The sequence below is a fragment of the Canis lupus genome, chromosome 33 (genome assembly GCF_003254725.2).
Source record: "Canis lupus dingo isolate Sandy chromosome 33, ASM325472v2, whole genome shotgun sequence".
Classification (NCBI taxonomy): Eukaryota; Metazoa; Chordata; class Mammalia; order Carnivora; family Canidae; genus Canis; species Canis lupus.
In genome coordinates this window covers 1,737,628-2,025,985 of record NC_064275.1, presented here as the reverse complement: position 1 = coordinate 2,025,985, position 288,358 = coordinate 1,737,628, and the positions used below count along the sequence as shown (strand labels likewise).

At 42.2% G+C, this 288,358-nt stretch overlaps 4 protein-coding genes, 1 long non-coding RNA gene and 1 pseudogene across 65 annotated transcripts; 3 read left to right on the top strand and 3 right to left on the bottom strand.

The window, feature by feature from the left end:
• Positions 1-18,229: 18,229 nt before the first annotated feature.
• Positions 18,230-36,920, bottom strand: LOC112640891 (uncharacterized). 2 transcript variants are annotated; one of them, XR_003124323.3, is made up of 3 exons: positions 36,764-36,920; positions 30,624-30,743; positions 18,230-22,786 (listed from the first exon to the last, which is right to left on the bottom strand). It is a non-coding gene; the product is annotated as an uncharacterized LOC112640891 (long non-coding RNA). The 2 variants fall into 2 exon arrangements; XR_007408040.1 differs by lacking the exon at positions 36,764-36,920 and adding an exon at positions 36,344-36,665.
• A 26,967-nt stretch (positions 36,921-63,887) lies between these two features.
• Positions 63,888-118,927, bottom strand: NSUN3 (NOP2/Sun RNA methyltransferase 3). Of its 3 annotated transcripts, none has more exons than XM_025417669.3 (6): positions 118,776-118,927; positions 117,821-117,930; positions 108,212-108,555; positions 97,918-98,072; positions 97,047-97,168; positions 63,888-67,430 (listed from the first exon to the last, which is right to left on the bottom strand). In XM_025417669.3, exons 1-6 carry the CDS (start codon positions 118,785-118,787, stop codon positions 67,169-67,171), a joined length of 1,005 nt encoding a protein of 334 aa, XP_025273454.1. In that variant the 5' UTR covers positions 118,788-118,927; the 3' UTR covers positions 63,888-67,168. The 3 variants fall into 3 exon arrangements, with proteins under 3 accessions (XP_025273454.1, XP_025273468.1, XP_025273459.1); XM_025417674.3 differs by lacking the exon at positions 63,888-67,430 and adding an exon at positions 91,066-91,495; XM_025417683.3 differs by lacking the exons at positions 117,821-117,930; positions 118,776-118,927 and adding an exon at positions 108,878-109,041.
• Positions 91,626-92,094, top strand: LOC112641504 (ubiquitin-conjugating enzyme E2 N-like; annotated as a pseudogene).
• An 11,194-nt stretch (positions 118,928-130,121) lies between the features above and the next one.
• ARL13B (ADP ribosylation factor like GTPase 13B) lies at positions 130,122-194,428 on the bottom strand. Of its 7 annotated transcripts, none has more exons than XM_025417704.3 (10): positions 194,093-194,428; positions 179,769-179,839; positions 176,404-176,653; positions 152,632-152,737; positions 151,611-151,813; positions 146,870-146,984; positions 143,707-143,932; positions 141,204-141,320; positions 140,157-140,225; positions 130,122-132,237 (listed from the first exon to the last, which is right to left on the bottom strand). In XM_025417704.3, exons 1-10 carry the CDS (start codon positions 194,149-194,151, stop codon positions 132,161-132,163), a joined length of 1,293 nt encoding a protein of 430 aa, XP_025273489.1. In that variant the 5' UTR covers positions 194,152-194,428; the 3' UTR covers positions 130,122-132,160. The 7 variants fall into 7 exon arrangements, with proteins under 7 accessions (XP_025273489.1, XP_025273496.1, XP_048961494.1 ...); XM_025417711.3 differs by having other exon boundaries at positions 194,368-194,409; XM_049105537.1 differs by lacking the exon at positions 194,093-194,428 and adding an exon at positions 193,914-193,935.
• Positions 156,442-169,514, top strand: STX19 (syntaxin 19). 3 transcript variants are annotated; one of them, XM_025417731.3, is made up of 3 exons: positions 157,151-157,488; positions 162,546-162,726; positions 165,297-169,514. In XM_025417731.3, exon 3 carries the CDS (start codon positions 165,422-165,424, stop codon positions 166,304-166,306), a length of 885 nt encoding a protein of 294 aa, XP_025273516.1. In that variant the 5' UTR covers positions 157,151-157,488; positions 162,546-162,726; positions 165,297-165,421; the 3' UTR covers positions 166,307-169,514. The 3 variants fall into 3 exon arrangements, with proteins under 3 accessions (XP_025273521.1, XP_025273516.1, XP_025273509.1); XM_025417736.3 differs by lacking the exons at positions 157,151-157,488; positions 162,546-162,726 and adding an exon at positions 156,442-156,588; XM_025417724.3 differs by lacking the exon at positions 162,546-162,726 and having other exon boundaries at positions 157,152-157,488.
• A 6,883-nt stretch (positions 194,429-201,311) lies between the features above and the next one.
• PROS1 (protein S) lies at positions 201,312-264,912 on the top strand. 50 transcript variants are annotated; one of them, XR_007407946.1, is made up of 19 exons: positions 201,314-201,489; positions 221,700-221,857; positions 224,785-224,809; positions 233,232-233,318; positions 235,325-235,447; positions 235,548-235,679; positions 238,929-239,054; positions 242,224-242,345; positions 245,143-245,258; positions 248,104-248,293; positions 253,509-253,676; positions 254,946-255,114; positions 258,944-259,092; positions 259,462-259,508; positions 259,558-259,575; positions 259,652-259,699; positions 259,816-260,016; positions 260,076-260,783; positions 261,630-261,769. XR_007407946.1 is itself a non-coding variant. In XM_049105346.1 (19 exons), the coding sequence occupies exons 1-19, from the start codon at positions 201,414-201,416 to the stop codon at positions 264,587-264,589; spliced, it is 2,217 nt and encodes a 738-aa protein (XP_048961303.1). In that variant the 5' UTR covers positions 201,330-201,413; the 3' UTR covers positions 264,590-264,912. The 50 variants fall into 50 exon arrangements, 33 of the variants coding, with proteins under 33 accessions (XP_048961322.1, XP_048961325.1, XP_048961324.1 ...); XR_007407947.1 differs by lacking the exon at positions 259,558-259,575 and adding an exon at positions 259,595-259,632 and having other exon boundaries at positions 259,462-259,518; positions 259,691-259,718; positions 259,844-260,016; XM_049105346.1 differs by lacking the exon at positions 260,076-260,783 and adding an exon at positions 264,429-264,912 and having other exon boundaries at positions 201,330-201,489; positions 259,816-259,891; positions 261,630-261,855.
• The last annotated feature ends 23,446 nt before the right edge of the window (positions 264,913-288,358 follow it).

Sequence of the window (288,358 nt, the reverse complement as noted above, 5' to 3'; positions counted from 1 at the left end):
GGGGGGAAGGCGTGTGCAAAAAGGAGGAGGGTTTTTTTTTTAAGATTTATTTATTCAAAAAAAAAAAAAAAAAAAAAAAAAAAAAAAAAAGATTTATTTATTCATTAGAGACAGAGAGAGAGAGAGAGAGAGAGGCAGAGACGCAGGCAGAGGGAGGAGCAGGCTCCACGCAGGGAGCCCGACGCGGGACTTGATCCCGGGACTCCAGGATCACGCGCTGGACCCAAAGGCAGGCGCCAAACTGCTGAGTCACCCGGGGATCCCCAGGAGAAGGGTTTTTATAGATGATAAGGACATCAGCGATGAGGAGGACGGCGGGGCCTGTCTCGGGGCCTGCTTAGAAGAGGGTTCTGGAATGACCGACAGGGCTACCGAGGCGGTGGGTCCAGCCCACAGACTTTGCACCGGGCTGACCTCAGGCAGGCTGTGACGTGGCCAGATTTTATTAATTTTTAGGTTTTATTTATTTATTCATGAGAGATACAGAGAGAGGCAGAGACGCAGGCAGAGGGAGGAGCAGGCTCCATGCACCGGGAGCCCGACGTGGGCCTCGATCCCGCGTCTCCAGGGTCAGGCCCCGGGCCGAAGGCAGGGACCAAATCCGCTGAGCCACTCAGGGATCCCCAGATTTTCATTTTTAAATGGTTAAGTTGTTAGTGTGAATCACGAGTCGTGATGGCGGTGAGAGCTGGGAGACAAACCACCGAGTAGATCCTGGAGTCGAGGCGGCGAGACGGACACAGACGGAGGGAGGCGGCGAGAGGCGAGCCCCCCGCTGGACGGGTGGGACGCGGGGCTGGCGGAGAGGAGACCGCAGGTAAGATTACTCCGCGGGAGGGACGAGGCCGGCGGGGCTCGGCGGGGCTCCCGACCAGGGCGGGGTATACAGCTCGAAGGCCGACGTCCCGGGGCCCTCCGGCCGGCGGCAAAGTCTCATTGTTCCGAGGCACGCACGCGCCCGGGCCTCAGGCGGCCAGAACCCCACGTGCACGCGCGTCCTTGCCCCGCTGGGCCCCACCGCCCCGCGTCTGCTGCCTCCGCACCCACTCGGGGCGGCGTCTGCACCTGCCCCGGCAGCAGGCCCGTCAGGCGCGCCCGGCCGCCGAGCCTCCCTCTGCAGGAGGCCCGCGGCACCCCGCGGCACCCCGCGGCACCCCAGGCCGCGCACTGCGCCCCCCGCGTTAGAGCGAACGCTGGGAGGTGACGGGCGCGTAGCTCTCCGTGCGTGTCTCCAGCGGCGCCTGGAACATAGCGGGGCCTCCGCGGTTGGTTCGCTTGTTTTGAACCTAAGAACACTGTAGCCTCATGTGCAAGCCGAAGAAATAAGACGGGGAGACCCAAGTACCCTTAGTAATCTCCCCCAGTAGCAACGTCTGGAAAAACTCTAATAACACAACGAGGGTGCCGACATTACAGCAGTCAAGACACAAAACGTTTCTGTCACCACAGAGATTCTTCATGGCCTCTGATAGTGGCTCACACTCCCTCCACGGGAAAGCTGCCCCGGGCCCTGGGGCGCTCAGCGGTTGAGCCTGTGTCCTCGGCTCAGGTCGTGATCCTGGGGTCGCAGGATCGAGTCCCACACCGAGCTCCCTGCGAGGAGCCTGCTTCGCCCTCTGCCTGTGTCTCTGCCTCTCTCTGTGTCTCTCACGTATAGATAAATAAAGTTAAAAAAAAAAAAGACCAACAAAGGAAAGTTGCTCCAAATATCACTATCAAACGAGGCCCATGAGAAGTAACTTTGAAAGACTGGAGAAGATCTAGAAGAATTCTATACTCAAATTGTCTCACAATTAATATAATTTTTTACATCAATTTAAAGAAACTTAAATGTGACAAATGGAAGCTGTGCTTTAAAGAAAAATGAGACAAAAATTGCTAATCAGCACAGCTAATTAGATATGGGCCGGAATCAAAAGATTGGCAAATCATTTCTACTTAAAGTGTATTTATTTAGGTTAAAAGAGAATTGAAGATGTACACACTTCTGTTAAGATTATTATTATTCCACAAAATCTTGCCATTTGCAACAACACGGATGGAGCTAAAGGGTATCATGCAGAGGGAAATAAGTCAGTCAGGGGAAGACAAATACCATATGATCTCACCTGTATATGGCATTTAAGAAACAAAACAGATGAACATGGGGAAGGAACAAAAAATAAAAAGATGAAAATTAAGAGGGAGGCAAACCATAAGAGACGCTGAACTCAAGGGAACAAATGGAGAGGAGGGGGAGTGGGGGGGTGAGGGGAGGGATATCGGGGTAACAGGCACGAGGGAGGGCACTTGGTGTCATGAGTTCTGGGTGTTGTATGCAACTGATGCATCACTGACTTCTACCTCTGAAACTAATTGTTTAAAAAAGAGGATTTATTCCATATTTTATAAAACTTTCTTATTAAGCCACTACTGATCCCAACCATCCTGAATAAAAGGCCTTCTGCCCAAGTCCATCAGTGTGGTCAAGTCTTTCAACTCTCAAAATGGGGCTCAAACTTAGTTCAAGGGAACCGCTGGGCACAATCACCCTCTTCTCCTGCTTTGCTTTTCTTCGGTTCAGGCTTTCCTCTCTTCCCAAGTTTTGGTCTCCTCTTCCAATTGCAAGACAAAGATGTCCATGAATATGATTTAAGATACTGAGATGAGATGCTGAGGAGGAGGAGGGAAGGTCCACATCCTTAACCAGCAGCAACCCACAGACGCTTACGTAAAAAGAACAAAAATGAAGCAAGGGGATGTGTAGGGGAAGGTGGCGATCAGAAAATGGGTTCAGGATGGAAGATACTACGTTTTAAGGCTTGTCCGCCTTCTATCCATCCTACCGGGAGCCAAACTTGGTCATGTGACTCCCTGCTGGGCTCCCCATTACCTAAAGACAATGCTTGAAGCCTTCATGTGACCTCTTGACACTCTGTTCCCATCCCTGGTCGTTTCTCTAGTTATATCACCTGAGACTACCTGATATCTCCTGCCATGTACTCCTCTCTCCAGAAACCCCACCTGACACCTTCCTACATACTCACTAAGCTGTGTTTTGGTGCTATTTCTTCTACCTGACTGCCTCCTCGTACGGCACTCGGTCCCCTTACTTCCTCTGGCTAGAGCCTGATTCTTTTTTTTTTTTTTTTTTTTTTTTTTTTAGAATTTTATTTATTTATTCATGAGAGACACAGAGAGAGAGAGGCAGAGACCCAGGCAGAGGGAGAAGCAGGCTCCATTCAGGGAGCCCGAGGTGGGACTCGATCCCGGGACTCCAGGATCACACCCTGGGCCAAAGGCAGGCTCTAAACCGCTGAGCCACCCAGGGATCCCCTAGAGCCTGATTCTTACTCACTTAATAATTACTCACTTCGCTCATGACTTCTTCCACTAAGCTTTCCTGGGAGTCTCCTCTGACAATTCTGAGTTAGATGACTTGAGCCTATTAATCCATATTCTTTTTATCCAACCCACAGAAACCCAATTCAAGGGAGCTTTGGAGAACAAAGAAAATCTGTGCCACTCAAAAAGAAATTATAGGAAGAGCATCCCACAGAAAGAGATTTTACTGTGTCCATTTCACTGTGAAAAATCTGCACTGCTACTCTTAATACACGCTGTTAAAATCTGCTTATGTTTCTCCCTTCTGTAGCTCAGGTTCCCCCAATGCCAAATGTAATGTCCGGTGTGGTCAGTTCAATACATGTTGGCATGCTGGTTTAATAACGGCAATCATTACATTTTGGTGGAAAATTCAGAGAAGTGATATCTGGAGGGAATATTCTATATACAGGCGATCTTGTTTATCAATATAGATAAAGGACTTTATGGGGGCACCTGACTGGCTCAGTCGGTAGAGCACATGACTCTTGATCTCAGGCTTGTGAGTTCAAGTCCCATGCTGGGTGTAGAGATTACATAAAAAAAAAAAAAAAAGAATCTTTTTTTCAAAAAGAACTTGATGGATAATTTCAGAGTGAAGGAAAAAAGTATTAAAAATATCTTTGAGGACAGATGGCGATTCTAGGGTTACATTTGAACCTGAGAGAAAAACACAGACACCTTTCCATTGGGATGGGAGGAAAGGTGGTAAAGTCAGTGATGATGAAAGTGAGATCACAACTGGGGAGAGGAGCTGGAAGGGCTCAAGCCTGCTGGCTACTCCTTTCCCTCACAGGTAGTAGCTGACGCCATATGCTTCAGAGAGAGAAGACAGCGGTATTTGGAACTGGGGAAGGAGAACTGACAGAAGTAGTAACTTCCTGGAAAAACTTCTCAGGAAAATGGGAAAAGTTTCTTTCGAGGGAGGAGGAAAAGTAAAGTGAGGGATAATTTAATACCTCCTTTACCACAGGCCCCAGGCCTCACACAACAACCTGGAAATTCCATGAGTGTCCATGTGTCACTTTACCTGCTGAGTTGGCTCTTCCTAAAAGCAGTCTCTTCTATTCACCTCTATGCTTATTCCTATATTTTCAGCTACCTTTAACCTCCTTTCCCTCTTCCTGGGAATATGCTCAAGTCTTACCCTAAAAAGAACTTTATAGGGGCACCTGTGTGGTTCAGTGGTTGAGCGTCTGCCTTCGGTTCAGGGCGTGATCCTCGGGTCCTGGGATTGAGTCCTGCATCGGGCTCCCTGCATGGAGCCTGCTTCTCCCTCTGCCTGTGTCTCTGCCTCTCTGTCTCTCATGAACAAATAAGATCTTTAAAAAAAAAATCAAAACTTTTTTGTTTCCATATAACTACAATCTTTTCTCCTTCTCATCCCCAGAACTTCTGAAGAGTAGTAATTATTCCTTCTCTCCTTTTACTTACTTTCCATTCACTCTCTCCCCCACTGCTCTCTGGTTTTGGCTGCGGTATTACTGAAACAGCTTTGACAAGGGTCACTATCATCTGGTTACAAGGAACCGTAGCCTTTTTTTTTTTTTTTAAGAACCGTAGCCTTTTTTAATCTTCCTTCTTTCTGGCATTTCTGCCCTCCTTTGAAACATTCTCATCTTCTGGCTCTGGGCATAGCAATCAGAATCTCCATACAAAATAAAACATGAAAAAAAAAAAAAAAAAACAACAAAATAAAACATGATAGCGACACAATTCAAAAACCGTGGCCTGCATCCAGGCCATGCGCTTTCCTCCCCGTGTGGTGTTGGAGACGTTATTCGGCTTTTCCATGTCTCGGTTTCTGCAGCTATGAAACAGATATACTCACTTAGCAGCGATGTCTTCAGAACTGAGTCATGTAACACTTGAGAACTATCAAATGCCAGCTACATACCCGGTACTCTCTTGAGTGCCGGGGGTACACGAGTGGAAAAGGAAAAAGACAAAAACCCCTGCATTATCCAGCTGGGAAGGGAAACAATACATAATAAATATAGTAAATACGTATATGGCATAGTACGTTAGAGGATGATGGCGATGATACAGGAAATTTAAAATTAGGGACGGGGATTAGAAGAGTCTCAATGGTGAAATGGACCGCAATTTTAAACAGCAAGGCCAAGATAAGCCTTATTGAGGAAATGACATCAGGGACGCCTGGGTGGCTCAGCGGTTGAGTGTCTGCCTTTGGCTCAGGTCGTGACCCCGGGGTCCCGGGATCGAGTCCCACATCGGGCTCCCCGCAGGAGAGCCCTTCCTGTGTCTCTGCTCTCTCTGTGTCTCTCATGAATAAATAAATAAAATATTTTTTTAAAAGAGAGAGAGAAAATGACATCTGAACACAAATTTGGAGGCAAGAGAATTTATCATGTAGAAATTTGAGAAATAAGTGTTCAAGGCAGAAGAAATAGACTGTGTAAAATCAGCCAGAGATGAGTTCAGAGAGGTAAGGAAGAGTGGAGTGTGCTCTGGGAGGTCATTACGAGGAGGCTGGCCTTTACTGTGAGTGAAATGAAAGCCTGTGCGGGGTGCCGAGTGAGAGGCGACATCCCCTGTAAGTGGGAGAACAGGCCCACTGTGGCTGAGGAGCAGAGGACACTACCTGAGCCAGGGTCCAGGGAGCTATTAACTCGATCCTGGTGAAAGACAACGGTTGTACATATCAGAAAGGTGATGGCAAGTTGGGCAACAGTGGTAAGAAATGATTAGACTGCCAGGCAACTCTTGAACGTGGAAGCTCAAGCATTTTCTAGTTTGGTTGGCCGTAAGAGGAACAGGAAAGACATGCATCATCCCAAGGTTGGGGGGGCTGGAGCAACCAAAATTAAAGTTTGCATTTTCTGTAACGGAAAAGAGGGAATAAATGTCATATTGCAGAACTCCTATATCAAAATACTCCACTGGGCTTCTAAGATGATGCACTGATCCCCCTCCTCATCTCATGGGGTTGGAGCATCCTTGAAGTAACTTCATACACAGAATATTATTCGTTTTGATCTTTGGAGTCTTTATTTAGAAGAGCAGAGAAGGTACCATCCCCCATGCAACAGACGAGATGACCAAGGCTCAAGAGTCAAGACACTAACCTGAGGCCCCGGTGAGGTTGCACACAAGCCCTGGGGCTTTGTCTCTATCTGCTGACCATTAGGCCGCTTAGGGCTTTCTGAGAATTGGGGCAGTGCAGGATAGCTTCAGGACCGTGCAGCCCAAATCCTTCCACGTCATACCTGAAGAAACAAATTCAAGAATCTAAGCAAGCTACTTGAGTCGCCCTGATTCTACTTTTGAAACCTCCGAGAGATTCCTAAGGACTAGATGGAGACTCCACTTCGGATGCTGAATGACTAATGTCCTACGTCTTTCAATCAGAAAGATGCCCAGTGGTCCAGGAAGGAAACCTGAAGACACTAACGTCCTAGGAGCCAAAGGACGAAAGCGTCTGGGGCAGGACAGTGTACTTCACCAAACGCTGCTAAGCAGAAAGGATGAGGCCTGAGAAGTGGCCACTGGCTTTAGCAACATGACAATCACTGGGGACACCTAGACGAGAGCAGCTTCAGGGTACCGACGGGTTGAAGCAGAAGCCTGACTGGAGAGGCTAAACATGAAGAAAAGAGAAAACTTGAAAGCAGCCAGAAGTCTACTACAAGTTGGAACATTGGAAAATGAAATCAAAAGAAGATATTTTTCCTCTCTTTTGTTTATTTTTTTACTTATTTCATTTAAATTCAATTAGTTAACGTATCATGTATCATTAGTTTCAGATGTAGAGTTCAGCAACTCATCCGTTGCACCTAACCCCCGGCTCTCCTCGCATCACATACCTTCTGAGTGCCTATCACTCAGGTTCCTCACGACGTCCCCCCCCTCCAGCAACTCTTAGGTTGTTTTCTAGCCTTAAGAGTCTCTTATCATTGGTCTCCCTCTCCAAAATCATCTTATTTTATTTTTCCTTCCTTTCCTCTATGATCCTCTGTTTTGTTTCTTAAATTCCACATATCAGATAAAGGGCTGGCATCCAAGATCTATAAAGACCTTCTCAAACTCAACACCCAAGAAAAAAAGTAATCCAGGCAAGAAATGGGCAGAAGGCATGAACAGACATTTCTCCACAGAAGACATACACGTAGCCGACAAGCACATGAGAAAATGCTCCGCATCCCTGGCCATCAGGGAAATACAAATCAAAACCGCCAGGAGATCCCACCTTACGCTGGTGAGAATGGGGAAAATGAACAAGTCGGGAAACAACGTTGAGGAAGATGCAGAGAAAGAACTCTTCACTGTCGGTGGGAGCGAGGCCGGGGCAGCCGCTCTGGAGCACGTTGTGGAGGTTCCTGGGAGAGCAGGGGATTTGTGGGCTAAGGGGAGCAGCTCAGCAGAAAGGGAAAAAATGCCGGGGATGTAGGAGCTACAGGTAAAAACCATGGGGTTAACGCCCTCAAGTCTGCAAAAGAGATGAAATCCTGTGCCCCAGGGGAGAGACTGACGTTAGAAACGGGAAGAACGTGGGGTACAGAGACGGGAGGCTGCTGGGCCGGTAGATGAGAGCGGGGCGAAGCTCCTGGGGTGCTTGCGAGTACCCTGGAGGCAGGAACGGCCCGAGGAAGGTGGGGGGAAGGGAGAGGGGCGGGAGGGGAGGGGAGAGCCCGAGTGGGGAGCAACGAACTAGGCCGAGGCGGCGTGAAGATGCCTTCGCGTGCGGGTCCAGGCCCGAGCGCCCGCAGCCCAGGCGGGGGCCCTGGGGGTCAGCAAGCGGTGGCCGCCCCCCGCGTCATGCACAGGCCCCGACCCCTGCCCGAGGCCTCGGAGGACCTGCGCTGACCTGCAAACTTCTGGACACGGGCTCAGGCGGATCCTCGCGCTCCTCGCCCTCGCCCGGCGCTCCACAGGCGCTCCAGGCCCGCCTCCTGCGCCTGCCCTGGCTGCCTGCGCCCGGGGGCGGGGGCGGGGGCGGGGGCGGGGGCGGGGCCGGGCCGCGGGAGGCCGCTCCCGAGGCCCAGGCTTCCTTCGCGGCCCAGGTCGGGGCGGCCTCCCCTACCGCGCCCGTGGGCCGCTCTCGGCAGCCGCCGCCCCACCAGCCGCTCCCCCAGCCCCGGGGCGACCCACGGCGCGACACAGCCCAGGCCCCTGGGGCCCCGCAGCCCCGCCGCGCCCACACCCCGACTCCCAGCCGAGCGTGGGACCCAGGAAATTCAACAAAAACCCCCTACCCCTGGACGAGCAGAGCTGGACTGATTCCGTTTTGTGCTGCACCCGCCACCTCCCCTATGACCCCCACATGACCTGCTCATTGCTTAAGGCGCTGCCCCCCCCCCCGCCCCCAGGCGAGCCGCTGGGCACACCCTGATCGGAAATCGGCTCATAACGACGTAACCCTGCCTTGTGCCCGCCAAGCCTGCGCGGGTTCTGACCGAAGGAATAGGCCAGCTCAAGGGGATCCTATAGGGAAGGGGTAATTCAATCGGCCGCCTGCGTGTGGACCCACGGGACTGCGCAACTTTCTGCGTATCCCACGGGCCACTGGCCCCTCCAGAGCTGCCACGCCTCGTCGTCTGGGGTCGAGTCCCCGCTCCGCTGGGTCGGTGCACTTGGACCAAGCCCGCGCTTGTAATAGACCCTCGTGCGTCTGCATCGGCGTCGGCTCCTCGGCGGTTTCTCGGATACACCGAGCGCCAGCACCGCCCCCGCCCAGGTCCGCGCCCCCGGGCAGCCGGGCCACGTCGCGCCCCGGGGCCCCTCCTTCTACTCCCTTGCCAGAGGCGCCTCGGGCTCAGCCGCGGTCGCGGAACCTGCAGAACGTTCTCCGGGGCCGCAGGAGGCCGGCGCCTCGGTCACCCCTCGGTCACCCCTCGGTCACCTCTCGGTCACCGCGCAGCCCGCGGGGCCACGGGGCGCCTGCGCGGCGGCTCCTCCAGGCCGCGGCGGGGCCTCAGCTCCCGGAACACTGCGGTCAGCGGGGCAGCGCGGGGCGCCCGGGGCCGGCCCCCGCCCCCCAAGCCGGGTGCCCCCCTCCCCGAAGCCCGGTGTCCCCCAAGCTCGGTACCGCCCATCCCCCTCCCCCAGCGTGGCGGGCTCTGTCTGCATCCACGCGCCTGGAATCTTCATTCCTGGTTTCCCGGCTTCTTTCTGTGTGTGTGTGTTTGTTCCAGATATTTGCAAACAAAAGGCAGCAGGTAGATGGAAAAAGCTATAGTCCTGTCAACGATAAACATTCACGTCCCCAGGGCGCCCCGGGGGGCTCCGCGGTTGAGCGTCCGCCTTCGCTCAGGGTCGCGGATCGAGTCCCGCGTCGGGCTCCCCGCACCGAGTCTGCTTCTGCTTCTCCCTCTGCCTCTGTCTCTGCTTCTGTGTGTCCCTCAGGAATGAATGAATGAATGAATGAATGAATGAATGAATGAATGAAATCTTTTAAAACAAACATTCGAGTCCTAACTCCGCTTCTTGACCTTGAGCAAAAACTCTAAAATCTCTGTTCCTCAGTTTTCCTGAAGGTATTGAAGAAATAGTATATTCTTTGCCTCACATGGTTGTCATAATAAAATACACACCAAAAAAAAAAAAAAAAAAGCCACCACCACCTTCGCGGGGCATCCCGCAGCTCCTCCTCCGGGACTGCCCCCCCCCCCCCCCCCCGCCCACGCCAGAGGGAGCTGCGGGATGCGCCCCCAGCCCGCTCACACCCTCCCTGGGCGTCTTTCCCTGTGGCCGGGTAGAAGCAGAAAGCCCCGTCGGTCCCATTCCACTGCAAATTAGAAGTGTAAGTGGCATTCTTGGCATCTTCAGGCTAGAATGGAACCTTTGGGAGGCTCCTAAGACTAGGTCTCTACATTGAGGTGAGATCACACCCAAACTATCTCGGAAATATAAATTTATCAGCTTATAAAGACCTCGAGAGAACCAACTCTAAATCCTCGCCTTCAAGAGGGTATCTTAGGGCTTAACGGTTAAATTTAAATTCCTCGCTCTCAGTCTCAGGTTCGCTTGTGCACACTTGGGGAGTCAGCAAAAAGCTGGTACGATTTGTTCAACATTTACCCTTTATGTGTTTGATGACAGTTCCTAAGACAATCTTCATGTGAGTATTGAGTCTAAAATTCACACTTGCCATGGCAACTGTTGTTTCTATATTTAAAAAACAAATCATGCAAGATCTCCGACTCACTGATGAGGACTTTCATGAACATAATACAAGTACTTTATTTCTAAAGTTATGGATATTGAGGAATCTATTTATAAGAAAAGAGATTGGGCAACAAATTTGCAAATCAAAACACGCTTTAAAGCTAAAATGACCGTTTCTAAACTAAGTAGCTGAAAAAAATAAGATTATTAGTTAAAATAGGTACATACATTATTCAAATGATAGAGCTAACATTTTAAGCTTAAAATAACTGATAAACAAATGTCTAATTGATATTCATTTATTCTTGTCACTATATAACCAGAACAGTGCAAACTAGTTTTGTATGGCATCATTCACAGAAAGAGTATTCCAACATCCTTTACAAAATTAAAATAATGCATAATATTAATTTTGTTTGTTTTCAGTTTCTGGGACATGTCTGACATATATTACCAGACACATTCAGTCTCCATTTGCTATTTTTATTGTAAATCCTGATGAAGGGTGTTAGCATTGCACTCAACAAAATCCATTCAATGATTGATTTTCTTAAACCAATATGAAATTAGCCTAGTAAAATGCAGTTACTTAAAAACATTAATTAAATGTCTACGTTTGTTTATCATCCCTGCTCCCTTGTGCCCTATTTAACTGCATAACCCGGCAGAACTAGCAGTCTCCATTTGTATTTATTGACAAATTTCCCTTTATAAGATCTGAAATGCCAAGAAAGTACTTGAAGTTAGAAGTAGGGAAAAGGGGACTAGGAAAACCTATTTTTAGGGGCAACTGGGTGGCTCAGTCGGTTGGGTATCTGATTCTAGATTTTGGCTCAGGTCATGATCTCTCACTGTACATGGAACCTGCTTAAGATTCTCCCTCAATCTCTGCCCCTCCCCCCATTCACACATGCTCACTCTCTCTCTCTCTCTCTCTCAAAAAATAAAAAATAAAATAAAATTTAAATTTTAAAAAGTCAATTTTCGTATGTAAAGGTATTGTGAAAACGAGAGTGAGTTTTCTGTTAGAAGAACAGGTTACAAATAAAGAAAGAAGGGTAGAGTGAAATCTCTGGTAGTAAATTAAAAATTAAAGGTATCAGTTTTTAATATAAATATGAATAGATATGAAAATAAATACAGATATGTTTATATGCATGGACTAGTTTACGTACATTTATTGCCCAGTTATACATTTATTTTCTCCAATGAGAAACCCTAAAGAGCAGTACTATTCCAGTAGTAATGAGAATATCTAGCTCCCGAATCTTAGTTTCTAAATACTTTTCTCCAGTGAAAAAAACAGAACCTTTGGAGGAAGAGTGGATTCCAGGGCCAATGTTAGAAAAATATGAGACAATTCTGGAATGTCTTGTGCTACCAAAAGGAAAGGAAATGCTAGAAAATTATGAGAACATATTAAAGAACAACTTGAAGAATTTTGATGGCCAAGTCTGGGTCAATCTGAACAGTGACACAACTGATATATTGGATTGTAATCCACAGTTCATCATGATATGAATAAACAATTGAATAAACATATAAACGAGAAGGGATGGCTTTTATGACAGTCAAATTCTAATTAATAGGTATAGATGGAATGAAGGAAATAGAAAATCACTATTAGGAAAACACCACAGTAATAGTTCTTGCAGGCAAGAGCCACAGATGGATGCTAAAATGAGTAGGTAAAAATATGATAAGAAACAGGATATTTGCATCATTTCAAAATATCTCTTCATAAGACACTTATTAATTAAAAATGAAAAAAATAACCTTAGAGTGGAGAAACACAGCAAAGCCTATCCTAAACAAGCGAGGAAAGTTGGAATTGCATAAGATCTCATGAATTAAGATATGCCTTCATACTACACCTCCTGTTATGATAATAATGAAGAGGTTTCAACATTACTTCTGTGATATTCATGCCAAAAAATGCATAACTTGAATTTAATCATAAGGAAAAATCAGATAAACCCAGGTCCAGTGACATTCCACAAAATAACTGGTTCCTGCTCTTCAAAATGTCAAGGTTATAAAAGACAAAGAAAGACTGAAAAACCATAATAGGTTGGGGAAGGCTAACAAAATATAACAACTTATGGCTAAGTGGGACTCTGTATCAAATCTTGGACCAGAAAAGTGTCATTAGTGGGACAACTGGGAAAATTCGAAGTCTCTAGTCAATGATATTACTGTACAAATGTTTATTTTTTGCTGTTATTAATTTTATCGTGATTTGGCAAGAGGCTAACATTAGGGGGAGTTAATAGTATATATGAGCTCTCTCTTTTTGCAACTTTTAGTAGGTATAAGATGATTTCCAATTAAAAGTTAAAATAAGTCCATCTCAGGGCACCTGGGTGGCTCAGTGGTTCAGTGTCTGCCTTTGGCTCAGGTTGTGATCCTGGGGTCCTGAGATCAAGTCCCATATCAGGCTCCCTGCAGGGAGGCCGCTTCTCCCTCTGCCGGTGTCTATGCCTTTCTCTCTGTGTCTCTCGTGAATAAATAAAATCTTAAAAAACAAACAAGTCCATCTCCATCCATTCTCATGAGCTTCAGGTGACAATACTTTTTTACCTTTGTATCGTGGTTGTCTACTGGAGTGAAACAAACTACTCCAATCTTAGTGACATAAAGCAATATTTATTATTGTGTCTCATTATCAGGAGTTTTTTTTTTTAAGATTTTATTTATTTATTCATGAGAGACACAGAGAGAGGCAGAGACACAGGCAGAGGGAGAAGCAGGCCCTCTGTGGGGAGCCAGTGTGGGACTCAATCCTGGGACTCTGGGATCATGCCCAGAGCTGAAAGCAGATGCTCAATCATTGAGCCACCCAGGCACCCCTCATTATCAGGAGTTTTAATCTGAAATCATCTTATACTTACTGAAGTTGCAAAAATAGTGCAAAGAACTTTTATTTTTTTTATATAAATTTATTTTTTATTGGTGTTCAATTTGCCAACATATAGAATAACACCCAGTGCTCATCCCATCAAGTGCCCCCCTCAGTGCCCATCACCCAGTCACCCCCACCCCCGCCCTCCTCCCCTTCCACCCTCTCTAGTTCGTTTCCCAGAGTTACGAGTCCCTCATGTTCTGTCTCCCTTTCTGATATTTCCCACTCATTTTTGAAAGGGGATAAAGGGGAAAGGAGAAAAAATGAGTGGGAAATAGCAAAGAACTTTTATATATCATTCACCAAATTTCTCCTAATGTTAATTTCTTATATAATCATAATATAATTAATGAGCTTAAAAATGAACATTAATACAATACTACTACTATTATTATGTATTATGTGTCTAGGGGCTGACTGGACTGGACTGTGTGGTTCTCCCTCAGAGTCCTCCATGTGGTGAAGTTCAGACAATGACCATGACTGAAGTCATCTGGAGGCTACAATTACCATATTTGTGGTATATGTCCTGCATTTTGGGAAACACTGATCTACTTGAACTCTCTCCAACACGAGCCTTCTTGATTGTTTATATTCTCTTGCTAAATCATTGTTCTCTCTCTAATAGTGACATGCTCAGGATTTTATAAAATATCTGCAAAAGACACCTTTAACAAAAGACTGCTATACAAATATGCAAAGAACGTTTAAAACTCAACAATGAGAAAACAACCCAATTAAAAATGGTCAAGAAAACCTGAACCGCCACCTCATCAAAGAGGATATGCAGATGGAGAGTAACCATATGAAAAGATGTTCAATGTCGTATGCCCCTAGATGGTGACAAATCGAAACAACGATAACATACCTACTACACACCTATCAGAATGGTCAGACACAAAACACTGATGATATTGAATGTGTGTGACGTCATGGAGCAACAGTCACTGCTGGGAGGAACGCAAAGGGGCACAGCCACTTTGGGAGACATTCTGGTGGTTTCTGATAAAAGAAAACATCCTCTTATTATATGATCCTGCAAGCACCCTCCTTAGTATTTACCTCAATGAAGTGAAGACTTATACTCACATGACAGGAGCTCCATCCATATTTATGGGTTTGCCAGAACGGAGAAACAACTAAGACATCCTTCGGAACATCCATGCAATGGAACAGAAATCAGTGCTTAAATAAGTGAGTGATCCAGCCAGGAACAGACACTGAGAAAACTTAAAAGCATCTAAGTAAGGGAAAGGCTATGTACTGAATGAGTGTAACTGTATAACCTTCTGGGAAAGATAAAACTATGGGGACCCTGAAAAGATCAGTGGTTGCCAGGATTAGAGCAGAGGGAGGGACGAATAGAGCACAGAGGATTCTTAAGGCAGTGGGCCTACTCTGGTGCTAGCACACTGATGAGTACACGATATTGTACGTTTGTCACCCATAAAATGGACACCACCACGGGAAACTAATGAAAAGAAAAAAGAGTGGACTCTAAGGTAAACTAAGGTCCCTGTGTGGTAACAATGTGTTCATGCAGGTTAGTTGAGTGTAATAACTACAGCACTCTGGTGCAAGATGCTGAAAGTCGGGGAGGTTGGAGGTGTGTGAGGACAAGGGGTATATGTGGGGAATTCTTGTGCTTCCCACTCAGTATTGTTCTGAACCTTAAAACTGCTCTAAAAAATTAAGTTTATTAATTTAAAAATTAAAAAAAAGTCAAAGTGGGCAAATATGACACTTTATGGAAATACTTCTTAAGTAAAATACCAAAAGTGCCAACTACAAATGGAAAGACTGATACATCTGATTACATTAAAATAGAAACTTCTGTTAACAAGACACCCTAACAAAATTTTTTTGAATGCTACAATCTGTGAGAAGATATTTGTAACTCGTGTATGTCCAGAACACATGTAGAGAAAAATACAGATTATTCAATAGCAAAGCAGCAGAGAAATGAATAAGGACGCACAAAGCAGGGAACCCAGATGACCCACAGAAGTACAACAGGTGCGTCTCCAAACTAGTAATCGGGAAAACAGAAGCTAAAACCCTCAGTGAGATAGCAATCTTTTACAATCACCAATTCAGTAAAAAAAATTTCAAAAGCCCGATACTGGTGTGGAAGTGGAGAAATCCGACGTTTCCACGCAGTGACAGGAGGCCAGTCGGCCTGTCCACTCCGCAGAGCCACCGGCGGTCCCCGGGACTCCCGGACCCCGTCCCGGACCCCGTCCCGGTCCCCGTCCCCGTCCCCGTCCCGTCCCCGTCCCCCGGGAGCTGAAGGGGCCGCGCGGACCGCCCGAGGGCCCCGGGTCCCCGCGGGTCCACCGGAGGCAAAGGGCGAGTAGTGACCCCTCTGGGCAGTGCGGCCCAGCGTGAGCACCGGGTCCAGCTCCGGGCTGAGGCCTACGAGGATGACGGACCGACGGACGGACAGACTTCGCCAAAGGCCCCGTGGCCTCCCGCATCCGCTTAAATAGGTGCACCTGGGGGCGGAGGTTGGCGGCCCTTGGCTCGGGGCTCAGGCGGAGAAGGCGTTAGAGAGAGAGGGAGGGGGAGGGGGAGAGGGATGGGGAGAGGGGGAGTGGGGAAGGGGAGGGGGAGTGGAGAGGGGGAGTGGGGAGTGGGGAAGGGGAGGGGGAGAGGGGGAGTGGGGAAGGGGAGGGGGAGGGGGAGAGGGGGAGGGGGAGTGGGGGAGGGGGAGAGGGAGAGGATAGAGGGAGGGGGGGAGGGGGAGGGGGAGACCGCGGGAGGGGCCAGAGGGAGAGAGGATCTGAAGCAGCTCTCTGGCCGCGGGGAGTCCCCCGGGGGCTGTGGGGCGGCACCCTTGGGGGGAGGTGGGGCGGGCCCCCCCCCCCCCGCGAGACTGTGCTGGAGCGGAGGGCGCACCCTTAAGGCGCCCACGGGTGTGGGGGGGGCGGGGCGCTGGGGGGGGGAGGGGGGCCAGCCCCGTTCGGTCCCCAGCCCGCAGCCACTGCCCTTGCGGGCGGCCCGAAGCCTGGACCCTCCGGGCGGGCGGCGAGCGCGGTGCGGGAGCAGCAGGTGCGCGGATCCTGAATTCCCTCCACGGAGGCTCCGGGCGGCGCCTGCAGGCCCGCGTGGGGGGCCGTGGGGGGCCGCCGCTCGCCCCTGGGCCCTGGTGCCACGCCTCGCTCTCGTGGCCTCTGGACAGGAAGAGTCTGATTCTGTGTATTAATGGGCAGAAAAATGTTATGTCTTCTATGGCATACAAATTAAACACATGGGGAGGTGGAATCAACTCCGTTTCTTACTGGATAACATCTTGCACTGTTTGAATTTTCAAATGGCACACACTGTCTTAGTGATTTTATATATTAATGAAATGATTTTTCAAATAATGGACCTTTCCTTAATAAGCAAACACAAGCAATACGTGCTTGTTTTTCAATACACAGACTAAAAATATGCAAAATAGAAAGAAACTGTCATCTCAAGATACCTCCTGGCAGGTACATAGTTATGTAAATTAAGTTGTAAAAATACTTTTAACCTGGTTAGTAGAGTTTTGTTACATGTGTCTTTCTCTTATAGAGTGATCATCTTTCCAGATAAACGCAATATTCTGCAACATTATTTTAATAGCTTCAAAATATTCCATTACAGGCATGTCTTAAACACCTTTATAATATACATTTAGTTTGCTTCCAATTCCTCAACATAACCATAAACATTAATGCACTTTTCTGAATAAATCCTTATAAAGAAGTTGAAAGGGTGCAGATCTTAAGGCCCTTACCTATGATGTAGGATTATCACATGAAAGGTGGAACCCACTTGTATTCCAACCCACATATATTGCAGAGCTACCAGCCATTTATAACAGTTCTCCTATTTCAGCATAAAAACAAAACAAAAATAATTAGATTTAAATTAATGAAAACGGAAGCCAGAGAATCAAAAGTACTGACAGCAGTTAGTGTAGTACTCTCGTCGACTCAGTTTAAGCACCAGCATGGCCTGGTTCAAATTCCTTGCCTTGGGAGGAAGGAAAGAACCACAATCTGTTGAAGACCCGCAGTGGACCGGGGCTGTGCCCCACGCTTGACCCGAGGTACTCCATTCGGTCTTTCGCAACCCCCGGGGCAGCAGGTGCATATAGGTAAGTAGCTCCAGGTTACAGAGGTTCACGAACGCTAAGCACCTTGTCCACGACGACCGAGACCGAACGTTTCAGCCCTGATCCACAGCGGACTCGTCTGCCCTTGTGCCCCTTGTCCCTGTGCTCGCGTCCCCCCCGCCCCCCCCAGATTCCCAGCCCTCCCTAGGCCGTGTCCCGGGGCCTCGTGGGTTCCTCGCAGCGCGACGTGCTTCTGGTCTCAGGTCTGGAAGATGTACCTGCTTCAACCTCTACATCTTCTACAGGAAAACATAAGGCGATTCGATGGGAAATTAGTATGTTATTTTGTAACCTTCTCACATAATTTTCGACTCGGTCGTTCATGCTCCATAAAACTTCTCAAAGTTTCAGACGCAGAACTTTTCAAGTAGATCTTGGGTAAAGATAGTTTCAGCTGCACGTTTGCGCCTTGAGTTTCTTTAAAAAAACAACTTTTAACTTAGGCATGAGGACGCACCTTGGGAAATAAATTGCAGAGAAAAATAAAAAAGCCAAAATGAGAGCTGGGAAGCCAATGCTAGATGCTGGGGAATGTGCACTTAAGAACAATAGTGACAACTACTAATGCATAACGCACATCCCACACGCCCATGTGAAAGGCAGAATCTTAAGTAACAGACTTCACTGTCAATTATACTATCTGTTCTCCCGCTTAGTGTTAATGAAACCGGAGCAGCAGGAAAAGGCACATATTTTTGGTGAGAAACAAATGGGTGACTTCATTTGTTCCAACTTTTTGAATTCTTTTTGTTGATCACTCTTTTGGGTTTTTTTAGATGTTGAAATTTAACTGTAAGATCATCGATTCTTAGGAGAAAATTATCCCCTTAAAATACTCAAGGCAGTATCATGCCAAAATGTATGACTTCAATAAAGTTTCCTACAAAAATAATTACTCCTGGGATCCCTGGGTGGCTCAGCAGTTTAGCCCTGCCTTCTGCCCAGGGTGTGATCCTGGAGACCTGGGATCGAGTCCCGTGTTCGGCTCCCTGCATGGAGCCTGCTTCTCCCTCTGCCTGTGTCTCTGCCTCTCTCTCTCTCCCTCTCTCTCTCTCTCTGTCTCTCATGAATAAATAAATAAAATCTTTAAAAAAAAAAAAAACAATTACTCCTTAACCTGGCATTTTAATGAAGTCGGCAGAGCAGAGCACCCAGTAGATTTTTTTCAGGCCCCCAACAGTAAGGCAATTACAAATCCTAAATTTTAAAACAGCTGATTATGAAATCTCATATTTCTCTTTAATAATATATTTCCTACTTCTCCAACATTGCAGACTGTAATATATTGCATATATTGAAATATATGCAGTACCCTAATTATTTATAGGAAATTCTGGAAATTCATAAGATGCTAATCTTGCTTTATATTTCATAACTTCAATTTGCAAAGTGGAAAAATTAAAGTCAGAAAGCAAGGAAACTAGGAAAATCCTAGCTGATTTATACTTGGGAGAGAAAAAATTTTTTTTTTTCTGCTTGCACATATAAGCCTAAAGAGAACAATTTAGGAGCAGAGTGATGCTGGCCTCCAGCTGGAGCCCCCTGGCCTTCACAGCACGCGGCGGTCCGGCGGCTCGGGGAAGCCAAGGCCCTCGGAAGCTGGCTCCACTGGGCGAACCGTGGTCACCTCTGGCCAGGGACAAGCACTGGAAATATTTTCAAGTGTACATTCAGTGTTCTACACACTTCAGCAAACACCCTTTCAAGCTGTCTATGCTTTCCGTGCACTCATGAGCCGCGAGCGCGCACAGGTGACAGAACTGAAGGTGAGGTCACTTACCCCAGGTCACGCAGCTCACGAGCTAAGGGACAGCTGGGCTCCTGCCCAGCCATTCTGGCCTCAGAGTTCCCTCCGTTTACCGCCACGTTACACAACCTCTTCCAGTTTTCAGAAAATTTTGCTTTTGAGGTATTTTTAGAATCATATTCCCCTTTTAAAAGCATCATACAGAGATACTAACTTGATCCGTTCTCAGCTATCCAATCCCTCTCTCCACGTCCGAGGCCCCTGACCAGGTTTACCCTGGAGGTAGGCATGAGGAGGTTTTCATTGTCTCGGAGATGATCTTGATAATAGCATAAAGTTCTTTGAAACTTCCAAATAAATGCAAATAAAGTTTTGAACCAACACCTGATGCTCCAGCAAGCTGTGCCAGAGCAATTTTTATCACTATGAAAAGCAGGTTTCAGTGGCCCAATGATTCTTTTATTTATTTATTTATTCAATTATTTATTTATAACATGTAGAGCATATGATCTTTCGGGTTAATCTTCCAGGTGAAAAATCTCAGAGAGAGTGGAGAAACGAGCAGATGGCATCATTCCAGGAAAGGCCGGGAAACTTAGTAGTTTCTGCACCGTGACGTAAAATCCGCATCAAAACTGAAGCACAGGACTAGTTAAAGCAGGCAATCTGTTGTCTGGGTTAGAGTTTACGGGAAGAGGAGAAGCACCACCCACGCGCATATCGTCTCCGACTCCAGGGATGTTTCCAGACCCTCTAATTGGTGCCATTCTGTACTAATTAATACCGTACAAGCACCTATCAGGCACCGCTGCGCATCCTGGCACAACTCACACCACCGAAGGCACCGCAGCCCTGAATATTCATACCCAAGTGCAAATGTTAATTCATGCAGCGCTTGCGTTACACTGATCTAATTATCTACTGGAGGAATCTGTGCAGGGCGCGCTGTCAGTCCTACAGACTGGGTCCGGCAAAGTGCAACTGCACTGGGTGCCTTCTCGGCTACTTACAGAAATCCGCCTGCCGAGCTTTAAGAACGGTCAGAAGAAGTACACGTGGCCAACATGCGGCTCCTCGACACACTCAGCCTCTCCTCTTGTCGGTCAAGGAACTACAGGCCCCAACATTAGCAAGAGAAGCAGGCCTGGGAGCCCCCGTGTCCCTGCAGCAGACCTCGGAGAGCGGCCCTAAGGGAAGCGGCCTGCCACAAACAACCAAATTTGTAAAAAAATCTCACGCTGTCCATAAGTGGTTTTTCATTACGTAGTTGTAGCCAGGAAGCAATGACTTCTAAACACCTAGAGACATCCCTCAACGGCTACTCTATACATTTAGCTTAAAAAAAAAATCTGTTTATTGAATTCTTTTTTCCTTTTGCCTCTAGAATCTAAAAATGAAAAAGTATGATTCTTCCCTTTCAGCCTCCCTACTCACTCCAGGTCTTCGGTTTCACGAGGTCTCGAGTCCCTACCACTCATCCCACACTCACGCGGCACTGAGCAGACCTCCGAAGGAGGCAGTTTACAGCACAGCATTGAGACTGTTCTGAAATACTTGGTGCCCTGGAGCCGACGGACCATCAGACAGTCTTGTCCTCTTCCCGGAAATGTTCCTCGTTGCCCAACCCGCCCAGATCTCCCGAACCCCTTCTCCTGACATACCCACACCTTAGGTTTTATGCCATCCACGCCTCTACTAAAAAGCACCTATATACAAACGGAAGATCACACTATAACCCTGAGCCATCTAATCGGCTGATTGGGCATCAGCACGTGTTTAGAGAAGAAGCGCAGCATTTGAGGAGGTCTTACAAGGATGATCCCCCATGACGGGGAAGGGATTGATGATTAAATCATTTGGATGATTCACCCTATAATTCATGTCCTTTTCCTCTTTCTGTCACCTAACGCATCCAAAATATCAGCAAATCTCCCAGGCGTTACCTTAAAAATCTACCCAGCGTCTATCTACCTCCACTCTTTCAGCCCATGTTCAACGCACCATCATCTATTGCCTGTAGGACAAAAACAGCTTCAAAACTTGTATCTCTGCTTCCTCCTTTGCCCTTCCCTTCGTCTACATTCCCTCCACATCGAAGCTACAGCATTAGAGCTGACATCGTAATTAAGTCAAAAATATAAAAGTCACATCAGAGTGAAATCAACCTGTCACAAAATGACCAGTACTGGATGATTCCATTTAGAAGGGGGCATCTAAAATAGTCAAACTCACAGAAAAATAACGTAGAACACTGGTTGCCAAGGGCTAGGGGAGGGGGCAAATGGGAGTCGCTGTTCAATGAGTATAAAGTTTCAATCTTGCAAGGTGACAAACAGCCAGAGATCTGCTGTACAAGGATACGGACATAGCCACACTACTGAGCACTTACAAGTGGTGTTTTCTTGCACATAGTACAGCTGAGTTTTCCTCTACTCCAAATCCTCCATGACTTCACATGTTCTTCAGCAAGACCCTTAACCTTTCCCTTGGCCCAGAGGGCAAGGCACGATTGGCCCCCGCTACTCTGCAGGGTCTGCGCCAAGTCCCGCGCCCACTTGCCCCATCTCACCCCCACGTTCCCTCCCTCACTCTCTGCAGCCAACCTGGCCCTCTCCCCTCGCCTTTACACACCAAGCCCACACCTTTGTGAAGCAAACAGTCCCCCCTTCAGAGCTCGCGCTATTCATTTGTTTATTTCACTTAGCGCCGCTTGCAGCTCCAGCTCGGGTCACAATCCTCCTGCGGCGAGGATGCGACCGAAATACCTAAAATACCTAAAAGCCAGGTACCTTTCTCCGGCTTACTTTTCCTCCTAGTGTTTACTAGCACCTGGTCAACTTTCTATTTCCTTCCTGCCTCTCCCACTAAAAACATAAACCCCAAGAGTTCAAAACATAAGCTTTGTTCACTGCTGGATCAGTCCGTTCAATAAATATTGATTGAATGACTGAAGAAATAAATGGCATGAGTTAATGTGATTGTGGATAATTGCACAATAAAAAGAAACAAATTCCTTTCCTTTCCTTTCCTTTCCTTTCCTTTCCTTTCCTTTCCCTCTTTCTTCTTCCTTCCTTCCTTCCTTCCTTCCTTCCTTCCTTCCTTTTCTTTCTTTGTCTTTACCCCAATTCCTGACCTCATTTCCTAAGAATACCCAGCTTAACTCAGTATATTTTATGCCAGTCGAAAAATTATTTATAGAGATTAAGAAACATGCTAATATATGAAGACAAAAGCTGTTTTGTCTGCTTTTTGATGTTGTATGCCCTTCTTCATTCTTCTGAGATCACATTATACCCAAAAGAGGCCACGTGATAAGAGCAGCAGTGCTTATCAAAGCTACGCTGTAGAGCAAGTGTGCAGTGGTCTCATTTCTGAGAAGTGGTCATAAATTACAGGCTCTCTCTCTCACACACACACACAATCTGTGTGTTGTCCAAAGCTAAGCTTATTAGCTTAGATCTGCAATCCTGACTGTGGATATGAACTGGTGCCAAGAGACCTGTAAGGATGAAGGAAAAAAAAGTAGGAAGGTAAATAAAGAGGACAAGTGGTTAAGAAAATTAGAGCAAAATGTAGAGACAAAAATAAACAGTAGATCTATAGCAGGGAGGTAAATCAGAACCTCTTTAAATTATTATGAAAAAATTCAGAAATGCAATATCAGGAGTTAAATAGGTCATTTATAAGAGAGTATCTGTAGCATATTTCCAACCTACTGTGGAAGTAAAATTCATGAATAATATTAAAGGTATTTACATGATCCACTGTTCTCCTGAATAGTGTTTGCCTAATGTAATAAGATCCAGATTGCTTGAGCAAAATACAAACTTGGGGGCTGTAAGGCTAAAACCTGACTTCCTGTGTTGTTCAAAAAAGATGAACTTTCTCTTAATATAATAGCTTGCATCCATATTATCATTTTATTCCATTTATGTTACAGGTTGTTGTGATTAAATTATTACTCTGTAGTAATTATACTATACACCCCTTAACAGAGATGTTATTCTCCTTCTTGAGTTAGTTTCATATCAAAGTCTTCAAATTTAAATCAAGAGATTCCAATTTTCCTTTGTAAAGCAAATAGCAGATGAGAAAATCGAGACTATCCTAAAGACAACCGAACAGGGCAGCCTGGGTGGCTCAGTGGTTTAGCGTCGCCTTCGGCCCAGGGCATGATCCTGGAGACCTGGGATCGAGTCCTGCGTTGGGCTCCCTGCATGGAGCCTGCTTCTCCCCCTGCCTGTGTCTGTTCCTCTCTGTATGTGACTTTCATGAATAAATAAATAAAATCTTAAAAAAAAAAAAGACAACAGAACATTCTTTAATAAACAAAAAATCGGACTAAAAATTACTCCTCTGTCCAATTTTTCTGCTCAGTTTTTTTAAAAAAAACGTATCTATCTCGTTTCCTTCCAACTCTTGAAAGTTGATAGAATTATATTTACAAATGCAAAAAGCAAATTCGTAAAGTTAAGGAACTGCCCCCCCACCTTCTCTCAGCATATATTTCTATAAAACATCCTCAGGGAAAAATGAAAAAAAAAACTGTTATTAATATGAGAGTATTTTTTAGCAATCACATGTCTCTCAAACTCTACCAATGAGGATAGCTTGCCTTTATAACTTACCTTTCTGATTATGTCTTTTCACCTGGATCTTATGGCCAGCTAGTTAGGGTCTCCTGGGGGTAATTTCACCGTTTTCCCTGGAAGGCTTGTTTCCCTCTTTGTTAAGCTCATTAGCCCAGCTCGACTAAGGCAAGTGTTCAGTGCATGTGCTTTAGCCCAGCCTCCTACTTCCCCTAAACCCAGGCTTTAGCTCTACCTATTGTAACTTCGCCGTGGCATACGGCAGGAGCTCTGGCCTCTGTGCTTCCTTCCCTTCCTGAGTGTTTTGTTGTTGTTCTAGAACCAGCATTTTAAGTCTCTGAAGACATCAATCCTTGACTCTTAGAATCACCAGATGACTGTTAGCCAGTCAAATGTAACGGATGATAGGAAAGCCTATCAGCTATCCAAATAATATTGGGGAAGCACTTTAGTGTTTTCATGTTCCTCTTAAGTAGATGTGAAAGGACATCTCACTATGACACGTTCCTGTTCTTTATTGCTGATTCATATAATTAGGTTAGTGAATGATGGATCCGGCCAATATTTGGAGTCTGCTCTGTGCAATGTGCTTGCTGTGCTACGTCCCATGGAAGGTGAGGAGATGAATTAGCTAGGTTCCTTGACCTCAGGAAGCCCACAAGAACTTAGGGGTTTACATTTTAGTTGTATGTATCACAGGAAGTTATGAAATATACACAGAAATAAGATAATTGAGCACAATGACTGGCAGGCAAAAGCCTCTAAGCTTTCCATCAGATACGCAATCTGCAAAGAAGGAAACTGTGGCAGATTGCTTGCCAAAATATCCTCGATTCCTCACCCTCTCCATGGCCTTTGCAATGTGACCATCTGCTCCCATCCAAAGCTAGAATCATTTCACTACCCCTGCAATCTGGGCTAGCATTACAACCTGCTGTGACCAGTAGGGGGTACCCGAAGAGTCCGTGGGCCAGTTCTGAGTGAGGCTCCAGAGGCTTCATCTCTTCCGTTCTCTCTCCCCGAATCTTGTCACCAGAATATGAACAAACCCAGGCTGGACGGCTAGATGCTGAGACATACCTGGCCTGGTAACCTCCATCACCCCAACCAGCACACAGCCACGCATGAGTAAGGCAATTTTAGGTGAGGCAGCCTTTACCTCATCTGCCAGATTTCCACAGATGTGTGAGCTAACCCAGCTGGGATCAGCTGAGCCTGGTCCCGATCAGCAGAACTGTCAAGCTGACTCACAGATTCGTGAGAAATAGCAAAAGTGTATTCTTCTGAGCCACTCAGATGGAGATGGTTTACTCCACAGTAATACATGTTGGTGGTGATACATAACCCATACAAGGTAGTGGATGTAGCATTTGCAAATGCACAAGGAGCCTGGTTTGCTCTACTTGCAGTGTGCAACTACATCTATGTAATTTGAGCTATATTTACATTTCAGTGTTTAAAATAAATGAGGGGCACCTGGGTGGCTCAGTTGGTTAAGCAGGTCATGATCCCTTCCAGCCCAGGTCACGATCCCAGGGTCATGGGATCAAGCCCTGCATTGGGCTCCCTCCTTGGTGAGGAGCCTGCTTCTCCCCCTCCCTCTGCTGCTCCCCCTGCCTGTGTACACGCTCTCTCTCTCTGTAAATAAATAACAATCTTTAAAAAATAAAATAATAATATAAAATAATTGAAGTGTCCTCAACAAAAATGTAATTCAAAAAACCACAAGTTCCCAAGACTATGTTTTGTTTTGCTTTGTTTCCATTTTGTTTACTGATGTGGCTTAAGCAGCAGGAAGAGTGACTGGCACAGAGCAGGTGCTGAAAAAATTTTTTGTTTGAAAAACTAAATGCTTTTAAGCAAGCATTTATTTGATCATCTCTGAATGCAGTATTAAAGCCTGAGAAAAGGCATTTAAATGGATTCCCAGAAAGCAAGTAGAGTTCAGAAACTAGAAGACTGCAGTGACACTCCAGATATGCTACGATGAGATCTTAAGCTGGACTGGTGACAGCAAGACCTGAAGAAGGGTAGATCAGTTTGGCTTCATTAAATGGGCTGAACTTACCTCCAAAATGTGTGTCATGACCCATTCTCTAGAATACTTTCATAGATCCATTTCAAGATATCAATGAAAATATGATAAAATTTCTTAATTCAAACATCCATAGTCTAATGATGGAAGTATTCCAGCCATCTCCTTTCTGTGTTACAACCAAATTTGCCAGTGCCACACAAGGGTAGACACAGACAGGGCTGGGGATGCAGTGTACAGAAGTTTTCCTGGAAAAAAGACCCAATCCTGAGGCCAGAAGGAGTACCCAAATAAAGGATCATGTGAAAGATGTGTCAGGGAAAAGATTCAGCCAACACCAAAAACCAAGGCAAGAGAGGGCATGGCACATCCTAGGAATTGCAAATGATTCAATATGGATGGAATAAGGCTTCAGAAAGGAAGTGAGGCAAGAGAAGAAGTAATCAGAAATGAGTGAATTAAAAAAAAAATTGACCTTGATAAGATTTCAGGTTTATTGGTAAGCAATGAAGAACCCTGAGGGGTCTTAGGCAAAACAGTAACATATTGAGGAATAAAGTCTAGAAAGGTCCTCTTGAATCTACTGTGGCAGTTGAATGGAGGGGAGCAAGACTGATGTCAAGGAGAGCATGCAGTAAACAGCCCCCTTGGCCCCAGTGGGGAAGGCTGGGTGCCTGAACAAATGCAGTAGCCCTGCAGGTGTACATAAGGGAGAGATTTGATATTTTGGAAGGAAAATATGAGGGAGCAAAGTGTGGATAAGTAAAGTTCTAACCTTGGCAACCTGTGGATGGACGTGGCAAACACAAAGCTAGAAGACATAGTAGGGATAGCAGGCAAGAGGCAAGACTGTACGTTCACTCCTTGAAGGTCATGCACACTGTGTTTGAGATCGTCTGAATCCCAAAAAGATGTGCAAAGAGAAGCCATTAGTTTATCTAGCATTTTGTCTAGTTCTGCATGGTGTCTGACCAACAATAAGTGCTCAGTGATTCATCTGTGAATAAATGAATAAATAATCTTGGAAAAAAGATCTAGACTTGGGTCTAGAAAAGGGAATTAATACATAGCTGGGCGAATTTATGCTGTGGGAGTGTATTAAATCAGTTCTGCTCAAAGTTTGGACTTCACACAATGCTGGTCCTCAAGCTGTCATGTGTCCTTAACATAAAAACAGACATTAAAAATAAGCATTTGGAAGCTTTTATAGCAATTTGACAGAGTGATTTTTATGTCTGTTTTATTAAGATAAAAATTTGACTCATTTTATATGTTTTTATTTTTTAATTTCATTTTTTTAGTAATATATTTTTTTTATTTTTACAAAAATTTCAGTGTGTAATAGGTTGGGAATGTTACAAACAAACACACAAATAAAAATCCTAGTCCATTATCACAGGTAGTTTAAGCACTGAATTAGACTGAATTCCTCACTGAATGTGAGGAAAATATTTATGGCAGCTCCTCTTTGACCTGTTCTCTCCTCCTACTCTTTCTTACCTGTTTTCTAAAACCAATGTGATTCCCTCCCTAGCATCTCAGTAATAAACTGTGCATTTTGTATGCTTATCCAATTCGGCTACAAAATTGTCCCAATAGCAAGGATAAAAGGCACTTATTCCCCTTGCTTGAGAGCTGTAGAAACAACAGCATGGTAGGCAAAATTCTAAGATGGTCCCTGGGTGTTCTATCCTGTATAATCCGTATCCTTTGAGTGTAAGCAGGCCCTGGGACTTGCCTCAAGCCAAAACAAAAAACAGAAAAACAAAACACAAAACAAAATAAAACAAAACACCATGGTAAGAGTGATTGAGTATCATGCTCTTGTTTCACATAGCTAGGTAGGCAACAGGCCTCCCATCAGTTTCGGTCTCACCATGGCGCTGAAGAAGCCAGCCACCATTTGTTCTAAAGCTACACACGTCCTCCCCGCCAAAAAAGAGGAAAATAATTCTACCAACAACTTGTGGGCATGTAGCAGTGGATCATTTCCCAGTTGAGACTTCAGATGAGACCTCATTCTCAGCCAGTGTCTCTACTATATAGCCTTAAAGACCCTCAGCAGAGGACCCAGCTACGCTGTGCTTAGAATCCTGAACCAGAGAAAATGCTAGATAATAACTGTATACTATTTAAGCTGCTAAACGTGTGGTCATTTATTATGCAGCCCAGAAAACTAATACAATTAGACAGTGGTAATTGCCTGGATTCGAGTGAAGAGAAAATTGGGTGAAGGGGGCATTGGCAGTACTATTTCTATCATTCCAAACATAAGGAAAGAAAAAAAAATATGGGAGGAATAAAACTTATTTTAGAGCACTAAAATTAATAGAATATCTAAATACCTTATGATTAAAACTTAGATACAAGTTTGTTGTCAAGTACTTCAGTGACTCATCATGAAACAAAACATCACGCAACTGAAGAACACAGAAAAACTGGAAAAAAGGAGCAGTGGAGGAGCTGGGAAGAGACATGAAAAGGTCTTGAAAATGAGGGGGGGAAATAATGACAAAGAGAATTAAAAACCAAGCCAAGTACTTAAGAGATGTTAAAAAGAAGAACTATAAAAAAAAGTCATTGTATTTCACAAGAAAATGGAAGATGGGCACAGGAGCCTTCAGAGAGAGTAGTTTTGCTAGACTATGGAGCTTCGGAATAAATATTTTGAGGAACTGAAGAGGGGATGGATGGTGCCAATTTAAGGATACTAAATATAGATAAATACAGCAATTTTGGAAATTAAAGGAAGATGTCTAATGAAAGTTGGGTGATACCGAGTGCAGGGTTAAGGAATGTATATCTCAACACGGTGGAAGTAAGAGAAGAAAAGATTAATGATGCTGGAGCGAGAGGTGATTAAGGCACGACACCTGGGACTCAAGTGGAAGCTTTAGCTCTAAAGGAAAACACTTCTTACTCTCAGAATGTAAAAAAAGTAATAATAAAAAATAAAATACATTTAAAAACCATGTAAAAAAAAGAGGCTTAAAAAAAAAAAGGCTCCCATAGGATAGTGTTGGACTTCCTGATAAAGAAGGGAAGTTGTCCACTTCGAAGTGAGGGGGGAAGGATGGGACCCCAAATTGGAAGCGAGTAAAAGTTTGGAACAGCTCTCGCGCAGACTGTGTTACAGGATCAACAAGAGATTAATGAAAGGATTAAGAAGCAATTAAATCAGGCAGCATGAGTTGGTTGTAAGCCAAGTCTGCAGAGTCTTGCGTGAAACCTGTCACCGACGCCGAGTAGCAGCGAGGAGAGAGGCTGGCTGACGGCGGTTGGGTGGCTCACAGAAAGCACAGCCTCCACCACCAAGGAGGAGATGTGCACACACTACTTGATTGGAAAAGGACAGCCAGGAGATTGGAGATTTTAGCAACAGATGGCCAATGTACTTTGAGCCAGCTATGACATTGGTAAATTTTAAAATTCAGCCACTAGACAACAGAAAATGCCCTGAAGCATTTTAATCACAGCCAATTTTAATTTTAGCATTGTCCCTAACAGGCCGGCTAACTTCCTTAGACCGAATCCTTTTTCTTCCCCAACTCCTTGTACATTGAAATATTTCACACAGACACAGCGTGGTCTTCTAGGAATTTGTATGTAGAGCTTCTTAGCACATCCTGATTCCAGAACGGAACTGGCTGCGTTGGGAAACTTATTTCACCTCTCTGTCCCTTAGGTTCCTCATCATCAGCGGGGATGATGAACTCTCAGTGCAGATGTAATGACTCAGTGGGGTAACTTCTGTGCTGGTATCGTGACATGTATGAGATATATTTAAATGACGTCATTTGATTTGTTTAGAAACAACATCATTGCCCATATAATTTTCATTTTCTGGAAGAAGCCAGTAAAGAAAATACTGAGAAAAATGGAAACGACAGAAAACTAGAAGAGAAAGGTAAGTGTGATCACAAATCTGTCATCTAAGCATTAAAACTTGTATTCTTTGAGTTCCAAGTATAAATCCGTATAACCGGAGAGACAGTTTCGAGGCCGTAAAGCTCAATCTCCACATTTTAGCCATGAGAAGACAAAGGCCCGGAGAATACAGCTGGCTTTTTCTACGGACATTAAACTTATTAGCTCAAGGGCCAGGACTAGAAACGAGGTCATCAGTCTCCACTACCTTCCCACTCGCTGTGAGGACAGGTGAAATGCTGCACGGTCAGCAACCAACTGTGCTGGATCCACACCTACTTCGGGCACTCCCCACTCCGGGTGTATAATCGTTATTAGTTATGATTTCACCCCTCCTGTTAGGAAACTGATGGAAAGCGTACATGTAGATCAGCGAAAAGACAATCCTTCCAAATAAAATAGGGGGAAAAAAGCACCTTATACCTAAGCCTGCAGCATAAAGTGTATAAAAATCATTTCCTCCAATGTCATGGTTTGCAAAAAGTCTACTTTTGCAAGAGAAAAACATCAATTTTTCAACTACCCTTGATATCAAGAGAAGCATGATGGCAGCACGTCATCCACTCGGGAAGCTCTTAAAACTCAGTCCCGAGGGCTCTCGGGCCTTATCAACAGGCCTACATGATGCAATTCAGTCACTGAAAGTTCACAAAGAAATATTTCCCCAGATTGTTGGAGGCCTCAGGCCTAGTCCATGCAGCCCACGCTTCGCCTGCAATATGGGAAGATTCAGACTAGCTTTTGTGGGCGTGCAAGGAAAACGACACCAGGGGACAGGCACCAACCTCACGACGATGTGTCCTGAAGGTTCACCGTTGACCTCAATCTGCAGATGATAATTCAGCAAAGGGGGGATCCTCTTGCTGTGATCTGGACGTTAGTCCTCAGGGTCTTGCTCCCACGATCTAAAAGACATATTTGTAAAAACATCTCTGTGGGCCCCTGTAAGGCAGGAAGTAGCTAAGGATGAGTGAGTGGACGGTGACGAGGGTGAGCCAGGCCACCAGCCCCGGGCCTCCGGCTCAGACTAGGTCTGTGGTAGGCGCCAACAGCAAACTGTGGTCAGCGCAAGCCCCTGTGGCTGCGGCTTATTAGACCCTAACGGTCTGCCTACCACGTGTGGTATGTGGACACGGCAACACACAGACTAAGCGAGCGTCGGCCGCCTAGAAACCCATGCTCTCCTGCCAGAGCCCCGCGGGCAGAGGGTGTGCACCTGCTAAGTTAGAGCTACGAGGGGGGTGCTGTGGGGCACGAGGTGGGGTGCGGCTGCTGCGGGGCAGGGCTCCTGAAGGCCAGGATGGCTCCCGCCCTGCAGGGGACAGCTGCGGTCCCAGGGGCTGAAAGGTGACAGGGACATGCCGGCATGAACGGAGACCTGAGGCACCACCCGCGAGGTTCTGGGAAGCCCAGGTGCTTGCATGTCGCTCAGTAATGCAGCGGCGGGCAGGGCCCGGAGGGGACAAGGGTTAGGAGGGACCAGCGCCAGGTGTGGGATGCCCAGGTCTACACTGCCTGCCCCCGGAGCCCTCCGGAGCGCCTGCGGCGGCGGAGTGTGCTAGAAGGTTCACCCTGGCCGCGTGGAGGGAGCTGAGCAGGCGGGGGCAGCCACAGGGGTCCAGGGACCTTGTGACCATCTGGTGCTGCAGGGCAAGGACGGTGCCCGGGACAGCGGCCAGCGGGGAAGGGGGCTGAAGAGGGACGCGGGGCGGGCGGCGGAGCGGGGCTGAGGACGGCACCTGCTGTCTCCCCCCCACCCCCGTCCTGGGCGGGTTTACACACGCACTAGCGGCGGGCCACGGAGCACACCGGCCGCGGGACGTGCTGGGAGCGGCCTCGGTGACACGTCCCGGGGCGTCGGGCAGGCGGAGACGCGACGCTGGAGCCCTGGGCTCTCGGGGCCGCCTCCCGCCCTGGCGACCTGGTGACCCGGCACGTCCGGGAATGGCCGAGATCCCGGCCCAGGCCTGTCCCCTGCCTGGGCGATGCGGTGTCCTGGGGCGTCCTGCCCGCCCCTCCCCCCCCCCCCGTCCTGGGTTAGGGACCCGCACGGGCGCCAGCACCTGGCAGGTAGAGACCCGGGCTCGGGCCGCTCCGCCCGTTCCTGCCCCGCGCCCCCGCTCCCCCTCCCTCTGACAGACCCCTCACCCCGACATTCCTCCTGAGCGAGGAAGTGGATGACTCAGAGCACCTCGCAGACACCAGTCCTCCCCCCTCACTCCCACGCACCCCCCCCCCCATCCTTCGGGGTAGGTGGGAGCCCGCTCAGACCCCCGGGGCGGGTCAGGTCCCGCTCACACTCACCCTCCTCCCCCCCCCCGCCCCCGCCCCGGGCAGGGCAGGTCCCACTCACACTCACCCCCATCAACCCAGGGCAGGACAGGTCCCGCTCACACTCACCCCCCCCCTCCCCGGGCCGGGAGGGAGCCCGCTGGGAGCCCGGAGCCCCATGACGGCCGCCCGGCCTTCTCCGTGCCCCCCCAGGCCTCCCGAGGAGAGGCCCTGCCTCCCCAGTTTGCTCCATCGGGGGAGGCACAGTTAGGGCCGGAAGGGCCCTGTGGGGCTGGGGCTGGGGCAGGGACCCCAACAGGGCGACAGGAGCGCTGTGCGCCTGCCTGCAGGGCAACCCCGGGAGGGCTGCTGGCGGGGCCCTGGCAGGTGTCACTGGGGCCCGGGGACGGTTGGGAGCGTGCCACGCAGGAGACGGGCCAGGGCGTGTCACTCCGGGTAGCTGCTGCACAGGGGACCCGGGAGGCTCCCTGGGGGATACGGCAGTGTGGCCCGACCGGCCCGGGGCGCCCAGCCAGCTGGCTCCGCGCCGGGGGATGGACTAAGGGGTTCACGGGAGGCAGCGCTCGGGCTCGGGAGGCGCCCCTGGCTCCAGCCTCATGGGCGGGGTCCCCGGGGGACGCTACGGGCCACAGCATGAACCTTGATCTGCTTCGGCCTTATACTTCTTACTGAAAATTAATACATTAGGATTTTTATTTATGCACTTCACTATTTTATGGGGTTTTAACAGGACCTGGGTCTTCATTTCCAAGATAAATCAAGGATTGTTTTTAGATCACCTCCTGACGCGAAATACTGTTCGCAAAATGTCATTTATGTGCATTGCTACTCTCACTAGATCTTGTTACTTGAATTAATAAACAAGCACAAATTGCCATTGCCCAATCTGCATATGATTTTATGACTATTTCAACAGAATGTGCTTCATTCGTTATAACGTCACTGGCAAGTGCATGTTATTTTGTGCCTTTAAAAAATTAAAGGTCCGTGGTCTCCATTCTACTGCAAAAGGAAAAAGGGCTTTAAAAGGTGAGTTGTAAGGAATCAGGAGGAGCCAGCCTCACCCAGGACTCCAAGAGAATCCACAGCCCGGACAAGTGTCACTGACGTCGCCCAGCAGCAAGCAGGTCCTAAGCCACCGGATCGCTGGGACCCGCCGCTCTCTGTCCTGCGCCGCCACGTGTTGGCCCATCCTCACCAGTGACCCAAGTGCCAAGGCCGATGTCACTGCAACGCTGTTGGGGGCCGTGGGGGCTCCCCTTGGGCCCAGGGCGTGACCCCAGGCCCCGGGATCGAGTCCCGCATCGGGCCCCACGGGGAGCCTGCTTGTCCCTCTGCCTGGGTCTCCGCCTCCCTCTCTCTCGGTGTCTCATGAATAAATACATAAAATCTTCTGAAAAATAAAGTGAGGGCGTTGGACGGGGCGATCTTTAAAAGCCACTTCAATCTAAAAATGTACAGCTCTGTAAGTGAATGTTCCACGTCAAGCCCTGGACACAATCTCTCCCTAATTAGACGGAGACCCCCCCCTTCGGTGTCCGAGTGACACGCTCAGCGGCCCCGGCCTGGGCACCGACTGTCCCTGGTCCCGCCTGCGAGTTAAGAGCGTGTCCTGCGCTTTTACCGGTTGAAACAGTGACACTGCGTATTACGTGAGATTCAGGTCCGGCGCCGCCGAGCGCCAGCAGGTGGGTTCCTGCGCTCGGGAGCCGTCCGCGGGGCGTCCCGGCCGGGGCGGGGGGGGGGGGGGGGGGGCGCAGGCCTGCGGGGCCCACGCACCTGCTCCCCGGCGTCCCGCGCACGTGGGTCCCCACCGGGAAAATCCACCGTCTGCGCCCCCACGCCTCGTGCTCTCAGCCCAGCTTCCCCCCACGACCCAGACCTAGATGCTGGCTCTGCGGCCTGCCTGCGCGCTGCGTGGACGGGATTCGGGGTGTGCGCCTCGGGCCAGCCTCGTGCGGCTCCCAGCGTCGAGGGGGAAGGGAGGCGCCGTGGCCTCGGGGCGGGGCGGGCGGCCTGAGCCCCAGGGGGCGCGGGCCCGGGCACCTGGCGTGGTCCGCCTTCACCCAGCAGCCCCCTCCCGGGGTCGGGGTGCCCGCCGCGCCGTCCGCCTTCACCCAGCAGCCCCCCCCGGGGTCGGGGTGCCCGCCGCGCCGTCCGCCTTCACCCAGCAGCCCCCCCCCGGGGTCGGGGTGCCCGCCGCGCCGTCCGCCTTCACCCAGCAGCCCCCTCCCGGGTCGGGGTGCCCGCCGCGCCGTCCGCCTTCACCCAGCAGCCCCCTCCCGGGTCGGGGTGCCCGCCGCGCCGTCCGCCTTCACCCAGCAGCCCCCCCCGGGGTCGGGGTGCCCGCCGCGCCGTCCGCCTTCACTCAGCAGCCCCCCCCCGGGGTCGGGGTGCCCGCCGCGCCGTCCGCCTTCACCCAGCAGCCCCCCCCCGGGGTCGGGGTGCCCGCCGCGCCGTCCGCCTTCACCCAGCAGCCCCCCCCGGGGTCGGGGTGCCCGCCGCGCCGTCCGCCTTCACCCAGCAGCCCCCCCCGGGGTCGGGGTGCCCGCCGCGCCGTCCGCCTTCACTCAGCAGCCCCCCCCCCGGGGTCGGGGTGCCCGCCGCGCCGTCCGCCTTCACCCAGCAGCCCCCCCCGGGGTCGGGGTGCCCGCCGCGCCGTCCGCCTTCACTCAGCAGCCCCCCCCCGGGGTCGGGGTGCCCGCCGCGCCGTCCGCCTTCACCCAGCAGCCCCCCCCCGGGGTCGGGGTGCCCGCCGCGCCGTCCGCCTTCACCCAGCAGCCCCCCCCGGGGTCGGGGTGCCCGCCGCGCCGTCCGCCTTCACCCAGCAGCCCCCCCCCGGGGTCGGGGTGCCCGCCGCGCCGTCCGCCTTCACCCAGCAGCCCCCTCCCGGGGTCGGGGTGCCCGCCGCGCCGTCCGCCTTCACCCAGCAGCCCCCCCCGGGGTCGGGGTGCCCGCCGCGCCGTCCGCCTTCACCCAGCAGCCCCCCCCCGGGGTCGGGGTGCCCGCCGCGCCGTCCGCCTTCACCCAGCAGCCCCCTCCCGGGGTCGGGGTGCCCGCCGCGCCGTCCGCCTTCACCCAGCAGCCCCCTCCCGGGTCGGGGTGCCCGCCGCGCCGTCCGCCTTCACCCAGCAGCCCCCTCCCGGGTCGGGGTGCCCGCCGCGCCGTCCGCCTTCACCCAGCAGCCCCCCCCGGGGTCGGGGTGCCCGCCGCGCCGTCCGCCTTCACTCAGCAGCCCCCCCCCCGGGGTCGGGGTGCCCGCCGCGCCGTCCGCCTTCACCCAGCAGCCCCCTCCCGGGTCGGGGTGCCCGCCGCGCCGTCCGCCTTCACCCAGCAGCCCCCCCCGGGGTCGGGGTGCCCGCCGCGCCGTCCGCCTTCACTCAGCAGCCCCCCCCCGGGGTCGGGGTGCCCGCCGCGCCGTCCGCCTTCACCCAGCAGCCCCCCCCCGGGGTCGGGGTGCCCGCCGCGCCGTCCGCCTTCACCCAGCAGCCCCCCCCGGGGTCGGGGTGCCCGCCGCGCCGTCCGCCTTCACCCAGCAGCCCCCCCCGGGGTCGGGGTGCCCGCCGCGCCGTCCGCCTTCACTCAGCAGCCCCCCCCCCGGGGTCGGGGTGCCCGCCGCGCCGTCCGCCTTCACCCAGCAGCCCCCCCCGGGGTCGGGGTGCCCGCCGCGCCGTCCGCCTTCACTCAGCAGCCCCCCCCCGGGGTCGGGGTGCCCGCCGCGCCGTCCGCCTTCACCCAGCAGCCCCCCCCCGGGGTCGGGGTGCCCGCCGCGCCGTCCGCCTTCACCCAGCAGCCCCCCCCGGGGTCGGGGTGCCCGCCGCGCCGTCCGCCTTCACCCAGCAGCCCCCCCCCGGGGTCGGGGTGCCCGCCGCGCCGTCCGCCTTCACCCAGCAGCCCCCTCCCGGGGTCGGGGTGCCCGCCGCGCCGTCCGCCTTCACCCAGCAGCCCCCCCCGGGGTCGGGGTGCCCGCCGCGCCGTCCGCCTTCACCCAGCAGCCCCCCCCCGGGGTCGGGGTGCCCGCCGCGCCGTCCGCCTTCACCCAGCAGCCCCCTCCCGGGGTCGGGGTGCCCGCCGCGCCGTCCGCCTTCACCCAGCAGCCCCCCCCCCGGGGTCGGGGTGCCCGCCGCGCCGTCCGCCTTCACTCAGCAGCCCCCCCCCCGGGGTCGGGGTGCCCGCCGCGCCGTCCGCACAGGCTAGCTGGGTGCACGCTCACCGCCCCGGCCTCCTGCCGCCGCCTCCCGGAAGCCTTCCTCTCCGGGAACTGATCCCCCCTCCGAGGTGTGTTTCGCCGGCCTGAGAAGCGGTTGGGCAGCAGCGCCCGGAGCGCGACGCGGGGCGTGGCCTGCAGCCGTCGGGGCGCCACGGTCCCCCGCCTGCAAGTGAAACAGGAGGCCCGAAGTGGGCGGTCGTCGCGGGGTTTTAGCTGGGACGCCCCAGCTCTGTCCTGGGTCCGAGGGCCTGTTGTGCACCCCCCACCCCCCGTCACCTGAGGTCACCCAAGGTCACCCGAGGTCACCCTTTGTCCTGCGGGCTCATCGCACCGGCTCTTCGGCTGGTGGCGCTTACGAAAGAGAGCGCCGTGTCTCAGCAGAGGAGAATCCACGCGAGAGCGGTCGTGACAAGGGGTCTGTACCTCTATTTTTGTAACAAAACGCCAAGGGCCGGTGAACGAAAGGAAACGAGCGCCTCTTGAAGCCGGAGTCCGCGCGCCTGCTCCTCCCCTTACAGGTCCTGCCGTTGGGCCTGCGCGCCCGGTGCCAGCGCAAAGGGCTTCGAGGGCCAAGGACCGAAGCTGCACCTGCCCGGGCGGGGGAAAGGCTCACCTGGGCAGAGGCGGGCGGGGGCAGCGAGCGGGGCGGGGCCCACGGCAGCCAGGAGCCCAGCGGGGCCTCGTGCTGCCGCTTAACGCAGAGTCGGCCTGCCTGCTCCGAAACGGTAGCCCTTGGCAGGGAAGCACTTCCAGTGGAAAATAATGAGCTCCCTCATTAAAAAGTAATAGTGTGTAAAGTAAAATTTCAAAGCATAATTAATGAGCTTATGCGAAGCGCCAAGAAAACAGTAGCTTAAATGTCAGCATTGAGAGTTGCACGAGTTCAATATGGCAAAAGATATTTGCTGGCAAGCTTTGAAGGCTTACCAAAAACCTCAAATTATTTTTTTTTCTTTTATAAAAGTATTTTGCTACATTCTTTACAGCCTATTTTTGATTATGCTCCCCTTGGATTTATACTCCAGTACATTATAATTAAAGCTCTTTTAAAAATATGTAGATTGGGACGCCTGGGTGGCTCAGCGGTTGAGTCTCTGCTTTTGGCTCAGGGCGTGATCCCAGGGTCCAGGGATGGAGTCCCACATCGGGCTCCCCGCATGGAGCCTGTTTCTCCTTCTGCCCGTGTCTCTGCCTCTCTCTCTCTCTCTCATGAATAAATAAATTTTTAAAAAAATATATGTAGATCGTCATGTAAAAGCTATAAAAATGTTTGGCTGTGAGAGCCAATCATTGCATGCCTTAGAGCAGAATGATATCATTTCCTAATTCAAAACTTTGAACACATGGTCACTCAATGGGATAGACTATCTGAAATTGGGATTGTTCCAGAAAATCCAGAATGTTTGGCTACCGTAATGAAAAGTTAAATATGGGATACCTGGGTGGCGCAGCGGTTTGGCGCCTGCCTTTGGCCCAGGGCACGATCCTGGAGACCTGGGATCGAATCCCACGTCGGGCTCCCGGTGCATGGAGCCTGCTTCTCCCTCTGCCTGTGTCTCTGCCTCCCTCCCTCTCTCTCTCTCTCTCTCTCTCTCTGTGTGACTATCATAAATAAATAAAAATTAAAAAAAAATTAAGAAAGTTTAAATATAATGCCACAAATGACTTTATTATTAGTCACTGTCATAAACCATTGTGACTATTGTGTCTGTCTACTTGATATGCAAGCTTCCCCTCCTCCTTTTCTGTTGACAAAGACTATCTGGTCCCCCAACCTCTGCTGAAGGAATAACCAAGCATTGACCATAGAGGCCTTACCCTTCTGGCCTCCACACACAATGGATCACGGTACCATCCTGACCTCCATGATTCATCCACTGGTGGGTAAGTGATTAAACATGGCCCAGCAGAGTCTCTTCCTGCGATTGCAATATGCACACTGGGGGAAAAAGCCTGGCTGTCTCATCTTTGAAGATGCTTAGCTGGTATCCTACAGGCCTGAAGGTGCCAGCAAAAGAAAGCTGGAAAGCAACAGGAAGGATTGAGACCAACATGAGAGAGAGAGAGAGAGAGAGAGAGAGAGAGAGAGCTAAGTAGTAGAGACAAAGAGATCCTGAAAATATCATTTGTGTGCTGGATCTGGCCCTACCTGGTGCCATTTCCTTTTCTTTTTCTACCAGCTGGTGAATCAATAAAGTCGATTGTTTTGCTTAGGCCAATCTGAGTCTATACCTTAAAAGGATATATCTGTTAATAGGAAAGATAATCTCTCATAAAAAGTGCAAGGTCTGGGTATAATGGGAAAGTTAGTGAAACTCTATTTAATCAATTCCACAGCAACTGTACACCAGGAAACGATATAATTTGCCGTCTCCTAGTTAAAATAAAGAGGATCTTGAGCAGAAAGAAAGAGATTAATTATAGCTCTTATCAGACTAGAAGTGCCATAGGTTAGACATACAGACCACCAGAGAGAGTCTACAGAATTCATATAAGGTGAGGAGCTTGAAACTTTAAAAAATTGGCATAATAATTTTTTGTTGGATTTTTAAGAATTTGGGGGCAACTGTCACTTTTCATTGTTTACCGTTTTAGTGCTGCATAGATATTTCTCCTTGTTGATTAAAAGAGAAATTCCCTAAAAGTTCCTTGTCAACATGGGATATGTGAAAACTGAGGATATATACATAAAAGCAAAGCTATATCTAGGGCTGGGCAATGAAAACTTAAAGAAAAAAAACTTCTAAAGTAATGATTTTAAGGTTGTGCAATCTTAAAGTTTGTTATATATACATGTTGACAGCACTTGCACTTCCTCAGCAGCATAGAGCATAACTGAGCCTAGTTAGCAAGACAAATTAGTCAAAAGAAGGAAGCTGCCAGATGGTGCACATTGTTAATAACGCCCATCTGTGAATTATGAAGCTGATTTGCGGGTGCATTTGGTGCTTCTTTTCTTGGACGGCAAAGTCACTAGTAACAGCTTTGTCGAGGTACTTGGGTGCTCTAGTGGCTTCGCAGGTCACTTTAATTTATTCTCAGCCTGGGACTTTAAGGAAAAGTTGCTTCTCCGGGCCCAAAAAGGACCCAAGGAGCAAATTGTGTCATTGCTAATTGCAGGTTAACAATGAATTGCTGCCCTCTTTCAAAACTCAAGAAATTAGTAAAATGAAAAAAGGCCTTCAGGGTGCTAAACTGCAGTCTGGATGATAGAGATATGCAAAATAACTCAAAAAAGCCAGTCCTCTGGAGAGAAAAGTTTGGGTCCAGCCAGGAAGCAGAGAAAGAAAAGGTACAGGTCCCTCAGTCCGGAGACAGCCGAATTTTGGCAATGTGCTGAAAAAAGAGAACCTTTAACACTTCAACAGGTTCCAAGGAGTACTGTGCTCATCGGGAAGCCTGGGTGGCGGTGGCGGTGGCATACGGCAGCCACGGGCAAGAGATTTTGACTCTCCAGGTAGACACATAGAGGTTTCAGGCTATCTCATTCCATCCCATTCATTCATTCATTCATTCATTCATTCATTCATTCATTCTATTCCACCTCATTCATCTCATTGTATCATTAGGCAGCTTGAGTCTTGTGAGGCCTCTTACTCTGATTCTATACTCCCCAAGGGAACTGCAAACTCCACAGGTGGTCAGGCTATACTGCAGAGTTGTCTACTCAGTCCTCGCGTATCTCTATGCATGGGGTAGGAATTTCAGATTTCATCAAAAAAGGGGTTATTTTTCCCCCACATAGTAAGTCAAATGTTATGAATTTGTTAATATTTGCCTATTTTAATTTGATCTACAGAACAATATAGCTTAGCTACATTAAGAAAATGAACTAATAATACAGACTTCAAAGGATTTTGTCCACATGCCACTTTATTGATTTTGCAAGTTAATCAACTGGTATCCTGGTCGAACTGAAGTGTCTGCTTCAGAATAATTCACATTTTGGTTAAGATAAGAATGTAGGGATCCCTGGGTGGCACAGTGGTTTGGCGCCTGCCTTTGGCCCAAGGAGCGATCCTGGAGACCCAGGATCAAATCCCACGTCGGGCTCCCGGTGCATGGAGCCTGCTTCTCCCTCTGCCTGTGTCTCTGCCTCTCTCTCTCTCTCTCTCTCTCTCTCTCTCTCTCTCTCTCTCTGTGACTATCATAAATAAAAAAATAAAAATAAATAAATAAAATTTTAAAAAAAGATAAGAATGTAAAACTTCCATAGAATTACAAAAGTCAGAAATGAAAAGTACCAGATGCCAAATAGCCCAATTCTCCAATTTTACAAAAGGATACACGGAGGCCCAGATTGGTGAAGCATCTTGTTTAAAGGTGCAGAGCTTGTTAAGAGTCAGGAGCAGCACTGGAGTCTGGCTTCCAGTAGAGTCATCTTTCTATCATATTATGCTGAATATACAACGTAAAAGTGGGAGAAAAACTGAACTAAAATAAACTGAACTGAGCCAAAGTCTTGCTCCGGCTCTTCCTTCAAGCTTTACCTGTTTATGCTTTTATTCTTATAAGCATGACAAGCACTGTAAAAGGCACTGAACTATTAAAATATATATAATACTCTCATTATAATTTTAAATGTCTTTATTATAGAAATTTGGAAAATGCACAAATGTATGCACAATGATGAATACTATCTATAATTCTTCCCACACAGAAAAATCAGTATTAACATTTGACATATACTTTCCTGAATCTTTTTCTAGGCATATATAAATGTGTTTTACTCCCTCCCTCACATGCAAACAGTGCCCAGCAAAGAGGAAGCAGAAATCATGCGGATTAAGAAAACAGAGCAAAACTATGGTCTGCTCTTAACTGGCAATATGACCTTGGAAAATTAATTAGGATCTTTCCCATTCACAAGGTCAAACTATTCCCACCTCATAACAAAGTTATAAAGATTTCATGACATTAATATTTGGAAATGTTTGAATAGCACCTGGAATATAATAGGTGCCATATACATGTTTAAAAAATAAATAGATGATTAGTAAATATTTAATGGAATAAATAAGTGCATAATTAAAAACTGTGATACTGAATATACAGCATATCCCCTGCTTGTTTCACTGAAGATTATGTCGTTAGCATTTCCTATGTTAATAAAATAAATACTATTTCATCAGATTTTTACCTTCTACTGAATCGTTCCTGTTAGTTGACACACTGTTATTTCCGCCCAGGTGTCGGCAGAGCTGCTGCTGCCTCGGCCACCTGCCCACTGCCTTCTCTGAGACCTCCCTGCTCATTCTGCCGCCACCGATCCCCATGCCCGCTACTTTCTCTACTTTATGTTGCCCTGTAACACTTGTTCTCTTCTACTGTTATATAAATAGTATTATAGACGTATTTATTTATTGGGTTTACATTTACTTTTACCTGCTGGACCACAAACTCCTTGACAGAAGGAAAGTATTTTGCTCACTAATATATCCCAAACAGCTACAAAGTACCTGTAACCAAGCAGGTGTTAGTAGTTGTTTACTAAATTGAAAAGGTCCACCTTTTTTTTTTTTTTTTTTTTACTATTATAATGTTGTGATGAACATTCCTGTATACAAAGTTTTTTTCAAAACATCCATTTATAACATCCGGTTATATTTAAACATCCATCCGGTTTCATGCTTTAGAAGTGAAATTGTTGGATCCAATGCCATGAGCATCTTTAAAGTTCCTACTATTTATTGCCATATAGTTTCCTAGTTCTCTCCGAGAGAAAATAAATTTACCAATGTGTGTGTGTGTGCGCGTGCACACACACGCACGCGCATGTGCGTGTAAAGGGGATCATAGCAACTGGCCCTCCTCCATGATTATGTTGCTCTGCCTGCCACTAAGCAAACCTCTTCCCCAAGCAGTGAGGATTTGCTAATCTGATTGATCCAAATCCTGGACATTAATTGGGCAAAACGTAGTAATACATGAGGCAACTCTATAATAAAAGATGATGCATCTGTGTATACATTCTCTCACAAGCACTTTTCTACATTTGAACACCTTCAATAATCACAAGTACATACCTCCTGAAGCACCTAATTATCTCCTTAATTCTTTGGATTCAGCCTATTTTCTTCTATGCATAGGTTTTCGTCCATAACATGAACACTTAACTAAAAATCTGAACCTTGCAGAACACATCTCAACATCATAAAGACCACATACAAACAACACACAGCCAATATCCTCTTCAGTGGGAAAACACTGAGAACTTTTCCTCTACAGTCAAGAACAACACAGGTGTGTCCGCTCTCAGCACTATTATTCAACACAGTACTGGACGTTCAGGCCATGGCAATCAGACATCAAAAGGAGATAAAAGTCATCCAAATTAACAAGAAAAAAGTAAAAGTTTCACTATTTGCAGATGATGTGCTATTATATATAGAAAACCCAAAAGATTCCACCAAAAAATGTGCTAGAACTGATAAATTCAGTAAAGTTGCAGGATACAAAATCAATGTACAGAAGTAGGTTGCATTTCCACCCACCGATAGTGAAGTAGCAGAAAGTGAATCTGAGGAATCAATACCATTTATAATTATGCCCCAAACAATAAGATACCTAGAACAAACCTAACCAAAGAGGTAAAAGATCTGTACTTCAAAAACTATAAAATGCTGATAAAGGAAATTGAAGATGACACAGAAGTGGAAAGATAGTCCATGTTCATGGATTGGAAGAACAAACAGTGTTAAAATGTCCATACAACCCAGAGCAATCTACACATTTAGTGCAATCCCTCTTAAAATACCAACAGCATTTCTCACAGAGCTAGAACAAACAATCCTAAAATGTGTATGGAACCACAAAGGACCATGAATAGCCAAAGCAATCTTGAAAAAGAAAAGCAAAGCTGGGGGCATCACAATTCTGGACTTCAGGTTCTATTACAGAGCTGTAGGCATCAAAATAGTATGGTGCTGGCACAAAAACAGACACATAAAACAGAGCAGAAAACCAGACGTGAACCCACAACTATATGATCAATTAATCTTCAACAAGGCAGGAAAGAACATCCAATGGGAAAAAGTCTCTTCAACAAATGGTGCTGGGAAAACTGGACAGCCACAAGCAAAAGAATGATACTGGCCCCTTTTCTTACACCATGCACAAAAATCAATTGAAAATGAATGAAAGACCTAAATGTGAGACAGGAAACCTTAAAAACCCTAGAAGAGGGCAGCCCCAGTGGCTCAGTGGTTTAGCACCACCTTCAGCCCAGGGTGTGATTCTGGGGCCCTGGGATCAAGTCCCACGTCAGGCTATCTGCATGGGGCCTGCTTCTCCCTCTGCCTGTGTCTCTGCCTCTCTCTCTCTCTCTCTCTCTCTCTCTGTGTGTGTCTCTCATGAATGAATAAATAAATAAAATCTTAAAAAAAAAAAAAACCCTAGAAGAGAACACAGGCAGTAACTTCTTTGATATTGGCTATAGCAACTTCTTACTAGATGCATCCCTGAGGTAAGGAAAATAAAACCAGAAATAAACTAATATTCCATCGTGTACATATGTATGTGTGTTTATGTGTATATGTGTGTGTGTGCGTGCGCATGCGTGCGTAAACACAGTGGAACAGTACTCAGCCACAAAAAGGAATGAAACCTTGCCATTTGCAATGACATGGATGCTTCTAGAGAGTATTATGTTAAGAAAAATAAGTCAGAGAAAGACAAATATCATATGACTTCACTTGTATGTGGAATTCCAGAAATGAAACAAATGAGCAAAAGGAAAAAAATTGGGAGAAGCAAACCAAGAAACAGACTCGTAACTATAGAGAACACAGTGATGGTCACTATGAGGGAGGAGGTGAGGGATGGAGGAACTAGGTGATGGGCCTAAGGGGGGCACCTGTTGTGATGAGCACCAGGTGTTGTACGGAAGTGTAAGAATCACTAAATCCTACACCTGAAACCACTATTATGCTGTATGTTAACAGGCATTTAAATAAAAAACTTAGAAAATATTAAAATAAATAAAACTATGATCTTGAATCCATAGAGCTCATTAAATATTTGAATATGATTCTCCTATGACATAGGTTTGAAATAACCCAACGCTCTAAATTGTCTTCTCTGAATACAGCTTCAATTGTTTTTATTACTTTGACAATTTGAAATTCAAAATATAATGCAGTATCCCAACAACTGTCTGAGCAGACAATGGTTATCACCTCCCTCACTCTAAACTGTGTTCTTCTATCAGTGCCCGTTAGCTTTACTGGCTGCCCCGACACCCCACTGGTTGGGTAAGTCTCCCGCTGAATCCAGCGCCCCCCCCACCCCGGCTGTCTGTAGGGCTACCCAAGCTCCTCCTTTGTAACCTTATTCGCTCGCACTTTTGTTTGGAGTTGGGCTTGGGTTCAGGGCCTTATGAAGCGTCCGTGCCCACGGAAAGGAGCTCGCCGCACACCCCTATCGCCCGTTTGTTTACGTCTATGTAGTTTCCCCAACTCCACTGTAATTTCATGTTTATAAGAAGTACTGTTCAAAAGGAAGATGAGATATGGTGCATTTTATGCGGGGTACATGCCGCACACAATCAGCAAGGGATTTTTCAGCATTTTCTGTAGCAGAATTCTCAGCCAATTTTAAAGGATGCTGACTGTGGAAAACTGACACAGGAAATAAGTCAGCAAAAGAATTTAAAACACAAAGGACAATGGGAGTACTGAGCACACAAACGGCAATATGAGGTGGTTCATACATTTGGGGAAATTAGACTGTCATCCGCAAGCAGTCATCAGTTAGATTCTGAGCTTGCACCTGTTTCACAGACAGAAGCTTCCTGTCTTAATGTCACGTGAACGCTTTAAACAATCGGAATATATAATTCACGTTAACTTTGCTCGGGCTCCACTGGGCGAATTCCTTTAACTCCACCTCGGACTGAGGGAGAGGAAACATCATATAGTAAGAGGAGTGGGTGAGAATAAAGTTCAGGTCAAGGATTTATGTTCTTACATGTTCCTTGTGTTTTTCCCTCCACTACTAGACATAACCATTTTTTTTGCTCTTTTTTAGTTTATATATATGTTCAATTTGCCAACATATAGCATAACACCCAGTGCTCATCCCGCCAAGTGCCCCCCTCAGTGCCCGTCACCCAGTCACCCCAACCCCCCGCCCACCTCCCCTTCTGCTACCCCTTGTTCGTTTCCCACATAACCATTTTTAAGATAAAATACCGGAGCAGGGAGTGCAGGAAAACCAGGGAGGCTCCCGGGCACTTACCTTGGGAGCCAGGTACCTTCCTTCTGAAGGTCAGACTTGCTGCACGATTTGTGAAATGACAGCTCACTCACCACATTTTAAAATCATGTTTTCTGCGTGTCTCTCCCTTCTCTTAGCGTCCTCATCCCTGAACCCCTCTACCACCCGAGCCTCCCTCCCTTGTGTTCTAATTCCGCTGGGGGCCAGCTCGCTGACTAGCTAGCTAATGAAGGCCGTGCCACCAGATGAAGGGTGCGACCGCAGAGAACCCAGGCACGTGTATCTCAGGAGACTCAGGGAAGCTCTGAGCAATTCTTGAAACTCAGAGTACCCAGGGACCCTAACCTCGTGCTTTAAAAGAGACATTATTCCTGGAAGTGGTCCGTGGTACCAAGTTTCCCAGGTAGGAGGTTCAGACACCACCAGCGGAAGCCTTAGACTCCGAAGATCATACTAGTTACAATGGAATACTGAACGCTGGTTAAAAAGGAAGTCTGTCTTCAAATTCTAGCTCCCCTACTCACTAGGTGTGGACGCAGCCTCCCCGGGCCTCCCTTGCCATCTGGACAGTGAGGGCATGACCACAAACTCAGAAGACCAGGATGACGTCCCATCCACGCTTGTATACGGAAGGCACTCAGGAGGTGCACCGATGCCTGCCGCTGTGTGACAAACTACTTCCACATTTAGCAGCTGAGAACCACAAAGAACTTTTCATCCCATGGTTCTTACGGGTCAGGAGTTTGGGAGCAGCTTACCCGGCCGGGTGGGGCTCGGGGTCTCAAGGAGTCTCGACAAAACGGTGGCCGGTGGCCGGGCTGCAGGAGGCACTGCCACGTGGTTGATTCACTATTGGCAGGAGGTGTCACTCCCTCGCCACCCGGTCCTCTCCAGAAGGTTGCTTCCATTGTCCTCATACGGTGACACCAGGCCGCCCTCAAAGCAAAGCACCCAAGAGAGAAAGGCCGAAGCTGCAGGGTTTTGTATGGCCTGTGCCCAGAAATGACACGTCATCACGTCCAGTCTCTTATTGGTTGACAGGTCATCCCTACTCAACCCTGGAGAGAGAGGGTGTCACTCCAGGCGGCAAGGATCAGTAAGAGCCGTCGCAGGGAGTAGCTGTGATGATGGCGATGGCGATGGCGATGGCGATGATGGGGGGGGGAGCAGCTCACCGAGGAACCTTTCACGTGATCTTACTCGTGACATGACTCCGTGAAGACAGACCAGGTGAGTGGTAACTCTTTGCTTTGATACACAAATAGCTCAGCTGCTAAAACGGGCCATTCTGGGGGCCGGGCGGGGGACCCGAATGCATATTTCCAAAGAATCTCTAAAAGCCAGTGGTCCTTATACCAATTTCCACTTGCCTGAGGTGAAGACCACTCTTTGTAGCATTAATCGGCAGAGAGAGAGGGAGAGGGAGAGCGAGAGGGAGAGCGAGGCCCGCTAGCCACAGAGATCACTCCCAGGAACAAAATGAACAGCCTAGAGAGACAGAAAACCAGAGAGCGAGCGCTCCTCCCGTGGAATTCTCTGGAGGCTTCCTGCAGTGCTCTGGCCGCGAGCACCCAGGTCCTTGCTGTGTGAGGCTGCACAAGAGCACCTGACACACACGTTCTATGCCAACGGCTTCAAAGTCAAAGAAGCCAATGTTAGCCCGCCAGAGACAATCTCAACGTCATCATCGTGCTCTTTATTTAAAAATCACGCATTCCTATACATAAATCATAAGCCCACTAAGCACAACCTTGTAATTTGACACCAATCTTTTCTCTTGAGAGTCATTACTCACATTCTCATCTTAGCAAGGGAAGGGTGACATTTTTGCCTAAAAAAGAACTCATTTTAATTTTAATTTCTACCCACTGTGCATTTTCAAGCAGGCGGCAAGAGCTGGGGAGCGCTCGCCCCTGCCTGGGTCGGGCCCGCCCGCCAGTCCCGGAGGAGAGGGGAAGAGGGGAAGGCCTGCCAGGCTCGTGGCGTCCGGGCTCAGGCCTAGGCACAGGGGCCTCCCTAGTCAATGCGAGGATTTGACAGATGTCGCATCACCGTTGTCCTCTCCCCTTTGCCAATTCTTAGCTCTTCTCGTATTCAAGAATTCAATTCTCACTTTGAGGGGGGAGAAAAGAATGGAGACTATGTTTATTCCCCGCACTCAGCTGCGGTTTGCCAAGCTGATTTCTGACTACGTAAGTACTCTGCATATGGATATGCAAAGACTGTCTTCTTGGTCTTGTTCTAGAAAGGAATTAAGCCACAATGGTCTCAGGGCAGGTGGCAGAGAAGCCAGGCAGGTGCATTCCCCTTCCGTAGCTGTTTAAGGGGACTTCTCTCCGGATCCTGACCAACTGAGGGCTTCATGACCACCGCTTTCAAACACGGGATGACCTAGTTGGGGAGGGCAGAGGGAGCAAATAAAAAGTTTTAAGAAGGAGGATCCCCGGGTGGCTCAGTGGTTTAGGGTCTGCCTTCGGCCTGGGCAGGATCCTGGAGTCCCGGGATCGAGTCCGGCATCGGGCTCCCTGCATGGAGCCTGCTTCTCCCTCTGCCTGTGTCTCTGCCTCTCTCCCTCTCTCTCTCGCTCTGTGTGTGTGTGTCTATCATGAAATAATTAAAAAAAAAATCTTAAAAAAAAAAGTTTTAAGGAGCAAGGAAGGGCCCGGCTGTGGACAAGGCTTCTGCTCCAGGCAGCTCCCCAGGGAGGCGGCCTGCCGGGTCAGACAGGGGCAAAGCTCGGGGCTGGCGGTGACAGGCTGGGATCAGGCCTCGGAGGAGTTTTAATCTGGGTGTTAGAAGTTGGCGACAGTTCACTTTGTAAGTCGAAAACACATCGCGCACGAGGGGGAAAAAGTCTTCTAGTCCAGTGTGAAATACGTGATTAGTACTTGGCACATTTCTTGAAATCGGGCATATTTGTGCACCGCGTTTGGAAAAGTGGTAAGTGTGGATGAGCCGTTTCTGCGCGATCTTCAAGCAGGCGGGGTGGGGGATGTGCCTGCGATCGGCCGGGCCCAGCTGCCAGGACTCCAGAAGCCGGAGGGGGCTGAGGAGCCAGCCCGCACCGCGCTGTGGGGGCCGGGGCGACCGACGCCTCCCACCCCCGCCCCGCCCGCGACCTCCTTCTCCTTCCGGACTTTCCCTCCGGGCCACGGGCACTCCAGGGGTAAAGCGCTCCGAGGCGCAGTCGGGATGCGCTGCTTGGCCGGACGCCGCGGGTCTACGAATCGCCGAGGGCCGCGTCTACGGAGTCGAGCCGGGAGCCCGGGCACGAGCAGGGGCACTAGCAGGGGCACGAGCAGGGGTACGAGCAGGGGCACTAGCAGGGGCACGAGCAGGGGTACTAGCAGGGGCACGAACAGGGGTACTAGCAGGGGTACTAGCAGGGGCACGAACAGGGGCATTAGCAGGGGCACGAGCAGGGGCACTAGCAGGGGCACTAGCAGGGACACGAGCAGGGGCACTAGCAGGGGCACTAGCAGGGACACGAGCAGGGGCACTAGCAGGGGCACGAGCAGGGGTACTAGCAGGGGCACGAGCAGGGGCACTAGCAGGGACACGAGCAGGGGCACTAGCAGGGGCACGAGCAGGGGCACTAGCAAGGGCACGAGCAGGGGTACTAGCAGGGGCACGAGCAGGGGTACTAGCAGGGGCATTAGAAGGGGCACAAGCTGGGGCACGAGCTGGGCACGAGCTGGGACACGAGCAGGGGTACTAGCAGGGGCATGAGCAGGGACACGAGCAGGGGCACGAGCAGGGCTACGAGCTGGGCAGGAGCTGGGACACGAGCAGGGGTACTAGCAGGGGCATGAGCAGGGACACGAGCAGGGCTACGAGCTGGGCAGGAGCTGGGGCACGAGGCTGCGCCAGGCGGGGGTGCTCACCGCAGGGTCGGGATGAGCTTTCCCGTATGGTTCACATCCCGCGCCCAGCACGGCTCTGGGACACGCGGGGGCTACACGGCCATGAGGTCCCCGCCCTCCCGCGGTGGCCCCTCAGGGCTGCGGGGCCTGCGAGGGGCAAACGTGAAGCCGCAGAATGAGACTCGAGTTCACGCGGTGGGGCTGCCCCTGGCCCACGGGTCCCGACGCGGAGGAACGCGGCTGCGCGCCCCGGAGGTTAAGGTACCGACCTGGAAGGCTTCCAACTCCCGGACCCCAATTCCGTGGGGGGCAAATCCGGGAGAAGGAAAACGCTTTGTAACAACCACGGCCGTCCACGCGCGCACACGCGCACACGCGCACACGGCAGGGGACCCCGCGCTGGGCCTCTCTGCGGAGCGGGGGCGGGAGGGGCCCCGTGCCCGAGGGAGGGGCTGCAGCGTGCGGACAGGCGGCGCCCCGGCCCGGCGGAGGTGCCCCCGCGGGGGCTCGCGGCAGCCCGTGCCCTCTTCCCACTGACCACCCTTCCCGGGGTCCCTGCAGCACTAACCGCAAAGCGGGACACAGGCAAGACCCGAAGGGCCGCAGCCAGGCAGTTCTGGGGCCCCCCGGTCTCTGCTGCGGGCTGCGCGGGGCGGGGAGGACGCGGGAGGACACGACGCAGCCACAGCCGGCCTCCCGCGGCCCTGGCCCTCCGAGGCCTGGTGCTCACCCCCCTCTGAGGCCCCGTCCTCACCCGCCCAGACCCCGTGCTCACCCCCCCCAGACCCGGTGCTCACCCCCCACTCCCAGGCCCTGTACTCAAACCCCCACTCCCAGGCCCTGTGCTCACCTCCCACCCCCGGCCCCTTGCTCATCTTCCCCCAGACCCCGTGCTCACCCCCCACTCCCAGACCCCGTGCTCACCCCCCCCAGGCCCCGTGCTCACCCCCCACCCCCGGCCCCTTGCTCACCCCCCCCAGACCCGGTGCTCACCCCCCACTCCCAGGCCCTGTGCTCACCCCCCCAGGCCCCGTGCTCACCCCCCACCCCCGGCCCCTTGCTCACCCCCCCCCCCAGACCTGGTGCTCACCCCCCACTCCCAGGCCCTGTATTCACCCCCCACTCCCAGGCCCTGTGCTCACCCCCCCATCCAGGCCCCGTGCTCACCTCCCACCCCCGGCCCCTTGCTCACCTTCCCCCAGACCCCGTGCTCACCCCCCACTCCCAGACCCCGTGCTCACCCCCCCCCCCGCCCCCTTGCTCACCCCCCCCAGACCCGGTGGTCACCCCCCACTCCCAGGCCCTGTACTCACCCCCCACTCCCAGGCCCTGTGCTCACCCCCTCTCAGGCCCCGTGCTCACCCCCCACCCCCGGCCCCTTGCTCACCTCCCCCAGACCCGGTGCTCACCCCCCACTCCCAGGCCCTGTGCTCACCCCCCCATCCAGGCCCCGTGCTCACCTCCCACCCCCGGCCCCTTGCTCATCTTCCCCCAGACCCCGTGCTCACCCCCCACTCCCAGACCCCGTGCTCACCCCCCCCAGGCCCCGTGCTCACCCCCCACCCCCGGCCCCTTGCTCACCCCCCCCAGACCCGGTGCTCACCCCCCACTCCCAGGCCCCGTGCTCACCTCCCACCCCCGGCCCCTTGCTCACCCCCCACTCCCAGGCCCTGTACTCACCCCCCACTCCCAGGCCCTGTGCTCACCCCCTCTCAGGCCCCGTGCTCACCCCCCAGCCCCGGCCCCTTGCTCACCCCCCGCCCCCGGCCCCGTGCTCACCCTCCCCCAGACCCTGTGCTCCCCACCCCAAACCCCCCCGCGGGCCAGCAGGACGGTCACCGCGTCTGAACCTTGGAACCCCCGCCGCAAGCCGCTGGCCGGGCTCTCCTTTGCCCTGACCCCTCGGTCACGCTGGACTCGGGCATCAAGTGCTCCCCCTTAGGACGGGGGCCTCCAGGTCAGCGCTGGGGCCAGCCTGCCGCTCCGAGGCCAGCACCCCTCCCACCCCGCTCCCACCCCATGGAGCACCTGCGCCGCGGCCGAGCCAGGCCTCCTCGGCACCCTCGGTTCCACTGACCCTCTCGTTGCTTTTCCCGCCCTCCTCAAAGTCTTTCTAGAAGATCCCATCCTACTCACGGCTTAAAAATTCGCTTAGACATGGCTCTCACTCGTTTGCCTGAAATTCCAATATTTGTCTCCGATGGCCCGAAGGCCAGTTTCACTTGGACGGGAAAACCCACCGCAAACAGGGTCCCGCGGCGGCCCTCGGTTTTCCTTTGCGTCATCAGTAGCACAGGTCACTACCCTGTATCTGGGTGGGCCTTGGTAGGAAGATCTTTTCAAATATTGGAAGGGCAGCATGTTCCATATGCACGTGGTTGTCAACACTCCCGGGAGTATGTGGTCAGTACCCAGACTGCTGCGCCGGTCGTGCTGCCTAACACTAGGGACGCCGCTGTGTATCCATGAATGTGCGCGAAAGCCCCGTCAGGGGACCGGGTAGGGCTAGGTCACAAAGGTCGAACTAAATACCTTCTCTCACTGTAAATACGTTAATATCTAGGGAGCGAATGATAACATTATTTACACAAGTACGTAAAGATACAAATAACTGCTCAACCAGTTCAGGTGAGGTTTTGCTATCAAAGGACTTCAGGTTACCGAGCACATTAACAAAACAATTTTTTTTTTCAGAGCTTTTTGGATTCAAGGATCGTGAATGAAAGAACATTAATGATGACAACAATATTGGAAACAAGCAATCACTCAAGCAATGTGTGAGACATTTTAGGTACGTAACAATCATAATAGAAATTTGCTTAATATGACTAAAATACTGTTTACTTTCCTCATTTTACACGGAGGAAAACTGTAAAGTGCTACCGTCATGGTTTGGTTTTGTTTTGTTTTGTTTTGTTTTTAATTATCCAGGCTAGAAATCCAGTCATTTTCAGTTCCTCTTTCTCTTCCTTCTCCCCATATTAAATTAGTCATCAAATTCTATTTATTCCTTTCCATCTCTTTGAAATCTCATGGCCAGGAAACGACCTAACTCAGATCCTATGACTGCCCGGACCATGCTCAGATCCTTAGTACGTCATAGACCAGATCAATCCTCTATTTCCTCCAATCCAACCTTCTCCAAACCATCACGCCTCTCAAAATAACATACTTCTTATGTATCCATCCATTCCTTCTACAAATACTTATTCGGTATTTATGCAACATTCCTCTTCTAAAAAGGTTCAATGGACTGCCGTTGCCTATTTATGTCCCAACTCTTTGGGTTCCCACTTGAAGTTCCAGTAGCTACATTTTCAACTTTATCTCTTCCTATCCATTTAGTTGAGCTCTGGACTCAAGTCAGACAGCCTCCCCACCCTCCTGAAACGTCCTCTTTCCTTCTCCCCATGTGGTGACACCCTTCCCATCTCCATAGGTTTGGCTGTGGTCCCGCACTTCCCTTAGCTATCCTCAACATCTCCAGCTTCTAATTATGACTCTATCACGCAACAATCACTATTCATTGGCTTATGATTACATACTGCCTTCTCCTGTGACTTAGTTCTTCATAGTTGCATCTTACCTTTGCAGTGAGATTGAAAATTTCCTGACAATAAAGGTAACTTTGTATTTTTCTGTACTCCCTACAGCACTGAATATATTCCTACAACTGAAAATCATAACAAATTTTTTGTTTAAACCACCTGATGCAGGAGAGATATGAAAAAGAACCCATACCTTCCCAACTCTACACCCTTTCAATAATTTTTCTCTCATCTGTTATCTCAAGGGGTCTGAGATGATAATAACAATAAGAAAAATATAGTAGAGGGCAGCCCCGGTGGCGCAGCGGTTTAGCACCGCCTGCAGCCTGGGGTGTGATCCTGGAGACCCGGGATTGAGTCCCACATCGGGCTCCCTGCATGGAGCCTGCTTCTCCCTCTGCCTGTGTCTCTGCCCCCCTCTCTCTGTGTCTATGAATAAATAAATAAAATCTTTTTTAAAAAAGAAAAATATAGGAGAGTTGTTTCTTTATTGAATTTAGGTTCTAGAAACAGGGCATTAAGTGTAAACAGTATATAATCAAAATTACCTTTAAAAATCTCTTAAGGGATCCCTGGGTGGCGCAGCGGTTTGGCGCCTGCCTTTGGCCCAGGGCGCGATCCTGGAGACCCAGGATCGAATCCCACGTCAGGCTCCCGGTGCATGGAGCCTGCTTCTCCCTCTGCCTGTGTCTCTGCCTCTCTCTCTCTCTCTCTCTGTGACTATCATAAATAAATAAAATTTAAAAAAAAAAAATAAAAAAATAAAAAAAAGAAAAATAAAAATCTCTTAGGACAGTGCTATATTGAAGATCTACCAGGTGTCAAGAAACCTAACATAGCCAGTTTTTATTCCAGTCCTAAAAAAAAATTATTTTCTTCCATTTACCCCCTGTTTAATAGTCAAGGGCCATGTTACATAATTAATACATATACATAAGTAGTAGAATCATACCCGGAATGGCGAGATGCTTACAGTAACAAAGGCGTGCAGCCCGGGAACACCAACCACAAGTTTCTCATACTTACTACAGTGCACACACTTCCTGAATGTCGAACGGTGAAATGAAATGTGATTCGCTCTCTCTTTACTCACTTACTTCCTGAAACATAAGTGCTCATTCAGAAGGGATCTGAAATTCCTTCTTGTGTTACACAGAGGTCTAGGATGGCCCCTAAGGTCCCCCCATGACCCTCCCCCTTGTGTCATCCCCTCCTCCTGAGCAGGAGCCAGACCTATGACTATGATGAAATCTCACTCCCAAGGCTGATCAGTTGACTAGGAGTTCATGAAAAGGGAGATGACCTTAGGTGGGCCTCATCTAATCACAGGAGCGCTTAAAGTGGTGGGAGCCTTTTCTGAGGGAAAAAAAAGTTAGAGGATTAAGAGAGTCACAAAGGGTACCTGGGTGGCTCAGTGGTGGAGTGTCTGCCTTCGGCTCAGGTCGTGTCCTGGGATCGAGTCCTATATCGGGCTCCCTGCATGGAGCCTGCTTCTCCCTCTGCCTGGGTCTCTGCCTCTCTCTCTGTGTGTCTCTCATAAATGAATAAAATCTTTAAAAGGAGAGAGAGATTCATAGAGAGAGAAGGCCCAGGGATAGGGCCATGTGACAAGGATCTGCCAGTGGCATCTAGTTACTGAGAGTGTTTCTAGCCAATGGTTAGTAGCAAAATTGGACCAAGAAATTGAGAGATCTTGGAAAGAGATCTCTCCCTGGTCTCACCTCTAGATGAGCATGCTTGGCTCGCCTCCTGATTCAGCCTTCATAAACAGAGGGCCCAGTCACAAGGTCTTGGACCATTGACCCAAGGTCTTGGACTTTCAAAATAGTAAATTTTAAAATGGTAAGTTTGTGGTACTTCATGACACAGCAAAAGAAAACCTAACACAGCAGCTTCCTGCATATCAGCCACTGTGCCAAGTACTTTAGATATGATCTTTTCATTGTCTTTACCATAGATGGAGTCAAGAGGCTACATAATCTGCCCACATCTGAATAACTGGGAAGCGACAGAGACAAGATTTTTATATCCAAATTTACCAATGAGCCCGTGCTCTTAACCACCGCTGAGAGGGCAGCTGGGCATCCTCAGTGGGCCTTGCTGCCCCAGCTAACATTCTGAATACCAAACTCTCTCTGTGCTTCCACCAAACTCTGGTGTGGCTTTTTACTCCTTATTGAGAACTTCCTTACTTTATTGACATTGAAAAGAACCAGTCAAATGCATTGATTTCAGTAAACATTTATGAAATACCTACTATAGCAAAGTACTGAATGACGTGCTGGGGGAATTCAAAGACTGACCTTCAGGTACCTTGCAAACTAGTGGGAAACAAACTCGTACATAAATATTACAAAGAAGTAAGGAGCTGGGGGGAGCGACCTGGCCTCGAGGTTCCAAGAGAAAACATTCGGTATCTCTTATTTCCCCTTCTACAGAGATAGTTCTAGAATAAGATACAGAGACATTTATATGCTCACCTCAGATTAGATTTTATTTTTATGGGAGTTGGCTGGTTCTGTAAGATTGGGAAATAAAAAATAAATAACTACTTGTATGTTTGCTTTTAAAACTTCAAATGATGCCATGATTACTTTATTTATCAGTTGTCCTCTTACTACAAGCTAAGCCATGTTCGAAGTATTTACAAGTATTACCTCGTTAGCTCTCACAAAAACCTATACTATAGAAATTATTATTATTATTATTATAACTTTACTGATGATGAAACTAAGATACAAAGAGGTTCACTAATTTGCCTAATATCACAAACTCAGCAGGTGACTCTGGCACATACACCAGTAAACATTACACAATAGGATCATCTTATCTGGAAAGGAGAAGAAAAGCCACACAGAGAATGAGGTGGGTGAAGAGACACAGAGATATTTGCTGCAATTGTTCACAGAATTTAGCTATGTTTCTCAGCACCCCAGGCAAAATGGGAAATAACCTGATTTACCTAACCTGAAAACACTCACTGAAATCTAAGAAAAATTCATTATTAGGGTCCCTACACAGGGAGGATTTTGAATAACATAGTATATTATGTTTTATAGAGGATTTTTTTTAAAGTGTTCTGAAATTAACTGTTATTTAAGCCAAGAGCAAGACAGTATGTTGAAGGTCCGTGAAGGCAGGTGGATGTGAATTAATGCAGGACCGTTATGGACGTTTTTGCCTCATTTGACACAGTAGGCGTGGCTGGTTAGCAGTCTTTTCAAACTGCAGATAACAAGCCACTAGTGGACCATGAAGTCAACCAAGTGAGTCACAGGCAGTTTTTAAAAAATTAAACAGACATGCGGGGTGCCTGGGTGGCTCCATCAGTTGAGCATCAGCTCTTGACTCTGGCTCAGGTCATAGTCTCAGGGGCCTGAGATCAAGGCCCACGTCGGGCTCCTCACTCAGGGAGCAGTCTGCTGGAGATTCTCTCTCTCCCTCTCCCAGTGTCCCCCCACTCTGCTCTCTCTCAAATAAATAAAAAAATAAAATAAAATAAAAATTATACAGACATATATATACATGTGGAAGAGAGGGGGTACATCTCAAGTTCAAAAATAAGTACAAGCATACCTTGGAGATGCCGTGGGTTTGGTTCTAGACCACTGAAATAAAAACAATAGCACACTAAAGAGTCAAATTTTGTGCGTCCCAGTGCACGCACAAGTTCTGTTTACACTCTACCGTAGGTCCTTAAGTGTGGACCTTAAGTATACTTGTAAACAACAATGTATATGTGTGTGTATATACACACACTGAAATTTTAACTATAAAAAAGAATGAAATATTGCCCTCTGTGATGACATGGTTGGAGCTAGAGAGGATAATGTTAAGCAAAATATGTCGGAGAAAGACAAATTCCGTATTATTTCACTCATATGTGGAATTTAAGAGACAAATGAACAAAGGGGGAAAAAGAGGAAGAGACAAGCCAAGAACCAGACTCTGAACTAAAGAGAACAAACTGCTGGTCAGCAGAGGGGAGGTGGGGGGGTAGCTAGGTGACGGGGATTACGGAGGGCACTTACCACGCTGAGCACGGAGTGATGCAGGACACTGCCGAATCGCCACACTGCACACCCGAAACTAATACAGCGCTGCACACTCACTACACTGGAGTCAAAATAACAGTAAACAAACGTGCATACCTTAAAAATGGCTTTATTGCCAAACGACGTCAGCTATCATTGAGCTTTCAGCCAGTTGCTACCCCTGATCACAGAGAACTATAAGGAGGAGTGAAAACCTTTGAAATATTGAGAGAATCATGAAAATGTGAATCATGAAAATGAGACATGAAGCGAGCAAACAGTGTCGGGAAAATGACACCAACAGACTCAGTCGATACAGGGTTGGCACAAACCTGCAATTTGTTAAACACACACACACACACACACACACACACAGTGAAGTACAATAGAAAGTGTAATAAAAATGTATTGCATAATTAAGATTTTGGTATGTTCATATGTGGATATGTGGGTGTCATCTTATAGATGTGATTCACATTTTTTTCACAAAAGTCCAAATGACCCTCCTGAGTTTCCACTCTTCATCCTCACTATCTGTTATCTCAGCTGGGATCTTGTCAAAGCTTCATAAAAAATTGTATCAGATTGAAGTCGTTAGAAAGCGGAGTGAGGCATTTTGAGTTGTGGACTAAAAGGAGATCCTCATGCTTTAGATTTCAGGCAAAGAAGTAGAAAGGAAGTCTACTTCTTTTTTTTTTTTTTTAATTAAAGAGGCTTTTATTTGTGCTGAGATGGAGGAGCAGCTCATGTCTGCAGACATCGGGGACTGCAGGAAAGTGTGCAAGAGGGACGAGAGTTTTCTCATGAAGCCCGAGATACATTTGATCTACTCGAATGCTCAAGCACCCCCTCCCGACCACAGACCGTGATAGTCCTGGTTTCCTCAGTTGTCCTGCTGACATTGTTAACAGCTTGCCCTTCCACCCTCATAAATGTCCTGGATGGATGACAGACACATCATCTGACCAACCTTCCCATAACAAGGAAAGCGCCCTGGCCTGGAAATATTTGGAGGGATGAACCGAGTACCGAAGATGTCCTATCCTTTTACTCAAATTGATTTCTGCATGCTTCTCTTTCTCCTGGTAAACCCTCTGCGACGTACTTGTCACAGGAAGCTTCATGTTTCCCTATTCAGAAGTGTCAATAAAGACCGGAGAAGTATTTCTCACACCAAAGTTCACTGAAGCCATTCTAAAATAAATAAATAAATTAAATAAATAAAAAAAATACAGGGGCACCTGGGTGACTCAGTCAGTTAAGCATCTGATTCTTGATTTCCGCTCAGGTAATGATCTCAGGGCCATGAGACTGAGCCCCATGTGGGGCTGTGTTCTCAGCGACGAGTCTTCTGGAGTTTCTCTCTCTCTCCCTCTGCCCCTCCTCCCACTCGCTCACACGGGTTCTCTCTCTAAAATAAATCTTCAAAAAAATAAACATAGGCATACTCTGTATTTTTTTTTTTTTAGGCATACTCTGTATTATCTGGAGGGTTAAGGGTTACAATAAGATTCCAGTGCTTAAGGTATTTCTGTTTTCACCAAGGTGAAATGAAGCAGTACTGTTTTAACATCTGTGACCTAACTTCAGCCCCCTAACGGTGTTCCTAACAGGAAAACTTGGGAGATAAAACAGCATCATAGAACACACAAAAATGAAGGGTTTTCTTTAGAAGGAATAGAGAAAATTGGTGCAACAATTGAGAAATCAATTGATGCATGATGGCCAAGACAGGCTGAACCTCAAGCCCTCCACCTTAACGGTTAATACCAGACTCAGATTTCAAGTGGGAACAGTTTCAATTGAACAGTGTCATCCGCATTAATTAATGTTTATTTCAACTGTGTTTTTCAATTTTTAAGATCTTTATAAGGTTTGTTGACTTTAGAATTGTATGAAACTATATGTATACAGAATTTTATACACTGTTCTATTTTATTTTATTTTTTTTACAGTTTTATTTATTTGAGAGAGAGCACGTACAAGTGAGGGGAGGGGAGGGGAGGGGTGGAGGGAGAAGGAGAAGCAGACTCCCGGCTGAGCAGGGAGCCCGACCTGAGGTTCGATCCCAGGAGCCTGAGGCCATAACCCAGTGAACCACCCTGGCGCTACTCTACATTGTTCTATTTTTAAATAAATAATAAAACACTGGAGCCTCAGAAAATATTTTTGCTCTTTCAAAAGCAGGCTTTCATACTTCCAAAGTTTGAGATACATTAGAAGTAAAAAACATCATTCTTTGATTTTCTACGAAAAAGAAATGGAAACAACCAAGCTTCCTGGAATCTTGGCTTTACAGAAATGCCAGTTTAGCAAGATGAATGTCGCTGCCAAGAATATGGACTAACACGGGCAGGTGTCCTCTTCAACCAGGCTCTCCCACCGGCTTCGCCCTTGTGGGACACTTTGACTCTCAGATCTTACTCCTGTACCGATCCACTCCTCCTGGACTATTGTGGCTCACTACGGCCGTTCTATTTGCTCTCTTGACTTTAGTATACAGTATTAGCCCGTTATCCCAATCTCAAGTTTTAGGTCAGAGAACTTTATAAAAGAGAAGAAACTGAACTACATAAAATAACAAGTACGTAAATAAGTAGAACAATGCTCGCAATATTGCAGTGGCTCAAAACATACTTCCTTTAGAGATAATCTATTTTACTTTAAAAATTAGGCAACCAAGATTTAATGTTACAGATAAAGTTAAAGGCAGAAGTAGCTCCAAATCATATTCAACAAAACAACAAAAACAACTCTGGAGCAACTGATAAGTTTATAAAGAATAAGATTTTTCTGTAGTTTCTGCAAGTGCCACTTTAATAATCTATTTTTTGACTGTCCTTGATGTGCTGAAGTACAATTTCTTTTTCTATTTTAAGACATTCTCACCTGCTGTTCTGCCCTTGGATATTCCTTGTAGGTTTGAAGTATCCTCTAGAAGACAATTATGGATTTATCCATTGGCATTCCAACCTTATTATTGAGCCTATTTCATTTTAAAATTTTCCCACACTGTATGCATGCCTAAGCATGCTCATAATATACTGGATTCTCTATTTAATTTACATCTCTCAGTCCAATGCACAAGCTTTTGAAAATGGTTGGACTATTCTTTCAATTCACTATGGAAAAACTAAGTATTGCAGCCTAAAATATGGCCTTTACTGTTTTCAGGTAAGAGTATAAGAAAAAGAGACTATATATTCTTAAAAATATTGGAAAAAAAATCAAGCCTTCTAGTAAGAACTCTAGCTAATTACAGAGTGGGGACACTGGCAAATTATTTAAAGGACATCCCAAACAATAAGTGGGGACACTTCATACACTGTGGTATTGGGTTTCCCTGATGTGAGGATTCAAATTTTGATGAAGTTAACAAGGATGGAATTTGTGTGTGTGTGTGTGTGTGTGTGTGTGTGTGTGAGAGAGAGAGAGAGAGAGAGAGAGAAAGAAAGAAAGAGAGAGATTGAGAAAGATGCAGATCTCAAAGCAAGAGGACCTAGCATGAAATACTAAGGGCTCAGATTTCATCCTATAGGCAACAGGGAGCCATTGAAAAATTTAAAATAAAATTTATTTCTTTATTTGAGAAAGAGAGAGCATGAGGAGGGGTAGAGGGAGACAGAGAGAGACTCTCAAGCAGACTCTTCACTGAGCACAGGGCCTGACATGGGGCTCAATCTCATGACCATGAGATTGCGACTTGAGCCAAAACCAAGAGTTGGACTCTTAACTGACTGTGCTACCCAGGCAACCCCCCTCCCTTTTTTTTAATTTTTTTTTTAGATATTTTATTTATTTATTCATGAGAGTGTGTACATAGAAAGAGAAGCAGAGACACAGGCAGAGGGAGAAGCAGGCTCCCTGCAGGGAGTCGGATGTGGGACTCGATCCCAGGTCCCCAGGATCACGCCCCAGGCTGAAGGTGGCACTAAACTGCTGAGCCACCTGGGCTGCCCACCCCCCTCCCTTTTTAAAGATCATTGAAGAATTTTAAGCAGGGTAATGGTATGATGGGATTTTATTGTAGGAACAGAACTTCAGCAGCAATAGAGAGTGTGGATTGTGAAGTGTGAGGCAGGAGGTAGGAAGATGAATTGGGAAGAAAATTCAATAGCTGAGGTGGCCTTAACTAGGGCAATGCCAATGGTGTTAAGAGAGAATAATAAAAATGGTAAGACTTGGTTATTACCTAGAGGTGAGAGCAAAAGCAAGGAGAGAGAAAAATTGAATATGGCTCCCAGGTTTCCAGATTCTCAGGCCAGATGGATGGTGGTGCTTCTAAATAAAATGAGGAGGAGCATGCATGAGTAAAGATTAGGGACATTCAGTCTGCTGGCCATAGTCTTCTCAAGGAAGTTAGAGGCAGGACCATCTTCTGAGAGAAATGAGGAAGGTGTTGGTTTCTGAGAGAAATGAGGAAGGTGTTGGTATAGGACATCTGTAGACAATAGTGGAAGTTTTGGAAACTCACTAATAGGATTGGAAAAGGAAGCTGGCCAAACAACAGCCAAAGTTATTGATAGTGTAAAAGTCTCAGGGGAGGCCGGGGAACGTGAATCTGTGCTGAACTTAATCTGCACGGGGGTATGAATATGTAGTGAATATGAAGTCTGCACTGCTGTATGGTTTTCTTTTCTCCCAAACAGTGCTCAGCCATCTAGGTATGATGGAGGTGGATGCAGGAGCCACTGGGCTGATCCAGAGGTGCAACTTTAAACGCCAGATGCAGTAGAACCCAAAAGTGGGAGGAGATATGGTTTAAGGCATCAACCATAGGGTTTAGGATAGAAAATGAAAAGAGATGAATGGGCCGAGCGATAAAGGTTTAAAACCTTACAGGTGTCAAGGCGATTGAATTGCAGTTTTAATGAGATTGGGAAGGTAAGAAAGCTGGAGGGACAGAGGTACTGATTTAAATTTTCCTAAGCAGAGAAATCCTAGATCTGCGCTACCCAGTATGGTAGCTTATAGCCACAGGTGGATACTTGTATTTAAATCCATAAAAATATACAGTATGTTCCTCTGTCACACTAGCTACACACTAGGTACCACACGTGGCTACCATGTTGTCCGTATTGCACAGGGCAGGTAAGACACTGCCATCCCGTAGAAAGCTCCATTGCAGAGTGTGCCTGTAGATAACATCAAGTTCGAGGAAATGCCCAAGAATTACTGTAAGATACTGAAGGCAATGGAGATAAGAGCCATTGAGAGAGGGAGGCCAAGAACCGGAAAGGTAGGATATCGAATGGGCTTTCCATAAAGGTGCTGAATTCAGCCTTGACACGCCAGGAGTTCCGACGGAGAAGGTATGAGCTAGACGCAAAGTCCTCAGTGAATGCAGAGGGTGTGACCCAGACAGATGAACACACAAGTGGACGTGCGTCCTGGCAGTGTGTCCTACAACCCTATAGGCCTACTAGTGTCCTTCGCTGTGAAACATGCTTGACTGACTCAATCGAGACCCTACCCCCGAGTGATATTCCAAGTCCTCCTTAACCCTCTCCTGAACCATTCTCCTGGTTCAGTCACCTCTTGTGAAACTCCCTGAACTTGCTTCAGCCAACTCGATGCTGTGGGGCGAGAAAGGAACCTGCTAACTCGTACGGTCAGGTGCACTAGGTGGCTGGAAATCATCTGTCTATGGGCACAGCTATGGCTTCATATAGAAGATTTAACAGAGATGACTGGTGGTAGACTATATGACAAAGCCAATTTTTTTTTAAAGGAAGAACACAGGTAGTTTGTGCATATCTGTCATGTTTATTTGACACATTTGTTATGATTTAAAACCTAAACTGAAGTTTTTTATAATCAAGTCAAGAGGGATACCTATCTGTGGCAACATGGTACAGCCAGTTGGCCATCCAGGGCTATATCATACATGACAATTTCCAGTAGCGTTAGAGCCAGTTGCCACCATCACGTCCTTTTTTCCTTTCTCTTAGAAGTCGGCAGTTATGAACTGCAAGCCCACGCTAATCCATCTGTGCTAACAACAGTTCATGAGTCAGCCCTGGGGCCTTGGTCCTATTTCTCCACCCCTCACCCCGACCATTAATGTAAGGTGATGTAATGCCAGAAGGTGGTTTACTGGTTTTGGAAAGGTTGCTAATACCTTGTGTGTGCGGATGAGTGAACGAAGTCTCTCTCTCCATAGCTTAGTGATTAGAAGCTGGAACGAGCTCAGTCCCCTTTTCTATCACCAATGCTAACCTCTCCTAACTTTGTCCTTTCTTGTTAATAGCTGCAATTGTACTCCTATTTGTTTTTAAGAATAGTTAGAAACTGGGGCCTGTTGCTTATTTTTCAATAGGCTGTATGTTTTTAGTCTCTGTTGATTCTGCTAGGTTGTACAGTTATTTGTGTGTAATAGGCTCTTCCACTGCAATATGCAGCAGAAAATTCCTTCTGACAAGCCATAGCAAGCTTGACTGAGTCGTGACGTATGCCATCCAATAGCTTCCAGTGAGGCAAACCTCCTTTTTCTAAGGCAGCATCTGCTTTTACTCAGTTTCAACGTGACTCTGATCTCACATGATCAGGAAAATTACTTTCTTCATTTGTGAAAAGCTACAGAAAGGTATGGAGTTAATATCTGAGTGAGCTAATTAAATTTTAAAGAGGTATATATGCTTTACCAGGCTTTCTTCCTCCTTAGATTTAGTGAAACCTACTTTTTAAAAATCTGAGCATTGAATTACAGGTCAATGTTTTTAACTTTTTTTTTTTTAATTCTATTGTTTAGTCATTCCCTAAAGAGGATCCCAAATCAATTCTTGTTAAATTTTTATTTTAAATGTCACACAACAAGTAATATTAACACTCTTCTGTTAAGATAGTATTTCTGATTTTTTCCCATTGACTTTGCAGCCTGAAGCCATTCCAAATACTGACATTGCTTTTAATGTTTTCAGGACAGATGCTGTTAGGGCTTTCAGCACACAGTAGTACGTTATCAGCAGACATTAGTTAATTTGTGAACCTTCATCTGAATATCCTTCAGATACTCATGGGATCTGGGTGATATTGTAACTCCAATGTCAGCCTGGAAGGTAACATCAGTAATGGGTACCATCTTTACTCACCCCCCAATGCAGCAATAAGGCAAGGAAAGGGAGATTGTAAACCATTGATTTGAACCACACAAATGGGTTGTGCTGCTATATTTGTCCCCAAAGTCAAATTTACCTAACACATAATACAAGTCGTCCCATTCAATTGCATCAAAGGACTTCTCTGCATCTAATAAAACTGTTGCTATCGGTTCCGATTCTCTTTGTATTCCACAGGAGTTGCATTAGCCTATGCAGATCATCTGATGCTTATCTTCCAGGTATAAAGCCTTCTTGGATGATGGTCTATTAGATTGGGGATTACTTTATTTAGTCATGTAGGAAGTGTTCTGGTTACCTATTATGTTACGCCTACTCACATTGTATACAAGGATATTTTTCACAATATTGCTAAGGGAGTAACATGCAATCTTGAATATGAGGCTATATGGATACATATAATAGGATAAAGGACGGTAGGCTGCCTTGATTTCAAACCACAGATAATATCAAATGCTTTAAAAATTCAGTATAAACCATTTAAATGCATTATATTTATTCATACTGTATTTCTGAAACTCGTGGCTATTCAGTGTGCTGAAGGCAGAGAGAAGTTAATGTGTTGGTAAGCAACCTAAATTCTTACAAAGCTATTTTGAAAGTAACTCAATGCCACAGAAAGTAATATCAATTACCCCTTGCTTTTCAAATGACATTGCAAGGCTGCTCCAAATTTCAATTCTTCAGTTCAGCACCTGCGAAGAAAGGGAAGGCACAGAGCACCTCCATGGGAGATTTCTGGGTACTGCAACCCCAAGAAGTAGTCTAGAACACATTCTGAAATACTGCAGTTTTTTTTACCCCTCAAGGATTGGTTTAACCCTTTGATCCTCTGTGACTAAAGAACTGCCTACAAGTGCAAAGATAACCTAGGATAAGGGAGGGCCAGTTGGTAACCTTGGGGGTTCCTATAATCTGCTTCTTCTGAGGCAGCATAGTATGGGGAGTGGGGCCTGGCCACTGCAGCTAGTTTTAGTCTTGGCTCTACTCTTTACTTACCAGTGTCGCCTGGCAAAGCTACAAACTGCACCGAGCTAGGCTATTCTCATTCACAAAAGGCAGGTATAATACTCCTTAAGCTGTTTTAAAGATCAAAAAAGATAACATATATATATAAAGAACTTAATCAAATATTTAAGGCTCCATAAATGCCAACTGTTTCATTATAATTAATATTAATAATAAAGTAAGTTATATATGCATCTATATTTGCATTTTTCAGTAATCATAGGAACGTCAAATCCAATACTGAGTATTCAGATTAGGCTTCATGGCAGCATGGGGGAAAAATAATGACATTCAGCAAAGTGCACTGGGAAAATTTACTTTGTGATTAACCTACACAGAATAAATACACTTTTAAACCTACAGTATCTGAAGACAAAGTTTTAAACTGAAAAAAAACTAACAAGTACAAACTTAGTAAGTAAATAAATATAATTTCCATTGTCTTTTATATTTTTTGTATGCATCCAGATTATTTCACTGAGTCCAAGAGATCTAGCCTTTTCTTCCCCAGCTATAAGAAACTGCTTATGTATGCTTGCAAATTAAAAAAAAAAAAAAAAAAGGGATCCCTGGGTGGCGCAGCGGTTTAGCGCCTGCCTTTGGCCCAGGGCGCGATCCTGGAGACCCAGGATCGAATCCCATGTCGGGCTCCCGGTGCATGGAGCCTGCTTCTCCCTCTGCCTGTGTCTCTGCCTCTCTCTCTCTCTCTATCACAAATTAAAAAAAAAAAAAGAGTTCAGGAAAAAATAGTCTCTGGTTTAAATACGCAAAATATAGTAAACAAATTCAAAAGGATTCAGCTTCAGCAGAATTTTCTATTTCTACGGTCAGTTCATTCTTTTTTAAGTTAATTTTCAAATAGATAATTACCTTTTGAAGTATACTGCATAATTTTTCTTAATAGTTGGAAAAGTATATTTGGCTCTAAGTGAAGCAATTTCCAGAGAAAACACATGATCCAAACCTGAAGCTAAAACCCTAAGTACATATACAGAAATGTACACAATATTCCCAAGACATAGGTAAACAGGGAGAGGCACTTAGCAAATGGTATTGGGTTTTGGTAACAGTGTAATCCCTGTCATTAGGCATCTCCCCCTTGTGCATTAATACGTGACATCATACTCTCATATAACATTTCATAACAGAGTGAAATAAAAAGCCCCTCCAGATTGCGACTGTAAGATAATCAGATTCTGTAGTGCTCATTATGACTGCAATTATGTAACAAAACTCTCCAAATATAGTTCAGTTATTGCAGTTATTAATCATTCTGGTTTTGTTACAAGTACTTGCTTTATAGCCTGCTGGAAAGACTCCATTATTCTACAAGTTGAATGTCGAAAGTCAAACTTGTGCATGTGAATCTGCTGTTCTAACAGCCTTTCAACATAATTTACCCTTTCAATTTGTATTTGTGAATACAAAAAAAGGAGAAATAAAGCTGGTGTCAATAGAGTCACTGACCTTTGCAGTAAACAGAAGATAATCCTTAGTGGAAAACAACATGGCAAGTAGGACACCTATTTTCTAGAACTAGAAATAGTGCCGCTTAAGAAGTTAGTCTAAGAATACTGATCGGTTCTTAAGGAAAAAGGTTGCGGGGGCGGGGGTGAGGTCTGAAAGAAATCTGTATATTTGATGAGATAAATTATAAAAGGAACAGCCAAATGTGCATTTTTAAAGGTTCAAAGCACCAACATCATAAATTGAATGTATTCCTAAACATTATGCATAAAACCATATAATCTGATTAATTTAACTGCAAAATGCCAACCAAAAGACAGCAGATTTATTATACAGAACAAACACCATCTGCAACACCTGAAACCAGTGCCACAGATACATTTTTAGGAAAAAAATACACCTGGAAAATTCTTAAGCCTAGGTTATGAGATGCCAAGTATTAAATAAATAAGATTCCAAACAGTCCCAGGGAAAATAACTTCATAATTATTTAAACGTTAACACATAGCCTAGAAAAATAAATATAATAATGCACTGACATGGCTTACGAAATATTTATGACCAATTTTACAGTCTATGATTTCTTCAATTTGGCTATATACATTGGGCCCCAGGCTTTCCCCTTATCTGGAATCACCAGGAGTCCACATTCCTGGCCAGTGGGAGCAAACGTGAAGTCTCGGGAGCAAGTCCTTGCCATTTCCTTAATGTCCACAGGTATGATGTTACTGTAGGAGTTTAAAATTTCACTGATGACATCTTGATTTTCTGCCTTGGAAAGTGTGCATGTAGAGTACACAAGTAACCCTCCAGGGCGTAAGGCCTTGATTGCAGACCTGTGTGTGATCAGGAAAATGGAGAAGTCTGGTTAGATGCAGGAAAAGGACACTATGAGGTTAGAGAGCAAGGAAGTTTATACTTGACACTAACCATACCGTGACTTGGACTGTAAGAACTCTGGGTGGTTTCTAACTCTGGGTGGTTTCTAGCTTTACAACTATTTCTTTCTAATGGATCCTTGGGTGACTCAAAAATGATAATCAGGTCAATCAACATGGGAAAAACAGAGAATGTGTTTGCTGGTTCTTTGTTTTGTTTTTTAAGGGTAAGAGGATAGAGGAAGACCATGATTAATGGGTTTGTCTTTGAATATACTGAGTGGTACTAATGAGTAGGTGAGAGAGAAAACATCAGAACTTCTTCAGGAACGGAGTTAGGATTTGGTGAGGGCTGAAGTCATCAGAGTAAGTAGGATTTCCCAGGAAATGAGCAAGAAAGTAAGTATTAAAGACAGACACTAAGCCAATACCTGTATTTAAAGGAAGATAAAACTTAGAAAGGAAATAAAAACGGTTTCACCTGATTAAAGTGTAGCTTTGGGAAAAGACTGGAAAAAAAGGTTTTTTTGTTTCTTGGTTTGGTTTCTTTGGGGTTTTTTTAGAGGAAAACTTGAATATATTTGTAAATGCAGATCCAGGAAAACAGTCCTAGGGCTTCACACAGCAAATGTAGGAGTTGGCTTCAGAGGAGATGGGGCTCCAGCCCTTCATCTGAAACACATGGGGGCATGAACAGGGAACCAGGATGTTTTAAGGTAAAGAAAAGTTCAAGGTAGAAAGCCTTGACAATAAGAGTAGATGGATGGCAGGAAGGTAATCTACCAAGAGAAAACTAGAGAAGTTGTAGTCCTGCTGCCGGGTGATCAACTCCAAGCAATCACTACTGGATTTAAGTGTACGAACAGCCCCATGTCTCACATCTGTATTTTGACAACCTGGAGAACGTGACAATAACGGAAGTTTACAGTGAAGATCCACACCATCAAAGTAAGTTCAGATTCAGTTCCCTGTGTTCAATTATTTACAAGACCGAAGACTCTTAATTCAAGACAAGCAAACTGATGACTAAGTTTTCTTTCCTCAAACTTCCTTAGACACCCTGAACATAAGGTAAAAAAAAAAAAAAAAAAAAAAAATGTTTGTGAAACATGATGTGCAGGTGAAGCAGCAACAGCAGGCGAAGAGAGTAGAGCAGGTCCGGACAACAGCCACAGGGGGCATAATGGACCCGGGGGCCCACAGAGTCCGGGGCCTGGAAAGGTCAGATGTCTTGTGATAAGAACAAAGACTGACAACAAGGGTACTGTTCAGAGCACGTATGAGAAACCATGGACCCCACACTCCCATTTACAGCAGCCAGGTAAAAAGTTGGGAGGTTTTTATCCCTGTAAGTCGAATAAAGTATTTGAGAGACTTAAAGCGGCCAGCGTTGGTGTTTGCCCCTGAAACCAAAGACCTCCACGCTCTTCCTTGAAGGGGGCATCGAAGTAACTGCCATCTCATCAAGTGACATCAGTAGGAGAAAGGATCCCACCCCTAAAATAAACCTAGTCTTTTATTGTCCCATTTGAAAAAGATGATTGCCAGGTAATTCTGGGTGAGTAATGCTTAAGCCATGTGAAGAGCAAGAGCAAAATTTTAAGAATGGCCTAGGAAGAAACCGAAAATTCAGAAGACAAGAGGCATAGTAAGAAAGACTGACAAATGTGTAGCACCCCTAGAACAATGACAGAAGGCCATGGGGCAGGACCAAGCAGAGGGCTCTAGGGCTGGACATACGTCTATCAAAATAGGGAGTGTTTCGTAGAAGTGTTTAGAAGCTAAGGTTGAAGAAATATTCCAAAATAGTAGAACAGATTGAAGATGAGACAAGTAGGATCAATCAAGTAGGTCCAGATTTTAATTAGTGGGAGTACTGGAAAGGTGAGACAGAGAACTGGAAGTGGAGGACACGAAATCCATGAAATAAGAGAATTTTCCAGAGATCAAAGGAGTGTTCAAGATGAAAGAACTCCTCAGGGTCTAGAACACTTGGTATCACGTAGATACTAAAATACGACAACACTGCTTGCCTTCAGGAAGCTAACATTCTAGCTGGGGAGACAGAGCATAAAACACAATATTTTTCTTTTTATAAAGGCAGCTTGCCTTTTTTTTTTAAAGATTTTATTTACTTATTTATTCATGAAAGACACACAGAGAGAAAGGCACAGACATACGCAGAGGGAGAAGCAGGCTCCAGGCAGGGAGCCCGACGTGGGACTCAATCCTGAAACGGCGGATCACGCCGAGCCAGGGGCAGGTACTCAACCGCTGAGCCACCCAGGTGTCCCCAAAAATAGTAATACTGACAGTAATTCTGTCATGAGCTAAATTGTGTCTCCTCCCCACCCCCAAATTCATTTGCTGAAGACTTAGCCCCCAGTATTTCAGAATCCAACTGTATTGCGAAATAGTATCCGTAAGGTTATTAAGCCAAAATGAGGTGGGCGCTACCCCAACACAACTGGTGCTCTCCCAGGAGAGGCACCAGGGGAGCATGTGAAGACTCAGGGACAGGACGCAGGTCAGCCACCAGTCCTGCTCCCCGGGGCCTCCGCCTCTGACTGTGATCCTGCAGACCTGAGAAAGGAAACTCCCCCGGCCTAGGCTTTGCCGTCTACAGGAGTCTGCGGGAGCCCTGGAAACGGACACAGGGGCATGCACACAAAGGACAACTTGGCATATGTGACCACACACACACACACACACACACTATATGTATGTACGTGTGCTGGTGTATTTTTCCTCACCAGGCAATCCTCCAATTCTCTGAAAACACTGGCCGCCTGTGTAACGATTTAACTCCGTTCTCACCTATTCCCCTGAAGTTAGTGTCAGATCCCAAAGGTGAAGGGCTAAGCCCTACAAAGCTGCCCTTCAGATGCCAACGGGGGATCGAGGCCTCCAGTACTTCTGACCGATCTGCCATAAGTTAAGGGTACCCACAAGCCCCATCCTTGGGTTCAACAATTTGCTATATGGCTCTCAGAACTCAGGAAAAGGGTTTACTTACTAAATTAGTGATTTATTATAAAAAGATACAATTAAGGAACAGACAGAGGGAATACATAAAGCAAAGTATGGGAAAAGGGGTACAGACTTGCACATGGTTGGTTCCCCTGACATCCTTAGAGGCTTTCCAAAGCCACTTCATTAACATAAAATAAAGTGTGGTCGAAAAAAGCCTGTTATCAATAACAAAAGTTGCTCCTTTCATATTAACAAAAACCAAATTTTATAACAAAAGGCGTTCTAATCCCTCTTATCACTTAGGAAATTACAAGGGTTTTAGGAGCTCTGGCTTGGATCCGGGGCAAAGACCAAATATAATTTTACAATATCATAGTTTAAATATTTATTTACTAATAGTTTAGCGAAGAAAATAAATCAAGATAACAGGACTAGGGACGCCTGGGGGGCTCTGTGTTTGAGCATCTGCCTTCGGCTCAGGACATGAGCCCAGTCCCAGATCAAGTCCCGCATTGGGATCCCCGCAGGGAGCCTGCTTCTCTCTCTGCCTGTGTCTCTGCCTCTCTCTGTGTCTCTCATGAATAAATAATTAAAATCTTAAAAAGAGAGAGAGAGGGGATCCCTGGGTGGCGCAGCGGTTTGGCGCTTGCCTTTGGCCCAGGGCACGATCCTGGAGACCCGGGGTCGAATCCCACGTCGGGCTCCCGGTGCATGGAGCCTGCTTCTCCCTCTCCTATGTCTCCGCCTCTCTCTCTCTCTCTGTGACTATCATAAATAAATAAAAAATTAAAAAAAAAAAAAAAAGAGAGAGAGAGAGAACAGGATTAGAAGAGCTCAGATGGTGGGGCAGGGGGTGGATCACAATTTTACACAGGGTAGTTAGACCAACATGACAATTCAGGACAAGACATCTGAACAAACCTGAGGAGCTAATAAGGAAGTAGCCCTGCAGATATCTGAGGGAAGAGCATTCCACACAAAAGGAACAGCCAGTGCAAAGGCCCCGAGGCATGTTCAAGAAGAGAAGATCCAGTGTGGCTGCAGCAAGGTGAGCATGGGGGCAGCAGAATGACATCAGAGTTAGGGGGGGGGGGTACGAGGTCTTATATTTACACTGAAAACTTCAGTCTTATGAATGAAATGAATGAAAACGACTGCATACTTAGATGCATTACTATCAAACTTTGTACCTTCAAGAACAAAAGACGCTAAAGCCTTCAGAAAGGAGAATGGGTCTGAGAAACAGACAGGAATCAATGGCATAGCTCACTCAAAATGTTGGGAAAAAAGCAATTTAAGGTGGGTGCTATTTACTGTCAAATTGTCAAATAAATATATAGGAGAAATACAGAAACTCTCCCATATCCGAGGACTCAGAAGTGTTACCTCTAGCAAAATGAGGAGGTCAATCAAGAAAGGGGAGAAATGGGATACTGAAAGTGGTCAGTATCGCAGGAAGGCAGTGGTGGGAGTGAGACGTGAACCTTCATGGGTTCACATTTGTGGACAGCCTGCGGGGGGAGTGTAAGGGACCCCAAAGCTGGCCACACGTCACACTACGGCAAAGGGTACTGGGGGATGTGAGCAAGGCACGGGACACAGGAGCACTATGCTGGGCCCTCTGGTACGCCCGGTGTAATCCCCCGGGGCCTTACAAGCTCAACAGGGAGACACGAGAATCCGAGAAACAGGCGGTGACACAAGCTAAAGCAAGAGTGACAGGATCGCTGGTCACAGGCCGCAGCCGAGGAAGGAGCCACTTGTGGAAGCCGGAGGACATAAGGAAACAAGCCTCCCTCTGGGTCCCTCCACAAAGCATGGGGCTTAAATCACAGACACTTTTACTCCTCACAGCTCTGAAGGCTTAAGTCCAACATCAAGGAACCAGCAGAGTTGGTGTGTGCTCCCCAGTCAGTGAGGGGTCAGGGAGCTCACTGGGTCCCTTCGCGAGGGCTCCGTCCTCATAATCTCACCACCCCCAAAGGCCCCCACCTAAAACCACCACTTTTGCAATTAGGATTTTAATATACACATTTTGGGAGGACACAAACATCCGGTCCACGGCACCCACCTGGACCAGAGTGAGCGGCAGCTCTTCCAGGACCTTGATCTCGAACTCAGAACCTTCCAGGACCTTGATCTTGAACTCAGAACCTCAGAAGTGCGACATAATAAACATGCACTACTTTAGGGCACCAACTGTTGTAATCTGTTGTAGCAACAACAGGAAATTAATACATACCACGTGATAGCTTTTTAATTTTTTTTTATAGCTAACATACTAAGGCATCAAAAGATTTTGCTAAAATTGTGTAAGTTACAGCTACACTCGGTTTGGATCATTTTCTGACTATAGCAATAGGTGTAAGATTTTCCTTAAAAAGCTGAGATTAGGGGATCCCTGGGTGGCTCAGCGGTTTGGCGCCCAACTTTGGCCCAGGGCGCGATCCTGGAGTCCCGGGATCAGGTCCTGCGTCCGGCTCCTGGCGTGGAGCCTGCTTCTCCCTCCTCCTGTGTCTTTGCCTCTCTCTCTCTCTATGTCTATCATATATAAATAAATAAATCTTTAAAAAAAAAAAAAAGAGCTGAGATTACCGTGTAGGGGCATCTATACAGTTCAAATCCAGGTTTTTTTAAACTCCTGCTAAAAGGACTTATTTTGCTCCTACTTCCACAATTAGCAAAGCCAATGCCTAACCAAATAAGCATGATTCCCTCCTATTACAGTTACACAGAAGTACACAGAAGCCTCATCATTTACAAACAATACGTTCCTGGCTTGATGGAAATTTAAATTAATTTCTACAATGTTGGCTAATTCTCCTGGTTTGTTTTCATTCCAACATTCATGATTTATGTTTCCAAAATTAGGTTCGTATAACTTAACTGGTCACATTAGTTTCTAAACAAGAAGACTCTGCTTAGCCACACCAAAGCTTTTTTACAAATTACATTAATCTCAACATCCCAGGGCAAAATGTTAGGAATTCCTGTCAAATGGTTATTGCTGTTGAGCTGCTGCTGATTGTTGTTTAAACACCATTTTTTGTCCTCGTGCTTGGAGTAGTTATAGATTTCAAAAATACCATGATTTTGTATTCAAAGCTCAAGGAAAACAGGCAATGTAGGGAAAAGAAGGAAAAAAAAAAAAAAAAACCAAAACACTCCCAGGGTTCAAACAGCCAAGAATTACTAGAAAGTATTAAGGTATCTTTATAATTAGTTCTATCAATACAGATCATGGTTTCTTCACCTTTGACACATAAATGGCAATGGGTACTTAATTTTAGATCAGGCTAGAGTAATTTAACTATTCTATAACCAGATTAACTCAATGATTAAAAAATCAATACTTCTGGTATTGGTGTTCCAATAAATTAAAATATAATTTAGTATGTGTTTTCCAAAAGACTAAGTGAAAATTAACACATTTCTAAAATACAAGTACGTCAACATGCACCACTTTGCCGACGACAGTAGCGTCTAGGGTAAGGCATCATGCATACTTTGAAACAACCAATGAGAACCAATAATCATGACTTCCTCCAAATCATAAAAAGACTGTGCACTTTTAGAACAGTTAGGAGGGTGTGAGAAGGGTGTGATGCTTCAGGAAGAAATGATTACAGTCAGAATAGAAGAAATTCCGGCGGGGGGGCGGGGGGGGCGGGGGGGGGGGACACCACCCTGGAAGTCAGGAAGGCTTGAAGCGTACAAGTGAAGTGTCGACGTGTGGTCATGACCATATGAAACCTGCGTCAGGCCTAGGGAAGCAAAACAAGTCGCGCTGGGTCCGGGGTCCGGGGTCCGGCGTCCGGGGTCGGGCGGAGGGCCAGACGGGTCCTCTCCTCTCCACGCTCGTGTGAATTTCTGCACTGCGCAAAGTTCCTTTTTTGTCTTTTTAAATAGTAGGAAAGAAAACTAAAGGCGTAAGCAGCAGCCCCGGCGCGCGTCCCCGCGGTGTCCCGGCTGCGGCGGGCCGTGCCCTCCAGGGGCTCCCGGGCTCCCGGGCGGGGCCGCGGCGCGACTCTGGCCACAGCGGGGGAGGCGGAGGCCGCAGCGTAGCTACCCGGGGCCCCGCAGGAGCCCGCTTCTCCCGCGCCCCGCTGGGTCCCCGCCACTCTCTCTGGGTCCCTCAGGGATAAATAAAATCCTAAGAAAAAATAAAACAAAACAAAACAGACGCCCGCGAGACGGCGGCAGAGTTTTGTGACCGTCGGGGCTGGCGGACGGCGGCGGCAGCAGGAGGGCAGGGCTCTGCGGGAGGGCGGCCGGGCTGACCCCACCGCTTCCCAGCCCCTCCGCCTCCGCCCTGCCGGTGGCCGGTGGCCGGTGGCCGGTGGCCGGCGGTCGGGCTTCAGGCTTCAGGAAGGAGACGGGGCCTCACCCCGCGGCGGGGCAGCGCCCGGGCGGCGGGTGGCGCCTCCGACATCTCCCCGGTCTCCCGGGTCTCCCCGGGTCGCTGGCCGCCTTGCACGGGGCCGTGGAACAGGCTGAAACGCACTCTGGGCTTGAACCACCTGGTTAACGAGGCAGCTAAAAACAAAATAAAACCTACTCTAAAAAAAGACACCATGAAATAGAATAAAAGGTGAAACTGAATTGTCCCATCTTCTAACAGAAAGCCCCGGTTGATGTTGGGCAGGTCACAGAGCACACCTGAATGATGGTTCGGGTCTACTATCTCGTACGGGCCTCTCCGAAATCCAAAAGCTCTGCAAGCTACAGTTTTGTTCTTTTTCTCCTCAAGTTTATGGCAGACCCATTTGGCCTCAAAATCTGACCTAAATTGATGTGAGGCTATTTATGGTTAAGACTTAGGCCATGTGATGTACTATTCAGAGGCTCTGCTGAAAGCATATTAATGTTTGATGACAGGGTGGCTGCCTCAAACCTTACTGGGGGAAATGGGTGACGTATTATACCAAATATCTACTACATGACCTTTTTAAAATCCAAAAAACTCAGAATTTGGACACCTATCTGGCCTCAAAGATTTTGGATAAGATTTTTGACTTGTAATTTAGATTCAAATGAGTTACGATGCAAAGCTACATAAAATATCTTCTGTCTCATTTCTACATGATAAACCAGCCACAGAGCTGACTGATGAAAGCTTAATTTAATTACTTTTGAAAGTAAACCTTTAAATCTTAACTTTAAAAAGCACCAGATAGGTAAATCTGGAGTCTATTTGCAGGAATCTGTCAGTGTTTTCCTACTCTAATATAGAGTAAGCAAAAACACTGAACTGTTGTGCGTCCTCTCAAGATACCAAGGGTTCCTCTTCCCCCCCAAAAGTGTTTTGATCTGTATGTTGGCATTTTTAATTGTATTTATTTTCTATTTTTTAAAGAACACGTTGTACAATCAACAATAAAGCTCTTTTTTCAGTTAGTCATTTTGTTCAGTGCTTTTCACTGAATTTCTCCATCCTTGAAAGATCTGCTTAAAGAAAAATAGAGAATTAAGCCCCAAGAACCATTTAAGGTACTGGCTTAGAAATAAGATGAGAAGATGGTGCGTTCCCAGCACAAGAAGGGAGACCAACAAGGTGGTCCACAAGGTGGACCAAGGTGGTTTCCAGACTGGTCCACATAGTCTTCAAGAAGTAAAGTATGATGGCCGAGGAGGAAAAAAAAAAAGATTACCTGACCTTCATAACTTGAAGAAAAATAGTATTATTACCTTAATGAAAACATAAGTTCAATGACCTTAAGACACTAAAAAAAGAAAAAAAAAAAAAAACTAAAACATCTTGGACAGTTCCAAAGTGAAGGTATTTCAAACTTTACCGAAACTGAAAACATGATGCAGGGTGCTCTGTCATTCCTAAGGTAAATCTCCAAATCTCAGAAAATGTCATTTAAATAGCTACTAAAACAACCTAATATATTTTTAAAATATTAAGTTCCATTTTTCTGGCCATTCTTCTGGTCTTTGATTAGAAATCTGGCATTCGGTTGAGAGGGTCAGTGTTAATTAGATCACTAAATTTAACTGTTTTCTGCATTTAAAAAAGACTGAACCAAACTGCAGAAGAAAACCATCAGCACAGCAATACTGCCATCTTTTGACCGAAACAGAAAAGTGATCCTTTCCCCCTTTAATTCCTCATGACGGGATACCAGGAGATAACATCTTCCTGTGTTTCCCTTGCAACATGTCTGAAGTGACAGTCACTGTCCCTCCTTCAACAATTTTCTGGTGTAGAAGCAAAGCGATCACTGATGTCTGTATATTTTGAAAACTTAGGATTACGGCGAAGCATTACCACGATTAATGTATTTATTTTTCATCTTTCCTCAAGTCCCTTCTATCAGCATTAAAGTATTAAGGCTATAGCTCCTTTTTTTTCACATGTAAATATGGGGAAGCAATCAAGTGAGATATACTTAAGGATCCCTTTATTGCCACATTATCCTCAGTCTTGTTCCCTTTGTCTTAGAAACTCCAGTATTATTATTTTTTTCTTAAACCGGGTAAGACTGTAGTAATTTTAAAAATTTAAAATGGGCATAGGAGCATCAATCCTGCAACTGGTCCCTCTTATAACCATTTAATATTCAATTAGTATTTCAGAGATTCTGTATAAGACTATTTTATAAGGTTACTTTAAACTTACATAGGAAAGGAAAACATTTATATAATTAATGTGAAAGTTGTATGAAACTTACTACTCAAATGACAAACTAAATTCTAAACTGAAAAGGTTAAATGCTTCCAGAGGACACTGCACACACAGCCCATGTTCCTCCAGGAAGAAATTCTTACTTTTTCTTTTGAATAATACTCCTACGTCAACGGGAATATGGATTTGGTCCAGGAATCAAGTGAGACGCGGATTCCTCTATTAGCCAAGGGAAGGACAAGCCATCAGTCTCATTAGTAATGCTACCTTATGTTTAGCTGGTGCTTAAAGAGCACCTCACACGTGGAGGCTGAATAAAACCTGATGAGGTGCACAGGGTGAGAGCCCGACCCGATTTCTCAGACAGAGGGTCACAAAGACTCCGCGACCTACTCAGAGGCCCACGGCCCAGGAGCGCAGCCCAGAGCCTGCCACCCTCCTCCCCGCCAGGAAGAGGACTGAAGCTGCAGCACTGCCACCCACCCTGAGGCACATGGACCTCTGCTCAGGTAAGTACGGAATCTGGGACAGGAAGACGGAGGACGCCACCCGGGACATTTTATCATCCCGGCTGTCCCAAATACTCCCTGCGGGCAAGGGGTGGCTGTACGCCCTGCACACCCTTCCCCTAAAGAAACCAGGACTCAGTGGGTCTGACCACAGGATGTACGACGACGGGATGCAAGCAGACACCCCGTGCTGGGACACAATCCGAGCTCTGCATCACAGATCAACATCTAAATCATAGTTTTAAAGAATCTTTCTTTTATAAAAAAAGATTTTATTTACTTATGACACACACACACACACACACACACACACACACACAGAGGCAGAGACACAGGCAGAGGGAGAAGCAGAGCACGATGTGGGACTGGATCCCAGGTCTTCAGGATCGTGCCCTAAGGGGCTGAAGGCGGCGCTAAACAGCTGAGGCACCCAGGCGGCCCCAGTTTTAAAGAATCTTAACAAACTATACTCACTTGTTAGAACTTGTGAGTAGGGATCCCTGGGTGGGATCCCAAATTTTGTTTCCTTAACTTGAAATGAAAATATGCTTTCCTCAGAAGCTCGTTGATAACATGAGTACAAAACCAGCCTGCAAGGTTCATTTTCAGCCTTCATCTAACTCCACTATTTGATTCTGTCATTCATCCTCAGCCTTGAGAAGCACTGTCCCGCCGTGGCTTCCTGGACACTACTCTTCCTCTGTTCATGCCTCCTCCTCTGAACTTCCCATTGAGCCTCCTTATCCACCTTTCCTTTTCTTCCTATCCATTAAATATCAGTCATCCTAAGAATTTTATCCTTGGTTTACTTTATTTTTTTAAGATTCTTAAAGATTTTTAATTAATCTCCCCACTCAACGTGGAGCTCAAACCAGATCAGGAATTGTAAGCTCTACCAACTGAGCCAGCCAGCCAGCCGCCTCTCCTTGTTTTTTGTTTTTTTCCCTAAAGTTGGGTGTTTTACATGTTATGTCATTCAATCTTTCAATTAAATTTTGAGATATGATTATTATTCCCATTTTGCAGATGAGAAAACCAAGGCAAGAAAGTTCAGCAACTGCTACTCAGTAAACACCACTCAGTAAACATCCAAACCAAGATTCAAATCCAGACAACAGAGCTCTACAGCTCAAGCTGTTAACCAGGGTGTTATCCTTGATACTTTCTTATCCTCCCCACTCTAGAGCCAATCAATCAAGTTCTATTGATTCTCCATGAAAATTACCTTGCAAATCTTACCACATGTTCTATTTCCCTATCATTTGCTTCATTAGGGCCTTCGTCATCTAATTCTTTACCGTAAAATTTTTCAAATTAGTTTTCTTGCTAAGGGATTTTCTTATAAATCTTCCTTGTGTCCTCCAATGTTATTTCATCACAGGTTTTCCAACCTGTGACAAACACTTCTAATTGTTCCTCGATACCAGTTCTCACTTCCTTCTGTGGTAACATGATTTTTAATTGGATGTAGCTAATTTCCTAAACTGCTTTTCACTAAAGGTAGTCATAGGACTAAATCTGACCTCCGAGACGTGAGTAGGAGTAATGTGAGGTATGTTCTTCTGTTCCTCCCTACGAGTACAGATTAAACAGCAAGAGCTAGAATAGCCACCCTGGACCATGAGGTGCAAGAAAGGTGAGGCCTAGAGCCCTAATGACTATGGGGTCTGACAAATGACTGCCAGACCAACCCTGAGAAACCTATTCAGGCTTTTACTTAAGTTCCTATTATTTTGAGTATCTCTTTTTGTCTATTTCTTTCTCTATTAGAGGAACAATTATTTTCATTTATACTGATTTTGGCACTAAATGTGGACTTGCTTTAGCAGAATCTAAAATGTAGAACTGGCTTAGTAAACAAGCAATAGAGGAGAACAGTCAAACAAGTAACTACTAGCTAGAAAGCCAGTGACTAATTCCATGTATCAACCTGACTGGGCCACTGTGCCTAGAAACTAGATATCTGATTAAACACTATTCTAGATGTTTCTGTGGCATTATTTGTGAATCAAATTAACACATAAATAAGTGAAGTTTAAGTAAAGCAGAATATACTCCATAATGTGGTCAGGTCTCACCGGGTCAGTCACAGTTGAAGGCCAGAACAGAACAGAAGACTGGCCTCCCTTGAACGGAGGGATACCAGCTGGTATCATTCAGACTTGAACCATGTCAACCCTTCTGTGCATCTCCAGTCTGCTGACTCATCCTACGCAGTTCGAACCTGCCAGCCTCTACAATTGTACGAGCCAATCCCTCTTCCTGTACATACACATATACCCAATGTTTCTCTGGAGAACCTAGGTTAATACAGCCAGTAACCCTAAGTATGCCATGGGATAACATTTAATACTGTTTATCATATCCTGGGAGACGGACATGCTAAACAAAGCTTATGTAACTCTAGGGTAAGTAGAAGGAAATCTCAAAATGGTAGTGCATGTTAAGGAGAAGGCTCAGAAAAGATCCTATGATTTGGAAGGAGAGACGAAAGGAATACAGCTCTGCTAAGGAAGGCTCTCTGCCCGGAGAGCATAATCTAAATTGACAAAGAATTCAGTAATTTGGGCATTGTTAGGTTTGAAAAAGTCAAATTCTATGCCCCAAAGTAAAGCACTGATAAAAAGATAACCCTGAAGAGGTAGCTCTTACAAAGATTAGACAATGGCCTCAAGCCTTGCTCAAACACTTCTGACTAAATGTTCTTAATCCAGATAGTGGGATTTAGTTCAAAAATTAAGATGTTTCTTTTGCACCTTATCCAATAAAATGGAACAAACTTTTGATACACACAATATAAATACATTTCAAAAACACTATGCTGAGAAAAAAATTCCAGAAAAAAAAAAAGAGTACCTATTGTTTGATTACATTTTCACGCAGTTTGAAAACAGGCAAAGCTGAGCTATCTTAAGAGAAGTTAGAACAGTGGTTGCCTTTGGTGAGAGCAGCGCATGGACTGTAAAGAAGCACCAGGAATCATTCTGGGGATACAAATGCTCTATATTTTTGCTAGGGTTGTGAGTTACACATACCTTTGCAACTGTCAAAATTCCTTGAAGTGCACAAGTATAGCCTAGTGTACACACATCATCACAGATCCATGGGCTCTACTTGTAGGTGAGGTGGGGGCTAGGTCCTGCAGCAATCCAAGCATCTCCTTCAGCTTCTATGAATTCTAGACCACGTTCCTATGCAGTTCTGTAAGGAAACGCTCCAGTCATTCTGCAGATCACCCGCAGCACCAAGATCAGACAGAGGCTGAGAGGCGGGAAGAGACCCAGGCAGGTTCTGGTGATAGAAGGACACGGTTCCTCTGTCCTTTTGCATTGCAGTGTCTTTGTTGTCTCCCACTTGGTGTGCTGCTTACTAGCCCTGGCTAACGACCAGGCCCACACCAGAAGCAGGGGCACAATTACACACAACTTCCATAGATTGTTTAACCAGCTGCCATGGTAAGGACTCTATTCCTCTAAGATCCCGTGTCACTTACAGAGATTCTTCTCTGACCAAACTCTAATTGTCAGTCAGTGATACCTCTGCTCCTTGGAGAATGAGACAATGTGCGTAATTAACTCTCAAGGTAAGGAATCAAAATTCATTCTTTGCCTCATCTTTCTAGATGTTTAGCAAGTTCTAATGCTTTCATAATTATTTCCAGTTTCCTTTTGATTATCCTTTCATTCATCCTTCCAGATCTATTTCAAAGTTCATATACTCTATGACATTTTCACTGACTTCCCATGGAATCCTTTCCTCTTCTATTTTTCCCAAGCAATAAATTTTTAGCTCCTTGAAAATATGGTTTGTATTATATTCATTTTGTCTTGTTTATATACAGCACAACTGGAAAGTATGTTCTCAAAATGCATTTATTAAATAGTGAATGAATGAATGCTACCTTAATTAAAAGGCAGGTCAAGCAGAGAACTTTTCTGTATAAAACAAAAGGAACATATTTCACTGCAACTAACACTCAAATATTCTTAATAGCAAACAGCTCAAGAAATCTACCACTCTCATATTATAGAACAGATGGAAATGTAAGAGGCCAGAGGAAAAAATAATAAAGCTTTTGCCAAGAAGTTATTTATAAAAATGAGAAAGAAAGGTGTTTTTCCCCCCTTGCTATCAGGGATTGTAGACAAACTACTAAATAAAGTAAAACAATAAAAAAAAAATAAAGTAAAACAATCTGTAATGAAAGTTACTATATAGCAGTTGTGCTCTCAATTCTAATTGAGTGGAATAGTTTGGTAACTTTCAGTAGGTGAACTTGACTTTCCACACGGAAAACCATGGTCACTCCTTTAAAACAGAGATATGTGGTACAGTGATCTCGTGATTTATAATAATATATATAATCTATTTGGTCTTATTCCTTTTTCTGGCACAGGACTCCTAAAACCTTGATTTCCTAAGAGATGAGAGTGACAAAGGTATCTTTCGTTATGCGAATGAGATGACTTTTGAATACCAATTAGGGGTGGGCACTGGTTTCAGGAGGAACCAAACATGTAACCAGAGGGCTAAAATTTTCAGTCTCTGCCTCTGACCTCTAGGAAGGCAAGAGGGGCTGAAGACTGAACAACCGCCCACGGCCAACAATTTAACCAACGAGGCCTATATAATAAGGCCTCCATAAAAACCCAGAAGGATGGGTCAGAGAGCTTGTGGGCTGGTGAACACGTGGGAAAGCTGGGACAGAGTGACATGCACGGAGAGTGCAGGGAAGCTCTGTGCCCTTTCCCATATTCCTCGCCTTCTGCATCTTTTCCATCTGGATGTTCATCTGTGTCCTTTATCTTATTCTTTAATAGAATTGGTAAATGCAAGTGAATGTTTCTCTGAGTTCTGTGAGCTGCTCTAGCAAATCAAAATCAACAAGGAGGTCCTGGGAACCTCTGATTTATAAGTCCATTGGTTAGAAGCAAGGTGACAAATCTGGACTTGACATTGAAGTCAAGTGGGGACTTATGAAGTGTGGTGGGGACAGTCTTGTGGGACTGAGCATCACCTGTGGGATGTGGTACTCCAGGTGCAGAGGGTCAAGAACTGAATTAAACTTCAGGATGCCGGGATCCCTGGGTGGCGCAGCGGTTTAGCGCCTGCCTTTGGCCCAGGGCGTGATCCTGGAGACCCGGGATCCAATCCCACATCGGGCTCCCGGTGCATGGAGCCTGCTTCTCCCTCTGCCTATGTCTCCGCCTCTCTCTCTCTCTCTCTCTCAATGTGACTATCATAAAAAATAAATAAATAAATAAATAAATAAATAAATAAATAAATAAATAAATAAATAATAAACTTCAGGATGCCAAGCTGGTATCACAGAGAACTAGTTGGTGGTGTCGGGGGTGAACTTGCCCCCAACCACATTGCAATTGGTACCAGAATCCTTTTAGATGCCAAAAGTGCCATTAAAACATATTAAACAATGAAGGTTACCCCTGATACTATCTTTCTGGTAACCATAAGAGAAGTCTGACAGAGATAGAGTGGAGGGCAATCAATCTGATTTAAAAGGAAGGAAATAGGGACGCCTGGGTGGCTTACTGGTTGAGCATCTACCTTTGCCTCAGGTAGTGATCCTGGGGTCCTGGGATCGAGAGGAGTCTGCTTCTCCCTCTGCCTGTGTCTCTGCCTCTCTCTCTCTCTCTGTCTCACGAATAAATAAATAAAATCTTAAAAAAAAAATAAAAGGAAGGAAATCCAGTCTTTTAAAAAAACTATTATTTTTATATGCAAATAGATTTTAATTACTATAAGATAATGTAACAAATGATAAAACCACAAGTTTAGCCAATTGTTATGAGGTCACAAAGCTTATATGTCTAAGCTGTTCCTTTTCTGTCTCCCCACAATCGTGAATGTTTTAATTCCTCTACTTTTTAAAAAAGATTTTATTCATTCATTCATTCATTCATTCATTCATTCATTCATTCATTTGGAGGGAGAGAGAGAGCTATAAAGTACAGGCAGGCACAGCAGGGAGAAGCAGAGGGAGGGAGAAGCAGACACCCTGCTGAGCAGGGAACCTGATGCAAGACTTGATCAGGATCCTGAGATCATGACTTGAGCTAAAGGCAAGACGCTTAACCAACTGAGCCACCCCAGTGCCCAATTCCTCTACATTTTGTGTCTTTTTTTCTTCTAAGTATTTCAGGGGTTTCTGTTTTATTTTTCCTTACCATTCCATATTTTTTTCCCCATGTTACATCGTTGGCTTCTAGTACTCATTTTGAATTTTTCTCTTTTTGTTCGTTTTCAACAGTTCCTATTTCTTTCATTTTTTTCATGGTCTGTTTCTTACCACTTTACCGTGTTTGTTATCAGTTTACTATTTCTGCTGGTAAATAGCAGTTTGGGCAAGGAAGCAAATACCACTATTATGTCCCATGACCAAAGAAAACATTAAGGTGAAAAGTTGAAGCTCATGTACAATCTATCAAACAAATGCAGATTCGAAATTAAATTTCAGGTAGTATATGCATCTAAAAACATAGATATGTCTAGGTTGATAGTTACCCAGTGCCATCATCAGTTTTAAAAGTATTATTTTACAAGCCTTGAGGGTACTCTTCACTCTATTCAGTCAGTAATCAAATTTCTAGATAACAAACTGTTTATTATCAAAGAAGTTCTGTAAATTCAAGATAAAGAAACCTGACCACAGCTCGCTATTTTCAGAGATACCATACCCAGCAGATTCCTTTGTCAGCATAAGAAACAAAAACAATGTTGGTAATTATCTCCTCTCCACCAGCAGTAAGTGTCTACCTTGAAGAAGGAATATTTTTTATACAGTATTTTTGTATATGGCAGAGCAGGGTATTACATGATGCTAGCTCCTCCTGAAACAGATTATAAATGGCAAGTTTTAACATATCTGTTATCCCATCTACCTGTGGGCCTTATGTTTAGTATACCTTTCTCATTAAAATCAGTATCGGAGAGTGGGCTAGGGATTAAAAGCTCTTTGTTAGGACTGAATGTGAGGAAGGCAGATTTGTATTGCTTAAGTTAGGAAGAGTGACAACAGGTTATATTAGGCCTGCCTTTGACATGGGATCTTTAATCTATGATCAAATATCATCTCTTCACTTATACAAAGAAAAAGAACTAAAAGTCTCTCAAGAAAACCACCAGAGTTGACTTAATTTTGGCCCATGGCAAATGTGCTTATAAATAAAAATAAATTGCTTATTGTTGATTTAAATGATTTTTTAAAGTTTTTTCAGACTTTTTTTTTTAAGTAACAAAAAACTTTCTTCCAATGACATCCTGTAAGCTTAAGCAGATGAAGATATCATGTGTCTAGCTGGATCTGCTGTGATGAACCATAAGGCTCTCCTGGTTATCCCTCTCCCTTCCTTCAGGATGGCCCCTCCAACAAAGTTACAAAATCCCTAGGTCTTTACAGAGCAAGGGTTAAAAACCACTATCCTAAATAATTCTTTAGAGCTAAACAAGGAACTGAGATAGCATATGTTCTCTGATCACAATAAAAATTTAAAAATTAAAAAAATTAAAATTAAAAAATAAGATAACCAAAAATATCCCCAAATGTTTGGAAATAGGAAACAAACTTACAATAAAAAAAGACGAATGAAGTTAAATACTGGATCCTGACAAGACATAAAAATTTGACAAGCCTCACAAAAATAAAGCAGGGACATCATTATAAATCCTGCAGACACTAAAAAAATAATAAGGAGATACTATACACAACTTTCTGTCAGTAAGTTTGTAGATGGATAAAAGGGGAAAATTACTTTAAAAAACTCTCATAAAACTGATTTTTAAAAGAGAGAGAGAGAGAGAGAGAGAGAACTGTTAAGAGTCCTGTAACCATTAAAGAAACAACTACATCAATGGTTGAAGATTTTCTCACAGAACTCTAGGCCCGTTACGGCTTCCACTGCAGTTTCTGCCAAATATTCAAAGGAAAAAAATAATTGCAATTTTCCATAAACCGTTCCTGAGAATATAAATGAGAATCTACTCCTTAATTCATTTTATGAAGCCACTATAACTTTAATTCCAAACTCTAATAAGACTATTTCAAAAATGAAAAATTATAAGCCAGTTTCACTTATGAACACACATGAAAAAATCCCAAGCAAATATACAGAATCTAGAAAAATTATCTATATATTTCTATATATTACAGAATTATGAGGGTTTTGTTGAAAATCCAAAAGAATCTATAAATTTTTAGATTTAATAAATTTATCAATATTGTGAAATAACAGGAAAATGTCAAAGCTCTCTAAATCGATAGATTTAATGTAACTCCAATTAAAATCCCTAAATGTTTCCCATAAAACTTGAAAAGCTGATTCTAAAAGGTATGTAAAAATGCGAAGGAATGGAAAATAGCCAAGATTCTTAACAAAGCAAAATGAAACAAACAAAAAGGGAACATTTGCGCCTACATATGACGACACTGATGCTATGGTAATTAGGTTAGTGCAGCACTAGCTGGAGGATCTGTGAACAAAGCAACTGAATAAACAGAAATCCAATGGATGTTACTGTGGACGTCTGATTTATGACAGGAGTAGGACGACAGAGTATCGGTAAGCGGACAGACTTTTCAATAAATACTGTTGAGGGGCGCGTGGGTGGCTCAGTTGGTTAAGCATGTGACCCTGGATTCCAGCTCAGGTCATGAGATGGAGCCCTGGGTGGGCCTCTGTACTCAGCGGGGAGTCTGCTGCTGACTCTCTCTCTCTCTCTCTGCCCCTCTCCCCATTCCCCCATGCTTTCTCTTCTTTAAAAACAAATATACCTTTAAAAAATAATAAAATTAAGAGCTGTTGGTACAATTAGGTATCCACGTGCAAGGTTACAAAAAGGAGCAAAAAAGGGAAGGTAGAAAAGAAAACAGATTCCTACCTCATACTACTGTGCAAAAATCAGCTGAGGTGTATCATAGACCTAAATGGAAAAGTTAAAACATAAAGCTCCCAGAAAATAACCCAAGAGACTATCTAAGGTATGGAAAGATTTCTTACACAGGACACACACAACGCACTAATCCTCAAGGAAGATACAGATAGGATAAGTTATTTAAAAAGCAAAAACCTCTCTTTGTAAAAACAAAAACAGAAATCCCAAAACACTGAAAAGAGAAGGGGAAGCAGCCAAGCCCCAGTACAGGGAAGACACCTACTCCCCAACGTCCACGACCCTGAAGGCATGCTTCAGGTAAACACTTAGGATACAACAGACGGAAAGAACCCGCAGGGCACAACCCCCGTGTCCCCGTTGCTCCTCCCCGCCCTCAAGGCTCGGGTGGGCATTTCCCCGCAGTAAACCCCTCCAGATGCTCCACCGGTTTACCTGAGCCTCTGCAAACCCACAGACAGGCAGCTAATGCAGCCACGCAAAGCATCCACGGTTACTAGTTAAACTAGTGAGTGGAGCCAAAATGGAAAAATCACTATTCACAGAGCATCACACACTTTCTTGTTCTCTTGGACCTGCCCAAGCTCTGGCACAACAGGCCCTACCCCTTCACCTTTTTAATTGGGCTTCAGTGCACAGGATATAAAGGGGGAGGGGCCTTTACTTTAAGAGCCGTCTGGATAAGTGGACTCCATTTCAAGATTCAGATGTGGGACTAAATAAGAGGTTTCATCAGAGGCCCCTACTGGGGGTTTAGGGGTGAGCCAACACCCTGGATTACACTGTCAGATCAGAGTCTCACGAACCAGAGATCGTGCCCACTATCAAGCTTTACTAATACTTCCAAGTATTCGAGCAAATGACACAAAAGAGGCCAAGACACCCAGTGCGGCTCCCCCAGTCCTGCTTACAGCTCAGAATGTTTCTACTCAGATGGTAGAGGAGTTCTCTGAGCAAAGTTCACAGGTCCCCTCACACAATGGGGAGCATGTAGGTTATGTTCCGTCTCCACTACATCTCAGGGAGCTGAACGGCCTGCGTGACGTTCTCCAGGAAGCTGTGCCTCATAAATCTGGATCCTCGAATGTGTTTACCACGGGCCATCCTAAACAAGGATACTCTGCTCAAAGCATGCCATAAGTAAGGGTTCTCCTCTCAGCAACGAGGTCAGTTACCAACACGTTTAACTAGGTCACCCACTTTCCTACTTTCCGTGGGACTGCCTCCCTAGAAATCAAGAGAAATGGATCACAGGCCAGCTGCTAACTCCTTCCCCAAAGAGTTATCAAACTCTTGCCTGGATCATTGAAAAAGCTGATGTTTTAACTTCCACTAGGATGTTTTTGTACCTATTTTTGGTATTAATCAGATCCTATCATTAGAAAGTTTTTGATACTCCTAATTACCCAATAAATGAATGAATGATTTAACATGATGTAGCCATTTCAAAAGTATATTTTCAATGACTATTTAATAATTAACATGTTTATAATAAATTACATAGAAAAAGATACTGAATCATACATATATTACTATGATTTCTATTATTGTAATTACTATACGCAATCAAAGGAAGTAAGTCAATATAAGTTTCTTTCAATGAATGGCTTATTTTCTTCTTTTTATTTCTTTTTATATTTCAAATGTTTTATCAGACTATATTACTTCCACGTTAGGAAAAACTATTAAAATAAGTATCTCCAGTTTAAATGTTTTCTGTTGCTTATTTTGTAAAAATATAACTTGTTAAACTCACACCCCATTCTTGCTGCCTCTAAACTTGACTCTGTTACCACATTCTTGCCCCATTTTATGACAATTGCCTTGAGGACCCTGAGAACAAGGATCATTTTATTATTTTTAAAGATTTTATTTATTTATTCATGAGAGACACATACACACAGAGAGACAGAGAGTCAGAGAGGGAGAAGCAAGCTCCATGCAGGGAGCCCCATGTGGGACTCGATCCCTGGACTCCAGGATCATGCCCTGGGCTGAAGGCGGCGCTAAACTGCTGAACCACCCAGGGATCCCCCACAAGGAGCATTTTATATATATTTTAGTATCTGCAGTGCCTAGCAAAGTTCTGATGCAAAACTAATATTTAATAAATACTGGATAAATTGATAGATGATAGATGATAAAAATCTCATTTTCAAGATTGTATTTCATGTTGTCAATCTATACTTGAGATTTTTTTTTTTAAGATTCTATTTATTATTCATGAGAGACAGAGAGAGAGAGAGAGAGAGAGAGAGACAGAAGAAGCAGGCTCCTCATAGGGAGCCCAATAAAGGACTCAAACCCGGGACTCCGGGCTCAGGATCACAGCCTGAGCCAAAGGTAGAGGTGCAAACCCTGAGCCACCCAGGCGTCCCAATACTTGAGATATTTTTAATGTTGAAAATATAATAGCTACAAACTGTGGATATCTCCTCAACCTTCTGCAATTTCACTTAATGTGGAATATTCTATCTATACACTGTTAATGAAAAGATATATGTACTTTGCCCAAACAAATTATAGGTTTTTGTTTTTTTAAAATTATAGGTTTTTAATCTGAGAATCTCTGACTCCTGCCATCTAACTTAAAGAAAAAAAGAAGAAAAAGGAAGAAGAGGAGGATGAAGAAAAGTAGTAGAAATAGTAGTAGTAGGATTAATAGCGGTATGCTTTTGTTTTCCGGATACATAACACATGATTAACTATATCATTATATATTTAAGGATATAATGATAGCACGCAGAGCTAACTGAATTAGCTAGCCTTTAAGAGAAACTGTATACATAGCCCAAACAGTGGTGGAAATCTTCCAGTCTAATAGAATTGTATGTCCAAAGATTATTTTCCCAACATGAACACATCAGTATTTTGGTCACTATGTTGATGAGTGATGAAGACTCATGCTCCACAGTTACTAGGTATCCCTTAGCTCAGCTCAAGAGCATGACAGAGCAGTCGCTGACGATTTTTTTTTTAAGTGTTTCTTTTAAAACACAATTCTTGCAGTCAGAGTACCACTTTTAAAGGATAGTTATCTGGATGATTTATACAAATTTTCAGAATGTTACTGAATAATCTAAGCTTCCATTCTCAATGAATTCACAAATTGGATTTTACTTGTCAATTGGTAAGAAAAGAAAACCAGAAGGGGTCAGTATTTTAAATGTGATTGATTTTCTCTGAGGAAATGGATGACATGATACATTACTGCAATAACATACCAATATTTTTGTTATAAATCATGCTCTTCAGTTTGTGCTTTCCCACCTAAAAATCATGTAAACTTCTTTTGCACAAACACCATGGCCACTTTCAAAGAGATTACACGTATATTATTTTCAGCATATTTTCCCACTGTTTTTCCTAATACATTTAAATAAAAACAAGGCAAGAGAATCTGATTATGTAGTTTGTATATACATAGTATGTAACAGAAACGGTTGGTCTCAGGAATTATTTTGATAAATAATAAATATATACTTTCAAATGACACTCCCTTAATAGAACTGGTTTATGTTCAATTATTCCTTATAACATTGTCCCACATTCTCATCTTCTGCTATGGTTTTGGGGAAGATGTGTGAGAGAGTTGTGTATAATTTTATCTTCATGTTTTATACATTAAATAGAAGATTCTAATTTTTCCATTTCTGTATGAATAAATCAAAGAGTCCTCAATAAGTGTACAATGGCCTCATATGCTTTGGGATCTACCTCCCGTCATCACTGTGTCTTCCAATACGCTTTCCATGCTGAAAAAAAAATCAGGTTACATTACTATTTTCATGATTATATACATAATTATTTTTTTTAAAGATTTTATTTATGCATGAGAGACACAGAGAGAGAGGTAGAGACACAGGCAGAGGGAGAAGCAGGCTCCCTGTGGGGAGCCCAATGCGGGACTTGATCCTGGGACTTCTTATTTTTAAAAAAGAATTAAAAAAAAAAATTTAATGATTTATTTTTTAAAAGAATTTTATTTTTTAAAAGAATTTTTTTAAGACTTACATATCTATTAACATTACTCTTTCAAAAAATGTAACATCAAGAATCTTCTATTAAATAAAGTATTGGGACGTCTGGGTGGCTCAGTTGGTTAAGTGTCTGCTTTCGGCTCAGGTCATGATCTCAGGGTCCCAGGGTCTAGCCCCACCTCAGGCTCCCATCTCGGCAGGGAGCCTGCTTCTCTCTCTCTCCCTCTGCTCCTCTCCCTGCTGGTGCTCCCTGTTTCTCTCTCAAATATTAAATAAAATCTTTAAAAATAATAATTATAAATAAAATACCAATTTTAATTTAGGTATCACATTCATAAAAATATGTGCCAGAGTAATATTTGGTTGTACATTGTTGTGTTCTCAAAAGCTAAAATTGCAAACACTATGCAGACTGCCTGATTAATATAAATATTAATGATATCTGGGGAGGTAAATGAATATACAGCCACAGAGGGCATAAAGTATCTTTGAGTACATATCTGTCAGCTGACAAATGCAAATACTAGTCTTCAACAAGACAGTACAAAAAGTTTTCCTTACTTGCCTCTCAATTATCCTTTCCACTCCTTTTCTCCTTTCTGAGTGCTATCTTCTGTTCACAGTATCAGCCTAGGCAATATTTGCTTTCTTGCTTTCTAATTGCTCTTTGCAAATGCAAATAAGCATCTACTATATCAATCCTTTATACTTTTGACCAAAACTCACACATAATATATTTACTCTCTTGCATATGTTTGATTTGAAATCTTTATTTCTTATTGTGGAATAAAAGGATTACCTTTTGTTAAAGGAAAGTAAGTCAATAACTAGGTGAGAAAGATTTCAAAGAAAGTACGAAACTTGAGGGATCCCTGGGTGGCGCAGCGGTTTGGCGCCTGCCTTTGGCCCAGGGCGCGATCCTGGAGACCCGGGATCGAATCCCACGTCGGGCTCCCGGTGCATGGAGCCTGCTTCTCCCTCTGCCTGTGTCTCTGCCTCTCTCTCTCTCTCTCTGTGTGACTATCATAAATAAATAAAATTAAAAAAAAAAAAAAGAAAGAAAGTACGAAACTTGAGCCCTGGACTTCCACTCGTGCGTGAGGCGAGGGGAGCCAGAGCAGAGGCCGAACTCGGGATCTGACTAGATGGTAGGCTGCCCCGCAGGATTATCAAGGAAACCCAGCGTTTGCTGGCAGAACCAGTTCCTGGCATTAAAGCAGAACCAGATGAGAGCAACGCCCGTTATTTTCATGTGGTCATTGCTGGCCCCCAGGATTCCCCCTTAGAGGGAGGGACTTTTAAACTTGAACTATTCCTTCCAGAAGAATTCCCGATGGCAGCCCCTAAAGTACGTTTCATGACCAAAATTTATCATCCTAATGTAGACAAGTTGGGAAGAATATGTTTAGATATTTTGAAAGATAAGTGGTCCCCAGCACTGCAGATCCGCACAGTTCTGCTATCGATCCAGGCTTTGTTAGTGCTCCCAATCCAGATGATCTGTTAGCAAATGATGTAGTGGAGCAGTGGAAGACCAACGAAGTCCAAGCCATAGAAACAGCTAGAGCATGGACTAGGCTATATGCCATTAATAATATTTAAAATCGATCTGATCATCAAGTGTGCCATCACTTCTCCTGTTCTGCCAAGACTTCTTCCTTTTTTGTTTGCATTTAATGGACACAGTCTTAGAAACATTACAGAATAAAAGCCCAGACATCTTCAGTGCTTTGGTGATTAAATGCACATTAGCAAATCTATGTCTTGTCCTGATTCACTGTTGTAAAGCATGAGCAGAGGCTAGAAGTACCATCTGGATTGTTGTGAAACACTTAAAAGCAGTGGCCCCTCTCTGCTTTTATTCCTTTCCCCCCATCATGGTTTGTATAAACACTGTGAATGAAGGTAGTTGTCAGGGTTAGCTGCAGGGGTGTGGGTGTTTTTCTTTATTATTATTTTTGAGGGGGAGAGGTAGTTTTATTTTAATTTTATGGGCTCCTTTCCCCCTTTTAATGGTGATCTAATTGCATCGGTTAAAAGCAGCTAACCAGTTCTTTAGAGTATGCTCTCTAGCCAAGTCTAACTTTATTGAGACACTGTAGATTGACAAACTTGATTGTTTGAACCAAAATGGGAACATTAAACATCACAGCCCTCACTAATAACATTGTGACTTTGCTGTCAAGTGTAGAATCCTTCCTTCAAGAAAAAGCTTGCGACCATTTTGTATGGCTTGTCTGGAAACTTCTGTAAATCTTATGTTTTAGTAAAATATTTTTTGTTATTCTAAAAAAAAAAAAAAAAAGTACGAAACTTCTTGTGTGTGAGTGACAGAGCTATCCTTGATGGGAAAATTTATATATTTATATATTTTTTTTTCCACTTTCTGGGGTCAGGGACATAAGATAAAAGAGAAATTATGGCTCACACTATCATTTTTCTCTTCATCTTTTCAGCCACCAGACTTAGGGAATTAGAACCATTCTCTGTGCCTATCGCTTGGGTATCCCGCTCTTTCTCCATGATCATAACAACTACACAGCCAAGGAACCCAGAGTTTAACTACTTTTGGTGCTCCCAAATCTCTCACAAGACCAAGCATCGGGGACAGGAAATGGAGAGCAGCTGCTCAAGGAAAAGACTAGGAGATGGCTGGAGTGATGATCTTCTCCAACTAATTTCATGATAATGTACACCTGTAGTGATTGAGATGTCAGTTTTCCACCTTGTTAATATGCTACTTAAATGACACAGGGCTAAAGCCATTCCTTTTGGGGAATAAGATGATGGGAGAGAGGAGGAGTGGTAGTTGTTAGGGCATAAGTAGGAGCCTATGTGAGGTCTGTATAAATGCCTGACCTTCACAATGATGACTGAAATGTTAAATGTTAAGAGAAATTTGTTAATTGAGGGAAAAAAAAAAAGCTAAACTGAAACTAAAACCAAGCTTTGGTTATATAAAAGCAATATAATTGAAATAAATAATGGAAATGCTTTATGTTTATGCTTAATGACTATGTAGCACAACTGTGATTATATCATTTTTGGCAGATTAACTTTGCTATAAATTTAATTACAGATTTAAATTCTAAATACTCAGTCCTTGTAATTTAGTGTTTTTAAACAATTACTGACCTCCTTCTATGTATCAGACATCAAATTATGTATTAGCAGTAAAAAGAGTAAGACTATCCCTGTTCCCAAGGGGCTTATAACAGTCTTGTTGAAGAGAGAGATAAGTACTAGGCAAATATTAAGCAAAGGGACTGACAATATATATTTTAAATGAAAGTAAGGAACTGAAGAGAATATCAATCCTAGTCCTAGGGAGTCAGGTAAGGCTTCAATAAGATGTCAAAGCTAATTCCTAAAAAATCCGGAGTTAGCCAAGAGAAAGGGGAGGGTGAGTAAGAACAACTCTTAACCAAAAGGAAGAGGAAATGCACCGGCCTCAGAAATGACACCACAAGGTGAGTCTGAAGAACTGCTCAGATGGAACACAATGCAAGAGAAGTCCTGAGATGACGAGGCAAATGAAGTAAGAAGGAACCATATCCAGAGAGGACTTGAATATCATACTAAAGGATTTGAAATTTTAATGGTAATGGGAACCACTGCAGGATTTCAAAAAGGAGAATGACACAATCAGGTTCACATTTCACATCAGATTTGCTTTACTGTGAAGAGTGAAGTGAAGCTCACACCCGGAGACATGGAGAGCAGTTAGGAGCCAACTGCAATGATTCAGATGACGGATGCTGGTGGCTTAGGTCAGCTATCAAGGGTGGATAGAATTGGATGGACTAAAAAAAAATAAAAATAAATAAATACATAAATAAAAAAGAATTGGATGGACTTGAGCAATATGTGACAGGTACAACTGAAGCATCTTAGCGACGGACTGAGTATAAAAGCAAGTGGGGGGCTGAAGATGGGTTTCTGACGTAGGCAAATGTCTGATGGTATGGAAATTACTGAGACACAGAAGAGGAAAAAAAAGAGGTAGAATAATGGAGTTTCTATCTGATTTTTTGTTTTGTTGATTTTGGAGAGGACAGAAAAGCATTAGAAATTATAAGTTGCCTTCTTTATGTGTCCAGGGGGCTTCCAAATGGGGATATATCACAGATAACTGAATATATAGGTCTGGGGCCAGGGAGTTTACACACATATGTGGGAGACAGCATGTTATATGAGTTGAAGCCATCAGATAAAGAGAGGAGAGCGCCAACATCAGCAGCCTAAGGAAACCCAGAAATTATAGGATAAGCTGCTTAAGAGTAAATTAAGAAAATAAGTAGGAAGATAATCAGAAAAACATATTATCACAAAAATCAAAGGAAGAGAATATTATTATAAAAAGGAACAAGCAGGGACACCTGAGTGGCTGTCAGCTGAGCCTCCAACTCTTGGTTTTAGCTCAGGTCATGATCTCAGGGTGGTGAGATCAGAGCCCCGGAGCCTTGTGTGAGGCTCTGAGCTCAACACAGAATCTGTTTAAGATTCTCTCTCCTCTTCCTCTACCCCCTCAAAATCTTAAAAAAAAAAAAAAAAAAAAAAAAAAAAGAAAAGAAAAAAAAAAAAAAGGAGGGAAAATGCAGTCAACAAAAGTCCAATGCAATATGAAGTATAAACTGGTATAGCTATTTTAGAGAAAAATTCAATACACCTAAATGTTTGATCCTTAATTCCACTTCTTGATATTTAATCAAGAAAAATGTTAGTTTCATGTCCAATGAGATAAATCAAAGCGTGGTTTGTAAAAGAAAAAAAAAAGGAAATAATGTAAGTATCCAAAAAATAGAGGATTGAATAGAATATGACAGACTGACGCTACTTAATAGTTTGCAAAAGTTGAAGAGAACAAAGTATATCTACAAGGAAAAACTAAGAAAAATTAAGTACAAAAGAAGCAAGTTTCAGAACAATATATACACAATGATAGCAGTTATTTTTAAATGTATTTCTCTATACACATGATAGTAAAAACAGCTATAGAAAAAGTCTGGAAGAGTGTACAACAGTTAACTCAGTAAAGAAAGCTGGTATTTGGTTGGGTCCATGGCAAAGGGGGCCTTTTGATTCATATTTATTGAGTTTTTTACAATGAAAATGTTTTCATGTAATAGTTATATAATAAAATACATCTAAAAATGCTATCAGAGATTAAGTAAAACTGAAAAATATTTATCAATTTAATGGGTCTTTAGTAACTTTAACAAGCATAAATTTGAGAAAATAAAGGGAACAGAAAACAGATTACAATGAATTGAGACAAAATGGGAGGGAAAGCAGTAGATAGAATAAAAAACAAAAAGCTTGGTAATGAACAGGGAAAAAAAAGAGGTGAAGGAGGATTTTTCATAAGAAAGAAAAATGGTATTCTTGGAAAGCCTGGTTATTTAATCGGTATTTTTTAAAAAAAGAAGACACAATGCTAATAAACCATCATAAAACTTACTGTCTGTTATAAGGTATAGCCACAGCAAGGCCCAGAGTAGCTGGAATCATTAAGAAGCCAGATCAAGAAAGTTTAGATGAGAAAGAAGTCTTATATCAGGATGTATGCAACATGCCAAAGCTAATAACCCAAGAGGTGCGGGGAGGGGTATAAAATTCTCAAAACATCTTAGGGTTTAGAAGAGGAAAGGCAGACACTGGAAGCATATAAACAATTTAACTGCCAGATAGGTAACATTTAGAAGAAGCCTCTCGTGGGCACTACCTGGAATAGCCGTATGAGCTGATTTCATTATTTAGTACAAGAACAAGACTACATAGCACTTGGCTATAATACTTAGGTACTGACATGTATTCCTTGTTGTGCAACCGTCGGAAGGTGGACATAAACCTTGTTGTCAGCAGTGCATAAGAAATGTTAGTCATTCTCATTCCACATGTAAGACGTAACAGGTGTAATGCATCATTAAACTATAGTTTAAATATTCCAGATAATTTTTGCTCTGCATTAAACAACAGGAATTACTTGGGAGTAGGGTGTAAGTACAAATCTCTTTTGAAACCAGAAAAGAATGTCCCAAAATCCTCTGTTTGGAAACAAACAAACAAACAAACAAACAAACAAACAAAAACAATGCATCTCTTGGTGATCACATGCTTCTGGAAAATTCTTTGAAGGTAGATAAGTGCTAACAATGAACTATGACTTCCTAGAAGGCTGACTCATTTAGAACAATGTATCCATTACCAAAAAAATACATCCTGGTCCAAAGCTACGATGCGGGGCACTGTTCAGGTTCTGGTTAAAAAATAGGGTGCTGAGCCCTGGGTTTGAGATGGTCCCGATATGCAAATAACTTTAAACCACAGTAAAATCACATGTGTTCCTTAAAAGACAATGGTACTACAGTACTACAATTCACTGAGGGGGCGGAGGAGGGGGCGGCAGGGCCTACAGCATGAGGGCTGAAAGGAAAGAGGTCAAGAATTTTCTGGATACAGCTTTTGGAAGAATAGTTACCAACTCCTACACAGAGACCCTCTGGGGAATTCTCTGTGTCATGGCGTGTCATTAGAAACCAGAATAAACTGTTTTATGAATAGCCCTCACCTTAGGAGTTCTATCTGCAGAACAGGCAAATTCCTCCTTTGGCTTATCCTACAGGCTGCCTTCTGAGAATCTGAAGAGAACAACCAACTCCGATCATTGGAGCATGGAGCATCAACTAACACCTAGAGGAAAAAAGGATATATAATGCACATGTGCACTGAAGATACAGTCTCAGATGCAAGATACATGGAGTAGTCATGTAAAACATGACAAAAAACAGCTAATAAAGACATCTCTTTCAAAATCAAAAATATACTATAGTAAATTCTTCATGACATGTCTTCACTAATACTTTACATGAAAATTCCCTGCACACTTTTAAGGTTTGTTTTTTTGGCGGGGAGAGGGAATAGGAGGACCAAAAGTCTACTAATGTCTACTCATATTTCATATTCTTGACGACTACAGCAAAAGCTTCTATAAAAGTTACTCATTTTAAACAGACATTAACATATTTCTGAACTCTCAGCATTTATTTTTGAGAAGTAATATTTCAATTTTGGTTTGCTGAAATGTTCTCTTTTTCTTCAACTGTCATACTCAGATAGAAAACGTTTCCAAACTAAAGCAATATAGTGTCTACGTTTGTGCATTGACCCAAATAATACCGGATCTTTTCCTGAGTATCTCTGAGGTACCTGGAAATAAAGAAAACATACAATAATCCCCAATCCCAATGTTACTGCTTCCTTTGAAGCATGCTGAGCATCCAGCAAAAACCGCTTCCTTGTTCACTTTATCAAAATTTCCCAGAGCACCAAGAAATTGCACCAGGCTGTGTCTGGAAGCAGATGGAAAACAACAACAACAAAGCAACGTCACAGCGGGACCACCGGGAGCCCGTCAGTTTGTCACAGTGTAATAACAGTACCTTGTCAAACGTTCCTGGCTGCGCATCTCCCAGGTCTCTGCCGTCCAATTCAGACACTTTAATTACATCTACCAACGGCTGTGGGATGAAAGATTCTAACGTCTGCTTCAGCCACCTGAATCTCAGGCCATCGTATTCGTTACAGTGAAGATAACCTAGATATCAAGGATTAAAAAGTTTTAAAATGGATACAATGGAATTGCTAAGTTCCTACTTTTTTTGAGCAAATAAATTTCAGAAAGAAACCAATTCATCATAACTATGCAGAAATAGGGTACAAAGGGAAATACTACGATTATCTTTGGTTTTAAAAACAGCAACACACACAAACGCACAGTAGTCATGCCTACACAGCCTGTCGGAGCTTAGCCCAGTTACTCCTCCAAATGTAGTCATGGATTCCTAATGATGTGCTACACAACCAACACCTCAAACCCACAGTGCTCCCCACAAAGCTCTTAAGAGCAAGTGCTCTGTTACTGGGACAGAACATTTTCATTTTAAATAAAAGAAGGTACACAGTATGTGGAAAAAAGCATGTCAAGTGCTGCTGGCTCTACGGTAAGACATGGGCTCAAATCAGGAAGTGACTCGGGAAGTTACTTAGCTCTCTCTAAGTCTCAGTCTCCTTACGTGTAAAATGGGGATTGTACCTAGTGAAGGGGTTCAGAACATGCCTCTCCAAAATATGCCACTTCGGCATCTTATTTTGAGTTAAAGGCACTTGAGTAACAGATGCAGGAAGGACATTTCTACCTTCCTTTCTCTTCCCAGAAGGAGATACTCTACATATACTACAAGGAAAGAAATACCTTATCACCAGAGATGGGGAGTCGGGCCAAGAGAAATCTATTTAACAATATGTTAAAAATCCTTCCTGTCTTCTCCCCGACATATTTTAGTTATTTCCCACAACTGGCACTCTACGTTCAACCTCGTACATAAGCACTCATGCTTGACCACTTTTGTGGATCTTCCGTTTCCTTGTGGCAACTCCCATGTACATGTAAAATTTTACTAAACAAAATTTGTGTGCTTTACTTCCACTAATCGGTTTTTTGTCACTCCCAATGAGAAACCCTAAGAGGACAGAAGAGAAATTTTATCTCCCCTACAACAGCTACCTTAAAAATTGGTTGCTAAGTTTAAATGTGATATTTTGATGACATATCTAAGCATAGGACTACAAAGGAGTAATAACAAATGTTCATTTTACTTACCAACAATTCCTGAGCCCTTACTCTGTGCTAGACATTGCTCTAAGACTTTACATGTAGGGACACATTTAGTCCTCACAAACCTATGAGATACGTTTACTGTTGTTTATATTTTACTGATGAGGAAACCCAGACCATAAGCCCAAGTTCACAGAGCTACAAGCCCCTCCATATATCAGAGCCCGACCTGCCCTTAGGCATCTCTTAAGCACCATGCTGTACTCCTCGGTTCAGAAGGCACATAGCAGCAAAAAATAAAAAATTAAAAATTAAAAAAATTTAAAAAAAGAAGGCACATAGCAAAGGGGTTCATTCCCTAACCTGTGAAATAGTTATCCTGTCTTTCCTTTATTTAAATACATATGTATATGTAATATTTATATGTATTTATTATGTAATATGAATTATGATATATAACGTACACATACAAGCATATTTTTAAATGGTCAAAAGTAGAACATAAAAAAAAAAAAAAATCACCTGGAACCCAGTCTTCAGATAGCCATCTAATACTTCGGTAATCATACTACCATACCACATCCCTTCATGTGTATACCTATATAAAATCTATATAAATGGAATTATATATTTCCAGTGTCATTTCTTCATCTCATTTTTTACGTACTCTCTCTACCAACTGCCCACCTACCCCATCAGAATGAACCTGAATTATAAACCCATATATATGCCAATACTTTAAAGTCAACTGACAAGTCAACTGACAGAAATATAAATAATTTTTAAAGGTTACTAAATAGTACATGAAATGGATGAGCCACCCTTTACTCATCCAGTACCAATCACTGGGCATTCACATTGTCATCACTAATAAAATTCAACTAACATCTTTATACAGTTGTCCTTTCATAATATGTTTTTATTATTATGAGAACATTCCAGAAAAATGGATAGGTTTGGGCAGGGGAATTTTTACTTTTAGTATATTATCTCATCCCGTCACCAAACTCCCACAAGACGTGTTCTTATTAATAGTTTGATGTGGGATGTGATGTAGTATAATAATCTCTGATCTCTAACACAACTGAACATCTTTTCATTTTCTATTTGCCATTTGGTTTTGCTTTTCTGTCAATGCCTATTCTTACCCTTTGCCTTTTTTTTTCCTGTTGCACTATTTGTATTTTTCTTACTAACAAGTAACAATATTTTCATTGTATGAATATTAACCCTTTTTCTGCCATCTGATCTGCAAGGGTTTCTTACATTGTCTTCTGAATTTATTTGTAGTATCTTTTTTAATTCATATATTTCACGATTTTTACGTCAATCATATCACTTTTATAATTTCTAGGTTTTTAGTCTTTTCAACCACTAGATCTTCAGGTCTGATTCAGCTCAACATTCACACAGGTCATGTTTTGCATCGTCCTACAAAGGACAGAAACCACAGCTTGCTGAGAGGGAAGGGTGACACATTCCTCTTTCACGGAGCACCTTGTAATTCGGTAAGTTGGTAATTTAGGTGCAAGAAGAGAAGATTCACGTTGGGCAGGTGTAGGAGCTGTCCTGACTTAAAAGCTTCATGTCCCACAGGAGACATCTCTTCTAACAACTCCAAGGGTGCAGCTTCTGGATGCCCATGAGGGATGCCCAGTTACCAGAATCACTGTACTCAGGAAGGCCCAATCAAGGCCTCCCCATCAAGTCTCTGGAGCTTATTTATTCTTTTTCTCAGTGCACATGCATTTTAACAGAGTCTTTTTTATCATGAGTAATGTTGCCTGGAAACATAGTGACAATCTGTCAGGTTACCAGGGAAACAAAGCTAGAAAACCAAATGAAGGTGAAATTCTAAAGTAGATGGGGAGATATTTTTATAAACCTTTTGCTCAAATATCTGTATGAATCTATAGATAATATATGTATCTACATGTATAAATATATATAAAATATTTACATGTATAAATAATGTTGAGGGGGAAATATTTTTATAAACCTTTTGCTCAAATATCTATATGTATAAATATATGCACACCTACATATCTATACATGTCAATATATATGTTTTCTCTGATTGTCACTCCTGATTAAAACGTTTAATGATTTCCTGTCATCCATTAAAGTTCAAACTACTGATTCATTTCAAGGTTTGTGGTAATGAGACCTCAAGACAACCTTTCAATTTTAACCTCCCACTATTTTACCAACATGCTCTGTGCTCCACCATATTTGACTCACTTGTCCACTTCTCATATATACTCTGAACCTCTCCTATAGTACTTCATAGTTTACCTCATGAGATGTTTGTGTGCACTGCTTACCTTTTCTACTACCACTGCACCACAATTTTTATATAGAAGGCACTCGGGAGATGGCCTCAATTTTATTGGGGGCAGGGAAAGGAGTAGGAAATCACCTTAAGGCTGCATTTGCACAGGTAATATACTTAAAAAAAAATTAGTTTATGTGTTTATTTCAGGGGCTTTTGGAAGATTTGCTAATGCAGCTTATGGACAGTTGTCTAAAAGCCTGAATTCACTAGAAAAAGACCTAAGGCAAAAGTTTCTATTATGGAGGAGATGCAACCCCGTGGAAGCTAGAGAGAAAAAAGGAAGAAAATCATGCCAAGAGGGAACACAAGTATAAGAGGGTTTGCAATCAAGCTGGCTACAGAACTGGTCAGCCTCTCAGGATACACTGATAGTCTGAAATTGCTGAGTCTTGGAAGAAACTTTGGGGTTTAGCGGAGTGGGGAGGAAGAACAATTAATCTGCGGATCTTCCTGTCTCCTGCCTCTCATTGGTTGAAGCCCATTCCAAGAGTTGGTAACTCCCACACACTTCATGTTTGTGCCACATGGCCCCTACAGGCAAGTGCTAAGGAAGCCAGAGAGTCCCAAGGCCAGTCACCGCAACCAGTCAGGTGTAGAGATTTCCTCAATTCATGGCAGTTGTTAACATCAGCAGCAGGTAACTGCAGGAACGGCAGGAATCTTTTCCAGGGTTTCTCCAGTCTGGAAACAATTCAAGTCTCTCAAGCCTTTAAGTAAGGAATGGGAGCAAACATGATGCCTAACACGACCGTGGTGGAGCATAAACTGGGCCAAGAGAGCTCCCCAAAGTCACACCTTGTCCCCATCAGATACTAAGAGACCCAAAGGAGTCTTAATTATTTTTCATTCCACTTCTCCTTTTTTCTGGTTTAAATATTTTATATTCCATTTCTATTATTTTACTGGTAAACCTAAAATTTTTTTTAAAGATTTTATTTATTTATTCATGAGAGATACAGAGAGAGAGAGAGGCAGAGACCCAGGCAGAGAGAGAAGCAGGCTCCATGCAGGGAGCCCGAGGTGGGACTAGATCCTGGGTCTCCAGGATCACGCCCTTTGCCAAAGGCAGGCACTAAACCACTAAGCCACCCGGGCTGCCCCTAAACCTAAAATTTTTAACATGTATATGTAAAAAAAAAAGTCTAAAGTGAGTCAACTTTACCATTTTTCCTAAAAGACATAAGAATCTTTTAATTCTCCCTCCTAAGCTAGATACTAATGTTACTATATATTTGGGTTTTATCTGGGCTCACATTTTTTAACTGCACAAAAAACATTATCATCATTTTCTTCTATAGTCATTGACTTTTAGATTTTACCCCTCTATTTCCCATCTTCTTTGTTCTGCATTTCTTCTTGTTATCTTTCATCATCCATTTACAATGGCTTTCCTTTTTCCTGAACCACATCTTTCAGAATCATTCATGACAAACTTACACTCTCTTTTTGTCTAAAATATAATGTCCATTTCACTTTTGCTCTTCGGGGATATTTCAGTGAACGTATTTCTGGATTTATAGTCATCTGTTCTTAGGACATTGAAAGCATCATTCCTCTGAATGCTAGTTTCCACTGTTACTCTCAAAGGTCAATCCTGTCTGTTGTCTTTTGAAGGTAAGCTGTCCTCTCTGGCTGCTCTTAAGATCTTCTCTTTATTTTCAGAGTTCTGCAACCTCATTATAATGGTCTGCACTGGCTTAGTTGTGCTCACACAATTTCAGAGGGTACTTCCATTCCTCCTCCAACACCAAAGTTGAAGACAGATGGTTCTTTCAGTCCCTTAGGACAGGACTATTTCTTCTTAGTTTACCTTACATGGAGGGTATACCATTTTGGAATCTCAGCTTTCTGTAAGCTAACCTCCTAACAGATGCTCTCTTGGGCAGGCTTTGTCTTTGTATTTTATTCCCACATTTTCATGAAGCAATGAAAATCAACATGCAAGTTTTTTAGGTTAAGCAAATGTTCACAAGTGAAAAACTAGCTTTGATGCTCAAATGATCTTCTATGTTCCCATTATCTCTTAGATTGTGATCACTATTTGGAGATCACTTAATGCATTTAAAAAGATTCTGTTTAACATTCTATCCTACATTTTTTAGTTGTTTTTAAGCAGGTGGGTTGGTTAGGAGACCTAATTTGTCGTTCTGCAAGAAACCAATTATTTCTGTATCCTTCACAGCTCCACATCTACCATTCAAGGCCTTGCACACATAATGTGTGCTCACTAATGTGGCTGACTTGATTTGAAACATGGCATTATAATAAAGAATATTTAAATTGCTAACATTGAAAATCAGGTCAGTTTTTCATTAAATTACAGCTTTGGTCAAGATTCACAATTCAGCATTTTAAAATAAGTCTCTTAGTTAAAATATAGCTTTATGTTATATTGTTTGGCCTAGATGTAGATTTTATTTAAAATTGTCTTAGATTGGTTAAACATTTCAAAATATATATCACAACCCAAGTTTCATATAAGTGTGTGTGTATACACACACACACACACACACACACACTAAGACTTACTGCATTGAAACAGAATTTACCTCATGCTTAAATAGTCAAAAAATAAACCAAATTTTGGTATTTCTTCATCTAAGCAGGAAAGGAGATGAATTTAACAAATACCAGAAAAAGTCATTAAGGCTTTCCATCTGTATGTGGCAGCCTTTGGTCCATGGAAAGAAACTGAGCTGGTAGTTTCATTTGTTAATTTGCTGTGGTACAATTAACTTGAAAAAAAAACCCCAACAATTCTGTCTATTTGCAATTCTGTTAGTTGTTCCTTGGAGTTATAAGCCATAATTATGATTATCTGAGAAATTATAATGTCCCTCTCAAGGTAAAAGTTAGAATAATATTACCCATATATTATTAGAAGTGCTAATGAAGGCTAATGGTAAGGTTCTTTGAGATATCTGGAAGCAATGTTACAACTTCACAACAAACTTAACGACAAATTTGTCCAAAAAACCACAGTTGACCATAGATTAAAATACACTTGAGAATACAACCATTTCAGATTCTGGTTTATTAAGCACCTGTTTTGGACTGGGCATGGTGCTAGTAGCTACAAACACAAAAAAAACAGTGAGAACATCCCCTGTTGTCAGGAAGCTTTCCAATGGGAGGATGCTGGACACATCAGCAGTTGAATAACATCAGGAGACCTCCAAACAGAGTCAAGTGCACATTTCTGAAATGTTCAGATCTGCCACGGAGATGATGGTCAATTAGGAGGTCAATTACCTCGGACAATTTAGGTTAACTTCTCTTTTTCTCAGTTGCATCTCTAAATGGGAGATAATAATGCCCAACTAATGGGGCTGTAGGGTTAAATAAGATCATGTACAACAGTGATAGTCACACTGTGTTCCTTTGGGCCCCAGGACTTCAGAAACATGTATATAAAGAAATACAACGTAAGACACCAGAAGTAGAGACTACTAAAAAATGTTTGAAAACATATTTATACCATGTGATTACTACGGTCTTGGCACACACTCAAGTATTCCAAAATGTACTTATTACTAACCAAACTAAAAAGTGCACCTAATGCAGGGAGTTCTGGAAGGCTTTCTAGGAAAGTTGACTCCTTAGTGAAAACCTGAAGAATGAAAAAAAAGTTGGCAGGGGAGAACGAGGGGGGGAAAGTGATACCTATAGTGTGTGCATGAGGCCTGAGGCCTGAGAGGGCAGGAAGCAGGATAAAAGCAAGTAAAGGAAGGAGACTTTCTAGTCTTTTCTACCACCAAAGGCTAACTAGATGTCAAAAACGTATTACTGGCTGCAAAGAAAATTTCATGGAGGTTCTGAGGACAGAGCCCTCAGCAAGGAAGCTGATCAAGCCACTCTACCAAGCTGGGTCATTCTTAGGAGGTTAATGCTTTCCTATTTAGAATCAGAATTGCTCGTTCTTCTTCTATCAAGACCAGGACATAATAAAGGTTGTGCTGACAAAAACAAAAACAAAACAAATGGACAATCCATTCCTAACAGGTGGGAGCAGCTGGACCAAAAGAAAAATAGGCTAATTTCTTTAATCGTCCTAAAATATGAGCTTTTTAATCATTCAAAGCTGTGAGCCTCTTGGCCCAGAATAAAGGCCAGTACTGAGCTAAGGAAATTTGTTGTATAAATGCACATTTAGCTGCAGCCATCATTTTAGGTTTTGCTTTTAAAAGCTTATTTTAGCATTGCTTCTGCATTCCAAATTCAAGCACTGTAGCTAACCTAATTTGGGCTTTGAGCATCAGCATGAAGACATCTGTACTTCTTACTAAACCATTATCATTAGTCCCACTTAGATGAAAAGCTTCTTTACTTGGAACACTGCCTGTGGTTCATTGCCCTTGATGTCAGAACAGGAAGATGGCTTCTTCACTTCAAACGCCTAGGATATATCAGTTTGCATTTGTATTCCTAATCAAATCACCTTCCCTATCACAAGCATGTAAAATACCTATAGCCTACTAATGAAGATAATTTAGGATTAAAATGCTCTCTCTTCAACACGGTACCCAAATTTGACATTTCTTTTCCATTTTTTTTAACAATACTAAAAACTCAATATTCAAAACTTATATAACAAAATAAGAATGAAAGCGAAAATACTCCTTATAACACGATTCCATAAACCTTCATCTCAAATTATAAAGATAATAAAAAAACCTTACAAAATTAGCCCTTTGGTTGTGGTTTTTCACATCAAAAAACACAGCAAGCTTCAATAACAAAGTTTTAATCGCAACTCTAAAACACACAGTATATTTTCTCCTAAATGCACAGTTAACTGATATATTTGTACCAATGCCTAGGACAACTGGATTCACCGTTCCCATAAAAGGTTTTGAAATCTACTTCAACAGGGAGTGCTCTCAAAGGAAGATACAAGTTAGCAGTCTTCAAACTGGGATATGCATGCCCTAGGGACACATCACTTTCTAAGGGATAATAAGGGAGACTGAATAGTTTTAAAAGAATCAACTTTTGGATCATCACCTTCCTGAAGAACACCTCTGATCAGGGCATCTCCCTTCGCAGTGACCCCTCACCCACCTTACACCTAAGGAGGCCTGCTTCTCACTCATCCTGAATCTCATCACAGCAAATCGTGCCAGGTGCAGACATTCACAGAGCACCAAACAAAGGCAGTGAAACACATGGGAACCTTGGCTGAGAAAGGGAACAGAGTTAAACGACCAGGCCTGGTAGCCTTTTGTAATTGAGATGGGTTGTAACCCTTTGCCTTCAACAAAATCAAAAGTGGGTCTAGAGTGCTCACCTAGCAGATCATTAAAATAATGCTTGATGAAAAAATATCGATGTGATCTGGGGTCATGACTCAAGATTTAAACAGCTCAGTGAAACTACTATAACACAGTTCCCACCATTTCCATCATCTTATCTATAATAAACAACAGCATCTGCATTTATAAAAATAAAACCATCAAACAAACAAAAATCAGACAGAACTGATGCTGAATCTTATCTCACCAAGCTATAAGTAATATTTATCCAGGGAAATCTGAAATAATTTTTTAAATCTCATTATCTAATTAAGAAAATAATGTATGATGAATGTTGACTCATTACTTTTAACAAAAATTTATATAAATGTACATTAACATACATTTCATCATTTTTATACCAGTAATGGTAGTGATAAGTTACTTGCAAAGAACTTTTTAAAGTCTTTGAGGAGGATCCCTGGGTGGCTCAGCAGTTTAGGAAGGGCCTGCCTTCGGCCCAAGGCGGAGTCCTGGAGTTCTGGGATCGAGTCCCACATCGGGCTTCCTGGATGGAGCCTGCTTCTCCCTCTGCCTGTGTCTCTGCCTCTCTCTCTGTCTCTCATGAATGAATAAATAAAATCTTAAAAAAAATAAAGTCTTTGAGATCTGCATTGTCTGGGGGCATGAGTGGCTCAGTCAGTTAAACATCTGCCTTCAGCTCAGGTCATGATCCCAGGGACTGGGACGGAGCCTCACGCTGGGCTCTGCTCAGAAGGGAGCCTGCTTCTCCCTCTGGCTGCTGCTCCCCCTGCTTCTGCTCTATCATATAAATAAATAAAATCTTTTTTAAAAAATTGTGTTGTCTAATACCATACCCATTTGCTGCGAGTGGCTATGAGCACTTAAATAGCTAGTCCAAACGGATAGGCGCTGTACACTACATGCCTATTTTGAAGACTTTGTTAAGAAAATAAAAATGCAAAATATGTCTTTAATAGTTTTTATACAGATTACATGTTGAAATAATATTTTGAACATACTGGGTGGCAATATATTACCAAAATTAATCTCAACTGTTTCGACTTTTTTTAATTACTTAAAAATTTTACATTTAATATGCACTTCACATTATATTTCTATTGGACAGAACTGCGTTATAACATTATGGTCCAATGATACAAAAAATAACTTTAAATGTGTATGTTTTTGCCGCCTAGAAGTATGACGAGATATCAATACAAGACTCTCAACCATAAAAAGTCAACCATAAAATAAAAAATCTTTGTTATTAGCTTCTCAGGATTCCTATTATCAGACAGATTCATGTTTACAAAATGAGGTAATTTTGCTCAAAATTACCTGCTAGTATTTAGCTGAAAAAAAAAAAATTACACTGATTCCTCAGCTAAAGCTTCCATTCTAACATACTGGCCTGGTATTCAGCTTTTCAAAGTCTGTGAACTCAATCTTAGACTTCTCGTATACTTACAAGTATTTTGTAACACACAGATATCTAAAAGTCGTCAATTTGCGAAAGAAAAGCACACTACCTGGATCAGCACACTGTAGCAGAGCCACCGATTTGCCTCCAGGAGCAGCACACAGATCCAGGACCTTCTCCCCATCCCTTAATTCCAGAGCCAACACCGGGAGAAGAGAGGCAGCGTTCAGGAGGTAGTATTTCTTTAGATTTCCGATTTGGTGTCTTTCTGAAGGCATTCTGTCTGGAGTCCTGCTGAGGTAGCACTGCATTGATTTAGGGTGGTAGGGCAAAGACCCCTGAGAGAGGGTGTGATAGCCCTTTAAATGTAAATTTTTTTCGAGTTCAAAGGAATAGTTGAATCGGTTAAGAAGGACAGCATATTGCCAGCATGCTGGAGATATGAGTACATCCCTAGAAAAAGAAAAGGGAAAGAATATTAATATCATATATACCAACACAATTTCATAGTACTAATCGAGTGAACGGGGTCATTGTTCCAGAGGCAGGATCAGCGTCACTGACTTTGCCGTCTTGCCATAGGCTCCTGCCGAGGGGCCCAACCCAGAACAGCTCTGATCCCGCCTTTACTTAAAACTTCGGTATATTACGCATCACGAGCTTTCTTTCTTTTGTATCAGTTGTGTCCATCACAGTGTTATTTGTTCTGATTATTAAGTTTAGGGGCCCCTTGAGTCCTGCACCAGAGAGGAACGCCGCACCTGCCCAGCCTCACCCCTCCGTGCCGAGCATCTTGCCCAGAGCGCCCGACTGGCTTCGCGGCGCGGCAGGTGTCCGAGCGTCGCACAGGGAAGCGGTTCGTAGAGAGAACGTTACCCCCCGAGACGGTTAATACTGGAGGGAAACGTCCTGTCGTCAGGGGATGGGTACAGGAGTGGGTGTCGGAGGCCCCCTGGCCGAGTGAGAGCTCGGGCAGCTCACATCCGCCGCAGCGCAGGTGGGCAGGCCCCGGCCCGGGGACAGAAGCCAGGGGTGCTTAGGGATCACCGCCGGGACACCACCCACCAGGCGCCCGCCCGCCCGCCCGCCTCGCCGCAGTCTCCAAGCCGCGCTCCGGGCGGTCACAGCTCCCGCCAAGCGACAGGGGGCACAGCGGGAAACGCGTGGCTTCGCGGCGGGGCCTCGGGGCGTCCTCACCGGTCGCGCAGGTCCCCAGGTCCCCGCCAGCTGCCGCGGTGCCCGAGCCTCGTGGGGCCGCCCGCGGAGCCGCTTCCCCCGTGGCCCCAGCGCTCCCGGAGGACGGCCGCCCCGGCCGGGGCCCTGAGCCGCAGTGGGCAGCAGGGCCGGGCCACCCCATTTCCAGCAAGCTCTCCGGGCCGCGCGGCCACCCCTCGGGGCCACCTGGGGAGCCACCGTGAACCGGCCGCGGAGGACACCTGCCGCCGCCGTCATCTCCGTCCCTCCTGGGCTTACTTTCCGAACTGGACCAAGACCTGTCTGGGGTTTTGACTCCTTTAACAGGGAAATCGCGGCGCGGGGGCGGGCCCCAGCGCCCTGCGGGGTGGAGGGGCGGCGCCCCACTGCACTGACTGGGGCCCGCAGGTGCCGCCGCCCGCGCCTCCGACCCGCCCGTGCCTCCGACCCGGCGGGGCCCAGGGTCGCCAGCCCAACCCGGGAGCGGCTGCTGTGGCCCTGCCCTCGCTCCCCGCGACGCACGTACGGCAGAGGCAGCGACCTTCAGAAATTCCTCGCATCCTTTACGTAAAATAAGAACTTGCTGAAACCACATTTCCTGACTCCTCCTAACCCGCACGCCCGCTGCGGGGCTCGACCCCGGGGCCCCCGGCTCACGCGGAGCCCAGGCAGACGCGCAACCGCCGCCCCGGCGCCCAGGAGCGAGGCTGCCAGCCGCGACCAGCCCCAGGAACAGCGCCCGCCCCCCCTGCCCCCCCGGAACCAGACCTCGGAGCGGGGGCCGCCGGGGGAGCCCTGGGAGCCCTGCGACCGAGACGGAGCCGCGCCCACCTCACCCTGAGCCAGCAGTAGAAACCACTAGAAGGCCGACGATGCTGACTGCCGACCTTCCGGGTACCACGGAGAGGCCTGCGGCTTCCCGCCCCGAGAAGGCAGGACTGCGTGGACGCGGGCCTCCGCTCGCCCCCTCCCCCGGCACCCGGGCGCACCTGCACACACGCGCGTGCACTGCTAGGAGGAGGATGCCCCGGGCTGGCGGGCCCACGCCTGCTCCAGTCCTGACTCCCACGCACGGCACGGGGACGCGCCGAGGACCCCGACCCGCACCAGGGAGCCCCAGGCTCCGCACGCAGGCCTGGCGGGACCTGATCCCCAGTGACACGAGTTCAGCTCCACCAGCCGCCAGCGGAGCTGGGACCCCCAAGGCCAGGACCTGCACATGCTGGCCGTCCCTGCACGGACGCCACGGGGGAGAAAACCAGGGACCCTCCGGCTCGCTGTAGGCTGACATCAAAATCTTCACAAGAGATTTAAGAACAGACTTCCCAGCATACTATAAAAATTGACATTTTAAAATATGAATCATACGACTTTTTCAAATGTATCCAGTGGAACCTAAATACCAGAGTGATTCTGAAACCCTTCATTGTCCGTTTAAAAATTCATAGACTGACTCTTCTGGAACAGGTGAAAGTTTTAAACTTTTTCTACTTACATTCTACTTCCCCATGTAACTCCATCTTAACACATTTTGTACTTGAAATCTTTTATTATCCTGTCATACTTCTCTGCCATAAACACATACGCGCATATACACTAAACTTGTCTTCACCGTGGCCTAAATCTCTAAGGCTTAAAACGGCAAATTCTGGATTCAATTATCAGTAAAATCTCTATCATAAAATTGATCAAAATACTATCATAGATTTGATAATTACTAAACATAAAAAGGAAAAGTGAGGGGATCCCTGGGTGGCTCAGCGGCTTAGCGCCTGCCTTCGGCTTAGGGCGTGATCCAGGAGTCCCCAGATCGAGTCGCACATCGGGCTCCCTGCATGGAGCTTGCTTCTCCCTCTGCCTGCGTCTCTGCCTCTCTCATGAATAAGTTTTTCTTAAAAAAAGGAAAAGTGATAAGAAATCAATGTCCACGAAATGAGACGTCCTCTCCCCCCCTCCCCGGTCCGCATATATTCAGAGATGAGTATCACCCAGGCCATACTGAGTCAGGGTTCAAATTCAATTATATTCCTATTTTGTATTTTTACAAGAGCTGAGAAAAACCTTCATTTAAATAAGTGGGTGAGAATTCAACGTATTTTGTTACAGCAACGTCTCCCTTTTTGAGTTGTATTTCTTTCCAAGTATATTCCCAGATCACTTAACAATGCATCTTCAAAAAATACTTTAAGTGATCTGTTAACAACTTGATTGGGGCTCCTTTACTTTTGTTAAAAGCAGAATTTGGAAACCACCTGTCCTGTCAAAGAATGTGCTAGTCATCAGTCATTTACTTTCTAAACCCTTACAATGACATTCCAGTCTACAGCATGTGGACATGTTGTCAACCTGGAGAAATGTAACGTGGAAGCATCAGGATGGTGAAAGTGCGTCCTTTTTCTGCAAGGTGACAGAAAGACAACAGAAAGGCAGGTTGGGAAAGAGAACACTCCCTTAGGCACATAATGAACAGAGTGATTCTGTGAAAGAGCCAACGTGGAAACTGAAAATCTAGAAGGGGACTGCTATAACTTGCCTGCCCACACGTATCCCTTGAAAAATTGTATAATGTATTATTTGGACAAAGTTATTTGATGTTATTAACCTTCATTCAACTTTTCTGTGATTTTACTCTACTCCTTTGTATTCATTCTCTGTTCTACCTTCCTATATAATAGTGAGGATTAAGTATCATTTTATCTAGGTATTACTAAGCACAATTGGTATAACTGTCGATTACAAAATTACCAATTAAACTTTTACGGTTAAAAAAAATAAAAATCCCTTTTGTTTTACTGCTGTTGGTATCCACCAGAGGGTGCTCATTCTATCACTTTAAAAGTAGGACTCAAATGATTCAATCAAGTCATGGAGGTACACCTAAGCACGTTTATGAGACTTTTCTTTTTATTCTTCAGAGATTTTTTTTTTAAGATTTTATTTATTTATTTGAGAGAGAGCGAGAGCCCGATGCAGGGCTCGATCCCAGGACCCCAGGATCATGACGGAGCCACCCAGGCGCCCCCATTCTTCAGAGACTGTAATGATGAACTTGCCTGCCTCCTGCTCTTTCTCCAGCATTGTTTCTTTAGTGCCTGTCGTAGAAAGGCAATCCATGTCCGTATCTGTTACCCACAGTGCCCCAGACAGGAAGTCCCGAGTGAAGGTTTAGATTCCTGGCAGAGACCAGCACAAGGCTGAGAACACTGCAAACAAGGAGCCTCTGGATCGGGAGACATGTGCATGCACTCCCAGGCTGACACTCTACAATGCTCACAGGAGACACTTTGGCCATTCAAATTGGTACTTTCTAACTTCTGACTTTTAAAGGGGCTGAGAGTTACCACTTCGTAGGTATTTGCACAAATTAAGGTTGAATATTTGTGTAACGTTAACATAAGAGATAAAACAGAAATAGAGATGCTGGTTCATTTCTGTTTCCCCAACCACCCCATTCCACCCCATTCAGATTCTGCTACTGCAGTCTGGCTATATAATAGTTTTTCTCCACTGTGTGTGAACTCTGCATTAGTGAGAAGAGTGTGTTAAAAAAAAAAAAATTACAGACAAGCCAGATTTAACTGAGGCTCTTGTTTCACTTTCTACAAAGTGCACACAAAATTTCCAAAGTTCATATAAAGATTTCCAATGAGGGCAGCATATATATATAATCCATCTTTGTGCCCTACCCCTCCACCCCATGCTTAGCACAGCGCCTGGTTTATAAACACTAAACTATAAATAAGTACATGACTTGCTCAAGTCTTAAGGTACTGGTTCTTCAAGACCCTCCCTCGTCAGAGAAGACATCTTGAAAGAATTATAATAGCTGTTATCAAGAAAACGCAATGGGAACACAAAGGCAGAAGCAATTTTGTCAAGAGTCTATGGGACAGCTTGATGGAGGCTTGGATAACAACAGTAACAGTAATAAAAATAACACCCAGGGCTTACCACATGCCAAACAGTACCCTAAGCACTTTGTATATGTAGAAAACCATTTTATCTTCCCCAATAACTATATGAAGTAGATCCTATTTTACACGTAAGGATGGTGAGGCACAGAGATGCTAAGTACCTTACGTTAGGTCACCTGCTACGAGGTGCAGAGGTCGGATTTAAACCCAAGCCTTAACCACTATACAGAGGGAAAAAGGAGAGGGTCATTCCAGCAGAGGGGATGAAGGATGAAGGAGCCTGTCAAGTAACAACAATGTGCTCAGTCCACACATAACACTGCAGACAGAGGGGCTCAGGAGGCTTCTGTCCCAGGAGGGGCACGACGGGGTATGCCAGCACTGGGACACTGTGGGACAGGGCAGCTGAGACAACCCCCAAGGCTCCCCCAAGCGGGAGCTGTGCTTCACTGCGCGAGTGAGCCAACTTCCCTATACCTGAGCGCTCACATCTGCACAATGTGAACACCAGTAGCTGCCTCGGAAGGCTGTGCAAAGGATTCCGTGAACATCTGTAAGGCGGTTACAACACTGCCTGGGACAGGGTCATGGAAGCAGTTGCTAACTGAGCCGACAAATACTGGAGATAGGAACCATGGAGGGGCTATGGCCGCATCCCAAGGAAGCAGTGACAGATAAAAGAGAAATCCAAATTAAGAAATTTCTCAGGAAGCAGTAGACGCATTTGGAGGGCATTTAGCCCGATAGAGGCAGAGCAGTGGCATATGGCAGTACGCGGTTTGAGGGTCCGAACCATCAAGGTCAGCCAAGGTGAGAGCTAAGTGGTACAGAGGACAGCAGTGCTCACGGCGAGAGGCTTCCAGGAGTCCCCTCCCGTGGAATCACAGGCAAGGACGACTGTTCCTTCAACAACATGTGACCACATGCACAGGAGTACTGCCAAGTACAGGGCTCCCCAGAGGCCTGGACCCTAGATTTTATTGGCGCCCAGTCCCACAAACATCATCACCGGATGAATGCTTAGCGCCCAACTCCTCTGGAGGTCAGAGCTGGGAAGCAGGCCCAAACGGGGCCCGTAGCCCCCACCGGGAATCACACTGTCGGACCTTCCGGCGCAGCCCAACCACCCAGGTAAACAAAGATGCCTTAGGCAGGACATTCCAAGGGCTTAGAGATAGCCTCCCGGCAGCAGAGGGCAAGTGTCAGGCATATTTCTGATTAAGGTGCATTGTTTACCTTGAAGGTGTGGAGGAAAAAGGGGAAACATGGACGGTGACACCCTTAACAGGGGAGATAAAATATGCAACTGGGCCCTGACAACATAGGAGAAGGAAAAAATAACATGCTTTTGAGACTGCCTAGTATCGAACTCAGTGAAGTCACCCAAGATGCTGACTAGTATGGAACAAAGCTTAGGGAGGGCTGCACAGAGTGAGATGGCAGCACGTTGCAGGGAGCTGAAAATCCCAGCACAGAGGGGCGTACCTGCAAGATAACGTAGGCACCGGGCGAGCAGCACCCTAAAGGGCCGCTCACAGGGCGATTTGTAGAACAGGTTATCAGAAAACAGTAAAATTTCAATACATATGAAATCTTTCCCACTAATCTCCTACAGGAAAACTAAAAATAAGTGAATCACTTTCTAGACGGAAGACAAGAATGTACTCATCTTTCTCTGGAAGTGAACAGACTCTGGAAGCAGGACACTATGTCTTCCAAATAAAAGTTGAAAAAAAAAAACCCCACAAAAATATTTGCTCTCAATTCCCCATGCCATCTTCCAAGCTCAGACTACTTTCCAAGCTCAGCCTTTTTTGCCCAGGGCAAATCCAGCACATTTATGCAAAACTTAAATTACCATGAAAACCCAACAAAAAGGTAGATGAAGCAGAAGGCACAGCTAATTAAATGGATTTGAGGTTCACTGCTCATTTTGTTTAGGGTCAAACAATACTTTATAAATCTGTCTGAGCACATTAAATAGAAAAATAACTCATTACAGAGAAACGGCAGCCACAGGACTATACAATCTGAGGACAATATGCTTTTTAAATTTTTTTTTTTAATCATCCATGAATGCCTAATTACACCCCAGGTGTGAGAAGAGGGGTTAGCAGTACAAGTTCTTGAACCAGAAAGCCTAGACACACATCCCTGCTCTGACACTTACTAGCTGTCCACTTGAGCAAGTCACCTAAACTCTGTGGAGTTCCATCATGGGAAACAGCACTCAGAGCTTTGTTCGGAGAACCACACAAAGCCAATCCCACCTGGTGTGCAATATGCATATTATGTGGTTGTTGGGACGTTCTATGTGGGTGACTTTACATACGAAAGACATAATGCATCCGTTATGCTTCACTACCATTTTTCTTTCTTCTCTGTGACAGAAGACACCCACCTTAAAATCTAATTTTGAAAGAAAAGCCACAACAATGAACTACTTTTTTTTTTATAGTATTTGAGTTCCTAAAACCATGTAATTCGCTCTCAAATTATCTCAGAATCACCTGAGACTTTATTATGTTCAATACTGAATCCGTTTTAAAAAGTGCTCAAAGCTGTCCCTTGTAAATAAGAATGTGTTACTGAGCTGATCCAAGATGAGATTAATGACAATAATGTGACTCAATTCCATTGTCTACAGCCACATAACGTTTTTTGCCTGAGTAAAATGTACTGGGCTTTTGCCTCCAGCTTTAGAAGCAGTGCACCCTCTTCTTTCAACCTAAATAACCTGGTTCTTTCTGCTAAAGTAACTCCTGTTAAGTTACTAAGGCCTGGCTTCTCCTCCCTCAAGCTCTGTTAAATAAGACAAGGTACTCCTGCCTAGTTCTATCACGATATTTATGGAATTAACAGTTTATATAGTTTTAACCAGCCTCCTTTTCCCCCACGAATACCAGACTGCAAGAAGACTGGATATAGGGCACAGAATATATGTAGAATGCAATGTAGCCAAGGGAAACGAAAAAATGAACTATGAGAATATCAAGATAAAAAGCTTCTGCACAGCAAAGGAAATAATCAACCAATGAAAATGCAACCTTCGGAATAGGAGGAGATGTTTGCAAATGACATTCAGATAAAGAGACAGTGTCCAAAATCTATAAAGAACTTATATCACACTCAACACACAAAAAATAAATACTCCAGTTAAGAAATGGGCAGAAGCTATTAATAGACACTTTTCCAAAGAAGACATACATCCAGGTGGACAACAGATTCATGAAAAGATGATCAAAAAAAAAAAGATCATCAGGGTAAATGCAAATCAAAACTATAATGACATATCACCTCACACCTGTCAGAATGACTAAAATGGACAATTCAAGAAACAGAAACTGGTGAGGATGTGGGGAAGGGGGAACCTTCTGACACTGTCGGTGGGAATGCAAACTGCTGCGGCCACTACGGAGATTCCTCAAAAAGTCAAAAATAGAGCTACCCTATGATCCTGCAATTGCACCACTGAGTAGTTACCTAAAGGATACAAACATACTGATTTGAAGGGGCACGTGCACCCATATGTTTACAGCAGGATTACCAACAATAGGTAAATTATATGGAAAGAGCCCAAATATCCTTCGAACGAAGAATGGATAAAGAAGGTGTGGTGTATATACAACGGAATAATATTACTCAGTCAACAAAAAGAATGAAATCTTGCCATTTGCAACAATATGGATGGAGCTACATGTATTTATCCTAAGAGAAATAAGTCAGCCAGAGAAAGACAAGTACTGTGTGATTTCATGCATATGTGGAACTTAAGAAACAAAAGATGAACATGAGGGAAGGGGAAAAAAAAAAAAGGAAGCAAACCGTAAGAGACTATTCTCTATAGGCAACAAACTGAGGGATGGGCTAGATGGATGACGAGTATTTCGGACGGCACATTGCGCTGAGCACTGGGTGTTTTATGTAAGTGATGAGTCATTTAATTCTACTCCTGAAACCAACACTGTGCTATATGTTAACTAGAACTTCAATAAAAATTTGAAAAGAAAAAACTCAATGTAAAGAACCCATGGAATAACACTCTGACCAAAGGCAGAATCACTGAACAAATACCACTCATCTTACTTATTTCTATGTAAGAAACATTTGTTTTCCATAACACATTTAAAGAATCTGTAGTGTGTGTGTGTGTGTGTGTACACACCTGTTCAAAACACAGCATGCCAAAGACACAGGGAAGAAATATGATGCCCAAATAAAGTGACTCTAGCTAAGTGAGAGGAGCATCCACTTTCAAGATTTATTGTATTATCTTCTGAATTCCAGATACTCGTCAAATACCCACAAAAGTTTTAAGACGTTTCTGTTACACTATAATCAATTTTGTCAAACTGGTGGACATTCTTCTTTCCAAGATCAAAATAATTGCTCAAGGCAAGGCCATCACAATTTTCTCCTATTACTAAAAGTTTTCTTTCTCCCTTTTTCATTTTCCTATGATTCTGTCTATTTCCTCACAGTTCTCTTCTTTAGCATCTGTAGGAAAAGGGCAGCCAGGTTTAGATTCCTCTTTTATCCTCGCAGCACCCCTCCCCAAAGGACTTATTTTGTGTTTGACCATAAAGCATCAAGAGACGAGGTTTACTAACCTTACTGTATTCCAGGCATCTCCAAGTTCTTTGGAATACTGTTTTTCAAAATGATCCAATACAACTTTGCAAATCCGTTTTGCCAGGTTCCTCTCTGATTTTGCTTTCAGCTATGACGACAAGAAAAAGCTGCTGACACAATCTGATATTACAAATTTATTAAACTTCAAATGAGCAGTTATTTTCTGAAGAACGCGTTTTATGATTATTGATACTTCTTGCAAGGGAGCATGAGGGTTTCTTCAAATGATCATTGCAAATAATCTAAGCAAAGGTTAAAGAATTTGTGGCCGTAGGAAAATTAGCGGCCCTCGCAGAAGAAACTGTGTCAAAGGAACAAAATTAACTTAATTAAGCCCCTCCAGGCGTTAACATTAGGGGAAACTGGGTGAAAAGCCTATGGGAAATCTGTATTATCTTTGCAACTCTTGTTAATGTAAAATTATTCTAAAATGAAAAGGTGATTTTGGAAAAAAAAAAAAAAAAGTCACTTGTTTCCTGTGGAAACTCCTTCCGATTCTATCTCCCGGACTCACCCGACGTTTAGGGAGGTGTTACTAGGTAACGTCCTAAGCTCCCAGGAGAGAGCAGGACCCTCGGCCTTGGCCTGGCGGAGCTGGCATTCCGCTCCGGGCGGAGGGAGCAGGGAGGCAAGTCCGCGGGCGGCTGTGAACCTTGGGAGTGGGAACCCTAACCCCCAATCCCAACCTCTAACCCCTAACACTAACCCCTGGGAGACCGAACCCTAACCCTAACTCCAACCTCTAACCCCAACCCCTAACCTCTAACCCTAACTCCTAACCTGTAACCCCGACCCGACCCGACCCCGAGGACCGAGAGCGCCCACCACCAAGCGTCCCGGCACCCCGCCCACTCCAGGGCTTTGCCCGGGAAGCCAGCCAAGTCCCCGCATCCCCCCCCCCCGCCCCGTCGGCCCGGAGGTGCCAGCCCTCACCCGAGTCAACATTATCCCGCCGGGAGATGCCCAACAAGACGTCCCCGCCGCCCAGCAGCACCTAAGCGGTCCGGGAGGTCAGGCGCACACCCGCCTTCACGTCTACACCCTGCTCTTCCGGTTCAACTTCCCGCGAGATACCCCTTGCCCGCGGTATCGAAATCTCGCCAGAAATGCTGTAGGTCCCGCGAGAGGCAGGCCCGCCCCGTTGCTTCCGCCGGCAGTCGCAGAGGCGGGGCTTGGTCCGGGGGCGGGGCCACGGCGCGGGGCGGGGCTTGGTCCGGGAGCGGGGCCTCGGCGCAGGGCGGGGCTTGGTCTGGGGGCGGGGCCTCGGCGGGGGCGGGGCTTGGTCCGGGGCGGGGCCTCGGCGCGGGGCGGGGCTTGGTCCGGGGGCGGGGCCTCAGCGCGGGGCAGGGCTTGGTTCGGGGGCGGGGCCTCGGCGCGGGGCGGGGCGGGGCTTGGTCCGGGGGCGGGGCTGCCGCGGGCCGGCGGTCGGGCGAGGCGGTCGGGGCTCGGTCCCCAGGACGGTCGGTGTGCTGGTCGCCGTTGGGGCGGGTTTTCCGAGGCCAGTGAGGAGATGACGGCGCGTGCGTCCCGGCCTCCGGGGAGGGGACGCGGCTTGCAGGGCCGCCGAGGTGCGGCGGTTCGCGCTGCTGCTGGCTGCCGCCGGGGTCCTGCCGCCGTCGCGCCCGAGGTCAAGGTGACGCGCACGGGCGGCCCCTGCACCTTCCCGGTCCCGGGGGGGGGGGGGGCGGGGCAGCCGCACGCGGCTCGGACAGGAGCGGCCCACGGCTCTGCAGGTGCCCCGCGCTGCTCCCTCGGAGCTGCCGTCAGCGAGTCGCCCGCGCGGTGCTGCCCCGGCCCGGACCTGCCGGCACCTGCCGGGACCTGCCGGCACCTGCGAGGCTCCAAATACCGCTGTAGGCCTGGGCCGCAGGTACAAGGCTTGGAGCCGTGAAAAAAGAAAAATACCACCACCGATGTGATTTGAAGCTTAATCTCCTTACTTAAACAAGTCCTCCAGTAACATAAAGGTGAATTTAGATTTGGTGCGAAAGAAAATATAGTATCAAGGAGTGAAGTGATTAAATGCACGCAGCTTGCTGGTTGTTGAGAGAAAAGTCATGAGCCTCCGCCTTCAGACCTTTTTCTGTGCTCCTTACAGAGTGTTCCATTTGATGAACACGGTAGTATATTTGCAAAATAGTTAAGAGGATGTGTAATGCCTGGAAAGAGGTCATGTGGGTTCTGGTTTACTGCTTTTGACTTTTGTAGTGTGTTTCTATTTTCTGATATTAAATAAGCTAATGCTTACTGAAATGTAAGACAGTGTAAGTGTAATGTAAAATGTGAAAACAAAAGCCTGTGAGAATGAAAACTGAACTAATGCCACTGGAGATCATCGGTATTGACATTTTGATGTATTCCTCGAGTTTTATGCATTTTCAAGGTTGAACAATACATATAATGTATCCTGTTATAAGCACTTTATTAAAAATTATTCATATACATCATTTCTAAAAGGCTATTACACCAATTTACCTTATTATCGATGAACATTTGCTCATTGTTTTTTCCATGTCTGATAACCTTATAATTCTATTAATTTCCTAGTTTGAATAGTTTTCAAATCATAGTAGTTATTATCTCTTTCATAAATTACCACCTTGTGTCCACCTATGAATATCTTAATGCTATTTTATTTGTATTTACATTCCAGATGCTAACTATATCACGTTTTCAACTACGTTTCCATTTTTCTTAATCCTTTGACATTAAATGTACAAATATTTTTATATTTTATGCAGTCATTCTTTGATTTTGTAATTGATTCCATTGCTTTTCAGCCTGAAAATTTCTCCACACAGAAACAAACAATTAGGGCAGCCCAGGTGGCTCAGCGGTTTAGCACCGCCTTCAGCCCAGGGCCTGATCCTGGAGACCTGGGATTGAGTCCCACGTCAGGCTCCCTGCATGGAGCCTGCTTCTCCCTCTGCCTGTGTCTCTGTCTCTCTCTTGAATAAATAAATAAAATCTTAAAAAAAAAAAAAGAAATAATTTGTTTCCTTCTCCCTTTTTTTTTCTTACAGTTTGATCTTTAATATTTAATGCATTAAACTATCTAGAATCAATACTAATGTATCATAAGAATATTAGCGGGTTTCCCCTACCTCAACCAAATAGCTACTGAAGAATAAACAAAGCTCCACACTTTATTTTTAAAATAGAAACTGTTAGTAGACTTGTTTCAAACCACTGCAGGTATAAGAAATTGAGTTGACACAAATACCAGAAGTCATATTTATTATTATTACTATTGTGTTAAAGAATAAAGTAGTGTAGTAAGTACTTAAACTAGGCAGGAAAAGAATTTTTACATTCCTAAGCAACTTTATTGTGAAGCCATTTGACACAAGAAGTGTTTTAGTATAAGAAATACTTTATAGATTTGTGTGTTTTATGAATTTTCATATTTACCTAAAGCATTTCTCAAAACCCTTCAGATTCACATAGAGGCTTATGTGTCAAGAAAGGTAAAGCCAGGGGATCCCTGGGTGGCGCAGCGGTTTGGTGCCTGTCTTTGGCCCAGGGCGCGATCCTGGAGACCCCGGATCGAGTCCCGGCATGGAGCCTGCTTCTCCCTCTGCCTATGTCTCTGCCTCTCTCTCTCTCTCTCCCTATGTCTATCATAAATAAATAAATAAATAAATATTAAAAGAAAAAAAAAAAAGTAAAGCCAGACAGGCTTTGTAGCAAAACGATCCAACATTGAGAGACCATTAGATCCTTAAAATGAATGGTAGAAAAACACAACAGAGAAATGCACCATCGAAGCACGAGAGCAAAGCGTAGTTACAGGCAATCTTGAGCTCTCATTTCAGGAGAGTAGCTAATTAGCTCTCATTTTGTGGATTTAGGCCTCCAGAGTGCTGTGTACGGATCCATCAGACAATCCACTCACCGGGACTGGGAAGTCAACAGAACTTCTATTTTCATTTAATTTTATCAAATCTTTAACAAAATGTTCGGGGGAGGTGTATGTGAAAGTGCAGGAGAACATGCATGTGACTTAGGAGCTGACCCCTAACTCTCAAGACCCGCATGCTGACCTGCGGGCTGAGCCGCGGCACCTCAGGATGTGCCTGTACTTAGAAACCGTTTCCAGAGGTGATTAAAGAGGCCTTCAGGATGGGTCCTGATCTGACTAGTGTCCTTGTAAAGAGGAGATGTAAACCCTGAGACACTAGGCGCCAAGCGCACACGGTGTTCAGAGCGGGGGAGGGGAGAGGCTTCCGAGGGGAGAGCCCTGCCTGCCCTGCGGGGCCCTGCCCGCCCTGCCCGGCTCCGCCCTGCCCTGCCCTGGCCCGCCCTGCCCCGCCCCGCCCCGCCCCGGCCCGGGTACCAGGGTAACGTGCTCTGCCGGGAAGGGCCTCGGGTCGTGGTCCGCGCTGCAAAGCACCGAGCGCGGGAGAGCGCGGGCTCTGAACAAGCAGTTGATTTTCGCCTATTTTCCCTTCTATTCGAAGCGGATGCCCCTCATTAGAGGAGATTCATTTCTGATTTCCTGTCTTCCCTTCGTCCAAACAGGTTTCCATTATCGTTTCCACAAAGCTAATGGATTGTTCTTATTTTGAAAATTTATAATCACACTTTAATGTAAGTCTTTGAATATAGGAATTTGTTCCTGGGGTCAGCTGGAATATATTTCTTGATAAATAGTATTAGCAGAACCTCAGTTGCAAAGTCTACTCCACTTAGAGAAAAACTTAAGCATTAAAGCCAAGGATAATAAAGTTTATAAGCTGCAGCTTTATTTGTATAAGCAGTTTCACTTTTGATAAGCTGCTGACACCCAAAAGTATTAGGTTTCTGCAGTGCAGAAGGGGAGAAATTGAACATGAATAACAGCATATAGAACCGAGGATCACATAAAATATTACCATGGTAAAACAATACTTAAGAGATCAGCTGCAAATAAAATGGCATATTCCACGGATAAATGTTTCTGAACTATTCAAAATACATTTTACAGGGGCGCCTGGTGGCTCCGGCCGTCGAGTGTCTGACTCTCGCCTCTGGCTCGGTCCCGATCTCAGGCCTCCTGGGATCCAGCCCCATGAAGGGCTCAGCGCTCAGCACAGCGACTCAACTTCCTCCTTCTCCCTCTCCCTCCGACCCCATATGCTCTCTCTCTCTCTCTCTCAAATAAAATCTTTAAAAATTTTTTTCAAATGTTTTACATGTTAAGTTCTTCATTTGACCATTAATTTTAAGCTTGCAGAAAGCATGGCACCTAATTTACGAAATTATATGTTTGATTCTCCCATTATAAAATGAGCAAAATTTTAAAGACTAGTTTGAAAAATTGAGGGGGGAGGGGCAAGATGGCGGAAGAGGAGGGTCCCCAAGTCACCTGTCCCCACAAAATTACCTCGATAACCTTCAAATCATCCTGAAAATCTACGAATTCGGCCTGAGACTTAAAGAGAGACCAGCTGGAACGCTACGGGGAGAAGAGTTCGCGCTTCTATCAGGTAGGAGGACGGGGACAAAGAAATAAAGACACAAAAGGCCTCCGAGGGGGAGGGGCCGCGAGGAGCCGGGCTGAGGCCGGGGCGAGGGTCCCCAGGACAGGAGAGCCCCGTCCCGGAGACGCAGGAGCTGCACCGACCTTCCCGGGGGAAAGGGGCTCCAGGGAGGTGGAGCAGGACCCGGAGGGCGGGGAGGCCCGCGGGCTCCCGGGGACACTAACAGGCACCTGCGCCCCGGGGGAGTGCGCCGAGCTCCCTAAGGGCTGCAGCGCGCACGGGGGACCCGGAGCAGCTCGGGGGGCTCGGGGGCGGCTCCGCGGAGGGGGCTGCGGGGGGGAGCAGCTCGGGGGGGCTCGGGGGCGGCTCCGCGGAGGGGGCTGCGGGGGGGAGCAGCTCGGGGGGCTCGGGGGCGGCTCCGCGGAGGGGGCTGCGGGGGGGAGCAGCTCGGGGGGGCTCGGGGGCGGCTCCGCGGAGGGGGCTGCGGGGGGGAGCAGCTCGGGGGGCTCGGGGGCGGCTCCGCGGAGGGGGCTGCGGGGGGGAGCAGCTCGGGGGGGCTCGGGGGCGGCTCCGCGGAGGGCGCTGCGGGGCGGGAGCAGCTCGGGGGAGGGGGCTCGGGGGCGGCTCCGCGGAGGGGGCTGCGGGGCGGGAGCAGCTTGCGGGGCTCGGGGGCGGCTCCGCGGAGGGGGCTGCGGGGCGGGAGCGCGAATCCAACAGCGCAGGCTCCGGAGCACAGGGCGCCGGGACACAGCCCAGGATCCGGACTCCCCCCGGGACAGGCAGAGGCCGGGAGGGCCCAGGACAGCAAGGACGCTCCTGCCCCGAGCTGAGCAGATCAGCGGCCCCGCCCGGAGCCTCCAGGCCCTGCAGACGGAGAGCTCCAGAACTACTGCGGGGGCTGACTCCAGGGCTGCAGAGCTGGCCCGGCCACTAGGGCTGTTGCTCCTGGGGCCTCACGGGGTAAACCACCCCCACTGAGCCCTGCACCAGGCAGGGGCACAGCAGCTCCCCCAAGTGCTAACATCTGAGAATCAGCACAACAGGCCCCTCCCCCAGAAGACCAGCTGGACGGACAAGTTCCAGGGGAAGTCAAGGGACTTACAGTACACAGAAGCAGAAGATACTCCCCCGTGTTTTATTATTATTATTATTATTATTATTATTATTATTATTATTATTATTATTATTTGTTTTTTTGCTTTTTGATTTGCTTGCTTCCCCCACCCTTTTTTCCTTTTCTTTTTCTTTTTTTCTTCCTTTTTTCTTTTTTCTTTTTCTCTTTTCTTCTTCCTCTCCTCTCTTTTTCTCCTTTTTCCCAATACAACTTGTTTTTGGCCACTCTGCACTGAGCAAAATGACTAGAAGGAAAACCTCACCTCAAAAGAAAGAATCAGAAACAGTCCTCTCTCCCACAGAGTTACAAAATCTGGATTACAATTCAATGTCAGAAAGCCAATTCAGAAGCACTATTATACAGCTACTGGTGGCTCTAGAAAAAAGCATAAAGGACTCAAGAGACTTCATGACTGCAGAATTTAGATCCAATAAGGCAGAAATTAAAAATCAATTGAATGAGATGCAATCCAAACTAGAAGTCCTAACGACGAGGGTTAATGAGGTGGAAAAAAGAGTGAGTGACGTAGAAGACAAGTTGATAGCAAAGAGGGAAACTGAGGAAAAAAGAGACAAACAATTAAAAGACCATGAAGATAGATTAAGGGAAATAAACGACAGCCTGAGGAAGAAAAACCTACGTTTAATTGGGGTTCCCAAGGGTGCCGAAAGGGACAAAGGGCCAGAATATGTATTTGAACAAATAATAGCTGAAAGCTTTCCTAATCTGGGAAGGGAAACAGGCATTCAGATCCAGGAAATAGAGAGATCCCCCCCTAAAATCAATAAAAACCGTTCAACACCTCAACATTTAATAGTGAAGCTTGCAAATTCCAAAGATAAAGAGAAGATCCTTAAAGCAGCAAGAGACAAGAAATCCCTGACTTTATGGAGAGGAGTATTAGGGTAACAGCAGACCTCTCCACAGAGACCTGGCAGGCCAGAAAGTACTGGCAGGATATATTCAGGGTCCTAAATGAGAAAAACATGCAACCAAGAATACTTTATCCAGCAAGGCTCCCATTCAGAACGGAAGGAGAGATAAAGAACTTCCAAGATACGCAGGAACTGAAAGAATATGTGACCTCCAAACCAGCTCTGCAAGAAATTTTAAGGGGGACTCTTAAAATTCCCCTTTAAGAAGAAGTCCAGTGGAACAATCCACAAAAACAAGGACTGAATAGATATCATGATGACACTAAACTCATATCTTTCAATAGTAACTCTGAACGGGAATAGGCTTAATGACCCCATCAAAAGGCGCAGGGTTTCAGACTGGATAAAAAAGCAGGACCCATCTATTTGCTGTCTACAAGAGACTCATTTTAGACAGAAGGACACCTAGAGCCTGAAAATAAAAGGTTGGAGAACCATTTACCATTTAAATGGTCCTCAAAAGAAGGCAGGGGTAGCCATCCTTATATCAGATAAACTAAAATTCACCCCGAAGACTGTAGTGAAAGATGAAGAGGGACACTGTCTCATACTTAAAGGATCTATCCAACAAGAGGACTTAACAATCCTCAATATATATGCCCCAAATGTGGGAGCTGCCAAATATTTAAACCAATTAATAACCAAAGTGAAGAAATACTTAGATAATAATACACTTATACTTGGTGACTTCAATCTAGCACTTTCTATACTCGATAGGTCTTCTAAACACAACATCTCCAAAGAAACGAGAGCTTTAAATGATACACTGGACCAGATGGATTTCACAGATATCTACAGAACTTTACATCCAAACTCAACTGAATACACATTCTTCTCAAGTGCACATGGAACTTTCTCCAGAATAGACCACATACTGGGTCACAAATCGCATCTGAACTGATACCAAAAGATTGGGATCGTCCCCTGCATATTCTCAGACCATAATGCCTTGAAATTAGAACTAAATCACAACAAGAAGTTTGGAAGGACCTCAAACACGTGGAGGTTAAGGACCATCCTGCTAAAAGATGAAAGGGTCAACCAGGAAATTAAGGAAGAATTAAAAAGATTCATGGAAACTAATAAGAATGAAGATACAACCATTCAAGATCTTTGGGATGCAGCAAAAGCAGTCCTAAGGGGGAAATACATCACAATACAAGCATCCATTCAAAAACTGGAAAGAACTCAAATACAAAAGCTCACCTTACACATAAAGGAGCTAGAGAAAAAACAGCAGATGGACCCTACACCCAGCAGAAGAAGAGAGTTAATAAAGATTCGAGCAGAACTCAACGAAATTGAGACCAGAAGAACTGTGGAACAGATCAACAGAACCAGGAGTTGGTTCTTTGAAAGAATTAATAAGATAGATAAACCATTAGCCAGCCTTATTAAAAAGAAGAGAGAGAAGACTCAATAAAATCATGAATGAGAAAGGAGAGATCATTACCAACACCAAGGAAATACAAACGATTTTAAAAACATATTATGAACAGCTATACTGTTTATTGCCAATAAATTAGGCAATCTGGAAGAAATGGACGCATTCCTGGAAAGCCACAAACTACCAAAACTGGAACAGGAAGAAATAGAAAACCTGAACAGGCCAATAACCAGGGAGGAAATTGAAGCAGTCATCAAAAACCTCCCAAGACACAAAAGTCCAGGGCCAGATGGCTTCCCAGGGGAATTCTATCAAACGTTTAAAGAAGAAACCATACCTATTCTGTTTGGAAAGATAGAAAGAGATGGAGTACTTCCAAATTCGTTCTATGAGGCCAGCATCACCTTAATTCCAAAACCAGACAAAGACCCCACCAAAAAGGAGAATTACAGACCAATAGCCCTGATGAACATGGATGCAAAAATTCTCAACAAGATACTAGCCAATAGGATCCAACAGTACATTAAGAAAATTATTCACCATGACCAAGTAGGATTTATCCCCAGGACACAAGGCTGGTTCAACACTCGTAAAACAATCAATGTGATTCATCATATCAGCAAGAGAAAAACCAAGAACCATATGATCATCTCATTAGAGGCAGAGAAAGCATTTGACAAAATAGAGCATCCATTCCTGATCAAAACTCTTCAGAGTGTAGGGATAGAGGGAACATTCCTCAACATCTTAAAAGCCATCTACGAAAAGCCCACAGCAAATATCATTCTCAATGGGGAAGCACTGGGAGCCTTTCCCCTAAGATCAGGAACAAGACAGGGATGTCCACTTTCACCACTGCTATTCAACATAGTACTGGAAGTCCTAGCCTCAGCAATCAGACAGCAAAAAGACATTAAAGGCATTCAAATTGGCAAAGAAGAAGTCAAACTCTTCCTCTTCGCCGATGACATGATACTCTACCTAGAAAACTCAAAAGCCTCCACCCCAAGATTGCTAGAACTCATACAGCAATTCGGTAGCGTGGCAGGATACAAAATCAATGCCCAGAAGTCAGTGGCATTTCTATAGACTAACAATGAGACTGAAGAAAGAGAAATTAAGGAGTCAATCCCATTTACAATTGCACCCAAAAGCATAAGATACCTAGGAATAAACCTCACCAAAGAGGTAAAGGATCTATACCCTAAAAACTATAGAACACTTCTGAAAGAAATTGAGGAAGACACAAACAGATGGAAAAATATTCCATGCTCATGGATTGGCAGAATTAATATTGTGAAAATGTCAATGTTACCCCGGGCAATTTACACGTTTAATGCAATCCCTATCAAGATACCATGGACTTTCTTCAGAGAGTTAGAACAAATTATTTTAAGATTTGTGTGGAATCAGAAAACACCCCCAATAGCCAGGGGAATTTTAAAAAAGAAAACCATAGCTGGGGGCATCACAATGCCAGATTTCAGGTTGTACTACAAAGCTGTGGTCATCAAGACAGTGTGGTACTGGCACAGAAACAGACACATAGATCAATGGAACAGAATAGAGAACCCAGAAGTGGACCCCGAACTTTATGGTCAACTAATATTCGATAAAGGAGGAAAGACTATCCATTGGAAGAAAGACAATGGTGCTGGGAAAATTGGACAGCCACATGCAGAAGAATGAAACTAGACCATTCGCTTGCACCAGACACAAAAATAAACTCAAAATGGATGAAAGATCTAAATGTGAGACAAGATTCCATCAAAATCCTAGAGGAGAACACAGGCCCTTTTTGAACTCGGCCACAGTAACTTTTTGCAAGATACATCCATGAAGGCAAAAGAAACAAAAGCAAAAATGAACTATTGGGACTTGATCAAGGTAAAAGCTTTTGCACAGCAAAGAATACAGTCAACAAAACTCAAAGACAACCTACAGAATGGGAGAAGATATTTGCAAATGACCTATCAGATAAAGGGCTAGTTTCCAAGATCTATAAAGAACTTATTAAACTCAACACCAAAGAAACAAACAATCCCATCATGAAATGGGCAAAAGACATGGAGAGAAATCTCAGAGGAAGACATAGACATGGCCAACAAGCACACGAGAAAATGCTCCGCATCACTTGCCATCAGGGAAATACAAATCCAAACCACAATGAGATACCACCTCACACCAGTGAGAATGGGGCAAATTAACAAGGCAGGAAACAACAAATGTTGGAGAGGATGCGGAGAAAAGGGAACCCTCTTACACTGTTGGTGGGAATGTGAACTGGTGCAGCCACTCTGGAAAACTGTGTGGAGGTTCCTCAAAGAGTTAAAAATAGACCTGCCCTATGACCCAGCAATTGCACTGCTGGGGATTTACCCCAAAGATAGAGATGCAATGAAACGCCGGGACACCTGCACCCCAATGTTCACAGCAGCAGTGTCCACAATAGCCAAACTGTGGAAGGAGCCTCGGTGTCCATCGAAAGATGATGGATAAAGAAGCTGTGGTCTATGTATACAATGGAATATTCCTCAGCTATTAGAAACGACAAATACCCACCACTTGCGTCAACGTGGATGGAACTGGAGGGTATTATGCTGAGTAAAGTAAGTCAATCGGAGAAGGACAAACATTGTATGTTCTCATTCATTTGGGGAATATAAATAATAGTGAAAGGGAATATAAGGGAAGGGAGAAGAAATGTGTGGGAAATATCAGAAAGGGAAACAGAACATTAAGACTCCTAACTCTGGGAAACGAACTAGGGGTGGTGCAAGGGGAGGAGGGCGGGGGGTGGGGGTGACTGGGTGACAGGCACTGAGGGGGGGCACTTGACGGGATGAGCACTGGGTGTTATTCTGTATGTTGGTAAATTGGACACCAATAAAAAATAAATTTATTTAAAAAAAAGGAAAAATTGAGGAACACATACAACCAATAACTCAAAAAATTCATGATTAACATTTTATAACATTTCTTTCTAGGGTCGCTTTCATAGTTTTATACTTAAAATCAACTACATACAATATTATATACACTATATAAATGCCTTTGGTGGAAAAGGCATATAGAATTATCCTTTAAGTAAAAATATATTTTTGGGTCAGTAGCTTTAACTTAGCAAAAAACAGACATTGGATCATCTAGGACCAAAAGGTGATATGACGTTATTTTTAGCTGTCTTTCAAATGACAATACTCTTTTTCACATTTATGAAAACTTGTGAAGAGAAAACAAGTTCATGTAAAATAAAAACTCATTATCATTATTTTAATCTATTGACAAGATTTCTTCCAACATTCATGTTTGAAAATTCCTTTTCAATTTTGTTACCAAAAAAATCATGTAAATTTATCAAATGAGAAACAAAACAGCATATTGATATATATTATTTTTATTGTGTGAAAATGTCAGTATTTGTGATGATTAAGAATAAAAATGCAGCATATGACAAAAAAGGCATTTACTTGTTAAAAGCAACCTGGATTTACAAAACTTCTTTTAAAATATTTTTAGAATGCTTTAAGAATACAAATTAATATTTTGAGAGAAATATATAAACATTTACTTTATCATATTAAGTTTCAAAATCATTTTTACTCATTTTTAATAAATGAACAGTATTGTCTACTATAGTAATCACTTATAGGAAATAAAAAAATTTTAGACTTTTATTTACTCTTAAACTAGATGAAAATTAAAAAGATGACAAGAGTATAGGTTTAGTGTTTAAAAAAAAATGAGTAAGTGTAAATGTTACACAAAGGAACCAAAGAGATACACAAACAAGTTTTTCTCTAAAATTAAGTTCAAAATTTACATTCTATCTTCTTGTGTTGGCTTCGTTACATTTCGGCCACCTATCAAATTTAGGGTGTTATGATTTTATATCTGAAGTAGAATGTGTTTTACTCAGTGTCCCTGATGTCCTATGCCCAGAATTTCAAGAAACTGCATTCTGGTGCTGACTAGAGTAATAAGCGACCTGATTAAGGAAAGTTCAGGGACTTAAAAAATGTGACTAAAATGTGATGCACCAAAGTAAAATTTTTTAAATAAACAATCATATTAAACTGTCTTAGACATACTTAATCTTGTTATTGTTAGATACTAGTTATGTTTGTTGTCAGTACAAGTTACCAAACTTACCAATTTTAACAAAGTGAAAAGGAGTCATATTGTTTATAGCATTTTCACCTTGATATAAATGTATATACTTTCAGTTAAATGCAACATTATAAATCTATTACTCAAAATATATTTCTCAAAGTTTGCCTAAATAGAGAATCCTATAGATGACATTCTTCAGTGCAAGAGAAGTGCTATTCTTTTAAATTGAGAAATTATTTTAGATTTATTTCCTTATAAAAGTAATTTTAAACCAACATTTTTGTTCTTATTGACTGAGTATCCAAGCATTATCTGATTATAAAACACAAGTCTCTGTACCCACTGTGGCTTCTGATAGAATGAGAGTGACAAGGAGCACCTAGATCTGAAAAGGTCTATCCTATGAAAGAGGTGTTCATTGAGAATTTTAACAATATCTCAACATAACATTTTAATTAATTTAAAAAGCACTTAGATCAAGAAAGTATTTCAAGTCTCTTTCATTTATTCTGATCACCAAAAAAAAGCAAACAACAACAAAAAAATGGAGCCCTCCTTGGGTAGTGTTTTCAGATAACATAATTTGGAAGAATAAAGATCTAAGAACCTATTTTAAAAAGGTATTATTTTAAAATTAAGTAAAATTAAGATGTATAATTCAAGGACAATACTCTTATAAAACATACCTGAAGCCATATAAATACATCCTGTTTGTATAGTTCATGTTTGTCAAGTAAATCAACTCCATTTCCAGACACAATTTAAACAAACCATTTATAGAAAAGTGCAGTCAATATCATGGTAATTAAAATTCTTTTAAGTTGTAGAAAAATATAAAAAGTTAAAAACTTAGGTTATAAATTCCCAAGAGTTCCCCTTCCATGCACATATATCTTACAAAAAAAATATGTAAGATACAGTAATAAAGACTATTAAACAAATAGTAAAGAAAGTAGGGAGTCCATCAGCTCTTTTTGTAAAAAGGCTTTCCTTCAGGAATATGCCCATGAGTGGGACTGTAAAATCCAGAGTCAACGGTAACTCCTGTTAAATTGATTCAAATCCTCATCCCATCTACTGGTCATTTTGCTTCCTTTTTTTAAAAAAAACAAAAACAACAACAAAAAAATGAATAACATGGATAGTTGTCAGATCAGTCAGGTCTTTGACTATTCATCGCCTTACTGAAATCATGCTATGGTTATCTTGCCCCAGTCATCAATGTTTTGGGTTTTTCTTCTTCTTTGAGAAAGAATATCCTCTAGTGGATCTTGCCTATATTAGAAGAGTGCATCCATGCGACTTGGTTATGAAATCACATCATGAGCATCACTGTTAGGTCTCTGTTGCACAGCCAGGGGAGGCAGTGGCTTTCCATAGAAATCTACATGAAGAAATTATACCAAGACACAGAGTAAGTCAAAATTTTTGATATAATTCATTGTTTTCCAACCAACACCTTTAAAAGAGTAAAGGTGCTCCGACTTGATGGGTAAAATAATGGATAAGGCGAATAGACAAAAAAAATTCAAAATCCAAGAAAACTTGAATAAATTCAAAACAACTAGTAGGATAAATTCTTAACTCTAGATTATAAATTAATTTCTACTTGATTTAATATCTAACGTATATACTATTTTTATTTCCAATTATACTTTCACATTAGAATAAAACAAATAACAAATATTCAAAATCTATGGAACCTATTGCCAAGGCCCTGATAAGTCTGTATTTGTACAATCCATGTTTTCATCCAGTGGCTATTACTTGTAGATATTTTGGGACAATAATTAGTCATCTTAGTTTTCTAGTAAGTAGTAATCTTTTACAGTGATACTTCACTATAATTCAGTGATTTAAGGCATATTTGAAACAAAGAAAGTCTTATTTTCATTTCATAGTAAGTTCCTGTCCCTTAAAATTATAAATTGGCTTAAATTTAATAGCATATGTAAATCTTCAGTAAGTATTTTCTAACCTATTACCTTAAAAATATTCTAGCAGCATAGATTTTTAGGATCACTTGAAATAAATATATTGAAAATGTACTAGAGGCCTGTTTCCCAGATTCACATATGTTGAGAGTCTAGCTAACGAGCCCCTCGTGCAAATAAACACATGGCCTCGATCACAGCCTGCAAGGTTACAGGTAAATATAAGTTCCTGATATAACTTCCTCAGTGCCCTCTATGATCAACAGTCTCCCTCACCTTCTAGGGCCTTCTGTTAGATAAAACCCTGGTAGAGCTTATAAAACTACCTTCTTTTTTTGTCTTGAACTCACCAATCTGGACTTGGCATATGCCCCAGTTCCGATAGCTCTCTCTGCCTGCACCCTGCCTCCACCGCCCCCTGTGAAACCTGTGAGTAATACACTTCTATTTCAATTTCCCCTACGGTCTTTTTGAAACAAGGCATCCAGGGGCCTACTTAACAAATGTTAACTTGACAAAGTCATAACAGCATTTAAGGAGATTAGGAGTCACCACTCCATCCTAACAAGAAGTAAAAGGCTGAACAGACTAAAAAATCAACAACTCGTCTCATTTTCCTAAGAGGGGAGGTCACAAGACAAACCACTGCCCCAATCCTGGAGACAGACAGGCAAATATATAGGGAGCTTCAGTTTACCAGAGCTTATATTCATGAATAGAAACTACCAGAGGAACCAGGGACCACATAGGAAAACCTGAAGTTCAACTGATGAATTGCTGGAGGCTTAGTAGGAACAAATCTGAGAGTTAAAAACTCCAGGGGGACTAAGTCATAAGATGATCCCTGCAATATTGTGAGATTTATCTCCAAGAACACGAACAAATTCCCAAAATAAATATTGGGAGAAAAAAATCCCCTCCTGCTTTTGGCAGGGGAGGAATAAAGGAAATCATTTTGAATTACCCCAGAGCACTCTATTCTGGGGCCCAAGGCCTGCCCTGAGAGGAAACTAGTCAACGAGAGCCTAACTACTGGGTAGCATCAAACCCTAACTGACCCGAGGAAGGAAATCACCAATTCCATCTGGCACTATCCATTTTGTCCACCTAATGGGAAAGAAAAAAACCAAGAAACTCTTGTGAAGGTCACAGTCCAGAGGCACAGGCTCACTAAAGACTGAGATCTAATCACAGAAATATAGAACACGTCTCCTTCCACCACGTATCACCACCATATCACTAAAGGCCAATTTACAGCAGTGCCTCTCACTTGGAACACCATATCAGACTATAAAACAAAAAAAAAAACAAGGCATTCTGAAAAAGGCAAAAAACAAAACAAAATCTGAAGAGACAGATAAAGCATCAACACAAGGCAAGGCAGGAATGCTGGAATTATCAGGCCAGGAATTTAAAACAACTATGATTAATAAGCTAAGAGCTTTAGTGGATAAAGTAGACAGCATGCAAGGACAGATAGCAATGTAAGCAGAGAAATGGAAATCCTAAGAAAGAACCAAAAAAAAAAAAAAAAAAAAAAAGCGCTAGAGATTAAAACAAAAAAAACTGTTACAGAAATGAAGAATGTCTTTGATGGGCTTATTAGTAGACTGTACACAACTGAGGAAAGAACCTCTGAGCTTGAGAATGGATCAATAAAACCCTTAGAAACTTTGAAAAGCAAAGAACAAAGACTGGAAAAAAAACCCAGAAGAGAATATCCAATGACCATGGGACAAGTACAAAAGGCATTACCTTATTTGTAATGGAAAACCAGAAGAAGAGAAAACGAAAAGCAGCAGTATTTGAAGCAATAATGACTAAGAATTTCCCCCAAACTGTCAGACATCAAAGAACAGATGAAGGAATCCAGAGAACACTGAGCAGGATAAATGCCAAACAAACGATATCTGGGCACATCATTTTCAAACTACAGAAAATCAAAGAAAAGGAAAAATCCTTAAAAGAAGCAGGGCGGGGGGGACGGATGGGGGGGGGAACACCTTTCCAACAGAGGATCAAAGATAAGAATTACATCCAACTTTTCTTAAGACACCATGCAAGCAAGGAGAAAGTAAAGTGAAATATTTAACCTGTTTAGAGGTTAAAAACCTCTAAGAGGTTTTTAGAGGTAAAAAAGGAAAAAACCCTCTAGAGATTAGAGGGAAAAAACCACACCATCCTAGAATTCTGTACCCTACAAATTTGTCCTTCAAAAACAAAGAAAAATAAAGACTTTCTCAGACAAACAAAAACTGAGGAAATTTATTTTGAGTATCAGATTTGCTTTGAAAGGAATGTTTAAAAAATTCTTTAGAGAGAAGGAAAATAATACAGGTCAGAAACTCAGATCTACATAAAGAAAGAAAAGGTATTGCAGAAGAAATAAGTAAAATGAAAATGTATTTTTCTTATTCTTAATTGATCAAAAAGATTAAAAGTTTGTTCAAAATACAGTGACAATGTATTGGATTATGTATACATAGGCATATACCTTATGAATATATACATACACATATAAGGAATTTAAATTATTTGATTATTTCAGGTACTTGCACTACCCATTAAATCTAGTGTTGTTTGAAAGTGGACTTGGATTGGTTGTAAATGTATATTGCAAACTCTAAAGCAGCCAATAAAAAAAGTAAAAATAAAAAATTAGTATAACTGATATGCTAAGGAGAAAAAATGAAATCCTATAAAATGTTCAGTTAAAACCACCAAAGTCAGAGGCCCCTGGATGGCGCAATGAGTTAAGTGTCCAACTCCCTGTTTCAGCTCTGATCATGAGCTCAGAGTTGAGGGATGGAGTCTCTTTGAGAGTCTCTCTCTCCCTCTGCCTTTGCTCTCACCCTGCTCCTTCTTTTTCTGTCTCTAAAATAAACAAATCTTTAAAACACACACACACATAAAAGGCAGTAAAAGAGTGGAAGACAAAAACAGGAACAAAGGATGAGGGCATCAAGTAGAACACAGTAATGGATACAGTAGGTATTAATCCCACTCTGTTCAATAATCATTTTCAATGTCAAGGTACAACTGCCACAGTGAAAAGACAGAGATTGTCAGAGTGAATCATAAAATATGATCCAACTGTAGGCTAGCTATAAGAAAATCACTTTAAATATAGAAAGGTATTAGGAGAAAATGATTTTTCAAGCAACTATAAATTCCAAGCACCTAGTAAGCTGCAAGGATGCCCTACAAAGTCTTAATGTAATAGTGTAACATAATGAATTACACATGTGGATTTCAAGGCTGGACTGACCTAAGTCCAAATCCTGATACTGCTACTTAGTAGCCATGTGACCTTGGAGTATAAATTCCTCCTGCACAAAATGGGGATATTACTGGCCATTTTACAAGGCTTTCAGAAGAATTAAAATGAGATAATGTACCTGAAGTGCTTAGCAATATGCCAGGAACATAGAATATACAGTTAATATTATTGCTGTATTATTGTTATAATTTAAAGTAAAACAATTATTTTTGACAAATTTTAAGTATGACTTTTCTAATTTCTTAAATTCAAAATTTTTGAAAATTTTAATACATAACAGAACTCAGAATTAAACCAGGATGAATACACTTCCTGATATGTTATACTTCTAGAATTTAAAGGTACTCTCCTAAAAAGATAAATCACATACACATGGCAAGAAGTATTGTTTTCCCTCCCAAGGAATGATTTTATTTTTTCAATAAAGACTTTGCATTATTTCTTTGCCAGAAAGTAAAATCATTCTATACAAAGTAGGTTTTTTATAATCTTCACCATAGGGAATTAAGTCAATGTTAGTGCCCAAGCGATAAGACCAACTTAATGGCTAACACACATTTTTATTTAAAGAGCTTCAAACTTTTTAAACATCAAATTGAAGGGTAGTGAAACTGCTTCAAAATTTTATCTTCATTCACATTTTAATATTTGAAACATTCTTTAGTTGCTTTAGTGCATTTGGTATTTCTAGCTAACAGAATCCTTGACATAGTTCTCATAATGTGTAACACATGTTAATGAAGTATGGTTTGAGTGTTTATGTAGTAAACATAGATACTCTTTTTAGGTCTCTCTTCTCAACTCAAGTCTTACCTGTTAAACTGAGCAAGCATTATGGACAATAAAAAGGAAAGTAAATTCAAATTGCTATCAAAGTAAATGTCTATTATCAACAAACAAGTAAGGATTTGCCTTAAAAATTCCCAATGTGACTATAAAAAACTGTTTTTCATCCCAGTAAATTTAAAGTGCCAAGTCATTTGCAGTTGACTTTTAATTACTACTCTAGTTCATCATGTATCTGTTGTTTACTTGCCATTAACCAAATGCAAAGAAATGTATACAAAGAGAAAAGAGGAGGATGCAATTATAAAACCGGCAGCTATCAGCATCTCTGATGAAGATCTCCCAATAAACCATAAAAACAAATTTAAGGTTTTTTATTAGAATTTTTAATTATAACTGCTTTCTTCCCCACTAATGAAAGCAGAGTTGATTGCATTTTTTTTTTTTTAACCCAGCTTAGGTACACTTAGACTTAAAGGAAGAAAACAATAAAGATATTTTAAAACTTGTGGAGTTCTAGTGTCTTCTTTGCTCTGGGAAGCTACATTTATTGACATATACTGAAAACTGACTAAAATATTGGGATTTGGGGGTCTTAAATTTAGCTGATTTATTTCAATTCTTTCTCAGAAGTTTAATTTAAAAACAAACACAGAAAAATGAGCACAAACAAAACAAAACAACCTTCTTAACCTATTTTTTACCTTTATTCATTTGCCCCTAACTGTTCCCCTAGGATGCTACCCATCACCTCTTTTTGCCTCATTCTACAAAATTTCCTTCAGAAACAAATTATCATCTCCTTCTGCATTCATTCAGTTAAAGATTACAGAGCATCTATTACGGGCAAAGAATTTCTATTGTGAGAAGGCAACTAAAAATAAAAATCTATCTGCACACCCTTTACCCGCCAGGGTCCCTTCTTTTCTTCTGAACTCTTGCATCTCATTTGTATTGGCCAAGAGACATTTCCAATAGATAAGCCTACAGATAACTCCAAAGCAGGTTTCCTTCTCTAAGTATTTTCAGTCTTAGAGACAGCACCAACTTTCAAGCTGCTTGAGTAAATAACCCTCTATCCTCTCTCCCCTGCCTCACTGCATATATCCATTCCATCAAATATTACTTCTTATAATCATTAAGATATTTCCTGCATACATTTTTTAAAAGATTTTATTTATTCATGAGAGACACACTCAGAGAGAGAAAGAGAGAGAGAGAGAGAGAGGCAGAGACACAGGCAGAGGGAGAAGCAGGCTCCATGCAGGGAGCCCAATGTGGGACTCGATCCCTGGTCTCCAGGATCACACCCTGGGCTGAAGGCAACACTAAACCACTGAGCCACTGGGGCTGCCCCCTGCATACATTTTTATTCTCATCTTTTATTCTCATCTTTTATTCTCCATTCCAATTTCCATTCCTCACTTCTCACTGTGACTATTACAACAGCTTCTTAGATGGGATCTTACCTCAAATGTGGCCACCATGAAGTCTGTACTTTTCACTGTGACAAAAATTATTTTCCTAAACAACACAACTACCTCTCTGCTCAAAAATGTGTAATATCTCTTGGAAGATTATAGCAAGTCCAGACACCTTAACAGATATGTGAGGCCCTTCACAATCTGGCCCTAAGCCATAATTCCAATTTCAAAACTCTAACTTCAAATGTCTTCTTTCTTACCCACCACCCTACCCACATAAATCTAAGCTCCAAATACAAGAACTTTATTTTCCAAATAAGCAACACCCTTTCCCACTCTTCTACCTTTGAATAGTCTGCTTCTTCTGCTTACTGCCTTCTCCTCCTTTGAAGGACATCACTTTCACTAACAGTTGTGACATCACTTTCACTAACTGTCCATGCAGTGCTTCAATTCCACACCACAGCTTACTACAGTAAGCTCAGGTATTCTCTTTCCTATTAGACTAGTATCTAGTATCTGCAAAAAAGGCAGAAATCATGTCTTCTTCATCTTGGTATCACCAATGTTTTAGGTGGTGTCAAATACAAAAAGGTTACTTTTCGGATGCCTAAAATTCAGTAAGAGAAAAAATATCTGTTCTATGAGAAATTAGTACTTTTCTATATATGTGTACATACACATATGCATACATACACAACTATATTAACTTTACTGATAATGCACTCTAATATACACAATTGAGTATCATTAAACACAAACTAACCTATTACAGTCAATAAAAACATCATGAGGCAAAGTCAGTCATTCAGAGATGTGATTTACTGTAATGCTGATGTAGTCTAAGGACAAACTTTTTGGTATTTAGAAATGAAAAAAATCCTTTAATTTTCACTAATAATTATGAAAGGTGTATTTTATTACTAACCTATACTATTCTGAAAAAGAAAGCAAACAGGTCATTTATAATTATGTACTTTTTGAATAAAAATATTTTATAAAGCTTGATATAATTTCAAGTTACACGATAATGCTTTTGTTAAACGTCTGATTTTTTTTCCTAGTAAATGGGTTTCCTTGGGAATCCAAGTTCTAGATTAGGTAAATAGAGCCATCAGAAAAAGAATTAAATATTCTTGATGGAGAACTTTATTGAGCTACAATATACATGTAATTATCCTTTTGCATTCTAGAAACATTTTATTGAAAGAGCCTCAGCTGATGGTCTAAAATTAGAACATCTGCCTGTTGTATCAGGTAGTTCTCTATATCCAACTGTCCTTTCTCTAGTTTTCCAGTTGTGGAGTTCTAATGCTATATATTGGTGGGACTACACCTTGTGTTGATTTAATCCAAAACAACCTATTTTCTTGAGTCAAAAAGGCTTTAGTAACTTTCTATTTAGCTGGACTTTATTTGGTTTACTGATTTAGTCTCTGATTTTATAAATTGTGTTGATCTTTACTTCACTTTAATATTCAGCAGCTGGGTCTTATTAGAAAAGAGAAAGAATAATTATGTGGCATTACTGAGTATACTAAGCACATATAGGACAATGCTGTTTTTAGTGCTAAGCATTATTGTAATGTCTCATATTTAAATTGCCTTATAAATGTTCACTTCTCATAACAATTTACATAAATATGTAATGGATAAACACAAAATGTGATTATTTTTACATCTGTACTCCAAGGTAAACAAATTATATGGAGGCAAAGGCACTAAAGAATAAAAATAAATAAAATGAAAAAAGTGAAGCATAATGAAAAAGGATGGTTGTGGATTTGAAAGGCTTCCAAAAATAAAAGTTTGTTGAAGTAATGAGGTAAAGAAAAGTGGATGGAATATGTATATTTGAAAACTGATCCTGTTGCATTACCATTATGACGTGTTTCACCAAGAGGCTCAAGTTTTGGAAGTCTAGTGACTTTAAGGGTTCCCCAGCCAACTAAAGAAAAAGAAAAACATTTTAAAACACTGTTAAACAATGTCTCTATGCCTTTTGAGAGGCTCCCTCCCTTGACAGGAATGTATATTATATCTGATGTCAAGTCATATATGTATATTGAATGGTACTGAATAACCACAAAGCCATTGAAATAGTTTTTATTTAAAAATGTAATTATAGGCTGATAACATCTCCTTTAAGTTTTTACTATATCTTTAGTTAAAAAATATAAGCATCTTCACCACCATCAAAAATTACCTTAGGCTACTATTCCAAGCCCTCGCAAAGGCTAACGGAAATGTTTACTAATAAATGAAATACTAGAAATTGAATCTTAAAATAATTCTCAAAGAAAAATGTTACCGCCTCAAGCCTTCTAACAGAGCTAAAAGGACACTATAAACATATACATTTAGATATTTATTTAGCACCTATGGTATGTGAGGTACTGTGCCTGGTGCTGAAAAATTTCTCACAGTTATTGTGCAATTAGCATGTCCCGGTGTTTTACATGCAATATTCCTTTAAATCACGTAACAACTTAGAAGGTCAGTATGTATGTTGGAAATATATTGGAAAAATTCACACGTCTTGATTTCAAATGTTAACTTTCAGGATAAAAGATCCAACTTTTAAAAAACTTACATTAGCCATCCATTTATTAAACTTAAATTCCTTTTAGCAACCTGGGTACTGATATTTCAAGCAGGACTTGAATCCATTCTAGGAGGTGCTTGGGTGAAGTGTTCTTATTAATTTTATGTATTTTTTTTTTTTTTTTTACTTTTAGGAAACATTTTTTTTCTAATTAAAAAAAGAGAATACATAATTTACAATAAATTTTGAACAAAGTAGAGAAAACTGCCTTTTTCATAAATTCACAAAATAATAAACATACTGAACAAAACAACAAAATGTCTTTCTTTTTCCTGTTTAAAGCAGCATTTCTAAGTTCAGTATCAATATCAATTTACTCACCAGGAGGAGGAGGTGGGGGTGGTGTTGGACTCTTAGGAGCAGAGTCATCTGTATTAACAGGTTCTACACGGTGACTCCTTTTTATTCTTAGTTTCTTAGTTTTCTTTTTACTATTATCTACAAAAATATAAACATGGAAATATATGCCTCTCGGAATATGTAAACTTCTATAATAAAAAAGAATGAAACTAGAATATTCATATTATCATTACCATAAAACTTTATCTTCAGCTTTAGAAATTGTTACTAGTAATGAAATGTGAATCTGCTTTTACCAAGAATAAATTTTTAAATGATTGCTTACTTAATGAATAATTAATGAATATGATACAAGCAAAAAAAAAAAAAAAAAAAAGCCTGTATTTTAAGTTTGATGAGAGGTTATTCAGAATACAAAAAAAGTTTACCTTTCCAAAAGTAAGTTACATTTTTTCCCAAATGTATTAAGTAAATATAATTGTCTAATTGAAGGGATTTTCATGAAACTCAAAACAGCCAAGGAAAGACGAGAGATGTTGATTTGTCTCAGTAGAATATATAGAATGATTCTAGGTATTAACAATCCAAAACTAATTCTTCAATATGTGAAAAGACCCTAATCAAATCTAAACACATTACCCATTGAAATATCCCCAATGTATGCCCAATATAAATACATGTAACCAAAATCACATTATTAGAGATTACAGAATTGAATTTGTGTTCTTTCTAAAAAATAACTACAGATTCTCACTTAAGTACATATAAACAACTTAAGGACATCTATGTCATTACCATATAAATGTCAAATAACCACCTAAATTACTGAAATATTTTAATTGACAATCCCAACTGCTTAATTTATATATAATACATTTTATAAAATGATAATTATGTTATATGAGAAATAGCCAACATCTATGAAATCTCCAAAGCAATAAGAAATATAAACATGCTTAAAAACATATTTTCTAAATAAATTATTTGTGTCATCTGAGACATTTACTCCAGAGAAAAATTGTTTTACAATTAAACCCTAAGATTTACAGCTGAGACAAAGGAAAGAAAAAGTCCAGAACCATATGGTATTTCAGGATGGGCATAGCTCAGGGTCATGAAGGAGCACAGGATAATGGGTGGATGATAGGAAGTGGGCTCTTAGCCCAGCCACAGATGAGAAATATGATCTTAACTAAGTAACTCAATCTTTCCAAGTCCCTGATTTCCTATTCAAAATAATGGGAATAATATACTCTAGGATTGTTATGTTAAATAATACAATCTTGCATTAAATAACATCTGAAACCATGTTCTGAGGTATAAAATGTTAATTATTATTATTATTATTATTATTATTATGATTGACAATCTTGGATCTTCCTACAGTATATTTTAAAATAATCTACCAAATCTTTTGCTCTTTAACAAAGACTATTAGTGTTCAAAAAATTTTTTCAATATACTGAGCGGCTACTTTAAGTCTACTTTCTGTTTAACTCTGTTAACAGAACTACATGAGTAAAATATGGCTGCCCCACCTGCCTAAGGGAAGCTTTCAAATCTGTTTTTTTTATACAGCAAAATATCCATGTTAGCTAATCTGAACCTCAAGGATTACCATCTTACTTTCATAACTAGCCTTCCTGATATTGTACAAAAATTCTAATATACAATGAAACCATACTGCTAACTAGAAGTTGCAAGGAAGTAATGATTACCCGGTCATGTGTGAGGCTCTGTGCTAGGAACACTGCAAGGTTATTTTTACCGTAAGTAACCTAAAAGCCCTGTGAAATAAAATGATGTGTATCGCCATTTTGGAGATGAGGAAACTAAAACTGAAAAACAATACAATGTAACACAACAAATACCTAGATTCTATCCCAGGTTGTCTGATTCTCTCTCTGACACCAAAGACATGAACTTTCTAGTTAAATCACATAACCATTTAGAGAAAGAAAAGCAATTATGAATTGAAGATTTTGTAGGATATTAAAATAAGACGAAAATGGCTATCAACTTTAATGTTCAACAGCATTCAACTGAGTATGTCCACATTCTATACAAATAGCAAGTCAATAAAAGAAGTGATGCTGACGGTAGTATTATGAGGTTTAAACTAAAATCCAAAAATAAATAAATAAATAAAATAAAATCCATACAAAACTCCACAAAAGAGCCTTAAAAGTTCAATACATTCCAAGGATTCCTAGGTCTATGCTATTTTCCAAATTTATGAAATAAAATTGAAAACAGAATTTTCTGCTGAAATTCATTTAAATTACAAAGGACTACATTTTAAGGCATCATGAATAAAACCAAGAGTTAGTAAATTCACTAATGAGAAACTAAAAAGCATGAGAGAACCATGTAAATACAGCATTTGGCGACAAAAAATATTACAGTATACTTTTTTGTAAAAATAATCATGACAAGTGAGACATATACAACATGTTAAGTTTTGTGTATATATATATATGTGTGTGTGTGTATATGTATATTTTTAAAGAATTAGATTTATCACCTGATTCTGATGATCGCTGGTCTGTCTCATCTTCATTCTCCAACTGCTGTGTTAAAGCCTCCTTGTAATTTTCTACTACTCCAAGCTCATTGGTTTTTTGGCTACTATCACTGATCTGGCTCTGTGTCTCTATTTGCTCATGCTCCACTTTATGTTTCAGGGGACGGCCATCACTGTCTTTCTCCATATTCTGTCTCCTTTTCTCTTTTTCAAGTTTTCTTTCATTCTATCAAAAATGAAATATATCATTTTTAATATAATAATTGTCTAAGACAGTTTTAAGGAAGAAATCAAACAATCCAAAAGCATTCTGTAACTTCAGAGCACTGTGATATTTCTATTAAAAAATTATTTGTTGAATATATCATTAAAGCATTTAATTAATAAACTTTCTGAAAGCAAAGATAAAGAAAACATATATTACCAGTAAACATATATTACCAGTAATTCCATAATCAAGAAATGATCTGTTTGGTGCATAATCACTAAGAGGGGTTTTTCTTTTCCTACCTGCACACATACAGACATACACCACCCACAAACATACATAAATCTGATTGAATGTTTCTCTTTATATACATATTTAAATATTTGTCTTTTAAACAAAAAAGAATTAACTTTTTACTTATGAATATATATTCCTTCTCTCGTCAGTGAATATATGAAGTGCTTAGAATAATACCTGACCCACATTAAAGTTTTAGCTCCATGTTATATAATGCTACATGCGTTAGCCATTACTACTTTCATCAATTATATTACCATTCTGAATGGTTATAGCATAACTTAATTTACCAAATCCTAATCAAGAGAGAAATTATTTTCAATTTTTCATTCTAAGAAATATAATTATTGAATTCGCTTTTTAGAATAAATTCCTAACAGTGGAACTACTGGTAACTACACACATCCCTTCAGAAAGACTAAAGTCAATTCATACTCCAGGCAGAGTGAGGGGAGTGATGTTTCCCCATATCATCTTCTATGCCTGTATATCATTGTCAGTCTTTTACATGCCCACCAAACTAATAAATACATATTTGTACCTTGGTGTAAAGTTTAATTCAATTTTTTTTATTGCTAGTGAAGATGAACTATTAAATAACCTTATTGCCTTTTTTTTTTTTTTTTTAAAGGAAACTACCCATGGGAAGCCAAAACCTTTTTTTCTGTTAAGTTCCCATTATTTTCATAGGAATTTTTAAGGGTTCTTTTTTTGTCTTATATGTCACAAATAATTTTCATTAGGGTTTGTTCTTTGCCTTTAACTTTATAGAACAGCTGTTTAAAAATTGGATATAATAAGACTAATCTGTTTATCGCTTCATATGTGGCTTGATTGTCCTGCTTTGAAAGTTCTCCTCCAAGTATACACAAATGTTTAACTATATTACATGCTAGTACTTTCAAGTCTTCTTTTTGTACACACTTAAGTCTTCTAGAGTTCAATTTGGTATATACACTGTTCATTAATTTTACTTTTTTCCAAATGATTCTTCATTACTCTAACTCCCTTTTCTCTCAGATTTGAAATGTCACTTTTATTTTATACAAAGTGCTTATGCATAATTAGGTTTGTTACTATCTGTTCCATTGATCAGTCTGTCTATTCTGGAAACAATACCTCACCATTTTTTTAATCTGTAATAAAAGCAAAGGGCTGTAAGGTGACTCTCTAAAATACAAACATTTTAAAGGAGAAGTTTTATAGAAAGAAAAAAAAATTTAAAATTTGCTTGGTAAAAAAGATTTTAGGTAATATGTTTTCATTTATTTCATTTCTTAACTGATCATATTTTCAAAATTAACATAGTTTAAAAGCATAATAACTGTACTTTCTGCCACTAATCAGCTCAGGGACTTTGACTTTAAAGCATACTATGCTATACATCATTACTGTCCACATCCTTATATCACGAAAAATACAATGTTGGTAGAAGTGCTAAGGCCTTCTAAGTTATTAATAACCATGGTACCATATAAAATGAGGTTTATTACAAATATAAATTCATGTTTCAAAGTGAAAAGTCAAACTTGATTTCCTTCTTCTTCTCTATCAGTGTTTTTTTTAAGCACATACAACAAAACTTGGCAACCATAGTATTTAATGGGATAGAGATAAATTAGCTCAAGTTGTTAAGACAGCTTTAATGTACTCAGGAAAGCATATACTTAAGGTAAATGTAGTGGAGTTAAAAAAAGATTAAATACAATTAACCTTCTGTTGTCTAAGCAACTTAAGTCAAACTATCTCATATTACCAATTATTTTGTAAAATAAGGCAATACCAAAACTATCCAATCATCTTCTTACCTGTGGAGCTGCCTCCCTCCTCAGCAGCAGCCCCAAGGAAGAAACAATCATCCACCTTTCCAGATGAGCACCTGTGTGGAAGGAGGCAGTGACAGGGGAAGAGGAATGGAGAAGATACAGGTGGGACCACCAAGCCAGCTGCCACATCAAACTCTAAGTGAATGGAGATTTAGGAAGCTCTGCCTCCAAAGAGGCACGGCTGCACAGGGTGATCAAAAGAAGGCCAATGCGAGCTCTGGACACCAGCAGACAATGAAAGCAAAGATACAACTAACTATACAGACACACACACACACACACACACACAGCCCCTTAACTTCTTCGTGAGTAAAGTCTACGAATTAATTTTGGTAAAACTGCTGGCAATGAAAACTAAAATAAATTATATTCATATACAGAAGAACTTACTATAGATTCGAACATTCTGAAGTATCCTGGGAAAATAATTAGGAAATCATTTACATACTCTAAAATGCATCACAAGCACCTAAATATTACTGTAAAGTGACAGTAACAACAACACAGGGAGATAGACAATGTAAATGAGAGTAAATATATTCCTATCAGACGAAATAAATGACAAAAAAAGATTAATCAGGACAGTAACTACGACAGTTGGTACATTCAATCTTCATTTTCATTCTCAGTTAACTCAGAGGTCAGCTTTCCTTTCTATATTAAATCAAAAAGCAAACTTTAAGATGAAGAAAAAGCAGCAGGCCTTTAATCCATCTCTCCCATTTAATTTCCTTTAGAAATAATCTCTGGTGAAATACTTCTCCCCATCTCCCTTCTTAGCTTCCAACGTTATAACTTAAGTCATAAAAATTACATGTGCCACCATCCCTACCTCAAGAATGACAGATGCTATTGGCTGGAAAGGATTAACAGTAATTGGTTCGGGGTCCAACTCAGCCAGGCTGCTGCTTCCATTCAGTTCCGCTTGTTCTCGCTCCCTTTGTTCTCTATTGTTTGAGGGAAAAATTTGGAATTCCTTATGAGAAAATGCTGAACCATGTTTAAGAACACTTGTGATAGGTTTAAGGCTATTAAATCTAGAAAGTTAAACATCTGGACATGGCTTTGAATTACTGACTTTCAGAAATCCTAGTGCAGGTAAGAGGCCTCTCAGTCCCACGTGAAGATTAATCACTTAGACTTTTTATGTGAAGTATAGCTGACACACAATATTACATTAGTTTCAGTTACACAACACAGTGATGCAACAAGTCTATACCGTATGCTGTGCCCACAAGTGTAGCCACTGTCACCATACGACACTATCACACTATCTCTACGCTCTCCTTTCCATCCTCATAACTTCTTCATTCCACAATGGGAAGCCTACACATCCTGCCTTTCTTCTCCCAGGTTGCCTGTCCATTCTTCCTTCCCCTGGCAACCAATAGTTTGTTCTTCATGTGTATGGGTCTGTTCTTTTCTTTTCTTTTCTTTTCTTTTCTCTTTCTTTCCTTTCTTCCTTTCTTTCTTTTCTTTCTTTCCTCTCTCCTTCCTTCCTTCCTTCCTTCCTTCCTTCCTTCCTTCCTTTTTTAAATATACATATTAAGTGAAAGCATGTGGTATTTGTCTTTCTCTGACTAACTTCACTTAGCATAATACTCTCTAGATCCATTCCTGTTGTTGCAAATGTAAGATCTCATTATGTCTTATGGCTGTGTAATATTCCATAGTTGATCACTTAAATTAAAAAAAAAAAAAAGAAATGCTGACAAAAATAACATCCCCTATGACTACTTAATGTAAGTGGTGCGGGACACCAGGGTGGCTCAGCGGTTAAGTGTATGCCCTCAACTCAGGGCATGATCCTGGAGTCCCAGGATCGAGTCCCACATTGGGCTCCCTGCTGGGAGCCTGCTTCTCCCTCTGCCTGTGTCTCTGCCTCTCTCTCTCTCGCTCTCTGTCTCTCATGAATAAATAAATAAAATCTTAAAAAAAAAAAAAGTCAGTGGTGCTTGTTAATTAACTTTCTATGTGCCAAAGGTTTATATTCATCCATTTCTTAACTACCTCCCAAATAAATGCCGTCCTCTTCACTGATGTTAACAAATAAATAAGTCCTCTTGTTAACACCCCCTTCAGTGTTGTGTCAAGCTGTGTATCACAATAAACTGGATAACAATCCTTGCTGTATAAAGGTAGAGAGACTATATAACTAAGCTGCCCAATATCACTAGGATTAATTATTTCCACATTAGTTACTACTGCACCACTATCACTGTGATTTATAGTTAACATTGCTCCAGGCATGAAGAACAGTAAGTTACTTTTTAAAACAAGTAGCACAAGACAGAAAAAATAAGTATTGTAGATCTGCAGCCACACTGCAAGTATGGTAACGTGAATGCTCATTACTATGACATTTATTAATTATGTTCTATTATGGGAAGATATATCCTTTCATTCTGAATGTACGAAGCCAAGAGGTAGAGATTTGCAATTTATTACCTCTATGACCTTGGACTTCTGTCGGGATCTTTAAGCCTCAGCTTCCCCATAAATATGGATAAAAATATCTATCTCATAGGGCTGTGCAGACAAAGCACTCTGTAAATGAACATACCTAGAAGACAGTGGTTGCTCTTAATGTTATTAATTTATTACTAAGCAATTTCAGGTAACCTAGTACTGACATACTATTTTCAGGTAGCATGTTTCATTGTTTTTCAAAAATATCTGAACCTACTTGATTGGATTTAATTAAATAAAAAGGTTTTTTAAAAATAATTCTTCTCTAAATGCCAATTTACTTTTATTTATTTATTTTTTATTTTTATTTTTTCCAATTTACTTTTAATTACAGAGTCTCTCTGCTCAACAGGAAAGGCCTCAGACCACAAGTAATAGTAATTATTAGCTAGGAGAAAGAAGGAAAGGGGAGTAGGTAACAGAAAAGCCTGCCATAACATGATCTACAATAACTTTATGGAAAAAGTAAAAAAAAAAAAAAAAAAGTAAAAACTTGAAAAAAAAAAGATAACTTTAAACTTCTTTAATCCAACTCAAATTTTTGGTTCTTTTTTGTTTTCTTAGTGGAGGAAAGCAAAAGAGTCTTCAGCAAATAAAAGGTATACTTTCTTTTTTTTTTTTTTTTTTAAAGATTTTATTTATTTATTCATGATAGTCACAGAGAGAGAGAGGCAGAGACACAGGCAGAGGGAGAAGCAGGCTCCATGCACCGGGAGCCCGACGTGGGACCCGATCCCGGGTCTCCAGGATCGCGCCCTGGGCCAAAGGCAGGCGCCAAACTGCTGCGCCACCCAGGGATCCCTAAAAGGTATACTTTCATGAATGACTGGTTGTACTGAGCTTTATATCATGAAAATATGATACACTTGGATAAAAAAAAACAAAGAGTCTCACATTTACTAAAATCTCATACTGGTATCGAGAGAGATAGAAGACGATCTGCTCATATTATTGAGCACTTGGGGATGGGGAGTTATCTCTAGAAATATTTTTTTAAGTCTTATCTCTGAATTAAATAAAAGATACCAGTAATGAAAGGATTTCCTTGACAGTGTAAGGATGCATCTCACAAACGAATAACCAAGGGTGATTAGCGGGTTCTTGCCTACCAGACTAGGACTATGTTAAAAGCACATGGGAGGGATCCCTGGGTGGTGCAGCGGTTTGGCGCCTGCCTTTGGCCCAGGGCGAGATCTTGAAGACCCGGGATCGAATCCCACGTCGGGCTCCCGGTGCATGGAGCCTGCTTCTCCCTCTTCCTGTGTCTCTGCCTCTCTCTCTCTCTGTGACTATCATAAATAAATAAAAATTAAAAAACAAAAAAACCAGCCTAACCTATCTTCCAAAATGGCTTTATCAGAAAAAAAAAAAAAAAAAAGCACATGGGAGGCCAATTTTACTTAGATAAGATAGAAGACATCCTTGTATCTTACAGAAATTCACTTAAAAATCTTTTCATTTTAGGGGCACCTGGGTGGCTCAGTTGGTTAAATGTCTGACTCTTGATTTCAGCTCAGGTCATGATCTCAGTCCAGAGATGAAGCTCCACCTCATACTGGACTCCATGCAGAACACAGAGTCTGCTTAAGATTCTCTCTTTTGGGGATCCCTGGGTGGCTCAGCGGTTGAGTGTCTGCCTTTGGCCCAGGGTGTGATCCTGGAGACCCAGGATCAAGTCCCACATTGGGCTCCCTGCATGGAGCCTGCTTCTCCCTCTGCCTGTGTCTCTGCCTCTCTCTCTGTGTCTCTCATGAATAAATAAAATCTTTAAAATAAAAAAAAAAAAGATTCTCTTTCTCCTTCTCTGCCCCCCCCCCCACTTTGTTTGTATGCTCACACTCTCCCTCTCTTTAAAAAAAAAAAAATTTGAATTTGGGGGCACCTGGGTGACTCAGTTGTGAGATCCAGACCTGCAATGGGTTCTGAAGTGGGTTTAGAGCTTGCTTAAGATTCTCCCTCTCTCCCTCTGTCCCTCCACACCTCTCTCCCTCTCTTAAACACACACACACACACACACACACACATATATATAAACCTTTAAACATATATAAATCTTTTCATTTCTCCCCTCCCCTACCACATAACAATCCAGTGGAGAGAGAAAAATGAATCATGGTATTAAGTACTAAACTGAACTTCAAATCTGTGTACTTTCTTGCACATTAAGATTATTATAAATGATTCTGTGGTTGAATTTATATGATTTTTTTTTAATTCAGAGTTTGCTAAATTCCATTTTAAAAGTTTGCTTTTGGGACGCCTGGGTGGCTCAGCAATTCAGCACCTCCCTTCAGCCCAGGGCATGATCCTGGAGTCCAGGGATCAAGTCCCACATCGGGCTCCCTGCTTTTCCCTCTGTCTCTTTCTCTGTGTCTCTCCTGAATAAGTAAATAAAATCTTAAAAAAAAAAAAAAAAGGAGTCTTTGGAGCTCTTCTAGTCCACTAAAAAAAAAAAAAAAAAAAGCTTGCTTTCAAGCAACATATTTTTAAATGAAATCTTAAAAATATATTTTAAGATACTAAGATACTACAATTTAATCTACTTTCTGACAAAACTAGTGTTGAAGATCAGATTTTGCTTCAGTTGATAGACCCACTAACAGCTTACCTTCTATCTTTGCTTAGACTAAAGAAAGGGTTCTCAGTCTACTAAGATAGTGAGCCCAGTAATTCTTTGTACAAGAGAAGGTTCTGTGTATCACCTCTACCCATTAGATGCCAGTAGCACTCCAGCTATCCCCATGTGATAAGTAAAATTATCTCTAGACATTGCCAAATATCCTCTGAGAAGCAAAATTACCCCATGATTGAGAACCGCAACACTAATGGTACCCATAAGAAGAGATAAAAATCTTTGAATTCCGGGAAATAATAAATATTTAAGGAATAAATTTAACTATTATAACACCACTAGGAAAATTAGAACCCTATCACCCAAACTCATATAAAGAAAGAGCCACAAAAAAAAAAAAAAAAAAAAAATTACCTAATGTCTTCCTTCAAACAGCAAGAGGAAACTGAATAGACAAAACTATAAGATCTTTCATAGAGCTGTGGTGTTCTTGACTTTGCAAATGCACTGTGGCACAAATAGGTCTACTTGCCTCTCTTCTCGTAATTTTCGCACTCGTTCAGCCCTTTCTCGTTTCTCTTGTTCTTCAAGAGCACGCTGTTCTGTTATATCCCTTTGGATGCGTTCATTTAAGGTATCAAAGTCTCTTGCAATGATATGTAGCAGCCAGTAAAGACCTTTTTTAATGGACTTGTCAATTTTCTTTCCATAGCCCAAGACTGCTGAACAAGGTTCCTGAAAAACAGCAATTTATTTGACTTAAAGATTAAAATTAAAATTAAAATTAAAAGTTCTCCACAAAAATCTGTTCATAAACTATTGAGTATAACTACTGGCAAATCAAAACTAACTCATTAAGTTAATGATATGAAGCATCTGCTCATTTAACTTATAAAACACACCTTTGAAATGATCATTAAACTAACATTAATACACATATGTTGAAATATTTTAAGGATTCTATCTGTAAGCTATGAGACACATTGTGAGAAGTCGAAAGTGCCAATTATAATTTTAAACTCAAGAGAAGACAAAATTGTACTGCCAGAAGAAAAATAACCCTACTTATTAAAAACACCAGAAAAGTTTTAACTCCTTATACCAGGGAATTTATAGCATCTTTTAAGATTAATGGCCTTGCTGCCATCTTCAGAAACTAGAATGAATGACTGAATCCTCTGCCCACCTTTCTTAAGATTACAGGATAACTTTCCTGATAACGATTTTTCAAAACTCATTATAACCTCTCCTATGCTTCAATTTTCTATCTATACTTTACTATTCTACAAAATTTGTAGCATGACATATTTGTATAACTTACAGGTCCTATCAGTAATATCTTAAACAAAAAGCAAAGCTAAGGTCTATGAAATCATGAAAGTTTAGGGGAGTAACAACTAAATAGAAAACAAATGTTATAGTATTAAATAAAATTATTGTAAAACACTAATAAATTATTTTGTTAGCCGTCTGCCACCTAATTGCCTGCTACCTCTATAAAAACTAAGTTATGCTGACATATCTCGTAGGGTAAAAAAACAGCAAAAACTTACTATTTGACATAGGCACTTGTGCTCATTGACTAATTTTTCCAGAGATAGGCATTCAATCACATCAGCTTCTCCTAAAGCCCCTTCCTTGTCTTGTTTATTTGCCAACCTAAAGAGACATAAATGAAATAGTTTTATAGCAAATACATAATCATAAATCCACTTAAAAATATTTTGGTCATGTTCTTCTTATTCCAAAGATTTAAGCCTGATTACAGAACCTACTAGTTCAAGAGTACTACAGTATTGGGGCGCCTGGGTGCCTCAGTGCCTCAGTTGGCTACACGACTGCCTCCAGCTCAGGTCATGAGCCCCATATCAGGCTCCCTGCTTAGCAAGGAGTTTGCCTCTCTCTTCCCCTCTGCCCCTCCCGCCACCCCCACTCGTGCTCTCTCTTTCAAGCAGCCCGGGTGGCCCAGTGATTTAGCGCCACCTTCAGCCCAGGGCATGATCCTGGAGACCCGGGGTCAAGTCCCACGTCAGGCTCCCTGCATGGAGCCTGCTTCTCCCTCTGCCTGTGTCTCTGCCTCTCTCTCTTTGTGCTTCTCTCAAAGCAGCACCAGGCTTTTTTTAAAAAGTAGTAAATCTTAAAATTACCCTGGAAAAATTTATTTATTCTCATGAATAAATAAATCTTTAAAAAAATATATTGTATCTATTTCATCGCTTTTTCTTGATGTATTACTGCTAAAATAAGTTTGAAAGAACTGGCCTATAAAAGCAAAATCCACTTAACAGAAGTGTCAACAGGCCAACAAGAAATGCTCCACAGAGGAAAAGTGGATTGCAGCCCTCAGTTCCAACTTCACATCAATTATGTCCTTATCTTCTTAAAATGCAAACTGTATCATGTTTTGAACACCCAGATAGTCATACTGAGTCTGTAATATTTGAGCTCATCTGTATTTTCAGTGTGTCAATGTGTCCACATAAATGTGCAACTTACTGGGGAGGTGGGGGTCACTTAATTTACCTGGCATAGCATTGGGCATAAGGGCATAGAAACCATGATACTCAGGTACAAATTGGGAAAAAATAAAATGAAAAACCAAAATAAGCTATTGAAAAAATAGGAATTACTACAAAATAACAATGTTTGCTATCAGGTGTCAGAGATCAAAAGTTTAATGAAACGCTGTCTTGGTCAGGGTTTGATAGACATTCTAGAGGCAAATATATATTATTTAATAAATATATAGAACAATAAATCTAATGAAACCTTATCACCTACCTTTAAAAATTATCAACATTATGCCATTCTTGCTCATCTACATAACCTTTACTTTCCTTGACCAGTGAAGTTATTTCACCCCTAAATTTTAAAATATTACCATATTTATTAAAAATAATACCACTATCACACCTAAAAAAATTAACATTTCTTCATCTTTTTTATAAGGTTATGTCTAAATTCAGATCCAAACAAGATACACAATACACTGTATTCATTTAAATCTTTTTAATACTGTCCCCAGTCCCAACACTTACACCCCTGCGACACAACTACCACTGCTACTTCTTTTCCTTCCATGACATTTATTTGAAAACAAAACGAGTCCTATTTCTATAGAATGTTCTGTGTTTAGGATTCAACTCCCTCCCTTATGAGGTCAATTTAACATGCATACCAAAAATTTCCTAGATCTGTAGTTAGATGCACATCTGTAGATGTGACATCTGCATTTAGATGTACAGGCTGGATGAGATTCAAGCTGAAATCTTGATGAGCATATTTCACAGATGGTGCTGATACTGAAAAGGCATAGAATATCTAGTTATACAACATTTAGTGATTTTAAAAACGGATCAGTGGACTGGGCTGGAGTCAGCTTGATTCATCCAAAATACAGTTCCTCAGAACCTTTCTTTCATTGAATGATTTTAATAGCCTTTAATGACCTTTGTTTTTTTTTTTTTTTTTTTTTTACTTTATGATAGTCGATCGAGAGAGAGAGAGAGAGAGAGAGGCAGAGACATAGGCAGAGGGAGAAGCAGGCTCCTTGCACTGGGAGCCTGATGTGGGATTCGATCCCGGGTCTCCAGGATCGCGCCCTGGGCCAAAGGCAGGCGCCAAACCGCTGCGCCATCCAGGGATCCCCTAATGCCCTTTGTTTAACTTCATTATTTTATAAGAGATTATAAAATCATGATTCTTCTAATTCTATCTTCCCTCTGAATTTATTAGCTGGATTTTGCTGGGGGAAAAAAAAGTAAGCTTTCAACAACTACTCAGTAACTCTTACTTAAATACAATTCAGATGAAAGTCAACATAAATGTTTGATCCTTTCATTTCCTAGTTTTCATAAGAATGAATTGGTGTCCTATCAACTTCCGAACGTGATCAAGTTGCTTTCTTTGGTTTGTGGGGGGATATCATTATGAACTCATGGATTTTAAAAATGTATTTGGGGATCCCTGGGTGGCGCAGTGGTTTAGCGCCTGCCTTTGGCCCAGGGCGCCATCCTGGAGACCCGGGATCGAATCCCACGTCGGGTTCCCGGTGCATGGAGCCTGCTTCTCCCTCTGCCTGTGTCTCTGCCTCTCTCTCTGTGTGTGTCTCTATGAATAAATAAATAAAAATCTTGAAAAAAATAAAGTTTAAAAAAAAAGAATTACTTTAAAAAAAAGAATCAATATAATATTGATAATCAATCAATATTATTATTGAAAAGGATTCTAAATACAGGTCAAGATCTCTTTGTGGTTATTTTTGTCTCTAAGATTTAGCCCACAAAAGATGCATGGGTCAGGGCACCTGGGGGGCTCAGTGGTTGAGTGTCTGTCTTTGACTCAGGTCCTGATCCTGGGGTTCTGAGGTAGAGAGTCCCATTTCCGGCTCCCCAGAGGGAGCCAGCTTCTCTCTATGCCTGTGTCTCTGCCTCTCTGTCTCTCATGAATAAATAAATAAAATCTTTTTTTAAAAAAAGATGCATGAAAAAAAAAAAAAGATGCATGGGTCAAAATATTTGGCTTTAATATTACTTGGAATAATCCCTCTCTATGTGGCTATCCCGCCATCTAGATATGTACCCAAGTTCTTTAGTTTCAGACTTCTTTTGCCTTTTAGAGATAGTTTTTATTATTTTAAGATTTCATTTTTAAAATGTTCATAGGGTTCCAAATTCAAAACTACAAAAATAAGGGACAATCAGACAATATTTTCCATCTCTGTCCTTTTTCCTCTCTCTATTCTTTCCATTCTCCTTAAGGTAACTATTTTTATTGGTTTTAGTTTTTCCTCCCACTATTCCTTTTTGAAAATATAAACATGTATATGGGGGAAAAGGTAGCTTTTAAAAAAATATTTTATTTATTTATTCATGAGAGAGAGAGAGAGAGAGAGAGAGAGGCAGAGACACAGGTAGAGGGAGAAGCAGACTCTGCAGGGAGCCCGATGTAGGACTCGATCCCAGGACCCAGGAATCACTCCCTGAGCCAAAGGCAGATGCTCAACAACTGAGCCACCCTGGCATCCCGAAAAGGTATCTTAAAGTACACAATTTGGCACTATAGAAATTCACTGCTATTGACTGGTGGTGGGGAGGGGTATTTGTGTGTATCTCTACCCTCTACTTCTTTCTCCAAAGCTAGTACAGTATAACCTTGTGCAGCACCAGGCTTTTTTTAAAAAGTAGTAAATCCTAAAATTACCCTGGAGCAGTACAGAGAAATCTTTTTAATTATTATATTCTTTATTAATGAGCAAAATGGTCTGTTTCTGTTTATTCAGCCAGGCCTACACTGAAGGACTTTTGGGCTGTATCCAAGTGATTTGTTTTCACAAGGAGTGCCGTGAAGAGTAAGTGTGTGAAGGAGTTATTTATTATTTGGGGAACATATTCCAGGAAGTGGGACTACTAAGTCAAAGAATAAATGCAAATGTTATTTTGCTAGATATTATAGCAATGTCCCTCCTCTTACCCTCAAATCACAACAACTCAGGCAGCAAAAAAGGAAAGGTAAGGAAATTTATTTATTTATTTATTTATTTTTTATTTTTATTTTTTTAAAGGAAATTTAGTAGCGTGAGAGAAATCTCATTTCTAATACTTTCTATAAATATTTCACTCTGGTAAAATTTTATTTTGAATTGTTATACTGATATTACACATAGTATCACAGATTGCTGCACAACTTCAGTTTTTCTACACTGAAACTATGTAAATAACTTATTTTAAAGTGAAAATAGCAGATGTAGGTAAAAAGAAAAGGGTGGAAGGTTTAAAGACAAGCTCTTTTCTGGCTGTCGTAGTACTGAAATTCAATGATTTCATGGGTTAAGCCTTTGGGATTTCCTACAATAAAATAGAATTCAATCATTTTAAAGTAAATGGAAAAAATTTCCATTTTTATTTATTCCAAATTCTGTATATTTAGCAAGTTTTGATATCTAAAGAAAACAAAGTAACTTCTGTTTAAATACAGACCGTCCTTTTGTGACTCGTGTATTTTATATAGAATACAGAATCAGAAATACAGAGACTGTGCCAAATACTCTATGTAAGCAGTTTAACAAGGACTTCCTGTTACCAGCTAGCTCCAATGAAAATGATCTTCCTTTAATCTAAAGAATGGGAGGCTAACAGGCAAAACCGGATTCTCCAGGTGTGAAGTAAGCAATTTGTTCTCTCATTTGATACTAACAGCAAAAGGACAACTGTATGTCTAACTTACTTGACTTCATTATTTGGCTTTCAATTACATTAACTATATGAAAAACCATACAGAAATTAGCCTGTGAACCATAACACAGAGGCTTAAATGATTTGATTGAAACGTTACAGACGATACTCAGTCTTTCTCTTAAGGGCAGGACCTCAACACCGCAGGTGGAAAGCAACAAAAAGAACAAGACAAAGGTAAATAAACTACTCTTTTTTTGTACTTTTCCATGCAAGACATCCAAAGACTGGATTGTGTGATATTTAAAAATAACTACGTAGATAATTAAAGTTACTGGTTTGCTCAGATTTGGACAGGTAGCTGATCTGTTCATTTATACTGCTAATATATTGAATAAGATTTGGGTTTAGAGCTCTTAGAAATAATCCACTGTACCAAAAATCAACTTTTTATTTTAATTCCTTTAAAAAATAAGTTTTCATTTTGGAAACACGAAAAAGTCAGATTTTCTAAACACAAAATTCTTTCTTTTGTAGGCTGACTATAAATTAGTCATATTGTGCTTGCTTTAGAGAATACTTTTACATTTAACTGTGAAAAACTTAGGCTTAAATTTGACAAACGTGTAATTTTTAAGTTAAAATAATTTTCTATAAGGTCTTAATTTCTTCACTGCTGTTTCCAAAAATATTTTAAACTGGAAAAAATTAGAAAATAACTTTGGGGGCAGCCCGGGTGGCTCAGAGGTTTAGCGCCGCCTTCAGCCCAGGGCCTGATCCTGGAGACCGGGGATCGAGTCCCACATCGGGTTCTCTGCATGGAGCCTGCTTCTCCCTCTCCTATGTCTCTGCCTCTCTCTCTCTCTCTCTCTCTCTCTCTCTGTGTGTGTCTCTCATGAATAAATAAATAAAATCTTAAAAAAAAAGGAAAATAACTTTGTTGTAAAAGGACTACAGTAAAAATATCAAAATACATTTTTAATGTTTCAATATATTGAAATTATAAAACTCAATATAAATATATTTAATAGTTTAAAAAATTTAAGTCAGCATTATTTAAATGTAACATATATATATATATATATATATATGTAGGTCTAATACTTTGAAAATTAAGCAATATATGTGATGCTTATAAAATTTATTTATTTTTTGCTATTTCTCCAGTTATTTTATAATTCCTACAATGTTAGAACTTAATAAATAATCCATTTTCAATCAAAATCATAATGACTTTTTAAAACGTTTCAAGGGTGGACTTGAAAGTTGGCTATGATACACCTACAACATATCTCCATGGTTATGTAGTTTTACATTTAATATAAAAGTCATTTCATGTATATACCACTTAATCAGATAAGTTAGAATTCAGAATTATACAAGGGTCTTAAATATTTAAACAAAATGGTCTTATTGTTACATTAAGCAAGTAAATTTTAACAACTTATTAACAATAAATAGAATGGAAAAAAAACACTGAAAGATTGCATTACAAAAAACATCAGATAATTTAAGCTTTGAAAGAATATGTGCAATTTGCCAATTTTTTTTAAAAGTTTGTTTTCCATATTTAAGTAGCCAAAGGTGGATTTTCCAATACCAGCTGCCTTCACCTTGAACTAAGAAAATGTCTACAAGTTGTCTTCATTCATAAAAGCAAAAGAACATTCCATTTTATGTTGTATAAAAACTGGTTACATTTATTAAAATATTGTATTTAATATAGTAACTGTAGAAAGAAATGCCTTGCTAAAAAAAACAAAAAAAAATCTATATATCTGTATCTATCCCAGGGCATATTTCTTAAAGCATGAGGTAATTTTATTCATATTTCTATTTTTGGGAATATCCCCTGTTTGTAATAGGGTAGAGAAAGTTTGAGTCATACAAGGTTTACTTTTCTATTTCCTAGAACAAATTGTCAAAGTCGATTACTATATTTATAATAGTCTTCTAACTTTCGTTTTGCAAATGCCATGTTTAAGCTTGAAGATGGTTATTAATATAGTACAATTCAAAACTGTACAATATAGTAAGCTAAATATGCTGAAAGATGGTTCATATTTGGATAGAACTCTTCCAACCTAAGAAAAATAAATGTAAGGTACAGAAAAGATTACATATGATGGTGATCTCATCAATTTCACTTAGTCTAAGCTGTTATACTTTCTGGCTTCATGAACTCTGTCTCTTCTAACTTTCAAATTCTAATAAGCTTAGATGTCTCACTTTGCCTAATATTCTGCTTCATGAAGCTAGAAGATCAAGCAGCCAAGGTAGAAATAGTTATGCACATAGTTACAAGCATGTAGCTACTAGAAAATGCCATTTCTATGTAACATGTAAGTGCACCTTACATGTACATATGCTAAGGATTTAAGGAACATTCTGAATTAGTTAACTTTGTAAAGATAATCACCCATGACTTTCAGTCCAGATCCACAAGATATTCCCCCCTCTTATATAGAGTATTTGATATAATCTTAAGGGAAAAAAGACAAAATTTTAAACTGCACTGTTAGATTTGAAGAACAGGAAATTTCCAGATGTCAGAATTGAAAAGGGAACACAATCATAGTCAAAATGGAAAGTGGGAATTAAAGCAAACTCCACACAAATACTTTATCTTAGAGGTTGTGGGTTAGAATGTGTGCATAGACTAAAACTGGGCTTCCTACCTGAAGTAGTGAACTAGAAAAAAATAGAATATAGTCCATATACAGATACAGGAAAACCTGTTGGTTTGTCTAAGATTACAGCAGGAAGGGAGGTGTCCACTGGGGCTATATAAAAATCACTAGAAAAAAAAATCAGACTCATATGTATGTTATGTGGGCTACAGAAATCACTAGAGAAACATCAAGCCCATACTTCTACTACCTGGGATAAATTGGGAAAGCTCCCAAGGGGCCTGGTAGTACCAAACACAAAGAATAGGTTTATATATATATATGGCAGAGCACTCAGAGCATCCACATATATAATTACCCACTAGAGACAAACTACTGACAAAGTTCACAAAAGAGGGATACCTGGGTGGCTCAGCAGTTTGGCGCCTGCCTTTGGCCCAGGGCATGATCCCAGGGTCCTGGGATCAAGTCCCGCAACCAGCTTCCTTCATGGAGCCTGCTTCTCCCTCTGCTTGTGTGTCTGCCTCTCTCTCTGTGTCTCTCATGAATAAATAAATAAAATCTTTAAATATATATATAGAGAGAGGATATTTTCAGTTCAATTGAAGAGGTTTTTTTTTTTTTTTTTTAAATTTATGATAGGCACACAGTGAGAGAGAGAAGCAGGCTCCATGCACCGGGAGCCCGACATGGGATTCGATCCGGTCTCCAGGATCGCGCCCTGGGCCAAAGGCAGGCGCCAAACTGCTGCACTACCCAGGGATCCCAATTGAAGAGTTTTAGAATGAGTTAGTAATGCACATGCACAAAATGAGGCAATTGAAAAACTTCGATAATTAGTGTCTTCAAGAGAAATTTTAGAAGGTACATAGTCCTTGGTCAATGTGGTAGTTACATGGATGTGTGAAAAATCATTATCTTAAACATTTTTATTTTGGGCATTTTCTATATACACGTAGATACTTCAATGAAAAACTTTCTTAAAGTGAAAATACACATTTCCTAGCTCTATCCACTGAAAAGACCTAGAAACAATGAAAAAAATTATCTGAGGAAGGAAATATGACCACAGTACCTTATGTGACTCTGGCATATGTAACATTTGAACTACGAAAATGCGTAGTTATGGTAATGTAAACACAGAATACTGACTAACCAAAAATTATGGTTAACTATATTGAGAGAGGGAAAATTGAAGAAAGGCTCGGGGTTTAAGAAAAAGTTAAATTCATATCTGTCATAGCAGAGATTCAATATAATATTTAAAATTGAAAAAGCAGAAACACCTACATAAGCAAATTACCTAGAAATAGAAAGTTTAAAAGCAACATACAGCTAAGAAGCTGAAAATTACTGCCATTGGGAGTGGGAAACTGGAAATGAGATGTGGTGGGGCAGGCAGGGGTCAGCAGTTTATAAGCCTTGAAGTGACTTGACTTCTTAAACTGTCTATATGTGTTAATTTGAGGAAAATAAAAGTCATATTTAAAAGTCAATGTAAAAAAAGAAAAAGTTTGCAACTACATCAAAAGCGACATGAGGGATCCCTGGGTGGCGCAGCGGTTTGGCGCCTGCCTTTGGCCCAGGGCGCGATCCTGGAGACCCGGGATCGAGTCCCACGTCAGGCTCCCGGTGCATGGAGCCTGCTTCTCCCTCTGCCTGTGTCTCTGCCTCTCTCTCTCTCTCTCTCTCTCTCTCTCTCTGTGAGACTATCATAAATAAATAAAAATTTATAAAAAAAAAAAAAAAGCGACATGATATCTTAAACACTTTGGGGAAGAATTTATTTTCAGCATCAGTAAGTTAATACCAGAGAGAGCATACAGAGGAGGAAGTAATAAATAACACTAAAACAAACAAAGAGCAGTAGGGAGCTATTCAAGATAAATCATTAAGCTAACTGACTTTTGCATCAACCTCCCTCTTCACTGGAAAGATGGTTGTCTTTAGCAGAGGTATATATAGTAAATTATGAGTGGTAATTTCACTTTCACAAAGTTGCCAGATGAGGAATTGTTTCTACAACCACTTCCCAATGCTTTTGAGTGTTTTAAAATATCTATACCAACATAATCATCAGATATTTAATAAAATACTGAATACAAAAGAGCATATAGATTATCCCAGCTTTATGTAATATATATATATATATATATTCTGGGAAATTTTATATATCTTATGCTGAGAAAAGCACTGGTCTAACAGCCAGGAAATCTGGCATTATTTAACCACTACTACTACTAACAAGCTCTGGATAAGACATTTAACTCCTCTGATTCTCAATTTCCCATAAGAAAAATGCAGAAATTAATTACCTTATAGGGATTCTTTCTGGAATTCCATTCATTGGCTTGGCACCCCATCTCCTACACCCCAGATAGTATCCCTTGGCTGTCTTCTCAACATTAGGTCTCACAGCTCAAATAGCTCCTTAGAGAAGTCTTGCTTAACTGATATATCAAGATCCAAAATGGTCTCATTTATGTTTGTCTACTGTCCCAAATCCAGAGTGTAAATTATTCAGAGACAGATATTATTTAATAAATACTACAGCATTTAAAATTTTGCATATAGTAAGCCTCAATAATTATCTGACAAAATACCAATCCTTTAAAACTAAAGGAGTATTATTAGGACACTGGCTTAACTTTTTGCGCAAAACAGGCCTCTACATGCTCGACTGGGTCATCGTCCAGGAATCTTGAACACCTCCAGTGATGGCAAGCTTATTAACTCATTAGCAGTTCATTCCACCTTGGGACAATTCTACTGTTTGAAAAGTCTTTATATTAAATCAAACCTCTCTCCATGTGATTTCCACCCATCGTCTTTGGACTAACGCCAAGTAAGTCATATCCCTCTAGTACATACAGACCTATACATTCCAGAAACCAGCTGTAGACATTCCCTATATCTCCTTTGCAGGATAAGTATTTGTATTCCTTCCAATGATTCTCTTTGTATTACAGTCTTCCAATCTCATCCTTCCATGACAATTTGGAAATTCCCAATTTATGTATTTTCATCTCAAAACATCAGAGCCTAACACAGCCCTTTTTCCATCTGCTTTGACTGGCCCAGAGTCATCTAGCCTACTGTTATTTTTCTTAGTCAATCTAGACATGACACTATTTTTCATGAAAGCATGATTATGTTGTAGAAAGCTCAGAATCAACTAAATCTCCAGTAATTTTCATAAGTACTGCTATGAACACAGGATCTCCCATTTTATAGATGTAAAGGTGTTTTCTAAGCTAGCTGCAATATTTTACATCTGTCCTGGTTAAACATAATTTTGTTACTTTTAGTATACAGTCCTGTGTTATTTTAATCTTTGAATACCAACACTGGTTGATTTTTCTCTGGCTTATACTAATACTATATGTGATTCGATGCATTATTTCTAACTCCCCAACAGCTTCTTATCTGCAAAAATATCATGAAAGGTATTATTAAGTGCCTTTCTAAAGTCAAGATGCACCGTGAAAATATTAACATAGATTGCCTTTTTCAATATATTTTTTATTTAAATTCCAGTTAGTTAACATACAGTGTAACATTATTTCCAGGTGTACAATATAGTGATTCAAAACTTCCATACACCCAGGGCTCATTATAGCAAGTGCCCTCCTTAAGCCTCATCACCTATTTAACCCATCCCCCCACCCTCCCTCCCTGTGGTAATCATCAGTTTGTTCTCTATAGTTAAGAGTCTGTTTCTTAGGGAACCCTGGGTGGCACAGCGGTTTGGCGTCTGCCTTTGGCCCAGGGCACGATCCTGGAGACCCGGGATCGAATCCCATGTCGGGCTCCCGGTGCATGGAGCCTGCTTCTCCCTCTGCCTGTGTCTCTGCCTCTCTCTCTCTTTGTGACTATCATAAAAAAAAAAAAGAGTCTGTTTCTTTTTTTTTTTTTTTTTTTTTTTTAAAAATGCTTTAAATCACTCCTCAAGTTTTATTTTGTTAATTTTTTTAAATTTATTTATGATAGTCACAGAGAGAGAGAGAGAGAGAGAGAGAGAGGGGCAGAGACACAGGCAGAGGGAGAAGCAGGCTCCATGCACCGGGAGCCTGATGTGGGATTCGATCCCGGGTCTCCAGGATCGCGCCCTGGGCCAAAGGCAGGCGCCAAACCGCTGCGCCACCCAGGGATCCCAAAGAGTCTGTTTCTTAGTTTGCCTCTCCCACTCTCTTTCTTTTCCTCCTTTACTCATTTGTTTTGTTTCTTAAATTCCACATAGGAGTGAAATCATATGGTACTTGTCTTTCTTAGTCTGACTTATTTTGCTCAGTGTAATATACTTTAGCTCCATCCATGTCATTGCAAATGGCAAGATTACATTCCCTTTTGTGGCCAAGTAACATTCCATTGTATATATACACACCACCTCTTCCTTATCCACTCATTGGTCCATGGACACCTAGGCTGTTTCTATAACACGGACGTAGATGTGGCTGCTACAAACATTGGGGCACGTGTAACTCTCTGAATGCCTAGTAGTACAATTGCTGGATCATAGGGCAGCTCTATTTTTAACTCTTTGAGGAACCTCTATACTCTTTTCCACAGTGGCTTCACCAGTTTGCATCCCTATTTATTACCTTCATTTTATATACATATGCATATCATTATATATGTATATAAATCACTATTTATAAATTATGTACACCAAATTTAATCCTGTGGATAACTACCAACACAGGATATAATGTCAATATTATGAGCACCCCAAAACAAGACTTTATATATTCTCATGTTTGAAAAAAAAAATAGCACTTAATATGAATGTACATAAATTTTGTTCTAAGTCTGGATATCTCTACAAAGGAATGAATGCTAAGAATGGGAAACGAGCATAATCAAACCAAGAATATGTTTTCATATGTATATAATGGATAAAAAAAAAAGCTATGTCAAATAATGTGTTAATCCATCTAGAAAGAAGCCTCAGAAATTTTAAAATAAATTCCACATTTTCTATATTATTTCAAGTGCTCAAATAGAATCTGCCATCACTGTACTGATTTTAACTGAATTACACATATTTAGCAAAATGAGTTTAACATTACACAGACCAAACTAACTGGGAACAGTATCTTTAGTAGTAAGGGCATTTTCAGAGTGCCCTTTTACTTCTAAAACTTGACTATATGGTCAAATCTTCCATTCTAACATATATTCTCTGTATGCACAAAAATCTATTATGTGACAATATTATGACACTAAAGTACTTATTTGGGGGCAACGGGATCTCTATCACTGCTTTCTCAGCTACTTCACTCAACCAAAAAGGATTCACAGTAGTCCCACAAAGATGCATAATAACTTATAAATTATTTTACATTACTTTTCCTATTCAGTTATTTTTATGAGGAAGTTCTTAATGATTTTTCTAATTTTTCAACCTCTTTTCAGAAAACTAGGAGGATTTTCCCTGGAAGACACACATAGCTATGTGAAGCCAACTGCTACTGAGGGAAAAATGCCAAATTTTTATTTGTTTGACTCAATCATTTTTGCTTCTTAAGAGGAAAGGGAAGATGAAAGATCGACTTCAAGAACTAAAGCAACGAACAAAGGAAATCGAACTCTCTAAAGACAGGCATGTGTCAGCTATAGAAGCAGAAGAACAAGGAGTGTTTTTGCAGCAAGCTGTTATTTATGAAAGAGAGCCTGTAGCTGAGAGACACCTGCATGAGATCCAAAAACTACAGGAGAGTATTAACAATTTGACAGATGATGTTCAAAAATTTGGGCAGCAACAGAGAAGTCTGTTGGCTTCAATGAGAAGGTTTAGTCTACTTAAGAGAGAGTCTAGCATTACAAAGGAGATAAAAATCCAAGCAGAACACATTAATAGAGGTTTGGATGATTTAGTAAAAGAAGTTAAAAAGTCAGAGGCTGAAAATGGTCCATCATCAGTGGTGACAAGGATACTGAAATCTCAGCATGCTGCTATGTTCCGCCAATTTCAGCAAACCATGTTTACATACAATGATACAATAGCAGCAAAGCAAGAGAAGTGCAAGACATTTATTTTCCGTCAGCTTGAGGTTGCTGGAAAAGAAGTGCCTGAAGAAGAAGTAAATGATATGCTTTATCAAGGAAAATGGGAAGTTTTTAATGAAAGCTTACTTACAGAAATCACTATTACTAAAGCACAACTCTCAGAGATAGAACAGAGACACAAGGAACTTGTTAATTTGGAGAACCAAATAAAGGACTTAAGGGACCTTTTCATTCAGATATCTCTTTTAGTAGAGGAACAAGGAGAAAGCATCAACAATATTGAAATGATGGTGAACGGTACAAAAGAATACGTTAATACTACTAAAGAGAAATTTGGACTAGCTGTAAAATACAAAAAAAGAAATCCTTGTAAGGTATTGTGCTGTTGGTGTTGTCCATGCTGTAGTTCAAAATAAAGAGGCTATTTTAGACATTTTCCAGTTTTAGGATGAAGATATCCTACGTTTCAGTGTTTTCCTTCATTTTATAGATCCATTCACACAACTTTCATCACAACGAAGTCATAATTATCCTCTTTAGTCCTTACCTGCTAGAACAGAAACTTTTGAAGTCAGTGACAAAACAAGCCTTCACTTATTAAACTAAAAACAGTATAGTTAACTTTAAACTCATGGATTAACTATTGAAAATGAAATCAATGATCATATTTCTGTTCAACTATCAAGCGCTAGTATGTATTTTTGTAACTTTATGCCTTAGTAAGATGAGTATCAGTGACAACTGCTTAAACAGTCCTTCTGGATTGTTTGAGAGTATTTGAGAGTTTTTTAGTAGTTAAGAGGTATATATAACAAGACCTCTGAGTGCTGTATTAAAGCAAAATCAAACCAGAAGCTCTGTCAAATCTTTTATGCTCAGATAGGTCAGTTAACTCAGTGGCCAACATACCTTGGGAAATTCTAACCATGTACTCAATGAAGAATCTGTTTGGTAACTGGGAGCTGAATCTAGCTTAAGGCCTAAGAAAGTAAGGCACTGTTTTCCTGAACATGGCTCCCTTCAGTACACTCTGTTACAAGTCAAGAAGTTTGGCAAATAATGTAGAAAATAAAGGTAACTGCATTCTCCAAAGTTTCTCCATCACTTTACCACATAAGCTGAGCACTGCACTATGGGCTGGGGATAGAGTTTGAACTCACAGAGGGATAGAGATTTGGAATTCACATTTTAGTGGACAAAGCAGGTAACTAACAAATATAAATATTAGATAATATTAAGTTCTCAGTAGAAACTTAAAACAAGGCGTTGAGACACAGATGGTTGGAGTGGCTTCTTTTGGTTGGGTGGTCAGTGAGGGTCTCTCTGAAAGGTAATAGTAAATGAAGATCTGAATGATTAAGACAAGTAAAAGTATATCCCAGGTATAGAAAACAGTTACAAAGACCTTGAGGATGACATAACTTATTCTGCTTAAAGAAAAGTGAGTAACACATCTGTATCATGGTAAGGGAAGAGTAACAAGGTAAGAGATAAAGTTAAGAAAGGTCAGCAGGGGGGATCCCTGGGTGGCGCAGCGGTTTGGCGCCTGCCTTTGGCCCAGGGCGCGATCCTGAAGACCCAGGATCGAATCCCACATCGGGCTCCCGGTGCATGGAGCCTGCTTCTCCCTCTGCCTGTGTCTCTGCCTCTCTCTCTCTCTCTCTGTGACTATCATAAATAAATAAAAATTAAAAAAAGAAAAAAGAAAGGTCAGCAGGGGCTAGATTGAAGCTTTTGTAAGCCACATAAGTTCAAACTTTACAGCAAGTTTAATCAATGCAAAGCCTTCAGACTGTTTTGGCTGAAAATAGTGTTATACAATTTATATTTGAGAAAAATCAATCTGTCCACTGTATGTGGGTTAGAATGGGTTTGGGGCAGATGAGTAGAGGACAAGTATGCAGGTATAGAAAATAATCAGGTTAATACAGTAAGCCCAGTAAAAGAGGTGGAAGCATGGACTAGAATGGGAGTAGAGGTGGTGGTGGTGACAGTACTAATACTCAGGATTAATAAAATATGTATTACATCTCAGCATTGTTCTAATGATTTTACATTTTTACCAACAAAAACACTGAGCTACAGCAAGGTTAAGTAACCTGTTCCAAGTCACAGAAACTGTGAGGATCAGAATTTGAACCAGGCAGTCTGATTCTAGAAGCAGTTCTTTACTACATACTATACAACTAGTGATGAAAGAAAAAAAAATTAGACTAGCTTATGATAGATTTAAGAACTCGAATCTATAGGATACTGACTGGATGAGGATGTCATCAAGAAAAAGAGATAAGGGTTTCAGAATTGGGGGTAAAAGGGAAATCTAGAATCCTATTTTGGCCAAGAAAACATGAGATTACTATAAAAGGCCCAAGTGGAGATTTCTAAGATATTAGCTGTGTCAGCAGGAGCTCTTGGAAGAGGTAAGGGCTAGAAATATAGATTTGGGTCATTTGAATAAACAATATTTAAGGTCAGGTGATGTTAGAATGAAGTCACCCAAGAAGTTTGTAGATGTAAAAAACCAGATGCCCAGAAAAGAGGCTGGAGTACCCAAAATTTCCTCCTAAAGCAAGAGTTAATAAAGGAAATTGAGAAAAAGCCATCAATGAAGTAGAAGGAAAACCAAAAAAGCATGCTGCAATGTTGTGTTAAAAGAACAATGTTGAGGGAAAGGTGAACTTGAGCACAGCACACTGATGAATGGATTTGGCAACGTGGAGACAGTTTGTTGACTGCAACATGAGCAGTTTCAAGGAACGGTAGGTATCTAAGCACAAGTGGAGTATGTGGAAGAAAGAAGGTCGCATGAAAAAGTATAGCAGCTGCTATAAACTATTCTCTCCAGCCATGTGAATAGAGGACTATAAAAAGGAACTACCTGCTGAAGAGGAATGCAGAGTCAAAAGATTCCATAATAGTTGGCAAGACTATCCCACTAACGGGAATGATCCAGAGAGCCAAAGTCTTGATATAAGAAAGGGAAGGAATTATATGCAAAAGTAGGAAGGGCTGGGACCTATAGTACAGATGAAGAAGCTGGCCTTACAGAGGAGCTGAAGCACGTTTTCCAAGTACTAGGAGAGAAGGCAACATTCAGGAAGAAAAGCTGATAAGGATAGTTCAGCAAAAATGTGATCCTAAATGAGAGAACTCTCATGTAATAGTTTCTATTTCCTAAAGAACTGAGACCACATAATTGACTGAAAGCATGATGAAATTAAAGGACAGCACAAATATATATATCTACTAACACTATAAAATAATTTCTAAATTATAAAATATAAGGAGATTAACGAGCTTTCTACTTTGTCAATTATCAAGTATTATTGGAGAAAAATGTTTCACATGTGTCAGCTCCAAATGTATAAAGAACTTTATAAAAAAAAAAAAAAAGATGAATTTAAAACCACTGACAAACTCTCCATCTAATCAGCTGGTGATAAATTTCTTCTGTCCCTTCTAAAGTTGTACTATTTCCTTTAACCTGGTACCTTACTGACGCCTGTTTATAACTGTTCCTAATTATTTATCATGGAAACTGAGAATATTAAGTATTATTTAATATTCACTAACATAATTTTGTCCAGGTGGCTTTGTAAAATAGCAATTTTCTATTAGCATTTATATCTGTACATAGTGCTTTTATTTATTTATTTTTGTACATAGTGCTTCTAAAGCAAGACTTAAGCACAGAAAGATTTATAACAAGTAATACATCACATGTATCACATATAATTTTCATTGTTACATTTTAAAACCAATTAGAATGACCCTGGGGCCCCTGGTTGGCTGGATAAATCAGTGGAGCATATGACTCTTGATCTTGGGATTGTAAATTCAAGCCCTATGTTGGGTATAATGATTACTTAAAAATAAAATCTTAAAAAAAAAAAAAGAGGGGTGGCTGGCTGGCTCAGTCTGCCTTTGGCTCAGGTCATGATCTGAGAGTCCTGGGATCAAGCCCCATGTCAGGCTCCTTCTCCCTTTGCCCCTCTCCCCTGCTCATGTGCACTCACTCTATCTCAGATAAATAAAATCTTAAAACAAAACAAAAAAACCCCCAACTAAAGCAACAAAAACAACAGGATACTTAATTAGTTGAACATTTTGTAAATACTTTATTCACACACTCAATAGGTACTAAAAAGTAATTTTTTTCCTTAAAATTACTACCTTAAAGAGAAAAAATTATTAAGCATTAGAGGTATGATATTAGGAAATCTGGTAAAATTAATATGAGCACTTATTTGGGCTTATATTCTCACCTCCTAAATTATGTCATTTTCTGTAATCAGAAGCTTCATGTGGCCTGAATTCATACGATGACACACTTTAAAACTGGCTCTCCTAATCCATCTCCATCCAGGCACAGTGTATCAACAACAATAACTATTCATATCCATCATCACATTACAGAACACTACTAAGTGCTGCACTGGCTGCTATAAATACATCATTTGAAATTCACATGACAACACTAAAATCCTTATTTACAAATGGGGACATGAAAGCTCAGAGAGAGCAAGGAAGCTACCCAAGGCCTGTCTGACTCCAAAGCCCGCGCTTTCCCCTATACTAGTAGTTCTCAACTTTTGCTGTGCATCACAATGATCTGGAGAACCTGTGAAAAAAGCCCATTCCCTGCTCCACTCTCAGAAAGCTAAAAGGTGTGGGTGGATGCTGATGCAGATGGATCCCAGAAAACATCTTGCTAACAACACTACCAGCAGGTTTCTTTTTGTTATACTGTTTTTAAATAAAGTGTGTTCCTGTGGAGAAGGGAATGATGGGAACTTCTGAAGGTTCCTTAAGCATCAATTACCTAGGAAGTCAACCAGCTGAGGAGCTTCATTATAAACTAGAGCTGCCAAGAGTGAAGCTGGATGCCAGGAGACACAAAAGGAAGGCTTTGGTAAGGAAGTTTGGAGGTGAGTCAACAATATGAATAAGGTGGATGAAGATGACAGTTTGGTTAAGATTCACTGTGAAAAGAAGGGAAATCTTAAAAATAGTCCATTAAAGGACTCACCACCTATATCTAGGGATCAAGGGATTAAGGAACATAGGTAGTCCATACTTGCACACTTACGAGTTTCTAGCAAACTATAAAGGACTTAGGTTCTCCTATTTATTATTTAAAGGTCTAACTTGGTAAAAGTGCATTTTCCTCAAATTTTTATGACAGTATTAGAGTAACCTGTAACCTTAATTAGCTTCTAAGCACTTATAATAAAGAATATGACTCAAAGAAAATTGTAAACTAACATTTTCCTATAATACTATCTAGAAAAAAGTTGGCTCAAGTAGGCATATAAAGTCTGGAAACAAAAATCTTCTATTGGAAAAGTAATAATAAAACCCTGGTTATTGTTCCTCCTAATATGGAAACTCACTGTCATGGTTTCTAACCTTTTTGGTCATGAAATCCTTTAGGAATTTGATGAGCTAGGATCTGTTCCCACAGAAAAGTGCACATGCACTCAGGATTGTGTATGTGATCTCAGAGGGTCCTGGGAGGCCATCATAGAACAAAGACCTCTGCGTCAAAAAAATATTTTTTATTGAAATGTTCCTAACACCTAGTAAGATCATAACAGAGATACGGTTTTCTTCCCTGAATAAAACTCCTCTATATTTATTACTTTTGCTGCAAAGCATCTAATGTACAATGTTTGGCCAAGAGATAGGTCATATAGCTCCACAGGAAAACAGACAGTATGTAATGAGGAAGTGGCATCATTCCAAAAGTTCAAATGTGCTAACACAAGGAGAATTGTTATTGTCCTGGGAGGAAATTTTAGCCTCGGATCTCGAGTTATCCCAGTTTTAAGTATTAGAGGAGTTTTAACCATAAAAAAGGAAAGCTTCAGCTCAGTTTTTTCCAGAGGCATCAACAAATAGTGCCTTGTATTATTTATGAAAAACTTCTATGGGCTTAGTACTGGAAGGGGAGTGGGGGTAGGTAAAATAGGTACAAGGGATTAAGAGGTAAACTTCCAGCTGTAAAATAAGTCATGGGAAGGAAAAGAACAGCATAGACATAGAGTCAGTAATATCGTAATAACTGTATGGTGACAGATGGTAACTACACTTAACATGATGAGTATTTTGTAATATATGCATAATTGTTGAATCACTATGTTATGCACCTGAAACTAATAGTATATGTCAACTATATTTCAACTAAGCAAGAAATTAGGGATTATGTTGATTCCAGTGCTATTGATATAATTGCAAAAGTTGTTTTTCTATTGGAAAAGTCTTTATCTGTCCGGAGTAAATAATTTTGTTTTTTTTTTTAATTAATTTATAAATTGTTAAAGCAATAGTATAGGAGGGTACATGAGGGCAGATAATATAATTCAAACCTTAATCAGAACATAAATTAATCCCTATTGTAGCTATGAGAGTAAAAGGAACACTTTCTAGGTAAATAAACAGGTTAACATGATTACAGAGCAGAAATCTGAATAACATCTCTTTAATTACTTGTACTTTTTTACTAAAATGGATTCTTACAATAGTAAGAATATAGTATGGTTCACGTAATTATAAGCTGAATACAAAAGGAGAATTACAAAATTTTCCAGCTACTTTTAGTATAGAAGAGACAGTTGACCACCAAGTCCAAAGTAGTAGAGTGACTTTCCAGGGTCATAAATTCACACCAACTTGCAGAATCCAGGTTCCAGACTCTCCATCTTCTCTCTAAACCATGATTTTTCAACTTTTCACCACTATTTCAGAGATTTTAATCAAAATATTACGCTCATTAAGTAGTAAATGCTATAGAACTGTAAAACAGAATTTCTGAGCTAATAAAACACAGAGGCCTAGTGATGTTCTATGATTCTGACCTTTCAAGAGAACCCTCAAGTCTGTGACGTAAAGTGAATTTGTTGTGTCTTCATTGTAGTGACACATGCTGTCAGGCTCGTGTGCAAGGACAAGACAGGCAGACCCAGAGATGGCCCAGGTCCTGCTGCTGTAGTCATCTAACTTCGTTGCCCATAGCATGAATGAATCCCAGTTCCATCAATCTGTAGTTTTGTGATTATAAACAATGTTCTAATTTTTAAGGTTTATTTCTGTTGAAGGACTGAATCTTCTCAGAGGTTTTATACTGTTCACTGTTCATAATTAGAAGGTGGGAAGAAAAAGCTATCTAGATATATTTAAGATTTTACTTATTTAATTGAAAGAGAGTGAGCATGAGCAGGGGGAGGGGCAGGGGGAGAGGGAGCCTGAGCAGGGGGCCCAATACGGGGCTCAATCCAGGGACCCCAGGATCATGACCTGAGCGAAAGGCAGCCACTGAACTGACTGAGCCATCCAGGAGCCCCGAAAATTATCTAGGTATTGAAGTGAGTTGTGGGGTTTTGTGGATCCTAAATCAGCTAGTTAAGGCTCACACAGGGATGAAGAGAAGAAATTAGATGCTGTCATTGAATTTTGCCCATGATAGGTCCAGATGTTTGTGGGCTGGAAGGAAGCTGCTAAGTGCAACAAGGAGCACTGTAGCCTGCCTCCTAATTCAGGTACCCTCCATCGACATTTCCACAACACACTAGGCCCGAGCACTGAGCTTAGCAGGGTTCTGCCGGAGGCCCTTCCCACTTACTACCTAGTGCAGTATTCTTTGGCATACCTCTTATGTGCCAGGGCAGGATCAGTTACACAGAATTTCTCATCTGCATGGAGCAGTGAAGGCAACCTGAAGGGACTGGAAGCAGATGAACTGTAAAATGACTAAATGTGTACTCTAAAAGGAGCTCTCATACTCTTAATATATTCTTGAATTCTTTCACTTGTTAAAGCAGGTACCAGTTTTGTAAAACATCAGATTTCTTTGGTGAAATACCGAATTTTATAAATTTGAAAAACATCAAATAAAGAAAAAGGCTCCTAGTAGCAATGTAGAGGAGAGCTTGGAGGATGGGCAAGACTGCAGGGAGCCTGCTTAGGAGACTGCTGATACTAGGAACATAGGGGAGAAGTATAAAGGGGACCAGAGAGAAGGAGAGACTCAAACAATATCAGGACAGTAACATAATAAGAGAAATTACTTGTAAATCAGAGAGAAATAGGTAAATAGGAGAATTTCCAAATATGAGTTTTGGATAGGTATTTAAGAGGGATTTAGAAACATAAAAAATAAGTGGGGTAGAAGGTCCCTGGCTGGTTCAGTCAGAAGAGCATGTGACTGTAGATCTCAGGGTCACAAGAGCTTATTTAAAAACCAACAAATAAATATATGTATATTTTAAAAAATAAAGATGGGATATGAAATTTTATATATTATATGCAACTGTATACATTACAAATTTTACAAAAATATGCAAAGGAAATTCATCAAAATGTTAGCAGTGGTTGGCTCTGCATGGTCGGTCAACATTTTGGGATCCCTGGGTGGCGCAGCGGTTTGGCGCCTGCCTTTGGCCCAGGGCGCGATCCTGGAGACCCGGGATCGAATCCCACATCGGGCTCCCGGTGCATGGAGCCTGCTTCTCCCTCTGCCTGTGTCTCTGCCTCTCTCTCTCTCTCTGTGTGTGTGACTATCATAAATAAATAAAAATTAAAAAAAAAAAAAAATTAAAAAAAAAAAAACATTTTTTAACTCACTCTTCCCCTATGTGTACTAAATTTATTAAAAATGTGCATTTTGTACATTTTGTAAATTTTCAAAGCACATTCATTTCAAAAGCAGTTTACCTTTATTAATAAAGATCTTCTGGTTGTAAAATTCCCCTAGAAAAAACTGGTCAAATGACAAACCATTCTATATCTCACAAGCATGAGAGCATCCATTATTAACTCTCATGTCTTTGCGAGATCTCACCATGAAATTATAATGGTGAAACAATCCCCTATAATGGTGAAAATTTTCAGAATTTTTTTCCTCACTATTCTAAAGATCTACTAGCTGAGGGAGGTGAGAGAACTGAAAGCAGGTCTCTTGATGACCATTATTTGATCACTTGGTGATCAACTAACTATAGTCAGTTACGAACTGCATGCTCCTGCCTCAGGGCTTTTCCACATACATCTGCATGACTGCCTCTCTCCCCTCAAGTGTCATCTCCTCAATAAGACTTACTATGATCATCCTAATTATGACATACCCGTCATAGCACCACTATAGGATCCTAGATCTTTTACCTGCATTTTTCAATATATTTATCACCTAATTTACCACATAACTATTTATTACATTTATGTGTGTATCACCCCCTAGAATGTTAAGCTTCTGAGGTCATACATGGATTTAAATTGTTTTTGTTCCCAAATGTATCCCCATCACCAGAACAATGCCTAGCACATAGTGGATGTGCAACAAATATTTGGGGAATTAACACATGCATGAATGAATAAATGAAAGAATAAATATTAGGTTAAAAAATGAACACACAATTACTTTACACATGAGCATCAGTCATCTCAATCTTTACCACTTTTTACTTTAGAAGTCACTAATTCTTTGCTTAAATGTGTAGAGACTATTTTAGCCTACGGGGTTCAACACAGTTCATTCTTCATATAAATATCTATTAAACTTTCCTTCAGATTCAATAAAGGTGAGAACTGATTACACAAATCAAATAACTTCATTAATTGGTGAATAATTAAGCCATATAACCTGTATAAATAAATGATGCCATGAAGTCTTACTTTGTGTAATCAGATCTTCCAAACTATTTTGTTTAAAAATATTTATTTACACTGAGGACCACTGAGAAACTCTGCTTAAAATTTCTTATTTACCCACATGATTAAGCTGGCTTTTTCTTTTTTTTTTAATCCTCAGAAATGAAACAAGCATGAGGACAAAGGGACAAGAAGGCAAGGGCACACATTCAGCTCACTCTGATTTTAAGAGCAATATAAAGGACTTTCCCTTTTCTATGTCTTAGAGTTACAGCACCATCTGGTGTTTACTATGCAGAAAGGCTGTGAGGGCAGGTGGTGTAAAAGTCCTTTGTCACTTTAAAAAAATGCTTAGGCAGCTAGACAAAATGATATAAGCATATGATTAAGTTGGTAGCAACGCAGATCACATAATCAATTTGGAAATATAGAAATACAAATTTAGAAATCAATGTGGCATTAGAAGAATAAGCCTTTTAAATAATTTCCAAACAAGAATACTCTTTAAGAAAGACAAGACAAAGGCAAAACATCAGTTATTAAGAGGGGAAAAAAAAGTGGAAAAACATTCTAGAACCTTGTTAATAGGCCATTTCAAAATGCAGAGTTTGATAAAAAGTAAATTATCAAATAAAATAGCTTATATTTGAATACCCAGAAGATCTAAGTCTAACTTTTATTCTTAATATACCTCAATTCCTAATCCTTATGGAGAACATAACAGGGCCTCACTATATTAATAATACCAGTTAATCACATTTTATTATATTAGGACGTGACAATTTTAGCTTATTTTGTAACTTAGGTAAATTTCTTTATTGGCTAATGCCACTGCTTCTGTGTTTACAATGACACCAGCATTACTTACACCAATATAGGCTTTCCCGATATCCTAGGATGTCTCAGCACTTCTGACATTGTCTCTTTTGTCTCTTCCATTCTCTCTTCATCACTGGAATCCACAACAAATATTACCCCATAGGCTTCAGCATAATAATTCTTCCAGATTCCCCGAATTCTTTTTCCACCTCCCAAGTCAAAGATGGTGACTTCAAACTTTCCTTGCCTAAGGTCGATTTTGGAAAATCCAACAGTAGGAGCTACATCTTCAGGATACTCTGTTTCAAATGATACAAAAGAAACAAACTTTAGACTTTAAATTAATAACATTAACTTCACAACTTAAATGACAAAAAAGTGTTTTTCATCATAATTTAGCCCTAAATGGAATGTTTATTATTTGCTTACACACTAACCTTTATATCTAAGTATACTGGTTTGGGAGAAGGGTGGATATTATAAAATATCCAACTAAACTTTATGCTCTAAGTAGATAAAAATTTCTGGTTTTTGTTTGTTTTGCACTGATATAACGCTAGCTCTCTACCACAGAACAAGTACTTAATAAATATCTGTAGAATGAATAAATAAATGAACTCTCCAAGTTACAAATACTAAAAATTTCAGCCCTTTATACCACCACCATCCCCAGGCATAGTACAACCTCTGTGATGTTATAAAGAAAAAGTGAGTATTTAAAGAATAGTTGAGAAGAACCAAAAAAATGGGAGAAGCTATGAGTAGACTCTCTTTTTTAATTACTGAATTAAAACTATAATTGGACTAAAGAAACTTTTCTGGGCAGCTTGCAAATATAGAGTAGATTTCATTAATTCTACAGGGACACGTTTTGGATGTTCTCATATGTTTAAAATTGAGTTTTTCTGGAAAGAAAGTACAAACAAGTTGAATGCTGCAGTTGGAGTAAACTATTTTTTAAAGTATTTTTTCTTAAAGATTTTATTTATTTATTCATGAGAGACACAGAGAGAGAGAGGCAGAGACACAGGCAGAGGGAGAAGCAGGGTCCATGCAGGGAGCCCGACGTGGGACTCGACCCCGGGTCTCCAGGATTACCCCCCTGGCTGCAGGTGGCACTAAACCGCTGTGCCACCGGGGCTGCCAGGAGTAAATTCTTTAGATCGTGAACGCAGACTGAAGAGAGTTCTGGAAAGAATGAGGAGCCAGGGAAGTTATTTCAGCAGACCAATATAAGTAAGGTGACTAAAGTAGTGCTTTATTAAGAAACATCTTTACAAAGTCTCTAGAACTGACTAGAAATGAGAGTGATGGCCACGTTTCAGACAGATATAAAAATAAAAAGAGAAGAATGGAAAGAGAGAACTCATGAAAGGTTAATAGAACCCGGTGACTCCATGGCTTTGAAGAACAGTTCAAACCTCATGCTTGTCTCTCTCATTCTTTCTTCATCACCAGAATCCACAACAAATAGTAGTCCATTGGACTTTGTTTACAGCTGCATGGGCAATACAATGGCCACAAAGTACATGAGGCTTTTTAAATTAAAATCAATTAAAATTAAACTATATTTCAGTTCTTCAGCTGTACTATCTACATTTAAAGTGCTCAAAGCCACAGGTGGCTAGTGGCCGACCCTACTATTAGAGAGAGCCAATATAGAACATTCCAGTCATTGCAGAAGGCTCTGTTTTAGGTGAGACACCTAACACTGGTGTAGGTGGACTTATCATTCCCACATTCAGCAAAACATTTGCTATTACAAAGAAAAATCTGAAAGGCATTTGCTGCTAGGCTTAGGTGTCACTGGGGAACAGATTTGCAAAGTACTACTCCCTTGCAGCAAATACCTTAGTGCAGTTTAAACAGCTCCCTAGAGAGCTAAAAAAAAAAAAAAAGAAAAAAGAAAAAAAAAAAAAGAAAAAATTACATGTCATAATTTTCTAAGACCTTCATTATCTAGTAGAAAAGTTTAGAAGCAATTTAAGCAGCACAATATTCCCCAAACAGGATTACACCAGATATTCAAAAATATGGATCTAGTCCAGGCCAGAACTGGTTTCCACAATTAAAATAGGCAGCAGTCTTTGAGTATGATATGAGAGTTACCCCCAGGAAATTATCGATGAAAATAAATCAACAATGCTGGAGTAGGGATAAGGGAGCTAGCTAACAGGTAGAGACACCTACTCAGAACAGGGCTTTGTTAGGCATTAGAATATAAAGATGAGTAAGATAGGGTTGCTGTCCTCACAGAACATTCAGTACAATAAAGGTAGATATATATTAATGGGAAATAACACAAGAACCTGTATTTCTATGAAAAAGAGGATAGTGTGAGGATGTTATAAATTGCATGTCTGTGTCCTGTGGCCATGTGCTCCCTGTCCTGGCAAAGTTCTTTTTTTTTTTTTTTTTTTAATATTTTATTTATTTATGACAGATACAGAGAGAGAGAGAGAGAGAGGCAGAGACACAGGCAGAGGGAGAAGCAGGCTCCATGCACCGGGAGCCCGATGTGGGATTCGATCCCGGGTCTCCAGGATCACGCCCTGGGCCAAAGGCAGGCGCCAAACCGCTGTGCCACCCAGGGATCCCTCCTGGCAAAGTTCTTATTTTGAAACCCTAATCCCCATCGTACTGGTATTTGGAGGGGGAGCCTTTGGGAGGTAATTAGCTTTGGGTGAGGTCATGAGGGTGGAGCTCCCATGATGGGATTAGTACACTTCTGGGAAGAGCCCCCAGAGCTTGTTTCCTGCCTCTGTACCACAGGAGGAGGCAGCAGGAAGACGGCTGCCCGCAAATCAGGAAGAGAGCCCTTATCAAGAACTCAACTGCACTACCACTCCAACTTCACACTTCCAACTTCCACAACTGTAGAAATAACTGTAGTTTCAGGCACCCAATCTATGATATTGGTATAGCAGCCCAAACTAAGACCAACGGCATTCAAGAGGAAAAAGGTAAAGAGGAGAGGGGAAAGTTATGATACACAAAGTCTTCAGAAAGGCCATGAAAGAAAAATGAAGAATTAAAAACTACATAATTAGGACAAAGAAGGGAGAAGAACATTCTGAGCAGGAGAGAGATGTAAGTACAGATAAAATAATGGCAACATTTCCAGGAAACAACTCCGATTAGGTAATTTTTTCAAGGTTACATGTTTCAAATCCAGGTCAAGATGTTAAATGCCTTTCCTTGAAGACTTCAAGGATCCTCTGCATCTCTGCACTTATTTAAATCTGAAACATGTTAACAGGCTGGTACTATTAAGCTGGAGTCTATTCACCACATTAGCCATTAAGAATTTAAAAATTTAAAGTAATGGAGTGTACACCATCTATACCAAATGAATATGTAACAAAGCAACTTAAATAACTCAGAATAATTTAATAATGAATATTTCCAGCTTACCTCCTTGGATTCCCTTTGCCGTTGCCGTTTTACCAGCATTATCAAGTCCCACCATCACAAGAGTCACCTTTCTTAAAATAATAAAAATTTAAAAATCACTTTCTGAATTAATATTGGGGAAAAGTAAAAGCAAATTCATTCATTCAAGCAACATTTACGAAGCATCTACTATGTATAAGACAATCTTCTAGACCCCAGGGAGTTCAATAGAATAGATTCCAAAAGCAAATTCTTGAGAAATACCTTTAAAGTATCATCCTTCTGTTCTATAAGCAAAAAAAAAAAAAAGGAAAAGAAGATTGTACAAGAGATAGTGCAAAAGGTCGAGAAAGAATAAAAGAGAAAGAGGAGAGAAGGATTCTAACATATGAGTTACTTATCATGACTAAAGACTTAATTTTTTGGTTAACTGAATTCTAAAGATTATCATGAATCTTTTTTCTTGTAAAATATTTAAGAAAACAATTATTGTTAGGTTCTAGGCACTACTGGTGTGCTCACTTGTTTTTAGATATGCAGCAAACACCTTACCAGGTATAAATCCAATATAATAACATGATTATTAACTCAAGTGGTAACATTCATATTTTGAAAGAGGGCTCTTACAATCACAAAGCTTAAAATATTTTTGATGATATAGCCAAATTTCACAGAATCAGAAAAAAAAATAGTCTAGTGCAATTTTACAGTTGAAGAAACATAAGCCCAGAGCTGTGAGACAATGAGTCGCTTAGAGCCAGAACCAGAACCTCAATCACTTGACTCCTAGAGACTTCTTAAACCTGGGATAGGTAAAAAGAACAAACCTATTACAGTGGTTCTTTTATCTTGGCAATATAGTCCACACTAGAGCTCATTTCTGTGTCAGGCTAACGTATCACATCATCTAAGAGCTAAGACCAGCCATTAACAAGAGAAGTTTGGGAACTAGGAACGCAGAGACAAAGCCACAGCATAACACAGCTGTTGCTTTAAAGCCACAGGGCCACATGCTCATGGGCTACAGTCAGGGTTTCAGCCAAGTCATTCTTCACTAACAATCATCCCAAAAAGGGATTAAAAAAAAAACAAAACAAAAACCCAAACACAGAACTTAGATGTTAAGAAGGGGTATTCTTACATCTCTCTAACCCTGATTCTTGGATCTGTTTGTTTTTGTTTCATTTTGTTTTATTACAGATGTATTCAAAGGATCCATATAACAAAAAGAAAGGACAGAGCTGAAGGTGTAAGGCAGTCCAGTTACAGATCATACACTGAGAAGAACAAACTCGGTCTTGCAAAAACCAAGTTGGTCATTTATTAAACAAATAGTTACTGGCCATCATCTCTGTACACTAGACACCAGTGTTCTAAGTACTTGAGATACACCTGTTTGTTAAAATAACTACTACAGCAAAAATAAGAACACAGAAATTCTTCCCCTAACTAAACTGACATGTTAGTGGCAGGAGGCAATAATAAAAAATATAAGAACTAAGTATGTTAAAAAAAAAAAAAAAAAAGAACAGAGTATAAAGCAGGCTAGAAAGAAGCAGGAGCAGGGATAGGAGCTGGGTTGCAGTTTTGCATAGGGTGATATGGGCAGGCCTCACGAGAAGCAAGGCCTTGAAGGAGCGAGTTAGTCATGCAAACATCTGGGTCAAGAGAGAACACCTAGGACAAAACCACTATGTGGGGGCATGCAAGAATGTTCTAGTATCAGCATGCAAGCCAGTGTGGTAAAATCCAGTGAGAATGGAGAGGAGAGGACAGGGAGTCAGAAACTGAGGAGAGACCAGATCATGTAGGGCCTTATAGGTGAGGACTTCAACTTTTGTGAATGAAGTTAGTTTACTCTCCATATTAACTTCCTTTGTTATCCAGGAACCAGTCCTCTAAATGTTCAACTGTCTCTACCCACATGGAGAATAAAGGGAAGTACAATCTAAGCTTGAATCAGTGTAAGAATAAAGTAAGCCACAATTAGCAGCCTCCCCATTTCCCATCCCTAGTCAGCAAGTGGGAGGTCAGTAGCAATGCCAAAGAGAACCATGACAGATTACGGACCTGAGGTAGTATGTGAAGTCTGGACACCTCTATGTACGTAGAAATTGTACCTGCATTATCAACTTTGGAAAACATGAGTTTACTTCTTAAGGAAAGCTGAACAGTATTTCGGAGTATAGCATCATTATTTTCTTTGAAGAATTCCTAACTACCAAATATCAAATAAGATATAAACACAGAGTAATTTCTTAAAATATAGTAAATGTCTATCCAAAAGAGATGGATAATGTAGCATTTATATAATATTTTAGGTAAGTTAAGTTACTAGATATACAATGAATTAGATTAAAATAAAATTAAAACTAATTCAATTGCCCTTTGAAAATTTATAATGCATTTCAAGATCTCTCATGCTCAAACATAACCATGAACCAAAATGATTACTATTAGAGAACAAAATGCCCACATTATGCTTATTTGCATCATTTACTCTATAAATATGTATTAAATACCTTTTATAACAGCAGCAAACATCCACAATCCCTAGCCCTTCTGTATCTGAGAGCAAGAAAAAAGGTGCTAGGTGAGTATGTATGACGACTGTTGCCATGGGGAAGCCCAGGCATCCCAAGAAGAGAGAGCAGACAACCACACCTGCTCTAGAAGTCAAGGGGGACCAGCTGCAACCAGGTCAGCAATTCCTAGGAATATCACGGAACTGATGCTTTCTCATGCCTTATAAGCCAAAGTGAAAAATCTCAAATATATTTTTTTAAGGAAAATGGCCCCTCATTCTCTATTACTCAGGTTGCCTCTTATGTTTTCTCTCCATTCTTGTCAAGACTTCAGGTAAAAAAAACAAAACAAAAAACCTTCCAAATAATTGCTATTACACATTTGAAACACTGTTCTTTAAAGCTTGCTACCAAGGATATTAGCTTTTTACTTTATTTACTTATACCTATTTTTAAATATTTTATTTATTTATTCATGAGAGACACAGAGAGAGAGGCAGAGACAGGCAGAGGGAGAAGTGGGCTCCATGCAGGAAGCCCAATATGGGACTCGATCCGTGGATCCATGGACTCCCCAGGATCACGCCCTGGGCTTAAGGAGGCACTAAACTGCTGAGCCACCCAGATGTTCCAGCTTTTTACTTTAAAAGCTTTCCTTTTTTTAAAGTAAGGCTATGTTTAAAAAAAAAAAAAGTACTTCAAACATGAAAATAACACATTGAAAAATTATAATTATGCTGAGACTGGCACAAAATAAGTCTCTTTGGATTTCTTTTTTACTCTTGAAGGTAGTTGATTTTTTAGATTATGTCATATACTTGAAAACATGACTTGAATATTTGGGGTAATTAAAATCTTAATGAGTAAACATAACATTAGCAGTACAAATGAAAATCACCGCATGAATTACTGCAATGTCTGATAACAAAATATTAAATTAATACTTCGAATAGAATGGGTTTAAAAGGTTAACATTCACCTAACGCTCAAAATTCTATGCAACCGTTTAAAAAATGAAGATGTACAATCTGATACATGTCAAAACGTGCATGTCATTGCTGTCTGGTAAATTATCACCGATTAGGAACAGCTGGCTGTGCCTATGTGACAAAAGAAAGATGGAAGAACTCTGCCTTTTAACCTCATGATTATTAATCAAATACATTAACCCTTCAATTGAAAAATATATATATACAGTGTTCTTAAGTTTATAATGTCAGGAAAAGTTGATACTAGCAATAAAAACAATCATTTAGTCATTTGACCAGACAGTAATTGATAAAAGTGCATTAGGTATTATGGACACAAACATGCCTGAGACAGGGTTTTCTAGCTCAGAGAACTCACCTTCTAATGTAAGTGACTAAAACATAAACAAATATACTGTGACACTATGACCGCTGAGTATGCTCATCTATCTTTACGAGATATTAAAGTAATAGAGCAAGAGGACTTTACCCAACCTGGAGAGGCAATGCCTCAGCTAAGCTGTTAAAGTGGAGAAGTTTGCCAAGCAAGGGGAAGGTGAAAATAGAAGGTAGGAGTATGAAGAGATTCCAGACAGAGAACACGGCCTGCCACCAAGGAGAGGAGGACTGGCAGGGTGTGGAGGTACTAAAGCCAGGGGCTAAGAGTACACCTGAGTAGAGGGGACTTCAACCAAAGGAGAAGACGCTTGTTAAACTCATACATAATCACGACTCGACACAACTATGCATTGAGTCTAAAGGAAACCTGATGCACTGCTACTTGAGGAACTAGTATCAACAAAGAGTTAATAATGTGACCTTCCTAAAAGTTTACAGTGATACTTTTACTACAGTTAAAAGTAAGTCTTTAATTATATACCAAACTAGAAGGGGCTGAGATGGAAAAGGATTCTGTGGTATTTTAAGATGCACAGTATGCTTATACTAGTAATAAATATCAGGATGGTGTGTAATCTGATATACTGCCACAAGCTTGGTATTACACAGACCTGTATTTGCCACTTCCAAGCTATATGACCTAGGCCATATTATTTTACCAGTCAAATTACTTAGTAACAACATCCATCCTTTAGGGATGTGGTAAAATGAAATATGACAGTGCAAGTAAAGTGCTCAATGCTTGTGGCACAAAATAAGTGCTCAACCACTAGATATTCTTATTATAGCATACAATTCAAGACAGGGAGTCCATGACATGAGACCACAGAAACAGGCAGGAACCAGATTACAGAAGAGGATAAATGGGGTTCAGTTTTACACATGTTGACATCAGTACTCGCCCATCTCATTGAAGTATGAAGCCAAAAGGGAGATCTGTCCTGGGTTTATGAGACATACACCTGGTAATTAAAACTATGAGAACAGATGAAAGATTCCAGGGAGGGCATAGGAAGGAGAAGAGCCAGGGGCAGGGGAGCATGGAATCCTTAAAACTGTAGTCAGAAAGAAATGAGGAGACCAAAGAAACAGCAACATCGGGAATAGTCTCCAGAAGGGTTAAGAGATGAACAATATCAAATACTATAAAGTTCTGTAAAATAAAAATATCTTTTTGGTAATTATTTCAAATTAAGTAACTCAGAAGTAAATGCGCTCATCTTTTCCCAAACCCTGCCATAACCAATGCTTTGAATTTATACAGTAGGTCTTTATAGTCCAAAGCTACTTTACCCTATCATTTATATTCATACTGTCCCTGCACAGTTACCTAAGGTTACATGCTAATAAGAAGTTAGTCAACAGCAGCTTCTGTGGGACATTTAAACACAATGGTTTGTAAAAATAGTAATGATTATTTTATTTTTTTATTTTTTATTTTTGATTATTATTTTAAAAGGTAACTTGGACCATTTTGTCTAACCTGTCATTTACTCACATTTTTGTATATACACATCAGATTAGCCAAGAAGAATGGCTCATTTTCATCAGAGCATCTTGAAGTTCTCTCCCTCCCCAGATTTAGGTCTATTACCATCTTAATTTAGTTGGTGACCTAACAGATGGTAGGTACCTAATAACAGGTACACTAACCAAAGTCATGAATTGCATGCTGCTAATAAAACCTAACCATGATATTGATGAAAATCTAACTATGGCATTTTTTTGCTTAGGTTCCTTAAAATCAAGTCCAAACTCTGTAGATCCTCGTCTTCCACTGTACTCCAGCAGGCCTACCAGCCCAGGTATTCCCCTCGTCCTTTCTGACCATTTGTGCTACAACAGCAAACACATGTTAATTTTCTCATGCAACGTCTCATACAGTGTCCTTCCTCTATGAGAACTTGCCAATCAACTCCGTAGCCCCAGCATCAAATGTGCTGGCCACACATTAAGTAAGCACCTTTACTGAATGAAACAGCATAATGTATTTTCTGACTCCATTTGCTGAGTGAATAAATATCTAGTAAAATTAGAATATGCAATTTCCAGTTGATAAAGTATGATAATAGTTTTAACTTATGTAAATCCTCACATAAAAGTAATAGTTCAATCTTAGGGAATATAACTAAAATGATCTATCTTCTTACTGGCAGAAGTTTTCTGAAAAAGTTTACATGCTCAAGGTTTCAAGGTAACAACAGTGAGAAAGATTTTTAAAAGTGAAATAATTCTGAGTAAAAAAAATTAAAAGTAGGGATTAAGAGACTAAAAACCTTGTTTTATATATTTGATCTCAGAGTCTCTTTATATAACAGATATGTAATTTGATATACCAGAAATACAAGCAACACAATACTGGAATTTTGAACTTAGACTCAGAAAATATTTGTATTATTAATCTTTTTTGAGTGATGTTATTGCAATCATTTGAACACAATTCTAAACTTTCTGACCGTCAACTAAGAAGACAAGACCTCCAGTGAGATAATTACATAAAAACTATTTGTAACTTCAAAAATATAAGTCAAAAAAAAAAAAACTATTTCACCAAACACACCCCCCCCCCCCACACACACACACAAAGACACATTGAACTGGTATTTCTGAAAATATTTTAATCTTTTTTAAAGATTTTATTTATTAATTCATGAGAGACACACAGAGAGAGGCAGAGACACAGGCAGAGGGAGAAGCAGGCTCCATGCAGGGAGCCCGATGTGGGACTTGATTATGGGACTTCAGGATCACACCCTGAGCCAAAGGCAAGCACTCAACCACTGAGCCACCCAGGCATCCCTCTGAAAATATTTAGAACTACATAAAGCAAGTTCTAAATTTAAAAAGTAACATAAACACATGTAAAAAAAAAAAAAAAAACTTGGGAACACATTATGATAAATGTGTAAGAGAAAGAAAAAACCTGCCACAAAAAATCAATATAATAAAAAATTCACCAAAAAAAAAAAAATATGGTGTGACTTTATTGTGCAAGTGAACTATTTTCTGACATTTTAATTCAGATAATAGAGCCCAGGATAATATTACATCAAAATTCCTACCTAAATTTATGGAGCAAAGAGGACCAAACTTGAGGTCATAATGCCAGCTCTGAAGTTTTAAGTCAAATTTTTAGTGTCAATTTGTTCATTTCTAGAATATAGAGGGGTAGAATCAGAACGCCTCTAGGTCCCTTTTTATCCTAAAATTCAAAACTTCTCATTAAGAATAAACAAGAAGCCCTAGCAGTTTACAAAGAAATGTAAAACATTCCGCTTCTGCGGACAGCACATCAGATAATCCTTGCTAATCTGTATGTAGAGCTTAATTAACAAATTAAAAACTCAGCAGTTTCTATAAACGGTCTAGGATTTACAGTTACATTTATTTAAATCCAAATGATGGCTATTAAGGTGCTAAATGTGTCCCCGTCAAAAAAATTCATAGCAAAGATGACATACACTATCTATCACGATATGCTTTTACTAGATACCACAGTGATGTACAGAAAGCATTAATCCACAGTGCTGAAGTAACAATTGAGTCTCTTTTAGACTTGGTCACAGTGAATAATAATTTACTAATAAATTTGAAGTAAACTTTGATAAGCTGCATTATGACACCAAAAAATATAGGTGAACAAGAAACTAGCTCCAGCTAGTGGTTACCTCTGGGGAGGGATGGTAGGAGATGAATAGGATTCAGGAAGCTTCAAAGATTTGTTATTTCCTTAGAAAAAAACTGAAATGTGATAACCAAAGGCTAATACTTATAAATCTGGGTGGTAGGCACATGAGTACTTACCATATTTTTCATTTTGTTTAAATAATACTAATTTTTTATGTTTAATTGTAATATTACATAATTCTTGTTGCCATTTTTTTTCTCATTTAAATTGACACTAATTTTCTTCTTCTCTTAGGTGAGTCATTCATGAGTTCATGTTCTTGGAAAGCTTAGGAAATACAAATTCCGGGCAGTCCGGGTGGCTCAGCGGTTTAGCGCCGCCTTCGTCCCAGGGCCTGATCCTGGAGATCCGGGATCGAGTCCCACGTCAGGCTCCCTGCATGGAGCCTGCTTCTCTCTCTGCCTCTCTCTCTCTTAAAATCTTAAAAAAAAAAAAAAAAGAAATACAAATTCCTTCAATATCCCAGTAAAATTATACCCCCATCAAAACTCCTGCCTTCTATTCTTTTTTTTTCCTGCCTTCTCTATTCCTGCTAAAAATCTTGGAAATCATCTTTCAACTCTTGCATATTCTATCATATTTTATATGCCCTATTGTATCAACTAGATGCTATTGGCATAAATAATAGGAGTTCAGAGTATGTAGATGACAATATGTAAGGGTGAGGACCCACTTACAAGGTCTAGAATATACTGAGCACCGTGGCTTCGGTTCCGTGCCCAGGATACATGCTTTTCCCTATACACAAAATAAATTTCAATAGTCTTAAATGTTATAAATTAGAATATGAAAAGTACTAGGAAAAAAGTATAGGTGAATATAATCCTGGATACATATAATGGAATATAATTCAATTATTACACTAAAAGAGTGGTGTATTTGAATAAAAAATTTTTAAATGCTTATGCTTCAAACATCAACAAAAAATTTACAAACATGACAAATGGAAGAAAAATATCTGCAATATACACTACAGAGAAATGATTACTACTATATACATTTAAAATCTGTTTTAGAAAAATTCAGTAAGGCGGCACATGGGTGGCTCAGTTAAGTGTCTGCCTTCAGCTCAGGTCATGATCCCAGGATCAAACCCCACATCAGGTTCTCTGCTCAGCGGGGGAGTCAGTTCTCCCTCTACCTCTGTCTGCCACTGCTCCCTGCTTGTAGTCTTTCTCTCTGTCAAGTAAATAAATAAAACCTTTAAAAAAAAAAAAAAAGAAAGAAAGAAAGAAAGAAAGAAAGAAAGAGAGAAAGCAAGCAAGCTCAGTAAGAAAATGCACTTCACCCAAGAGAAATACAGCAAAGGAATCATTGGGAAAGTCCCAAAAGAAGAAATATGAAAGTCCAAGGGAAAAACAGTTTTACTAGGAATCAAGAAAACAGAAACTAATGCGGATAGCATTTTCCCCATAACCTGAAAAAAAAAACAAGCGATGACTCTCATTTTTTGAGGGGAAAAGGCATTTTTATACACTTCTGGTAGGAGTAACAATTTTTTTAGTCTTTCTGAAAAGCAATTTGGCAATACACACCACAAATACCTTAAACTTTTTCATTTGCTCTCATCAGTTGATCTCTAATCTCATTTCCAAAAATATTTACAGAAGGGTGCCCACCCAAGCACTGTTCATAAGAGTGAAAATTTTTTAATTTTCTAAACATTTAATAACCAGAATGATTAAACATACCTTGGTCAATCTATACAACACACTACTTGAAAAGATAATTCATGGAAAACATGTAATGATACAAAAAGATGTTAATTATGATTAAAGTAAAAATAAATTAAAAGAAGCTGTAAAATAACACTCTATTATTTCTTCATTGCTTAAAAATTTACACATATAGAAACCATCAACAAAAAAGGCAACCTACTAAATGAGAGAAGGTATTTGCAAATCATACAACAAATAAAGGATAAATATCCCAAATGTATAAAACTTAGGATAATATATAACTTGACAAGGGGCACCTGGGTGGCTCAGTGGTTGAGCGTGTCTGCCTTTGGCTCAGGGAGTAATCCTAGGGTCCTGGGATCAAGTCCAGCATTGGGCCCCCTGCATGGAGCCTGCTTCTCCCTCTGCCTGTGTCTCTGCCCACCCCCCTCCGTCTCTCATAAATAAATAAAATCTTAAAAAATAACTTGATACAACTAAAAAAAAAAACCTGATTAAAAAATGGGCAGAGGATCTGAACGGACATTTTTCCAAAGAAAACATAGAGATAGCCAACAGGCACATGAAAAGATGCTCAATGTCTCTAATCATGAGGAAAATGCAAATCAAAACTATAACCAAAACTATAACCAGTGTCACCTAACACTGGTCAGATTGGCTATTACCAAAAAGACAAAAAATAACAAGTGTTGGTACAGATGTGGAAAAAAGGGAAATCTCATATACTGCTGGTGGGAATGTAAATTGGTGCAGCCACTATGGAAAACAGCCACTATGGAAAACACTATGGAAAACATATGGAGTATGGAGGTTCCTCAAAAAAAATAAAAAATAGAACTGCCATATGACCCATTAATTCTACTTCTGGGTATCTATATGAAGAAAACAAAAATACCAATTTGAAGAGATACGTGTTGGGATCCCTGGGTGGCGCATTGGTTTGGCGCCTGCCTTTGGCCCAGGGCGCGATCCTGGATTCCATCCGGGATCGAATCCCACATCGGGCTCCCAGTGCATGGAGCCTGCTTCTCCCTCTGCCTGTGTCTCTGCCTCTCTCTCTCTCTCTCTCTCTCTGTGACTATCATAAAATAAAAAAAAATAAAAAAATAAAAAAATAAAATTGAAGAGATACATGCACCTCCATGTTCATCACAGTATTATTTACAATAGCCAAGATAACGAAGCAACCTAAATGTGCAGGAATAGATGAATAAAGATGTGGTATAGAGATATACAATGGAATACTACTTGGCCATTAAAAAAGAATGAAACCATGCCATTTACAACAATATGGACAAGCCTAGAGGGTATTATGCTAAGTGAAATAAGTCAGAGAAAGACATACATACCATATGCTTTCATTTATTTGTGGAATCTAAAAAACAAACACACAAACCAAACAGAAAGAGACTTACAAGAGATAGGAAACAAACTGTTGGTTACCATAGAAGGAGAGATGAAATAAGTGAAGGGGATTAAGAGGTACAAACTTTCACTTATAAGTTAAATAGGTCATGAGGGTGTTATATACACCATAGGGAATATAGTCAATAATACTTTAATGATTTGTATAGTAACAGATGGTTAACTAGACTCACCATGGAGATGATTTGGTAATGGATAAAAATATCAAATAATCGTGGCATACACTTAAAACTAATAGGATCTTCTATGTCACTTATAGCTCAATAAAAAGGGAATTTACTGGTATGTAAGATATTCTACACTAAAATGTAAATCTTTGGGGGTGAGATTGTGAATTACTAATATAAGCCACTTTTTTGCCTAGCTGTGCTTTCAATGTTCTACATAAACATTCATCACCTTTAGATAAAAATAAACATGAACTCTTTTCAAACGTATTTAAAATAACAACAGCTCCTGTCCACAAGCCATTCTGGAGGACTGGTGAGAAGAGCTAAATTAACATTTTACTACAATACATGGATAAGTAGAGCCAAATACAGGGTGCTAAGCAAATACAATGAAAAGGTAAAGAATCTAGATGGAATTCAAAGAAAGTGTCCCGAAAGAAAGAATCTCCCAACAGGCATGTGAGGAATGATCAGAAACAGCCAACCAAAAACAGAAGGACATTTGGTGAGGGATGGAGGACTACAGAACTAAGTCTGGCAAATTTGGCATGAAGAACTTGGACAGGAGGAAAAAGGAAAAAGGACCACTGACAACAGTGTAGAGAATCAGAGAATAGTGAAAAGTCTGTCAAAGAAATGTGGGAGAGAAATAACAGAAATTTTATCTGAAACAGAGCAGCGGGTATGGAAAGGCTAAAAGAGTGTAAGACATACAAGTGGTATAAGCAGGTAGAAACCAAAAGACTTGATTTGAGAGAACAAAGCACAAAGAGGTATGTAGGATTACTCTCCGCTCGACCTGGGTAAAAGGAAGGCAGAAACAAGTCAGCATGGAAATGAGAGAGGATAAAAATAAGCTCAATTGTGGATGTGCTGGGATTGAGCATTCTGGTGGAATAGGATTATGTAAATCTTCAAGGGGCAGATGAGTCTCTGTGTTGGAAACGCGGATGTGAGAGTCAATGTTTAAGTGGCAGCTAGAGTCACCATATGAGGTAAAATGGCCCATAAAGGGAGAATACACAGAAAAGAGAGTTGAAGACAGAATCCTGGGAAGACTTGAGAGTGAGATGAAGAAGGGCTACCTGGCAACTAGAAAAGACAACAGGCAGAAAGGTAAAAATTCCCAAATTCAGGAAAAATACATCAGAGAATTTCAAGAAGAGAGTGGTCTTCAGTGGCAAATGATGCCAAGAGATTGGAAAGAATCCACTGGATGTAATAATCAGGCAGCAGCCGGTGTGGTGAGAACAGAATCGAAAGGTCTTCAAACGCAGAACGTTAAGGGATGCACGAGAGGAAGAGAGGTCGGGAAAGGATCAGTAATCCATGGCCAACTGTTGCTGGGGTGCAGCTAAGAGGGAAAGGTGGAGGCTGCAGGGGCAGAGGGTTGTTCCTTAGGGAGACAGAATGGAGTGTCCACAACCTCATTACTTCTGGAGTGTCCACAACCTCATTACTGGAACCTGTCATGGCAAAAGGAATCTTACAGACACGATTAAGTTAAGGACCTTGGGTGCGGAGCTTATCTCGGGAGTACTGTGCAGACCTGATGTAAACACAAGAGTCCTCAGAAGAGGGCCTCTTCAAAGTCCTGATAAAAGATCAGAGAAGACACATGTTATGCAAATGGCTTTGAAGATGGAAGAAGGGAGTCACAAGTCAACAACTGCAGGCAACCTTTTTTTTTGCTAGAAAAAGCAAAGAAAAACAGATTCTCTCTTAGAGCCTCTAGAAGGTATGCAACCCTCCTTACCCATTTGAGACTTCTGACCTCAAAATTGTAGGATTTTGTGTTGTTTTCAGTCAGAGTTAATAGTAATTTGTTACAGCAGCAATAGGAAACATTTATTTGGGTTGTTTTTTAGGTAAGAGAGGTTTGAGCATCTTCACATACTAAAAGAAGAACAGAAGCAAGGCTGTGAAGACAAAAGAGAATGTGATTTTATATTTTTGGTAATAAAATTGAACAATAAATTTTGGGATAAAAATTTAGGTTTATTTTTGTATCCCAGAAGTTTTCTCTGTGATCTCTGGCAAAGCGCTGATCAACTGAAGCTCACCAGGAAATGGAAAAAAATGGAATAAAGAACACAGCCACCAGAATTAGTATCTACACTGAGAAGCATAAAATGAATGAAGGTGGGTAACTGACCAGTAGGCACTTGTCTCCTGAGATCAGAAGGATCATTTCCTGAGTGCTACCTGCAAGCACTGAGACTCGCATACATTTTTTCTCAAAATGCTGCAAGACAAAAAGCATCCACACTTGACAGAGGGAAAGTGCCAAAACTCCTAAGATTTAGATAGGAATCTGTTCGACTCAGAAACACTATTGAGCAATCTGGCAGACACAGCCATAGCCACAGCCCTGGTCAGAGTTAACACCAGGATAATGGGCCTCTCAAGCTCTCACACCCCTTGAGATGACCTACTGAGAAAGATACATCACCTCTGAGGTATTGCTCTGCCCAGCCTCACCTCTGTCCCACCACAAGAAAAACAAAACTGTGTTACAATTTGCCCTTGGCCTAATTCCAAAGTAGAACTATTAAAAAGTCAACATTATTCATAAGGAGTAACAAACTTAAGGCTTCTTTGTGTTAAGCATCATTTTCGTTGACTCCTGCCTAGCGCAGTGCCTGCCACCTAGTATTCACCTAAATGGATGAATACCGAGTAGCAGGTGCTGAATCTTAATACCTGTAGCGCAGTCCCCCACCCTGCCCCCCGACAGGCTCCCCCCACGCCGCCGTCCAGTTCCCAACCCGGTCCCTCCGACGGGCTCCCCCCGCGCCGCCGTCCCGACCCCGACCCCCTCCGACGGGCTCCCCCCGCGCCACTGTCCCGTCCCCCACCCCGTCCCTCCAATGGGCTCCCCCGCGCCACCGTCCCGTCCCCCACCCCGTCCCTCCGAAGGGCCCCCCGGCGCCCCCGTCCCGGCCCCGCCTACCTGACGGGCTCCCCCGCGCCGCCGTCCCGTCCCCAACCCCGTCCCCCCGACGGGCTCCCCCCGCGCCACCGTCCCGTCCCCCACCCCGTCCCTCAGAAGGGCCCCCCGGCGCCCCCGTCCCGGTCCCGCCTACCTGACGGGCTCCCCCGCGCCGCCGTCCAGTCCCCAACCCCGTCCCCCCGACGGGCTCCCCCGCGCCACCGTCCCGTCCCCCACCCCGTCCCTCTGACGGGCTCCCCCCGCGCCACTGTCCCGTCCCCCACCCCGTCCCTCCGATGGGCTCCCCCCGCGCCACCGTCCCGTCCCCCACCCCGTCCCTCAGAAGGGCCCCCCGGCGCCCCCGTCCCGGTCCCGCCTACCTGACGGGCTCCCCCGCGCCGCCGTCCAGTCCCCAACCCCGTCCCCCCGACGGGCTCCCCCGCGCCACCGTCCCGTCCCCCACCCCGTCCCTCTGACGGGCTCCCCCCGCGCCACCGTCCCGTCCCCCACCCCGTCCCTCAGAAGGGCCCCCCGGCGCCCCCGTCCCGGCCCCGCCTACCTGACGGGCTCCCGCCAGCGCTTGAACCAGCTGCAGCAACTGGCCATCAGCCTGAACATGCCCGGCCGCACCTCCCGCCGCCTCCCATGCGAGCCCCGAGCGGCGAGGGCCGTGGTTGCCCCGGGCCGAGTCCCCGGGGGGCCGCAGCCGCTCCGCCGCACCTCTGAGGCCGAGACGTCGGGAGGGAGGTCAAGGCTGGGGGTCCCCGCGCCCGCCCGCGAGCGAAGCACGGCCCCCCACCCGGCACAGCCCGCCCGAGGCGCAGACTCACGGACCCCAGCCGGGCGAGCGGAGCCGGCCGACAGAAAACCCCCGCGTCGACGTGCTGACGTCCCCCAGGGCGGAAGGCCCGCCCCAGGCACCGCCCACGTACTCCCCCAATCACCGCGCGGCGGCCGCCGGCGGGGCCCTCTGATTGGCTGAAGGGCCAGCCTCTCCCCCGCGGAGGCGGGGCGGGGAGGGCGTTCTCGTTACTAGGCAACGGGAGCGTCCGCGGAGGAGGTGAGAAATGCCCCACCGTCGTGGACAAGGCCTCTGTGCAAACCCGTGCAGAGTGTGCTGCCGGGGGCTGTCCTGGTCTGTCTCTAACCCCGGCGGGCGTCCAGAGATCTCAGGGCTCCTGGGATTTGGTTGATGAAGCGGAGCTGGGGATCCTCTGGGATTCCGGCAGACGCGGGCGCGGAACCACCGAACAGCACACTGGGCTCCTTACAAACCAGCGACGAGGAGGAAAACTAGGGCCGTTTTCATCTGCGTGTTTATTGCTGTTTGGCAGCAAAAATGTAAAATGGAATCGTATGATATTTACTGGGGGGGGGGTTATGATTGTAAAAGAAATAATGTGTTCGTTGTAGACAATGTGAAAAATACTGAAAGAGGAATAAGATGAACAAAATAAGATCTCACATTCACCACGCAAACATAACAAGTATTAACATTTTTTAAAAAGATTTTATTTATTTATGAGAAGCACACACAGAGAGAGAGGCAGAGACAGAGGCAGAGGGAGAAGCAGGCTCCCTGCGGGGACCCCGATGGGGACTGGATCCCAGGACCTGGGGTCACGCCCTGGGCCGAAGGTGGACGCTCAACCACGGAGCCACCCAGGCGTCCCAAGTATTAGCCTTTGATATATATTCTTTCTAGGATTTTTAGATAATATTAGCTGTTTGGTTTCTGCAAGATGGAGAGTTACCTGATGCCTGTTTTGTGATATGTTTAATTTTATTTACAGGGATACGTAGTATCTGCCTTACTTTTTATTATTTTTTTTTTTTACTTTCTTGGAAAACAAATAACAAGTACATTCCTGAGAGGGAGTAGAAATACACACATGATATGTAAGGACCCATGTGTCCATTCCATTCCATTTCTTTTTTTCTCTTTCTTTCTTTTTCTTTCTTTTCTTTTTTTGCACTCCACAGCCAGGTCTTTATTAGGAAGGTAAATCAGACTCCTAGTCTGATACACCCCGATTCTGGGGGGAGGGGCTCTCCGGGATGTTTCTGAAGCTGGGGAATCCATTTCTATTTAAATACATTTTTCTCAAATGCTGGTAAAAGGAGAGAGGGCCCTGGGACGCCCAGTGTATCCAGGGGAAAATAATGGTTTGGGGCTATAACAGATTTAGTTTTAAAGGTATTCTCTGTTGTTTACTCGTTCATATAAGCCTGATTCAACTCATATGCATCACTTACAGCTCACCATCTCTGGACCCAAGTATCCCATCTACAAAATGGGGATGAAAATACCTATTTTGCCAGGTTGCTAAGAAGATGATATGAGAGAAATAAAGCTTAAGTGCAGTTTCTAACAAATCATAGCAGATTTTGAAGTTGGTGTCACCTGTCTCAAAAATATCTGTGGCATATATTCCATATATTCCTCCTACTTCTTTCTCCAAATTGCTAGGAATCGTGTTCACTGTTTTCCTTGTCCTGACTTGATAACTTCAAATTTCTTTCCAGCTGCCATGGCTTCATGGCCTCTACTGGTTTTCCTAACTGAATCTGCCCTTCCATCAGTGCCGGGTGCTTTCTCTGCCCAGACTATCCTGTCCAGGCACAATAATACTTCTATTTTACAGTGCTAATGAAGAAAGATTAAACCTTCACGAATTTTCTTTTCTCACTGTTATCTGTTTCCTTTCTCATTTTCTAATATCTGAAGACATCTATCTCATCTTTCCCAAGATTAACCACTTCCCTGCAACTTTGACAAACATCATTTTTCAACTTTTCTGAAATCCTGTTCTTTTGATTATTTCTTCTTGATCCAACATGTGAAATATATAGTTCCCCATTTTTTCCCAAGATCTTTGGCTACAATTTCCAGGGTGGAGAGGGAGTTAAGAAGGCAAGGCATGAAAGATCCACAATTCCTCCTTAGCTATCAAATGATTAGTACTATTCTGCTGAGTCTTTACTTTCACAATCCCTTTTTAAACTTGTGGTTTACCACAAAAACCTTATAGCACTATTTTTTTTCTGTTCACTCTTTTTATCAATTTACTGTGATTGGGGTTCTGCATCCATTGAACTACTCAAAACACATTTTTATTTTTATTTATTTTTTTTTAAATATTTATTTATTTTTTTTTTATGATAGTCACAGAGAGAGAGAGAGAGAGAGGCAGAGACACAGGCAGAGGGAGAAGCAGGCTCCATGCACCGGGAGCCTGATGTGGGACTCGATCCCGGGTCTCCAGGATCACGCCCTGGGCCAAAGGCAGGCGCCAAACCGCTGCGCCACCCAGGGATCCCTCAAAACACATTTTTAAAACATAACTTATATCTTCCTAATAACCAAATCAGGTCTCATTTTCTTCTTCATCACTTAATACATTTAATACAGTTACCTCTTCTAAAACTCTTTCCTTCCTTGGCTCTTCACAATTGCGCACTATTCTGGTTCTCTTCTGATCTCATTAGTCATTCCTCCTTCAGCTTCTCATGAGTATTCTCCAAGATCTGACCTCCCTCTGTGTTTTCCTTTTTAAAAACGTGTTCTCTCAGAGAATCCAATTACTACTCCTGTGCTTGAAGGGACTCACCATGCAGATATTCCTTCAGCATTTCTGGAACTACACTCAACACTCCTTTTTAACCCCAAAAATGTACTCAACCTCACCTCTACTTCATGTCTCCCCTGAGAATGATACAATACCAAACATTTCAGGTGCCAATGTACAGTCGGTCTGTTAATTAACTAAGTTGACTATAGTTTTTCCAATACATTAAGTGGTTTGCTAGACGTAGGAAGTGCATGGTATTTTCAGTTTTCTTTTCCTTTTACAAACATAGGAGATAGTTATTCCCACCCTCTAGAAGTCATGGGACTTGCTTTGTCCAGTGAAATGTAAGTGAAGTGGAAATTGAGGGAGACTGTGTTAACTTTGAAATACTATAAAATCAAAACAGTATGGAAAGCTGAACCAACACCCGGAGGAAGATATCTGCCCAAAAAGTCCTACAGTGTAATTCCCATGAGTAAGAAATAAACACTTATCTTTAAACATTGTAATTCCAAGGCTATTTCACCATAGTGTAATCTAGTTTATTCTGGATAATGAAAACAATCTTGCTATCATCATTCTAGCTAAGACTCTTATTTAATCCTCCAGGGATTATTTAGTATCCTAAATGTTACTTGATTTCTCTTTCCAGCTTTACTGAGTGATAATTGACAACATTTTTTAAATTTTTTTTAAATTTTTATTTATTTATGATAGTCACAGAGAGAGAGAGAGAGAGAGGCAGAGACACAGACAGAGGGAGAAGCAGGCTCCATGCACCGGGAGCCCGACGTGGGACTCGATCCCAGGCCTCCAGGATCTCGCCCTGGGCCAAAGGCAGGCGCCAAACCGCTGCGCCACCCAGGGATCCCCAATATGATGATTTAGTATGTGTATACATGGTAAAAATGATTCTCACAATCCAGTTAATTAACACCTCCATCACCTCACAGTGCTACTTTTTTTTTTTTTTTTTTTTTTTTTTTTGAGAACACTCTTAAGGTCTACTCTCTTAGCAAATTTCAGAATATGATATAATTAACTACAGTCACCATGCTGGACATTAGATCCTCAGAACTTGCTCTTAACTATAGAAAGTTTTTATACCCTTTATCAACTTCTCCCCATTTCCTTACTCCCAGCTACTGGCAACCACCATTCTATTTTTTGTTTCTACCAATTAGCCTTTTCTTTTTCTTTTAGATTCTACATATAGGTGATTCCTCGCAGTTTTTGTTTTTACCTGTGGGACTTATTTCACTTAGCATAATGCCCAAATGCCATACCTGACTGTGAGATAACCATATCTATCTATCTATCTATATATCTGTATATCACACATTTTCCCATCCATTCATCCACTGATTAGACTTAGGTAGTGGTTTGCATATCTCAGCTACTATGAATAATGCTTTGCAAAATGTGGGAGGACAGATAGCTCTTCCAGATAGTGATGCCTTTGGATATATACCCAGTAGTGGGAGTCTTGAATCGTATGATAGTTCCATTTCTCATTTCTCGAGGAACTTCCAAAGTATTTTTCCTAGTGGTTGTACATTCCCACCATCCTCTGCATCTCCATCTTTTCTCTTGAATAAATGTAACTTGGTTTCTTTTTTTTTTAATTTTTATTTATTTATGATAGTCACACACACACACACACACACACACACACACACACACACACAGATAGAGGCAGAGACACAGGCAGAGGGAGAAGCAGGCTCCATGCACCGGGAGCCCGACGTGGGACTCGATTCCGGGTCTCCAGGATCGCGCCCTGGGCCAAAGGCAGGCGCCAAACCGCTGCACCACCCAGGGATCCCTGTAACTTGGTTTCTAATCTTTCCTTGCTCTGATCCATTTTGCAAGCATTTAACAAAGTAACATTCCCAAAGTAAAACCATGGAAATTACTCCTTTTAAAATAAGCAAACTTACAAACATGTTTAGAAATGTACTGAAAATAAATTTTGGGCAAGTGAAACGGACCAGTCATTAATTTATTGAGCTAAAGCCAGTTAACATCGTCACAGAGTAGACTTCTGAGATAAATTAAAAACCTGAAAATTTTATCCAAAGATGTATTATTAAATTTTATTATTAAACATCTCAGTAACTGATTTTTCAAAGTCTGACATGACAGTAGAGGTAGGATACACAATTTTTCATCACTGACAAATTACTGACGCTGTGATGCACAGTTACGGTATTAAAAAGATAATCACTTTAAAGTGAAGTCTTCAGGAGAGCAAGATTTTTCTTTTGGGTAACTCATGTCTCTCTAAGATTTCCTTCTTCAAACTTTGTATATTTTTTTATATTGGGGATATTGGAGATAGCTATGAATGTTATTGATTTGTGATTTTGGAAGTTCTCTTTCCTTGTGAAATTTTGAGATTTATAAGGAGATTCCCAAATTGAGCCTTTACTTGAAAGACTCCTAGCTGGGGATCCATGGGTGGCTTAGCGGTTTAGGGACTGCCTTCGGCCCAGGATGTGGTCCTGCAGTCCTGGGGTCCCAGGATCCAGTCCCACATCAGGCCCCTGCATGGAGCCTGCTTCTTCCTCTGCCTCTCTCTCTCTCTCTGTCTCTGTCTCTCATGAATAAATAGATAAAATCTTTAAAAAAAAAAAAAAAAGAAGAAAGACTCCTAGCTTAAGTGCATTTAAATATAAATTTTAATGTATTAAATAAATAAATTTAATTATTACATTAAATCTAAATATAGTACTTAAAGGTCATTTTGTTTAAGGCTATGATTGTTAGCACATCAAACAATTCTACAGAGATTAGAATCATATTTACAATTAAATCACTTGGGGGTTGGGGTTAAACTGGCGAATAGCTTGTCTTGGTAGAGTCAGAGCAAGAAGGAAAAGAATTTCAAAAAGGGAATCATCCAGCAATTCCTTTGCAAGTGTTCTTATCAGAAAAAGTGACTCTAATATCAACTTCCATTCAGCTGGGTCGCAGAACCACAGGCAGCTGGAGCTGGAAGAGACCCTCCCCGAGGGTCTATCACTCCCACAAAGGAAACCAGGCGGTAGGCTCATGTGGGCAGCAACTCTAGACGTGATAACAGTAGAGATGCCTTCAGGACTATTACTGAACGCACAGTAACGGCTTTACATGTGTTATCTCTTAAATCCTTACATGAACATCATGAAAACCCACTATTATCCTGGAGATACAACAGAGGCTTAGGGAGGTTAAGCAATTTGCTTAAAGTTACAGAATGAGTGCATGATAAAAGTATTGAGATTTGAATCAGGCGTTTTAGCTCCACATGCAGCCTTAAATATTACGTAACATTACAAATGTTCATGTCTGAACACAACACGTGGAGGTCATATCGCAAAAAACATGAGCTGTTCGAAGGTGATGGAATTTGAGACATTCTCATTTTTTTTTTCTCAGAACTTTTTTTTTTTTGGCCATAGGTTTGGGTTTTCTTTTTTTTTTTTAACCATAAATACAAGAACGAAAGAAAAATGTGGATGATCACAACTATCCCATTTGCTCCATTATCTCTCGTCTGAGGCCTTCCTGGAGTCACTGGCTTCTAGGCTTGATTAATGTCTCCATCTCCTGCACGATCGTTCGTTCGGAACCTGGACCCCGGTCCTGAGTCCTCAGAGTTCCCTCTCGCCCCAGCTCCCTGGAGGTGCGGGTCCCGGTGCGGGTCCCCGTCTCCGTCCGCGTCCCCGGCCCGTCCCCGTCCCGGTCCGCGTACCCGTCCCCATCCCAGTCCGGTCCCCTCCGCGACCCCATCCCCATCCACGTCCCCGACCCCGTCCGCGTCCCTGTCCCATCTTCATCCCGGTCCCCATCCCGGTCCCGTCCCCGTCCCGGTCCCGGTCCCCGTCCCCGCCCGCGTCCCCGTCCGCGTCCCCATCCGCGTCCCCGGTCCCGGTCCTCGTCCGCGTCCCCGACCCCGTCCGCGTCCCCGACCCTTGGGAGGGCTCCGCGCGGAGACCGGAGCGAACCTGGGCGAGGACGCAGGATGTCCCGACAGTGTTTACCAGGCCTCCGACACGCCCCCTGAGCCCTGCCCCCAGCTTCGAAAAGCTTCCTGGAAATGTCCTCGTTATCACTTCCCCTCCCGGGCTGGGGGCTGGGAGCGGGCGGTCCCCCCGCCCCCGGCGCCCGCTGTTGGGCAGAGCGCTGGCTCGCAGGCGCCGCCGCCCCGCAGTCCTCGGAGAGCGGCGCCCGGGCTCGCAGGTCCCCGCGTCCGTCCGTCCGGGTCCCCGCGTCCGTCCGGGTCCCCGCCGCCGCCGCCCCGGTCCCCCCGCCGTCCGCTCCGCGATGAGGCTCCTGGCTGGGCGCTGCGGGGCGCTGCTGGCGTGCCTGGTCCTGGTGCTCCCGGTCTCCGAGGCCAACTGTGAGTAGCCCGCCGCGCGGTCCCTGGTCCCCGGCGCCCACCGCGCGGCAGCCGCGCCGGAGGATTCCGCGGGGGCTGCAGCCGCCGGAAAGTTTCCCCGGCCTCCCGGGCGGGGGCAGCAGCCGCGGGCCTGCGGGCGGTGTGCGGGGCGCGGGGGGGGCGGGGCAGGAGCGGCCGGGGCAGGAGCTGCAGGAGCTGCAGGGGCGGGAGCGGCCCGGGCAGGAGCTGCAGGGGCAGGAGCTGCAGGGGCAGGAGAGGCAGGGGCAGGAGCTGCAGGAGCGGCAGGGGCAGGAGCGGCAGGAGCGGCAGGGGCAGGAGCGGCAGGGGCAGGAGCTGCAGGAGCGGCAGGGGCAGGAGCTGCAGGAGCTGCAGGGGCGGGAGCGGCCCGGGCAGGAGCTGCAGGAGCTGCAGGGGCAGGAGCGGCAGGGGCAGGAGCTGCAGGAGCTGCAGGGGCAGGAGCGGCAGGGGCAGGAGCGGCAGGGGCAGGAACTGCAGGAGCGGCAGGGGCAGGAGCGGCAGGGGCAGGAGCTGCAGGAGCTGCGGGGGCAGGAGCGGCAGGGGCAGGAGCGGCAGGAGCTGCAGGGGCAGGAGCGGCGGGGGCAGGAGCTTCAGGAGCTGCAGGGGCAGGAGCGGCGGGGGCAGGAGCTGCTGGCCGCTTGGCTCCAGGCCCGGGGCCGCTCTCGCTGCGCGGTGGCGCCGCCGCTGGCCCGGCCCATCCTCCGCAGTCCCCGGGGGCCGGCCGGGCGCTCGCTCCCCGGGGGCGGCGGGGGCGGAGGGCCACTGCGTGTCCCCGAGCTGGCGGCCGCCCACCGCCCCCCCCCCCCCCCCCCGCACCCCTGGCTGCAGTTTGCCTCCCTTTTGCAATTTCTGGACTTTGAGCCGAGTGCGCTTATCTCAACATTGACAAAGCAATTGTTTTAGGATCCCTGCTGGTTTGCATAGCGGGAGGCAGATGTCGTTTTCTGACCTTGAAATCAGAAGGACTGCTAACCGGTGTGCTTCTCAGGTCATTTTGTACTAAGTATTTCTGACACTGTCACAGCTCTGAGGTCGTGGCACGAATTCTCTGTATTTTATCATTGTATTGCCAGTTCTTTATGTTCCCATAGGTGGATTCAAGGCAGGATACTGAGTTTTCGGTGAAGAGTGTACAAGGGCTCTCACGGCATTTTAGTACATTTTGATTGCCAGTTAATTTGTTTCCAAAGCTTAGGCACGGTTATTGATTTAAACTGCTTACTTGTGCTACGTTTTATTTTCAGGAAATGGCATGGGAGAGATAAACTTTGAATTGCAAAAACTTTTAGGCTGCCTACTAAAGCGCCTGTGGAAACTTTTCAGAGATGGTAATTTTAGGAGAATTGAGTAGGAATTTACTAATATTTCGCTAGTTTGAATTAGTTACTGATCAGGATGAAGGAGGTGTTTTAAAATTCTAACTTCAACGTCAAAACATCATTTGCTGATCTGATATTAAAGAGCTTTAATAGCTGCATTGCTGTTCAAACCATTACCATGAAGCCTGTATGTGGACCACGTGCACAAATTCATCATTTATATGGTTCATTAGAACAATCAGATGTTTGCCCGGCAACCGAAAGAGGCAGAAGTAGCCTTCCACATTCACTACTTCTCATCACGGGAATGTGCTAAACCTCTTCTTTTCATAGAATTGTTACATTTTTACTGAATCTAGATGGAGTTGAAATGATGTATATGCCTGTGCGTATTAGATGTAATGTAATGAAACCATATATATGAAGAAATACACTTGTTACATATAAACACTGATAGAGGAGAGGAAATAATAGTATAAATATATGACATAAAGAATACTTGGCCCTATATTGACTTTATTTTTAAGAGTATGAGTAGTTTAATTGTATTAAAAATCTTCTCTGGGGATGCCTGGGTGGCTCAGTGGTTGAGCATCCACCCTCGGCTCAGGGCGTGACCCCGGGTCCTGAGATCGAGTCCCGGATCTGGCTCCCCACAGGGAGCCTGCTTCTCCCTCTGCCTTGGTCTCTGCCTTTCTCTCTCTGTGTCTCTCATGAATAAATAAATAAGATCTTAAAAAAATATCATCTCTGGTTAACTGATGGGGAAACAGAGATACAGATGGAATGTTTTTACTCCCTAAGGTTTTACATTTGAGATAGAATTAGCATTCTAAATATTTGACCTATAATTCATTGGATAGTCAATAGAAATGTATTTGCTATTTAAAGAAAAAGATTTACAAATCACAGTTTTAGTTTTGATAGTTTTAAACTATCCAGTTTAACTTCATTTTAACAGTAATGAATTGGTCAGAGAGGTTAACTGACTTTGAAGACATTTACATATGCGAAAGATATTTTTATAATGTCTTATATTTTAATAAATATGAGAGACAGACAGAAAGGGGGAGAGAGATAGATTTAAAATATATACTGTCTACATATTCCATCACCTGCCACTAAGGACTGCGATGAAGAGAAATAGGAGAAACTCAGGCTGTGCTAGTTTGATCCCATCTTGACTTCCATTTCTAGGTGAATGCAGTCTACTCTTGACATTACTGACTCATATTTACTTTCTCTTCTTAATTTCCTTCTTTCTCTCTAATTATTCCTTTCATCATTTATCTACCTGTCTTTTTAAAATGCCCTTTATTTTAGAGTTCAAAATGTTGCACTGATGGAGAGATTTTATTAAGATTAGGAAGAGTTAGAGACAATTTCTGGTGCAGCAATGATACCTTGTGCCATATTCTCTTACCATCAATTCTATGCCAGGATACGTTGTAATGCTTCATAATAGACCTTTTCTATCCACCAAGTTCAGTATCCTCTTTATAGCTAAATGATCTATATTTAAACTTTCAACATATTACAATAAAAGAAATAAGAAGCCTGATGATACATATATCAAATTCTTTAGCCACAAGCAATAATAATGAAAGAAAGAAGGAAGGGAGGGAGGGAGGAAGGGAGGAAGGAAGGAAGGAAGCTGAGTAGATTTGTTGGAAGACTACTGAATGGCATGCTGAATAACTAGGCCAGTGGATGACAGGGACTTAGGCATCTTGGTGATCTGTATAGTGGGTACTCATGTGCTCGCTGTGTTAGGAGCTGCCATCAGATGACTGGGTTCTAACTACCTTCCAGTCCTGGGTGGACCTGCCCATGATTGAAATTCCCATAAGAGAGGAATTGATTGTTTTGGTTTAACGTATCCCTGGAGTCCTGTGACTGACAGCCCCCACAAAGGAATGGAAGCTGCGAAGGAAGCAGAAATAAGAGAAGTCTATGCGTTGTAATGATTGGCTGGACAACATATACACATGCCCTCTCCATAAACACCATTTGGAGATATTTCAAGTATAATGTGTTTATTTTTAATATAAGGCAAACAACTAACGTACAGTAGAAAGGACCTTCTCCTTAATAGATTCTAGTCACCACACCCAAAGAGGAAGGCTCAAGGCTACCATTTCTTAGTTTACTGTCACTGGCTGATGTTCCTACTTCCTCTCCTTCTCTCATAATCCCATGTCAATGTGCTCTGCTCTGCTTTATGGATGAAATCCAAAGACTAATAATACTAGAAAGACAAGCAAAAGAATACAAGTACTTTAGGGTGACCTGTCTTCCTTTTGAGCAGGAGCTGGTGTTTATGACCTCCTCCTTCACTCCCCAACTCACATGTCTTTTGCTTTCACACAGTTGCCTTATGTTTAATTTTGTTGTCTTATCTCTGAGATGAACTACACTCTTGGTCAGGAAGGATCTGAGCCTGTTCCCATCTGTGGATATTGTATCCATCTCTTCTTCCACAATTTCTATTGTATACAATAGTCATCTTGAAGGAGCAACAGTCTTTCTAGACTTGATTTATACATGGCAACAACACTAGTTTGCATTGATTATTGTCATACAAGCGTAATCTTTTAAAATATTTCAACAGGAATAAAGAACTAGCAGTCTCAGCTTCTAATTCAGTGGAAAATATATTGGGTCCCATAGTGAATGCATTTCTTCTTGATTTACCAATTTCTAGATGAGCAAAAGACAATTGCAAGGAAAAAAAGCAAAAACACAAAAACAAAAACATGAGAATAGGTCGTTGAATTAGTTTCTTATGCTGCTGTAACAAAGTACAGGTGGGTGGCTTAAACAACAGAATTTATTGTCTCATAGTTCTGGAAACTAGAAGTCTGAGATTAAGGTGTCAGCAGGATTGATTCCTTCTGGGAGCTGTGAAGGAGAATCTGTTTCACGCTTTTCTCCTAGCTTCTGATAGCCTCAGACATTTCCTGGCTTGTAGAAGGCATTTTCCCTATGTCATCACATCATCTTCTCTCTGTACATGAGAGTCTGTATTCCAAATTTCCCCTTTTGATAAAGACATCAGTCATATTGGATTAGAGCTCATGCTTATGACCTTGTTTAACTTGATCATCTGCAAGCTTCTTTTTCCAAATAAGATCACATTCGCAAGTACTGGGGGATTAAGGACATTACCATCTTCATAGTGGATACCATTCAATCCATAACAATCACTAAACATCATATCATGACAAGTACTTCTTCCTTTTCTACTTTTATTTCTGACCTGGGTATTTTAGCTTTAGGAGAAAAAAGCACTGTAGACGGTATAAAAAACACACTACATTTTTTTAAGTAAGCTCTACGCCCAATGTGGAGCTCAAACTCACAACTCTGAGATCAAAAGCTATATGTTCTACTGACTCAGTAAGGAACCCCCAAAACTGGGATCCCAAAGTTTTAAAACCACGTTTTGGAAGAGAACATTGTGTCCAAAAAGGCAGTATGAGAGCCTTCGATAATTGATCTATCTGTTGTCATATAAGGCTAGCCTCCTTTTAGGCTTGAGGGTACATATTAAGACCCATGAAAACCATAATAGTCATCCCATTGACTTATTTCCTTTACTGTGGAGTCAATTCCTTAGTTAGAGAAAAAGTTGTGGGGCTTAGCATAAAGCATTAAATAAGTCTACCAATAGTGATGCCAATAGAAAAAATTGCATCCAAATATCGAGTGAATATCTGTCTTTGAGTACAGTGTACACCTCCTGGATGATAAAAGAGCCCTAACTAATCAATCATCCACCAAGATCTGGTGGGTTTTGTAATATGTTCAATGTCTAGCAGCAGAAGAAATGGCAGTTACGCTGGCAAATGTGGTGTTTTTCAGGAGTGAGAGCCTTGTGAAGAAAAGTCTGTATAGTTGAGTCAATATGTAGTCTGCGTCCTTGCCACTGTGGCTGTTTGTTTTGTTTTTGTTTTGTTTTGTTTCTACCTAGCGATGGTAGACCAAGTGACACACCAAGTGATAGTTTTCGCACCAAATGTATCCAGAGACTTGGGTGTTTGGCCCTCATGGCGTCTTAAAAATCAGGAAATTTCATCCAAAAATTTTGCTTTGTGACTTCTCTTGAAGAACTGAAGGACGTCCTGGCGACACTGCATGCACATCCCAACATGGCAGATTCAAAGCTGCTTTTTGAAGATAGAGTATACTCTCTCTAGGTTGCTGCAGTTCCAGCCATCCTCTGCCGTCTTTCACCACATCCTCGTCCCTTGTTTATGGTTCCTATGGGACACGTGTGCATTTCTGACTTTGTGACCCTGGCTCTAGATTGCCTTGAGAAGAAACACAACTGGCAATCCTTAAGTGAACCATTCTATCCCCTCTTGTCATTAAGAACTTCTCTGGTGTGGGGCTCTCTTGTGAGAATTCACCTGGAACACAAAGAGTCTCAGCTCTGGACCATTCTTGCCAACTGTCCTTGTCTCTAGACCTGATATCTAGCTCTTTATCGTCTCTGAACAGCTAGCCAGACCATTTACAACCACTCAGGAAGCAGAGTAGGTCCTGATCTCATTCTGAGCAAAATGGACAATGAAAAATACTACATGTATGTCTGCCCAGAGTGAGGTTATTTCTTCTCCAAAAATTCTGCTTCTGCTTGGGATCACCCTTGAGAGAGGCTGTAGTTTGTTTGTTCGTTGCAGGCTGTGGTTTCATAGCAGATCTGCCTCTGGCTTGCATTGGTATGTGACAACAAAGTGTCTGTAAACTAGAGATTTTTGTCTTCAGTTAGTTGATTTTCATCCTCAGGAGGTTGGTCATAGGCTTTTCCTCATGACACTGTAAGGGGAGCTTGAGGGAGGACTTCACGTCAGGAGAGCGAACAGCCAGCCCAGGCCACTTAGTTGTGCCTTTAGTCCCATCCTACGCATACCACTGGGATGTGTCACAGGGGACCTACTGTCACAACTAAGTTTCTGGCTGGATGGAAGAGGTAGCATCCAGTTCACAATGAGCTGTTTAGATCAGCTGGTCACCAGGTATCCTGTGGTCAGATTTGCAGACTTCACTAAAGTCCAAAAGGATTCCAGGAGCAGTATCTCAAAGGGAGACTAATTATTTGCAGAAGGAAATGTGACTTGCTCTCAAATCATAAGCACCTCTACTGAAATTCTTGTTTGGGGACTTGCTTTGATACCCTGGATAGTACCAGAGTACCCCACTGTCCTACGGACGACTTGACACAGTTGGATCTGATGGGTCACTGACTGCTTGAGTCCGACTTTGAATGAGCTAGAGATCAGTTTCTTATTCCTGTTTCCATCTGTGTCTGGCAGCTTTTGGACTTGTATGATAAACAGACCAGAGTAGAGTACCTAAAAATGGAATATGCTTCAACAATAAGGGATCTGCCAATATGCATCCTTCCATCTCAGTGTTGAACACCCAGCTGTATGAAAACTTGTCTCTCACTTGGGCAGGAATACTCTGCATGACCAAATTGTTGCTGAAAATAGGTCACACCTGCAGAATGAGTCACAGTTTGGAGTTTGAGTTCTATTGGATCGATATTTAGATCGTTTTAGGACACAATTCCCTTAATCAACTGACCCCCACAGGCCTCGGTTCTAACCAGCAAACCTTAGATTTTAGGTGTTTTGCTTCCCTAAAGGCCAATATCTAATAATCACTAAAGGTTTTTGGAATCTCTTCCCTTGGTGTAGTTACTCAGCACAGTTAATTTGCGTGGGAGAAAACAAGAGGGAAAGTTCACTGTGTACAGGATGCTTCTTCACAAGCACCTCTCCTCTCCTTCATTCAAGAAGTTCTGGATCCACTAGCCGATTCAAGATTGGTAATTGAGGAGAGGTGGTGATTTCTTTGTATTGTGACTGAAGTACAACCTCTGTTTGCAATGTTTTTGGATTAAAAAAAAATTCAGTGAAGAATTTTCCCATTTCATTCGAGGGAGATTTTCATCAATTCTTTCTCCAAGATTTGACCACTACACTCACCCTGACTTTGATCCACGTGAATATGGGCTGCCACCTAAGCTCAGCCGCCCGTGTTCTTCCCATTCCCCCTGAGATCTGGAAGCCCAGTTTCATTGCAGCACCTGCCATCAGCATTTCCAATCTAGGGAGAACAGCCAGTAAAATGCTTTTTAGAAACCCCAGTGATTTCCTTAACAATTGATTTCTATGATAATCATGGAAATAATATTCTTTTACTTCATACTGGGGAGCGGGATGGGTAAGTGAGAGAGTGAATAGGTGGGAACTATGTGAAGGATTCAAGCCAGAACCTAGCTCCTGGTCCTTGTGAATTCTTTCTTTGATATTATGCCAAGGGACATCTGGCTTTTCATTGCTATTTAGTGTGTGCCAAGGTTTTGCCCAGGATGGCATTAGCCAACCAAGCCAACTGTTAGAACTGGAAGTGGTGATCCTAGCACAAGGAATGAAAGCAACAATAGCCAAACGTTCAGCCTGATTCAAAATTATATATGCCTTTTGGTATTAAGTTTTTTATTGTTGTATAACCAATTATCACAAACTTTGCATCTTAAAATGATACAATTTATTAACTCGGAGTCCAGGCACAGGTCCAGGGAACTGCTCAGGGTCTCGCAAAGCTAAAATCAAAGGGGCCACCCGAGCCGAGGTGTCATCTGAAGCATCCTCTTCCAAGTGCATTGATCTCTCCAATGAGAGAAAGGAGAGGGGAGATCAGTGGAGGAGGTGTACTTGTGCACGAAAGGGACAAAATTCACTTGTAATTCTCACAGCCCCAACTCAAGAACACACATGGAATATTTGGTCAGCGTGGTCTCTGTTACAAATATTTCTCCTCTAAGGTTAAGATTACTATTTTTTCCTCTAAGAGAAGCACAAACACGTATTGCTCATTTAACCTTTGGTGATATCTATTACAAAGTGTGAGGCTATATTAACTATCTATTTGTTAAATAGAGAGGGCATAATTAACTGTGCCCAACAGACCTAAGCTGAGGACATAGTGTAATGACATTGATTGGCTGTTAATGAAGGAGGGTGAAAAAAAATATGGTTAACAATTAATACTGAAATTATTCCTTTTTTGACAACTGCTACTATTTTACCTTGAAAAGTGACTTCAGGTTTAGAAAGTGGAGTCCTGAAAACATGGTTTACAACTTTGCTGTTCAAGAGTAGTGTGTGAACCAGTAACAGCACTATTACCTGGGAGCTTGTTAGAAATGAAGCATCTCTGGCCCACACCAGATCTACTGATTCAGAATATTCATTTTAAGAAGACCCCAGGTAATTCCTATGCACGTTAAAATCTGAATCATGCTGGTGTCTAAGGAGCTAGGAGAAAAGGTGGATAAGTGGTTCTGCATAGGAAGTGAATGGAAATTGCAGGGGTGGCAGTGGGAGGCAACAAGGGAGAGAGAGGGGGAGAGGTTGTCAGAGAAGAGAGAAAAGAAGCTGATCCATATGGCAAGACAATGCAGCTTCTAGGAATGTCTCCAGTAAGATTTTTTTTTTTTTGAGAGGGAGAGAGGGAGAGAGAGAGAGAGAGAGAGAGAGAGCGTGCACGCACAAGCAGGGGGAGAAGGACAGTGGGAGAGGAGTAGAAGGGGGGGGGAGTCTTAAGCAGGCTCTACACCCAGCAGAGAGCCCTACATGGGGCTCAATCTCCCAACCCTGAGATCATGACCTGAGCCGAAATGAAGAGTAGGGTGCTTAACTGACTGATTCACCAGGCACCCCATCCAGGAGGAAATTATTACATGTGAGGTGGACAGAGGACCTTTAGGAACTGGCTTTTCTTAAGACTCAACGTTAAATTGCAAAAGTTGCTTTGATGTCAACCATAGCCCTTTGTACCTTCCCCCGTCACCTACCCCCACCCCCCCAGGTTTCTTCAGCAGAGATTGATTTCCACATTTAACTGGATTAAGAACAAAGAGAAGAGAATAGTTCCATAAGATATAGCAGAGATGAAGAGTTTAGTGAAAACTAACAAACAAAGCCAATAGTGCCCATAAGAACCTCAGCTCCAAAAGGATGTGACATCTTGAGAGGTGTTGGAATTTTTATCAGGTGTGAGATTGAGGTTTTAGGACACCAGTCAATAAACTTAAAAAAAGGCAAAATGATATGTGACAGTAGCAAAACTCAAATTATCTTTAAATTGTTAAGCTTTGATTGAGGGTAATGTTTTGTTAATGCTAAAAGAAAAAAAACTCACCTTGGTGATGCAAAAACAGAGTCTTGACTCTTTCTTTTGGGTGATGTAAATCCTTTTTTACCTAAATATTCCTATTTTATTTTGCACGAATCTGGGAAAGACATATAAGTAACTAATTATAATAACTTGGGGGGATGGGCAAGGATTGAGTGATTTTAGACAAAAAAATACTGCACACAAAAGACTGGAAGAAAATGGGTAGCCCTTTAATAGTGTCTTTAGAAAGTAGAGTTGTGATGCTTTTTATTCCTTGCTTACCTTTTTACTTTTAATAAATATAGTAACTTGTGTTATTGACGTTAGTATGAAAATGCCACTTCATTTAAGAGTTTTATTTATATTACATTGTTCTAAATATGGAAATTGAGTCCTCCAGGCTTGAGGGGAAGCATAATAAGGATAATCTATCTAGATTCTTGAGTGTTTCTACTGTGAGGAAAGTAACAGGAACTGGCTCACTGGCTCTAATCTCTTAGTATAGCTTTTCTTAGTCCTCTTGCTCAGTTTTTGGAATGGACTTTAAAAACATTCAAGAACAATGGCTTTTAAATCTTTACAGAAAATGGTAAAATGATAACTTCTTGCATCTGTGTGATGGTTTCCATCTTTCAAAATGGCATATTGACATTTTCTCATTGTGTGTCACAGGTGTTCTGTGAGGGACTTTCCCAACTTTAGGAAAATGTTACCTTTACTCTGTCTACCCAGAGTTGCTACCCCTCTTTCTCTTCCTGCTCTCACTTGAACTTCCTGAGGAAGTGGTTTCTTCAAGCAGGATTTATTTTCTCTCTTCTCACCCTCCCACTGGTATTGGTGATTGAGAATGTTAACAGTGATCCTAGTGTGAAACCGACTCCTTGTAGCTCTCATCCTAAATAATGGTAATAATTATTAATAGCTTTTCTTTTTTTTCAATGAAACATTTTAATTTATTTATTTAAGATGTTTATTTATTTATTCATGAGAGACAGAGAGAGAGAGAGGCAGAGACACAGGCAGAGGGGGAAGCAGGCTCCATGCAGGGAGCCTGTCGTCCTGGGACTCGACCCCGGGTCTCCAGGATCAGGCCCTGGGCTGAAGGCGGCGCTAAACCTCTGAGCCACCCGGGCTGCTCTAACTTTTCTTTTTTTGAGAGAGAGACAGAGAGAGCACACATGTGCATGAGCAGGGGTTGGAGCAGAGGGAGAGGGAGAGAGAATCTGAAGCAGGCTCCAGGCTCAGTGCAGAGCCCAAGGTGAGGTTCAGTCATAGGATCTTGAGGTCATGACCTGAGCAGAAATCTAGAGTCAGACACTTAACCAACTGAGCCACCCAGGTGCTCCTCTTACTAATGACTTCTTTACGATATTTGATGCTGTTGAAACTTATCTTTTTTTTTTTAATTTTTTATTTTTTTAAATTTATTTTTTATTGGTGTTCAATTTACTAACATACAGAATAACCCCCAGTGCCTGTCACCCATTCACTCCCACCCCCGAAACTTATCTTTTGAAATTGACCTCCTTTTATAAGCATTAGCTTCTTCAAATTTTCTTTCTCTCTATAAGGCATGTTATTCATTCTACTTCTGTTGTTTTGATGATCTCTAGTTTCCCTTAAATATTAAAGTTTCCTTGGGTTCCATTCTGGCCTTATTGAATATCTTTTTCAGCTTAAACTACTCCCTATATTCTAGTAACTCCTAATATTTTTAAACCATTCAAGTAAATCCATGATTAAAATAACCTAATTTGAGAATACAGATACACACTAAAAAAATGCATCTGTAGTCCCGTTAGCCAAAATAATGCTTTCCTCTATATTCTTATAAGCAACTTTGTCTGAATATATATATACTTAGAAATTAAAATACATACATACAAGCAAGAATGGAATAGTGTTTTAATACTATTTTTTCAAATATTATTATTTTTTATTTTTATCAAATATTATTTTTAACTGGATATGTCACCTAAAAATATGATGCTAGCTTTCATATCAATAAAATCTGTCACACTTTAAAATAGATTTATAATTTTCCTTCATAATATGTTCATCATAATATATTTAATCAAAAACATATCTTTGGAAATTTATATTATTTCTGGTGTTTTGCTAGATCAATAATATTGTAATGCACATATTCATACATATTTCTTTACAAATGTCCATTCTCTTTTCCTCAGATTACTTTCCTAGAAATAGAAAGGTTAGCTGAATATCTAAAGGTTTTGGATGCATGTTAAATTTCTCCCTGGAAGTTTGCTTTTTTGTTTTTCTAAAGATTTTATTTATTTATTCATGAGACACAGAGACAGAGGGAGAGAGAGAGAGAGAGAGAGGCAGAGACACAGGCAGAGGGAGAAGCAGGCTCCATGCAGGGAGCCCCAAGCGGGACTCTGAGATCATGACCTGAGCCAGAGGCAGATGCTCAAGCACTGAGCCACCGTGAGCCACCCTGGCGCCTGGAAGATATTCATTAGATTTTAAGATGTTTTTTAAAGTTCTCTTTGAATTACCTGTTTTTTTTTTTTCTCCTATTGGTTTTATTTTTCATGCTATTGATAGGCGTTAATTTGTTTCCTCCATATTTCTGATGATTCTTGGTTGTCTCTTCGTATTTAAGCAACAGTGCTGAGTTGGCTTTAGGGGGCTTGTGTGAGTTTCTTCTGTTGTATACATCAGTCTAGTTAGGCTTTTTTGTTTTTTAAGGGAGGGTTAGCACGTAGCTCTTTATACGCTCATGACTTGATTCACTTATACGATAATGTTTATTAGGCGCCCTCTGAATGTACTGCGGTGCGCTGCGAAACCAGTGCTGCGTCATTGCTGGACTTTCAAACGAATGCTCTGCTTCTAGTTACCTCTCTCCCCCTGCCACTAATCATCTGAGACTTGACTTCTCAAGGGCAGAAGAGCTCTTACTTCCGTTGTAACTCCATGGGTTTGTTTTAGATCAAGCCTTCCTGTCCTATATTTATCAACAGGTCTTCATCAGCTTTCCAGCTTCTGGAGAATTTGTTGGAATTCTTATCTGCCAGTGACTCTTCCCATTCTTTCAACTGTTGCGGGTTATTCCTTTTTCAAATTCTCCTGCAATCGAGGTGCCTGGTAGCTCAGTAGGTTAAACAACCAACTCTTGATTTTCTTCTTTCTTTCTTCTTTTTAAAAAATATTTATTTATTCATGAGGGACACCGAGGGGGACAGAGGGAGAAGCAGGCTCCCTGCCGGGCACCTGATGCAGAACTCGATCCCAGGACCCCAGGATCATGACCTGAGCCAAAGGTAGATGCTCAACCGCTGAGCCACCCAGGCATCCCACAACTCTTGATTTCTGTTCAGGTTATGATCTCGGGGTCCTGAGATTCAGCCCCACATGGAGCTTTGTACTCAGTGAGGAGTCTGCTTGAGAATTCTCTCGCTCCTCCCTCTGCCTCTCCCCCAGCACATGCTCGCTCACTTTCTCTCTAAAATAAATAAATAACTCTTTCAAAAATAAAATAAATAAATAAATAAATAAATAAAATAAAATAAAATAAAATAAAATAAAATAAAATAAAATAAAATAAAATAAAATAAAATTCTCCTGAAATCATTTTAATGCAGTCTTGGAGAGAGAATAGATAACTGCTCTCTGACATCACTAACCATAAACACCACTTTCCATGTCTTTAAAGGCAGCTGGTAATAGTCACTAGCCTTTGCCTTATATAGTAGTCTGCTTGGACTGCTGCGACAGGATATCACAGACTACATGGCTTAGACAGATTTATTTTCTCATAGTCTTGGAGGCTGGAAAATCCAAGATGAAAGTTCTGGCCAGTTCAGTTTCTCGTGAGGTCTCTCTTCCTGGCTTGTAAACCTTGCTTTTTTACTGTTCTCACATGGCCTGTCCTCAGGGCCTATATGCTTGCAAGGAGAGAGCTGCTAATATCTCCTCTTATAAGGACACTAATCCTATAGGATTAGGGCCCCATCCTCATGACTTCATTTAACCTTAATTATTTCCTAAGAAGCTCCTTTGCCAAATACAGCCACACTGGGCATTTCCACTTGAACACATAAATTCAGGGAGGTGGATGCAAACATTCAGACCATATGCCTTGTCAAGTAGAACACAATTACTTTTTTTTTTTTCTTTTTGCTATAACTATGGAAGGGGAGAGGTAGTTTTTTCTACTTTGTGGCCAATTTTTTTTTTCTTTAAGAAGGCCAAAAAAAAAAAAAAAAAAAAAAAGAAGGCCAAAGTTTCTGTATGTTAAATATGTCTTTCCTTATTACTTGTTTTGTTGTCTTTCTTCCCCTACCCCTTATCCCAATCATTTTCTCCCCTTAATAAATTATTTTTTTTCCATTGTTATTTAGACTGCACCTTTTAGAAAGACTGCCTTTTAGAAAGTTAACCAGGAATTCTAAGGGTCTGGCAGAAATTTGGGGATTTAGTCATAAACACCTACTTGAAAAAAAAAAAAAAACACCTACTTAATACTATACTAGTATTCCAAATAATCTCATTTCCACATCAGCATTTAAAAGAACAATTATCTTAAGAGTCAAAAAAGATGTATCTAGAGTCTTTCTGAGCCTTGCCTCATATCTGGTGGATGTTGCAGGAAGTAGGATAGTGCAGAATTAGGCCAACTCTTTCAGTGTTGCCTTTAAGAATGTCCAAGTACAGTTTGCCTGTTGCTTTTCCAAACATAAACACAGACACAGGCCAGTGAACTAATAATATTAATTGATGCTATCCTAACAAATAGGTCAAATAGAACAAATCCACAACTTTTCCTGTGCCGTAACCTCTTGGTCCATGACGTCAAAATCAGAAGGTGTTCGGGTGTCCTGGTGTGTAGGAGGGGAGAGAGACAAGGAGAGCCGCTGCGGGCAAGTCTGGTGCACGTCAGAGAGGAGCTGCTGGGGGAGCCCCGGGGCCAAGGCTCTCTGGGGAGGAGGCCTCCAGACCCGCTCCTTACCCCGCAGCCTCCAACTCTGTGTCCCTTCAGGCGAAGCCCTGTGATTTATCACTCACCAAATCAAAGCAATGATTACTGTTGTGTTTTGGGTATTTTGAGGGTTTTGTTTTGGGGGGGGGGATGAGGTGGTAATAAGCTATCTGTTCTGTCTTCTGGGTAGAAGTCCTTGTCGCTTTGGAAGGACTAGCTGACGTGTGCCACTTTCTCTGTCTAGGGCTACAATCAAAGGTTTTAACCTTGGGGAAACAATGGCAGAGTGTTTGGTTTATTCTTTGTTTTTCTAGACTAGAGACTGTAAATTGAAGTTGTAATTAAGTGTTGGAGTAAGGAGAGGTCCATGTCACTCCTGTTGTGGCCAAACAGTTCAGGCATTGTTTCCCTCCTCATCCACAATGGGGGTTGACAATCACATTTTTTTTTTTTTAATGGCACCGATGGCTTTTCTACATCTAAATGAACACCAGCCTTCATCTCTCTTAATGCAAATGTTTTAGGACTCAATGATATGTACAACCTGCAGCTCACAGATTATTTCCTCTTTTTCTTTCCCATATTTAAATTCTTATCCAGATCTACTCTTACGATTTTTGACTCTTTTAACGTATTTCTCATCAGCCTATTTATTGCTTGGTCCTCTTCAAGAATGAATGCATACCTCCATGCATAGTTCACCTTTAGAGAATACTTTTTCAAACACTTCTCTAACCTTTGACATAATAATATGAGAAGAATCAGTTGGTCAGCAGCAGAGTCTTCAATATAAAGGGAAATAAGAACTTTAGAGAAAAGCAAGTATAATAGTTCTTTTTTAAAAAAATTAACTTAAAAAAGATTGAAGTGTGGCATGCATCCAGACATGGCGTTTCTTCCTGAAGGCAAACACAAGCTTCTTTGAAAATTGGTAATGGTTATATAGGCTGACAAATGACTAATGAAAAATCTATCTTTTGGGGGCTTCTGGGTGGCTCAGTTGGTTACGCCTCTGTCTTCAGCTCAGGTCATGATTCCAGGGTCCTGGGGGAGCCTCATGCTGGGCTCCTGGCTCAGCAGGAAGCCTGCTTCTCCTTTTCCCCCTGTTTGTGTGCTTGCACTGTCTCTCTCTCAAATAAATAAATAAAATCCTAAAAAAATAAAAATAAAAATCTATCTTTTGGTTTTCATAGTCCTTACAATCTTCACATTTTTAAATATCCCTCCTCAGAAATCTTCCATGGCTGAAATCTTTATAGAAAAAAAAAAAGAAAGATTTCACATTTGATTACTATGTGATTATTTTAAACAAAATTGGTAATATCTGGACACATGTTTTCCCATCACTATTAATCAATGTTTTTTTCTATATTATGTGCAGTTCTATTTTTCTCAGGCTTTGACTAAAGAAAACATGCCATTTCAACAGTTGACACACGTGAAGCAGTTACGTCTCAGAGTATTATCTAGTTGTTCTATTTGTACATTGAAAACAATTTTCCCCTGCTTCGTCCCACACGGAAGCAGAAACAAAGATTCAAACACTGCCAACCCAAATGCTAGCCAGAGATTTTCTTCTCAGACACATTTTTTTTAGGGGTAGTTCTTCATTCTTGGGATGCCAGACAAGTAGGGCCTGGGGAAAGGAGAGTCAGAAAGCATAACTGAAAAAGAGATGAGCTTTGGAAGGAGGAATGTGAGAACCATCTTGGCAAAGAACAAGAGAGCAGAATGGAAAAGGTTTGAGGGATGGGCCGTCCATTAGATCTCTTTCATTGGCAACGTCACCTTCACCTCACTCATCAGTTTTGGGCAACCTGCCCAAGATCAGTGGTCCTAACCACCCCCTGAACAGTGGATAGCAAGTGTGAACACTTAAGTTGGGAGAGGGGGCTCAGGAAACTACCTCCCTCGTGGGGTGGGACTGACCCAACTGAACACTGGGAAGTTCTCCTCTGACCAGACGCAGTGCTAACCCCACTGTCTTTATTACAGGTGCCTTTTATCAAGTACCAATAACAGTAAGTTCCTTTTTTGAGGATAAGAGAATCAGATTTTATGCTCAGAAAACAAAGATTTGCCCCTGCAGAAAAGATATGGAGGCTGTTAAGACAATTTCAAAAAAGAATTCCTGTTAAGGTTTGAACAACAATTGTGTTATAGACATAATTGTTCAACCTGCTACGGTCACTGTTTTGAAGAGGGAGGAATTAGAGAAGTTAAAAATGTAGATAATTCAGTCATTCTTCTAACCTGAAAGACTTAGAACTAATCATTATAACCTACAAATTTGAATCCGAAGGGAATACTTTTCGAGCAACATACTCGGTTGGGTTCTAACAAGGACTTTGAACACTTCTTAATACAGAGACGTGAGAGAAGTCACGAGGGACAGTGATGCAAAAGGAAGACACGTTTTGGAGGCCGGCTGCGTAGAAGCACCCTGACCCACACAGTTTGGTCATCCTCCGGCTCTGTAGTTCTTAATCTGGGTCTGTGCTGTCAGGTTTAAATATTCTTTTTGACCAGGAGTAGTAGGCTCCTCTGAAAGCACGCTTCTAAGTCGGTGGGCTTATTTTCTGAGGACAGCGAGGGTGTTCTGCAGGCCTGGAGCTCGTGCCCCGCGCAGAGGCCGGAGCCTGGAGCCTGAGCCTGGAGCCTGAATCTGGAGCCTGAGCCCGGAGCCCGGAGCCCGGAGCCCGGAGCCCGGAGCCTGAGCCCGGAGCCCGGAGCCCGGAGCCCGGAGCCTGAGCCCGGAGCCCGGAGCCTGGAGCCTGGAGCCCGGAGCCTGAAGCCTGAGCCGGAAGCCCGGAGCCTGGAACCTGGAGCCTGGAGCCTGAGCCCGGAGCCCGAAGCCCGGAGCCCGGCGCCGCCCTGCACCAGCCTCTCGGCCGCTTCGCTATTTTCCGTGATGGTCGCGGCTGCACGCGTGGACGCGCCGTTTTCGCATCGTCTCCTTTAATACTCCCCACACCTGTTCTAAGTAGGCGATTTCCCCATTTATACGTGAGCGGACCACAAGCCAGGGCGGCTGTTGGCCTCCCCAGTTCCCCCCGGTCCCGCTGGCGCCGCCCAGCCCGGGCCTCGGCCGCGTCCCCTCCTTCAGCCTCTTTCCCTCGCGCAACTCAAAGCCCGTGGGGATGAGAACTGTGTCCTCTGGAGGATGGCGTTGCTGATGGGATGATCAAATGACGTCATATACACATGGAAAGTCATTAAGTACCATGCCAGTTTCAAACACTACTATTTGTTTGAAACTAGGGGAAATAAAACGTAAGCATTCAAATTTAGACTAGTTTTTTATGGTTAACATTGTTATCCTTTAGGGCAGAGGTGGAACAATTTTCCTTTTGATTATTCCTCTAATCAGTGGAGAAAATGAAACCTCTGCCTGTTTTCTGAGACGCAGCGGATTTAATGGGTAGTCGCAGGTCTGAACATTGGGATCTAAGCCCTAATTTTGCTGTTTATTATAACTTGGGGCAGCCGTCTTGCACGCTCTTGAAGTGAGTCTCATCTTCTGTGAAATAATAGAGGCCAAGTAGGAGCATTAAAGTAACATTACTTACTTCACTCTTGAAAGGTGTTCAGTTATTCAACAGATGATAAGTATGGTGACTGTTGACTAATTAGTCCTTCTGCTGCCTTTCTTTTTCTTCCTTCTATTGTCATCTTTTGTATATTCGTTATTCACCAGGTGACAAGATAAAAAAGAGAAAAACAAATTTATCTGTTTACTTGCTCATCTTAATGAAAGAACTATTGTGGTTAAAATCAGTATTAAAGGGGAGCCCGGGTGGCTCAGCGGTTTAGCGCCGCCTTTGGCCCAGGGCGTGATCCTGGAGACCCGGGGTCGAGTCCCATGTCGGGCTCCCCGCATGGAGCCTGCTTCTCCCTCTGCCTGGGTCTCTGCCTGTGTCTCTGTCTTTTCTCTTTCTCTCTGTCTCTCATAAGTAAATAAAATCTTTTTAAAAAATCAGTATTAAAAAATTATTTGTAGATTTCATTTTTGCTTTTAAAAGTTTTCATTAAAAACTAGTGTTATGGGATCCCTGGGTGGCGCAGCGGTTTGGCACCTGCCTTTGGCCCAGGGCGCGATCCTGGAGACCCGGGATCGAATCCCACATCGGGCTCCCGGTGCATGGAGCCTGCTTCTCCCTCAGCCTATGTCTCTGCCTCTCTCTCTCTCTCTGTGACTATCATAAATAAATAAAAATTGAAAAAAAAAAAAAAAAAAACTAGTGTTATGTTTACATACTAAAACAATAAAGCCAAAGCCCCATACTGTCCATTCTTATCTTCAAACATAATTGCAATCAGTAGTTTGAGTGTTTCAAAACTCTTTTCTACGTATTTGTCCACATGATATTTACATATCTACAAGTACGACTGATATTCATAGGGTGATGCTATGGGCATGGCATCCCACTATTTTCATTTTTAATTTAATAATATATCTTGAAGATCTTCAGCACAAGAGTAACTTCCTTCTCTTTGATAGCTGCATATTATTCCTCAGTACAGATTTATTATAGCTTATTTTTTCATTCTTTTCTTGAGAATTCTTTATAGTGTTCCTAATTTTTTGATATAACAGTTTATCAACAAACATTCCATATACACCTTTTCCAGTACATGTACATATCTGTAGGGCATCCTTAGAAGCAGAATATTAAGGTGGAGAGTATGTGTGCTTTAAATTTTTAGGTACTAGCAGATTACCTTAAGGTAACGCTTACCAGTGTCTATTCCCACCATTGATATACAAGAATACTTGTTTCCCCTTGCCCTTACCAATATTTGATGGCATTAGTCTTTTAAATTTGTGCAAATCTAATGCGCAAAAATCTAGTTAAAAAATTTTTAGTGAACATCTTTTCACATTTATTGGACATTTTTATTTTCTTCTTTAGTGATATTTATATGATTTTGATTATAGTTTTTCTTTATATTATTTTGTATTTAATCTTGCACACATTCTTATTATTCCTTGGTTTATTATTGTGGTTGCTATTGTTTTAATTTGCAAAAGTTGTTTATGCATTCAGGATGTAATTTTTCTGTTCTACATCATGAAATATTTTCTTCCAGTCTGTCACTTGATGTTGAACTTTATGTTATTTTTGTTGTTGTTCAGCCATTATGCAGTCGATATTACCAATTTTTTTCTCTTTGCCTTCTGTATTTTGTGTTTTGCACATGATTTTCCTTGTTCCAAAGATTTTATTTTCCTGTGTGTATGAATAAATCAAATGTTTTAGCCCACTGAGTACCTTTTAAATAGCTGATTAGACTGTACTCCCACATTTCTCTATCTTTACAGAGGTCATGTGGTTTTCCGTTAAAACTGAGAAAGCTTATGACTCTCGCTTTAAAGATGCGTGACTGTAACTTTTGATATAGGCATTTCAGCATGATGCTTTTTCCAAGTGTAGTCATAATAAGGTAAACATTAAATATTGTCTGATGTGTTTGGCCTCATGCATGAACTTCAGTGATTCATATAGGTCATTATACAAGTGCTGGAGCTTGCACACCAAACCTGCTCTTGGAGTTGTTAATCCAGCTGCTTATGTATCTGCATATTTTTCTTCTCAGGTCACCTATACTGATTTTAAACGTTATGTGGTTCACAATCAGACAATGATTTTAATTCTCACTGTTTAATACAATACCATATTTTAGGTGGAGAAATGAAAGGATTACTCATAAAAACTTATTTTTTCCCTCAGTTTTGTCAAAGGAGCATGCTTCTCAGGTCCTGGTTAGGAAACGCCGTGCAAATTCTATGTTTGAAGAAACCAAAAAAGGTAATCTTGAAAGAGAATGCATTGAAGAATTGTGCAATAAAGAGGAAGCCAGAGAGATCTTTGAAAATGACCCTGAAACGGTAAGAATATATGAAATCTAATAAGTTAGCATACCTAGACATACAATTAAAGACTGAACATTTCCAGCTTGAGGTCATGTTCCTTGGGTTCCTTTTTCAAGTTAATGATTGTGTATATCACCTTCCACATGTAACCACTGAAGCATTTTAGAAGAAAGTGACTTCAGAGGAAAGTGGGCTTGTTCGGAAGACACTATTGCCAAAGCTGTGTGCTCTGACCAAACTATCATTCAGTTATACTGCATTAGAAACAAGTGGTCTTGACCTCATGGTTTGTAAATACTTTTTCCCAACCAGAAAATGGTAGTATTGGGTAGGTGGAGAGGAAGATATCTCAAGTATAATGTGTGTGTGTGTGTGTGTGTGTGTGTGTGTGTCTACATTATCACTATACTTCATTACATCTCTCCGTTGGCATTTTTAACCAGGTTTTAGAAAACAAGGATATTTAATCCAGAACTTGGTACATCATAGGTACTCAGTGAATGCTTACTGAAGAATTCGTTACAGTACTGTATTCCCTAAGTGTAACTTCCATAAAGCCTTGGGAAGTTTCGCGAGCCGACTTAATATGATCAATAATTCCTGGGGTTAGAATTTATATATTCAGTGTATAAATTATCCCAAGTTAGTGTAGAAGAATTTCATCATAAAGATCACTAAATATCATACAGAAATATGGGACCCCCGACCATATCTTTAGTTCCTTGATTTTCGGGGGAAGGATGTTTTCTAATATGCCCTGTGGAAACTAGGATTATAAACAGTGCTTCCAAAAATTAGGATGGAGATGACCTTGAGAATTCAAATCTGATAACCATCAAGCTTACATCAGATATTTTCCCTGAGATGAACTATGTAGCCCAAAGGAAATGAGGGAGAAAACACATACAAAGTACCTCCTTTAGCTCAGCTGTGGCTCCTGGGACCACGAGACTAGATGAGAGATAATGAGCAGGAACATTTTCTATAGGTAGAGAACTTGTCCAAGACAGTAACAACTTGTGTCCTCCAGAGTTCCTCTTTAAGCCTTTTAACTCTACCTACTTTGATAGGTTCAAAGAACATTTTTCTAAGGTACCCGCAGAATCATTTTTACTACTCTTCAGGATTGAGCCAAATTTTTTTCTCTCTCCGTTTCATTGCTTTTTGTGGATCAGTGATTGAGAAGACAAAATATTTTATTTCATACCATATAGCAGATTAGTACTTTTATTGGGTAGGATATATATTATATATAATATATATAGTATAAAACCTTAAATACATATATACCCTAGTAGTCAGAATAATATAATAAACCCCCGGGATCTCTGGGTGGCGCAGCAGTTTGGCGCCTGCCTTTGGCCCAGGGCGTGATCCTGGAGACCTGGGATCGAATCCCATATCGGGCTCCCTGGGATCGAATCCCATATCGGGCTCCCGGTGCATGGAGCCTGCTTCTCCCTCTTCCTGTGTCTCTGCCTCTCTCTCTGTGACTATCATAAATAAATAAAAATTAAAAAAATAAAATAAAATAAACCCCCATATACCTCCCCAGATTTCAACAATGATCAGCAATCAGCCATTCTTGTTTTGCTTAGTCTCTACCCCACCCAGTCTAATTTTTGCTTTGTTTTGCTAGATCACTTAAGGCAAGCCTGCATCCCTGAGATATCATATTATTACATCACCCATAAATACTCTAGTATATATTTCTAACACTGTAGATATGTTCTTGTAGCTTAGCCTCTGAATAGCAAATGGAGAGTGAGGTAGAAGACCACAGTGGAGAGGATGGAAACTAGTGAAGCACATATGTGCTTCTTCCCCTACACCTTCTTATATTGGTCTCATATACAAGAGAAAGGTGATAGAGATAATAAAGAAAAAATGAGAGAAATGAAAGACAAGGAAAAGAAAATACATTTGTGACTGCTTCTCATTTTCCATCCTTCCCCAGCCTCTCCTTGTCCACATCCCTAATACCCTAGTCCACACTCCCAGTCTCCACCCTGTTGCTCACCTGCCCGCTGTCCCTCATATCTTCTTTTCACACTCACATCATCTCCTTTTGAACCCATTCATTGTTGCCTGTCCTCCGGGCTCTTGTTCTGTAGAAGAAAACACCATGGTAGAATTACTTGGTAGGATATCCCATCCATATAACATCCCTATGAACTATAGACAAGTGTTGTGTAGGTTTATATGTGGGAGAAGCAAGAGTGAAGACGTTGGCTCTGTCCTGGATGAGGTACATTCCTTACTTGTGTATGTTTTTGTGTAGAAATGTTGGTTTCTCATGAGATGTCCTTGTGCCATTAATGTTACACGTTAGATACGTTATGGCGTAAGAGGCTTTGGGGAGCCAGCCTACGAACCTTACCTTGAGAAATCATTTTTAACATTTTTCTCCCTTTGGTAAAGTACATTTCTTAGTCCAAATTACTGATTTACAGACAGACTTTTGGTACACAGCCAATTTATAAATAAAGTATTACATGTACATGAGATGCTAAAAGATGAATGTTCACTTTAATTCATTTCAAATTATGTCACTGTTATTCAACATTAAATCTGGCATATGTATTCAGCATGACAGGAAATGTGTCAAATGAGTATGTGATCATTATGGAAAAATTAAGATTTACAAACAGAAAGCGCATGTTACATGTAATAACATCTTCAGTAGAAACTGTTTTCAGTTTAGAAGCTTATGTAACATGATTTTATTGCTCAATATTTATTTAAGCTAAGCGTCTTATTGGCTTAATGTTATTAGTTATCTACTCACATATTTTACTATATAGCAGAAATGTAATATGGAAATGATAGTTATATGTAATATATTTGCATATTTAATATAAAACACATGATAAAATTAAGTTTTAACTATATAGTGAAATTTAGGCTTGCTAAGATATGTTTTTTCTTTTCTTTCTTTCTAGGATTATTTTTATCCAAAATACTTAGGTAAGTTGAAAGAATCTCAATTATATAACCATAGAGATAGAAGGGAATTTAGATATGATCAAGTTCATCTTCTAATATAATTTAATTAGCTTTGGAACTAAGATCTCATTTTATATGCAATTTTGCTGTGTTTTTTATTTATGGATATGTAGACAAGTTTGAAATGATTCATTGATTAATGTATGGCATTTTGACTTTTAGTCTTTTTCATTCTGTTTCTTTGTTATAAAGGTCCATGGGCTGATGATGAATTGTATTTAGGTATCTGGACACTCTTTATAAGCATATAAATTGTCATAGGTTATCTTAATATCGAGATACAGTTAACATATAACATAGTTTTAGGTATACAGCATAATATTTAATACATGTATATAAATGTTGCAAAATGACTACACAGTAATTTAGTTAATATCTGTCACCACACATAGTTACTATTTTTTTTTCCTGTGATGAGAAGTTTTAAGATCTACTTTCTTAGCAACCTTCAAATATACAACACGGTGTTATTAACTATAGTCACCATCCTATCCATTATACCCTAGGACTTGTTTACTTTATAACTGGAACTTATAGTTTATCTTTTAATGAAAGTAAAGATTTCTACACTCTCCAGAGCTTATGATATAAATCATCATAATTTAAATAGTTATAGAAATCATTAACAATGTCTTTCTTTGCAACATCATTTCACCATTCCCTCAAGTATCCTATCTATGTTTTGCTTTTTGATACCATTCTGGAGTCTCAAGGAAGGAGGTGGCATTTCTACACTCAGATTAGAGGATTTCAACTCAATATAAGTAAAACATAACAAAGCTCCAGTTTGCTTTAAGCAAATGTTTAAATATATTAATATTACTTTTATAAGTAGAGTACAATTTGCAAATCTTCAAAAGTCCCCTCTTTCTGATGGGACTCTCTGTAGGTCCAGCCCACACAGGCATGCTCGGACTCCTCCTTTAGGCTTGGAATATTCCCCATTTGTGCCTCTTTCCATCCAGTCCTTACCCCAGCCAACTTGAGGGTTCCAGCAGAAATCAAAAGGAAATACTCGTTGGGGGAAAAAAAGAACCCCATAGAAATGTGATCTAATATGCATTAATAACTATGCAGCTTAGAGTTGTTAATATGATTTTGCAAATAATTGTTTCTGTTAAACTCATTTCTCTTGAAGTTTGAAGTTTCATTATAGTTAAGGCTTTACTTTTTGTTTGCTTTTGTTTTGTTTCTGGATACCCATGCGGAAGTCCCAGAGGCCATCTTTAGATGGGGGATTATTTATACCTTTCCCCTTTTCCTAGGGAGCCTTACTCTGAAATGATGGTATGTTCTTATATTTACGATTCAGGGCAATCAACAAGATAAAAGCCCAAGACTACTAAGTAGAAGACCCTTTTAGAACCAAGTGTCCTTTTTCATAATTCCTGAAGTGGTTACTCTTACATGTGTTTGTGTTTGTGACGGTCTGACTCTTGTGTGGCACATCCTGAGCCAAGGAGATGCAATTGCAATATACTACATCTCATTTTATCTGTCTTCACAGCTGTAGGACATCAGTTCAGTGGTGTCTCTCTTTAGAATTTCATGGCATAACCATTTCTGTTCTGTGGGCTGTGGGGTGTTTTCCAGTTGACTTGTTATAATTTCTTTTTATAACTTACAATCTAATATTTACCTACTACAAAATCTTAAAATTTTTTTTTTCAAAATCTTAAAATTATTTAGTTTCTATGAGCCATAGTTTTCTCATTTGTCAAATGAATAATAACAATTTACCTAATAAGTTTCTAGCAAGAAATAATGTCAGGGGCACCTGGTGGCTCAGTGGTTGAGCATCTGCCTTTGGCTCAGGTCATGACCCTGGGGTCCTGGGATCGAGTCCTGCATCAGGCTCCCTACAGGGGGCCTGCTTCTCCCTCTGCCTCTCTCTCTGTGTCTCCCATGAATGAATAAATAAAATCTTAAAAAAAAAATATATATATATATATATAGAGAGAGAGAGTATTAATCCTTGTTTTTTTAGGTCCATGTAATGAAGCTGTGTTTTTGCAGGCATCAGCAGCACTCTAGAAGTACATACTTTGATCACAGAGAACATTTGGATATAGATAAATAATCTAAATACATTTTAATACAGCTCTATGTATTTAGGGAAAATTCCTTAGATAAAATGCTTTTCTTTTTTTCTCCTTTTATCTTTCTCAACTTCCTCTTTTCTGGCTCTACTCGAATTGCTTTCCTCTTTGCTTTTATTATTTGGAGGCATGGTAGAAAAACCAAGTGCCAGAAAGCAAAAACAAAAACACCCCATAAGATGCAGGCTCTACTCCCAGATCTAAAGATTTCTATTGTGTCAGGTTAAGCAAGTTATTTAGCTTTTGCAGGTTCTGAATTTAAATGTGCACCATAATTATATTTTCTAACTTCAGACCTGTTGGGAATACCAAATAAGTATTTTTATATAGATAAGATTTTTTTACTACATCAAACTTTCTTCAAACATAAAGTATTATTATTTAACCAACAATAATATAAAATAAAGCTATACTTTTTATTATATTCTATTTTTTGATTCACAATCTATATTTTGGTCTTTATGTATGTATAGGTGTACGCAATAAATTCTACCATTGAAATCAGAAAAAAATGCTCTACTTATGCTTTTCTGTCATTTGATGTATATATTCTATAGGCCAATGGCGCAAATTGGAGGGAAAAAAACAACTTTATAATCTTGTTCTTGGCAAGGCTCACATAACTTTACAGTTATCTTGGTTATTCAGAAATCTCGTTACAGTGAGATAAAGACACCCAAGAACCTAGACCACTAATACTAACACAGTGGGTGGTGTTTAGAGATTCAGGGGTTCAGAAAGTACTTCAGTTTATCCACATATCCTATGTACTGCATTGGAAACATGGAATTTGATAAGGAATAATCTGGGTTTCATTATACAAACATAAGTTTTTAAGTTGTTCTTTCCATAGAAAGTAGAACAAATAGCTCTACTATTTATGTGAGTCTTTAAAATATTACATGACAGAGTGGATGATTGTATTAATGAGAGAGAAACTTCTTTGGAGAAATGTTAGGTTCTGAGCTTAATATAAACATTAGATATTTAGCTTCTCATTCTTGCCAAGTTGGTGAATTAGCCCAGACTGCTGACTCCTTCTCTTAAAATCATCTCAAGGGAAACATTGGCATTCCAGGCACTAATGATAACAACATAAAATGAAAAACAAGAAGTGTGAAAAATCCATGGATAAACTGAAGGCTGTTTTGACCTAGTATGTGTGTGTAGAAAGTGGGGCACTGACTGCTGAGGAGTGTTTAAACGCTGACCTAAACAAACAAATCAAGAAAAAAAATTAAAAGTACAATACTGCAAACTCTTAATAACAAGAAATAAGGAACTAACAAAAATAAAGATAGAAATAAGTTAAAAGAAAACAAAAGAGAAGATTCACAAAGTTAGTAAGTTAGATTGACCCCTAACAAGAATAATTAAGGAAAAAGAAAAAGAGGGAAAAAGAAAATGCCAAAACACAAAGAGTAGGATAAAAAGAGGAAATACGATAAGCCCAACTTAGATTGAATTTATAATGATAAAGATAATCATAAAATGTAATCACAAAATAATACAAATCGCTATACCGAAGTATATTTGGAAATTTGATAAAATGGATACATTCCCAGAAAAATATAAAACATTATAATTTTATATGAAGTAGATAACTTGGTTACAAATAATTACTAAACAAGTAAAACTTCAACCAAAGCCCTCTTCCATGCTCAAATCCAGAGCCAGATGTTTTATAGATGACTCCTTCCAAATTAAAAAAAAAAAATTGTTAAATTTTCTTTTATAAAAGTGTCCTAGAAGAAAGAATAAGATTCTACGCTGTGAGCTTATTTAGAAAACTTGGTGTAATCTTGATTCCAAAATCAGATAAGAGCTTCTGCACAGCAAAAGAAACAGTCAACAAAACTAAAAGACAACCTACAGAATGGGAGAAGATATGTGCGAGTGACCTATCAGATAAAGGGCTACTATCCAAGGTCTATAAAGAACTTATTAAACTCAACAACCAAGAAACAAACAATCCAATCATAAAATGGGCAAAAGACATGAAGAGAAATCTCACAGAGGAAGACATAGACATGGCCAATAAGCACATGAGAAAATGCTCCACATCACTTGCCATCAGGGAAATACAAATCAAAACCACAATGAGATACCACCTCACCCAGTGAGAATGGGGAAAATTAACAAGGCAGGAAACCACAAATGTTGAAGAGGATGTGGAGAAAGGGGGACCTGCTTGCACTGTTGGTGGGAATGTGAACTGGTGCAGCCACTCTGGAAAGCTGTGTGGAGGTTCCTCCAAGAGTTAAAACTAGAGCAACCGTATGACCCAGCAATTGCACTGTTGGGGATTTACCCCAAAGATACAGATGCAGTGAAACGCCAGGACACCTGCATCCCAATGTTTATAGCAGCAATGTCCACAGTAGCCAAACTGTGGAAAGAGCTTCGGTGTCCATCGAAAGATGAATGGATAAAGAAACTGTGGTCTATATTCTACAATGGAATATTCCTCAGCGATTAAAACGACAAATACCCACCATTTGCTTCAACATGGATAGAACTGGAGGGTATTATGCTGAGTGAAGTAAGACAATCGGAGAAGGACAATCATTATATGGTTTCATTCATGCGGGGAATATAAAAAATAGGGAAAGGGATTATAGGGGAAAGGAGAGAAAGTGAGTGAGAAATATCAGAGAGGGAGACAAAACATGAGAGACACCTAACTCTGGGAAATGAATAAGGGGTAGTAGAAGGGGAGGTGGGTGGATTACTGGGTGATAGGCACTGAGGGGGGCACTTGGGATTAGCACTGGGTGTTATGCTATATGTTGGCAAATCAAACTTCAATAAAAAATATAAAAAACAAAAAACAAAATCAGATAAGAACAAGAAATTAAAAATAAAATTCCCTTTCAATGATAAATTAATTCTAAATAAAATGATATCCAATCTAATCTAACATGTATTAAAAATAATATATCATAATAAAGTAAGGTTCTTTCCAGAAATTCAAGAATAGTTTTTTTTTTTTTTTTAATTTTTATTTATTTATGATAGTCACAGAGAGAGAGAGAGAGAGGCAGAGACACAGGCAGAGGGAGAAGCAGGCTCCATGCACCGGGAGCCCGATGTGGGATTCGATCCCGGGTCTCCAGGATCGCGCCCTGGGCCAAAGGCAGGCACCAAACCACTGCGCCACCCAGGGATCCCTCAAGAATAGTTTAACATCAGACAATTTACCAATGTAATTGTCCACATAAATAGTACCTTATTACCTCAATTCATACAGAAAAAGCAGTTGATAAAGTTCAGCACTTAATTATAAAACTTTTGCAAACTATGATTATAAGAGAACTTTCTGAGCTTGGTGAAGGTTATGCAGAATACCATATAATTAACAAATTTTGATACTTTAGGACTAGTACTACTCTAGGTAAATGCCAGGTAAAAAAGAAAAAAATAGGACTGTCTTGGGGAAATTGGCATATATGGTCACTCTAATGAAATATGCACAGCAGGAGAGTAAGAAAGAAGGAAAGGAAAAAAAGGAGGAAGAAGGGAAAAAAGGAAAGAAAAAAAACCCCCAAATCTGGAGTAAACATTATACTTGCTGGATAAACGTTATATGTAGTCTCTTCATGATTGATGATAAGAAGAGAAGCACTGGAAGTTATAGCCAATGCAATAAGGAAAGAGAAATAAATAAGAATTATGTAGGTCATTGGCAAAATATATACCTATCATTAATTATAACTTATATGAGATATCCTTAGGAATAAGATCCATAGACAATATTTTAGAGCACATGAGAGATTTTTAGATAGCTCTAAGATTAGTCTATAAAAATCAGTAGTAGTTCTTTACACAAATAGTACAATAGAAAATGAAAAGATAATACCTCCTGCTGTAACAACAAATCTCATAAGACCTCTATAGAGAAAAATTTAAAACTTGAATTAAGAACATAGAGGATAAGCTGAAATCATGGAAAGACATTTCATGACCTTGATTGAGTGGTACCCAAAGGAGAACAATTCTTTCCAAATTAATCTATCTATTAAAAGCAATCTCATTTAGAATTTCAGATAGATTTTTTTTTAAAGGAATCCAGGAAGTTCAGTTTAGCTTATAAATCAGGGAATAAAAGTCTCCGCATGTCTAAATAAACCTTTAAAAATGTAAAAGGATGAAGCACCTCATCAAATATTAATAATTCAAAGGTATAGAAAGAAAATTATATGATATTGTGAGAACACGTAGACTAATGACACTACAGCGTTCAGAGACAGACCCATGTATATATGCCAGCCTAATATTTGATAAAGATAACACCGCAAATCACTGAATTGTTGAGATGCTAGTGTGGGGGAGATTGGCTAACTAATCAAAAATATAAATTTGGGTTTTTAAGTAACAACAAATGTAATGGTGTATTCCAGATGGAATAAAGACACTTAAAAAATGTTAAAGTAAAACCATGAAATTAAAGAAATAATACAGTAGACTATCTTTGTAAACAATGGCATGGAAAAAACTGCAAATGCACAAACCTTAAGACAAAATAATTGGTAAATTTGATTACAAGAGATTAAGAACTTCTTTTAAAAGAGACATAAAAGATAAGGTTAAGAGACAGATAACAGGATGAGATGATATTCATAAATGTCCAAATTTCTGCAAACCCACATAAACAATAAATAACTGCCAATAGGAAAATAGTTAATAAGGAACATTTTCAGAGGAGAACACAAACATTTTTTAAATGACATACATGTATGTCAGAAAAACTAGAAATCAGAAAAACAGCATGATATATCACTTTATTGCCTATTATGGCAAAAATTAGAAAGCCAAGATAGAGAAGTTCTTAAGTTCTCTGGTGGGAACACACCTCAGAAAAGCCACTAAGCACCTGCCTATCTAATGATCTGATGATTCCTGAAAGCCCTGGAAATATATTTCTTATGCATGGAGATGTCCATTGTCATGCAACTGGTAGAGGTGGGAACCGGGTGGCGACCTGAGTATCTTCCACAGGTGGGGGGTGGATTATAATAGTGATGGTTCCTTGCAGGGGGATAAAGTTTTAACAAGTCAAAAATGCGAAGCAGTTACATACGTGGCAGCAGCGTGGAGTGATCCTAAAGATACAGGGCCTCCCTGCTCCCTGCACTTGGGTGTGCCCTGGGGTTGCCTTGACCGGCAGACTGTGGTCGAGGTGACAAAGTGCCTCTTCATTAGCCCTGCAGCTTCTGGTTTCTTCCTCCTGGAAGCCAGCTGCCGTGAAAGAGGTGCCCCTTTAGGACCAGCCTGCCAGGAGAAACCCCACCACACGTAGAAGCCCTGAAGCATGACATGGCCGAGGACAGGGAGAGACGTCAGGGGAGCCTGACTGCCACCATGAGAGCCAGAAGCCAGCTGGGGATGGTCCTTCCAGCCTCAGCTTCCCTGGCTTACTCTATGTGCCGCAGGGACACACAGCCCAGCTGAACCCTTTCTGAATATTTGACCCACAGACGGTGAGCAAAATGCAGTGATTGTTCAAGCCTCTAATTTGGGGGGTTGTTGCTCAGCAGAAGGAAATCAAAATACCACTTCTTTAGCAAGTTGGGATTGGCTGTCCAATGAAGTGATTGACGTCCATAGATATGTCTGTATATATCAATGACGTTGTCTTCAGTGACTACTAAGAACTGTTAGGTTGTTGACACTAAAGGACTCCGAGTTAATGTAAGTATGTAAGTATTTACCTGTTATTTCAGCCGTTTTTGCTGCCATATTGCTGTATCTAATTTTGCAGAATAATAGTGAGGAATAAAATGAATGAAGTAAACCTACTTTGTAACAGTGAGGCATTATACCAATGTTGTTATTACTACTCCCTATGCAACAGCGGAAGAATTAGAAGTTGCCCGAAGCGATCAAAAACAGTGACTTATCTAGTGACTTAATTATAGACACTTTTAAATTAGGCTCTGGTCTACAGATTTGAGGGTAAATTTGGGTGTCTGCTGAAGAGTTAAGAATATAGATTTACTTGCCAATGAATTTTTCTGTTAATCTGCGATCTTTTTCATGTCTTGCTTTGGGGTTCTTCTTCAAAAAGAAGCTTCCATAAACCAGTTTTTCATGATTCTGTACTTACTGTAATCTTCCTTGTAGAATTTTTAATTTTTCAAAAATGTAGGTGGAAACATTTAGGGATGACATTTTGAATGCCAAATCCTATAAATCCACAGGAAGATGAATGTTCTATCACTTTGGATAATTTCTACCTCCACCACGATTTCAGATAAAGTAAGTGATTACATTTGTACTTACAGGTTGTCTTGGCTCTTTCCGAGCTGGATTGTTCACTGCTGCGCGCCTGTCCACTGATGCTTACCCCGATCTAAGGAGCTGTGTCACTGGTAAACACCTCTACCATCCATGTAAAAAACAAAACAAAGTAAAAACCCATAAGTGAATAAGGTACACCATGTAAACGTATAATGTGTAGAATCAACAAATGAGCCCTAGAAGTGTTCATGCCCAGCAAATAGGTATTCTCAAAACCACTTAAGAGGATGTCTTTTTTCTCAAATTTAAATGCTGCTCCTTTACTCAAAATAAATATTCCACCTACTGTTTAAGTTGAACAGTTCCTTGTTTACCAAGCTTTAGGGCATTGATTCAGGATTTTATTCCCAGATGGCTTTATTTTGAGTGTTGTTTCATAAATAATCACGTAGTTACGACCTCATGTTCTAGTTGATGAACAGGTTAAGGTGGCGTCATGTTTGTTCTTCTAGCTTTTGGCGTCAGCAACATAAATGTGAAAATGTTAGAACATCAAATTAGCCTTCTCCCGCTGTTCGTGTAGGGCCTAGTGATAATTCTGGCAGTTTACTGGTCTCTAACTTCCCAATTTCCCAGATGAGAGTCCAAGACGAAAAGGTGAAAGTGCAAGGCGTAAATCGGGAAGTTCATCTAGTGAATAATTTACATGTGGCATTGACATTATCCAAATACTCATTGGTCTCCGTTTTCTCTGATTTTAAATTGATTGTAATTACACAGGTAAGACAGTTTGCCTGAACGTGTGTATTTAATCCCATACTTTATTTTTTAATTTACCAAAGGATATGAAAATAAACTGATTAGCTTTTTTATAATTTTAATAATACCTAGTTTGTTACTACTTTTCACAAAAACTTTGTTGAAAAATTTGGAAATTGGGTTTTGGTTAGGTTTAATTTTTTTTTTTTTTTTTAATGTGTAATGGAAAATTCTTCAGGCTAACTTAAGCAAAGGGGAATGTGTCAGAAGGAACTTGCAGAGTTAACTAGGAGGCTTGAGAAACAGGTGTGGAAATGTGCTGGAACGAAGGGACCATTGCGGTGTCTAGTAGGGGTGAGACCACAGACCCACAAATGGGCATATCATTTAAGATGGTGATAAGGTGCTGGAACGTTTTGTGAAGAAAACGGCCTTCCCCGAGGAATTCCCAGTACTCTGCTCACCGAACTCCGTCCAGTGTCTGGAAACCTTTGTTTTATGTGTTTTTGAGCAGAGCTGCATTTATTTAAGGCAGGAAGATAAATCTGGTCCCTGTTACTTCATCTTGGCCCATATCGGAAGCCCCAAATTCTTTTTTCTATTGATACTGAGTAGTTTTATTTGTTCTGCCTACCTCACTGAATTGTTTTAAGGATCAAATAAGGTAATTTGTACAAAAAAATAACAAATTAGAGTTGTAGATATATATTGTATATAGTGTAGTTGTATATATTTGCAAATATAAAAGTAGTTCCCTTTTGCAAAATAATTGTAAAGATTTATATAATGGACTCACCTTTTTTTTAGTAAGGTATGTGTTTTCTTTCTTTTTGAAAAATTTTTTATTTAAATTCCAGTTAGCCAATGTACTGTGCAATATGAGAGTCAGGTGCACAATGTAGCGACTCAACAACTACATACAACACCCGGTGCTCATGACAAGTGCACCCCCCAATCCCCGTGGCCCATTCACCCATCTCCCCACCCACGTGCCCTCAGCCAAACCATCAGCTCATTCTCCACAGATAGGAGTTGGCCTCTTGGTCTGACTCTCTCTTTTTAAAAAAGAATGAAATCTTGCTATTTGTGGCAGCGTAGCCGGGAGCTGGAGAGTGTTATGCTGGGCAAGGCAGGCCAGCCAGAGACGGACAGATGCCATGTGATCTCACTCAGGTGTGCAGTTTGGGAAATGAGATAAATGACCACAGGGGGAAAAATAAAGGACTCACTTTTCTATGAAAAAGTATTGTTTGAGGGAAGGAGTCGTGATTTTTTCCGTTGGATACAGGCTCCGTGCACAGGATTTGTATTAAAGGGTATATAATTCTTTTTGACCATGCCACACGGTAAAAACTAAATAGTTGTCTGTCTCCCTCAGCCATTCCAGACCAGTGTAGCCCTCTGCCGTGCAACGAGGATGGATACAAGACCTGCAGGGATGGCCAAGCTACATTCACTTGCATCTGTAAGCCAGGCTGGCAGGGCGACAGGTGTGAGTACGGTACGTATTCTGCATCTGCTTGACTCACCCGGATTGGCCCCCTGGAAAGTTCTCCAAAGGCCTTATTGCATTAAATAATCATTTATTTTTCCCTTCCTAGATATAAACGAGTGCAAAGATCCCTCAAATATAAATGGAGGTTGCAGCCAGATGTGCGATAATACACCTGGAAGTTACCACTGTTCCTGTAAAAGTGGTTTTGTTATGCTTTTGAATAAGAAGGACTGCAAAGGTGAGAGCAAGAAGGTGTTCATGGTGCGAGAGCAAAGCTCACTTAGAGGAATTTCCCCAGGAAATTCTTGGAACTCTCTGGTTCCAAGTACTTGTAATAAATATACATTGTTACCCACCTTGAAGCCTTGTGATACGAGCCTTTTCGTTGAATGTTTATGGAGTATTGCGTTATTTATAGAACTTTTCATTGTTTTCTTACTGTATTTTATTATTTATTGTTTTATGCTTTCTCACTGGGTGTATGTGTGTGTGTGTGCATTTGACTAAAGAATTTAATGAAATAGTGATAAAGTGAAGTTTCAGGGCAAGTCCTTGCTTACTCGAGCCTTTGCAAAATCATTGTTTTTGTTGTTCTCAGACACTATAATATTATTTCCTTTACTCCAGTAAGATAAACAGCTATACCAAGTAATCCATCATAATCCTCAATAACCGCTTCCACTGCATTTCATATTTCCTTGTTAGATATACCTGTCATATATCCAATATAAATGTTTCTTCTTGCACTTTTTCTCGTGTTGTGGTTTTGGGAAAGATGAAAACTAGTTTCCTTTCTCTTTATACATTTAAGATCTCATCATTGGTCATAACGATTTTTTTTCTTCAGATTTAAATAATCCCTGTCAGTTTAGCTTCCCAGTAAGTCATTTGACTCATGTATTTCCTTTGTTTTTCCTTGTCCTTCTGTTTCCCTACATTTTGACTCCCCCCCCCCCCCACCGCCTATTGTCCTTCCCATTTGACTGTTTTAACTGCTGTAATTAAATCTTCAAATATTCGTGCTAGACGCGTGGATGACTAAAAATGAAATTTTCCAGCCTGGAGTTAAATTTTTACCCTAGAAATTGGAAATAATTTTCTCCTTCCTTCCTTCCTTCCTTCCTTCCTTCCTTCCTTCCTTCCTCCCTCCCTCCCTCCCTTCCTTCCTTCCTTCTTTCCTTTCTTCTTCCCTGTCTCCTTGTCCTTTTTCTTTTTGCTGTGAGATGGAAACATGTAGTAAGTTAAAGTAAAGTGTCCTTGTTCAACTCTGTTCACATCTGCTGTGGGAAATCCCCAGATTGAATTCGTATTCAAGGGATGATCTGTCCCTCACTGTGCTATAGTGTTTGGCATGGTATAATTTACTATAATATCATTTAAAGTGCAATCAAATGACTCTAAAGTGAACTGCAGGGATGCCTGGGTGGCTCAGCAGCTGAGCGTCTGCCTTTGGCTCAGGATGTGATCCTGGAGTCCCGGGATCGAGTCCCACGTCAGGCTCCCTGCATGGAGCCTGCTTCTCCCTCTGCCTGTGTCTCTGCCTCTCTCTGTGTGTCTTTCATGAATAAATAAAATCTTAAAAAAATAAAAAAAAAAGTGAACTGCATTAAGTAACAATTTCTCCTAAACCATTATCCAGTTTGTGACCATACAGCTTTCTTGTCTGCCTATTTGAATGTCTTTTTGAAGTCAGAAATTGAGAATACCAACACTCTTAGAACACGTTATAGAAAACCATCATAATTCAGGATACTACACACATTCTATAAGCAACTAATACCCATTCTGCATTTAAATACTTGAATGTCTGTCCTCAATAAGTTGTGGACGTACATTTTTCATTAAAGGTATTTAATTTTAAAAGGTATTTTTTTTTAAGATTTATTTATTTATGATAGTCATCATAGAGAGAGAGAGAGAGGGGCAGAGACACAGGCAGAGGGAGAAGCAGGCTCCATGCACCGGGAGCCCGACGTGGGATTCGATCCCGGGTCTCCAGGATCGCGCCCTGGGCCAAAGGCAGGCGCCAAACCACTGCGCCACCCAGGGATCCCTAAAAAAGTATTTAATTCTTATCCATTCAGTTAATACATTTGTATATAGATTTTTACAAAAGTTCTCTTACGCAGGAGAATGTCTCTGATGACCAGAACATATGTTCTTGCATACTTCATTCACACAGTCTTTATCCATGAACCAGGTGATAGAAGAATATGTATACAACGATTAAAATAGGGCCTTTGCCAAGATGTGGATGTGCCTGAGATCAAGTTGCCTGTAATTGTCTAAAAATGTAAGAATAAAACTTTTCATCAGACGTTAGATGTCAGTGTAGAGTAATAAAATCAATGTGCTATAACCTGAACTCATATGATTTAGATAATTCTCTATAAAATGCCTCAAACCAAATAGTTTTAGTCATATGTTTCCACTTTCTTTTAAAATATGGATTTTTATAGCTCATTTAAAAAATGAATATTTTATTTGATGTAATCGTAGATTTACATGCCGTTGTAAGAAATTTTTAGAGTTTTATGGAGTAGAAAATATATTTTCCATTCTGAACTTATCTGTCTCCAGAGAGTACAGAAGAGAACAGTTTGCTAATAATTATGTCGCCATTGAACTATTTCTGTTGCTTGTTTTGTTTTTCTCATACATGCTTTTATCTAATTTGTTTCCTACTCCACCACGTAGTATAATAAATGCTTCTGGATATTAATGTAGCACTAAAATTTGTATTGGGATTTTATAAATACTTTGAGACCTCACTCAATTCCCTTTTAAGTTTGAATTACTCTTGAGGAGTTTAGCCAACAATAATAGTATGCAGATTTAGCTACTGTCCATTTCCAAAGGAAAACCTCACTGAAGAGCCACCTCATTTTTATTTTTTATATTTGTGATAATACAGAGTAAATCTACTTTGAAGAATATATTTAAATAACATGTATTTGGGGATCTATATTAAGAATATGGGGAATCTTGGGATGCTGGGTGGCTCAGCAGTTGAGCGTCTGCCTATGGCTCAGGTTGTGACCTGACCTCAGGTCCTGGGATTGAGTCCCATATCGGGCTCCTTGTGAGGAGCCTGCTTCTCCTTCTGCCTTTATCTCTGCCTCTCTCTCTGTCTCTCATGAATAAATAAATAAATCTTAAAAAACAACAACAACAGAATATGAGGAATCTTTTCTCCCATTTATTCACGCAATGTAACTTGGTAGATAAGAAAATAACTAAAGCCCTCTTCTCTTTTACAGAACTATAAAGAACTTAGCAAACATCAAATTCCTTATATGTTTGTATGAAGAAATCATGTTTAGTAAACCAAAACATGATGATAGATCTAAAATTTTGTTATTCCCCCGCCATTCTGTTGTCTCATTACATGTAATAAACTAGATCCAGGAAACACAAATCAAGGGCTCTTTGCTAGTATCTTCTGGTATGGGAAAAATGTTTGTTAATATTTTGGTTTCCCTTATAGATGTGGATGAGTGCTCGATAATGCCGGACATTTGTGGCGCAGCCGTGTGCAAGAACATCCCCGGGGACTATGAATGCGAATGTGCGGAAGGCTACAGATACAATCCCGCGCTCAAGTCTTGTGAAGGTAGACCTGTGGTGGTGCCATTGTGGATGGTGGGGAGGGTGGCTCGGGGCCTCGACTTGATATTGGAAGCATTGGTTCGGTCTGACAAGTCCCATGACACAGCTTAGTCAATCGGGTAGTCGCTGGCTTTGTTCCGAGGAAAAGCATGTAAGACACGTGGTCTTTGGGTTCAGCCTTGCGCCCTCCGTTTGCCTCCTAAGCTGTGTGTGAATTGGAGACCTCCCATGTATGATAAAAGCCAGATAAACGTACCTTCTCATTGTTTAAACCATATTCAAAGATGAAAAGAATTTCAACCTGGAAGGAAAAACACACATACAAAAAGAAAACAAGTTTAAAAATCACATGGGTGTAACGCGAATGGTTTGAAACCTTCTGGTTTTATACCCAGCTTTTTGATGATTTTCTGTGCCTGGATCAGTGTGTCATTTATTCTTAAATAAATCATATAGTTCTGTTGTAATTAAATACATACAAAAGAGGGATCCCTGGGTGGTGCAGCGGTTTGGCGCCTGCCTTTGGCCCAGGGCGCGATCCTGGAGACCCGGGATCAAGTCCCACGTCGGGCTCCCGGTGCATGGAGCCTGCTTCTCCCTCTGCCTGTGTCTCTGCCCCTCTCTCTCTCTGTGAGACTATCATAAATAAATTAAAAAATTAAAAAAAAATACATACAAAAGAAAAATCTCATCATATTTGAACAACAACCGAGCTCTAGAAATTTGAGAATTATTGATTAGTACTGTCAGTGCCGTGGATTTGAGCGAGCCCTTTGGACTCATTTAGGCCGAGGAGTGCTGCTGGGTGTGACTCGGCTGGCATAGAGGTATTAAAGGGATATATATATTTTTAATCATAGACACAAATTACCTCATGTCCTCTTTTAAGTTTTTTTTTTTTTAAGATTTTATTTTTTTATTAATGAGAGAGAGAGAAAGAGAGGCAGAGACACAGGCAGAGGGAGAAGCAGGCTCCATGCAGGGAGCCCTACGTGGGACTTGGTCCCGGGTCTCCAGGATCATGCCGTGGGCTAAAGGCAGCACTAAACCCCTGAGCCGCCTGGGCTGCCCTCCTTTAAGTTTTTTAAAAAAATAAATTCAATTATCATAACTAAAACTAATCAAATCAATAGTGATTTTCTAATATGGGAATATATATATATGAATATACATACTACATTCATGTATATGATGTAATGTACCCTTTTAACCATTTTTAAGGGTATAATTCAGTGCCATTAATTACTTTCACATGATTATGGAGTCATTACTGCTATCTCTCTCCAAAGTTTTTCATCATCCCAAACAGAACTCTGTAACCATTAAGCAATAAATTACCCCTCCTCCCTCTCCCAAACTCTCATCTACTTTCTGTTTCTATCTACTTTTTGGGTGATAACCTTTAATCTAATTTCTGTCTCTATGAATTTGCCTAAATCAATAGTAATTTTAGAATAGGTTTTTTTTCGAATGTATCTCCTTCTCTTGATATTTTGAAGTTTTACCTCCTGTGCAATCACCAAAAAATATTCCCTCCACACACCATTTCTGTTCTCCCACAACTCTAGATAGAAATTACTGTGGTAGGGCAGCCTGGGTGGCTCAGTGGTTTAGCGCCGCCTTCATCCCAGGGTGTGATGCTGGAGACCCGGGGTCGAGTCCCACGTCGAGCTCCCTGCACGGAGCCTGCTTCTCCCTCTGCCTGTGTCTCTGCTTCTCTCTCTCTGTCTCTCATGAATAAATAAATAAAATCTTAAAAAAAAAAAAGAAATTACTGTGGTAATATTCAGATTTGTTTTAGCCAACTTAAACATGTATATTGTAGTTTTTATTCAGTGAATGACAGATTTTGTTTTTAAGGGCTGTGTGTATGACACATAGGTACAATATTCATATTGTGTTAACTATCTGCAATTTAATTTTAATGCTAAGAGATCATTAATTTTGGAGTTGTACTTTAGGGCATTTAATGGGGGGAATTTATATGCTACGAATATATGCATTTATGTACTTGCAAATTTTCAAGGATCTCAGGGTGCATTCATTGAAAATATCAAGGATGTCATGTAGCTCTGAAGTAGACTAGCTGGAGCATGTTATTACAACTTTTCAAGGATGATTTTCTCAAAATATGGAGTGAGGACAGGGCTATCTAGAAGATTTCACAGTATAGGGGTTTTGTTTTTCTTTTTTAAATGATAAGAAATAAAGATATGTCCTTAAATTTATTGTCACTACCGGTCACTGCATTATGGAATGTCAAAGGTTCTTGATATTACATAATACCTGATTATATTAACCTTCAGTTAAGAGGGATTTTTTTCCCCTTCCTCTCTCTTCCCCTCTGTCTTCCTCCTCCCCCTCCCCCTCCCCCTCTCCTCTCCTCTTCCTTCCCTTTCTTTTCATCAAAGCAAACAACTGGGAGGCAGTCTCAGTGGAATTCATGTAGTTAGAAATGATGGTTGCCTTGAGACGCTCAGTCTTTTTTCCTTCAAATTCAGAAATTGGAAAATTTATAGTTGGGATATTCTTATTAATTATTAGTATATTTGGGATATTTTTATTATTTACTTAGTATGGAAAGTTATACATTAACATTTGTTTGACTTGTGTAAATAGATAGTTGAGATATTTTTTATTACTCATTTAGTATGGAATAATTGGGATACATAGCATATTCCATAGTTGGGATATGCTGTATAGTTGGGATATTTTTATTAATTATTTAGTATGGAAAGTTATACATCAAAATTTGTTGCTTGACTTGTGTAAATAGATAGAAATTACACTTGCAACTCATTTAAATTTCCATGCCACACGTTGAAATATGAGTTCATGTTATTCAGAGATTTCTTTTACTGAGAACCTATTATAATCACTGATGATTATTTATTTAATTTATTTGGGAGAGAGCGAGCAAACACAAGCGCAGGGGAGGACAGAGGGAGAGGGAGAAAAATCTCAGCCAACACCACGTGAGCATGGAGCAAGATGCGAGGCTCCATCTCCCCACCCTGAGCTCATGGCCTGAGCTGAAATAAGTGTCTGATGCTTGACCCACTGAGCCACCCAGGCGCCTCCATTGTCACTGATCATCTTTTACTAAAATCAGAATACTCCTATTGGATTGAATATTCAGAAGATAATAAGATTTATGTTCTCTTTTACCCCAGATGTGGACGAATGCTCTGAGAACCTGTGTGCTCAACTTTGTGTCAACTACCCTGGAGGTTACTCTTGTTACTGTGATGGGAGAAAAGGATTCAAACTCGCCCAAGATCACAAGAGCTGTGAGGTAACATTTTGTAATGATAAACTTCCCATGTCTTTTCTAAATGGAGAGACTGGGGTACTTATTTCCACATAGCCGAGGTGAGTCAGGAAAATAGAGATGTTCTTTTGTTTGAAAGGGTTTTTTTTTTTAAGATTTATTTATTTATTTTGAATGAGAGAGATTAAGAGAGAATGAGTGCGGGAGGGGCAAAGAGAGAGGGAAAGAAAAAATCTGATTTCCCACTGGGCATGGAGCCCCACAAGGGGCTCAACCTCACGACCCGAGATCGTGACCTGAGTTGAAATCAAGAATCAGACCGAGCCACCCACGTGCCCCAGGAAAATACAGATGCTCCATGGTAATTGCTCTAAGTCTAGCAGGCTATGAGTCAATCTATTTACTAATTTTGGTCATGTAAGCTATACATATTGGGGATAATTAGTGACTAGGTTAAAAAAAGACTGCAGGTTCATAGTTCAGAAAGGGCTCATCTGTATAGCCTGTACATTTACAAAATACATTGTGCATTTTTATTCAAGAAATTAAGAAAAGTTAAGATTTGTACTTCTCTTTGTGAGGAAAAAAACTCACATAGAAACCAGCGGGAACATTTTCGTATGTGTACTTTTCTTTATCCTACTCTGACAGGTTTGATTGCACTTTGGCATGTTAGCACTTGCAAGAGCACTCATAAACTCTCAGGTGGAAATAACTGTCAGAGTAGGATTTACTGGGGATTAAGAATATCAAAATTCATAGAGGTTGATTTTGTTAATCTGTGTCTCTCAAACTTGCTTTTAGTTACTTGGATTTAATTCATAATCGACTAGGAATTGAATGTTGGGGGTGGTTTTTCCTTCATTGAAATAAATAGGTCAACACCTGAAACTTTTTTCTCCCTAAATAAGGATCATGTGTTAGTGAATCTAGGGCAACTCTTGGATTCCTTTTTACAAGTGAGGGTAAAATGTTATAGGATTATGAGTCAGACAGTAAAAAACAAGACAAAAATGACGTAAACAGTGATTTAATCATGTGTATCCACATGCCTCTGTATTCGTTACTAGGACAAAACCGTGTATGCCCAAAAGTGTAACATTCAATAAATGCTCCTGACTTGGTAAGGAAGGTAAGGCGAGATGGTTGGCATATGTGGTAACTTCTATTGTACTGAAATGAATGTCATGCTGTGCGAATGTCTCTTTTGTAATTTAGTCTTTTGTTATTTTAGTATTTGTAGTGGTTACACATCACCATCCACCTTAGAAGAGGTTTATTGAAGTTTTGAGAGGAAATGAGAGATGTTGTTTCTGGACCTGAGTTAGTACAGTGCCGCACACACAGCACCCCGCTGAATATCCCGCTGTGGACGCCCAAGCTTATCCCTAAAAAGCTTTCTGGGTTTTTTAAAATTATTTTTTATTCTTTTTAAAATATTTTTATTTATTTATTCATGAGAGACACACAGAGAGAGAGAGAGGCAGAGACACAGGCAGAGGGGGAAGCAGGCCCCATGCAGGGAGCCCAACGCGGGACTCGACCCCAGGTCTCCGGGATAACGCCTGGGGCCAAAGGCGGCCGCTGAGCCACCCAGGGATCCCGGAAAAGCTTTCTGTTTTAATGTTTGATTTTACTCTTAGAAAAAAAAATCCTTGATACTAAATGACTCTAAATTATTTCTTTTCTTCTGTATATTCCTTGGAGACCAACGAGATACCTTAATTTATCTTTATCCCATCTAGGTTTTCCCGCGTTGCCTTTGATACAAGGCAGGCTGAGTCCGAGAACCTGGGGAGGTGGGGTGGGGGCGTTCCCACAGGACCAGCCAAGACCAGTTTCCTGGGCTTCCCACGGGATAGAAATCAGATGCGAGCCAGAGAAAGTGAAAGTGGAGTTTATTGGATAGTGTGAATGACACGGTAGAGCAGACAGAGAGTCTGGGGGCCTCAGAAAGGAAAAGAGAGTGACTTTCTCCATGATTTAGGGCTAGGGGTTTGTATAGCAAAGGGATCCAGGGTACGTGCTCCTTCAGGAATCCAGGGTAGGTCCAATCAAAGGCAAATAATAGGTGAATAATAGGTGTTATTTTATAAATCATCGAAGGTAGGGGGTATTGATGCCAGTGTCAGCTGAGGTCCTGGGACATGTTTGGGATCCGGCCTCTTCTTAGATGTTATCAGGTGTTTGGGGGCCTAGGACAAAACTCGGAGAATGATTAGCTTTCTTGTTTCCCCCCTGGAGAGGGAACATAGCTTCTTTGGTTTTGACACAGATGCAAGGTGAAATCTAGAATGTGAGTAAATAGGGCTGAGCAAGGAACAGCAGAGATGTGGTCTTTCTCAAATAGAGTCCCTTCGGCTTCCCTACCTCACTCCATTATCTGGATGATACGTTTTTGCTCAGAAAATTTGTCATAATAAATGAATGAGTGAATGTACTGATTCTCCCATGCTTTCTGACTCTGACATTTTTTTCCAGTGTAATTCTTAGAAAGCATCAGAACCGCAGTTAATTAAGGGGAGACATGTTACTGGAAGAAGAAGGTTGGGTTTGGGCTGAGGTTTGCAAGGGAAATAACGACAAAAATATAAGCCACACACATGGAGCAAGACTTTTGAAAACTTGTGTTCTGGGAGGTTATCCTGATGGACTATGTAAGGAAGTAAAGGATGCTGCTTTACAAGGGTGTTCTTTATTTAATATATCACAGAGGATACGTTTGACAAGACCACTAGGAATCAGAGAAAGGGTGTGTAACCTGACACAAACAGCAGGCAATAACCTACGTGTTTTGTTTCTTCTGTTTCCTTTCCCCCAGGCTGTTCCAGTGTGCCTGCCCTTGAACCTCGACAAGAATTATGAATTACTTTACCTGGCAGAGCAATTTGTAGGGGTGGTTTTATATTTAAAATTTCGTTTGCCGGAAATCACCAGGTGAGCTACCAATGTCAATGGTAATCTCTAGAGGTGAGCGGGTAAGGGTAGAAGGGACGGAAAAAGTTGGAAATGTATGAAATTGCATTTTCAATTAGGTAATTTAGGGGATATTATCAATCAGATGATTTGGGGAACCCTAAAGTTAATTTACTCCTTCACACCTGTAATTTTCATGCTAGAATCATTTGGGTTGTTCTAGGCTGAGCTTCTCCAATGATCGTTTTAATAAGTCCTTCTTCCCTTTCCAGTGAATACATACTTAAGTTGGGAAAGTAGATTTAATACATTTGTGACATTTCCATCCTTCTTTATTCATGTTATAGAAACTAAGTAATGAGAAAATACTCAAGGCATTGCTTTTAGAATATAGTTATATTCATAATTATTAAGGAAAATTCATAAGATTGCTTAGGTGGTATTTCAAAGAAACACATCACAAGATTTTAGTTGACTGAGTACCTTGTCTGTTATTCCTACCATTAAGTTGCCTCCAGGGAAAGAGTAATTGTATTTTAGAATCATGATTTTACTTTAATTATCAAATTTTCTCAGAGTCATACATGGTTGGAACTAGAAAAAAGACATTGGAATTTTGTAGGAATAATGGAAAGGAAATGTATTTGCGACTGATTATAAAGTCTATATTTTAAAATATTTTAATTAGATAAGCACGCACACATACAACTTAATTCATTAGGTATATGAATGATTATTCATTAAATAATTCGACTAAATTCATAGAAATCACATCATTATGGAACATTGAATTGTATTCTAAGATTCACTGATGTGATTGTGCTCCTTCAATGTTCTTATCCACCAAGACCTGGTTTTCCCTTTTAACAACTCAGAGCAGATAATATTGTCTAGTGACAGACTGGAGACAACATTCCCTTGCTAAGAGAATAATGAGAATGAGAGCGGAAAAAGGTCAATAATTGCACATTTTTAGGCCTGTTCAGGGGGATTCTGTTCTGATAATTCACAATAGTTTGGGCTCTAACATTGGATCAAATAGACTAAATAATTATTTTTTTCAGTATTTACTTATTTGTTCCTTATTTATTTTAAGCTTTTTATTGAAGTATGATATAGATACACATACAGAAATATACATGTATGTTGAATGTACAGCTTGATGAATTTTGTACAAAGTGCCACCTAGTAAGCAACACAAAGAAGAGCTGGTGCTTTGTTGCTTTCTTCCCCCTTTTTCTGCAAATTCCTTCAGCTCTGTTTCCAAGGATGAAATACTTATCCTATCCTAAAGTTAACAAATTCACTCTTCTTTTTCATTCTACGAAACTTCAGAAAAAGAATGAATTCTTCCCCAATGTATGCTGATGTATTCTAGACAGAAAGAATCCAGAACAGAACTCTTTGTGTTACTGGTTTAGCATGATTTTGCAAAGAGAAGGAAATTATCTCTGTTATATGATCAACTTTTGGAGGATCGTGAGCATACACAGATTTGGGTTTTGACAAGATAATATGTGCTTGACATCAGCAAAATGTGGTGGTTATGCGAATAGAGGTCCTTATCCTAAGGAAAAAACAAACAAACAGAAAAACACCAAAAAAAAAAAAAAAAAAAAACCCACCAAAAAACCTTCTAAAATAATCTTAGCTCCGTAAATTACTACTATATTGTTATCTGTCCAATATACCTTACTCCACATAATATCTTTAAAATGTTCCTTGGAATTCTAAAGATTAAAAAATTTATTTTATCAGCCTTTCTTTGTTCCATTTAAAGTTAAATCTATTCCCATTGCATATGGTGCCCCTATTACTATTACTTGTAGGTAGAGGTGTTCCCATAGCCCTTTCTTCCTTGCCTGCCTTGGCAATTATCCGAAATCCTGACTTTTTACCTTAAATTATCTTTATTGTAGCTTAACTGAAGTGACTAATAGTTATACAACTATGTTTCTATTCCCTGTTTGTCTTTTTTCAATCACTTTGATTTACTGGTTTCTTGGAAATATCAATACTGATTCTCATTACGGTGTCATAGGGCACTGATCAATACATGTGATTTTTTTAATCCAGTGTTTCTAAGATATTTCTTCCCTTGTAATAGTTACATATATATCCAGAGTCTTAATAGCGACAGATATTGCCAGAATATCTGATACACCCAGAACGTGGCTAGATGATACGTTTTAAGCTGTCCTTGCATGTGCTCTCATATAGTGATTCATACAATTAGAATTTTGGAGAGCTTTTGAAATCAAGCTAACAGATCTATTTTAAAGTTTTTGGCTTTTCTTACCACATATGAAGGCTTAATTATGTTTGTAGTCATCCAGACGCCGTCTTGTATATCTCTGTGAGAGAGTCCTTCCTGACATATATGAAATTATAGGGAAAATGGGCCTTTTGTGTATAAACCAATCATGAAATTGTAACAGCTTTTACTACTGACTTACTGACACAGGAAAAAAAAGAAAGGAATCTTAATGTCAGATTATATAGAAAGCTCCAGGAGAGATAGATCTGGTACTTGTACATGTGGGAGTTCCAGCATTTAAGAGAGTGCCTTAAAAACAAATGCCAAAAAAAAAAAAAAAAGAAAAGAAAAATTACCAAAGTATCTGTTCACGGGGGAACAGGACTCCAAGAATAAGCAAGAAAAAAAATACTAACTTGATTTTAAACACACATGGAACCAGAGAGAACCCATGAACAGTTTAATTCTCCCCTGCTCTTTTATTAGTCTCAGGAAAGAAAGAAATGCTTGGCTCTTTCAGCATATTGCTGTTTGCTAGTACAAGAGGAAAAGAATAGACATTGAGCATCCCATATTTCTCTGATAAGACTCTCTTTTTCCATTATTTAGATTTTCAGCTGAATTTGATTTCCGGACATACGATTCAGAAGGTGTTATCCTGTATGCGGAATCTCTTGACCGCTCGGCTTGGTTCCTGATTGCGCTTCGTGATGGAAAAATTGAAATTCAGTTTAAGAATGAATTTACAACCAAAATCACAACTGGAGGCAAGGCTATTAATAATGGGCTGTGGAATACGGTAGGTTTTGTGGATTTTACCAGTAACATCCCACTTTGATACGGTTTGTTTAACATCATTAATAATCTATGTTTATACTGATACCAAATCAAACAGACCTAGGTTTATTTGATGTTGTACGAAGCATACCCCACAGTGTAAATCCTTGAAACAGCCTCTGATAAATGATGACCTCACCTAGTATATCTAGGATTTCCTGTAACTTAAATTGTTTTCAGGTATTTGCTTGGATTGCTCTGTCTTTAACTTGTTACCTTTTTATTTTATTTTTAAATATTTTATTTAATTATTCATGACAGACACAGAGAGAGAGAGAGATAGAGAGGCAGAGACACAGGCAGAGGGAGAAGCAGGCTCCATGCAGGGAGCCCGATGCGGGACTCGATCCTGGGTCTCCAGGATCGTGTCCTGGGCAGAAGGCAGGCGCCAAACCACTGAGCCACCCGGGGATCCCTTTACCATTTTAAATGGCAGTTATTGAGGTCTCTCCCGTAGGTTAGGGATCATTAGCAGGCATAACATCTCATGCACAGGTACCACTGACCAAGGACAGCCACACTGAGTAGCCACTGATATTTTTTAAATGAAAGAGAAAAACACATAGCAATGTAGAAATATACATAGTAAGAGTAAGACTATAGTGATTAATTCAATTTTAAATGTTAGCATATAGATAATCAACCTGTACAAAGAGTATATACTAGCTAGAACCAATTAGAGTGCTTAGAGATGGACATTTTTACATAACCCCTAAAAATGAGCCTAAATGGAATTTTTCACAAAGGAGAATTACTGCTAGTCGATAATGGGGAAAATTCTTTTCTGCAACAGTTATTGCTACTTTCAGCAGGTGATTTTTGAGTGACCAGCTTCACCTTACCAGGTGGTACCCAGAAAAGACACTTCCTATGCCTGTGAGACCTGCCAAGAGGTCCATATTGAGAAGACACGTGAAGCTATCACTGAATTATTTCATTTCTTTATTTACTCACTCATCCACTCATATATTCAATAAGCTTTTAGTTGAGCACTTTTTAAAAGCCTAAATTCCTGAGTTCAGGGAGCTAGAACCATGGCAAGAGATGCTTCTTGCTCTCCAGCTTACTGAGTACCTCACGGCTTAGGAGCTAATACAGCATAATGTGAACTCATTACAGCACAGGTAATAATAAAGCACCGTTGGGCACAGATGTGGTTGGCCAAAAATGGGGCTATTCATCCTTTGATAGCCATAGATTTTGGATTCTTGACTCTTAACGGAAGAGTGTCTTCATGGGATCAGATGCAATTGTGAGTAATCACTAGAGTTCTCAGGCTTCTTCATGTGCTCTCTTAGTGTGTGTAGCTTTGCCCTGCCTCTTTCCTGTGCTACATCTATATGTGGAATGTTCGGTGCGTACAGCTATCCCTCCAGTGTACTGAAGAATGCTTTTTATTGCCCAATACACCCAAATCACCTATCTAAAAGTCACTAAGATCACTTTTTCAGCAAAATAGAGCAAATAGAAAATTTTTTGATTGACACAAATTGAAAATGTTATCTGTTTGGAGGAGAACTTGGATACATTTTAGGCAACACAGAATATATATAAAGAAGGTAAATATTTACCTATGAGGCTAACATCTTGAGTTGCAGGTAGTGTTTACTAATGAATTCTCCATGAACGATATGTTAAAGGCAGGATTCTGGGCTGGAGAGAAGGCAGCTGTTCAGTTCCACACATTTTGTCTCCTGTGCTCATGATCCTTGTTAGAAAGAAACTGTTATTTAATGATACGCCCATATTTTTTTTGATACGCCCATATTTTAATTAAAATTTCCCCATATAAGCTGAATACAACTTGACATTAAAAATTTAAGAAAAATAAGCAAGTCAGAGAAAAACTTTAATCTGGTCATAAATTTTGTGCTGGCTTTCTTTAAAAAAAAAAAAATCTTAATTTAAGGGCATCTGGGTGGCTCAGTGGTTGAGCATCTGCTTTTGGCTCAGGTCATGACCATGGGGCCCTGGGATCGAGTCCCACATCGGGCACCCCTCAGGGAACCTGTTTCTCCCTCCACCTCTCTCTGTGTCTCTCATGAATAAATAAATAAAATCTAAAAAAAAAATTATCTCAAATGCATATTTTAAGTAAACATTATAATTGACAGTTAGGTTAAATTAATCTATAAAGTGGACTATTCAGTTGATGGCAGTTGTTTCAGAATTTTAAATAATTTAAAAATTTCAAATAAAATACTTTAAAAATAAGAAATTAAAATGTAGAATCGTTTTGTAATTCAGATTAAGTAGAATGCATGTAATTGTTAAGTAATTAAAACGGCTATAAACCGTAGAAATAAATATCGATATAAGTCATTATTACATCTCATATTTGGATATGATTCTAATATTGGTGGGAGATCTGTAATTTGTGTCATAATTTTATTCATTCAGTAAGATATTTATTGAGCACTTTATGTGCTAGTCTTTCCTCTAGGTAGCGCGGCTACAACAGTGAGTAAAACAAAATCACTGCTCTCGTGAAGCTTGCATACTAGGGGTGAGATGTAAACCACAGATTGCATCAACACATAGATATGTCAGATCGTGGTTAGTGCCAGGAGGAAAAAACAAAAGCGAGGTCCGGGGTAGAGAGCGATGATGGTGAGTGTGCATGTGGACTCAGGAAAGCCATTGCTGATGAGATTACATCTGACTGGAGATAAGGGCACAAATCATGAGAAATCTGTGGGGAAAATGACGCTGTGCCCATGTGAACAGCAAGTATAGAGCACCAGGGAGAAGGAGGTGATTGTTCTATTTGAGGAACAACATAAAGGTTAGTAGAGATGCAGTGGAGTAAGGGAGGGAGTAGAAAATGAGGTTAGAAATGTGTTCTGGAGTAAGACCAAGTAGAGTCATGGGGACTCTAGTGAGAAGTTGGAGTTTATACTAAGTAGGGAAGACTTGGATAATGCTGAGAAGTGACATGATTTAATTTGCATGTTTGTTAAAAGGTGATCCTAGTCAGGACATGATGGCTTTGTGGAAACCAGATAGTAGAGAGTAAGGACAGGACAGATAACGGGGTCATCTCAGTGGAGAGAAGATGGCGTCACTGACTAGAATGTTGATAGTGGCTGGTGAGAAGTGGGCAGATTCTGGACATACTTTTAAGGTCCAGCCTTCAATTTAAAGTAGATAAAAACTTCTGAATATTCAGGATAAAGAGGGGTTCAAAGGCCAGGAGACTGTTTATTGTTAATCTGTGGTTCTAAACTCTATCTCGTACATGGCCCCATATTTTCAGGCCGCTCCTTTACTGTCCTGTAATGAAATGCATCATTAACCTAAGCTACTTTTGCATATTCCTGATAGAAACCAGTATAATGCTCTCATTATTATACAAAGAAATAAAAGAAAGTGGTTTATAAGAATAGATATTTCAACACATAAATGGTCAAGTACAATATTTGCCAAAGCTTGCTCCTATATATAGAATAATGCCAAAGCTGCAGATGAAGACTTATGCTGGGTGTTGTATCCACAGTTCAAGTGCATAGATGGCATTGCCATTGGTAAAAATAATTTTCCAAAATAGTGAGAAACTCTTGGTAATGACCCAAACAAAAGCAAACATCAATTTACCCTTGGTTTACAAGATTTCTGTTTTTGAAAAATTCAGGGAATATGCTGAAATGGCACAAAAAATATTTTGTGTTCATATATACAGCAACTCAGATAAGCATGAGTTTACCCCGCATGCATATCCTGTAGGGATGTTCAGAAGGTTTGCAGGATATTGAATATTTTAATCCTTATTTTGCATGACTATCCTGCATATTAGTGTCCAGCATCTTGCAGTGTCAGCTTGGGTATCCTACCCACTCCGACAGTTAAAAGTACCACCCTTACCCTCCAAGTTTCCAAATGCCCTGACATGGAGCAGGAGAGCCCTCATTTGAAAATACTAGCGTGACTAGAGGGAAAAGGTCTGGGCTGAGCTCTGGACTCATTACAGACATTGGAAAGAAGAGGAGGTGCCAGCAAAGGAGGCTGAGCAGGAGCAGGAAGTGTAGGCTGAGCAGGAGCAGGAAGTGTAGAGATGCAAGGGAGACTGGGGCCCCGGAGGCCCTGGGGGTTGACTCAACATCTTTCAAGGGAGGAACAGTCGAGTAAAATGATTCTGATTGACTAGACAGTATTGACCGACTTTAATCTGCAAATGCTATCAAAGTCATCTTACTTTGGAGCACGGCTTTCCCCTTCCTGTAGCAGCGCTTTAACATGCCTGCTGATTAGTACACAAAGAGTTTGCACTTTGGGCGCTACACGTAGTTTTGCATGAGGACATTGCAGCAGTGGTTTTTTGAGTCACCTTTTTGGGAAAATTTTTTTTTTAAATTGCTGTTGACTCTCACTTTCAATCTTTTCTAAAAACCCATACCACTGTCAGGGTACTGAGGTGGCTCAATCAGTTAGACATCGGACTCTCCATCTCAGCTCAGGTCTTGATCTCAGGTTCAGGAGTTCAAGCCCCATGTGGGGCCCCATGCTGGGCGTGGAGCCTACTTAAAACAAAGACAAAAACAAACTACTTTCAAAATTGGAAAAACTCAATTTAACTTTATGTGTTGTGCTTCCTTATGACCTCAATTACTTTTGAGTTTTGAAATAAAATATAATCTGTATGTAATGGACAAAATACTAGAGGTACTGATTTCTCATAATTGATAGTAAGAATTTATTTCCATTATTGATTCCATATGTGTACTGTCAGACAAGTGCAACATAAGAACACTTAAAAGTTTTCTCAGATTTTTGTAGAATGACTCACTTTAAAAAAAGAACCTTAATTTTATGATACATTGGATTTGAAATATGTATATTATAATTGGATGTTTAAATTCAAAAGAACAATATTATAGGTTTTTCCATTAAAATATGATGTTCATTTAATTTTCAATCAAGAATTATCACTTTAAAACACATTTTTACCATCTTTATAATAACCAGACTTTTCCAATGGATTGCAACAAATCAATAATTACATTAAAATGATAGCTTTGAAAAATTATTCACCTGAATAATAACAGGATTTTTCAATCTTAGCATTTCAAATGACATGCAGTGATGTTTGCATTCCTGATAATTTTTGTCTTTTTTTTTGTATATTTGTTAATTGGAGCTCAATTTGCCAACATATAGAATTTTTGTCTTTTTAATTGTAGGTCTCTGTGGAAGAACTAGAATACAGTATTAGTATAAAAATAGCTAAGGAAGCCGTCATGAATATAAATAAACCCGGACGCCTTTTTAAGCCTTCAAATGGATTCCTAGAAACTAAAGTATATTTTGCAGGATTACCTCGGAAAGTGGAGAATGTCCTCATTAGACCGGTAATGATCCAAGCTTATACCACTCATCACGGGTGAATTCCTCTTGCCTGTAATAATAGATTTGAAGATGTGTTTTTCTGAGAGTCAGAAGGAGTTATTTTGTTGAATATACTAACTGTGACAACTTGAATTGAACAAGGAAAAATAACATAGTGATCCTTAAAATTATATTAAGGAAATAAGGAAATGAGTGTAGTGTTTTGGAGCCCATTTAAATGCCCAGCATTACCCATGGGGAAGTAGATTTTTTTCAATTCTCAAGCATCAAATGCGTGTAAACATGATTACTGTCCATATTCACCTATTGCAAATATATATTGCATATATTCGAGTCCAAAATACAATATTTTGTAGAAGCTGGTCGAAGAATATTCTTGGGTCTATTTTAGGACTTAAATTTGGAAGATAAAATAGCATATAAAGCTGGAACTTTAAAAAGAAAATCTTTGCTGGGAGTATAACTTCAGCCTATCATAAATTGAAGTCATATATAATTGATGACTTTCTGAATATGATGTTTGTCTGCTGACTGTGGAGTAGGCTTCATGAAGGAGACTAAGCACTGTCCTTGAGGAGTCTTAAAAATTTTATTTGAAGTCATGGGCCTGTCAATTATACTTGCTGATGTAACTTAAATATTTACTATTTGATATCCATCTTTTTACTCATGGCAATTCATGGTTACCTTCACTTTTTAAAGATTTTTGCAATATGATGTAAAACCTGAATTAGTTGAGCCATGTCAGAGGGAATACATCTATCTGTTCCTTTGAAATGGATGAATCAAGACATTTAAAAGTACAATAAATTTTTCAGAAACTATTTATGAAATGGCTACTATGGGTCTTGAGTCTGTCTGGTTGCTCTGATGGAGACTAAAGAGCCCAAACACTCTTGTTCCTGAAGAGGCTCAGTGTCTGAGGCAAAACAAACCCATATACAGCCCAGGGCCACAGCTAGATGTGTATATGGAACTTGAGAGCAGAAAAGTTATTTCTGGATGATAGAGGAGAGGCAGGTTGAGCTGAAGGGGTTGAACATTAGGGTCGCAGCCTGGGATGGCATAAACTCACAGTAGCTGATCAGAGCCGTCCCTCTGAAGGGCAGCTTAAAAAATTAGATAAAATTCAAAATACTTAAAATATTTTAAAATGGCATCAAAGAAAGGGTTTTTTCCCTCTACATGAAACTGCATCTATAATCAATTAAGCCACCTATGGGTCTGACTTGTTGAAGAGGCACTCCTTGACCCATATTTTAATTCATTAGATTAACCCTCGTCTAGATGGATGTATACGAGGCTGGAATTTGATGAATCAAGGAGCTTCAGGAGTAAAGGAAATTATTCAAGAAAAACAGAATAAGCATTGTCTCGTCACGGTGGAGAAGGGCTCCTACTACCCTGGTTCTGGAGTGGCTGTGTTTGGCATAGATTATAGTAAGTGACTTCTCATTTTGTCTCTCTCTTTCTCACTAATGACCAAATTGTTTCATTGACAAACAGCAATAGTTCCTGCAGTAAATATTATTGAATGCTTAACTATGTGCCAGGCAGGGTGTTAGGCTTATTCATATTGTCATATATTTCGTTGTTAAATTTTTGCAGTATAGTGAGGGGAAAGGTAGTGGAATATGCTTATGTTATTATTTAAAGATCATCTTAAAAAAGATTGATGGCACATAACGGGATTCATTGCAAGTAAATGCAATTAACCTATTTTAAGGTCCACTGATTTCTCAGAGTGTTGAGTCTACTGATGAATGCATCAAAAGGATTCATCTCCATTTCCAGCATTTTCATTTGATTGTTTCTTAAAATGTCCACCCCTTTGTTGAGGTTTCCCATCTGTTCATCGCACATGCTGTCCGCATTTTCGACCCGCTTGCCACTGATTAATCATCACGGTTTTAAGTTCCCTTCCTCAGAGGGGCAGTATCTGCGTCTCCGTGATTGCTTTGTCCCTCCACCACCTGCTGCTTTTCCTGGTTTCCTCCGTACCGCTCGCCTTTGGTTTGGAGGCCAGCGCCCGGGCGGGCGGCGGCGGAGAGGCCGAGCCTCGGGGGCCGGGGCGTCTCGGCGGGAGGTGAGCGCCGGCAGCTGGGAGGTGGGAGCCGGGAGGTGGGAGCTGGGAGGTGGGAGCCGGGAGGTGGGTGCTGGGAGGTAGGAGGTGGGAGCCGGGAGGTGGGAGGTGGGAGCCGGGAGGTGGGAGGTGGGAGCCACAGCTGGGAGGTGGGAGCCGGGAGGTGGGAGCTGGGAGGTGGGAGGTGGGAGGTGGGAGCCGGGAGCTGGGAGCTGGGAGCTGCAGCTGAGAGGTGGGAGCCGGGAGGTGGGAGTCGGAGCCACGAGGTGGGAGCTGGGAGCGGGTGTTGGGAGCTGGGAGCTGCAGCTGAGAGGTGGGAGCCAGGAGCCAGGAGCTGGGAGGTGGGAGGTGGGAGGTAGGAGCCAGGAGGTTGGAGCTGGGAGGTGGGAGCCGGGAGGTGGGAGGTGGGAGCCGGGAGGTGGGAGCCAGGAGGTGGGTGCTGGGAGCCACAGCTGGGAGGTGGGAGCCGGGTGGTGGGAGCTGGGAGCCGGGAGGTGGGAGCTGGGAGCCGGGAGGTGGGAGCTGGGAGCCACAGCTGAGAGGTGGGAGCCGGGCTGCCGCGGCGCCCTTGCCATCCCTGCCGTCACCTGGCGCTGGTGAGGGCGACTGGCTGCCAGAGGAGTTTCCCTAAGGACTGATGTATCCTTGACTTCAGGTGATGTTTCTGACATGCCTCTGTTTTCACGTGCCGCTCCCCGGTCTTGCTGCACCCCAGAAGATGCTCTGTTACTCAACATTTGTTGGCAGGGCCTGGGGAGCATTCTCGAATGTTCTGACACAGATTCTGTTTTTGGCAAGTATTGGATCCTTGGCCTCAGGGTGTGAACTTTTCATTGCCCCCTCCCAACCGCCAGCGGGGGGTGGTGGTGGTGGTGGTGGTGGTGGTGATCTAATGCTCAGGACTCAGGATGTTTTTCTGCTCCTTCTTGGTAAAGGGCAGTTGGTTGGTTGGTTGGTTCTTCCCAGGTTCCCTGCCCTGTCCATGTACCGAGTCTCCGCAGGTGTGCCAAGGGCGACAGGGTTTGTTGCCTTCCGCCCAAGCCCTAAGGCTTTGTTGCCGAGAGAAGGCACGAGAAGGCACGGGAGCAATGGGCTGTGCACGTCCTGCGGGTTGCGCTCCTCCCCTCAGGCCGCGGGCCGCGGGGGCTACACAAGGGGTCCTCGTGGTGGTGCTGGTGGTTGGGGAGCGGTGCTCTCTCCAGTTTCCTATAGTCTAAGCAGGACAGGAGCCAGACCCACCCAGGTTTTTGTCTTTACAGATAGTTTTTCCATAATACCCTTGGTCACACATCTTTATACCTTTATATGATTGATTCTATAGGAGGGAATCTTAGATTATGTCCATCAAAGGCTTTGCAAATGTGTGGTTCCTACTGCTCGGTTAGATTTGCTTCCAAAGGAGTTTTATCAGTTTATACTTCTACCAACAGAGTAAGAGAGTGTATGCGAGGGTTATTTACAATCTGAGAGTTGAAAACTTAAGTCCTGTGGTTTTAAATATTATTAACCCAATTTCTCCTGAAGTTGACGATCTCTCTATGTGTTTATTAGCTATTTCTACATCTTAATTATCTTGTTAGGTTCTTTGCCTCTTTCTGTTGAGGGGTTCATCATTTGAGCTACCAATACTTTGCATTATAAATTTAATGTTAATCTGATATCTCTGCTTTAAGGAAAAATTACATTTTAAATGTGTGTTTTTGCAGTCTAAAAAAGTGTTACTACAGCTTTAAGGAAGAATCTTACACTAGTACTTTCTGTGTTCCTTTTTTTTTTTTTTTTTAATCCCGAGCATATAGGCACTGTGTTCCTAACGTAAAGGAATCCAATGCCCTTAACTTTAGGTCTGTATATGAAGGATTATTTTTAAAAAATGTTTTAATTGGGGTTCATGATTGAATATAGGAAAAAACTAGGCCTACAATAATTTGTTCAAAGGAAAGACTCTGAAAAGAAAATGAAAATAAGAGTTATACTGTATCTGAAAAAATTATTTTCGTAAGTAGTTATTTCATGGATACCTTGAAAGTGACCTACTTTTAAATTAATGTTTAATTTACATTATAACTCCTGTACATTCGCATGTTTATTTTAGTTTGAATTTGTTAATATCTTATAGTAAATTTATTCATTTCAAAATGATTATATATATATATGTATATATATATATACTTTTTTTCACTTTCCTGGGTGGGAATTAAAGGATTATAATGAACAATGTAATAGCATTAGGTGTGGCTAAATGGAAGGTTATCTTGTCAAGGGGACATTATTTTCTCCATTCACATTCACCTTTTCAAAACCTACTAGTGATATTTGGGCTATTGTCTTCTATTACTTCATATTAAATAAGGAAGACTTCACTCAAAATGCGAAGTTATATATTTTTACAAGATTTTATTTCTTTCTTTGAGAGAAAGAGGGCACGAGCAGGGGAGGGGCAGAAGGAGAGGGAGGAGCAGGCTGGCCGCTGAGCAGGGAGCGGGAGGCGGGGCCCCATCCCAGGACCCCGAGGTCATGACCCCAGGTGAAGCTGGACGATTGATTGAGCCACCCAGACGCCCCAATATTTTTAGGAATTAAACTACTTTGGAAACCTATCAATTCAAGTATCTGTCGAGTGACTAGTGTGGAGAACAAGGGGGTGCCAGAGGCCCGTAGAGTCTGCACTCCAGGGGGAGGGACGGTCAGCCCCGTGGCGAGGAAAAGGGATGAAAAACAAGGGAGGGAAAGAAAAGGGCTGTGATGAGGCCCAGAGGCCCCGGAAGGAGAGCTCGGCCGCCGGAGCTGCCGGGTGGGCTTGCGGGGAGATGCCTGTGGGCCGGGCGCGTGCGGCCGAGCCCAACGCTCCGTCGGAGGCTCCCTCGGAGGCGGAGGCGGAGGCGGAGGCGCTGCGCCGGGTTTGGGCTCCACCCAGACGTGGACCTGGAGCAGCGCCTGCGCCGCGGCTCGCCGGGGGTGGGCGGAGGCGCCCGGGAAAGCCGTGCGAGCACCAACGGGGGAAACCCCTAGTGTCTGCGCCCGTCCAGAGGCCCCGTCGGAGGGCCGGGCCGGCTCCATCCCGGGCTTCCCGCCGGCGGGTGCCTCGGTCATACAGCCGGGGGGGGGGGGGGGGACCCCGGACCCGGGGGGGCGGCGGCCGCGGAGGGCGGTGCCGGGCGCTGACGCCGCCCCGTCCGGCCGCAGCCCCCGACTCCGCGGCCGGCGCCTGGCAGCTGAACGCGTCGCTGAGCGTCCGCGCCTCGGCCGGCACCGGCGTCCTGCTCGCCCTGGTTTCCGGCAGCTCCGTGCCCCTCGCCCTGTCGCTGGCGGACTCCATCTCCGAGACGCTTCAGGTAACGGGGACTCGGGGGCGCGGGGCGCGGGGCGGGCGCGGCCTCCGCAGGGGCGCGGGGACCCCAGTACCGGGCAGGACGGGCCCGACCCGGCCGCGGGAAGGGGGGCCCCCTTGGGGAAAAGGAAACACCAGCCGTCGCAGAAGATCGTCTCGGGCGGCCTCCTGGGAGCCCAAGGGCCCTGCGGCGGGTCGCAGCCGGCACAGCGGTCACTGCGGTCACAGCAGGTCACAGCCGGCACAGCGGGTTGCAGCAGGTCACAGCGGTCACAGCGGTCACAGCAGTCACAGCAGGTCACAGCAGGTCACAGCCGGCACAGCGGGTTGCAGCAGGTCACAGCGGTCACAGCGGTCACTGCGGTCACAGCAGGTCACAGCCGGCACAGCGGGTTGCAGCAGGTCACAGCGGTCACAGCGGTCACAGCAGGTCACAGCAGGTCACAGCCGGCACAGCGGGTTGCAGCAGGTCACAGCGGTCACAGCGGTCACTGCGGTCACAGCAGGTCACAGCCGGCACAGCGGGTTGCAGCAGGTCACAGCGGTCACAGCGGTCACAGCAGGTCACAGCAGGTCACAGCCGGCACAGCGGGTTGCAGCAGGTCACAGCGGTCACTGCGGTCACAGCAGGTCACAGCCGTCACAGCGGGTTGCAGCAGGTCACAGCAGTCACAGCAGGTCACCGCAGGTCACAGCAGGTCACAGCCGGCACAGCGGGTTGCAGCAGGTCACAGCGGTCACAGCGGTCACAGCAGGTCACAGCAGGTCACAGCCGGCACAGCGGGTTGCAGAGGTCACAGCAGGTCACAGCAGGTCACAGCCGTCACAGCGGGTTGCAGCAGGTCACAGCAGGTCACAGCGGGTTGCAGCAGGTCGCAACGGGTCACAGCGGTCACTGCGCTCAGCAGGTTGCAGCAGGTTGCAACGGGTCACAGCAGGTCACAGCGGTCATAGCAGGTCGCAGCGGGTCGCAGCAGGTCACAGCAGGTCACAGCGGGTCACAGCGGGTCGGTCACAGCAGGTCGCAGTGGGTCACACAAGGCTGGCACGGCCTCCCCTGGCACACCCAGGGCCGGCCTAGGAGCAGCCGCATCCCCGAGGAGTGTCTGTAGCCGTCCCGGGTGTGCTGTTTGCAGCTTGGTGGCCTAAGCAACCTAAGGGGACCCTGGCGGGTCTCTATCTCCAGTCTGCCCGAGGAGCTTGCTGGGTTGAGTCCAGCTTCCTGCTTACCTTTTTTTCTTTTCTATAAACAAAATGGAAATCCTGTCTCCGGCGCTACATTCCTGCAGAGGAGGAGATAACAGACGGCGCATCCTCGATATTTATTTTATCTTTTCTGTGTTTGACTCCTCGGCTCCTGTCTCTGCCCGCAGGCCAGATTGCCTTCTCCAGACCCGTGTCCAGTTTCCTAACATTATCCCACATCCTGTTGATCACCCTGGAACCCTTTGTCAGCTGGCCATTTTAAGACTATCAGCGAGTTCAAAGATATGGACATGTAACAGGAACAGATTTCCTCAAATGACCTTTATTTGCAAAGCTGAGACTGGGATTCCTAAAATACTTCAGACTACCTTTCTACCGTCTCATAACACCCAAGTTCCTAGTTTTGGTCTTAAATTCTGTCTTTTTACATTTCCTTTGCACACAGAAAATCCAGATGCATACATCAGTGTCTACAAGTTGGGTAATCTTGTATGTCAGCAGTTTGAAAAGTTCAGCAAAATGAATACATTTTCTCTTTGGACTATCTTCTGTTAAATTCTCTGTAACTTACTGCTGGTAACTCTCTGTAACTTCCTCCTGGCTTTCCTCTCTCAGGATTTCTTCACTCATTTTCTCCCGAGTCTTACAGGCTTGCTTGTGTGGCACACAGAAACCTTTCAGTCTTGCTGGCATGTGCTTACTCAAGCACTTGAAATTTTCCAAGTCTTTTCCCCAACAAAGAGTGATTCAACTCTGTTTTTCACATGTAAGTTTTGAAGTTAGGAAGGCTCACAAGCAGAAAAATATTGCTTAAGACACTACTTTAGGTTCCCATCTTTGGTAAAACAATTTCTTGGTGTATTGAATTTGCAGAAGCCACTACCCGTTTATGTCTTAGCTGAACCTGTAATTTGTAAAACTCATGTATTTTTAAAAATATGATTATTGTAACAATTGTTTTTTGAAATTTAAACTGGGAAGCTCTAACATACATTTTTTTCCCTCATCGAAATTCAGATTTTGAATTTAAAAACTCAAAAGTCACTCTTTTTTTTCTTTTTTAAAGATTTTATTTATTTATCCATGAGACACACACACACACACACACACACACACACACACACAGAGAGAGAGAGAGGCAGAGACACAGGCAGAGGGAGAAGCAGGCTCCATGCAGGGAGCCCGACATGGGAGTCGATCCCAGGTCTACAGGATCAGGCCCTGGGCTGAAGGTGGCGCTAAACTGCTGAGCCACCCAGGCTGCCCTCAAAAGTCACTCTTAAGTGGCATTACCATTTATACTTGCTTATCTTGAATCTTTGCTCTGTTTTTCAGGATATCCTAGTGTCTGTTGAAAATATTGTAATATCTCGGATAGAGGCTGTCAATCTGTGTTCCAATCAACAAGTCCATCTGGAATTAAAAGTCAACAGAAACAATCTGGAGCTGTCAACTCCAGTTAAAAAAGATACCATCTCCTCTGAAGACCTTCCACAACAATTTGCCAGTTTGGACAAAGCAATGAAAGGAACAGTGACCACTTACCTGGGTGGTCTTCCAGGTATCTTCTTCTTCTTTTTCTTCTTTTTTTTTTTTTCAAAATTATCTTTAAAAAGTTTTAAAAAGTATCTTTTAAGTCAAATTAATAGTATTTTAAATATGTAATCTTAGTAAAAGGACAAAATTCTTTGTCCTTAGATGGGAGGACAAAATTCCAGTATCCATTATTCTTTTCCTGGGGATTTATATTGACATTTTATTAGTACATTTGGTTTATTTATTTTTTTAATGGTGAACTAAAACTAACCAAGTTTTGTTGCATCTGACTCTCCTGGTTAGAAGTGTTTATTATTTCAGTTCATCCTCACAGTAATCTTGTGAGTTCAGTATTTATTCTTCACCCATCATTTGCCTTTTATTTATTAAGAACCTACATCCCAATTTATTTAATAATTAAATAGTGATAACTTCTATGAAGCAAAAGTATGGATTGCTTGTAGAGTCTTAAAACAGGGACTTGGCCTGCTCATGGGGGCCAGGAATGAGCTCTCTGAAGAAAAGGCTAATAAATATGATAAATTGAAGGACAAAATTTAACCAGGCAGTGGGGTAGGAATTGGAATTAATATGCAATTAAAATGTCTATGTGTGGGCAAAAATGGGGGGTTGATTCACTTGAGAAATATACAGAAGATAAATGTGGTGAAGACATATTGAGCAAAGGGGATGGTGGTGGAGGATGAGGCTGTGAACTGAGTGTGTGTGTGGGGGGTGCTGTAGATCTGGTTCAGTGTCCCGAGTCTTATTATAAGAGCCATGAGACTCTTTAAAAAATTTTAGACAAGGAAATGGCTTTTTAATATAATTTTAAAAACCCACTGAGCATGATGGACAGAGATGGACAGCTGGGATGCAAAAGTGGATGAGATGAGCCAGGGGTTCCTGAAGCAGTCCAGGTGGAGAAGCAGTAACAATAACAGAAGCAACAACTACACTCTCATCAATGGTGCATGATAAGCAGTCTGGGCATCGTTCAAAGCACTTCAGAGGGATCAACTTACTTAATTTTCAAAATAGACCTTTGAGGCAGGTGCTATTACTATCCCCATGTGACAGACGAGGAAGCTGCTGGACTAGGATGATGGCAGGAAGATAGCGCGCAGTGATTAGATCGGAGATGTGGCATGCAATTTTAGTAAATCAGACAAACAATGAAAGAGTTCAAAAGAAGTAAAACTATCAACTTTCAATGGTTCCGGGACTGTGGCACCAGCACTGAAGATTGACTTGAGGCAAGATGTGTTTAGAGAAAGAGTGAGGAAAATTGAGAACAGACAATTGAGATATTAGGAGTGTAAACAGTGCAATAGGTAAGTTACCAGTTGATATGCAAAATAGGCATATTCAATTGCATGTTATGAATCAAAAACCAGGGGAAATGGGCAATTCTGAGGATTGCTATAATAGTGGCATAATCGGGATCCCTGGGTGGCGCAGCGGTTTGGCGCCTGCCTTTGGCCCAGGGCGCGATCCTGGAGACCAGGGATCGAATCCCACGTCGGGCTCCCGGTGCATGGAGCCTGCTTCTCCCTCTGCCTGTGTCTCTGCCTCTCTCTCTCTCTCTGTATGACTATCATAAATAAAAATAAAAATAAATTAAAAAAAAAGATTAATAATAGTGGCATAATCTTTGATGCTCAGCCAGACTTGAAAGGGATTCATGAAGAATGCTGTGAGCCCCTGGAGAAGTGTGGACTTTATTCACTGTATTGGCAGATTAAGGGTAGAAAATCTGATCTGTATGTTTTTTGCATAAGGTACTAAGGAAGGAGAATAAAGGCTGAAAAATGCCCATTGGAAATGAAATTCATAGGGAGGAGATGCCAAAAAAGAGAAGCAAGTAGAGAGATGGATGCTATTCAGATGAATCATAGTTCTTAGGAATTCAAGGGTGTTACTCAAGTATTAAGTTGAATGAGGAAAGCGTAAGTGCCGAAAGGCCCAAAGGCCCTAAACTTGTCACTGAAGCATTAATAAAATTATTTTTTAGAACACTAAACAGTGCATAAAGTGAATTTCCTAATATGACCTGTCATTGTATGCTCAGCAAGAAGCTATATTTGGGAAAATATAGAAATCTGCTTTTATTCCAACAGTAATAAAAGAGATACGTTTATCATGACATTTTAAAAAGAGCTAGTAATAAAAGAGATATATTTATCATGGCATTTTCAAAAGATTTCCAAGCAGCTATAGTTTGGAGTTGAAAAAATGATTTAACAACACTTAAACTGTTGCTCAAATTTAAAAAGAAAACAATAAAATAGAACATCACAGGTAAAAATATTCTCCTTTATACTCTTTTTAAAGTGTGTTTATTTATCTTAGGTTTGAAAGAGCCTGTGTTTGTGAAATCAGAGGAACTCATGATATGCTGAATCCAGTGCCAAGCAGAATGAATACCTTATATATATAGGAGTCACTTAATATAAACTTATTGAATAGTTACATTACTAATTTTTCTTTTATGATTAGAATTTGGTTGGAAATGGGAAGTCTGGATAGTTCCTCTAATTGTAAGCAAATAAGATGCCAAAAGTCTTGGGCTAATATTTTAATATTCTGTTTTTGCAGATATTCCATTTGGTGCCACACCAGTGAATGTCTTTTACAATGGCTGTATGGAAGTGAACATTAATGGTGTTCAGCTGGATCTGGATGAAGCCATTTCTAAGCATAATGATATTAGAGCTCACTCGTGTCCATCAGTTTTGAAAAGCACAAAGAATTCTTAAGGCTTCTTTCCTGTGCTGATAATATATTTTTCCTGTGCGTAATTATACTTATGTTTCAATAATAGCGGAAGGGTTTTCCCTGCACTGTGCAGACTTTGATTATTTTATGGTACTTTGACTTTCCTGGAATTTTAAAAAGGTCCTTTTTCAAGAAGAACAAGATCCTCTTGTGATACAAATCACATTAAAAAAATTCTTACCTCTATTGCTGCCTAGAAATTAAATAATGGAATACACAAACATTTCTAATTTGAATTTTTGCTACAAATGACATTTCTTCATTTTTATGTTTGTAAAAGTAAAATTAAATTTTGTCACCATGAGCTAGTGCTGAAATATCTCTGTTTTTTGGAAGGCAAGGGAAGTAAACTCAAACAAAAGTGCATGTGACTAAATACTATTGATCATAGCAGATCCTATTTTACTTATTTGTGTTTTTCCCTAATGAGGGCAGAAGGTGAGACAATGACCTATTACGTACGGATTGAGTGGAAGGCTTTGAAGCTTTACTCCAAAAACAGTTCCTCATGGGGACTTAAACTTAGCTTCACATTTGAACCAGTAGCTTTCCCCCATATTTTCATGGAAGCACATGAATCTTGCTGGTTAAGTAATTGGGTTTTATGAGCATGAGATACTAGACTGTATTGGAATGGATGTTGAAATCTTGGGTGGGGATAGTCCTTAAGTTTGGCTGTGAGTCACAAGATCTAGATTAGAAAAGGCAGGACCTAATATGGAAAGAATGGCAGAGAGAATAAATAATGTAGAAGTTCATAGTTTTCCTTGAATCCAACTTTAATTATCAGAGCAAGTTGCCAGATGTGATTGTTGAGAGACCAAAAGAATTCGGAAAGCTGGGACAGGACAGAGTTGATATCGTGTCTTTAGAGTAAGGAAGTGAGAGTGCCACGTACTTGTTGGCAATGCATTCCAGGTGACAGTTTTTTCACTCCCACACCTACCAGTCACTTTAGGTATGTATCAGATATTTCATTAAAAGTTTTAGGAAATAAACTTTTTTTCTACTATAGATATTTTATATCATGTAAAACATAATAAATTGCAGTATATTGTAAAAAAATATGTGAGTATCTATATTCCATCAACTCTTTGACTAGAACATAAAATTATATGACAAACATGTAAATCACGCACCACAGTAGCTCTTTAGTTGGAAGGTATAAAGGTCAAATATTTAATCAGTAGCTGTAGTTGACTTGTAGACTGGAGCTCAGAAAGGGAAGAAAAGCAAAGGTAACATGTATTGAGCGTTCGACATGTGCTAGAAATTGTGCTAGCTCATCTTACTGGATGTAACCTTTCTCCCAATTTACCACCAGGTACTATGAGTGATGAATTTCAGCAAGCAGCCATTGACAATTACATTGGTGTACAAAAGCAAAGAAGTAGAAAACCTGAAAGCATATGAAAAGGGAAAAAAGAAAGGAAGGGAGGGAAAAGTGAATTTTCTTTGGGGAAGAGTTTTGTGATTCTTGTTTAATTATGCCCAGATACAAAGACAACTATAGAGATCAATTCCACGTTTTCCATCAGAAACAGAAAACTTCCAACATGCAGTGATCTTCAGAAAGGCTCCAGAGACCCATTTATAAATTTTCTCTCTCTTTGAGGTGCATGTACATATGGCTTAGAAGGTTTGGGGCAGGTGTTTCTTACAAACACGAATCAGCTGACAATGATCTTGCAATACCAGGCTTCAGGCCTTCCCAGAGAACATCTGACAATCGGTCTTTTGCTGTGGAAGAAGAGAATTCCTCTTTCCTGCTAAAGTTTCAAATGGTAGACTTTAAATCTCATTCAGTGACTAGTCTTCAGATGGAAAAACCATCCTTTTGTCTCCCAGGTGCATGTGAGTTGACACATACACACACACATACAGAAGGATAGATAGAATGTTAAAAATGAGTGAAAAGCAGAGATGGGAGAAAGGGAGAGACACAGGTATAAGTGAGCCTGTGTGAACAAAACCAGGAGGAGAGAAAAGGGCAACAAAGAAAAAAGCAAATGAGAAAGATGAAAACAGACTCAGTGAAAGATTTGGTAAAATAGGGATGCCTGGGTGGCTCAGAGGTTAAGCGTCTGCCTTCAGCTCAGGTTGTGACCCCGGGGTCTTGGGATCGAGTCCCACACCGGGCTCCCTGCATGGAGCCTACTTCTCCCTCTGCCTGTGTCTCTGCCTCTTACTGTGTCTCTCATGAATAAATAAATAAAATATATATAAAAAAAGATCGATGAAATAGAAAATAAAGAAGAAAAGGAAAAAGAAGCAAAAGAAAGATACAGGATAAAGAGGATAAGAGATATAGAAAAAAATACAAAAAGAAATAGCTACTTTCTTGTAGACATTTATGTAGAAGTAGGTGACATTAGTAGTGACACTTGAGATACACATAGAAAGGAGTATCTGTACTGAGATAATGAAGTAGAGATCGAAATTTTTAAGAAAAAATTTAACAGGAAAAAGAAGAAGGAGTGAGAAACGAAAATTTAGATGATCATAGAAAAAAAGCAAATAGGTAGAGAAAGATCAACAGAAGGACCAAATATAAATGGAAAGAAAGAGGGGAAGAGTGCCAGAGGTAAAACAAGAAAGAGGCAGACCCAGAAATAACAAGAAGAATATGTCTGTGAAGAGAAAGCAGGAATGAGAAAAACATAGTAATAATTAAAAGGGAAAAAGAAAGAAAGGGATACAGAAGTAAATATACAATAAGGCAAGAAGAAGGATAGGGGACTCCGCTAGTTTATCCAAAGTGAGGATGGCAACCTTAAAGCTTGGTGTGGGGATGATGCTCCACGCCCCGGAGGTGGAGCTCCCGGCCAGGTAGCTGCCAAGGAGTGTATTCCCCAGAGTGTCCCCGAAACCAATCATCAAAGAATCTCCTGGAGGAATTCATGAGGATGATCGTGTAACATTCTACCAGAAATATCTGGAAAGGCTTGCAACCACTACCACTGGCATTTTTCTTGCCTTATTTCCTACCTCTTTGAAATTGGGGGCTTAGCCAGTGTACATCAAATGCAGAGGAGGGAGGGCTCCCTTCAACATGGTGTGAGGTTGATGCTAGAATAGTGACAATTTTCAAGCCTACCGTCATAGGAACATCCGAGCATCACAGGCTATGGCTGGCGCATTAATAGTGACCTAGTTATATAAAAGTGCAACGCCTGGGAGTGTAGGACAGCAAATCCAGTAGCACGCCAAAACGACAAGTTCATGAAAACTCCCGAGTTAGAGTGTCGTATCTATCATATTCCATGAAAGAAGAAACTTGCCTGACTTACACCCTCTGGTAGAATCGATCATTGGGGTGATGTAGCAACCTCCTTGGTACGTGCTCCCTGCCTCCTTGGAGGGGCTACTCTCCGTTCCTAACATTCCTCTGTCTTTGTTATAGCCCCTAGAATATGTAGAACAATTAGTCTGGAAATTTTAAGTACTGGGGATTTTTTTTTTCAAACACCACATTTTCCCAGAATCTCCCCAAAGTCCAAAACTTGCTGTTGAACCTCTTTCTCTTGAAAGACTTTGGTGAATGGATATGAAGCAAAAATAGGAGCTTTCAAAGAAATTTTTCTCATGCCAGGCCACTTTGAGCTGGACCCTCACTCCCCCTGCTTGCATACTGTACCCTCTGTTGTTTCAAATACTCTAGGAATGCCTGAAAAGACCAAGGGATCTGTACCTGATAAGCAATAACTGCTATTTCACTCATCAGGTCAGTCTAGCTTCACAAGAGCTCTGTGCACGGCGCATGGCATCTGGTCATAGGGCTCCCTCCAAGAAAGCAGGGATGTCTTCCTCACTCCTGCCTTTCCTTCCTTCCGTCTCGATTCCTTCTGCCCTCTGTAGGATGGAAGACTAAGCCTCACAGGCCCTGATTCCTTGGAAGCTACTGGCATACTACCTCAAGTTTTCCTGGTAATCAGATTGTCCCTGGAAGGGGGGTGGGGGGAGCCTTCGAAGGCCATGTACTGCACATCACTGGGGGAAAGCTTCCCGGGTATCTCAGTACCTTCCGTCTTCTGGGCTGAACTTTCCAGGGTGGGCAGTGATGGGAGAAAAATCAGGAAAATCGCTAGCCTCTGACCTCTTGTTCTCATCATTATTGTTATAATGCTCCGATTCAATTCTTTTTAACATATAGAATCTGAGCACCTACTAGATGCAGTGACTATGGAGGTGTTTGGAAGCCATAATAAATTCATTCATTCAGCAAATATTTGCGGGACACATACAATATGCCAAAGTTTGCTCTGGGTGATTGGGCTACAGAAGTGAATGCCCTTGCACCTATGTACAAATATGGTCACGGAGAAGAAAGGAACTGTAGAGGTCCAACCCGGACAGCAGGAGTATCTTCTGTGACTCTTTGCATATCATGGCTTAATTTAAATCAGCTTTTACCTTGGAATTCCAGATTTTAGGTTACTTTTTTACTGTTCATGTTCAAACCAAACAAACAAACAAAAAAGGTACATGGGTCTGGAATTTAGACAGAAGCCAAATCAGTAGGACCAAATGGTATCACTGAGAAGTGATCTTTCAGGCTCTGTGTGAACATCTTTACTGATGTAGGCCTTATTATTTGTCTAAAAAAGCCCCTTTTCTCTTTGTGCAGTGCATTAATTTGGAAGCTTCAAGAAGCAGATATCAAGAAGGTCTTAGATGGGTGTTAGGAACTGAATTGCATGTCCACAAAATTCACATGTTAAAGCCCCAAACCCTAATGTGACTGTATTTGGAGATAGGGCATTTGAGGAGGTAATAAAGGTTAAGTGAGGTCACAAGAGTGGGGGCCCTCATCCAGTGCAACTACGGTCCTTGCGAGAGGGAGACGCACCTGGGTTGTACGCACACAGACGAACAGCCGTGTGAGGACACAGCACGCGGAGAGCGCGATCTGCAGCCACGGAGAGGCCCGAGCAGAGCTGAGGCCTGCAGAGAGCGCGGTCTTGGGGCTTTGGGCCTCCAGGCCACGAGCAGACGCCCGGAGCAAGGACCGCATCATGGGAGTCCCGGCAGACTCCGCGCAGGCGGCAGGTTGATCGGGAGACTCCCCGGTGGAGGGAAAGGTGGGCGCGAGCGGGAATAGGTAGCAGGTAGCGGCGGCTTGCGGTGGCCGGTGGCCGCGTGCGGGATGGGGCACGCGGAGAGGCGAGAGATGCGGAGGGAGCCTCGGGCCCAGGGCCGCCCCGAGCCGGTCTGGGCTGGGTGCATGGGGCGGGCCGGGACGTGGCCCGCAGAGCCCCGGGCACGAGGGGGACGCGGGGACGCCTGGCACCGCCACCGCCACCGGACAGCGAGCGAGGTGAGCCCGCTCAGCTGGTGCCCGCAGCAGGTTCTCCAACAACGGCCTAGGCTGCCCCTCATCCTCGGCTCCAGAATCCCGAGGGAGATACTCGAGCGGCCCGGCCTGGGTGGAAGAGCCCGTTCTGAGCCACCAAGGCTGGCGGGAAGGCAGCCGGGGCCTGCATCAGGCCAGCGCGTCTCCAACCTGCTCGGTGAAATCGCCTGCAGACCTTTAAAAGTACTATTGACCTCCCTCTCCCTTGCCCCCCTCCCCCCCACCTCCAGCCCAGGATTCACATTTAATCAGTTTGGTGTGCAGTCTGGGCCTGGAGGATTTTAAGCCCCTACAGGTGATCTTAGGGTACGGGACAGAAACACGCCTCGCCGGTGAAGCAAGGTGGATGGGAGGGGGCTGGGTGCGCAAGGGACTGCAAAGAGGGAGTCCAGGCAACCAGCTGGACATGCCCACTAGGAGATTAAGCTTTCTGTCCTCTCTAAGGACTCTTTTCACTGAAGCTACCCAGTAAAAGCTGTATTTCTACAACCCACTTTTAACTTCTATCTTCTATTGCCATGTTTCTGGTAAAAGATTTTATTAAAACCAGATACCAAAAAAAAAAAAATTCTTCTACCATAAGAAAAATAACTTACTCTAGCATGTAATATATACACCTTATAAAAATAATAGTTGTGTAAAAAAAAAACCACCCTAACTTTAAATATACATTTTATACAGAAATAAAAGTCTGAAAATGCGTATGCTTCTAAAACAAACCAAAGTTCTGGCATTACGCTTACTCTAGCAGATAACTCTCCTTCTAGATGATCTTCCATCGTGTAGGAAGCACTGCTTTGGCAGGGGAATCTGCTGAGGCCAGCTCTCCTGCAGGTTTCACGCTCTGACCGGTAGGGCTCTGAAGAAATGTTTTGAAACAACCCTCATTGGATTGCAGTATCAAATCTTCTCTCGGATATTATCTCCACATTGCTTTGGAGAGCCTTGATAAAGCTTGTTTAAATGACTGGCTCTTTTGTAAATGACCACACTTTCTGATTTTATTGTTCTATTTGGCCAAATACCAATTTTTAGTCCTCCAAAATTTACATGTATAGCGTTTCTGCTTGCTTACTGATGCTTGATATTGTTAATATTTTAAATATTTTCTTAGTCTGATGAGAAAAAGGTGCTGGTTTGTTGTTTTTATTTGCATTTTGGTGATAACTAATGGGATTGAACAACTTTGCATGTATTTTTTTTTTGGAATTTTATATTGTTTTGTTTGGAGAGAGACGCTTGCTTATTTAGCATGTATTTTGCTATTGGATGATTTGTCTTATTGAAGTCTAGGGCTTCTTTATGTGTCATAGATATTGAGTATCATCTATTATTTATCTTATAAGCCATCACCTCACTGAATGATCCATTTAATTGACTCAGTAGATTTCCTTGGTTTTTATAGTTTTCACTGCTACTAAAATAATGATAATTTTTCTTCTCTCTATATTATGCTTCATTTGTTTTTCTTACTCATTATATTAGCTAGGGCGTTCAGAGTATTGCTGGGTATTAACAGTCATTCTTATATTGTTCTTAATATTAGTGGAATTATTTTTGGTATTTTACCATTAAGTTAAAATTTGTTTTTGATTTCTAAAGATATTACTCATCAATTTTCTTGTAAATTACTTATCAGTAATACTTTGTATTTTTTCTAGTTTTCTATGTTTTTTTTCCAGATTGCTTATTGAAGTTTATTATATGTCATCAGTGTCCACTGGGATTATTTTTTTCTTCCTTAATATGCTGTAGTAAGGTATATCAACAGATTTCCTAACATTGAACTATCCTTGTATTTATCATTTAAAGGGTTCTTATTTCTAGTATATTTTGACATTTCTGTATTCACAAATGGGATAAGTCGAAATAATTTTTTCTCAGTTCCACTTTTGCCCAGTTTTGCTCTTCAGGTTATACTAGTTTGAAGAGTAGATCCAAATTCTAAAAGGATCAAGTCCAGGAAAGAGGAGAGTAAGAAGGACTTGCTAGAAGAGAAAGGGAAATGGTCACCCGTGGTTGAAGGGATTCTGAATGATATTCGTTTGCTGGGGATGCTGCATAAATTAGCACAAACCATGTGGCTTAAGTAAATCTCACAATTTTGGAGTCTTGAAATCAGGCATCAGCAGGGTTGGCTCCTCCTAAGGGCTGGGAGGGGAGGATGTGTTCCAGCCTCGCTCTTCCGCTCAGAGATAGCTGTCTCCTGCCTTGACCTCACATCATCTTCCTCCTTATATGTTTGTCTCTGAATGTCTCCTTGCGAGGACACCAGTCATATTGGATTAGAGCCACTGTAATGACCTTATTTTAGCCTGATTATTTAGGGTCTGTAAAGACCCTGTCTCCAAATAAGGTCACATTCTGAGATACTAGAGGTTAGGGCTTCCCCATATACATTTTGGGAAAACACAATCCAATACGTAGAAGAAGGTTTCCTGCAGCTGCAAAACTGCTAAAATTAGGCAAAACTTTTGATTCGGCCGGAAAAAATATTGGGTTAAAAAAAATAAAAAAGAAAAAAACATCCGGTAAACCATTAGACATTCAGACAGTGGAGGCGCGCCCACGGGTTTGGTGCCGTCATCGAGGCCCAGGTCGTGACTCGAGGTATCTTTTGCCCCGAGAATATCTGATCTCAGGAATTACGTCGAGAATACAAATCCGGTCTTCGAGCAGACGCGCGGGCGGGTCGGGGTGGTGGAGGGAAGGGCCGGGAGGTTGGCGGTGCTACCCGGGCCCGCCTCCCGCTCGTCCCGCGCCGTCCCCGCCCCGCCCCGCTCCGCGCAGCAGCGACCAGAGCTTGCGGGGCGTGTGGCCCGACTCCGGCCTGGCCGCAGCGCCCCGGTGAGCGGGCCGGGGAGGGGGCGGCCCGGGGCGGCCCCACTTAGGACTGCACTCGCAGCAGCTGCTCGCGTGCGTGTCCCGGGGAGTCCGCGCAAGCCGCAGGCGTTCCCGCGGGGACAGGCTTGGCGGCCCAGGCCGCGGGCGTGCTTGCGCGCCCCGCGAGGGCAGGCCGGGCCGCAGCCTCGCGCGCCCAGGCGGCGGCAGGACAGACGCGGCTCCGGTGGCGGTCGCGCTCTGCCTCTGGGCCCTGACCCTGGCCTCTAAGTTTAGGGCCCATCCGGATAATCCAGGGTGATCTCGTCTCAAGGTCTTTAGCTTAATTACACCTAAGGAGCTTATTTTTCCACGTGAAGGAACACCTACACTTTATTTTATTTTATTTTATTTTTTCAGAACACCTAGAGTTTAAAGGATTAAGATGTAGGCATATCTTTTTTGCAGGGGAGGGGCAAGCCTTCATCCCAGGCACTCACTCTATGTCTAAACTTCATATATTAGATTGATGTTAGAATTTAAGAGAACAGAGTAGAAACTGAGGGGAATATTCTGTTATTATTATGGATATGAATTCTGGAGCCTGACTTATTTTATTTTTTTAAAAGATTTATGTATTTTAGAGGGAGAGAGAGCATGAACAAGGAGTTGCAGAGGGAGAGGGAGAGAGAATGGGAAGCAGACTCTGTGCTGAGTGTGAAGCCCTACAAGAGGCTCCATCTCTCGACCCTGAGACCAGGACCTGAGTAGGAACCAGGAGTCAGCTGCACAGTAGACTGCACTGCCCAGGTGCCCCCAGACTATTTAGTTTATTTATTTTTAATTCTTTTTTTTAATTTTTATTTATTTATGATAGTCACACACAGAGAGAGAGAGAGAGAGAGAGAGAGAGGCAGAGACACAGGCAGAGGGAGAAGCAGGCTCCATGCACCGGGAGCCCGACGTGGGATTCGATCCTGGGTCTCCAAAGGCAGGCGCTAAACCACTGCGCCACCCAGGGATCCCGACTATTTAGTGTAAACACCAGTCCCATAACTAAGTAGCTGTTAGTGCTAAGTTGTTTATTGTCTCTCTGCCTATTTCATCTGCAAAGTGAGATAATAGTGCCTGGCTTGTTGGGTTGATGTGAAGATTAAATTGTCCATAGTAAGTGATATATGTGTTTGTTATTATTTTTATTATTGTAATTATTAAATAGAGAAAGGTTGGCTGGATTCCCAAATGCATTAGAATAATGGCTTTTATTAAAGGTTGAAAGTCTTATCTTCTACTTTGTAGGACCAGAAACTTGCCACGTGCCACTTCATAAAAGGAGTGATTCCTAAAGATCCAACTTCATCTATCAATACATTTCAATTTTTTTCTTAGGCCTGTCTTGAAAATGGTTAACAAGCTGCTTTGTTTTCCTGGTTCCATGTTTTGCACCAGAGAGGAGGTTGTATACCTTTTACAAAGTGACTTACATGCATCCCTTTCTCCACAGTGCCAGAATTAGGAAAAAGTGAAATTGGAAAACCTCAGAAGGTGTTTTTCTGCTGTGGGCTTTCATGATCACAGTGTTAATCACTACCCCCAGAGCGTTCATTCACATTCATAATGGTGTAAGAGCAGACATGCTAATCCACCGAGCACTCATGCTAATGTTCATTTAATAAAATAAATAGATTCTGACTCTCTTGTAAATTATGGGGGGGGGGAGGTAAGGAAATCTAAACTATAATTAACTTGCGTAATTCATTTGCTGCATTTCCCCTGCAAGTATTAAAATGTCTTTGTTGCTTCCTCTAGGAATTACTTAAAGCGCTGATATATTATGGTCCTTCTATATAATTTTCAGACAGCTAATTGTGTGGTTTAGAAAGCAAAAATAAGAGACTCTAGAATTTCACTTTCTAGAATGGACCCTTAGTGGTTGATCATAGGTTCATTCAGATAAAAATTATTTTCCATGATGTAGTCAATTATATTGGCAGCTATTATTTAATGCTTTGTTCTGCTTTTTAATTTTTAAAACTCAGGTTTTACTTATTTTTGATTTTTTTTTAAATATAAACTCAGGCCAGTTTTATTAAAGAAAAATTTTGCATGATTTCCTTTTCACCAGTCTGCTCTGGCATGCTTTGGATGATACCAGAATCACCTGGGTCGATGGTGGCCTTGTGCCCACTGCAGTATTTCCCATATGCCGCGCCCAGTTCAATGTTACTGCCGCTGTGGTGATGGGCACCAGTTTTGGCCAACAGGGTGCACTTTCCTGTTTCAGATTTCCTCAAGGCTGGGCAGCTGTTGGAGAGGGTGACCAGGTTCGCTTTGCCGAGCCTGATCATTTTCAGAGTCTGCTTGTGCCCCCAGCACACACTTTCCACTTTTCACAGCAAGTTGAAGCCTAGGGTTGATGGATTCCCGGGCCCTTTTTTGTCCTCTTTGTGGCCAGTATCTTCCTGCCTTAGCTGCCGACTGCCCCAGCCAAGCGCAGCAGCAAGCTGGCCAGAAGCGAGAAAGGATAAAATCCCTTTCACTAAAAATAAGTATCAGACCTCTTTGGAGTGAGCCGGATGGAAGATACTAAATAATTCGAATAATTAGTAAGAAAAAAAATCCGTTTTAATTAATAAATCTGTGTTTCTTAAAGTAGCTTTTTATCTATTCTTACTTATATTTCATTTGCCTGGTTAGAAACTGGAAAGTGTCAGGCTCTTAGATCCAGAGAAGCGGTTTCATGGCCATGGTGAGGTCAAGTGCGGAGAGGAATATATATTGCAAAGTTATTCCAAGGATTCTCTGGGCTTCTACAGGTGCGGGCTCCTCGGCGAGGCCTCCGGCCAGGCAGTTTGTCGCTCCACCAACCGCCTAACCCAATGCACGACGTGGAAGTGGACGTTAGGGCTGAGAGAAGCGCTCAGAAGATTTATTAGGAGTTGTCCAAAGTCAACACCATGATCAGATGACTCATTTTTGTTCTTAATCCCTTAAAGTAGCCCTTTGCGTCCGCGACTCGTCCTCACCTGCTTCCAGCACAGCCCGGGGAGTAAAAGCCCCGGCGAGGTGACCGGGGACTAAGTGACAAGTTCCTACGTTTGGTCAGTGGCTTTCTCCGGCTCCTCGGTTTGTCCTCACTTGCAAACTTCTCCAAAGGACGAGAGCGAATCCTCGCCCCGGAGGATGGACTCGAGTCCGGGGCAGTGCGACCTGGGAGCCGGCGGCTTCCTGCGCCCCGCCGCACCCTGCGGACCCCGTTCTCCCTGGCACTGCACCCCAGGTGCAGGGTCCAGGGCGCAGGGTCCGGGGTGCAGGGTCCAGGGTGCAGGGTCTGGGGCACAGGGCCCGGGAGGCAGGGCCTGGGACGCAGGGTCTGGGATGCAGGGCCCGGGAGGCAGGTCTGGGAGGCAGATCCAGAAGGCAGGGTCTGGGATGCAGGGTCCGGGGTGCAGGGCCCGGGGCGCAGGGTCTGGGGTGCAGGGCCCGAGAGGCAGGTCCGGGAGGCAGATCCAGAAGGCAGGGTCCGGGATGCAGGGTCCAGGGTGCAGGGCCCGGGGCGCAGGGTCTGGGGTGCATGGCCCCGGAGGCAGGTCCGGGAGGCAGGGCCCGAGACGCAGGGTCTGGGGTGCAGGGTCCGGGGCGCAGGGTCTACGGTGCAGGGCCCAGGATTGGGGCGCTGGGCAGACGCTGGGGTGCCCAGATGCCCCTCTCCGTCCCCACTTGGGGTTCACGTCTCAGGCCCAACACGCGGGTCCGATTCCCACGGAGCAGCCCGGGGCAACCCCAGGCTTTGCGTCGAGTGTCAGAGCCTCCTGCCAAGGGGTCCTTCCTCGTGACCTCGACACCCTGGGAAGTGCTCGCATGCTCTCTGCTCAGGCACAAAGGAAACGACCGTCTCCCCCGTCACCGGTCACCAGGCCTGGTTCTCCCCTCCGGGGGAGCCTGCCACCCCCCAACCGGTGTCCCCCGTGCGCACGCTGTCGCCTGCAACACGCCTCTTCTCTCCGCCGCCTTCGAGGACCGACGCACAGCCCCGCTCGGCTTTGCTTCGGGTCATGAAGTCAGAGCAGGTGGCCCAGGGCTGGCAGGTGCGTGTCGCCAGAGCCTCCGGTCCCGCTCGCCCGTGGCCTGTCCTGACCCTGACTGCGAGCTTTGCAGGCCCTCCCTTTCGCCCGCCCACTTTTTTTTTAAATTGAAGTAAAATTCACATGACCTAAAATGAGCCATTTTCAAGTCATTTGGTGGCAGCTGGTGCACCTGCCACGTCCTCCCTGATCCTTCTCTCTCCAGCTGACCGCACGCCTCACAGACCTGCATTCCCGGGTCTATGCGGTCTGGGAGGGTGGATCCTCCCACACCCCCCTGCCTACCACCCCCACCCCTTCTTTCTCAGTGCAGAGCTAACGCAGGCGCCCGCCCCTGGCCCCCTGCCCCCTGAATCCCGTCTCACCGTCCCTGTCCCCATCCCCTGCCCCCCACCTCCCGAATCCTTGCCCCTCTGTCCCCCCGTCCCCCGTTCCCCCATTCCCCGGCTCCCCCATCCCCGGCCCCCATCCCTGTCCCCCGACCCCAGTCCCTGTCCCCCATGCCCGTCCTCCCGACCCCCCATCCCCATCCCCCCACCCCCCATCACCCCATCCCCCCTGTCCCCCACACCCCCCTGTGCTTGATTTCAGGATCTCTCATTACATCCCCTGTCTTTCATTTGGTTTCGCAAACTGAAAAGGCAGCCCCGACAGCAAATGAGAATTATGGGCTTTTGTCTTTTGAAGGAAACCTTGGGAGGCGGAACCTTGAAGTTGTTCACCCAAAGCCACTTCGAAACTGCTTTATGTTCATTCGGGTGGATTTTACCTTGGGATCGATGCCGCGCTTACGCTGGTTTAACTCGTCGGAGCTGGAGCCGGGGAGCCGGTGGGGTGTGTCCGGGGTGCCGGTGGGGTGTGCGCGGGGAGCCGGTGGGGTGTGCCCGGGGTGCCGGTGGGGTGTGTGCGGGGAGCCGGTGGGGTGTGTGCGGGGAGCCGGTGGGGTGTGCGCGGGGAGCCGGTGGGGTGTGTGCGGGAGCCGGTGGGGTGTGCCCGGGGTGCCGGTGGGGTGTGCCCGGGGTGCCGGTGGGGTGTGTGCGGGGAGCCGGTGGGGTGTGTGCGGGGAGCCGGTGGGGTGTGCCCGGGGAGCCGGTGGGGTGTGTGCGGGGAGCCGGTGGGGTGTGTCCGGGGTGCCGGTGGGGTGTGTGCGGGGAGCCGGTGGGGTGTGCCCAGGGAGCCGGTGGGGTGTGTGCGGGGAGCCGGTGGGGTGTGCCCGGGGTGCCGGTGGGGTGTGCCCGGGGTGCCGGTGGGGTGTGTGCGGGGAGCCGGTGGGGTGTGTCCGGGGAGCCGGTGGGGTGTGTCCGGGGTGCCGGTGGGGTGTGCCCGGGGTGCCGGTGGGGTGTGTGCGGGGAGCCGGTGGGGTGTGTGCGGGGAGCCGGTGGGGTGTGCCCGGGGAGCCGGTGGGGTGTGTGCGGGAGCCGGTGGGGTGTGCCCGGGGAGCCGGTGGGGTGTGTCCGGGGTGCCGGTGGGGTGTGTGCGGGGAGCCGGTGGGGTGTGCCCAGGGAGCCGGTGGGGTGTGTGCGGGGAGCCGGTGGGGTGTGCCGGGGTGCCGGTGGGGTGTGCCCGGGGTGCCGGTGGGGTGTGCCCGGGGTGCCGGTGGGGTGTGTGCGGGGAGCCGGTGGGGTGTGCCCGGGGAGCCGGTGGGGTGTGCGCGGGGAGCCGGTGGGGTGTGTGCGGGGAGCCGGTGGGGTGTGTCCGGGGTGCCGGTGGGGTGTGTGCGGGGTGCCGGTGGGGTGTGCGCGGGGAGCCGGTGGGGTGTGCCCAGGGAGCCGGTGGGGTGTGTGCGGGGAGCCGGTGGGGTGTGCCCGGGGTGCCGGTGGGGTGTGCCCGGGGTGCCGGTGGGGTGTGTGCGGGGAGCCGGTGGGGTGTGTGCGGGGAGCCGGTGGGGTGTGCGCGGGGAGCCGGTGGGGTGTGTGCGGGGAGTCGGTGGGGTGTGTCCGGGGAGCCGGTGGGGTGTGTCCGGGGTGCCGGTGGGGTGTGTGCGGGGAGCCGGTGGGGTGTGTCCGGGGTGCCGGTGGGGTGTGTGCGGGGAGCCGGTGGGGTGTGTCCGGGGTGCCGGTGGGGTGTGCGCGGGGAGCCGGTGGGGTGTGTGCGGGGAGTCGGTGGGGTGTGTCCGGGGAGCCGGTGGGGTGTGTCCGGGGTGCCGGTGGGGTGTGTGCGGGGAGCCGGTGGGGTGTGTCCGGGGTGCCGGTGGGGTGTGTGCGGGGAGCCGGTGGGGTGTGTCCGGGGTGCCGGTGGGGTGTGCGCGGGGAGCCGGTGGGGTGTGCCCAGGGAGCCGGTGGGGTGTGTGCGGGGAGCCGGTGGGGTGTGTGCGGGGAGCCGGTGGGGTGTGTCCGGGGTGCCGGTGGGGTGTGCGCGGGGAGCCGGTGGGGTGTGCCCAGGGAGCCGGTGGGGTGTGTGCGGGGAGCCGGTGGGGTGTGCCCGGGGTGCCGGTGGGGTGTGCCCGGGGTGCCGGTGGGGTGTGTGCGGGGAGCCGGTGGGGTGTGTGCGGGGAGCCGGTGGGGTGTGTGCGGGGAGTCGGTGGGGTGTGTCCGGGGAGCCGGTGGGGTGTGTCCGGGGTGCCGGTGGGGTGTGCCCGGGGTGCCGGTGGGGTGTGTGCGGGGAGCCGGTGGGGTGTGTGCGGGGAGCCGGTGGGGTGTGCCCGGGGAGCCGGTGGGGTGTGTGCGGGAGCCGGTGGGGTGTGCCCGGGGAGCCGGTGGGGTGTGTCCGGGGAGCCGGTGGGGTGTGTGCGGGGAGCCGGTGGGGTGTGCCCAGGGAGCCGGTGGGGTGTGTGCGGGGAGCCGGTGGGGTGTGCCCGGGGTGCCGGTGGGGTGTGCCCGGGGTGCCGGTGGGGTGTGTGCGGGGAGCCGGTGGGGTGTGTGCGGGGAGCCGGTGGGGTGTGCCCGGGGAGCCGGTGGGGTGTGTGCGGGGAGTCGGTGGGGTGTGTCCGGGGAGCCGGTGGGGTGTGCCCGGGGAGCCGGTGGGGTGTGTGCGGGAGTCGGTGGGGTGTCCCGGGAGTCGCCCTACCGCTTGGCTTGGCCCTGCCCCCAGGCCTCCGGGTCCCAGGGCCGTGGCGTCCCCGCCCGGCGCGCAGGTTCCAGGTCGTGGTCCCAGGTGTCGCGGGCGGTGACACGGGGAGCCGAGGGCGCGGCCCGGAGCGGCCTTCCCGGTCCCAGTCCCGGCCCCCCACGTGCCGTCGCCTCCGTGGCCCCCGCTCTCCGCGCTCCGGGGCCTCTGCCCTGCGCGGTCCGGGAATCCTCCTCTCGGCCTTTTCCTGCGACCCGAATCCTTCCAGCCGCGCCGTGGGAGCCGGACCGCGCTCAGGACTGGCTTCCCGGGGCCGCCGCGCCTTCTGGGGGTCGCAGCGCTGCCCCCGCCGGGAGCGCCCCGACGCCCCGCCCCAGCACGCACCCGCGCCTCAGAATTAATGGGCCTGAGATGGCGCTTTCCATGAACTCCGCAGGTCTGTCTTCTTCCCGTCGTGTCCTTTCTCTTAAACGAGAGGGTCCCCATTCCCCTGGGCCCGTGCTCCCAGAGCCCCCCCCCCCCGGGGCCCGCCTCCCTCGCAGGGACCCCTCTGCTCCGCACCCTGCCCTCGACGGCCCACACGGCTCGGGGTGCCCGAGGCTCGCTTTCTGTCCCCCCTGGGCCCTCGCTCGTCTCGCCCGCGCCCCCACCGTCCTTCCCTCTTGCTTCAGCAACCCCGGATGCTCCTTCCCGAGCAGCTGCTGCATGACCAGCCTTATGGCAAGTACTGAGGATAGGGAAAACAAAACAAAAACAAAAACGCAAACAACAACAAAAACCCCACCAGAAAAAATGAGTTTCTGCTCATTTGGGCTTCATGTGAAGCTTGGTCGGACGGGGTTATGCGGTTTTCTCTGCATAGAATATCACGCCCCCGCTTGCCCGCCGGTGAACTTTTACTTAGTCTTCAGGTCCACGTTTAAGGTTATTTCTGTGAAGACTTTCTTTGTCTTTCTTTTTACTCTAGAAAGAGCAAATCATTCTGGTCTGTCTTTTGGCCAAGCCTCCGTACGCCACACGTACACGGCTTTTGTTGCGGGCGTGGACAGGTGGCTGGTTGCAGGTGTACGGCAGAGTCAGCGGTTCCCTGCGCCCCTCGGTGCCCTAAGACTAGTGAGCTCTTGCTGCCCTTCACCGTCTCGCATCCCTCCACCCCGGCCCTCTGGAAACCTTCAGTTTGTTCTCTGTGGTGCAGAGTCTGGTTCTTGGTTTGTCTCTCTCTCTCTTTTTTAATTTGTTCATTTATTTTGTTTCTTAAATTTCACCCATGAATGAAATCCTATGGTATCTGTCTTTCTCTCGCTGACTCGTTTCCCTTAGCCTTATACTTTCTAGCTCTGTCCATGTTGTTGCAAATGGCAAGATTTCATTCCCTTTTATGTTTGGGGCAGTATTCCTATACATATAGGAGTATTATATACAGAATATATGTAGGATGTTCCTATCTATACACAACCATACACACACCCCACATGTTCTCTATCCATGGACATTTGGGCTGCTTCCATAACTCAGGTACTCAAAGTAATGCCGCAATAAATATGGGGGTTCAGGCATCCCTTTGAATTCGTGCTTTTGTTCTCTTCGGGTAAATACCCAATAGCACGATGGCTTGGATCATAGGGTAGGTAGTTTTATTTTTGATTTCTTGAAGAATTTCCTTATTGTCTTCCACAGTGGCCACACTAGTTTCCATTTCTACCGACAGGACACAGGGTTCCTATTTCGCCACATTCTCGTTAATACTTGTTATTTCTTGCGGGCTTTGGTTTTAGCCATTCTGACAGATGTGAGGTGATATCTCATTATAGTTTTGGTTTGCATTTCCCTGATGACGGGTGACGTTGTCGTGTTTTCATGTGTCTGCTGGCCATCTGAATGTCTTCTTTGCAAAAAGTCTATTTAGGTGCTCTGACCGTTTTTTAACCAGATTGTTTGACTTTTGGTGTTTAGTGTGTACGTTCTTTATATATTTTGGATGTTAACTCCTTATTGGAGTTTATTTGCAAATACCTTCTCTCATTCAGTAGGTTGCCTTTTTGTTTTCTTGATGGTTTCTTTGGCTGTACAAATGCTTTTTATTTTGATGTGGTCCCAATAGTTTGTTTGCTTTATTTCCCTTGCATTAGGAGACATATCCAAAAAAATGTTGCTACACTCGATGTCAGAGAAATTGTTGCCTGTTTTCTAGGATTTTTATGGTTTCAGGCCTCAAATTTAGGTCTTTAAGCCGTTTTGAGTTTATGCTTGCATATGGTATTAGAAAGCAGTCCTGTTTCATTCTTTTGCACTTAGCTGCCCAGTTTTCTCAGCACCATTTATTGAAGAGACTGTCTTTTCCTGATTGTGTATTCTTCCTTCCTTTGTTGTGGATTGATTGGCCATATAAGCATGGATTTATTTCTTGGCTCTCTATTCTTTTCCATTGATCTATGGGTCTATTTTTGGGTCAGTACCATGCTGTTTTGATCACTACAGCTTTGTAGTATATCCTGAAATGTGGAATTGTAATAACTTCTGCTTTGTTTTTCTTTCTTAAGATTGCTTTAGCTATTTGGGATCTTTTGTGGTTCCATGCAAATTTTACTATTATTTATTCTAGTTTGGTGAAAAATGATGTTGGTATTTGAATGGGGATTGTATTGAATTTGTAGATTGCTTTGGGTAATATGGACATTTTAACAATATTAATTCTTCTGAGCCTGGAGCATGGACTATCTTTCCATTTGTGTCCTCTTTAACTTCTATCAGCAGTGTTTTATAATTTTCCAAGTAAAGGTCTTTCATCTCCTTGGTTAACTCCTAGTTATTTTATTCTTTTTAGCATGCACTTCTTTTCTTATAAAGGAAGAACTTTGTTAAAGGGATTAAGCTTGACAGTTATTTGTATACTATATACTGATCATGACTGGTGTTAGGATCAATATAATATCATTATATTACCTCAATATAATCGGGTTCAATCAGATTCCCCCTTTATTCCACACTTGAATGAGACTGAGAAATAATTAATCTCGCTTATCACTATGAAGAGTGTTATAATCTCTAAAGCTGTGGAGTGATCCTTTTTTTCTATTAAAGCTCATTGAAATAAGCTTCCTTTATATAAAACTGTTATAAAAGTCATTAACAGATTGTGGAGAGTTATTATATTCAGTGGAAGAAAATTATAGAGACCAAAAAGTTAGGTTGAAAGTTATGGTCATATATAATAAAGTCTTCAGAGATAGATGTATGCAGAGACAAAAATAAAACAGACCTTCAAAAACAATAGTTCATGAGGCTCGGGAGGCCCAGAGAGAGAAGTGGGAAATTTGGTTCTGGTTCTTCAATGAGGTTTGGATGCTCCTCTCGCCGTGGCTTGTATGAGATAGCTTCTGTCTTAGGTTGGGTTTCCCAGTCTAAGGGGAGATTAAACATGATGTCTGTGAAATGCCTTAAGTGGTAGGTCACTTTCTTCAATATAAGGAGACATTAAGCAAGGGCTTCATATGCAAGCCATTTATTAAGAGAGTGCTCCCAGATAAACTGGTGAGGGAGTAAGGGAAGCAAGAGGGGGAAGGTAAGTGGCAAGGGTGCTATTTCAAGCAAGGGTGGTGATAGCCTTATGCAGCAGGGGAATTTTGGAATGTGACTTACAATGCACTGTTTGTCCAGACTCAAGGCAACGTTGCCGGCTCCATACTCCCTCCCTAATCAGTGCTTGGCTTATAGCCATCTTGGGAGGCAGTGGTGATGGAGAACTCTCGAGCACTTCCTGCTCTCTGCTATGCTGGCTAAGATGCTTCACTAACTCAAGGCCCTCCTGGAAGAAGACGGTTGGAGTGGCCTCCAGGACTACGAGACAATAAATCTGTTGTTTCAAGCCACCAAATTTGTGGCAGTTTGTTACAATGGCCATAGGAAACTAATACTAGATTTTTAAAAAGAATCAGCAGACAAAACACTATACTACTTTCTAAATACTTAGTCTCTGCTTCCATAACCAATCCCATCATTGTCTTTGGATGCCCTTTGAGGAGCCCTATACATTTATATCCCTGTAACAAATGCCCATTCTGTATAAAACTATTTTAAATGAGTTTCTGTAAGGCAGTCAAAAAACGTTGACCCAGACTGCCTCCGTTCTTAAGAAAACAGACATGTATCTATGAAGGCGACCAGTGCTCCTTCCTTGGGGTTACCTCATAGCTGGATCTTCTAGATGCCCTTCATCTTCATGAGGGTGAACATTCAGGAGGCTTTAGATTTGTAGCCCCGCCCCGGGGAGCTGCCCCTGACACACCTGTGGAACCGAAGCCACTGTGAACTAAATTAAACTTTTATGGGATTGGCAGACAATTAAATAACTTGTGGACTTTAAGTGTGTCAAGATTCCATGAGGCGTTCTACTTGTTTTATTATGTCTATCTACTGGATTTGTTTTGTTTTCCGTAATAGACTCTCCTACAACCAAATAATAGTGTTTGTCTAATCTTTGGGTTAGATAATTTTCATCTCTACTCAATATGTTCTTTTTTTTCTTCATTAGGATATTTGCTTTTTTGATCTTTTTTCCCCCTCTCATTTTCTGATTTTATATCTGTTGATAATTTTGTATCTTTAAATATAGTAAGCAATTTGTGGTTGGTATTCAATTGGGACAGGGAAAGAGGAAAACAAATTAGAATTTCGTCCCACACAATCGTTTGGTGTGTTTAAATTTATAATCTGAGGTAATATAGTTGAAAGCACTTGTCATTTCTTAAAACAATATATAAAGTTAATAGAGTTTAATTAATCGTACTTTCTCTCCTTACACTATTAATTAAAGGCAAAATTTTCATCAGCCCATTTGATACTTTCTAAAGTGAGAGAATTGTACCTCCTGTAGTTTTTGCTATATTTAAATTTTAATTATGTTTTGTTTCTGAAAAAAAAATTAAAATCTTTATAAGAAGAACTTCTGTATTTAAATCCAGAGTTACTGCTTTACCAATTCATATTTTTGACTTCCATGTTCTGATCTTGGAAGAAAAATTTTAACTTGTAAAACATAAATCTGTTAAAGCAATTGCAGCGTTACACCCATTCCTCGGTATTAGAGATGATATTGAAAATTAAGCAGAAGAGAGTTAAAACTAAAGTTTGATTTTGTGCTTTTGAAAATGGATACAAATGATCTAACTGAGGAAAGTATGCTGTTAAGCTGTATGTTTAACATTTCCCATTTAAATTCCTTTCAAACACCCTATATGTGCACTTAAACTTGCCCATTTATATACTCAGGGTTTTTTTCGGTTAGATAAGAAAGGCACCATCGGTTATAGAATATTATTTTAACTATAACTTGTGACTTTGGAAACATATAAAAGATGCAACTTTTAATAGTTGATAGACCTTTTATATGAGAGACCCAGAACATTAAAACAGTTCCAAAATGGGAAACGTTAATTTGCTCCCTGTGTTTTTATCAGTTATGCTGGCCGTGGTTCTGACTTCAAACACAGCCCATCTAGTAAACAAGCACTTTGCTTAGATCTATGGGTATGAGTCACCACAGCTAACTCTTTCTAGGCTCTTCTGGATGAAATGAAAGTGATCAGAATACATTCAAACAAATAGCACATTTTCCCCCCTCTCTTGGGATCTTCTAGCACTATTTCAAGTAAGCTGGTATGTGTCTGATTTACCACACGATGGTGCTACACGAATATGTTATAATGAAAGCGAGCCCTAAAAAGGCTCAACTGTGAAGTAGCAAGTGAAATTACCCTCTTCAAGCATAAAGGTAGCCTAATTCAATTCTCCATTTCCATGGAGCAGCCTTTGTATTGAGAATACTGTCGACTTACGCTCTTATATTGAGGTTTCCCCTTCCCCCACCTAGGCAGGTAGGATTATTAGTGAACCTTGAAAGCAGGTTGATGTTAAAGGCATCATCTAGCAAAAATAATTATCAGGCATTTATATTAAGAAGGAAAATAATAGCAATGACTCGTTATCAACCTATAACTCTTACAAACCTTATTATTTCATTTCTATAAAGTGTTTTTTTTCCTTCTGTATTATTATTATTTAAGAATTATTTATTTTTTAAAAAGAATTATTTATTTATTTTGGAGAGACAGAGAGAGACAGAGAGAGAGAGAGATATCATGAGTGCAAGGGGCAGAGGAAGAGGGAGAGAGAATCGCAAGCAGACTCTGCCCTGGCTGGGCGCTGGATTTCAGGCTCCACCTCACCACCCTGAGATCATGGCCTGAGCAGAAACCAAGAGTCGGATGCCTGACTGAGCCACCGAATATTTACCACGTTTAAGATGGAAAGGCATATACTTAGATATTAAAATTTCAGTACAGGCAGGAAATAGTGAACAATTCTGAGGCCAGTATTAGTACTCCTATCAAACACACTGAAATAAAACCAATGGAGAGAAGTATACAAATTTTTAAAAGAAAAGTGAAACAATAGAAGGTAGGATGAATTTGATTATTAATACTCGAGTTTAACCTCATATTCCATTTTCTATCATTTAAATGTAGGGTTAAAAAAAGGAAAAAGTCCATCTTATTATTCATACATTTTTCAGGTGACACCTTCTTTCCATTGCTGTCTTTCAACAAAACCCTTATTAGAGTTTCTGCAAACGCCTTAGTCAATCCAGCCTGTGGCAGGTAATCGGACTCTCTGTGAGTTCATCACTTTAGGAAAACACTCCCACCAGGTTGCCCTTTGATTAAGAGAAATTCCCAAGCCCTCCACAATCTCCGCGCGGCCTTGGTCGTCCGCATGGCCTGTGCTTGTCTTACACGCAGCTGAACAGAGTTCCGCATCCGGTCCTATTCGTGATTTGACCGCACTTGACATTCTGTGTTTCCTCAGCCTCCTTGGGTAGAAGAAACCAATCCTTGGTACACAGTCCTCTGATGTTCCCCTGTCTCCCCGCGGTGAGCACCAAGCGCAGAGCCCCTGGTTGTCTCGTGGGTGCCCCCAGGAATGGGCAGCGCTGACCCGTTTCCCTTTGCTAATTTACCTGGATGTGTAACTGTACTCCATGCACGATCATGCAAGTTGTCTCTTAAAGGGGGAAAAAACCCAAAAAACTAAAACCTTGTCTCTTCTGATTCCATCTTTGGGGAGGTCTGTTCTCTGGTTAGCTCGCTGCCTTACTTCTGTGTGCAGAGCCCCGAAGCTCCCGAGGAAGGGCTTGCAGAGCACCTGTCCTTGGCCCTCCTCCCTCCTTGCGCTGCCCTTTCCCACTCTTCCTTCCCTTTCCTGCCCTCTCCTTGCTGCTCCTTGAATTCGGAAATCCAGGTTCTCAAGAACAGAGGAGAAGGATGAGAATAAGTGGGGGGCAGCGGGGGGGGGGGCGGAATTCGTGATAGTTTAATCCCAACCTCGGGGGCCCAGGAGTTACCTGGGACTGGACGCGTGGTCCACAGGCACGTGTGAACCGCGTATAAATACACTGTGACCCGCTCATATAGTGAGCTTGGAAGTCTTAATTTCTTAAATGCTGCTCACTTTGATGACCGTGAAGTTTCTCTGTCCTCAGCACGGAAGATTCTATTAAAAATAATAAAAATAATATCAATATTTTCATTTCCACAGCTTTAAATACTGAGCCAAAATAAGCTTTTACACATGTTGCTTCATCCTGTCATCCTCATCTATTTGGCCCTGATAATCACACTCCTGTAACCAGTTTGAATGCTCTTTGGTTCTAATTCTAAAATGATCCATGTTACTGTGATGAATATGTGTTTTTATGGAGCTGGCTTCATTTCCTCATCCCCGGGATTGGGTGATTGTGTTTCCTCTCTGGATGAATTAGACTAGTATATTTGAGATTATATTTCATTAGTTTTATTGCTGCTTGTTAAAGTTTTATTATCCTCTCTGTTTTATATTTCAGGCTGGCAACACTTGCCAGCAGCGCTAAGTGACTTGATATATATACGTCATAATTTTGTGACCTAAGAATACGCTGTCTGCGAGCATAAGGGTGTTTCAGAAGTGACACTTTATAATATGCTATTAAACATATGCATTCACGGAATAGCTATCTAAAATCAAAGAATTTGGTTTCAAATTTTCTTTCATCCCCACTCAAATATTCAGCACTTCTCTTACCTGGTACATAATGTGCTTTAAATAAGATTTCATTCGTTCTGGATGATTTGCCTTTTATTTCATGTAATTGTTATTTGCTACGTGATTATAATTCGTTGGTGTCTTCCAAGTTCCCTAGCACTTAGGGAAACTCTGAAGCCCCTTGGCGTGACTTCGGCTGCTGTCCCTTCACCCAGCTGAACAAGCATGTCATTGAAACTCGTAGTTGATATAAGAGTTGTTAGTTAAGTAGATGTTCACTACCCATAACCTAAAAGTCCTTGGACATTTTAGAAAGAAAAAGACATTTAGGAAAGTGAAAAGATGGGGCACTTGGGTGGCTCAGTCAGTTAAATGTCTGCCTTCAGTTCAGGTCATGATCCTGGGGATCA

Coding starts and splice junctions, on each gene's coding strand:
- NSUN3 (XM_025417669.3), bottom strand. Junction 108,556..117,820: donor GATGCCTGGAATACAGTAAG/GTTAGTAAACCT, acceptor TTCTTTTTCTAG/GGATGTACTCATATCTCCAG. Junction 98,073..108,211: donor GCTACAGTGTGCTGATCCAG/GTAGTGTGCTTT, acceptor CTTGATATCTAG/GTTATCTTCACTGTAACGAA.
- PROS1 (XM_049105344.1), top strand. CDS start 201,414: ATGAGGCTCCTGGCTGGGCGCTGCGGGGCGCTGCTGGCGTGCCTGGTC. Junction 233,319..235,324: donor TCTAAGGAGCTGTGTCACTG/GTAAACACCTCT, acceptor TGTCTCCCTCAG/CCATTCCAGACCAGTGTAGC. Junction 245,259..248,103: donor CGTTTGCCGGAAATCACCAG/GTGAGCTACCAA, acceptor TCCATTATTTAG/ATTTTCAGCTGAATTTGATT.
- STX19 (XM_025417736.3), top strand. CDS start 165,422: ATGAAAGATCGACTTCAAGAACTAAAGCAACGAACAAAGGAAATCGAA.
- ARL13B (XM_025417704.3), bottom strand. CDS start 194,151: ATGTTCAGGCTGATGGCCAGTTGCTGCAGCTGGTTCAAGCGCTGGCGG. Junction 179,840..194,092: donor CGCTGGCGGGAGCCCGTCAG/GTAGGCGGGGCC, acceptor TATTATTTTAAG/AAAGGTGACTCTTGTGATGG. Junction 152,738..176,403: donor TCGGGAAAGCCTATATTGGT/GTAAGTAATGCT, acceptor ATGTCTCTTTAG/GTTGGCAAATAAACAAGACA.